At 37.2% G+C, this 246,413-nt stretch overlaps 5 protein-coding genes across 6 annotated transcripts; 1 reads left to right on the top strand and 4 right to left on the bottom strand.

The window, feature by feature from the left end:
* Positions 1–24,420: 24,420 nt before the first annotated feature.
* WASHC3 (WASH complex subunit 3) lies at positions 24,421–42,511 on the bottom strand. The gene is made up of 7 exons (XM_068944646.1): positions 42,035–42,511; positions 40,286–40,384; positions 37,908–37,973; positions 37,537–37,665; positions 35,251–35,358; positions 29,601–29,665; positions 24,421–26,202 (listed from the first exon to the last, which is right to left on the bottom strand). The coding sequence occupies exons 1-7, from the start codon at positions 42,260–42,262 to the stop codon at positions 26,118–26,120; spliced, it is 780 nt and encodes a 259-aa protein (XP_068800747.1). The 5' UTR covers positions 42,263–42,511; the 3' UTR covers positions 24,421–26,117.
* A 7,782-nt stretch (positions 42,512–50,293) lies between these two features.
* On the bottom strand, positions 50,294–76,215 carry NUP37 (nucleoporin 37). The gene is made up of 10 exons (XM_068944611.1): positions 76,081–76,215; positions 74,523–74,734; positions 72,331–72,455; positions 71,292–71,364; positions 65,026–65,120; positions 54,167–54,257; positions 52,243–52,424; positions 51,643–51,693; positions 51,173–51,266; positions 50,294–50,479 (listed from the first exon to the last, which is right to left on the bottom strand). The coding sequence occupies exons 2-10, from the start codon at positions 74,676–74,678 to the stop codon at positions 50,366–50,368; spliced, it is 981 nt and encodes a 326-aa protein (XP_068800712.1). The 5' UTR covers positions 74,679–74,734; positions 76,081–76,215; the 3' UTR covers positions 50,294–50,365.
* On the top strand, positions 76,184–130,734 carry PARPBP (PARP1 binding protein). 2 transcript variants are annotated; one of them, XM_068944588.1, is made up of 11 exons: positions 76,184–76,316; positions 77,801–77,953; positions 85,622–85,849; positions 87,458–87,568; positions 89,144–89,314; positions 91,127–91,281; positions 109,464–109,647; positions 113,643–113,821; positions 116,198–116,279; positions 129,134–129,269; positions 129,894–130,734. In XM_068944588.1, the coding sequence occupies exons 2-11, from the start codon at positions 77,804–77,806 to the stop codon at positions 130,223–130,225; spliced, it is 1,728 nt and encodes a 575-aa protein (XP_068800689.1). In that variant the 5' UTR covers positions 76,184–76,316; positions 77,801–77,803; the 3' UTR covers positions 130,226–130,734. The 2 variants fall into 2 exon arrangements, with proteins under 2 accessions (XP_068800689.1, XP_068800700.1); XM_068944599.1 differs by lacking the exon at positions 85,622–85,849 and having other exon boundaries at positions 129,894–130,225.
* PMCH (pro-melanin concentrating hormone) lies at positions 130,372–131,884 on the bottom strand. Its single transcript, XM_009679981.2, has 3 exons — positions 131,636–131,884; positions 130,912–131,116; positions 130,372–130,641 (listed from the first exon to the last, which is right to left on the bottom strand). The coding sequence occupies exons 1-3, from the start codon at positions 131,882–131,884 to the stop codon at positions 130,592–130,594; spliced, it is 504 nt and encodes a 167-aa protein (XP_009678276.1). The 3' UTR covers positions 130,372–130,591.
* A 20,743-nt stretch (positions 131,885–152,627) lies between these two features.
* Positions 152,628–232,104, bottom strand: IGF1 (insulin like growth factor 1). Its single transcript, XM_009679983.2, has 5 exons — positions 231,816–232,104; positions 227,241–227,397; positions 190,447–190,628; positions 165,288–165,355; positions 152,628–157,340 (listed from the first exon to the last, which is right to left on the bottom strand). The coding sequence occupies exons 1-5, from the start codon at positions 231,876–231,878 to the stop codon at positions 157,193–157,195; spliced, it is 618 nt and encodes a 205-aa protein (XP_009678278.2). The 5' UTR covers positions 231,879–232,104; the 3' UTR covers positions 152,628–157,192.
* Between the last annotated feature and the right edge of the window lie 14,309 nt (positions 232,105–246,413).

The following is a 246,413-nucleotide window of genomic DNA, read 5'->3' as shown; positions in this document are numbered from 1 at the left end:
CCTACTGAGGAAGGTCCGTATGGGAAGATCATCTGTCTGCAGGAGGGGTTTTGCTTTGTGTTTTGTTTGTTTGTTTGGGGAAAGGGGAGCTAGAACAGAACTCAGTGGCGACAAGCTCCATTTCTAAGATTTTCTGGGCGCCTGAGGATTCTAACCAGGAAAAAAGGAAATAATACTGGTAGTTAGATATACAAAATGCCTTAGCTTTTGCCTTTGTGTGTAAAGGCTCCCTCTGATATTTGTTTATTTTAGTTAGCATCTGGAACTATTTATTTTCTGTCTGTCTCTACTGGTGACTGGGCGATGCAATTCTTGAGCAATACTACAATTCAAAGGACTTTTTTTTCGTGTTCAAATGAACCAGATTTCCCCTAAACATCCAGTGTGTGAATATTTCAAAAACTTTGACTACACTTCAATCAAATCATCTGAAGCAAAGGCTCATGCCTTGTTATATCCCAGCATTTCCATGCTGGCTTTATGTTTCCTAGTAGCCTGTGCTAGATTTAAATCACATAGGTGACCTAGGAAAGTCAGATACTATTATTTTGGGGTGACCATAGATACTCCTTTATACAATTGCTATCCTTTTCCCCAGGACAGTTTTTCATAGTACAATAACTTATCTTTTCCTTTTAAAAAAGTTATAAATAGAATTTTGTACAGATTTGAAATTTGTACAAGGTTTATGTATAAAACCTTGTAGTCTTTACTGCTTAGAACTGATTTTGACCATAGCTCTTGATCTTAAGGGGAAATCTAATAATCAAGAATTCCTCCAGATAAAGTACCTCTCTTTATAGAGCACTCATTAATCTTTGAAGATCAAAGTTCAGCGTGAGATAAAAACCTTCACTTGAACTAAAAGTGATTTTCTTACCTGTAATCAGCCAAAATCAGATTGCAAGCCTTTTAAAGGCTTCAATTTTTAGTGTTTCTTGCTCTGCTTATAAAACGCATGTGCATTGTTTATAGGGCCTGGGGATGTTTCCTGGATAGCCTCTGGAGTTAGCAGAATTACTTCAGGGATGAATCTGGCCCAGGACGCTAAGTTGTTTCTTTGTAAGCAGTTTGGAGGAGATGTCAGGCTCTAAGACTTTCTGCTTGTTCTGCTTTTGTTCCTTAAACCCACTTGTTTTCTTATTGAAAAAATGGAAATGGAGTGTTTGGAGTGAACCGAAGTGCTTAAACCTGTAGTATCAGAGCCAATACAACAGATTGCAAAGGGATATTGTTTTGATCAAGTCTCTAATAAAATTTAATTCACATTTCGGTGCAAAAGCTATTGTGTGTAAAGATCATCACACTGTGGCAAGATCGGAGAAGTCCCCAAGCAGCTGTAAGAGTCTTTGAAGCAGCTGAGGGAATGAATAGGAGCCAGGGTTCAGAAAGCATTCATTTTCTTAGGAGTATGGAAGCTTTCCATTGGCATGTATTCATGTTGGTTTTGGGGGCACACAGATGGCGCCATTTCTTATTTCTCCCTTTGTCCTCTGTCATTCTGTGTTACATAATACTCAATTCACACAAATCGCATTGGCAAACAACTCTCCCAGTATGTTAGTATTAGGATGTGGTTTCTATGATTCTGTTCCAGAAATCATCTTTCTTCATGACAGTCAACAAATTAGCCTTACTTTCCTCCATTTTGTGGTCTCAGTCCAATGTCGGGGGAATTTAAACGTATGCAGGTAGTAAGTCGTGGGTGCTCTCTGACCTGACTGCCTACCAAAATCAACTCTGAACTGAGAACGTGCCTACAGTTGGCATGACTGGTGAGTTTAAAAGTATTTAAACCGAATATTGGGGCAATTATAGCATTATAGCACATTTCAAAGGGTGATTGCCAGTGCTGTCAAGGGGTCAAGCTGACATTTTTTTCTGTACCTCTTTGCCAAACAGCTTTAAAATTTGAACATTTCTATTGTATTAATGTAGCTTTTTAGTCTTGAACTGAATTTAAAACATGCTAAATGTTGAGGGTAGGCAATACAAAATCCCTATTGCTACTTTCCTGGAATTTCAACCAAAAGAAATGGTTCGACATTATATAATCAGAATTTTTTTTAAATCGACTTGCAGTTTTACATGGCATCTTGCATCTGCTCGTGGCAGCCAGAACTGAGCGTTGCCATTGAAAACAGAAAGTTATGGCCATACATACACTCCAAAAATACCTTCTGGTTGCAAAAATATTTAACAATGTCAGGACTAAACAGGAGTGAGAGGAAACTAAAGAAAGACAAGCTTGGAAGCTGTTCATTGCAGTGTCGGAAAAAAGTTCAATACAGACAACTGCACAAACAGACAAATAAAAAGCAATTTGTAAAATAAAAACCCAGTCCTGCAGACTGCTGAGTCTTCCTGCCTGTGAGTTAAAGGATGAAGAGGGGTTGACTCTCAGGTTGTCCAGTTAAATTTATCTAACATAAAGAGCTGCGCATCAAGAGCATTCAGCTCAGCACTGGTGACAGGTAAATCCCAGTTTTCTAGGACGAATAAAAACATTGCCTCTATGCAGTCCTCTGCATTCTGGAAAAATAGAAATCTCAAAACCCCAAATCCTAGCAATACCATGGATGGGTAGTTGAAAGTATTCCAGAAACCATGGTAGCAATGGCAAAATGGGGACAAATGATCTCCATTTTCTCGAATTGTCTTTAAAGGGGGCTGGAGATGCATCATCATCAGTGATAATAAATGATATAACTTTATGTCACAATCAGCAGTTCTCCTGCAATTCTGTCACTTAATTTCAAAACATGCAGACCTGGGAACGTGTTTAATGTATAGAACCTGAGAGAATAGGTAGGAAAGAAAGAGGCTACCCATATGTGAGAAGAGGGGAAAGAAAAAGTAAGGCTACAAAAGCTTGACTCAAAGCCTGCGGAAATGAACAGGCAACTTCTCACTGACCTCAGTGGAAATAAAGAAAAAAAAAAACAACAACAACTCTCTTTTTATTCCATAATGAAAGTACAACAAATTATATTAAATGACAGCAAACTACAGACAGGTATCAGGAAGTACTTTTCTCCAGCTTCCTGCTTCCCGATACTAAGGATCATAGCCTAGGAGGTTTCTTGGAAGCAAAGCAACGTAGCAGCTGCAGTCACAGGACGGGGCGGGGAAAGGCACCTGCTTATAAAATGTCAGGTCCAGGAAGAACTCTCTGGGCTGTGAGGATCTGGTATAAACAGACTTTGGGATAACGGAGAGATCATGCTTGCTTGCAAAGGTCCCCTTGTAGGTCCGGCTGAAAAGATGCCAGCTTGTCTGCAAGTTCCATAGGGAACATGGAAGGGCTTTTTTGCCAGCAAAATGACAGAATTAGAAGAGGAAGAGAGCCTCAGAAATGAAACATCAAAAAAACAGTTTTGAAGGAAAGCTGTGTGTGGTGATCGGCTCCAGTCCCTACTGCCATGTGGGGGGATCTGACAAGGGTGTCACCATGGGTGCAGGGAGCCTGTCTGGGAGGGGTCCTCCATGCCCAGGCAGCTACGTGAGAGCTGAACAGGGAGTCAGTGGCACAAGAGCCCTTCACATCACAAGATGGGAAAACAGAAACTCAGGTCAGGAGCCACAGTCTCATCACTGATACTTTAAACCAGCCATAAAGCAAATAGCAGAACCACAAACCTCTGCTGAGTCCAATGGACCAGTACTGATCTAGGGAGGAGGGAAGGGAAGAGGTCTATGCTTCTGTGACTGCCACAAGGTAAATGACTGTGGGCCGTACCAGGTATGTTGAACCTTAAAATGTCTGTTGACAGTCAGAAGGTCTTCCAGCAGAAGAGGGTGCAAAGCTGGCAATGGCTTTTCTTATCTGTGTTTACGCTGAGATACACTAAATCATCAAATATGCTGGGATACTTTATCCAACCAAATCTATGAAAGTAGTTCTCACCTCCGAGGTACTCCACGCAGGGGGGAGTTCTACTAGTCTACTGCTAAACCACTGTTTAATATAAAATATTGCTAATCTGAACTCACTCCTTAGCGTGTGTTCATTGCTCTTCTGATCATTTATCGCTGGGCTATTGTAAAATGTCAGTATCCTTTTCTTTAAACAATGGATCGCTTTATTTAGAAAGTGCTAAACAACATTTTTATAGTTATCAGGAAGTCTCCTATAGAGAGTTTCCTGTTAATTTTCATAGTGTTTTGAAAAAAAATTCTTTTGAAGGCTTTTGTAGGCTCTTGTCCAAAGTATCTGGGCAGTCTGTTTTTTGACATCCAGTCTTACTCTTCTTTAGCATTTATTTATGGCCACTTTAGTGCCTTTAACTTCTTAGGGTTTAAAAATATTTTTTTAACCAACTTACTCATCTCAGATTTGCACAAACTTCAGCAGAGACCAGCTGATTCACTAGCAATTAAAGTATAATCACAAACCTTTTCTGAAAACAACTTCATTAACAGCTTGTGTTCTTCTTTCCAAAACTGTGCATAAACACGCGGACAGAGCTTACTTTGTTTCTGCTATGTACACCTACATAAGAACTGTGCAGAATAGAAACTGGAAGTTATAGAGGATGCATTTTACAGTAGACATTGTAAGCAGGATATGAATTCCAGGGAAAGTTCCTTCCAGGAAACCTAGCCATTTTTATCACTTTTTCAGTGTTTTCTTTTTTATTTTTTAAAACCTTTTTTTCTTCTAAAAGGATAAAAAATGGTGCTATCTTCCTCCTTCCCCTCCACCTACCACCTCTTATTGCAACTGCAAATTAAGATCCTAGAACAAACTAAGGTAATTTAGGCTTGTTTTATTTCCTTGCTGCTTATAAAGGTCAGAATAGCTGGCTGCTTCTTACAAGTGCACTTACAGTGATGAGAGAAAACTTTGCTGGTAATAAAGCCTCTTTGACTTGAAACACGGATCCAATCACATTCTGAAATGCCCATTCCCTTGCAATCAGTTCGTGTTTGCTGCTGCTTTTGATTCTCCATATTGTTCATGCTAATTCTTCTGTGGATGCAAAGTAAGCTACAGTTTTTCTCTGCCACTCAACTCTGTACATAGCACACTGTTTAGAATACAACTCATCCTCTCCTCATACACACCTTTAAATAGGGATAATGCTATTTCCAATAAGGAAGGAATGACTAATCCCATCATACCACTGCACAGGTAGCCATAAGACAGCTCGCCTCGCTGCAAATCATATTGCAGCTCACATCTGGCTTTCCACACAGAAAGAGAAGACTCTTTCCCTAATGACCAAAATGTTCTCAATCAGTAAATACTTAAACATAGCTGGAAACTGGCCGAATATGAGGGGTCTCCTGTTAAGTACGACATCTGCCCCTGTGATAGTCCAAAAGAAGGCCCTGGGAAGGAAAATTATGAAGTGAGAAATGGTTTGTGTTAAGACCAAAATGCCCCAAAACAAGTATTGTTCTTAGATCTGAATTAGCTCCTCTGATGTTACATCAAACCTCATTAGGCTTCTTTTAGCAGAAAGTGGAGGCTGTTGCTTAACTTATTGGAACAAGGCACAAATTCCATTGTTTTTTAGAGGTTGCGGTTTGATTCCCAGAACCAAAATGAATCTGATTCTTGAGTTGGCACATACCCTTAAAGCATTCCTAGATCAGGGCTCTGAAAAGGGAGACTTTGGTTTCAAAATCTCTTCCACATTAATGGGTTCCTTATGGGTGATAATGGTGCAATTGCGAAGACGAACAACCAAACTGAACAGCGCGCTGCTCAGCAGTTACCCTTCTCAGACGCACTGGGGAGAACGAGTAGAGACTGGGAGCACTTAAATTTAGTCCCAGAAGGAAAACAAGATTTCCTAACTGCGCTAGTGGTAACTTGTCTTATGAAGGCTCTGTTTACTAGAGGACTTGTTCAACACCATTGAAATTCTGCAGACTCTTTCCATCCACTTGGATTTAAATCAAGCTCTGATTCTGTCATGCCTATCTGCTCAGCTTTAACTACTGTGAAAAAAGCCTTCAAGAACCACTTAAAAAAAAGTGGTTTACTACTTTTGGCTGACAGTTATTTATGAGGCATGTAGACAGCAGTGGGAACTGATACCACTTTTGTCCACTGATTACTTAAATACTCAGTGCATGCATGTTACTGATATGACTAGTCCGGTTAACTGCCTTTTCCTGTTTGTCACCTCCTGTCCAGCAGCTGGTTGCATTAACCAAATTTTGTCCTCGGTTCTACACACATATACCTGCTTACGGTTGAGCCGAGGTATGTTTGTATGGCTGGCCATATGTTCTGTGCATTACTGTAAAACAACAAATAAAAATGAACTTCTCCTGAAAAGAATTAACTGACTGCACCATAAAAGGGCATAACTTTAAGGGTATCACAGAGATCCGGCTGGATGCCATCATGTGCCCTGGGCTATACACCTTGACACACTGGGTTGATTAGCTAATTTTAGCTAGCAATCCAGCCACCTTCATTTTCAATTTCTTATCCAGAAACAGCGCTTCATGTGAAGCAACAGTGATAAAAATGTATTCATTTGCAACAGAACCCGGAGCCAAAGCTAATATAAGTTTCGTGTTCATTTACACTCTGCCAAAAACTACAGGGTTCACAAAGCAGCTTGCTGATACCTTTATGGCAACAGTGTGGAAATGCCCAGCAGACTTGGCAGGCTGTTTTTAGCATTCATAAGTCTGTAGATGAAGAAGTCTTGGGCAGCTGTCTTCATTCGTCCAGTCTGCATACGTGATCTCGTTTTTTACCTGAGCTTTGGATAGTGTCGATGAACATTCCTTACTTCATTAGGTAGCAATCAGAGCTGTCCAGATGTGACCTGGATCATGTATCCAAATTCAACAATAAGACTCCTGGATGGCAAATTTTGAAGGTATCCTTTGCATAACATCCTTTTGAATGCCTCATACTCCTGCATCTGGTACATTGTCAGTAGATGTTTATCTTGGTTTTCATGACGTGGTCTCCAAATGGCTGTTTTTCCCCCTGTTTTGAATATCAACCTTGTACTTCAAATTATACTGTGCTAGATAGGGACAGAAAACTAGAGAGCAGATAGCTGTCTCAGGCTTGGATTTTGAAGAAATCCAAAAAAAATTCCCCAGACTTACTTATGCTGCAGTTGTATTAGATTAGGAAAACTCTTTTATCAGCTCATACCAAAGCTGCTGAATCCTGTCATCTGGAGCTATTCAGGACAGTAAGGTTTCAGTATTCAGGTGGATGAAGCCCTTGAGGGCTAATAGCACAAGGGCTTCAAAGTGCTGTTGCTACACCTCACTGAAAGGTTTTGTCTTTATCTAGGCAGGCTTCTCAAACAGTACAGTGGCATTTCTATTACACCTAGCACACAAGTTTTCTTGCACTCTTAGGATGGAGTCCATCTGCTGTGCAGGTTCTTGAGTTACTTGCTAGGAGTCTGCCCAGTGGTTCTTCTCATAAAAGAGAATTGCTGGCTGTGGGTGTCACCCATGATAGGAGCACCTTCATTCCAATTAGGGATCTCTCAGACTCTTTTCAAATGCACAAGGGTGGAACTAGCAATGAAGAAAGTCTCTCTGCCTATGTATGTTATACGTAACTTAATAGCATCCAGTATGAAAGCTTCTCTTCTTGCAGAAGTTCACACAGAAGCAAGAAAAAGCAGACGACAAACTTTCCTAATTAAAGTCTACACCCTCGGTCATCAGAATTCAATTGGACTGCAGAAGAAACATCCTGTATCAGAGAAGCCTACTAAAGCCAAGGAAAGTCTTCCCAAGGATTTGAGGGAGTTTTAGGTTGTAGCCACCGCTCTTCACTATATAAATCAGGCTGAACCTGATGAGATGAAAGAGCAAAGAGGGTCTTTATGGGAATTATTCTGGGCTTTTCAGGAACAAATGGCAACAGTCTGGGCAGTAAAGTGCATTCATTCTCAGAGAATACACCTAAAAACAGGAACTTAAAAAAAATAGTGTTTGTGTCTTTTCTGGAGGCAGGCCAGCCAAATGAAGAAAATTAAACTCTAAAGTCCAGGAACTCTGTATGATACTGAGATCTGCTTGTTTATAACAAAATGGAGGAAAAAAAAAAAGAGGCGGGAGCACCTATCTTGTAATATGAACTCTAAAGTGTAGAATAAACACATAGCTAAGAAGCAGTGAGGACTAGGAATCCACACGAAAGTTTGTTCAAAACGTGAGCAGAGGCACAGCTGTCACAATGCTGACTTGGCATTTTTCAGGTTTCAAAGGAAATTCTAGTCCATCTGGATTTCCATATCCAAGTAAATGGATATCCAGCCTTTACTGCAGACACTGCACTCATTCACAATCATTCGTCAGGGAAACCACCAGAATGGCAGTTGCCCTTGGACAAGAAAATATTGTGAATAACGCCACAGTGATATTACATTTCTGCCTTTCACACAGAGACCAAACTGGAGTTAGAAGATTTTGTAATTTCAATTATGGTTTAGAAAAGTGATTCCCAAGCAGAGTTTGTGGACCACTAGTCATCTACAGCAGTCCCCAGAACCACTGATGCTCTGAGCTCCTGGCAGGCAAAGCTGAATTCTGAAGGTTGACAATAGTCCATTGTTTTAACTTTTAAAATTATTCCTGAGTAATTTTTCTCTCTCTCTTTTTTTTTTCCCCGAAAAGTAAATTAATATTGCAATGCTTTAAGTATTACAAGTTTGGTTTGGTGTACAGCACGTAGTTTAGGAAGCATATTTTTTCTCCTTACCATGTAGCTAGTTATTGCAAATTGCCTGCGGGAAATTTAGAAATGAGACAAGTTTTTCTAGGGAGACTAATGCTTGCCTTGGAGCATACAGGCCTTATTTTGTACTCTCTGTTTTATTTCTTTAAGATAGCAGGTGAAAATTCACATGATGTATTTCCAAAATGTTGAAATACTGAGGAATCAGTAAATCTAAAAGCTCAAACTAAATGACAATCGGAGTGGCTAAAAATCATTCTGTTATTTTCATATTCTAGAATTCTGTGCAAGCAACTGCTCAGTGTAATTGTCTCCATTGGACTGGAAGAGAGGTTTTTCTCTGAATGCTTGCTCCCTTTCTTTTTTTTAATTGTGTTTTTTAAGTTAGAGCCGGGTTTTGGTTTGCGGGTGTTTTTTTGAGTTTTGCACGTATATGACTGAGGATGGGTTTTTTCATTTTTTGGCCAGTGTAACAGCAGCAGGAAGGATGGAACCACGCAACATTTAGTTTATCTTAATTCATCAAAACAAGCTTTCAGCTGTGCTTTTAAAGGAACAGAAAGCAGGAACTGCTAGCAGCAGCTGATGGGAACCTGAGAAGAGGGCAGCCGGCAGGAGAGGGATGCAGGGCGAGGAGGGTTTCCCTCCAGGGGAACCCTGTTAAGGCTGGGGCAGATACCTGAGGGCTCCAGCCTGGCGGAGAGATTTGCGCCGTTTGTGAGGGGCTGAGGAGAAGAGGGACAAAAACCCCAAATAGGGGCGATTTTGGTACATTGTAGCGAGAGAGAAAAAAACCAAAAGCAAAACAGTCTTCCTTACATCCTAACTTACTTCAGTCGTTCTTCGCTACTATGAACTTGGCATACAAGAGACTATTTCTCTCACAGCCTCCCAAGTTATAAGCCCAAGTGGGCTCCCAAGTTATAAGCCCAAGTGTTCCCGCTCGCTTAGGTTCTGGTGTATGGGTGACGGCACTTAGCTCGGTTCAGTAGTGCGACTCCTCTGCAAATCCCAGACAGGGATCTGCTCTCAGTAAGGTGAGCCCAAACAGCCACGAAAACTCGGGCTGCTCCCTGCAGGCTCCTGCCTGCCGGAGGACTCCTACTTTTCCGTCTGCCGCTGCAGCTAAGCCAGTGGGAGGCAGCTATTGTTATTTTTAGCAGAAATCAGAGTGCAGGAACCAGAAACAGGCTGGAAGAGTCTGAAACGTGGAAATCAGGAATTAAATAAAAGCTAGTTCTCCGTCCTCATTTATGATCATGAAGCAGCAAAATTTGACTCCCTTCCTGTCACTGAAGCTTTCTTACTGGCTACTCTGCCACATCTGTTGGCACCTTTTACCACCAGAGCCCTTGGTCCAAGGTCTGCATCTGAGATTTGAACAGGAACAAAGGAATACAAATATTTTAAATACTGAATTAATTTTGTTTGAATGGGATTTTGGAGCTGTTTTTCCTTTAAAATAAAAACCAAGAAGCAAAAAACCCCCCAAACCTTCCGGATTTCTGCACTAAGGCAATTAACTCTCCTCCATCCCACCCTGCAGTCACCCTGCGTTTTTACTCTAATGTTTGTATTACCACTTTGAGAATAAGTTCCTTATGAGTTTGCTGTGTGGAAAACTGTGCGCCAGCTTTAAAGCTTCTACAGTAAGTTTTTATTTATGAGTCATTTGTACCAAAACCAGGCACTTTTGGAACTACATGCTGCCAAGTCAGGACATCTAAGGAAAACAAAACTGAGAATTTAAGACCAAATCTTTTTTTAAACACTCCTTACAATGATCTGACAGCAGTAAAGCTCCTGTTTCTTGTGATATTTAGAATTTCATATTTTTTCATATGTTTGCCCGAATATATTGAAGAAAAAAAGATGTGATCATTGCGATTTAGGTAGCAGGTCTGCGGTTTTGCAACAGTTGAGATGCTTTTATACTTGTTATTTTAGAACAGGTGATACCAAGCAGAGGTTTGGAATAGTCACCCTTTAGCTACACATACACACAGACGAAGCTCCTAGCAGCTAGAGCTCACACTCTCTGTTCTACCCACGTCAGTTTGGGATTTTACAGAGCATCTCTCACCCCGGTCTAAGTTCTTCTCTCTGAGTTGCCCTGATGAGTAATTTGATCAGAGCAAGTGATGTCAAAAGTGATGTCAAAAATACGTTCATACCCACAACGTGCTGTTACAAAGTCATGCTTTCTCCTCGACTCTTTCTCTCCTACGTGTACAAGCTATCTTATATAGAGATAAGGAAAAAAAAAAAGAACAGCATAATCGGTAGAACTTTGTAAATGAAAAATGAATTCTATAGCTCAGTTCAATCCATTCCTTTGCAAGAACGAGTCTCTTTACTGCAAGGATGCTAGGGAAGTTAAGAAAGAGATGTTATGGATCTTATATTAGCAGTGCTAATAAAGATTAGAAACATTTATGGCTTTTTAAATATGAAAAACCATGCGACATGGTTATTTTCTACTTGCATGACGTAAAGATGAGACAAAATAGGGACTCTCTTGAGCATTCAGTTCCTCTTTGGTAATAAAATATTTCTGCATTAAGCACAAATTAATCTAAAAAAAATACATATGTAAAAAGAATATGAGTCTCAACTCTAATTTAAGACAGGATTGGGAGCACAAAGAAAGCCAAAACTTCATAGTGTAACATAAAAAGCACAAAACGCATCATATTGACATTAAGACAATCTTAGCAGCTTTAGACAAATATTTCAGTCTGACCATAAAAATTCATAATATTCCAAAGGAAATATGACAACAATTCTTGTTTTAAATTTTCATGCAAAACCATTATACCCCAAGTATAATGGGGCGTAAGCACTTCTAAGTATTTCAAACATCACAAAGCTGTTTAAAAGTGTTTTTTCCAGATCTTTCCATTAAATCTTTCAATCCAGTAAAAATATCTACTCAAATAGTAACATCTTTGCAGTCACAGAATTTAAGCCACTGCCACAATAAAGCTAAAATGAATGACACACAGTCATACTGGCTGTCATTTTACCAGGTTGTTTTTGTTTATGTGCTTTGTTTTTAGGGAAAAACTAACTTTTAGCACTTGTGTGGTTCCACCTAACCAATTAGAGAAAATGTGTTACCATATGGGACATACCTCACCACTTCTGTGTTTTATTACTTGTTAATGTCTTTTTTTTTTTTTTCTTATTAAGAATCCAAGTCACTAACACTAACCATGTTAGATGGAAAAATACAATTCTACTAAAGGCTGCAACAGGGTTTTGACTATGAGGAAATGCAGCACACTTCAGTCTTAACTCATTTCCTCAAGTGCTAGCCTATATATTCGGGGAGGGCCAAGATAAACAATTCATACCATTTCAGGCATTCTCCAGACATTGAAAGTGGGATGCAGTTTTCTTTAATCCTAGGTTTGCCCACTTTTCCACCTTGCTAGCCAAAAAATGTGTTTAGAGGATGCATTATAGGTGCCTGTGGCAACTGGGTATATTTATCAGGGCATCTGTTGTTACACCTTTTTACTGCTCTGTCAGAAAACTATTTCCTTTTATTATAATTGGAGTTTTCAGTTTTCCTTCAAGAAACCCCTCCAGAATTCAGACAGCCTTTTGGCGTGCACTGTTAGTGCCAAAAAATAAAGTTTTACCAGACCTCTTCCCAACATTTAATTTATATGCACCACTGCTTATTGCTTATTATGTGTTTTTTGGTATCTGTTCCACACCATCCTTCCCCACACAAGAAGAATGAGTCACTCCTTTTCTCTTAGTCTCTGCTCCTTATACGTATTAAAACGTCAAGCCAAAACTGGGCTTTGCAACCATCATCTGTTTTTTTCTCCATAAGCATATAAGTTACAAATTGCCGTTTTAACACCTTACCTGTGTGACAATACAGTCTGAACCTCCTTTGCGAGCTGTGATTTGTCGTTTATTTCTGGAATTACACTGTATTTCTGTAGTAAGCCACCTTATTCATTGTCTTTCCCGGACAGTATCCTCTAAAAGAGTAGATACGTGATATAACATTTTATCCCCTATGTAGCCATAGTCCTCAACTACCGCACTGTTCACAAATATGTCCTAGAGATCGTGCCTGGGCAGCAAGGCTTCCAACACCGGACTGTTGCACACACACTAAGCTACCATCACAACAACGTTTGCGGAGGAGGAGATGTTAGGGGAAATGTGCACTGTACAGAGGAGCAATTACTTTCATACATTTGTGTACAGTGGTGCTTTTTAGCTGATGGGGAACTCAGCAGAACATTTCGTAGCGGATGCGTGCGCGCACACGTAATGCAGCAGAGCTTTAAGAGAACAATATTGCGCAAAACAAAAACAGCAGAGGTTACTTCATGATCAAGGTAATGCAAGACGGGCATATTTAGGTCTCAGATACTGGAAAACTTGTAAAGGACCCCGTAACTTTCTTCTACAGAGTCCCCTTTTCACTTCATCCAAGCTGCCACATGCGCAGCTCCGCGAGCTCGAGGATAGCCATTGAAATCCTATTGACAGCTCCTGCGCAGGTGCACACATAATGCATTTACTAACTTTGCTTCTCAACACACACATGCTCACTAATTTACTTTGTTCAACAACAACATAAGAAGAGGGGACTGAAGCACAGAGTTATAAAATACGTTCCCACCACTCACCTCATGAATGAAATCACAGGACCTCCAGGGTGCTGGACACTCTTAATTTTCTCCTACACTCTGCTTTTCACACTCAGCCCACGTTGCCGTATGCTTGTCTCTGTGAGCTTGAAAATGGCCAGGAAAATCCCTGCCAGGGGCTACCGTTCGGGTGCAGAGTCCTTCCCCCTCCAGTGTTGTGGTGCTGGGCTGGGTGCTGCCACGGGCACCGTCCGCACTCGGCACGAGGGAAATAAGGCTCAGAAAGATTTTACTGAAGGTTATAAGGTTCTGGTGGGGGTGGACCTCTCTGTTTCCAGTGTAACAGCTGTCTATACTTTTATACTTCCTTATGATATTTTCAAGTTATGTGTGGATAACAAGACAGAGCATTCTTTACCTTAGTTTTTTCCGCCCGTCTTGGTTTCCTTACTGTTTCCTTACTTGTCTCATCCCTTCACAACGCAGGTCACACTCAGCCAGTCACAGCCCTTCCTTCTGGCGTGCTCGTCATCTGTCTTCCTTCCCTGCCCTTTTCTCCAGACCAATTGTTTTACTCCCTCCCGCTTTCCCTTCCCAAATAGCTCACGACTCACCTCCCTGCCTTCAGAGATCCTTCTCACGCTTCCTTGGCCCACAGCCCCAGTTCCCCTCCCCATTCCTGCCTCCTCACTGCATCTGTCCCCCATCCCCTCTCTCCATTTTTCTCCTCATCCCTCAGTTCTGTTTTTTTTCTTTGTTTTATTTTGCTTTGTTTTTCTTTTTAGCTTCCTCTCCCAGTCCTCCTCTCATCTCACAGGAGTTGCCAGCTCAGGTACCCTACAACAAGTTAGTTGGCATGGTTAGGCCCTGTTCTCCCAAATCCAAGTCTAGCTCTTGTCTCCTCTCCATCTGCAGCTTTCCCTCCTGCATTTTTTTCTTTTCTGCACACCATTGCCAGTGGCGCTGAGAGCAATCCCCTGCTCCAGCTCGAGGGTGAATCTGCAGCAAGGCCTGCTGCAGCCCAGAGCTACGGCTGTAAGGAAGAGCCCTTCTCAGTTTGAGACAAAGCCTGGCCACTGTGGATGGAGCCTGAGGAGTGCTTAACTATTAAGCTTCACCAGCTTTTAATGACTGAGCGAGATAAACAACCAAACTCAAGCGGCTTCACTCAGGTGAGAAAGGGTCCGTGCGACACACAAGCTAGGAGAGCCTGGAGCACCCCCCTCTTCCCCTGCACCCGAGTTAGCTCTGCGCCCTGGAGGCCAGCTCCCTGCAACGAGAGAGCTGTTCGAGAGGGCTCAGCCAGTCTTGGTGCTCTTTGAGGAAAAGCTAGAAGAGGCCTGAGCAGAGGTTCCTGCCAGACAACTCGGCTAGGAAACCTTGGTGAGCATTCACTCACCTTTTGCGCTGGAGCAGCCTTTAAGCTGAGGATCTCGTGCTTGGTCCACACCTGAGCAATGCTGTAGCTGCATCGCAGCCATACCGGCGCCTGGCCAAGTGCCCCATTGATATGGATGTTGACCCTCAGATCTGACTTCCTGGCTTGACTTCGGTCCTTCCTTGTCACTGTGGACGTGCTCAGTAATCACCGGACTGTGTCTGACTCTGGTTACCGTCTCGGGGCCTGCTCCTGACCCTGATTTGCTCACCCAACGTGACCTCAGACCTGCCTCATCACTATGGACTTGCCTGGTGATCTGGACTCAGGTGGACCTGAGGAACATCCCAGGACCCTCTCCGCTCCCTCAGTTGGGCACTGTGGGACTGCGCCCTTGCTGGGGGGGCTCTGTCCTGCGCCTGCTGGGCTGTCACCCTCAGCAGCCCTTCCCTTCGGGAGTAGCCTGCCCTTGCTGCTCTGGCAAAAGCCCACTGTGATGTAAATAAGAGGGCATTGAAGCTTCTCAAAAATAGCATTTTTTGAAAATATAGATTAAAAAAATGTGATTCCCCCCCCCAACTTTTGCTAGAAGCCGTTCTGAATTAAGCTTATCAGAAACAAATCATCCCAAGAAGGGCATCTGGTCTGGAACATTTCACCTCCGTGTTTGAAACTTGGCAGGTCTAGAACTCTTGTTTTAAATGGCTTTAAAATTTTTGGAAATGTTGTTGTGCCATGTTGTAAGACATAGAACTTGGGAATGAGAAGACGAATGGAAGGAGGGGACTGGGGGAGTCAGTGAGGCAACTTGGAGGAGCTTGAGGGAATGAAAGGAGTCAGAAGGTCAGGCTTTCCTCTCCTCCGAGTTCCAGTTATTCCTATGAAAGAAGCGTGAGCTGAAAATTGTCTCGAGTCGCTATGACCAGCTCAGATCCACCATCACAGTGGAACAGAGCTCGCAGGAACTTCAAGCGACATGTTGATTAGTCTCACTCAGAGCTGATGAATTTTGAGGGAATACGGATGAATGCTCCGGTTTAGAGAACTAAATACTATTACTACTATTTCCATAGGCTTGTTTATGCAAATGCATCTCCTGCAGAGAGGGTTTAGAAGGGATGAAGAATGTGACAGCCCACAAGTCAAGAAACTAACCTGGGTAGCTGAAATGAAAGGGACTCTTAAGCTAGACTTAACTTGAGGCTTTGTTTAAGCTCGGTAACTGATTTAACTTTGGGGAAAAGAAAGCCTCTGTTAATGATTTAATCCTTTGCCTTTCATTGAAGGAGCTTGTGCATATAATACACAAAAAATCAGAGCGACGCTGAGAACTGCTAGGACTGGCATTTCTTACACTTGCAATTCACATGTGAGTGTGTTATCTTGGTAGTAAAATGGAGCTGATAGTAAGTGTTTAAAGCAGCAGTCATTTTCCCTTCCCCATGTATCAAAGAAACAAAAGCTGGAGATCTCCTCCCTGGAAAATTAAATGCTTTTAAAAAGACTTACACTTCTGTGTTCTGTTCAGCAAATTTGTTTTTTTTTTTTCATTCCTTCCTTCCTTTGCATGCAGCCACAGATCATTTACAAAAAGAATTACAGGTGGATTCCTAAGAGTAACGATCCAGGAGAAGAGGAAAGGGACAGTAGCCTTAGGATGTTTTCTATTTGCAAACCCAAACCAAGAGGTTTCTGTTCCTTCTCATGCAGCTTTACAAAACTGTCTTGAACATAACAACCAAGCCACAAAACTATTCAGCTACTGCTTTTCCAACATTACTATGAAATAATTCAGATATTGCATGCCCTGGTATTTTGGATTTTTTTTACTTTCATTAGAGGATGACTTTTGCAAAGCTGAGCTAATGCATTTGTGATTTCCCTCTGGGACTCTTGAAGAACTGCTAAGGAGGAGAAAAACTTTCATGTGGCTTTTCCCTTCCGCACTTCTTCTTTTCTGATCTAGAACCATCTGATCTTGGTTTGTGACTGAATGGAAATAGAACAGAGCTGTTAACTATGGTGTAATGGTTTCAGTGACTTTCCAGAAGGTTTTGACCCAATGTTCCCCCATTTTCCCAAATCTTGAGAAACAAAACAAAACAAGCAAAAAAACCCAAACCAAACAAAAACACCTCAGAGCAAGGTGAGAAGAAGCCAGGTAATGCTTTGTGCTGCTGGGAATTAGGGGAACTTAAATGATTGTCTCTATCATATCTTGTGGATCTCAGTGGGAGTTGAAGGCATTCACCACTATACAAGATTTTTCCTTTCTAAAATTAGGGACAATAACGTTTATTGCTATTACTTAGTGACTTAATGAATTTCAAAAGCATGCTTGATTAATTTTAAAAGCCCTTGAGGCGGCAAAAGACAGAATTTCTAATCTCTGAAAATACCAAAGAAGTTTTACTGATTTTCCCATCAAATTACCAGCTGTTATGGCTAAAAACAAATCCTGTGATCATCTATTTTGTTAATTCTTTGGTTTTTCAGAAAAAGAATAAGACTTGCAGAGAGCAAAACTGTATGTAGGTCACTAAGGTTGCATAAAATACTGTGTAAATGCTGTCATAAAACCAAACAAAGCAAAATTATTCTGCTGTAAATAACATGTGGTTACCATTTGTTTACAATTTAGTCCAGCTATCAAAACAAGCTAAACATTTTATAAATGGTTCACAGTCATTTTGTAAAGAACACAGATTAGGGGAGGCATATTCACCATCTGCTCTTTTAGCATCAGCAGTACTGCTGAATCTCAGCTCCCTCTGCCTGGGTAATCTGAAGTTACCAGAACTCTAGGGGTCAACCTAAATAAGTTGATTGTATATGCTGCTCACTGCACTTTCCCCTGAGAAGCTGATTCCATTGCAGCCATCCTAATGTTTTTGAAAAGAGAAATAAATGCAATGACTTACATCTTCATTTGATTTAATTCTTTATGATAGAAAGGATTTATAGAGAATAGTGGGATTTGGAGTTGACAACACATCATTTTCTTAGTACACAAATGACTTCAGACCAGCAATTATAATTTGTCTGGAGGATAAACAGGGAAATATTCCGTACCAAAGGGCCGTTGGAAGTGATGTGGAGAGGGAGAATGTCTGATTGCCTGTGGAGGATGGAGGAAGGATTGTTTCAAAGCCAAGTTTCAAATATCATCTGCTTTCACTATAACCTCATGTAACAAAACAAGCTTCAGTAAAATTTTCATTTTAAGTGGGAGATAATTTAATTGTTTTGTTTTTTCCTCTGTCATCTCTTCACTAATTCAGAAAGATAGCTGAAGGAATTTTGTTTGTTTGGGTCTTGGACATAAAGAAAGCGCCCTGCTCAGGAACAGATAAAATGTTGCAAACCGGAATTAAAAATGTGAACATGCTGGAAAGGTAGGAGTGCATGTGTGAGAATGTGTATGTGAGGATGCATTTATGTGAAATGAAAGAGTTTATAAAATAAATACTTTCAAAATCTAAGGATAAATATTCAGTCCATAACCAACTTGACCATAAATACTTTCTTTCTCCCCAGTTCACTCAGTTTTCATATGCAGGCTAGAGAAAAAGAGATCAAGCAAAACTACTGAAGACCAGTGAAGACTGGCACTAAAGTGAATCTGCTATGCAAACTTAAAACCAGAAAACCTGTCTTCTAGCTAAGTATGAAGTGCATGTGTTAGCAGAACATAAACTGCATCGGTAGACGCTTTTTTTCAACTGCCAGATAGCGCATATGAAGCAGATTACCAAAATGATTGCTGATCCTAAGTTTATCTCTTATAGCAGGGTGATACTTTTGGCAGGTGACTAAGAGTCTCACACAATAAGGATACATAAAGAAGAATGGCCAAAGTACGGCATTCAAAGCTGCACAGCTAGTACCTGAACTGATGGCGTGACATTAATAGCGATGATAGCTTTATTGTGCGCTCAGTACGCGAAAACGGTTAAGAAGTTAAAACGCCCAACAGGGACATAGTAAGACAGTAGCCAAAAACGTGTGATACAATATTAAAAAAAAGGAAAAAGGAAGCCCTGACAGGCAAAGGTGGGGCTCATGGATCCTAGAGTTAGGCTGTTGGGTCAGCTGAACCCCACTGCGTATAAACTGGCAAATCCCACTACCGATAATGCATCCATTACTTACGACACTGCCCTACTGAAGACTGCTGCTGAAAGAATCCAGCATCATGTATTTGGGCAAGACTGAACAATTTGGTCCCTTGGAGAAGTGAGATTAGAAACACACTGTGCAGTAGGCACAGCGGTGCTGTTGGCGTATGTGGTAGTGTTGGTGGCTGAAGCTCCTTGGAACGCCTGCAAATCCCATGGAAGGCAACAGCAGGCAACAGAGTCCAGGGATGGGTGCCCAAGAGAGGCAGGTCCTGGAAAAACCGGTTAGTGCAGTGTGTATATATGATGATAGAGACACAACAATTGCAATGGAAAAAAAAAATGTCCAGAACAGGAGAAAGACAAATTCTGTTATGCAAACCTCTCTGTTGATATGGCAAAGGAAAAGTGTTTGTACTCCCACCTGATTTTCTGTCTGTTCTATTACACAACACTTGCACAGACTGGTCCACTGCGAGCACAGTATAAATCATTCCTAAGAGAACTGTCCTATCGTTTCTGTCCCCTCTGCCAAAGTTACAGTCTCTGCAAAAACATGACATCTCTTCTCATCCAAACTGGGCAACTTTTAAAATGTTTTCTGATAGCTGTATACTTAAAACAGGCACTCCAGGGAAATGAACAGAATTTGATTTCCTGGGGAGGTCTAACAAGTAGCTGACTGGCTTTGGTCTCTAGGATGCAAACTCTTAAGTGCACATGTCCTATAGCAGGTTTACAGACCATGACTTTATGCTCATAACGTTCTGTTGGACATAATGGAAACCGTGCTTAATAAACTTCAGATTCTAGTTCCTGGACAGTTTCGTTGCCACTGGTGAGTCTCCCTGGCAGTGTACTAGTGCTGTGCTGTTCTGCTGATTGACACACTTCCTGAATAAAGAAAATCCATGTGACAACCCCAGAATTGAGTTCAGCCTGTAACTAGAGAGGTCGAAAGGTTCCTGGCTGAAGAGAGGGCCAGATGGTAGAGGAAGAGCATACAAGGGTATTTTGTAACACGTCTTTCTTATGCTGATCACTTGCGGTCTAAGAAGGCTTGAGCCAAGGCTGCAGCCTTTCTTCAGCACAAATGCTATCACATTCTCTCTCTCCTGCCCAGTTACTTATTTTCATCAAATTCTTAGGGATTCAAATTTTTGAGACGTATTTCTCTCTCCCCCACCAAAATGTGACTGAAACTAGACAGCATGTTCCAAAAGTTGAGGAAAATTAAGAACAGACACATGTACAAAGTGATGGTATTTTGAAAGGAAATCAGGCTGACACACTTTCCACAATTCAGCTATGATAAAGAAGCTATCAGAGTCACCCTATAAAATGGAAGAGCTCTACAGAAAGAGACTTGCATGGTTTTAAACTATGGTAACAGGCCAACTCAGCAATGTTTGAAGAGCAAGGATGCCTGGAGGCCAAAAGAACAATAACAAAAGCCTAACATTTAGAATAGGAGGTAGACATGAAAGCCAAGTCAGAGGCAAAGAGAAATTACAATGAGAAAAATAATAATAAAACCCCCACCTGCCTGATATTTTAAATGTATTCCGCTGCTCTGAAATTTTCTTCTCAATATATCTGACGCTTTTGTGCAGGCAAGCTTTCGTGCAACAACTGTTCCTTATACTACACCAAATGTATGACAAGGCAGTCTGAACCATTACTCATCTAATCAATTATACAAAAATAGTGGCTGCCCACACTTTCACCTTTTGCCTTTGATGTGATGCCAGGCACCATGCTGGGCAAACAAGGTAATGTTCAAGGTTTCTTGGAAGAAGTCTCCACTCTTATTATTTGGCAGCTCACTGCCAAACTACAGCACTGAGAAAAAAGCAAATGATAAAACAACCGAGAAAAGCAGGCATTCCTCATTTTACTGTTTACTACCCTTCCTACTTCTATTCTTCTTTAAAAGTAGGTGAACTGGGTCCAGCAGATCAAATGATCATCTCAGAGTGCAAAAGTATTCCTTCTTAAAGAGGTGTTGGAAGGTGGTATGGAGAAATCAACATTATAAAACAGTATTTGTGAACGTTTTAGCTCTCATGGGGGAAGATTCCCCCTGCTCCTGAAAACCAGTATAAACTGTGCTACAAGAAATCACACAAGGATTTTGGAATCTGTTCGGAGAGTAGAGTCACTGGAACATTAGAGCATTTGTTTGGAAGGAGGAAAGACAATCACAGCTTTTGGGAGAGTTATTATTCATAATGTGCCTTACAAGCTCTTTCTGCTGTCCATCTTTTCACAGCAGGGTAAGGGCAGGGTAATTCAAGTGTACTCAAATTCTCACCATTACAGGTGACAGGCATAATACGGCTTGTTAAACAGCAGATGGTATATCAGCTCAGAAAACAAACTGCTCATATAGGTGTAAAAAGTCACTCCTATATCCCTTTCTTCTGATCCCCCTTTTCAGCTCTCAGATGCATGCTCTTTCCAGGAAGAGACTGGTCCCAAGCCTAGCATCCACTTTACTAAAACTTCTGATTCCACAGACAGGGACAGAAAATACTGCAGCGGGAAAAGGGATTTATAGTGTACAGGGAACAGCACGCCCACAGAGGAAGTACGCTTTCTTTTTTCTCATAATTTTCAATTGTGCTTATGTACTAGAACATACAAATAAGAGCTTGAGCAAAAAGCATATTCCCCAAAGCATACAATACTACTGTTTGTCGTTTCAGTTCATTCCATCAGAGACAGCATACCAGCTATGACGTCTGAGAATATCTATCTGCAAGAATCTATCTGCAAAGTTAACGTTAATTCAGAATTTTCCTTTCCACCCATGTACCTGAAAATGGGCTATACATGAACAGAAAAAATCGTCCACTTGTTTGAGGCCAGGACTGGTCTGACTGTGTTTCAGGTCAAAACACATAAAAACTGGAAAAAATACAAAGATTTCATGTTATAGCTGCCCTCACTCGATGATCTACATTTTAATAAATAGCCATTTAAACTGAAGTTTCCTCAAAACGAGAGTATTTAGAGACATATACTATGCTCAACTTGCTTCTGTCACTCATTTTCTGTATGGCGTGGGGTATATAATTTTAATTTTCTGCTTAGTTTCCCTCATAATGAAATAGCCCATGAATCTCCCTTAAAGCAGTATTGTATTAGCAAAGATAGACAGCCAAAACACAGGACAAAAATATCCACAGCTTCCAGAACTAATGCAAAAGCTTTTGGAAGCAATAACAAACTTGTAATTTAGCACTGAAGTCAATCTCTGTTTACAGTTCGAATAAAACCCTGGTAGCAGAAGAAGAGGACCACTGGAGCACCGTAGTATTTTCTCACATCTTCTATTAAAGCATCCAGTATTGATCGTTATCAGAGATAAAACCATAACACCAAGCAAGGCACAGGCCTGAGCTAATGTGGTCCTTCCTCTCTTGCCTGTTGAGTGTTCTGAACAGAGAGACCAACATAAAGAATAAAGACAATAACACTTTGGGCATTTGTGGAGGCATTTGACCTGCAGTCATCTCAGAAAACAGGACGCCAAGTTTTCTGAAGAGTAAGAAAATACACATTCTGCTTTTGCAGATAAAACCATTGTATCCGTGTATCAACTTTCACATGACAAAGCTGGGGAGTAGATTCCCAATAAGCTTAAGCCTGTGATGAACATTAGGTTCTTGCTACATAACACTACGGAAAGCAAAATTGGCCTCAGCAGACACAACTAGGAGTGCTGATCTTAGTGACATTCTCTTTTTCAAAGTACAGCCTATAATTTCTTAGGACTGTTTTTTCACTGAATTTCAAACTATACACTTAAATCAGTGGTGTAAATAGTACGCACTGGAAAGAGAAGAGAGGAAGAGAATTAACTTGCAGAAAAGGCTAATTTTCTTTCCAAATGTAGCCGAACAGGAGAGCTGAGAGGGAATGGATGAATGATAGTCATTGTCCTGTCCAGATGTTGTTTTTGCCTTTGATGGTCGTCTGAGGTTTAACTTTCAGAAATACAGATAGGCATCTAGTTTTCAGGCACCTAGATGCATTTAAAACGGCTGTAACACCTTTAAGAAACTGATCTTTACACATTCTGCATTCCAGCTCACTTGCAAAATAAGGAAGACAGCGTTGGGGTAAAAAATCCCCATCATTTAAACATTGATTACATCATAATTTTTATTGACAGATGCATTCAATTCAATTCCAGCAAAAAGCAGTTCTCACGCCTATAATTTTTAATATTGCCCCGGATGGAGATTTTAAATGCATGTACAGTTATATTAATTATATTAAATGCATATGACTGATGCATCTTACTTATTCTATTCTGCATTTTTCAACAGTTCATTGCTTTTGGAAGCTTCTTAAAAACAAGTAACTTAAAAATTGACTTCTCTCCTTGAAAGGACTACGTATATCAGATTACTATGCAGCCAAGTTGAAACACTTCCTCCATCTTCAATTCCAAAACAGATGGCAAATAATGAGCAAATTGGAATATTCGCTGCTTATAGTATTTAGCTTGTGGTTAAGGACTTTCCAGCTTCCTGGGTTAGCACCAGCTCACTCGAAAACTGCTGTAGATCAAGAACTAGAACAGCTGACATAATTCCATCTCAAACCAACCTTCCCATATTTAATAACTTCTTGTGTCAGCATGTGTCCTAAGCTGAAACATCTAAAATTGAACTTGGCTACAGCCTAAGAGAACAGGGATGTGTTTAACAGATGAAGCTGGCAGGAACAGAGAAGTTTAGTGTGTTCAGAGGCTCCGAAGATAGCAAAAGGAGATGGCTGCTGATGCACTGAAGGTGGAAGGGAGGGATTTATTATTTTGCCCTGGATCCCCAAAGTTCAAACATCTGGATTTTCACAGTCTAGTGTGGCACCACTTAAATGGGAGACGAGATAAAGTGGCAAGATTTGTCCTAAGGTTTCGGCAAGGCTACCAAGATTGCACTACTCCTTGGTAAACAGCTGCCTTGCAAAGGACCAATCCTTAAACAATTACTTCAGCATGCCTACTAGCAAAATTACTACTTCTGTGACACATATATATGTAATTACCAGTTAATTATTCCTCATTATAACAAGCAGCTGTGGGCTAGAGGTTTCCTGTTTCATTCCACGTACGAATATATCTGCGATGGAGAAGCAGACAATCAGCTTCAATCTCTTCGGACTGAAATTAGTCCATAGAAAAAGCCTCTTCAAAATAATAAACAATAGAAGTCATACTTCCTTAAATACATTTTGCTAACTTACTTTCTTTTATTAAGAAAAAACTAACTACCATGCCTCAAGTCAACTCTTAAGCTCACATTAACATACGTAAGGAAGCAGCTTGACTTACAGTATCAAACATACCCTTCTCAATAATTTCCATCTTGCTTAAAGTTTCTGGTTAGAATAGCAGCTATGCGGTATTCAGCTCTCCTCTAGTCAGACAGCTGACATGGATTAGGTCATACTTGAAGCCCCTATTTTCAAAATTCTTCACTTCAGCTAACAGATTGATACAACTTCAGCATAATTAGATTTGGAGAAACGTGACATAATTACAGATACTCCAGAAGAATTTTCATAATCCTGTTTAAAACAACTTCTAGGAACAAAATAGAGCCACAATTTTGGTTTACAAAACATAACTTTAATGATACAGATTGCTTCAATGAGTTTTCAAATATAGATTTCATAAAGTTATCAGTATTTTAACACGTGGTTTCTGAAATACCAACATTCACTTTTGAAATATTTATTGCTAATATGTTAATACTTGCCAAGTTTTGCCAAGTGTTAGTTATTGACCACGTCTGTTAAGTGTTCAGTAATAATTAACTCCTCACTGAAATACCATCTCTAGACATTCTCTAGTGCATACATGCTTTATCTAGGGATTCATATATTATTTTGATATACAAGTTATGAAGAGCTTAATTATGTCTGCTAGACTCAAATAGGAGCCATGCTTAAGTTACAGAAAAAAAGTAGTTAACCTGTTGAAGTGGTAGAAATAACCAAGAGAGAAGATAACGACTCAGTCATAAAAGTTAACAAATGTATATATTCAGAGCTACAGTTTTAGTCTTTTCTTGGTCTCAGGAAGAATGTGAAAGAGCAGAAAGTGAATGATTGCCTGGCCCACAGCATTTTGGTATAATCACAGTAATCTGAGGAATTCAAATAGATAGTGAAGAAGTTCATGTGGAACAAATTATATAAAAGAAGATCCTTTAATGAAATGTCATTTTTGATTTATGCAGCAGATGAAGTACTTTGGACGGAGGAGAGAAGATCCATCTTGTGGGTTAGTCAGGCTCTGAGTGAATTCTTCATATTGTTTGCCAATGCATACCTCAAGAGGTGGTGAGAAAGTTTATCATTATACAAACTCAGTTTTGGCTTCTTTGTGAAATTACCACCAACGGCACCAACTTGGAGGTGATCTCTTATCCTGTGTGAACTGCACAGCCACAGCTCATTTCAAATGAGCCAAACAGCTGCCAGAAAGTGGCTTCTACTGACTGACCTGTGTGACAGTGCAAGCAGTGAGACTCGGGTATCCCATTAATAATCTCCCAGTGACTGACTTCAACAGTGCCATTTTCAAAACAATCTTGCAACATTTGTAGCTTTGTACACCACTGTAACATGAATCTGATAAACAGATTTTTCTATAGAGCAGGAATTTCTGTAACAACTCTAACATGAAACTGAATAGCAATATACACTTGGAAAATAGATTCAGATTGTTACATATATTTCTCCACTTGTAGTTCAACTTCTCTGCAAACAGAATATCACTGATGTGCATCACCATATGATAGCTAACTCTTCTGCGAAATTCTTGTTCCATCACTTCAGGATACGGTATATTATAAAAAATTGCAGTTCCATCAGTTTACAATTACCAATTTCATTTGAAAAGTTACTCCACCTGTAAGTTATGGGACAAAAAGAAGGCAACTTAGACTAACAGTGTTACATAAAAAGTCTAATAATGACCACAATGCAGCCTTGGAGACCTAGGTTCAGAGGTGTGGAATTTTTAGTTTTACAAAGTAATTTCAGAAGAATCGGAAAGAACCTGAAATAATGCACTATCGACAATTGCAAGGATCTCATGATTAATTCTCACGGTGGAAAGGTTCAGGTTTGAACACCCTGCCTGTTCAAACTTCCTGGGAGAGAACATGACAGGTCTGAGTGCTAAGAAAAGCTGTCAGACAAATCATCATCCATGTGGCCCAAGCATAACATTCTCTGCTAGGGCTTCAAACACATTAGCACTTAACAGAAGTTTCCAAAGGCTGAAACCAGTTTCTTTAGTCACTGAACGAAGATTCACTATCAGAACTCTCTTCTGCATTCCCATCATCTCCCCAAGCAGGCACGGGGGCATCTGGGGTCCTGCAGGCAACAGAAAGGTTCTGTGTTGTAAATCCTAGAAGATGGCTGAGAACACAAGTAGCCTAGTATATTTAATACCTTTCACTGTAATTGCATGCACTTTATACCCACAGCATTTAACACATGAGAGTTTACACAGACACACCTGATCAGTGCTGCTTCACCTACAACTGAAAGATGAAGACTAGAAACTGTAACTCACGGGACTTAAACACTCTGTAGACCTCTGTTTGAAGGCATGCCTTTGCGGTATGAACAGAAACAATGGCGGATCACTAAGAAGGGGCTAATACTAGAATAAAGAGTTTAAAGCAAGCAATACTGATTAATTCAAAATTTTTTTTTAATTTTCAGAGGTTCTAGGGCTGAAAGGAACATGCTGTACACCATTAAGCAGTGTAAATAGTACATGAAAAAATAAGACAGGAAATGAACAATACTGTATCCAACTAAAACTTCAGGGATAATTTAGAGAAGCAAAAAAGAATTACTCAGAGTGGAATTTGGCTAGAACACTGGGTTAAATTTGACATGCAAGAGCAGCTATGGGATTTTTATTGACTATAAATGATCAGACCTCTTGTATCTAGTTCTGAAGAGAATATTTAAGATGGATCCGTAACATCATATCAAAACATTTGCCCATGGAGTCTACTGGGGATGAAGAGGAGGGAAGCAAGGCGCCTAAAGAATAACTCATACTACCAACTGAAGACTCTGGTTCTCCCTGGAGCTTCCCTCCTAAGTTGGTAATAAGTTTGACAATACAAGCAAAACTGAGTGCGGTAAACTCAGAAACCAATGCACAAAACATACACACAATTATACTTGGGGAAGGGGAGGAATGATCTTCACGGAAACTAGCTTCTTGTGTCATAGTTTACTGCTCTCTCTAATAAAATGCCAAGTTTTAAACTAAGCCGATAATTATATTGCTAGTCCTGTTGACATTTATCTGTGGGTTACCCCTCTGTGTCATGCCAGAGAATTACTTTTCCGACTTAAGCTCTGCTTATTATATTTCCTCTGTTGGAAATCCCAGGGTACATTTAAAGTGTTATAAACATTTTGGTACAAAAGTGAAAAGTGTATTAAAGAACTGTAAGAGAGTCTTCTCCCCTCTTGCACACCTCCAAAATAAATTATGAAAGCCTTTGCTTTCTCATGCAAATACCACTTCACAATATTATTCCTTGTTGTCATGGTAATGACAAAACAGAAAAGCTGTGCAAAGAGAAGCGATCTGGAGAGACCAGCACAAAAACTCTGCTCTAGTAAGGAAAGAAAGATAGCAATTCTATAGTTCAGGAGGGCAAGACAAAATCTCCTGGAACTGCAGACAGACAAGAGAGGAAGGATAAGAAATAGAAGTTAAAAATAGATAAATTGGGAGCTAAGTAGAATAGGCAGTTTTCAACTTCTGTGAAGAGAGCAGAAAGGAGGCAGAAGGTAAAACAGAAGCAAAGGTAAAACAGCCAAAGAAAGAGACCATAAACAATTCCATCTGACTAGAACTAGCATCTCTCTGCAGCCACAGAAAGGACACGTTCAGTCACCAAGTGGTGATGGGACAGTTTGGATTAAGTGATTCAGCGTACAGCAACATGTAAATTTTCCTAATTTTCATTCAAAGAACGAAACCCCACATTTGGGACTGAGTGGGCAGGCCCAAGCCACACAGAGACTCAAGAAATGGGGTGTGAATGGCACGGTACAGAAAAAGTTAAATTACTGAAAGCAGGAAGATGAAAAGTTTCTCAAAGAGGCATTATGCACCTTGCCAAATAATCAGCTTTTTTTAACCAGATAGGCTGCCTATACTATTTCAAAGCTGTAGCAGCCTAAAGAAAATGTGCCTGAACATTAGTATTTCACAGAATCCTTGAAGACAGACTGAGACACATCCCCAAATATATTGTGTGCCTCAGTCCAGTTATAATTTTGCTTCCTTAAGGCTTTCCAAAACAGACAGGCCACAACTAGATTCTTATTAAAAAATAAAAGCATTTGAAATATTAACAGATTATCTTCTTTCTATCCACTATTAAAATCCATCTAGACATGAAGAAATAGCAGCAATTACACAAAGTTATGGACCAGGACTATCGAGTGAGAAATACAATTATGTCACACACACAGTAAAACCATCCTTGATACTCCTGCCTCAGACTTGCACAGATTCTTAGTTCCATTCTGTTTCTTATATCTCATTTGATCAGCAAAAATACTAAATGAAGAACAACTAATTTAGGCATATTCGGACACCAAGAAAGAGCTGGGAGATAAAATGATTCAACATATGACAATCAGTTCTCTGATATCTTTGCTTATTTTATTAAAGAAGTTGTTAGAATAAGCCTTTCCAAAATGTGAAAAGGCTTCACTGGAAAGGAGAAACAGACTTTCTAAAACATTAACAGACTTTCTAATACATTGACAGTTGCTGCAGAGGCTGCAAAAACGTTTCAAGCAGTTTAGTGGCTATTACGTATGAATAAAGCTTACTATTTAATATTTCATTGTAAGCAGTTTAACAGCATTTCTACAAAACAGTGTAGCAAAATTAAATGTTTAAGAAAATCCCGAGATCCACGCTTATGGACAGATAAGTAACTTTGAAAATGAGTATCTATTCCTCACTGGCATTCTTCACATTGGGTTAACTCAATCAGTCACACTTGTGAACTGTTGGCTTTAACTTACTCCGCTAATGTTGAAGTCAGGTTGTACACTCTAGCTACTAAGGGAATCTGGAAAAAACTGTGCTGTCCCTCATGCATGAGGCAAAATAAAAACATTTGTTCTTACTAGTCTATAATGATGATAGCTACTGAAATAAAAAGTATTGGAAGAAAATATCTGGGAAAAACATCATACTGTGCTTAGACCAGTTCAGTGAAAACGGTTGCTGATATCTTATTTGATTCCCCACTGCTACATGCACATAATCAAAGAGCATATCCTTTACCTTGTCTTTGCCATATCCTCTTTCTGGAACTGCATGACTCGTGCTTGGCTTGGAAGAAGTCTTTCTACTCCCTCTCAAGTTTGAATGGGAAAGACCTGCATCTGTTTGCTTGGAAAGGTACAGTATCTGCCCATTCACATCCTAACCTCCCTTATATTTAATGGGCCTTGCACTGGACTAGACAATATGGAAAAGACAGCTCATACTTGAGACCGCATCCCTCCTCCGTTGGTACTGATGACTCTCTCTATGACCGACAAAATGCTAAAACAACCTCTACATAAGATTTCAACATTTGTTTTAATGCTTCTAATTGAGACTCACCATACCATAAACAAGCCTTCCGAATCAGTTTTTGTTTCCCAAAATTTTAAAACACATGGCTGCACTCTAGCCCTACCGGAATTTACAAGCTGCAAATATTACTTACTCAAGAAGATCTGGATTTAGCCCCTCAGAAATCATTTTGTTTCGTATTGCCATTACAGGAACGCCCTGTGTAGGAGAAGGAAGAGTCGTATAAATCTACTGGACACAAACAGATGAACTAAATTCCACAGGCTCTTTTAGACTTTCATACACATTTAAACACGTCACTCTTGTTGAACAAGAGCATGGGATGATAATCTCTGCGGCCATCTGTATGAACCTAGAAGCAATAAATGATTGAGTTTAAACAAGCATATAGCAAGGCATAGAGAGTAGAAACAATTCTCCTTCTGCTACTTTTGACTACAAGTTTAAGTGACAGGAAAAGGAAAAATAGGTACGACCTCTTAGGAAACAAAGGGCCCTTTAGTCCATGTTATATTCATGGCAATACATTCAGAGAAAGTTGAGGGGAGGGAGTCAGGAACAGACAGATATTTGTAGTTCATGCCCATGAAAACAATAAGCTGAAGTTATGTGAATGGGTGACAACGTGAAGAAAGTGCATAAATAGAAACAAAGCAAAGAACCTGTTGTGCTGGAAAGACAAGGACTCAGACACACTGAAGGTACAGACAAGGAGACAGGAAAAGCAGGAGAAGGCATCAGCTACAGCCCTGAGAGGATACCTTAAGTTAATGTTAAAAATTGGAAAAATCTTTAAAAAGCATGTAGAAAAAGGCAAACAGGACATGAGAATAGAAGCACAATTTAAAAGTGATTCCTCTGAATACAAGTGTTTGTACAGTCAGGCTTGAATCTTCTATGACTTGTGGACAGATTTTAGCCAAGTATGTACGTGTTAAGAAAAATTCCTTCCTCTCACTGCAAATCCTTCCACAGCTTCTGCATTTTATTTTATTCAGCAACACCTAAACATCCTCACCCTGGACCGGATACCCAAGAACAGCTTGACCCACGTCGTCTTACAAGATCCATTCCAATAAACTACTCCTGTATTTCCACTAGAGTTGCTCAAAGACAAGTTGTGGCTTTGCCATCCTCTGTTGCAGAGGATCAGAAACACCACCTGGACCATTGCATGTCAAGAGGGGAAAAAAAAAAAAAGGATCAAATTTCTGATCTCTCAGGGACAGAGCTAGCAGTGGTCTAGGAAAGACAGGAGAGGCCTCAAAATGGAACAGTAGTGTGGGATTCTTTTGGCACAGGACAAATATATTTGTCCAAAGTACATAAAACAGTGATAAAAAAAGGCAGCCAAGACTAATGTTCCAGAGAAGTGTGTGGTACTAGTGACAATTGCAGTAGGTAACCAGTAAAGTGAGAGCTAAGCTAGTTCTTTTACTGTGTTCTCCTGCACAGATTTGCATTAAGAATCACAATCAAGACTTCTGCATTAAGACTTTGAAAAAGCACTCAGACATAGTTTTAAATCAATTTAACAGGAATATAGGCAAAAATTTTCCTTTGAAACAGCTGTGAGGCACTGACTTACATTAACGAATTTCTCAGTAAGTCACAACTAATGTACCTTACAAAGCAGAAAGCATTTGCATATTTCATGACTATTTTTAAAATATTCACTTCTCCTAGGATCGATTTGGACTAACACCAGGAATTGTGTGTCCCTATAAATGATCTTTTACTATCGAATGTTTTTCTTCCATGCCTGGCTGCTTTTAGGGTTCCTTTCCCCAACCCAGCACTTTAAGTAAGCTGAGCTCAGAAGCCACTGATGAAGTGTTTATGCATCAATTCATACCAAGCGAAAACAAGATTGAGTCATCTGATCAGGCGTAGCAGAACTCATTATTTGCTCTCAATGAAAGGGAACTCAGCATATGAACTTCTAAGAATGGACTGGAACTGTTACGCTTTTATGTTCTCATTTGGAAAAGTGTTTTACTCCAAAATTGTATGCATCAAAATATGTAAGAATCATTTTAAAAAGTAAAGACTGAGGAAAATATTTTTCCTGGCCTGCCTGGAGAAGCTCTTCTGGGAAATCAGAGGTGGCTAAGGTGAAAACACAGATCTGTTCTCTGATTTAGTTAAGAAAATATACCTGATCAATATGCCAATATGCAAAACAGTAGATTTATAAATTCAACAAAAATCAAGTGTGTTTGACAGCTACTGTGGGAGGGATTTCAACTCAGATTGATCTCATCAACTTGAGAAAGATCTTTAACACATACAGACTTACTAAGGAAAACAAAAAAATTGTCTCAAAAAATTTTAATGGAAATAAATTTTGTACTTATTCTAAAACAAAGGAATTTGTGCAACACCAGGACTTACTAAGGAAAACAAAAAAATTGTCTCAAAAAATTTTAATGGAAATAAATTTTGTACTTATTCTAAAACAAAGGAATTTGTGCAACACCAGCCTAACTTCCCACTATTCAAGCTCCTGAAATAGCGAGATCATTCAAATAATAATACCTGCTAATTCATTACTTTTAAGGCAGTTTTTGCAGGAATTCACAGCTGTCTTAACTTCCTAAACATCCTTTAAAGAAAACATCCTATTTTTGTTCATAAATAGAAACTCGATGCCCCTCAAAGCACTTGTAACACCTGCATTACTACAGACGATTAATACAACATGGCTGTAGGGGTAACTCAGATGGTTAGGATTCTCCTCTTTACATCAGAGATTTATAATTACTGGTTTCCACCAACTGAGAACTATGAAAAAACATAAAATAAATTGATACTTTAGTAACCTGTATGCAGATGTTTAAAAGACAGTATGACAGAGCCAAAAATTCAGCATGCTTGTTTTAGAGAGAGATGCATGCCGGCTATATTGCCAGCAACTATACTGTGGTTAGACTGAAATAACTGCAGTTTTCAATGCTAGCAAAAAACTTGAAAGGAACAGACTTATATTAGCTTATATCGAAGCTGGATGTAAACTTGCTGTGCGATAGAGAGCATAAATTATTTAATTTAGGAACTAAGATTTTAGAAAAAAAGCCTCATATTTTAAACCTGAAGTCCAAATTAAATTATGTGAATGTGCACATCCATTAATAACTTAATGCAGAAAACTATTCTAGGAGAAATATAATTTTCCCCAAACCACAGAGTACAAATCTAGAACTTTCAGTATGCATTTCTTTTAAAAGCAGCCCAATGATAAGAAAGATATAGTTAAGGCATCCAAACAGTCTCAACTTTGCCCTACAGGTAACTTTGCCCCATTAAGTCATTTTAGCATTTGCAATCCCAGAACAGGCTAAATAAAAATTAGATTTAATCTCAAAGATACAGTACATATTTGTAGCCTGGAACAAAACTATAAGTTCCTCCATATATCACAGATCTACAAAACTAATCTTAAGTTTAATAAAAATATCCTTGAATACTGTCCTTTTTTTTTCCTGAGGGAGAACAAATAAATTCATATCTCACTCCATTCATTAAGAATTTTATACAATTAGGGTACTGCAATTACTTTATCCTTCATACCCTGGTAAGTTGTAAACTGGAAAATCAGAGTCTAACACTGCCATGATCCTAAATCTTATAAAATAATACTGGTGGCCAATTATTTTAAATACAAACAGTAACTACACTGAGCATACACATCCTCTTAAATGGCACAGGTGTTCTTTTCTAACATAGGAGCCAACACTAAACATCCATCCCATTTACCTCCATCCCAGCTAAGAGTTTGAAATAATCCAGATTACTACACCACAGCCCTGCTCCCAGCCTGGTCCCACTTGCTCAGCAGTATGTAGGTCCCGGAGAAGCCACAGAGCAAATAGCAGTGTTGTTGCAAAGCCAGTTTCGGCACTACTGAGTGAGTAGTGCCGAGTGAGGTCACGTATCACTAAGGGCTGGCATTTTCTTAAGACTAGAGTGGCTCCCATGTTTAATTTTTACTTCAGTCCACGTAAAGCATGGATCAATGTATATTCATGGTACATTCACACTAGTCAGTGCCTTGGAGTATGTGCAGTTGCGTCTGATGTTTAGAACCCAGTGGGAGTATTTGCATTTTAAACATGAATTCCTAGACTGAATTCAGAATTTCCATTCTGAATTCCTAGACTGTTCTTCTCACTCTGTCAAAAGAAATGCTCTGTACATTTACCGTAGCAAATTTGATATTGCTTTTGTAAGGTTTGCTTGACTATTATTGCTGTACATATGAACAATATGAATTTAGTACATTCAACTGCACTCCATTAAAGTGAATTTGTTACTATTTCACAGAACAGCTATCTTCAGCGTACAGGAAATATCTCTTCAGATTGCTAACTCTTAAATATTACAAATATTGTGGGCAGTATACAAATGAATAATCCAAACAAATCTTCAACTAGAAGCTTAATTCAGGCAAAGAAATTACACTAACTCAAATACTTGATTGACTGTGAAGACCACTTTGGCAAATACAAGAACGCACATTAATTTGTAGTATGTTAGTTTGACTTTCCTACCACACTTTTTACAACTGGCAGAGGATTCACCAGAAACTGCCAGTAGAAAGGATAAATGTGAGTTTATGAGGAATGAGGAGTGAGATCTCACTCCTTTAGCAGTCACCAAAAAAAAGTCAAAGTAATTAGACTATCCAGCTCTTTCACATCCACTTTTCACACTGGCATTAAATCCGTAAGCTAACATGGCATTCTGCTCTCTGCCATTACCCCACTGCTGGGTTCTTCAAATAGCTTGTAATGACTTATCCATAAAGTGCCAATTTGTGATTCAAACGAAAAGAAAGGTCTGGAACACCATCCCAAATATCAAACACACCAATTTTAACAATTGTTCTGCAGAGGGAATGAAAATAAGCAGTTAGTTTTAATATAAGCAACATTTTACCCAGTTCTATGCGTTATTCGTATTATTCAGAATTTTAATATATACTTTATAGAAAAATCTCCAGTGATTGCTGGAAAATAAAGATAAAATAATTTACTTCGTTTCCAACCTCATTTTTAATTTTGTACGGGTGAAAAAAGAGCTCTTAAAAGATGTCCGCAAGAATCGCCAATTCATCTTTTCATCTCTTCACTTGTTTTCACACACTTGAACATTGAGATTACATTCATTTATTTCATACTTATCTGCAGAAAAGCCCACAAAGGAAGAGGAAAACACCAAAGCTACATCATTAATAACAAGGAACTGAAGCGGAACTAAGTAGGGAAGCAAATCTTCCATCTGTATGTCGAATCCTGCAGGAATACTGACTGATGCAGAATATCAAACACTCCTGCTCTGTGCTAAACTAGCAAAGCTTCCTTTTATACCCTACAGTAAAAACAAACTATAATATACCTGTGTGGAGTGAATAACAATTTTGCCAGAATAACTACACTTTTAATGGCATTTTTATGACTCCAGCTAGTATGAGTCTGCATTTACACACCTTCACATCTTTAGTCCACAGGTATATTGACAGAGCTTTGTAGCAAAGGTCTTGCCTGAAGCTGTCCCGACTTCTGTATTAGCAAGTTTATAGGATTAGTGTTAAACTGAGGGCACATACTACATCAAATCGTTTATTACAGAAGATATGCTAGAAATGCTCTGATATTATCCTAGCTTAAAGATTACTGAGATAGTATATTGGTCGTCCGATATATAGCATTCACTCAGAGCTGCGTGTGAAGTTCACCATAAAAATAATGGAGTTCTCAAAGAATACTACAGAACTGACTTACCACTTGTACCATTTTGAGATATCTGGCATATCTTGGATCCTTGGCAACAGTTCTGATATTTTCTGTTACTACTTCCGTTTTCTGTAACCCTTCTTCATTTATATTGTTCTGCCGTATACAAAGAAGATAACACATTAATGCTTAGCTGCGCAGATCAGAAGCACACAGCAGTTGCAATCCATAAAATTTGTAACTTAAAGTGCAACTTGTCTTAGATCACAATATTCTGACCTACATTCATAATATTACAGATTCCCAACACTAAAACCAGCTCTTTCATTATTGAACTGTTATGAGTATGATTTTCTACATATAGCAACCATTTTAAATTACTGCACAATACTCGAAAAAAAAACACAGCACTGATTACAAAGACAATACTAGTTGAGTCAAAAGAGCTATACCTGATAGTGCTCCATGGATTATGCAGTTGAAATAGTCAAACAAGACAGAAGAAAATATTTAATTAATAGTCTATTTTTAATCTTAAAACCAAAGCAAAAATATTTGGAGACAGTTGCCCTTCAATTGTGCATATTGACAAAATGTTGGTTCTTGGAAGGTCTTACTGACTTATTTTTATGATTTATTTTAGTTAATCTAGGTGCTATCTTCACTGGTACCTTCATGACAATACAGTTTTTTATTATATCTTTCACATCTTTTTTATCACATCACCACATCTTTCTATGGAACAATCAAGAAAACAGTACCTTGAAGGGAAAAAAGAATACAGCCTAGTGATACTTTTCTCTTTGGACTCCTGTGATTCATACAAAATTGATCACGGCAACCAATAGAACATTCGGTGAATATCTAATGCCACAAGACATTCATCTAACCCATAATACGCCTGTATTAATTCCTTGCATTTAATGAAAAAACAGAGTTTAATTTATATGCTCACTGTATGAGAAATAAATTTCATAGGGATTATATCTAACTCCCCTACTGGTTCAATGCATTTTCCTCATAATATTTCTTTGATTCCCTGATAAGTATTTTGTACAGGTTGCATACTTAAGTCTTTCAACATAAACCATTAACCTAAAAGATAAGAAAATCAGAGTCCTTGAGAGTAACTAATCAGAGACTCTGGATGCAGTCAGCATTCCAAGTAACAGTTCTAGCCAGGCAGATTAAAAAGTACATGAGCTTCATTTGTCATTTTTGTCTCTAACAGACCTAGAAAAATGACAGTACTTTATACGGTACTATATAAAACACAACATAAAATTACTGCTACTACAACTATAGTAGCACTAGAATACTATATAATACTACAGTAGTAGTACACAAAACGACAACTATCAATATCATTTATACACTAGCTATTAAACTAACCATTTGAAAGTGGAATTGGAAATGTGTTTTCAGGAGTACATATCCCCACAGTAATATTTGAGAGGAGGAGGAAATTTTAAAGAAAACAAAATAACTGCAAGTTATTCTCTGACATGACTGAAACATGCAATGCTGACTGTGCATTCTGTCTTCCATGTTTCTGGCTGCAAATGAATCTAAAATTACAAGCTTATTAGGCAGGGGAAGGCAACAGCCTATGCAGGATTTTTAATATTCCAGCTATTGCTGCCTCACAGCAACTTCCACCAAATGAGAGAACGAGCCAAGATCGGAACTGATAGAGAAGAGATACAATAGGAAACAGGGAAAAGAAGTCCACTTACAAATGAGAGCCAGAAAGTCTCACTTTCTGACGTGCTGATCAGAGCATTTAATGCTGGGGTAAAAAAACAACTTCATTGCAGGGACAGAATCTTGATTTTGATCACTTACCAAAAACTGGCATTTTGTGAACACAGAGATAACAAACAGAAAACATTCACTGTAACAACCTCTTTAAAATAATTATGCTAGAAACATCAGCTTGTGCTGAAAGCTAACATTCTAAAGGAAGGACAGAAGAACTGCAATTATTGGATCAGAAATACTATTTTCATTCATGACCTTCCCAGTCCCTTGATGTAACTCATGATCATATTTTACTGTGATTTAACAAAGAGGAAGGGATTATTTACCATAAGAATGGAGTTAGAACTAACTATTTAAGCTACATAATTAAAAAAAGGGTTTACCCTTTTTGCCTTAAAAGTGATCCCCCACTAAAATCATTTCATTAATGAAAAATATAGTTATAGAGCTTCATAGTTAGCTTGATTGCCCTCTTTCACTAGAATTCTGACTTCCATCCATTTTAAATCAGATTAGAAACTTGATAGGGGGAAGTATGTTCCTTTAATATATTATTTATTTTTCATTACTTACTCCAGACTGAGGTGATATACTTGTCTGTTGATCTGTAGTAGCTTGTGCAACAGGACCATTTGTAACACTATTCAAATTTACATTGGACACTTCATATTTGACGTCTTCTAGGCCAGGAATAGAGGACAACTGAATGCACAAGACATCACCAAATAAACAATGAGCATATCATAAGTGTAGGTGTACAAGAAAGTCAGCAATGTAAGTGGTCAGGCATGCAAAGTGAATGTTTGTCATCAAAGTCTTTGGTATTAGCTTTTTCCAATCTTTATGGAAACTTATTGGCTCAGTTCAGACTATTGAAAGGAAGCTAGTTTCTGTAATCTAGAAAGCTATCACTGTTAAAATACAAAGTCTATACACATACAAACCTTTGCATCCAGAATGTTGAGCGTTGTTTCAATTTGTTGGATACGGAGAGAGAGTGCTGACAATTTCTAGGATAGAAAACAATTAAGATATGAAAACGCTCCCCCAAGCCACTTGTACATATAATACAGTTCACATTTAGCTAAAGGAATACATAATTAAATAAAATCACTTTTGGCTTCAACTTGCTAAAGGCAGAGTGCAAATAAGATGATAACATTATTATGAAAGAAATGAAGCAATGGTAGCACCCTTTTTTTAGTGCAGTAGCCACAATGGTTCACATTTTAAATAATTTTACTAGAGTGTGGTTTCCCAAATAACGACAGACAGAAATGAAGACAGACACTATGTAAAAGCCAAAGTAAATAGGATATTACTTTGGGCATTCAGATAATAATGGCTGACAACTGTACTCTCACAGTTACCAAAATAACTTCCATCAAAGCTCTTTCTTTCCAAACGTTAAAGATGAAAAGATGTAATGTGTATGTAACTGAACACACACAAAAAAAGAGAAATCTGATAAAGAATAGAGGAGGTGGATGAAAATCATATATAGTCAAAACACTCGGTGAACTAAAACAAACCAGAAGCTTTATATGCCCCGTGTGCACCTCAATCAAATTTCATCAATGCTTTTTAAAAAATAATGCAATGTTTTTTAAAATTACTCTATAAGAATTGTCACTCTTTCAACTAATCATTACCATACTCTACCAGACCTGTCCAAGTGAAGTTGGCTAGCCTGCTGGCTGGCAGATGTGTACCACTCTGACAGCTTTTTGGCACATTGGCAAGATTCTGCCTGGCTCATAAGTGGAACTTTAACACCCTAAGAAAATGGCAGTTCTGCCAATATGTTAGAAAAGTAAAAAGAGATTGACAAAAGTTAAGCCTTTTTGGACAGTGCACGGACTTGTTTACAGATGGCTCTTTGTTCTTGAAGAGGAGTTGGTTCCTTTGGAAAGGAGCTATACACTCTGCATGTATTTGGGGAAGAGGAGGAAGCATGCACAAAAGATCATTATATAACTTTAGAGGTCTAGTTTGACTACACAAGAGCCAAGAAATTTAGAGTTAAGAATGGTGTCAGCCTTAATTTTGAATTTCCTGACTTTGTTGATTTATATTGGGACCTTTGACATTCAAAACACTTCTGTGCTTCATAAATACAAAAACTTTTCATGGAGTCGACAAAGCAAAGAGATTCCATCTCTTGAGTAACAACACATTTAGGTTAAGAAACTGTTTTACTAAGTACTTATTCACACAGTTCAATAGATGGACTTTAATTAGACCTTACAGCATTGCTCCACACTCAAGACAGGCTTTATATACACGTATATATAGGATTTTGAAAGTGCTTGTGTAACAGGCAATACTGAGACCATGTGACAAACTTTTGGACAACTAACATCATCATCATCAGGCAGTTAGACATATATCAAGTTAAACAAGTTAAAAATCCATTAAAAAAGTTTACTTTTTTCCTCTCAAGCCCCATATGTTCACGTGGCAGCCAAATTTTACACCAGTCAGGGGGCTGGCTCAAACCTTCACTAACAAATAACAAAATTTCTCAGATTACACGGCTTAGTCTAATTGGATATGACAATTGCTGCTGGCTAGGGCTGTATAGTAGTCTTTGTTGAGTAAGCGAGTCAACAGTTACAAAAAAACCCTCATGATAAAAAGGTTAAGCTTAAAGCCACATTAGAAACCAACCTTTCTACAAGGGATGAAACACTCTAGACCTGTTCTGTGATCAATTCTAGTACTGTCAGTCTGGTATGTTTTCTTGGACACTAAATTCACCATAAAAACTTGTCAGCTTTTACTGTTTTTACTTTTCTCTTTCTGAGAAAACACTAAAATCAACTGCCTCATGTTCCATGCTAATCACTTGCCAAAAACGTCTTTTTTTCACATGAATATCATTTACATGCAGAGCTTAGCATATCACCCTTTCAAAGTAAAGGTGGAAAATATTTGCAAGAAAATTTTGATGTGCATCGTAGGATGAGATGAATACTGACTTTCAAAATAGATCCAGCAGCATAGAAAGAAGGCATTCTTCTTCCAAAAGAAGAGCATATCCACAAATGGAGCTGCTCAGAAAAAAGTCCAAAGACTGTGCCAAATGCAAAAGTTTAAGGAAAAAGGTTATCAGTCTGGTACAATCAGCAATTCACATGGGTAACTTGGAAAAAAAAAATCTGTCTTACGTCTTCACTCAAGAGAAACACTGCATCGATTAAATTTTCTGGTTTAAGCTACCTGGCCATCTTGCAGCAAAACGTATCAAATTGAATGGTTCTCATTTCTGAATTTGTTTTTTCATCTATACAAATTGACAAATGGGAAACAATAAACATACCTCTTCACAAACAGTAGAAAATCGGTTGAGAAACTGTACGGTGTGAACCACAAACTGGTTTAGAAATGCTACAGTTCTTTTCTGCTGAATAGCAGGAACCTGCATTAAACAATATAAGAAAATTAGCTTATACACAGGCATCAACTCTCACATCTAGACTAAGATAGTTATAAAAAACTGCAAGTATTTTAGAAGAAATTATTTTAGAAGTAAGCCCTAAGCGTGCCTGATATGAATGCATATATATATACATATATATATGTTTATTCATTGCTTATAGATATACAAATTCTTTTTCATTAAAAATTTACTAATGTCATACTTGAAAAGTTAAAAGATACATGGAAAAGGGAATATTCACATAACTGAAGGACAGTTACCTTATTTAAGCAAATGCTTTTGAATGAAATTATGAAAACCCTTGAAAATCAGCATTAAAATTAAAAAAAAAAAAAAGAGAGAGAGAGCAGGTCAGAACCTCTCTTTTGGAAGTTTAAGGAGGAAAAAGAAAACCTGTCCATCCATGTAAGTACTCAGTTAAAACTATCATCAATACTTCACAATCAAAAATAAGGAGTAGTGAAATTGCTGTCTGTCTTTACTGAATACCTATATATTTTTTTCAAGCTAAGATTATCCTAAAATTAGACTTCAGTGTCGCTCTTCCAAGTGGGAGGTTCATGCACATGTACTTTTCAGGCTAAAAGGTGTAGAAGGTTATATTTGTCGAAAACAGGTGTGGTGTTCATTTGCAACAAATAGCTGGCATTTTTATTTAAACCATTAGAAAAGATGCAAACCGAGAACATTCACACAAATGTTTGCCTATAAAATTACAGGGCTTCAGAGTTCATTTTTGGACAATAGTGAAAAGTCTTAAATTCCACATAAGAAGTTACACAGGGAATCTTAATTGATTCAAGCAGAGCACTTACAAGGAAAAACATTTGTAGCAAAGCTTTAGCTGCACTGAACCACAGTTTGTCTTAATCAGCACCTGAGTACGACTACATTGACAGGATTAGCTGTTCAGCAAGCACTTACGGTTGCTACTTGTTTGCTGCACTCCCACCTGTCAGTGCAGCCATTCACTACCTTTGCCAACATGAAAACATCCTGATTTTTTGTGAGATTGTTGTTACTATCGCTTCAGTTGTCAATCTGTTCACCTGTAGTCCAAGATCTCCTAAAGTTCAATTCTGTAGCTCCAAAACCATCAAACAGCGGTCAAATCCTTATCAGAAAGTTACGGGGCTAGGAAGATGGATGGAAGGAAGGGGAATCATCAGGCCTGGAACTGTCCAATCCTTATGCTTGATATTTCATAAACAAAGCTAATAACGTGGGTTTTTTTTTTTTTTTTGTTTTAATCACTAAAAGACCAAGGTAGGCAGCTTTGCATAGGGTTTGTTTCACAGTTCGAAGCCCGACACGGTTTAACCCGTAAACACGACGCTGTTACTTGCAGCCAAGCGCCTCTGGAAGAGCGCAAGACTGTCCCCTCGCAGACACAGCTCAAGACGAGACAAACCGCCGGGCCTGCCGGGCGCCTCCGCTGCAGGGACGAAGTTACTTTCGCATACCACTCTGCGCCCCGGGGGCGGCGGCCGGGCGCCCCCAACCCCCCACGCCGGGGCCTCGGGCGGCAGCACCCGGCCCGCCCAGCACCAGGGTCAGCGCAGCCGCGGCCGGGCCGGGCCGGGCCGGGCCGGGCCAGCTGCGGCCTCCGCGGCGGCCGGCGCCCCGTACCTTGGTGAGGTCAATGCCGGAGCCCACGATGGGCAGCCCGTCCTCATCCATCGCCCCGCCGCCCCGCGGCCGAGGGGCGGCCGACAGCCCCGCCGCCCCCCGCAAGGCCCTCGCGCTGCGCGCCCGACCTCTGACCACCGCCCGGAAACAAACCCGCCCGCCGGCTCCGGCAAGGCGCTGGCCGCTGTGCGCATGTGCAGCGCCCCGGCCCCTGCCGCAATGCGCCATGGGAAGTGTAGTCCGAGCGAGGTGCGGGGTTGGGGGGGCGGGGGGGGAAGGCGAGCTGTGGCGGCGGCGGCGGGCGCAGGTCCCCCCGCCTCTACCGGCCTCCTTCCGCGTCTTTGTAAGGGCGGCTGCTGAAGCACCGCGGTGCTGCCTTCGCCCTTGTTCTTCTAGTGCGTTTGGCAAAAGGCCCCCGTTGCGGCCGGGGCTCACGCTGCCGCACCGACCTGTCTGAAAACAAGGCCTTGGATAACGGGCTGTGGAGGGGAAAGGTCTTCCCCAGCCGTCAGGCAGCCAAATAAGGAGAAATATCCGCAAGGAAACTGATTTTTTTTTATTTTTTGGGGCGTTTTTTGGATGATGGAGGGTCGGATAAAAGTCACGAGCAGTGAATGAGCCTGGGCAATCAAGTTACGAAAGATTTCTGTACCTTACTGCAAAAGGAGCTAAGGGAGTACGGGGAACCTTAGCTGCGGCCTGTCTTAACGTTAGTGTTTCAGTTAATGCTGCTTAGTGCTCTGCCACTATCATCTCTGTAATCGTATTTTATAAACTGATAGTTTCATTCAGATTTTATCAGTGCTTTTCCTTAGGGTTTTCCAGGATTGTACTGCGTATCTCATGGATATATTCAAAACTTAAAAAATACGTCTGTAATATAAAAAGGATAATATAAAAATAAATATAAAAAAATCATTTTTAATAAAGATATGTTGAAAACATTCATGAAATGTGTTTGGAAAGCTGACTGTAACGGGCCTTTACTAAACAAGTAACTTTTCGCTTGAACAAGTCTCTTAAATAGCAGTATCTCTCACTTCTGCCTTTTATTTGTTTGGTTTTGACAGGATATTTAACATGAGAAGATTTATAAGAATTAAGCTCGGCTGAATGTTCACTTTGATGATTTTGCAATAACTGGTGTACTGGTGGTACAGCTCACCAGTAAACCCAGACAAGGTGAAAGATGGGGTTTCCTCTGATCATAGGGTAACAATGGATAGGAGAGTGTTTAAATAGTTAACACATGATATGAGAATAAAGACATAATAGAAAATTCGTATCATTAAAACAATAGGGGATCACAGTCAGCTTGAGCAGAAAAGTAATACCAGTATTTAGTGACAATGAAGCAGGTTATTCATTGAAGTTCTTCACCATACAGTAATGTTGGTATTTTCCAAAGATGCCCTTGCTGTATATGTGCCTCCTGTGCTGACCTATGGTGATGTTTTCTTTTGTTCAGCAATACCTACCACTGCTTTCTATTTGCTCTCATGTTTAGGTTATAAGAAGGTCTACTCTGTTTCTCTCGGCCAAAGAAACTTAGGGGTATCAGACTCTAAGGAAAAAGGGAATGGTCAGTAGGTTTCCAAGTGTTCATCCGGAATAATTCCCTAACTGTAAAACAATCAACCTCTTTTTTTTTTTTTTATCTCTGAGAAGTTGCTCATGTTATTTTCCGCTGTGGCTAATTTCAGAGCACTAATCAAACCATTTAGGTGTGGGGTCCCAAAATGAAGACGGTATGGACCACTCCAATAGCTTGCTTCGTCGAAAGGCTTTTCCACCTCCCTCTCACCCTTCACCACCAGCTGGTGAACTCAGTTTATCACTTGTTCTCGGTGAACCCATCCTTGAGGCAATTCAAATTGCCATCCTGGCAGACAACTAACCTTAGAGGAGGGAGTTTTTCCTCTTTGGGTAATGAGCTGAATCAAATCAGCTGAAGTGTGCATTGAACACCAGAGTCTGTGTATAAGGGAGGGGCAGTGTTAAAAGAAAACGAGACCTTTCCTTTCAGGGAGTGGTAGCAAAATGCAGATAATTCTGCCATCTCATGCAACTTCGCCCTTGGCGTTTCAGGAGAACAGCAATAGAAAGAAACACTTATTTGCTGGATGCGCATCTGATGTGTAACTTTAAAAATATATAATGAACTGTGCACGGTGATTGAGATAGCTATTTTGCTGGCTGAAACTCTGATAGTCACAGTAAAAGCTTAGGAAGGAGAGCTGATCTTCTGGCCCTGTTAACCGCATCTGCCATCTGTGCTCATAAGATTTTGAATGTGGTATATACATTTATACACAGTTATATACAAGAGATTGTGAAATGAACAGAGAGTGTTTGAACCCTATCTTGTATTAAATAATTGGTTTCCACATTGTCAACAGGTCTTCTGTGAGCTATACTGTCTGTATTCTTTGGGACTGATCAACCAGCCAGCTGGTTAGGCTCAAAGAAGAACAAGTCATTACACATTTTAGGACATTGCCTCTAAAAGAGCCAGGAATGGCAATTACAGATAGATCATGCATCCAATCCTGTGGCTGATTAAGTATGAATGAAGGATGAGAAACTACCTTTAAATCTCCTAACACATAGCTCCAAAGAGAGCATCAGGCACACTAGCAGTTTTAAGTAAGCCCCAGCTCCAGCAGTACATGCAGATTGCATTTGTTCCTTCTGTGAAAACTGTCATTAACTCTCAGAGTTTATTCACAGATTTGACAAAAATAATTAGTTCAGAAAAGAGGCTAACCTTTGGAGTGTTCATTGTGAGCACAGAATTCTCAGTCCTGACACCTGGGCTGTGCTTTGGAGAATCCAAGCTAAGCAACTAAAGATCCTGGAATGAGGTTGTTGGTAATCTTTTGTTCCAATGATATAACAAACAGCTCAACCTTTTTAATTAAAACTTTAATTCATTTATATTCTAGGTTTGTGTATTACTGGAAGACAAGACAAATCAGAGCAATTTGGGGTTCCAGGTTGTTTGTAACAGCAGTGTATCCAAATAGAGTGTAGTGGAGTAAGTGCCTGATGAAAACACCTCATGGCTACCTCTAAATACTCATAAATCCAATAAAACTATCTAAATTTAGAGCAGTTAAGAATCTACCATAGTCTGAGGCTGTCAGTAGGAAGCTTCTCATGTGATGAGATGAACCAAAAGGTGCTAATTACTTTAATACTATTAAGATTATATCCCTAAAGTGAAGATTATATCCCTAAAGTGCTATGCTAATTTTAATTAAAATTTTAAATTCTCAGTTTACTTCCAAATTATTTTGTTTCACTAAGCAATCCCATTTCCAGGATCTATGAGGACTGGAATAGAACTGGAGTACCTACCTCTGTTGCTCCGAAATTAGGTAAAATATTCATTTATGTGCTGAAGCTGCTTTTCTTTGATTTCGTATTTAGTGGTTTCTTTAACTTATCTTTCGTCATACTCATATCCCTCTTATTCTTTCAGCTAAAATACTACATAGCAAAGTCCTTTTTGTCCATACTGTTTGAATTATTGAACAACCTGGGTTTTGTACGGTGTTTTGGCCCAGTGACATATACTTGGCAATTTCTCACATCTCTCAAAGGAAGGAGGGGGTTAGCCTACAAATTCAATAGGTTTAATCTAGCCTATGGCAATTCTGCAAATTATTTTTGGGGGAAGGAACTGTTTGTTTAAAATATCTAAGTGAATTATCTTGCCATCTTAATTATCTTAAAGGACAAGTTGTATGCAAGAAGAATGAATCTCATTTACCAAAAAATGCCCATAATGTAAGTTTTCCAGGCATTGCTAAAGAAATTTTATAATATAGATGCTTAGCCAAATCTTAGCTGAATCATTTGATCTGTAAAATTGGACAAGAAGTCTGACAAGAATCGGCTCGTCTGTGAACTTTCTGGTACTTCCTTCTTTTGATTTGGCCAAAAATACTGCGCAGAAAGCTGTAACACAGCACTTTTTCTCCCAGCTGGAACTACAAAATGCAGGGTATGAAAAGTGAAAAACACAAACAGAGTGGAGGCAAATGATCCAAATTTTTCCAAAACCTCTTTAAAATGTTTTAATCGAGCTAGTTAAACTGGAACTATTAATGTCTGAATCCCAGCGGGAGGATTTATACAAAATAATTCAGGGATAATATCCAAATTTACACTGTGTACGATTTGAAAATGAATTTCTGTACCAGCACCCATACTGGATGATAAATATCACATTTAAGGAATAAATACTGTACAGTATGTAACTGAAAGCAGCTTATATCCTATGCATGTGTACATATATATGTAGGCATGTAAAGACTCAGTTATGTAGCTCCACCTTTCAGCGAAGCCAAGATTAAAGACTGTTCAACAGTTATCAAAATAAATTTCAGTTGAATATTAGTATTGGCAAGATGTTAATCTTAGAGATGCTTAGGCTAACTTGGAGTGCAAAAGCTATGTGTACAGAAAACTGATCAAAGCTTTGTCTCCATCACTAGTAAAAAAAATACTGTCAATGTCTAGTGTTTAGCATGCACTGCAGAGGAAGGGAAACAGCATAGGTTTCAAAGCACTGAAACTGATCTGCTACATATATTTTTATACTGCACAAAATCAGCTGTTAGTCAATTGCAAAACAAAACTGCACAAGCTGAAAAAACTGGCAAGTGCTACTGTAACTTAAAATGTTCATATGCATTTTATTGGCCTATATATTGTTACAGGTCCCAAGGCACAATATTCTGTTAGAATCAGCACAGAACTCAGAAACAGCTATACAATTGAGAGGTAAGTTAAACAGAAACAAAAAGCTTATCCAAAACAATTTCCAGACATGGTGTCACCTGATCCTCCATAGGGGCAACAGTTGTTTTTACTAAGGTGGTCCAATGAACAGCTGAAAAGGCCTGAGTGTGGATTAACATTTTCTTGATTTCCCATGGAGTCCTCAACATATATACTTAGAGAGGGAATTCTGGCAAAGCTTTCCATATAAAATTGATACTGCCTCAATGATTTTCCCCCCAGCTAAAACAAAAGAAAAAAAAAGTCTATCTCAGTTATTTAGGTATGCCAGAATATGCACAAAGTTAGCAAACAGAAGGTTCAGAGAACTATCAGTCCTTGACAGTTAAGCAGACTGACAAAAGCAAATTTCAGGTATCATATAGGTTGATTTAAAGATATACAGTTGATAATTAAATGGTAAACGGTTTGTAGTTCTCTGAAAATGGCTCTCTGATTTTCATTTTTCCAAGGACTGTGCTAAAGAAACGTCAGAGGATTATCTAATTATTTTGTTCTGTAGGGAAGAACAAGGGAAACATACTAAAACCACCAGACGAAGGCTTTCTGCCTTAAAGTAATTTAAAAATTTTGCAATTAGAGTTTTACAGGGATTACCACCTCTTCCAGTTTACAATTTAGTACTCTGTGATGCTTTTGGAATGCAGTCTTTGTATCAGGATATGCATTTTGGCCAACAAAAAGTTCAGAGACTTCTGAAATAGACCAGTAAACAGACTGAATGAAAGCATTTTGAGATGATGAAACTATTCACATGCAGTTTTGTCATGAACATCAAAGGAGGCATATTTTTGCATCTCTTTCCACGATCAAAAAAATAACATGTTGCTTCTTTCACTTCAAAAGCCCTTTCAGTTGCGAGGGAGGAAGACATCCCCCCAGAAGCCTCAGGGGAAAAGACACACACAGGTAAGGAAGAAGTTCAGATGAACTGCAGGGTGGTATTTTGGCTCAAAATTAATGACTAAGTGGACAGAGATAGAAGGAAAAGCAGAAGATGGGGAGAGAGGTCAGCTGGAGAGATGCTTTAGTTACGCTGGAACATGATCAGAGGTGAATTGAGAAGATGATACCAAAGGCATGATGACACTATTTGAGAACATGCAGCTCTTAGCTTTTGCTGTAGTACCAGTGCTTGTAAGCGCAGTCTCCCGCAAACTAGTACGTGCTAAATCCAGCAGTCAAGGGACAACTCCAACATAATACAGGTGATGAGATGCTCATGGAAGCGGAACAGACAAATGCAAGCTGCTCAGTCTGATCTTGTATGACCAAGTCTGTATTGTCCATGGAATATGCTTTAGCAAAGGCAGCGAGAATACTGCCGTTATAAATAAAATTCTTGGTTGCATGCTAAGTAGTCATTCACTTCTGAGACCCATTTGCACTTTTATCAAATTTTGTATGCTACTTCGCTTGTTCTGCATTTTTTTAATAACTAGCTGGGATAACCTTACAAAACCATTGTGGGTATCTGAATATTTGTTTTATTAATAACTGTGTTTGGGTTGCACTGTGTGTGTGTGGGTGAGTGAATGCTTTAGGGAAAAAAAGGGGATCAAAAGGTTTCATGCACTTGATTCTGACTGGACACTACTGTAATACCAAAATATTTATCCTCAATCAAGTCTACTGGATACTTTTACACCAACTCTATTTACCCTGTCTTTGTGGCATCCAGCTGTTGGATTTAATAATTTCTTTGCTTTCTGTACAAGATCTCAAACATTGTTTTAATAATAACCTCTGTTATTGAAAGACTACCAATGTGAGCAGATTTCAGCATTTTGGACTCCTCCAATTTCTGTCTATACAAATTGCTTTAGTTTGGGATGCAGAGTTATTCTCCTCTGAAATTAGCAGAAGGAAATTCCGTGATAACTCCAGGTTTTGTTTCCTTACTAAGTATAACTAGATATCAAGCTACAGCAGATTGTAACCCCACTGAGGAAAGTAGAAAAGGTCCTCAAAATAGAATTGCCTGATTGATTACATCAGAGTTTATGAAACTGTTGGCTACATAAGTGAAAACTCTTGATCTATCTAATTACTGCATATTTATTATTATTACAGATGTTTTGTTTTTGTGGCAATATATTAAACAAGAATAGTAAGAATTTTAATGTAGAAGAAAAATAACACATAAAATACCTTTCCTGTTAAGGAGAGGACAAATTCAATTTGAAGTACATATGACAGTCCTAAGGCTAAAAAGATCTTCCAGGTTTGTAGCAATATCAATTGAATTAGTATAGAATTTTTCCAAAAAGTATTTTACCTTGATACTGGAAAAAGAAGAGTCAGACGACTACTATATAAATTTGATTTTTTAAAGTGAACACTCAGTAGAACATCTTTGTGAATGAAATAAACAGAACCTCCAGGGAGTTAAGTTGTCTCTCCTACAAAGGATGAGACTCCAGAGACAAGGCTGAAAAAATAATCTAAGAGGAACTTTATATTCATCTTTTAGGTATATTTTGGTGGGAGTCCAAAAGCAAAATTTCAAAAATGTCTTACTTTTTGAGTGACTGTAGTCTTACTTTTTGCTGTCCTGATTCTGAATTGGTTTTGTGTGTTCAGCGTAAATGAGGACAAACTAAAGGGTATTTTAAAATATATCTGCTGCTAATAAGGATGGATGTGATGTTGAAAGGAGCTGTTCAACTAGTTGAAGATCTTGATTTCACTTCACTTGTGAAAGCGTGCAAAAAGAATACTGAAGACAGGAGTTGTTTGCCTTTTACTCTGCCCTCTTATTTCATTTCTGGGTTTCATACTGGAGGGACAAAAAAATATGCTTCCAGAAAGCTGACTATCTTTGAATTTCCCTGTAAAAGGCTGGAAACAAAAGGGCTGAAAAAAGAAAAACACCCATAAGCTGTTTGGTATACTTGAAGGGAGGTCTTCTGGCATCGCAAGAGAAATAACACTGCTTAAAATAATCATTCTGATTACTAACACCATTAGGTACTTCACTTTTAGCGAGAGCTATTTTAATTCAGCAAACAGACTCACAGACAACATTTTATGATAGGAGACTACTGCATTTCTTTGTTATAAGATGGTGATGGCCAGGAAAGTTTGACAGAGGCAGGCATGCTGGCTGTAGGTACTATATGGACAATTTCAAATTTGAGCTGTGTTAAATGAGCTTTAGCAGAATAAACTCAGATGGCCAGATACATAATCTCCTAAGAAGAAAAAAAAAAACAAACACCCCCCCCCCCAAACACCACCAAAACCCCTCTTAAAAATTCATTTCATGCCAAACACAATGTTAAAAAAAAAAAGCTTTGTACATTTTATTTTAAGGAAGAATAAGCAAGTACCAGGTGCATGATATCTGATTTTATGAACTGTTATATTCGCAACCTAAAAATCAAACACAAAAGTTTTTGTACTTTTCGTTCTTTTGTTCTCTTGGTGAATAAATATCAGTACAAAGAGTAAATTCCTTTATGTTTTACTGCAGAAAGGACATTATGGTGTAAAGTTTAATAATCAAAACAAATGTTTATTTTACATTTCAGTCACCCAAAAGAAAATTTTATGATCTCCTCCAACTGCACATAATGGAAGAGTTCTGTGCCATGTCAAACCAGATCCTACAGCTGCAGTGCCAGTAAGAATGGGCTTAAAAGAAAAAGAGAGACAGAACAGAGAGAGAAATATAAATAAAATTTACCATATAAATGATTACTATACCACATATACCAAGTTGCATAAACAAATAAACCCCATAGATTTAATACCCCTTAACAAATACGGTTAAAATACAACAGGAATCAAGCTGAAAAATCTGATCATCTGCTACCTACTTTCAGCAGCTACTTGCTACATATTTAATAAGATGCACCAAAATGTTCCATAATAAAAAAAATTTCAATTATCATCATTATTTCAAATGAAATTACTTCCTGTTATTGTTACTCACAACTACTATTTTTTGAGATATTTTTATTGTGATCTTTACAGATGCATGCTGACTGACTTCAGCGACAACAAAATACTTCCTATGCTTTACATGCATTGTCTTTGGATATATTTTCATTAACAATTTAAAATATTCTTAATTCGAACCTGCAAAATGCAAGACCAGCTGATTTAGTCTCTCTAGAATTAGCAATATCAAAAATGTATTAAACAACAGGTTAAATGCAGTGTTTTTTTTCCCTGTCAGCACGGATGAGAAAACAAAACAATTAAACCGAGCAGCATTTCTAGATAGCTTTGTCTAATTTTTATTTGTACCTTGTAACTATTTACCAGCTTGATTTAAAGTGAACAGATGCAACTCCATCCAAATAGCTGAATGCAAAAATTTACCTGGGGATGTCCTAAATGATGAACCAGGAGTTGAGTAGTTGTCTTTCCTGGATAGCCAGTGGTTGCAAACAAATTTTCATTCACTCGGGACCATCTAGGAATAAAATGAACGTAGCTTTCAAATATCACCATTAGACTACCAGGAGCACACACAAACCTGAGTTCTCTCCCTTGAGGTTAACTGTGTGAAGCCACCACTGACACCAAATAATTCAATTTAGAGAAATGGCTCGTTTTAAACAATGCACCACACTCAGCCCCTTACGCACACTGTTGAAACAGAGTAAATGCATGCAAATTTTATTCATACACACTAAATGTTGGTCATCCACAAGTGTCACTAAGCTTATAGACTGGGTCCCCCTAAAAATGGTTCAAGTGAGACAGAACTGGGTCCCTAAACTCACAACTGCACACATATAGGTATATTTATATAGAGAGAAAATACAAAACAGAGACAACACTTATACCTGAATAATCGGGCTCGATCCACATGGACAGGTCTCTTATCCTGTGGATAACTAAAACAGATGTTTCGGGTAAAAAACTGTTCTGCACACAACCATAGTTTATACTGTAAGTACCAAAGGCACATCATTTAAACAGTGAAGGGGGCAAATTGCTCATGAAGATGCTGAGGGAAAACCTGAGTGTTACTGTGGCTAACGCCTCAATTAGGAGTAGGAAAACTGAAGTAGTTTTTCAGCTATTATGGTTCAGTAATTATGTATATATGATTTAGAAGTTAAAATGAAATTAGACAAATGCACAAAACTTACAATGAGACGTAAACAGTAGAGATGCTGTCTCAAATGGACAAAAAGAACCACCATGCTCCTATTTATTTTTTTAAACAGATGTGTACTAGTAGAAATAAACATGAAACATGAGGAATGTCAGTGAATGATCTATATTGATTTCATAAATCCTGATGAGTTTTCATTTATTTACTGAGTAGGTGATGCAATACATAGCACACCATCACTTAAGCAATTAGCAAAGTGGCCACATCACCTCATGTGCTACTTAAGGAGAGAATAAAGAAATCTCTCCCCTGGTTATGCTGATACCTGGAGCGAGCGATGTCCCAGATTAGCCAATCACTTCCAGCAACAGCTCCAATTTTAAGAGGATTCTTTAAACACCAGTCGGCTGACATCAGTGGCGTTTGTTCACACTCCAGAGACAGAATGGCCTGCTGGGTAATCAGGTCATAGAATCGTATCGTTCCATTCTTCTCTGCTACCATCAACTGTAAGAGAAATTAAAAAATGCATTCTCAGAAGACTTTGTAAACTGAATCTTAATATCTTTTCTACTCTAATAGCAAACCTAGTATATCGTCAAGCAAGTATTAGTATTTGGATTTAAAATAAGTACAATTTTTTACATTGTACCAGAAGACATTCTCCTAAACACTCTTCAACCAAATATACAGATCTATATATGGGTGTACATATTTATACATATATATAAAACACACTTTAACCTATACTTGTTATATAATATATACATGATTACATGGTTTTATGCAACTATATACATCTTCAGTATATCTTTGTATATAATTTTGGCACCCAGAAACCCCAGTTCTCAACCATAGATGCCCTGTGCTTTTAAAACAAAAGTTATGACTTTAAAAACAAAAAAGTTCCTGTTCTGAGTCCAAAGACTGAGATAGCGCTGTACAAGAAAACAACAATACTGATCAGTTTAACTGTAAAAATCTGGATTCATGTTTAGTGATTTTGCATAGCATCTTTTGGTTCATCCATATAATATATTCAAGTAGTTTGTCAAGTACTGTAGAAAGAGCTTCCTGATTAAATGATGAAAGAGCTTTTCTTAATGATGCTCTCAGAAGGCCATTAAGAATACTTAAGGAAGGCAAAGAAGCATCAAAACAAACACCCTCCCAAATAACATGCAAGTTTGTTTTGGAAAAGAAAGCTGTCACAGAAACATTTTGTTTTTCAATCTAATAGATGTGGTGCAGTAAGCATTTTGACCTGCAATAACCTTTAAAGCAAGCAGCAGCCTGTAAAGTTGTACTAGCTTTCTGAAGGGCTCTTCCTTCGCAAGAAAACTGTGCCTCTTGTTTGATAAGGGTCAAGGAAAAGACAAGCTAATATGTGTAGATCTGTGTAATATTTCAAAATTTTGCAGGGAAGTTTAGGCCTAATCTAGTAATTTTAGTTAACTAAATTGCCCAGCAGTGAACACGTTCAATTTGATGCCACCTGATTCAACAGTTTTCTTAGTGAAGGCTGGATATTGGTGGGAAGCGTGATAAAAATACTGATCCTTCTTCCCTATTGCTACCAAAATATTTTGATACTTTATTTTTCTACTTTTCTATGTTATAAGTGTGTGTTGTTGTGGTAATCTGAGCTGTTATTTGTAGCTGCTTAAGGCAGTTATTGACTAGTACAACAGAAAGAATAAATTCAACATTGCAAGGGCTAGACCATTAACAAAGCTAAATACTTTGGTATGTATCAGCCAATTAATTCTTCCCAGGACAACAGACGTATAAATATAAAATCAGTCTATTGGTTTCTTTTCACCTTTCAGCACATATTTCATATATTTCAAGCAAGAACAAAACAAAATCCCTTGCTAACTTCAAACCAGATAATTTTCAAAACTTGGCTTGCTTTAGGGGAGCTTATCACCAAGACTGAGAAAAACTTGAACTCTTCTCTGGTAACTGTAAGTTAATACATTATCAGCAGATCCGTTATCAACAACTGATGCATGTAATCAAGAAGGAATATTTTTGAGGGGAGGAGCAAGGAACTGACGGTAAGATGAGGAGAATGGAAGTAAATGGGTATTCATTTGTAGTGACTTCACATTAGCAGATCCAACCAATATGCAGTTAAAAGGTACACTGGCTCCTCAAACTTCAATCTTACTATCGCATCAATGAGTCAATTTAGAGAAGCACATCCTCATGTTGTTTTAAAGGAAGAAAAGGCTGCAAAGCTCAACTTTAAAAGCCTCCTCAGGATGCCAGCAAACACTCATTCCAGGAGAACGCAAAACAAAATGGGCCTTCTCATTTCCTTCCAAATCCCAGACCCTAAAGCAAAAAAAGGTAAAGTATTAGACTATTTATTGTCATTTGACTGCAAATACACTAACTTTCAGTGCTCCAATAAAATCACAGTTTTAACAAGGGAAGTGACCAAATGAAACTTGGTATTTGTCTTTTATCACTTGAAGAAGAAACAGACTAACAGAACACTCAGAATCAAATCTGCAGTCACTTAATACTTCAGGATAAGTCAATGAAAGCAGTGGGTGCTGATGTCTTCCTCGGTATCATGCATAGAACAAAAACCGTTATTTTTAGAAGTCAGAAGATGCATGTGGTTAAATTCTAATTATGTATTTCCTCTCTATGATTAATATGTTTGTTTTGATTACCTAGTTATCCTATTATTACAGCTCACATTTAGTATCATATTACAGCCAAGTACTTATGAACAGTCTGCTAGGACAATAGGGGTGACTGACAGGTATCAGTTTATTTAACATTTGCCGTAAGATAACAAAGGGAGTACCAATGTATTATGTTAAGCATAAATTATAATAATAAATTTCATAATAAATACAACTTTCATGACAGTAACTTACTATACTGCACAAAATTAAATGTTTATGTTATTAAAGATAGTATTTTAAACATTGATAAATTAGGCAAACCCTCTGTTTGAGTGGATAATGTCCAAATGATTTGACAAGTTTAGATATCTAGACATGAAAATCTAGATATACCTGCTAACTATATTCCTAACTCAATATTGTAGCCTTTGTACTACACCACAAACAACAGTGAGACAACACAAAGCAGGAAGATTAGTATTTGTCTGGCTGATATAAACAAACTAAGGTGAAGTAGCAAGCAACTTAAATCAACCACGTTACCACGAAAAGGATAATTAGACCATGCACTAAAACATTTTGCTTGTCTAATATATGAATTTAGATTTTTTTTTTCCTGGAAGGACAAGACTGAGTAACGGAAACATAAGAAATTAAAAATGAAGCTAAGGTAAAGAAATGGATCTGTGGCAAAGGTACATTAGACCACAGAAAGCCTTGGCAAGCTTTCAACAAATAAATCACGTTTTGGTTAACCTTTTCCTTTAAAAGCACCTACTGTACATATCAGGCAGTTAAATAAAATAAATCAGCCAACAATATCGGGTAAATACTGATTAACAGGGAGGAGTATGCTGAATCACCAACACTAGGTCTGGTGATAAGCAAGTTTGCTCTGCACGCATTCCAAAGGAGTGTTAATGAGCAATCAGTTTATAAGATGCAATGAGAACACAACTGAGGCTATTTCACATCTCAGCCACTCCTCAGTGGCACTCCTCTTCCTACAAAATCAGTAGCTCAGTTGTAGGACAAGGACATCGCAGTTGTGAATAGCAACCCCAGTTGCAAGTCTGTATAGAATTTATATACATGTTCATGCAGAAATATATAAATCTGTCCTCCCTCTCAGAGATGAAAAACCTAGAAAAGGCCAAATTTTTAAGTATAACGTTCTTCTTAGTCTTTAGAGTCAGCTGAGTGGAGTATTATTGTTTATTCTAGAGCATTTTTGCTGACTTCCTCCAGACTTCTTCAGTTTATATCTCACCAGGGTGCTTGCAGCTTTATATTTAAGAGATTTCAAAAAACTCTTAAATAATAAATCACAAGTCTAGACAAAATATACTAGAATAAAGTAAATATATTTAATGAACAATGTTATCTTCTTATGCCAAACCACAACAGATCAAATATTTGTTTTCCTTGTAAAACTCACAGGGTCTCTAATCTTGAAAGATCAGTGTCCCTATTAAAAAAAAAAAGGGGGGGGGGAGGGCAAAACAAAAAACTGACAAGTGTTTAAAAAATGAAATATCTACTTGATTAGGTAATTTAGAAACATACAATACTTTCTTCTACTGCCAGAAATTTTGCCTTGTAGATTTGTCCAAGTCAAATCAACACTTTCCATGTGTATTTACTGTGCAGGGAGAAAATTATGATATAATAGAAGATGGTGAATCATTTTGGCCAAGGGAGCATGCCTTCATATTTCCTTCCCTGAAGTGAAGGAGGTTATTAGGTGTTGAGACAGAAATTTATGCTTTCTCCTTAACTTTGTTATTTATAAAATGCCAAGCTTGTATCTCTTATTTTGCCAGAATGGTAAAATTGTTAGTAATGAGCCCTATAAGAGAGGGGAAAAAAAGGTATAACTACCACTCTTCTATATTTTCTTACTTCTTTATTGATAATAAACATAATATCAAATAGTTTTGCAAACAAACAGGCAATATATATCAAAATAGATCCTTGACTGAATGCATGAAGTCCATGTTATTATGGCAGTTTATAGTTACATATGTATTCAATTAACTCTTTTTTAGTATTTCTGACTCACACAAGTAACAAATGTGCAAAGACCAAAATTTTAGCCAAACTGGATTTCAGTTACTCAGTTACTCAGAAATCTTAACCAATGCAGTTGCAGATGCTGAAAAATAAAATCTCCCATTTTTTCCACATTCTTTTCATTGTAAATCAATCTATAAAGTTTGAGCACCTTGTCTCCCATTCTCCTTTTTCTTTGTTCTTCTATTTTCCCAATCCAGTATTATAGAACAAGCATGTTCATTAAACTCTCCTAACATGATTACGATTTTATACCAAAGCAAACTAGAGTCCACTTTTCTCCAAACATTCCTACAGTGCCACCCTCTTCCCTCTCCTCCTCCCCCTACCAGAAGTTGTTGTGTAGAGTTGTTAAAGGGCTTTAAAAAGCTGCCACGATAAATTTTAAGGGAAAAATTTGAATAACCAAAGTTCAAATAGAGGACAAAATTTGAATAATAAAAAAACCTCAGAAATAAGTAATCTGCTCAGTGAATTCATTCATTTCTAGATAACTAAGGAACGAGAAGTTAGATGCTGCAGTACTCAGCCTTTAAACTAATACAAGATTATAGATATGTGCAAATGCCACTGAAGAAAGGTACCAATATTTCATTACTTGTATCCTATGATACAAAAAAATGACAACTACAGTTATCGCAAAGCATGGAAATATTCTAATTACATTGGGACAACTATATTTTATGTAATCTGCATAAATATGATGACATGCTGTACATATACAGTGATTTTTTCACAGAAAGGATTTCTGTTAGAGATAGCAAAGTATCCATTATGCTATCTGAAAATCTGTCTGTGGCAACAGAGATTACCCTTATGTTCTGACTTTCTGAATACTGAATTATTTTATTTAAAGCGCAAAACCGAATTCTAACTGAGAAAAATCATAACTGGAAAGAATATAAGAACAGAAACATATTGTAACCCTCAGGCGCTTCTCAAATCTCCTAAAGTCAGAAGTGAAAAAAGGAATTCTTTCATCGTAAGATTTGCAACGTTCATTAAGGGAGGGTAGGGAAAAGCGGGGCAGAGTTGTGAGCTAGAAGAAACCTTGATATCTACTACAATTCCCTACCACAAAGCAGGATCAACTATACTTAAGCCATTACTCACAATTACTGTCTGACCTACTCTTAAAAATGTCCAATAAGCTTTTTTATAATATCTGACTTAAATATTCCATGGAGGAATTTCCTTATATCTCCAGTAGACGTGCAGAAAGGAAGATTAACAAAATGATTTGAGAGGTGATGTGTTTACGCACCTTCAAACATTGCAGATGAACACACAACACTCAATTATAGTGAAGATATTTTTAGCCAAAGCAATGCAAGACAAGGTAAAAAGTCATGAACATGCATTTTTCTACACATCAAACTGTATGACCGCAGAGAATTAGGAAGAAAGCAAAAACAAACAAACAAAAAACAACCATGAGAAAGTCCTATCTCCCCTGAAAAGCTTAGAAGACTAAGGAGAAGGAAGAGTTCTGTTACAGAGATCACATGTTAAACAGCAAAGTCACTGAGCACAAGGAGTGAGGAGAGGAAGATCTCACAAAATGAAAATGCAGAGATTGGTTACTACTGTGGAGAATACAACCAACTCTGGCCGTGTCTCAGGTCTTTTGCCAAGTCCATATGGAGGTAGTTATCAAGGATCTAAAGAGGATACTGGGTGGGACATGAAAGAACAGAAGAATGAACTGGAACTGCAGAAGTCCAGCTTGCAAGTTGCACCAATGCTCCCCAGAAAGAAAGAATGAGTGATGACATAATTAAAAAGCCAAGTGATAACTCAGACTAGAGAGAGTGAGGAAGAATGAGACAGAAACCCTGCAACAGCTTGGTTTTACTGGAAGGCAGTGCTCCAGAACAGCTACAAGGTGATTCCTTGAAAAAAAAGACAGATAACAAGTGTATACAGCTCAACAATAGTACTAATAAGGAAAGAGTTGTTCTATTTGTTAAGGTATAAAGAGATTGTTACTAATGATAAATCAATGACATAGCAAGTGGCTTTCAGCAGTATCACTTCAGAGCGTTCTCTTCTCAAATTTTCTAAGCCAGTCAAAATTAGGCTGCTAGGTATGTGGATGAAGTACATCAAGAAGAATTTTGGTCCTGCAAAAGGGTGGCAGAAAGCAGCACTTTCCTTCCTAGTTAATGGATTGATGCCCAGGTAATGATAATATCAGACTACAAGATGTCCATGTCCTTCTGCGTTACATTTGAGCACAGGTACTAGCAATTCAGGTTTGCAAAAATCCCAGACCGCCTTTTGCAAGAGGAAAGAAATTCCAATGGAATAACTACATTTATATGAAAAAGTTCTATGTGGCTTCAGTTCACACCATCATATTCCCCTAGTTTGTTGTTCTATTCTTTTTGGTAGTGGGAAAACGGATTCAAAAATATATGTTTTTAAAAAACTCGGTTTTGTAGAGATGAAAGCCTACTGTAAATTCTGGTGAACTTCCCCAAGAAAGGCAGTGCATTGATCCAAGCTTTTAACCCTCGTGTTAACACCAAGAATACTTTTTTGACCTTTAGGAAAAAGGACAAGTGCCTGGATTCCACAAGGGCTTTCTTTAAATGTGTGAGTAGGTTGTGAAGAACTAATGAAACAATATACAACGCTGCCTAGGGAAGGACCTTTCAGAATGCTGTTTGCTTTCCTACTGTAAATACACAGGGCTATTTAATAAACAATCTGGGGACAGAGATTCTAAGCATTCATACAAAGAGAAAGATGTAATGCTAAAGATAAACTGTAATTACTAGTCATTTATTTTCTTTTACTGACTAAAATAAAGAATTTAAATATATATAAAACACAGTGCACTTCCCAGCTAACAGTTCCCCACTGCAGAACGTAGAGCAGACTTAGGTATTCGCGCTCCCTATTAGCGCACTTTGCAAAAAAGGGTGCCACAAGAATGGTTACCTGGGGAAAAAGAGGAAATTTATCTGAACTGCCTAGCACTAGCCCACTAGGCATACCTATCTTAAATGGGCTCCCGACTCAGCACATAGGTCTCTAAATTTGTGCCTGTGTGGTATGGCTTTCATATACTTTTGAACCATTAAAATAAAAGCCTTCTCCTTACAGTAAATGTCTACATACTCTTCTTTCAGAAAGCGATCCATGTTCACCATTTTCTTTTAGTGGCCAAAGGAAATGTCAATGTTAAAGAAGTAGTCACTAGAAACTTTCAGCATTAAAAGCCAGGTTTCTTCCCTCTTGCATCTTGCAATACCTACTTTGATATTCAAGTAACAATCTGTTTTTTACTAATAACTGTGGGCTGTGGTTGTGATTATCACTTGCAATGATAGTAGAGGTGGGAGAGGTAATGGAACTGCAAATCTATTATCGGAAGTGTTTCAGCTGACTGTTTGTCACTAATAGGCATTGCAGGGACTATACAAATACTACTACCACTGAAATATCGTTAAAGTTGTCTGAAACAAAGCCAATGACTAAACAGTATTTTTCTGCAACAATGTAAAGCTTCAGTTGTGGCCTTCCAACCAAGGAAGAAATTAGCTGCCTGAGGTATCTATCAGCTTACTGTTCCTAATGTAGACCTAAAGCTAAATGCCTCTGAGATGACCATTATTGAGCAACTCAGCTTCAATTCTGCCAATGAGCTTCTAAAATATAAGGTAACTGCCAAACAAATCTAATGAAATGATTTCAATTTATAACAATTTATAGGCTAGATTAACTTCTAGGATTGCGTGACCCTCAACATAAGTCATAACACGTTGCACAGGAAATAGCCACCATTTCATAAATTTATCTGAATATTTTGAAGACTTCTTAATCAAAATCTTATTCATCCACACTTAAGACGAGACTGAAATAACAATCCAAACATTTGATGTAGAAAGTGATTTTTTGGAGTTTCCTTCTTTAAAGTTTGCTGGATACCGTAGCAGGAGACTGGTTAACGCGTGAGTATAAGACTGCACTCAGGGGACATACAAGGATGCCTACACAAAGCATGCAAAGTCAAAGACTGGATTCTCAAAATAATCCAAAGCCCTCCTTTATTTTAATCAATTACAATGTGTAACTAGCTTGACAGATGTAATTAGCATTCCTAAGAAAGGGTAAATATTTTGATATGACATTTCTTACATGATGAGATACTGGGGAATTATATCACAACAAACAAATTAAAGATATAATAACATGAAATAAGATACTTTTTTTGGTAATTTTGGCAAAAATTGCTAAGAAGGGGAAGATAATAATAAGATAGAATTTTGGAGGCAGCAATGAGAACGGCAGCTTGTTAACACGGCCAAAGACCGAAACATTCATTGAACTATCAAGGTAACACCCAAAAGCAACATGTGCTGGCACTGAATTAAAGAACACACGACAAAATAAGGAACAAGAGTCACCATTTGCTTTCATTCATATTGTCTAGAAATAGAGAGATCTAAACAAAATAACCAAGACAAGAGAGTAGCATCCAAACAAATACAGTACAGGTGAAAAAAATCCCTAAAAAAAGACAAAACCCACTACAGTAAATTTTGGGACTCTAGTTAATTTAATTTCCCGCTATATCAAACACTGTCCACGGAGCAAATCTAACCTTCTGATGGACTGGCATTTGTGATACATGACACAGAGAAGACTGAAATTGACAGTGACTGATAAATAAATTCAAAGTCCTTTTTTTTAAATGAAGCATCATGAGCCATGGCATAAGTCACTCAACAGTCATTAAGCGAACTCAGAAAGGAAACAAAGAGCGACCACATTCAGATGAAGCAGCAAATGTGTCAACTGTGTATTCTTTTCTGTTACACAAAAAAAGAGAGAAAGTGAGAGTAAGATGTAGTTCGAGAAATAATAATAAATAATAATAAAAACAGAGGTGAATCCTTCTCAGCTTGCTTTAAAAAAGAGAGAGGAGCCAATCCAGCACTTGATGACCTGGTGACCATGACAGAGTCCCATGCTACCACTACTAAGGGCCTGACACTGACAGCAAAAAAATTTTAGTTCAATAGGAGGGTGGGGTATGAGGTGGTATCAATTAGATTCAAGTCCCTTCTCAGCAGTCTGGTCAGGATAGCCTGCACCTTAGCCACCAGAGGTTAATTTTTTAGCACAAGTAGGAGAGTAGTGATTTTTAAACAGGATATTTTACAGGAAATAATTCAAGCAACATTAGATAGTGGCAAGAACTACAAACAGCTGAGGGGTGTCTGTTAAGCTCATGCTGTTTTCCAAACATCTCCTATGTTCTTTTTGCAGAGGCTTTATTTCAGAACAAAATGATTTGTACATCTGAATCCCTGCAGCCTCCTATATTGTGCTTCCAAATCATAATGAAGAGAGCCAACAACAAAATCTTTTAGAGAGTGGTGCTCAGGGAGTTGCAAACGCAGTTCCATTAGCAGAGCGGTATGCATGTGTTCCTACACTTAATGCAGGAGTTCAAAGATGTGTGTAATGCTGCAACAACGTTTTAAAAAATTATATGAAACATTCCTTTAAGCTACTGTAAAAGATCTTTTCTTATTCATTAAACATGCTCTTAAGATACCAGGAAGTAGGCAAGCAAATGACTTCAGTTTCAAAATAATCTATAAAGTATTTCTGTGCAACTGAAACAAAGAAGTAATTAGAGTTATATCATGGAAAAAAAAATTTGAGCACTGTTTCAAATCGACTTGGTTTTTTTTGAAACTGAAGTCATTTGCTTGCCTACTTCCAGGTATATTAAGATTCAAGAGCAAATTTCCTGTTGTTTACTGCTATGACCCTATCTGGTTCTCAGCAGAAACATACAAATATCCTAAATTTGAATTATTTATGCACACCACATGATGACCTTTATTTATATTTACACATGGTTTAGCTTTATTTATATTTATTTTAATTTTACTGCATGTTGTACATGCACGACATCACTAAACTGATTCAAAATTCTGTTAAACTAATAATTTAACAGCAGTTTTTCTCTCTTAAATTTTGCAATCAAACTTTAAAAATAATTTTCTCTACAATTTTTATGAAAGATTAAAGCAATCTTGAAATACATACAAATGTCAAATACAGGCAACTATCCTTCAATACCAGTTTACTTTATAATCTAGTATTAAAAAAAAAAAATTGTGAAAGAACAGTATCCTGCCAAAGATGTATTAACTATATGCTTGTGAACAGCTTCATCCATCTTGGAATACAGCCATCCTTGGGACAAAAATGCTGAACTCCATAGTAACATTTTAAAGGGGAAAAACATCTTTGAATATATTACCATGTTCTCTTCATGCAGTATCCAACCTACACTGTCTTCCATCCAAGAAATGACCAGACCCAGGTTTGAGATGTCACCGTTGCAGAAGCTTGTGGCCATATTGTTTAATGCATGAAAATTGAAAATGAATTAACCTAGATTAAGGCAATCCATTACCAGTTCCTTTAGATATCTCCACTAACCTTACTGGCAAGTGAAAACTAGGAAATATCTAAAGATGTTTGTATATGTGAGATCTATACGCTGAGATATTAACTGTGTCATTTTTAAGACCTAAGAGTGAAACTCTAACAGAACAGTATGCAAATGCTGAAAAATGTGTACTCTTGTACTAATTGTTCAAGTACTTCATTCCAAACGAATTAATAGATGATGTATTCTGAGAAAAATTTCAGGATAGAAATTCAGTACAGACAGAAAAATTATTCCTCTTCTTACATTACTGCTGAAGCAAATTACACAGTAAGTAAGGAATGATTTTGGTAAGTCCCAGGGAATGCATTTTCCATTAGCTTTGAAAGTGTAACCTTTAAATTCAATAAAAAAGTCTTCATGCTCCACATGCATGAATGGAAAAAATAAGAACTCAAGTAGCCAAAAAAAATCCCATTTATTTCCCATGGCTTTTAACCAAAGACTTTATGGTTTACTGCATAAAACGTTTTTCAAAGTTACTAAGTTCAAATCTTGATAGCATACCTTAATTATATCATTTTCATTTCCTTTTAATTTAATATCAAGTAGACTATTGCTTTAAAACAGATCTCTTTCATCCCATGAACACTGAGCATTTCATAAAAAAAAAAAAAAACCTCTGAAACAGCTCTTTGCTAAACAAACATACAGTATTAGTTTAGATTTGATGAAGAAATCAAGGATAGGATATAAATCAGAACAAAGTTGGAATAAATCGCACATTTCTACTATTCATTCCTAATGATTTTGTTGGGAAGAGAGACAGGACAGCTACAGAAAGTCTGCCTACTGGTCAAAGTAATATTTCTGAGTTCCCTAGGAGTGTTAAAAATCACAGGCTTTTCAGATTTTCAATTCATTTAAGATAGTGTAGCTCAACTAAAGCTGCTAGATTGTGATTTATACCAGCTGATGATCTGTCCATTAGAAAAATCTCATACACAGAGCAATCATCCCCAAGCTCTTCTCTTCTCTCTTAGCAGGTAGAAGCTTGCTTCAAATAGAAGAGCTTTTCCTTTCTTCTTCTTTTTTTTAAGCTCATCTTAAAAAAATAAAGTTTTTTCTAAGCATTACCTGTTTATTTATATAACATTTGTTTATATATTTATGAGCTGGTAACTTCAAAGAGCAAATATATAACCCACATAATCACAGAAAAACTAAAATAGTTCGTTAATTGAGCCAAATTTTCAGTTATCCCAGCTATCTCAAAGAAAAGTCAAAGGCGACACTTTCAAAAAAGTATCTCACTATTACAATGACTTGCTAACGCTGCACAGCGGTTCCCCTGCTCTCCCCAACTGTGAGCTGCACTGTAGGGATGAAGAATAGCAGCTCTATAGATTCATATGCACTACGAGGAGGATGGGGGAACCTTTTGACACGAAAAAGCAACTTCCTGTCCTAAAATACTTTAATCGATATTTTCCAAAGTATTTAACCATATTTCCCCTTTATTTTCATTTGCAAACAGAACTTAAATATTGCTTAAATATCACTGTATTAGTATGGTAATATTCTTAGGCTATATAATCTCCTAGTAAGGCTAATAAATTTGGGTAAGCTAACAAGTTCACATGGGTATATGGTTTTGAACTTGACTTATCTGATGACAGAACAGAAAGTCTGTACAGGTCACAGTGCTGAGCTACACGTGTCCTGTCTCTCCTATTCTCGGGCCTCTTATTTCTGTCCCAACCAGAGGGAAATGGTATTGCATGTAATTCCAAGATGGAAATTATGAAAAGAAAACTATTCTAATTAGTTCAAGAAGTTGCCCATGGGGGGGGGGGGGGTCCACATCTAGCAAAACAACAACCAAACAATGAATTCAAATAAAGACCCACTAGAAAACACAAAAAACTCTACAGCATTATTTCAGTGATATTTTGAACAAAATACATACCTGCAGGTATGATCGTCACTCACACTTGCAACTTCCTGACCTTCTTTGGGAGCAAACACCAGATCATTAATGTAATCTGAGTGGCCATCAAATGTCTGTCAACCAGAAAAAAGAAATACAATAATTCCTAACATTAAGATAAAAGTAACAGAGCTGACTGTTCCAACAGTCTGCAACGTATTTAATAGATCCATTAAAGGAAAGATGTATAAGTGTGAAATGAAGCTATCATTTTACATGCGAGGGAAAAAAAACAAAAAAAAAAAGAGATATTTACCAGTAACTGAAGCTCTTTAAGAGGTCTAGTTCATGTTTACATTCACACTGTGGGTGAACAGACCTGCTATTCCTTGTAGTTCCCATAGAACTCAGATTAATTTTCTTGCCTGACACTAAGTGGATCACAGCAGAACTGTTCCATCTTCCTTTCAGCCACAGAATTTTTAAGATAGAGGATAAATCTTAGAAAGAGGAAAACAGGCAGGAAGTGAATGTACACATGGTTCACACAGCTTAAAGAACTCCGATTACTGGCTAGTAACTCTCATCTCCGAATGATAGTGCTCATGTATGTTCTTACTGGGGATTACTGCAAGCCACAGGAGTGTTTTTTCCTGAGGGAGCAATAAACCAGTCACTTGTTTGGTATATGCCCTTTCTCCAAGCAGCCAGCACACACATTGCTCAAGAGATGTCCATTAAAGATAACTAAGGACCAAAAGGCTACCTTTCAGAAAAAACTGAAAAAAGTGTCAGTGAAAGGAGATGAAACACAGAGGATGATGCATACTAAAACCTTTAAGAAAATTAAAACTGAGAAAGCAACAGTATGTAAACAACAAGCAAGCCATATAAAATCCTTCTCTTCAGCAATGAAGCACAATTTCTTTTAAGCATTTGAGAGGAGCAGACATCGTGCTTTGTGCTCTCTGCTTTATATGCTCTTGTACTAGAGATGAAGGAAAACATAGTATAGCATACACTTTTTTACTGGGAAGTTACGATTATCCATTCTCAAATAACAGGACATAAGCACTCATAGCGTGAATATACATATGAACTGTCAGTCAAAAAGCAAACCTTTACAGTTGTATCAGTAAACATGAAGTCATTTCAAAGTGAACATTATTGTTCTGGATTGAAATTTATTAATCATGATGTTTTTGTTTCAAAATACTGAAATTTATCCATAACAAAACCCAACTTAACAATACAGCTTTCCTGAATGGAGTCCCACAGTTTCTAGTAAAAACTAAAAGTTGGATAGATTTTTTTATATATATATTTTCAAGGCTTTTCAACTATCTTGCCCAAAATATCAATTTTTTTTTTTTTTTTAGTATCAATTCCATGTAAGTACTTTATATTTATCTACAGATATCAGTAATCTTTGGAGGCTTAAAGTAACTTCAAAAACTAAAACTGAATTACAGAACTTACACACGTTTAGCATTAAGCAAGCACGCAAAACTCTTCTCATTTAGGGTTCAGTCAAAATTTGAAGTACTTCAAAATTCGTTCACATGGAGCCTAGGTAAGATTAGATCATCTCTAGTCTTATCAGAAAATTTGTATCTAGTTAAGATAGCAGTTGTTGTTAATGAGACAAATCATGTATTGATCCTTAGATTCAACATCTACGGATGTTTATGACAGAAAACTATGCACTTTATAACAGAAAACCAAATATGCATACATAGCTGTTATATCTGCTACTGTACTATACCCTTCAGTCACACAGATTAAGTCTCAAGGTACGGCTGCTCTTGTTTTGCCAGCAAGGCATCAGAAAAAGAAGAGGAAAACATCATCTGGATAAAAGCATGACGTGGAGAGGTTGCGGAGAAAAACAAGGTGGAATGAAAATAACCACTTTCGCAGCTTTTTCAAAGGAAAAGCTACTCTCTAAGAATACTCTCTTTGATCTACTCTCTAAGAATATTTGTTCCTCAAAAGAGTTACTCCACTAACCAAAACTAATTTGTAATGCACGCACGGTAGTTTAGACCCTTCTCTAAAAATTTTATGACAGCCTAGTCAATTGAATATAGAAACATTTTCAGCAGCCAGCCTAATTTTTTCCAATAGCTATTGATTTTATTAAAACATAGTGGATCACACTAAAACTAATCCATCCTTAAATAACACTAAACTATTTAGACATAAATGCAAGCCTTCTGAAAGTTTTCAGCATTCTGAATTCAAACATCTTGCCTCATTTTACTTGTACCGTTCTGATGAAATATGCTTTCGATTAAACAAAATTTGAAGCAGGAGAAGGGAGAAAGCAGCCAAAACACATTTCCAAATGAAAACCTCAAAAAGAAGAAAAGATTTCAGGAAGATCTATCAGTCATATTTTACCTTTTGTTTGTTCTGGGCTTGATCCAACCCATGAATTTTGGATTAGTCATGTTGACAACATGGAAAGCTCAGTATGCTTGAAGTTCATTGATGATAATTATATCAAGACAGTTTTTCCACTGAGAAAACTGTGAGATTACTTTCTACTTCCCTCCAGAAGTAACACATTCTAATTGTTTACTATAAAAGACAAAATGTTCAGAGATTACATTTTAACTGTAGTCACATACTTCCTTCAGTTGTGTTTGAACATTTTGTACTTCTGAAAATCCCATGTATAGAGTGTTCACTGCACAATGGACCAGTCATCCATGTGTTCATCATGAATTTCAAACCCAGGTTTATGAAATAGTTTTTCCCTGAGGTTCCAATTGCATGTTACTAGGAAACTAGTGTATCAAGCTTATTTATTAAGTCAATTCAACATAGCTAACTGAGAAGTTGTGAACACCTGAGATTTGCAAATATTTTAGACCTGAGTGAGGTTTTACTTTTTTCTTGTCAAAAAGAATATAGGACAATGATCATCCAGCTATAACAAATTTAAGATGACTACCCTGAGATATTCTTTTCCCCATTTTTTGCCAAAAAAACCCCAGAAGAGATCTCAAAAATATCATTTTCATCAGTATAAGCAGACTAGTCTACATTCTTCCCTTTCACTAAAGGGAGCTTACCATTAAGTACATATTTTCTAGCCGTTTTCTCGTTATTTTTAATATTAAACCTGATTCATTAACAGTATGGATTTTTACTTTTTCCTTAGTCTCAGTGCACCTTGAATGAAGTTCATAGACTAAGTCCAGTGATAGACTCGGCATGAACAAAGCCAAGAGCCGAAACTTCTCATCGGTCCTGCATAAGCATCAAATGATCTTTAGTCTTCCATAGTTCAAAAATGGAGAAGCACTGCTCCTCCATGATATCTTCAGTTGACAAAAATCAAACTCTGATACTTTTATCTGCTTCAACAGACACTTTCAGTAAGTTATTCGTATCAACTGGAGTTGAATAATTAAGATATTGTGATTGTTTGTTTCCTTCTGGGGCAAAATAACTCCTAAATTGCTCGTACATACAGCTGAGGCTGCTCAGCCTAAATACCACATTCTTGTGTCCAATATGTGTTGTATTAATACATCATCTGTAGTCTCTGTGCACACTCCCTATCATTAAAAAAAAAATTCTTTGGTGTTATGCAATGAACTTGCTTTTGCAGTAGAAGTTCATAATTGCAAGTAACAGCATTTCAGACAGGAAGAAGTCCTAAAGGTGGAATAACCTATTTGCTGAAGAACCTTTTTATATGAAAAATAATTGTCACCTTAAAGGAAAAGCAGCATTTCAAACTTATTTCTAGGTATCTAATCAAAGCTACTGCATAATAAACCTTGTCCAAACTGGGAAAATAGTAACCCATCACAGAAATCCCAATATGAAAAAACAGCATTGAGTAGACTGTGCTGTTGAGTTGCCCTCTTTGCTCTTCTCGATCATATATTGACAATGAACTAGAAAAGAACTGTCTCATCAAGTATATTCAAAGTGATTAGAATGCAATTACAAACAACAGGCACTTAAAATAATAACTTAATAATAATCAGCTTACTAGATTTCTTCATTAGAATAAGCTTGCTTATTTGAACTTGTATTTTAAAAGCTTAAATTCATGAATTATCAAAGGTGCGCTTGTGTGATGCTTTAATACTAATTATTTCTCTGGAAGCAACGAGTTCCTATTGAGCAGGATGGCAGATCTCTTGAGAATTTCTAGTCTTAGTCTGGGCTGTTTCTCACGCTGATGTGCAGGAGTCTGAAAGCTGGTATAGGCATGAAGAGAAGTCTGCTCTGGAAGGTGCAGAAGAGTACCTTCTCCTACAGACCAGATGATGGGGGAACAGTAAGAGGTATGGAAATTATAAACTATCCTTGTTATTATTTTCAATTTTAGGCAAAGCCACACAAATTTGTTGGTCATTAATTAGCACCCAAGAAAAATAATTAACAGCTTTCATGTTTATTGCAACTAGGGAAGAACAACACTCATCCATGGCATCATGGTCCACTGAAGTCAACAGACTTCTCATTGATTTTAGCAGACATTCCATCAGGCTGCTCATGAATCCAAAACCAAAAAAAATAAAGAACTTGCTAGCTGAATTTAGAGCCTGTATCATCAAGTTCTTGCACATTATTTCCATTCATTAACCAAATATCCTCTCCATTGTCATTAAGGAATTCATTCATTCTTTTTCTTCTGTAAGCTTATTGATAGATCTATAAATTTCTCAAATTGCTATAGACATAACAGGAATATTAACTTTTTAAAAATGTGTGACAAGAAACTTAAAAGATTTGAGTCACAACTATCCGCAATAACAAACAAAAAAAAATTGCAGTATTATATAAATAGATCGCTTTGGTAAGGAGTGATTTAGATACCATTTCACAAGCAAACAATGTTAAAATCTTACAGAAATATTTTGCTAGAAGTGCCAAAGTTGTTTTCAACTATGTCAGTTATCCCATTGCCTGGGTGACAAAGCCATACTAGATGATGGACCAAGCATGAAAGTAGGAAATGGGTAGGAGAATGTATGAAGTAACAAAGAAAGCGTTTTCTCTAAAGAAAGATGTTCTATTTTCCAGTAACATCCATCTCTACTTCTTAGGCCATGGCTTTATTCACTCCACTATCAGTACGACTGCATAAGTGACATCTGTGGCTCATTTACTTTCTGTATGACGGATATTATTGTCTTACTAACACGCATTACCAAAACAACACGCATTACCAAAACACAATGGAATGTCAAATCTCTTCCCCTTTATACTACATAAAAAAAATCTCACTGACAGAGGTTCTATCATACCCCAAAGCACTAAACGAGAAGGAGCTCTCTCCCCTACTTTTTTTTGTTGCTGTTGTTGTTTAAAGTATAGTTAATACTTGCTCGCTCCTGGCTGAGACCTCAACAAAAATTCAAACTGGTTAACATGACTATATAATTAATATTAGTACTTGGATTAGGATATTGTTTCAAAGGCAGAATTTTGAAGAATATGTACATGTTCAAGTTATTGATGAGAGTGACATAGGCGTTAAAAAGATACAGATGTTTAAAAACAAAACAAATCTTCAGTTTATAAAGTGGAGGCAGCATCTAGACCTCATATCTTTTATATTACTGATTTAAGAATACTACCATCCGTACTGAAAGAAGAGGAAAAGGAAATTGTATTTAAAGTAGACATTTACTTTATTTCTGCTTCAGAAATAAACAACTGACAGCCTATGGGCATGTTTTCTGTAGCTGGCTTTAATATGAGTTAAATTCAATATTCCTTCTTTAAATTTGCTACTGTATGAAAGATTTTCCTTGCAACTTCCACATCCATGGTGACAGAAATAACTTGCTAAATATTCTTTCCTCATAGAGGATCGCAATAATCAAGCCTGGTTGTTAAAAAGAGTCTATGAAGTTTTACAGGTTTCCATATGCAACACAACCTTTTCTACCATGGTGCTTGAAATTCATCTGTAAAATATCCTGTTTATGAGTATACTTTAGACCATGCATAGGCCTATGCTTGCTTTTCCAAAATTGGGTTAAATTGTTGCCCAAGTACTTTTTTAAACAAAAGACTATATAGCAGATTATTATGGTTATTCCCACTTTTAATGACAGAAAAGCATATACAATACAACAGTCTTCCATGGAGACGATAAATGTAGGATCTGCAATACTTCTATGATCTATCTCATGCAGAAGAGTGGGCAAAATAGGACAGATGGGCAGTTAACAATTAGACTCCACTAAAGACTGAAGAAATATCTTAAATCAGCTTAGTTGTTTAATGTGAACAGTAAAAGATTAAACAACAACAACAAGTCCTCTTACCTTATATTCATTCTTATCCTGAAGGTCTGAAGTAAATAGCCTTATCTTCCTATCAGAAGCTGCAGTACCAAATCTAGAATCATGGGACACAGAAAAGCTCTTTAGTCAACCAACACTGACACAGTAGCCCCCTTATCAAATTTCCACACCGAGTTAAAGATGAAAAGTGACATGCAGGAGGAAATCAGTATTTTGATAAAATTTCTAATTTATCTTCTGATTTATCTAATTGTTTGGGCAGCAAGCACCCAAAAATTGTAACTGGAGCTTATGTATAGCGCAGGATGTGTGAATGGCAAGAACACTTTTTAAAGGAAAGAAACACAAACTTTTTTTTACAAAGCTAAGTCTGAATCAACTATAATTAACAGAAAAGTCTCATAGCTGCCACTGAAACTTACCTTGGAGGCCATTTCACCTCATTAGTAGTGTTTTAAGATACCTAAACATAAGTCCATAAACCAGTTTTTAATATATTTTAAACAAAAGACTGTACAAATATGTAGCTTGCTACAGTAAACAACTATCAGAATTTTGAAGAGGCTTACAAGCTATTGAGAACACTTCAATTCTTGTTCAATTCAACAGTTGGCCTTGTTTCTAGGTTTACAGCTCAACTGGTCTCACAAATTGCATTTGACTTGCACCTAAACACAGCATAAACTACATTGAACGTTACATGTAACTTTATAAGGGACAGGACATTATGACAGCTTCATCCACAGTAAAGTTCCTAAGAGTTCTTTCTTGACAGACATATAAAGAAAGGACAAACTATATTTTAGTACCATTAAAATAATGAACCGGTGGTAAATACTATTTTTTTCCCCTCCAAATTCAACTGGGAGATGAGGTGATAGGACAAAAAACAAGGATGACCTTAAGAATGAAATTGTTGTTCTAGTGATGTGATCAGACTGTGCCAGTGATTTCTACCAAGCTAGATTTCACCCAAAGGCTTTAAACTTAATTCAATATTAAGGAATCAGGGCAAACAGATAAGAGATGAGGATTTGTTGTACTCGTCTCGTTTAAATACCTTAACTGGGGAGGTAAAGCATCAAGTCTAGTTTCTGGACTCCATGCTATGGCATCAACTCGGATTCCATGATGAAACGTTCTTAGTGTCTTATACTGCATCCCCTCCACTTCAGCATCCTCCTCCTACAGGATATATTATAGTGAGCTAATCCAGAACAGTGTCTTTATAACTGCTAACAATTCAGACTGATATGAAATTGAAAGGCTTTTAAGCTAGACTTACCGGTTTTTTGTTTGCTTGTTTGTTGTTGTTGTTTTTAGATTGTAACCCTTTCACACTAAAAACTTGGAACATAAAGACAGTACTTACTTGAAAATATGTAAACGCTTAAAAAGACATGAAATGATTGCTGGTCTCAGGCCACAGTACAATGCTGAGGACAGAAGTCAGAAAATCAAGCTACACAGACAGTGAGCCCATCCTTTGGGCAAGTAATATCTACTTAGATATAATTAAAGCCATTCATAACAGAATGGTAAGAAAATACACACTGCAACTGAAAGACATAATGAGAACAAAACCAAGCATGTCATTTAGTCTATCCTCTCTCCAAGTTCATTTTGCATTATGGAATAATTCTGTCCCTTCCAGAATATCACTTTTCAAACAACAAGGGGTAGAAACATATACTCTGTCATCTAACTTGCCTGCGCCTACTGCCTCGTCTATTCTCTCCAGAAGCGAGCACACTGGATGGTGGCAAAAACGAGACAAGAGTTGGGACTCGATGAAGCAGGTGACCTCTAAAAAAGTTTATATTCCTTCAAAGGGCAATGTCTACTGAAAAGCTTGTGAGAAAGTAACCGAAGGATACCTCTAAAAATTTAAGGTAATGATTCTGCTTTGATGTAAAGAACCCCTCCATATTCTCTGTGGATAAAGTAGAAGCCAGGTGGGACCTAACTGAGGAAGCATGAAATTATCCCGAGGTTTTCAATGCTCCTGAAAAGGGAAGGACAGAATAGCATTTTCTTCCCCTACTTTGGAAAAAAAAGAAGTAGGAAAAAACCCCCAAACAACAACTCCAAACGTGGAGAGAAAGAGAAGTTATGAGAACTACAGGAAAAAATACCTTGTACCAGTGGCTGTCAAGAGTTTTAGATTATGTCCCCTTCAAGACTTACTCCAAAAACATCACAGAGAACAATACAGAGCGCAATAGGGATTTTTTGTTAGCATTAGGTACCTTTCAGAAAATTTCTAACCAGAATATTTTAAGAAAAAATGATAATAGACTAGCTACACTGTTACGTCAGATATTTAAGAGCAAAAATAATACTGTACAATAGAGAAGGGAGTTCAAGAAAAAAAATCTTAGAAGTAAATTCCAAAGATAAGAACGTTCTCCTATTGAATTTCAAGCACCTAGGCAAAAAAATTCTCATAAAATTAATACTGTGTACTATATATTTTTATCCTGTCTAATATTTTTTTTTGATGTAAAAACTTCCATGACATGATTCTAAAAAATGATGAGGTAAGAAAACATATCTTAGTTTCTAACAATCTGTAGAGAGATCCAAAAGAAAAAAAAAGGCAAAAAATGGCTGGAAAACAAAAAATACGGTAGGTAATTACTTTCCACAGTCTTTGCTATATTAAGTTTTTCTTTTAAGGAATGTTAATTATAGCTTCAAAATAGTTATAAACTTTGTTGTTTTTCAGACAAGCTGAAAGTCTTAGAAGAGAGTTAAATCTAAATAGCATATATACAGAAAACAATATATGCGTGCAAAAAAAGGAGCTGATTGTGACAAAAAAGAATAGTTTGCACAATGAACAGCAAAACTTAGGCTATACATTTCAAAGCTGTCCACCTAAGTTACTAGGTAGCAATCAGCAACATTTCCAAGAGATGATACAGATGGGATTGCCTACTACTGTTTCATTGCAATCTATTGAAAAAGAACTTTATACCAGCAGAATGATGATCTCACAGTGAGATCACCATTCTCACTGAGATCACAGTGATATATTTAGTTATAACCAACTTGTAGAAAATATATATATACAAAAATATATATTTTCTCAGAGAATAAGTACTCTAGACTCATTAAGTCAATAGACTGCCTGGTAAAATGGAGTGAGGGGAAACAGGAAAGCAGCTTGGGTCTTTGTGCACCAGAGGTGCTGGCAAAGTAAGTTTCAGGAGGCAACTAATAAAAATCTCAGCAATAACACAAACTAACCTGAAATCTGCAAGTCCCAACTACTACGTAATTATTGCCACCATATGCGATTAGCGAACATGCATCTCCACAATCAAATGGATTGAATTTTACCACGTGCACATAATCTTCACAATCCACAGTGTAAGCAGCATTTCTAATAGAATCTTGCTTCATTTTCAAGGGAATAAATCAGGGTATCAACGTCTTCTACAGGATGAAGACCTATATACCTACGTATAAAGTTTGAAAAAGCAATCGTTACACATTTGCATAAAGAAAGATAAAAGTATTTGCGGCATAAATCAAACTTTGCTATAATACCATATTTAAAAAGAACACAAAAGCAGTATTTAAGCTCAGCGTATATAGATTTAATATGTAATTCTATCAATCAAAATATTAACTAGAACGCTTATATACGTTCAAAGCTGTCTCTACTGACTTCAGCAATAATGGCAAATTTTGTGCCATTATGACAATCAGCACTAAGACAAAAAAAGTGCCGGGAGATTAAGGCACTGTACACATCAGAAGAGTCACACATAGAACTGCTCAATTTCCAACAAAGAGACAACAAACGATGCATCACTACCTTCAAATTCTCTTCTCTAGTGTGTCTCTTTAAAAGATAGTATTTGTTTAATTAAAAGCAGAGCTAATCAGGGCCACACAACGTAAATGAGAATACATACAGAACACGAAAATACAGTTTCATGATTTAAGCCAACCCAACTGCTGACAGAGCCTCTGTAGTTCCCCTCTAACAGCAAAACAGCTAACTTTCAACTAGAAAAAAAGTGTGCATGTCCACAACTTACTACTTTACTGTATTCAACCAGTTTTCAAGTAAATTGGGTTCCTGCGCTAATACAGCGGGAGCCGAGATACACAACAGAGAACAGAATCATCCCTTCCAGCCCCAGGACAGATTCTCATTAGTTTAAGCCTTTTGGGAAAACATATCTTTAATTACACACAGCGTGTAGAAATAGCTTTATGTTTGAGAGCCCTGACAGATTTTGCTAAGCTAGCAGTCTGCAGGTCTCAGGATCAAAGACTGAATTTTTTGCTTGGGAACCACCCAGGTTTTCCACGGACATCACCAAGGCACAAAAAAGCTCTCCGTAGTTGCACTCTTTCATTCATTCAGCAATATGACACGCCACCACAGTGATACTGCGGCCAAGTCCTACATACAGCTATGTTTCTTCTGAGGCCAAATTTTAACCCCACCTGTAGCTTTCTGACTTGCAAGATATCTCACCAACGCAGACTGCCAGACCAGTTTAATTAAAAACTTCCTCGAGGTTATTTAGCTTAATTCCTTAAGGAAACACAACTCCGGCAACTGAGCCGTGCGGGTGCCCGGCAGCCCCACTGCAGCCCCCTGCTCCCTCCTCCTCCCCTCGGAGCCCAGCTGCTAACGCCAAGCTAACGTCCCAGCACGCTGCCTCCTCCCGCCCGAGGGCCCGGGCCGCGCCCGCCCCAGCCAGGCGAGCCCCGGCCCCAGCCCCGCTCCTGGGCCGGGAGAGGCCCCGAGCTCCCCCCCCCCCCGGGCCGAGGCCCCTGCACGCACCTCTGCGGCCCCCAAAGCGCCCAACGGCCGCGGCACCGGCGGCAGCGCAACCGCCTCTCCCGCCAACCGTTGGCAGCGCCTCCCACCCCGGTGCCGGCAGCCCTATGCTTCCGGGTCAGCGGTCTCGCGCTCCCTAATTGGGCAGCTGCCGAGGATTTAAATTTAAACCGCCGGGGAGGGCAGTTGCGGTCTCGCGCTTGAGCTGCGCTGGTGGCTTTGTCCTCCTAGTCACGCAGGTATCTTCCCCTAGGAGAGCAGGAGGACTGAGTTGGCTGGGAGAGGGGTGCTAAAGTCTGGGGGAGGGCGTAGGAGCTGCGGTCCTCTTCTAAGCAAAGAGCGGGGTGCCCCGGGGTGGGGGTGCCCCGGCTTCGCGCTGTCCCTGAGGTGCTCGCGGGGGGGCAGCGCGAGGCTGGGAGGTGGTGAGGGGCGCCCTGCGGTGGCCACGGCCGGGGCCCTCAAGCTGGGGGGAGGGATGATGGTGATAGGATAGGACAGGACAGGCCTTAGGGCTTACTTCAGTTTGTTTTGTTTTTTCTTGGCTTGTTTGAGATGTTTCCCTAAGTGTTTGCTCTGAGTGGTTTGGCTTGTTCCTCAGAAACTGCCCACGTTGTGGGGGGGGGAGGGCGGGGGAGGGAGAATGGAGAAGCACCTCAGGAGAGATTATGTCTGCCCCATACTGACTTGCACCTGGTCAACTGTCCTGTCCCCTATGGCCTGCATGACTTGTTCACGTCAGTGTAAGCAGAAATAAAATGAAGCAAGTCATCCCTTGCAAGCAACTTGGAAAATAAACTATTGCAGCTGCTGTTACTGTTTTGCTTGTTATGAGAAGTCTCCTGTATTCCTCACCTCTCTCCTGTGCTTGTTTGTTCTTCATGGTTATGCCTGTTTAAAAAAAAATGCTGTGGGTTGTGTGTGTGAATGAGGTGAAATATAATAAGGGGAAAGGTTAGTTTTGTGTTCTATAAGTGGATGACCTAGTTCTTGCTAGGTACTACATGCAATGTTGAGCCCTGTGTTTCAGGGAAGAATAGGTTTAAAGAAAGCAAGATGAGAGTCTCAGGTACCTTTTCTTTAAAAAAAAAAAAAAAAAAAAAGGAGGGGGGCAAGAGGCTGAGGAAGAGCAAAGCACAAAGTAGTCAAATTCAAAACTGATACTGAACTCATTCCTAAAGGAAATAGGAGAGATCAAGAAAAAAAAAAACCCAAATTATTTAGTATTTGGAAATATCTTTTTGTAGTGATTTTTGGAACATCTATTAAATCTCACATTTCTAGGCTTAAAGCACGTCCATAGAGACTGGTCTGAAAGTATAGTGGATGCAGATAGTACAGAAAGCAGATTATCTCCAGGGAGGTTTGTATTTTTCCCTGGGGCATTTTGACTGACTGGTTTCAGAGGCGAGACTGTCTTGTGTGTGATAACTTTTACTCTGTTATGTTAGTGTGATGTAAAAGGAGAACATGGGGTGTTTATGAAGACATGTCGTATATAAGCACTTTTTCCCTGTTTCCTGCAATGTTTGCTCTGCCTTAGCGAGGTGACTTTTGCTGGTGTATGTAGGCTTTGCACACTGGTGGGGAGAGTTTATTCTTCAGACTTCTACTGAAAGAAGCATCAGGAGTTGCACAGATTAATGGGAGAAGATGACATTCTTAGGCCTTACTTGTGAAGTTATATTCATTTTTATTTATCTTAATTCTCTATGTTCTGCTCTAGAAAATGATTGCTTTCCAGCAGAAGATTTTAAACTCGATCAAGTGTTTCAGAAAGCAATGGCCCTTGTTTTCAAACTCGGAAAGGACTACTGTATGTGGAGCAGATTGTATGCTGATGGTATTGCAACTGTCAATGGCTGAAGTCAATAAACAGGTTAGTGTTCTTTCAGTACAATCTTGGTGATAGGTGCATCTCAGAGTTGATTCGCTTGCGGAACTTCTTGTTTAGGCACCTACTTGAATCAATTTTGTTGGTCACTTCAATATTGTTTTAACTGAGGGTTAGATTCAGCAAGGCACTATAAAATTAATGATTAGACACCCTGTTCAATCAGGGCTTGGGGTGGGGAAATAAGGCCAGATGGGAGAGGGGAAGTGTTTGTAAGTGTATGCTTGTTTTTTTAACTTTAATATTAAATGCTCTTGTATTTTGCTCGATCATATAACTTCAGTTCATTTCTATCAAATTTTTTTTCTGTGTTAGCTCAGGATGGGAGAACTGTGGCACTTCTGGATGCACTTATCTCATCAGGGCTGTTCATTTGGCCCACTGCCCAGTTCATGCTCTCCTTTTTATCCTTTTGCTGAGGGCCCCTCAAAAGTCTACGGGCATGACATCAGAAGAATGAGTGTAAGGCTGATTGGGTATGGCTCCAGGAGTAGTGTTTGCAGCAGTGTGTTCTTGATTGCCTTCTTTCCTGAAGGTCCTCAGATGCAGACCAAGACCTCTGCATATATGCTATGAGTGTGTACTCCCTACTTCTAGGAAATGTATGACCTTCTTTGCATGCGTGCATAAGATATTTCAAATGATAGAGCAGCGCTCAAGAGTCATCTCTCTTCTCCAAGAAGCTTGTCACAGCTGGAAGGTTGGGCATTATCAGTCATCTGAAATATGCCAAAAAAATACTGTAACCTACAGTCGGGCCTAATGAGAACCACTTTAATAATTTAAAGATATCTTTTTAGGTCATTAAGCTATTTCTTTATGGAAAACTATTCACCATCGTTGGAAGACTTAACCAATTGGTGCATAATAAATGCAACAAGACATATAAATCTTTAGTACCGCTTCACCTAGGTGAAGCTATCTCTTGAGAAAGAAATCTGTTCAGTCTGTGCACCTGTGGCTGCAATATATTACTTGGGGGGGGGGGGGGGAAGATTACAACCTATACTGGGAGAAGCTCCTATCTTGACAGATGTTTTTCCAGGACCACTCTTTAACCTGACTGAATTCATCATCAGAAAAATTGCTGTAGTCTAAAATGCAGGGAATTGATACATCTGTCTAAACAATAAATATAAAACTGGCCAACCCATCCCCACTGTAATAAACATTAACTATAACAGAAATATTAAAATTCCAGGATTCTATGTTTGCATTTCCCAGAATATAATATATTTCAGCTAGAATCCCAGTGCTGTCATCATGCCTATGTAGGTAAAACTAGAAAATGATTATGCATCAACATGAACTCATACAGAGAACTGATAAAGCAGAATAATATAAAACTGTAATAATGCAAACCTGTGGAGGCAATTACTATATTTCTCATATTTGTGATTCTCAAGGGAGAACTACTAAATGTTTTCCAAAAACAGTTCTGGGACATAAAACTTGTTACTCTGTTGGATTTCAAAAAATAACAGATCTGATAAAAGATGATTTCTTTGTGGTATGTTATTACTTCTTTCCCTAACAGGTTATAAATTAGCCCTTTCCTTCCCCAGAGAACTACTTTAATTCACTTTCCTCCTTTTTTCTTTTCCAACAAAGATTCCTATTCTTTGCAAGCATCTTTCCTTTCAGAGATGATACAACACAATTAAAGCAATCACTTTCAACTTCTATTTAATTTTGAAATCTGCTGCTTTTATTTCAAATTTTAAGAAAGACCATGTGCTAAAAACTTTTTCCAGCTCTTCTGTAATAAGCCTATGGAAGACTTATTATATATGTCTATTAAGACTTATAAGTCCAATAAGAGAGATTACCTGTATATATAACCTTTATCTTGCATATACGGATTAAAACTATTTCAGGACTTGCATGTGCAGCATCTGAAGTGAAGCTCAACTTTTCCTGTTGGCTATGCATTTTGATGTTGGCTTTGTCATGTTAAAGTAGAGCATTTTTGTTCAGCACTAAAACTTAAAAATTAATATACAGCGTGTTGCAACGTGCAAATATATTCCTTATTATGTCTCTGACTCATCAAGTAAAACAATTTTCTATTCTTAAGATAACACTTGTAGAATGTCTCTTATGATAATGGCAGTAAGTGTAAGAAAAATAACTAGAATAACAGGCTACTTATTGGCTGGGTTAAAAAAACAAAACAACAGCAAAAAACCTGTTCCTTTAGAAGCCTAGACAGTTTTAATGGATGTGGTGTCTTCCACTGGTATCTGTATCTCCATTTGAAGTATAAAATAACCAAGTTTTTTTTGAGGGCTCCAGAAAACTTTGTCTCCTACCCTCTTTGTCTTAAATTTCATTAAGAATAAAGGTAAAACACTGTAGTAAATGTTAACCAAATAATAATGGTGAAAGGAAAAACATAGCTAGTTTGACTTTCTCTGGAAAATACTCTGTTGTGCAGCACAATTGTGGCTGTATGGAATACGGACGTGAGTGGGATACTGTTTGTGGTGAAAGTTGATACCTTTTACTAGAATGATTAGTATAGTTTTAAAGGTAGGTAAACGTTCAAGAAGAACAAACTTTCTTGAGGGTTTGAAATAGAAGTAACAGTTTTCAAGGTGAAGTTTAGGCTGACAGCAATTGCTTTCAGTTGATTAGGCATGCATGATAGGTTATTAGAACCTTTAGGACAAATAATCACTTGTCATTTTCAGATCACAGATGTTTCAACTAGTAGTGGGGGAAAATCTGAAGATCTTATGAAAACACTTTGTCCTGAGTACATGAATCTTAATCCCCAGACTTAAGTGTTTTGTAATTCTTGTTTTCTGGGTTGAGGACTGTCAGACTGGAGAAAAAGGTGGTGGTGTTCTTAAGTATGTTCTTCCCTTAGTAAATTGTTTGTCTCTTACTGATTCTATATGAAATGTGTTTTGGTGTGTGCTTTAGTTCCAGGGCCCTGTGCTTTCAGGAGTGCTTTTCGTGCACTATATGAAGAGTATTACGTTTGCTCAAAATCCATCCAAAAACTGTTGTTCAAACAGTGTTAAAACTCTCACTACTACTTTCACTGCAATCTTAAAGCACGCTCCTGCCTGGCTTGTTAATAGGATACTCCCTTTCCCCTCCCTGTTTTCCATAGTATTTTAGGCTTCTGTTTTGAGGGTTGGAAGGGGAAGAAAGAATGTTATGCTACTAAGTCAGAGCATGCTAAAATTCCTGTCTTGCTTTTTATTATCACAAAAGTTGACAGTTTTGATTTTAACAAAACCTACCAGCACTCTTGGGATTAAGAGAATTTGTTGTTTAGCTGGGTAGAATTTTTACTTTCTAGTTGTCTGTTTCAGTATCCTATTCCCGTACATATTGTAGCTTCCAGTCCTTGAACAGGACAATACAACTCCATACCCTTTCCCTGTTTGGCTGTGGTACTTTTTCCACTTGCCTTCCCTCTCCCCTAAAAAGGTGTGCAGTCCCAGACAATTAACCATGCAAGGTATACTGGCATTTCTCTAACCCTGGGATCTTGGCCCAGAATTTGACTGGTTTGGGTTCTGGCAGATATCAATGTAACAAATGTCAGATGTCTATGCACTTGTGTTTGTGAGCCAACTTATAAATCTGCGCGCTATCAGCTCTCACTGGAACTGCTTTATACTAAGTCAATGTGCTTTACATATCATTGTTTGGGAACCCTCCTGCTAGCAATAAGAGAGCATATGCAAGCAAGAAGGGCTCACTCAGTAGAACCAGCGATTACTAGACTGCAGAATCTCACAACTGAGCAACAGTGCCAAACAGGAATACTGCAGTCTAAAGTGTGCCTGAAAAACTAGAACCAGAGGCAAGTCCTGAATGCTGGCTAAACACAGCAGTCTTGAAAGCACAGATTTCGAAAGTGATTAGTGACCACTTGTTTGGGGAAGGTAGGAGAGAACATGATACTCTAAAATGCATATCATGTCTGTTTTAGAACAACTCTCTGGCAAAGCAGAAGCTGCTTTGTTATAGAGTTAGCCCTAGAATGCTTGCAATACCTACAAAATATAAAGAATAGTGTCTTTAGACATGAATCTTTTCTACTGGATTTTGAAAAATAGCACAAAAGAATACGGAAGCTTAATATACCACACTGTCAAGAAGCACAGGAAGTGAAGATGCTTTATAATACTTTATTGTTTCTATGCCTGTGAAACAATCTCCCTGATGTCTATCATGGAATGAAAGCACTGAAGATGTGGCTAATGCTTATTGCAAAACACCACTTCCCTTCCTCCCTCCGTCCCCTTAAAACCAGAAAGTGCTGACAATTGACTGCATAAGTAATAGAATACACTGTCACAGTGAGCACCTGATCCCCTGATCATGAAAGTTGATATCTGGAGTGAAATTTTATTTGGATTTAAAATATTTTTGCAGCACTAATCTAAACTTTGCTAAGCTCTGCAGGTCCTTGGTCTTGTGAGGAAAGGTTTTGATTTATTAGATATTGTATTAAAATAGTGTTTTAACTTGGTGCTCCTGGAGGAGTTAACTTCAAAACAAAGTGAAAAAACACCTTTTTAAATGTTTTTTTTTCTCCTTTTCCCCTTGCAACCTACTGCTGTTTTGATCTATTTAATTTGGATTACAAAATGATTACATATTAGACATGAAATATCTAATGATTTCATGTCTATGATTACATGAGTATTTCAGAAAACATATTACTTTAATATACTTGTAATTTGCGGAATAGCCTGCATGTTCATAGTGCTGAGTCGTCCTAATCGATGCACAGTTTAAATGGCAAATAACTACTAGAAAGTGCCCTGAAAGTAGTGTGTGTATATGAATACTTGCAGGAATTCTCACTCCTAGCTCTCGGTCTAAGCAACATCAAAATGGTTGACTTTCAGGAAATGTGGCAAGTGGCTGGAATCATATTTAACCAAGTCTTTTGTTTACAGCTGAGTGGTTAGTTGTACAGGAGGAGATCTTTTGGGCTGCAGCAACTTAAATGATAAGAATTGCTCTTGGTCTTTTCATGTAGGTCTTAATTAGTTGCCAATAGTGTTTGTATGTAATTATTTTATATAGATTAAAGCAGCTGAATGTGAAAACTTGAAATCAAATTAAACGTTCACCTTAGACCAGAGTAATCTGCCACTATTGGCCTAGTAAAGCAAGGCCTGTCACTCAATATCTAGGCATTTGTATCCTGTTACATAGTGTGTTACATGTAATACTGCATTTTCAATGTCACATATGGGGTGGTGCTTTAGATATCAGTAGCATGAATCCTGTTTCTTGGTGAAAACTGGAAAACTTGCTGCAATTACAAAATTACTTGTTGTGTGCATTCTAGTGGTCTCACACAAATAGAAGAACCTTAGTGGAGAAGGTTTAACAGCATGAGGTGTGGGCTGATGCATAGATCAAAGAGCAGGGTGCAGAGGAAAATGAGAAGCTTAGCTATGAAAGAAGGGAGTAAGAACAGGTTGGAAAGAAGCAACAGGTACTGGAGGACAGTAATGGTGGAGAAGTTGGCATGGGGATGACATAGAAAGTAGTGGTATAGAAAGGCCTGCAATAAACACACGGGTGTGAAAGCGGGGATTATGATGGAGAATAGACAAGACACCAAGATTTGGGAGCGAGGGGAAAGCAGATACAGCATATAATGAAGTATGGGTGTGCAGGGAGATTAGTAATTGTTAGTCAGAACTTTGGAAAGGCAGAGGACAGCACAGGAGGGAAGATCTGGGGCTAGAGATGAAGAGCAGGTTAACAAGTAGTTGGTGAATAAAAGACTAATTCTGAATGCAAAGGCTAGGAGTGTGTATGTAATCCTGCATCCTAAATCTTACCTTCTGTCCATTACTTTGGCTTAGTCTCTAAAAACAGTATCTTTCATTTAGGGCTTCAGTCAAAAGTCTCTGCTACCACTTATTTTTTCTTATATAATATAGGCAGCTTCTTAATGCCCTTCTTTCTTCCTGTGTATATAGCTTGGTTTAGAGATAGAAATTGATTTTTCTGGCTTGTCCAGTGTTGCAGCCTTTAAATATTGACGTTACACCCATCTCCTCTAGTGGCAGCAACAAGGGACAGGGTCAGATTTCTTTGTTTCTGGTAAACACTGACTGAAGCCCTCACCTCAGAATTGGAAAACTTCAATTAAAATGTCTGATATTCAACGAGCAGATTTTTCACACTCTCACTTGTGAATCACTCGGTTTAAAAAACAGTTCTTTACTGAAAGAAGAAAAGATGATTTCAGGAGTAAAATAAATAGGGCTATATATTACACCTACTTGCTTCTTTCTCAAAGTATAACCATAACTATGGTCCTCTCCTCTGGCTTCCTGGTGAGGTGACTGCTTGTAGCTTGCTTCCCGCTTTCTTCAGTAATACGTCCCTCAGGTTGTGACCCAAATCATATGGCGCAGTTGTGTACTTTGATTTAAACTGCTGTGAATTGCAGCTCCACTCTGTTCTTGCTGCTGTAGCTGTTTCACCTTACTTTGTTTGCCATTCTTGCCCTGTGGTCACTCTTCTAACCTCTTAGCCAATCCATCTTTGCTAGCCACTTCAGTTCTTTACTTATGTCTGCTCCCTAAGCAAGATTGCATGTAGCATTTATGGGCTATGTAAAATCTCTCTTGTTCTTAGTTTCTTCTTCCACTTAGAGAAGACTTTTTAAAGTTTCTTGTCTGTCTTTTAGTTTAGACCTTCTGTACAACAGTTGCAACCTTCTGTACAACAGTTGCAAGCTATTCCTTACAACTAAGTGTTCACTTGTCTCAGGAATGCTTAGGCATAATTGCTTGGCAAACTTTTACACATTAAATACAGTTATATCAGATGCCTCCACTTTGACATAACTCCTTTGAAAAAAAAATACGATAAACTGATGTGCAAATTCTGTTAGTGCCTTATTCTTTTCTTCTGTCCTCCAAATGCCAACAGAGCTTTCCTTTTTTAAAGTTACTGCCAAGCTGTAACTCTTCTTTCCTGGGATGGGGATGGTGGGGAGGTACACAGAAGTATAATCTAATCATTTTGTTAGGGAGAATAGGCCAGAAGCTGGATATAAGATTGCAGCATATGCTGGATATTTAGTTGTGGTACTAATAAGAGATGTACTTGTGTATATTGATAGATCTCTTCACTGTTCATGTTATTATTTTAGTGTATTTGTTAGATATGTATAGCAACACTAACTACTTCATGCTAAAGTCTAAGTATATTCACCTGGGAAAAACGCATTTTTCTTGGACTTATGTTTTCCCAGGTGTTACTGCTTGAAACAGGTTAATAGAGGTATATTTGCTGCCTTTGGAATGTAAATGCCTGCAATGCTGAAAACTATGTATTCTCTTATGATTAAATATCAACTTTAACAGGACTAATACATACATAAAGTTAAGTATTTGCAAAAATAAAGTTCGATATGGGTACCTGTTATTTAAAGATCAGGAACAAAGGCTACATATTCTAAAAGTCAACTATAAAGCCAAGGCAGTGGAAGAACTTTTAATTACAAGTAAGATTACAAGTAATTACATTAAATTACATATTTAGATTATATCAGGCATTTTAAAAATACATTAAAATATATATATACACACGTATACTTTTAAAACTATCTTGAATACAAGATAATGCTTTTGCTTTTTTCTGTTCTATTAGCACCATGGAGATTTCACAGTATCACTTAGTGATGTGGTGGAAACTTGGAAATATTTGCTACATGACAAACTGGGATTATCACCTGACATGGAAGAACCTGAAAATTACGCTGACCAAAAGAAAGCTTACCATACCTTCTTAGCAAACAGCAATATGTTAGATGTAATAGACATATGCCAGAAGTGTTATGAACTTGCACTTGTGACTGAAAATGAAAGCATAGCCCCTGTAAGTATTTTGTTTGTTCTCAGATACTGTTTTGATATATGTCTAACTCTAGTTATGGATTTATAATACTTTTAAAATACATATAAAAGCACGGAATTATTTATGTTACTCACCTTTCTATGCAGAAAACAAATGAGTTTAAATTGCTAAATCTTTTAAAGGGATCTTAAATCCATTCCAAAATTATTTCTCTATATCTGTGCTGGATGAACCTCACAGTTTATCTTTAAGAATATCTTTCTTTTTCAGAAACGGAACTGAAAAATGGACTACAGAAATTTGATACAAGTAGAAGAACACTTAGTGATTAACATGTGCCTTGGAAATTTGGTTATATATTGACATTCAGTCAAAATATGTGCAATGATTGTCACTTTAAAAGTACCCACACTCTTAAAACAAAAATGCCTGTGCTACATGTAGTTCCATGTTATATTTTTTTTCTGGACACCAGAAGAGGTTCCTCTTCAGCCACTCAGTCCAACATCTTTGTAGTTTGTTGTCACTCAAATGTTTTAATAGCGCTGCATGTGAGACCATGCCCTAGGCTAGATAAATTGTGTATATTCCACCCTTAGCATACACATTAGACTGTGAAAGTAATATGAATTTGTTTATCAGATCAAAATATATGCAAGTATCAATTTAAGATATGTTTGAGAGAAACACAGGCATACCACATTATTTTATTTGATTCTGTGTTCTTTTACTGCTCATTCTCTTAGCGTTGGTAGACTTAACCAAATTACTATTCTTTCATCTTCTAAATTTGCATCAAGTTCAATTAGATGGTCATTTTAATATGAGGGAAGCTATATAAGTAACTGAAAACTGAACAGTAGTTGAACTGAAGTATTAATTATGAACATACCATTGCTTATTTACACCATGATTAAAAGACTGTTTACCTTCCAGTCCTAGTAAGAAGGAAAAACTTTTTCACCATGTAAGTGGTCAAATATTGGAGCAAGTTGCCCAGAGAGCAAGTGAGATGTCAGTCTCTGGAGTTATTAAAAACTTGGCTTGACAAGTCGCTGAGCAACCTGGACAAACTGGACCTACTTTAAGCATGACGTTTGACTAAATGACCTGCAGAGGTCCCTTCTACCTAAATTATTGTATGATTCTATGACAAGTATGCTCGTGGCAAGCTTGCCTACTTCAAAACTTCAATGAGCCTATACCCAAACAATCTTAAAATTATTAGACTTGAGAGATTATCAGGAGGACTGAAGTTCAGATGAGGCAGGGAAACTGAAATTTTTTTTGCTATTTTTATGTGAAAAATAGAGGACTTGAAGATTAATGAGCTCTTCTTAAACAGTGTAACATGTTAAATGTTCTACCCAAAGATAAGCAGCTGCTTTTAGTGGGAATGTCTTAATTTCCTATATGAGAGAGCTTTTTGAAGTTAATTTCAGTCCTGTACCTCATTTCTCTCCTAAAACAGTTGTACTTTCACAGACTTTTAAAAAAAAGTAGCTTGTAGGGCTGCTCTAACCTCAAAACACTAGCAGACTGGAGGAAGTAAGTTTTACTAGGTTTTAATACTACTTTTGCTTTTCACTCAACTTCCCATTTCAGTGTATTCAATCCTCTTTATTAAAGGTTCAGCTATTGGAATTTATTTCTGGCATAATGAATGTACCAGAAAATAATGGTTCAGATACATCTACTCCTTCTACATCAGTCAACAGACAGGACCAGGAGAATGTGAAGGTAAAAATTCTTAGTCTCTTTTGTACATTTTTATATATATGCAGAAGTTAACACAGGATGAAACATAAGTTTCCTTTTTCAATCATTGCTAGTAAAATTGTTGGCTTAAAGCAGGGCATTTGTATTCAAACCCTTATTACTTGCGTGTATTGCAGATGTGTGCACAAGGTTAAGTCCACAAACTTGCACTGTAGGAACTAGTCCTTTAATGATAGCCACTTGATGTAGACTTAATCCGTCTTAAAATACCAGGGAATACATTTTTTTTGCAAGTATAGTTGTTTTTTGAATACCATCTTCACTAAGAGTCAAATCATTTGCCCATTGCTGCGAGCTGAGGTGATAGGTGAAGTAAACTTCCTGGGCTGAATTTTGTTAGCTTATATTCTCTTATGTACAGAAGAAATCTGAACAGCAACAGTATTTGTAGCTATAACAAAGCAAACAAGATCTGCCTGTCCCAGTGAAGGACTGAGGACTTCCTGGGAATACTGGATTCTCTTCTCTGACCCTTTCAGTACCCCAAAATAAGAATCTCTGAAAACTCTATGACAGGTGCCCAAAATACTAGAGCTTTTGTCGTTTCCAGACTTGTTTCCCTCATGATGATAAGCAGTTTCAGCGGAGTATTTGAGTATAACTCAGAAAATAGTTCTGAATAAGGAAGCAAGCATCTCCCCAAATGTGTGACATCAGATTGAAAGAACGCTTCAAAGTGAAATGCCCTTTGGTACTTACACATCTGTTACTATGGTTCTTCCCTAGACAGCCTTTCTACCACCAGCATATGGTTTCCTTAGTGATAGAACTCTGCCATGTGTTGTAGAAAATATTCCTTGCCCTTTTTTCCTTCTCTTGAATCTGTCTTCTCAGACTCCATACTGACATATTTTTGACTGTCTACACTTTTGTCCTATATTTCCTGTTGAGCAAGACATAAGTTTTTGGATTATCTTTACTTTCATAAATGGTCTCTTTGTGTGCATGAGACAAAACTGAAAATTCTTCAGCTCTGGGCCTGTTTGTGGCAGTGATCTGGACCCTGTACAACATGAGTAATTTTAATGTTATGTTTGAGTTATGTGGGTGGAGCTGGATTACGATTTATGACAAAGTCCTCAGTGGAGTGTTTGTGACTAAAATCCCTGGGTGCTGAGAGGGGGAAAAAATAGTGAGTCTGAGGTGTAGCTGGAGGAGGGTTTAATAGCAAATCCGTATATGGTTTAATGGTGCTAATATTTTGCCTTGAGATAGAAAATGAATATCTGAAGATGATTCTAAGTAGAAAATTCAAAATAGAATTTGGCAGCTAATTTTAATAGTTAGAGATCATCCAAATACTTTGTGAATGCTCAGGTATACTATATGCAATTTTTAACACACATTCATCATGCTTGCTTTGATCAGTGTTTCTAGAATCCTCATACACAGAGAATTACTTTGAAATTATGCAAGGTGAAATTCTTACTGTTCCAAAAGTCTTATTAGTGTATATTTAGTTCTCTTTTTAAAAAAAAAAAAAGAGAGAACACAGTTTAGCAGTGTGACTAATTAGTGCGATGCTCTTTTATGCAGATGACGCTCTTGGCAAGGAAGCTTGTTTATTCATATTTAAGCTTGCTGGTGAATTCTAAGAATGATCTTGCATTGGCTCATATTCTAAATGTTCCTGATAGAGGACTTGGTAGAGAAGCCTTCACTAACCTAAAGCACGCTTCACAGAAGAGAAAAATGTCCATTTTTCTGGTATGTATGTCAAATGAAACTTTTTATAGAGCAGAGGTAATGAAATGGGTCTATAAGCATGAAATGTTTCTTTAACTTGATGTGCAGAGCTGACATTTCCAAGCCAAGTCAAATAAGGTCTATGAAACATAGTTTCTAGGCTTAAAAAAAGAAAGAGATCCCATCTGAAGGAATGGATTTTTGCTTAGTCATGAGATCTAAAGAGACACATAAGAGAAAAACAAGAGAATTGTTTTTTTGTGCGTATATATAACTCTAGAGCTGTAACAGGTAGTACTACAAAAACAGTAATCAAGACTGATACCCAAAAATGAATGACATTCTTAAAGTTTGGTATTTTAACCATGAATATATGATATTCTTTTTGTCACTTTTTTGAAGACACATCTTGTTAAATATATTTGAGTGAGGTCACAAGCATGCCTATCAAAGAAAAAGGGCAAAGAAAGAATCTATTTTTGCATATAAGGTGTGCTTATACTTTAAGTAGTTATAGTCAGCACAATGCCATCTGAAAAACAGTCAGGATAAGATGAGTAAGAATTCTCAGAGAACCCTTATATTCTCTGATAACCAAAAGAATCAAAGTTTGCGTGCACAGTGGGCTCTGTGTAACAGGCAACGGAAGTCCAAGGAAAAAAGTTCAGATGCAGTTGCTTCAGTGACAGATATGTATTCTCAGACTTTATGGTTGAATAAATATGGAAAATTTGTGAAATTTCAATTCCAGGATTAATTATTTTAGCTCCTGATGCTCTATTAATGTTGTATTAAACAAGGTATGTGTTTAAACTGGATTTTTTAGCTCTTCCTCAGAGTTACCAAAGGGAAAGCTTCTCTACTGTGTAAAGAAGCCTTCCTTTCTGGCATCTGTATCTTGGAGAGTCTTGCAAAGCCAGAATATTTTCCATTGGGAAAGCAAGGTCCTATGAGCTGTACTTTATCCACAGGAAATCTTTAACACAAAGGCAGGAATACTGGCAAGTTTACTTTCGTTGCTAGAGTAATTTCAGTTGTATTCTTTCCAGTCCTAAGAACTTTGTAATTTAGCTATATAGTCTGAAAGTAAAATTTATATGCACGATTGATATTAACTGCATCTATGTCAAGCAAAATGGATTGTTACCTTTACTTTCATCTTCCTAGAGAAACACTTAAGTTGGCTAGTCTGGCTGTTGCCTTAAAAGTTGAAGTTTTATGCTTTTAAGTTATTCTAGTTTGGGGAGTCCTCTTGTTTTCAGGATCTTAATAAAAATATATAAGAAATATAAGGAAGCTTTCAGAACTCGGTAGCTGTGATAGGAGCCTTAACTTTTCAGAAGTTTTGAGTATACGTTCTTTTTATGTGCACTTTTTTTGTTTTTAAAAGTGCACTACTGATGTCAACGTCTAGATGCTCAGCTTGAAAAATATTCTCAGGCCATCCATGGGCAGTCCTTAGAATGTGAGAACAGTGTTTTTGAGGTCAGCATGTGCATTTAAACAGTGAAATAAAAATTATACCCTGTGCTAATAAAGCTTCCTTTTACATTGGCCTTTTGCCAATTCAAATATCAAATTGGTTGGGTCACTTTCATTTTGGTTTGTGGGTTTTGTATACTGCTGCACAGCTGAATATTGATCTTGCGAATATTTATAGTGAGATGTAAAAGCTTTTTATTAAGAGACATTCTATTGGTTTCAGATTACTTCTGCTATCAACTAGCTGTCATACATTGTTTGCAAGTTCATAGGAGAGGATCACTTTTTCAAAATACATGTGTCTTGGATAGGGCTACTGTTTTGCATTTCTATATATTTTTCTCTTAATAGATGGCAACATCTTTTATCCGAACTGTAGAACTTGGAGGAAAAGGCTATGCAACTTCATTATTTGATCCTCTAAGAGGCCATATAAAGGGGCTTACAAACTTTGTTAATTTTATTGACAAGTTGGAAGAAATTGTTGGTGAAGTCTTGGATCCAAGGTAATAGAATTTGTCTGTCTTGTTGGTGCTTTATTTACTTTTTACCATGTGCGTATGTCTGGAGGAGAGGAAAGAGAATAAAATTTAATTCTTTACTTGTAGACTCTTTCAAAATAAATTTCTACATTGTAAACCTTATTAGAAAATATAAATATTTTGAGGAAAAAATTGGAGTAAATTTTTAGATTTTTTGAAGTTTTTCTTGATCTTAAAGAGCCATGCAGGCACTGATTTGGTAAACATTTATTTGCTTAGTTCCCTAATTGTAAATGATCCTCCAAAAGATTTCAGGCTTATGCGTTAGATAAATACATAAATTGATATGTTTGTTACTTATTCATAATTTAATTACTTTTTAATAATTTCACTGTACGTACTTGTATACAAAGGAGTTGTCTTTGCTGCTCCTCTTCCTTTGATATCAAAGGCTGACAATTATATTGGTTATCTAGTCTTCTTCCCCCCCCCCCCCCTTACTTTTAACTACGTATGCCAAGTGTAAGAATTTTCTTGGGAAGGCTGTGGTGAAGTTACTGGTTTTGAGTATTTCTGAAGACCTGAGAGTCTTTTGGAATGCCTCATAAATGTTAGATTAATTGCAAAGAGAAGCAAGAGTACAAGAAAGTAATTCCAAGTGGTAAGTGCTGGCATTGGCATTAGGACAAAAAGGACAAATTTTTCTTAAGCATTATAGAAACTACAACTGTGTGCGCTTTTCTGCTTATAATCAGTAATTTTTCTGTAGGGAATTTCAGCAAATAAGCTATAATAGTCCTGTACTCCAATCCTAAAGAAGATTTTAAGTTTGAACTGAGTCTGATCCACATGTGGTTAAAAATAAAAAGTTATAAGCAAACTGTAAACGATACTTAAATTACTGTTCAGATTGCTCTGAAGCTGGAAGTGGGAGGTATTTTTTTTCCCCCCCTTCTGCTTTTTTGTTCTTTCATTTGAACATCCTGGGTGCTAGAGGTATGTGGTCTGTGTTTGTGATTAAAGGAATTTTTTGACCCAACATCTAATGTATGCTTTTTCTTTGTTTAAATCATGTCTGGCACTATACACTTATAAAGATAAAAAAAATTAGAAAACATCTACGTGCAGCAGTTTATCTCTTTTAGGGCAGAAAGACCAGTTTTTCTAGGCACCTAGAGTTCAGCAAGGGATAACATATGCTATATCTTGTTAATTACCCTTTTATTTAAGGCATGTGAGAAAAATCAGAGTAGGAGAGTTGTTGGGAATTATCAGTTTTAAGTTGAGAGAGTTGTCTAGAATTTGGAAGTTTTTTTCAGCATTGAGCAATTTATTCTGCTGCTTTCTTTTATTTCTGTTGTACTCGCTGTCCTTTTCCTTCAAAGTCCTAGTTCCTATTGTCTTTCTGTTTAGAAAGTACAACAGTCTGTCTTACTTTGGGATATAAATCATTTTAACATCAGATTCTGGCACATTCATTAGGTTGCATGTGTATATTTAGTTGCTATTGGTTGTATCACTGACTAAGAATAGAAGCTAGCTGAACTTGTGTCCAGTATCTGTTACTGGGCTCTGTATGGATTTTATAACTTCAAGATGTGAAATACTATTAATGTGTTTATTTTGATGTGTAGTAGCTTAGTGGTTAGAGTAATACAGCATTCAGTTGACTGTCTTTGTCTTTCTTAAAAGAATCTTTATTAGTATGCTGAAGTTCTCAAAGACTATAGGCCTAGGATATGGCTTAGAAACCTTAAGGAATCACAACACCAGAGGGAAAAAATGCAGTGTTTTTTTTGTTCAAAGTGTTTAGTAAGCCATATGAGTGAGGACTGTCTGTACGCCTTGCCTATGATTTGACAGTTACTATGAATTCCAGAAGAAGCAGTCTTGTGCAGGAAATCTCTTCAGTTCCGTTGCTGCTGTAGTCTTAAGAGCTGGGAGAAAAGGAACAGTACAACAGAAGTTTTCAGATACTTAGTTTTTAGAAGCCTGCTCAGAAATCTAAAAGCAAACTGTGCAATCTCTGTGGCATTGCTGTTTCTCTGAGGTTGAGGTTAGCCAGGGTACAAAATCAGTTCTCAGGATTTGCTGTGTTGAAAGAAAAATATAGTATTTTTTGGTTGTTTACTTCCTTGACCATTCAAAGTCTCAGTTATTGGTGTTACAGTGGAGACTTTATGAAATTTGAACTTGTATAAAATATGAAGTAGCCCACGTGACCATGGAACACATGTCAAAAAGGCACTTTCCTTCATCTGCTCGAATCATGTTCTTTTACTCTGAAAACCTAGAAACAGAATTGAGGATGTTGAACAATGATGGATTGCTTAAGAATAGTTTGAACATAAGACATACGATGCAACCAAGTATGTGCTGATCTATTGAGAATAAAGATTTTTTTTTTTGTTGTCTTCCAGTCATGCAGCTAACAATGAAACTGAACAGTAGATGAGTGAAAGCTGTAATATAGAGTGGAAATTTAATGAAGGTATGATGATTTGATTCGATTATGGCACAGAGCACGCTTCTACTTTGAAGTTTGCTTACAAAGGTACAACGAACTTCAGTAGTGTCAGGGAGTATTCACTGAGCAGAACAAATATACTTACAATACTCTGGAATTTTGAACTAGCTGAAGTTTGCTTCTCCTCACTCTACAGATATGTAAGTTTTGAAGAAATCATTGAAACTTCAAAAATCAGTAACATGAGTATTGCTTAAAGTTTTGGGATGTTATGAGACTTGTAACGCTAAAGCTGTTTACAGATTCTAAGTAGAAGATTTACTTGGACAAGCTTTGTTTACAAGTTCTCCATTTACTATAATCTATTTTTTGTGCCTGTTTCTTGACAAGAAACATACCAATGTTGCATTGCCAATGGAGTAGATGATTACCGTACATTGGACATTTTTGATGATGTAAATGAAAAAGTACAATACTCATCCATTATTCTGGAAGTCCTTATCTGTTAGACCAGATAGTAACGCTTCTTGCATCTAGAAAGAAGTCTTCCATTTCTGGAATGACATTTCTGTCAAGTTTGCAAAATCTGTATAGGATTTAAAACCAAATGATGGAAAGGCATTTGTCCTATTGGTGGCTGCACTTGTTGGTACTTTGGTATTCCCTCCTGCCTCCCCCACCCCCACCTGAATTGGGCTGTGACTTCGTGTTAAGCACTAACCGCTAGGTGACACTATTGCACAGCTCACATTAGTAGCAGTTTAAGCCTAAAGGAGCGAGTATGACACTTTGGAGTGGGTCCTCATGTCAGGCCCATTAGCAGTCTTTCACAATTAATTTTAGAAGTTACACAGTTTGACTTGAGCATTCATGTGGATTAGTGCATTGAGCTTTCTCTGGTAGGGAAAATGCTGTTTATCTTGTGTTTTGTCTTTGTGAAGTTGTGATTACATCTGAAGATATAATACTATTCTGGGAAAGAAAGCACATGAGACTTTATATGGTCTTGTGCTGAATGTCTGGGTTAATTCAATATCATTCACTGAGTCTTATTCTTGCATCCTGAAGTTGTAACTTGTGATATGTGCATTTGTAAAGCAGTATATATAGCATTCTTTGAATTTAGGATCATAGAGTAATTCAGGCTGGGAGGGACCTCAGGAGGTCTCAAGTCAAACATCCTGCTCAAAGCAGTGTCAGTTACAAGGTCAGACTAGATTGCTCAGGGTTTTATCTGTCGAGTTGCGAAAACTTGCAAGGATGGAGATGTGCAATCCCTTTTAGGCAACCTATTCCACTGCTTGCGTGTTGTCACAGTAAAAATTTTTCCTTATATCCAGTTGGGACCTCACTTGTTTCAATTTATACCTGTTATCTCTTGTCCTCCCACCAAGCACCGCTGCAAGGAGCCTGGCTCCATCTTCTTGATTACTTCCTTGTAGGTGTGTATGGATTCATAGAGTAGCTGAGGTTAGAAGGGACCTATGGATATCATCTAGCTCAATCCCCCAGCCCTGCTCAAAGCAGGGTCAGCTAGAGCAGAACTGTGCTGCTGTGTCCTCAGGACTGTGTCCAGTCAGGTTTTGAATATCTCCAGGGATGCAGACTCTACAGCCTCTCCGGGCAATCTGTTTCAGCATTCAGTGGCACTACAGTAAAATGCTTTAATGTCTTCAGATGGAAATTTGTGTGTTTCAGTTTGTGCTCATTGCTACTTGTTCTGACACTGGATGCTGCTGAGAAGAGTCCATCGTTTTTGTTCCTGCCCATCAGATGTGTATACACACTGATTGGATTCTGTCCCCTCCCCTCACCCCAAGCCGCCTTCTCCAGGATAAACTGTCCCAGCTCTCTGACTCTCCTATTATAGGAGATCATCCAGGACCTTAATCACCTCTGTGGCCCTTGACTGGACTTGCTCCAATATGCTCACGTCTCTCTTGTACCAGGGAGCCTAGAACTGGACACAGCACCCCACGGGTGGCCTCGCTAGTGCTGAGTAGAGGGGAAGGATCACTTTCCTTGACCTGCTGCCAGCACTCTGCCTCAGGGGACAGCCCAGGATGCCGCTGGCCACCTTTGTTGCAAGGGCACGCTTCTGGCTCATGGTCAACTTGTTGTCTGCCAGGACCGCCAGGGCCTTCTCTGCAAAGCTGCTTTCCAGCCGGTCAGCATCCCGCCCGTACTGGTGCCTGAGGTTATTCCTTCCCAGGTGCAGGACTTAGCATTTCCCTGTGTTGAACTTCACAAGGTCCTTGTCAGCCCATTTCTCCAAGCCTGTTGAGGTCCCTCTGAACAGCAGCACAACCATGTGTTATCTCAACCACTGCCCCCACTTTTGCATGCTCTGCAAACTTGCTCAGGGCACACTCTGTCCCATCGCCCAGGGCATTAATGAAGATAATACACAGTAGGAGCCCCAGTATCAACCCCTGGGGTACGCCACTAGTGACTGGCCTCCAGCAAGACTTCATGCTGCTAATCACAGCCCTTTGAGGCCAGCTGTTCAGCCTGTTTTCAGTCTACCTCACCATCCCCATATTTAGCCTGTTCCTCATTTGGTTGTCTAAGAATGGTATGGGAGACAGTGTCAAAAGCTTTGCTAAACTCGAAATAAACAATATCCACTGCTCTCCCCACATCTACCAAGTCAGTCTTCTCTTCATGGGAGGCGTGGAAAACTGATGAAGCCTGATTTCCCCTTTGTAAATATATATTGACTACTCACAAGCACCTTATCCTAATGTAACTGGAGATGATTTGCAGAATGTGTTACTCCATCCCCTTCCCAGGGATCGAGGTGAGACTGACTTGTCTGTAATTTTTCCAGATCCTCCTCTTTGCCTTGCTGGAAGACAGGAGTGACTTTTCTTTCTCCCAGTGTTCTGGAACCTTTCCTGATTGCAAGGCCACTCTTGATCACCTTTGAAAGGTCCTGGCAATGACAGCAGCCAACTTCCTTAGGACATGTGGATGCATCCCATCAGGATGTCCAAATAATTTAAATGTTCCCTAACCTGGTGCTCCTTCACTGAGGGCAGGTCTCCCTTGCTCCAGACTTTCCCTCTGGTCTTAGGGGCCTGGGATTCCTGAAGGCCAGTGTTACCAGTAAAGACTGAGGTGAAGAAAACATTGAGTACCTTTGCCTTTTTCATGTCCTTTGTTACCTGGTCCTCTGCCCCATTCAGCAGCAGGCGTACGTTTTCCCAAGTTTTGCATTTGCTAGTTACTTACTTGTAGAAGCTCTTGTTGCCCTTCATGTTCCTTGTCAGATTCAACTTCAGGTGGGCTTTGTCTTTCCTAACCTGGTCCCTGCACAGCACGCTCAAACAGTGTCTCTATATTCCTCCCAGGTCACCTGTCCCTACTTCCACCTCTTGTACTCTTTTCTCTTTGTTTGAGTTTTGTCAGGAGCTTCTTACATCCATGCAGGCCTCCTGCTGCATTTGCTTGATTTTTGTGCTTATGGGGCTGGACAGTTCTTGAGCTTGGAGGTAATCTTTGAAATACCAGCCAGCTCTCTTCGACTCCCCTCTTCTCTCCAGGGCTGTATCCCCCAAGATTCTTCCAAGCAGCTCCCCAAAGAGGCCAAAATCCATGGTTATGATCCTACTTTTTGCCCTACTCTCTCCTTCCAGGATCCTGAACTCCACCATCTCATGGTTCCTGCAGCCAAGGCTGCCCCTCGCTTTCACATCCCCAACCAGTCCTTCCTTCCTTTGTAAGCATGAGATCCAGCAGAGCACCTCTGCTTGATGACAACTTCCTAACACAGGTGTTCAAGGCACCAACTATTTATTCTGGAATCTCTTAACCCCACCCACCAAGCCTTCTCTTCTCCAAGCTGAACAAGCTGATCCCTCAGCCTCCTCTCACAGGGCACGGACGTTAGTCCGCTGACCATCTTGGTGGTCCTCTGTTAATTTGCTCTAGTTTATCAGTGTCTTTGCCGGATCGGGGGGCCCAAAACTGGATGCACTGTTCTGAACTCTAAATTCTGTCATTAGAGAGGGATCACCAATATTCCTTAAAGTGCTGGCTCTTCTGCTGTTAATGCAGGCAAGGATACTTTTGGCTTTCTTTGCTGCCAGAGAAACACTGCTGGCTCACGTTCAGCTTGCTGTTCACCAAGACCCCTAAATCCTCCTCTACAGAGCTAGTCCCCAGCATGTATCATTGAAACGGTCCATTTCTGACTGTCCTGTCCTGTCCTGCAAGACTGCATGCCCTGTTGAATTTCGCCTAGTTCCTGTCAGTCCGTTCCTCCAGTCTGTCTAATCCCTCTGAATGGCAGCCCTCAAGCATATGAACTCTTCCACCCAAGCTGTTGTCATCTGCTTGGTCACTGCTTCCAGCTTGCTAACAAAGTTGTTAAATGGGACAGTTCCCAGGATAGACCCCTGTGGTAATCCATTTACCAGCTACCAGAGACAGTACATCTTAACTGCTGCGCTCTGAGTCTGGTTATGCAGCCAGATTTTAATTATGTAGTTGTCCATCCAGCCAGGCTGTAGCATCTGAACTTGGGTGTGAGAATACTGTTTGAGATGGTGTCGAAAGCCTTGCTAAAGTCAATGTCATCTGCTATCCTTCCTTTGTTCACAAATCCAGTCATTTTATTATAGAAGGCAAACAGGTTAGGTGGGCATGGTTTAAGCTTGATAAATTCATGCTGACTGTTACCAGTCACTGTCATCTTCTTCACATGCCTAGCAATGTCTTCCAGTGGGACTTGCTCCATGATTTTTCCAGGGACCAAAGTGAGGATGGTAGGTCTGTAGTTTCTCAGATTGTCGTCTTTGCCTTTTTTGAAGATGGATGCAATATTTGCTTTTCTCTAGTTGCTGGGGACCTCCCCTAATCTGCATGACCTTTCAAAGATGATAGTGTGTGGCCTTACAAGGACATCAGCCAGTTTTATTAGCACTCTTGGATGCAGCCCATCTGGTCCTATGGACTTGTTTGTGTTCTCTCAGTAATCCTGACTCGATTGTCATCCGCTGCTGGTGGTAGTTCTCCTCTGTGAAATCTTTTTCGTAGTATAGAAGATGGGGAGGCCTTATTGGAGAAGACTGAGGCACTCAGTGCCTCAGTTCTACCTGTCCACTGTCATTAAATCACTTGCCTCATTCAGCAACAGTCCCTCACATTTTCCTCCTTTAGCCTTGTAATACTAATGTGGCAAAAGCAGCTGTTGTTGTCTTTAGCATTCTCTGTAAATCTCAACTCTAAAGGAGCTTTGGCTTTTCTGACACCATCCTTCCATGCCTGGGCAATGTTTCTGAATTCTTTCATTGTAACCTGTCCCTGTTTCCGCGTTCTGTATACTGCATTTTTGCATTGGAGCTTTGTCATCCGTTCCCTGTTTAGCCAAGTCTCCTTTGTATTTCTACACATTTTCCTGCGTATTACAACAGACTATTCTTGTGCTTGCAATATGCTGTCCTTAAAGACATGCCAGCTTTGCCCTTCAGAGCTGCCTCCCATGGGATCCTACCTACCAGTTTCCTGAATAAGCTGAAGTCTGCTCTCCTGAAGTCTATGGTCTGTACTCTGCTACTTGCCTTCTTCACTCCCCTAGGATCTTGAACTCCACTATTTCATAGTCACTGCAGACAGAGCTACCATTGTTTTGTTTTAGTTTATTTTATTTTTTAAACATACCCAAACACTTCTTGTTTGTGAATAGCAGACCCAGCTGTGTATCACCCTGGTTGGTTTATCAAGTTCCTGCACCAAGAAGTTATCCTTCATGCCCTCTAGAAATCATCTGGACTGCTTGCATCCCACCATGATGCTCTTCCAACAAATGCCAGGGAGGACAAACTCCTCTCTGAGAATAAGCTTTCAGATGCAGAGCTTTCTGGGAGTTATTTTAAGAAGACTTTGTTCACTTCCTTGAGCTGGTTGGTTAGTCTATAACAAACTCCTGTCACAATCTTACCCCTGCTGGTTTCCCTTTGACACTGAATCACGAGCTTTCTGGAGAGCTCCATACCTCTGAGCAGCTCCCTCTTTGTGTATGAGGCACCCCCCACCTTGTCTTTCCTGACCATCTTTCCTGAAGAACTTGCATCCATCCTTCGCTGCCTTCCAGTTGTCAAGCTGTCCTGCCATCTCTCAGTTTTTCCAATGATAGAGTTCTGTAACCTCACACAGAGCTTTTGTTCTTCCTAACTTGTTTTATCTGAGTTTGTTTTATTGCGTGGTCTCTTTTGCTTTAGAGTGTTTGCGATCTGCTAATTCTCAGTAAAATACAAATAGGATTAAATAAATCTTGGAAGCTGTATTCTAATAGACTTAGTTTGTCAGCTTATAGCAAAATTGATAAAAGTATATTTCAGTGTTTAAATACTTATAGTGAAAGTTAGTGATCATAAAAAATGGCCCAAATTAGAATATATTGCCAATGTACCTTGTTAATAAATATTGTACTTGTGATATATTTTCAAATATTCTTGCATTTTAGATAAATACAAAATTATGGCAAAGACTTGTGTAATAAAATAATTCTTTAATAAGAACAAATAAATTAGGTTTAAACCAAACCCTTCAAAATTATTCTTAAATACTTAGTCTTTTAAGTGGCAGGAATTTTCAGGGACAATTTTTTACATAAACTCTGCTTTATTTAGAGATTTAATTTTATAATTGAAATTCTGGTATACTTTAATCTGTGATTGGCTTCTATAGTTCAGTTCAACTTATTGGGAATGTTTTAGAATATATTTAAAAGTCTAAATTTAAGTATGGTTTAAATTGGATTTTCAAGAAAACCTGATTGCAAAAGCTGTTGTTTCAAGGGTAAGTCTGACTTGAGATGTCACAGACTTGTCGATTAATGGTATCTTAACTGCGCCAATTGTACAATGCTGCTGTTGATACTTAGTTAAATTGTGATTATTGTAATTCCCTTAACTACCTAATTCAGGCTAGTGCTGGAAAATACACTGATTGTTATTACCTAGGTATTGAAATTTAAATGTAGTCCCTTAATTAAAGAGAAGATGTGAAGGCCGTGACTCTATGGTACTTTTATACTAGTGGTAAATTTGATTTAAAGAAGTTGGCCCTATGCCATCATACAGGTATCAAACTACCAGTTCATCTGTTTGCATGGCCTTGCTTTAATCCAGATTTGGGAAGCTGTCTGACAATTCTCTGCCCACAGTTCCAATCCTAATAACCTTGAGTAAGGTGCAGGAAAGAGGGATTATATCTAGGGGGAACTATTAAGTTAAATATGCTATGATGGAAGGATGGAATTGTAATAAGGTGCACGTATGGCCGCTCATTGAGGATCATGTTCTGAGAACATTCCTTTAGCCTTAGAGTAGTTCCATCATAGGGCTCCAGGATAATCACCTGGTACCGAGAATATCTAGAATTAATCTTCATGCCACCAGCTTTGTTTTTGGCAGTAAGTTCTTGAGAAAGTACAGGAAAAACAAATACCTTAGATGGTGGGTATTTTCCTGAGAAGGTTAGCAGAATAAACTGAAGACAGATATTTTTGGCAATAGAGCAAAGGCAACAATAGCAACATGAAAGTCCTTGGAAGCATAGTCTTAACTTTTTGATGTGATTTTGTTGAGGGCCTAATCAATTGGAAAATTCCATAGGGTCTAAGGTGGGGTTTTCACTTAATATTTAGACGTGTATGGTTAAAAAATTAGAGATATGGTAAAGCACGAATGCTTATGTCTATTATTTGAGTAGAAGTTCTTGAGCACTGTGAGTGTTTTGATTTTTATCTAGTTACTTTCTTCATTTTAAGTAGAGCTGCAATTTCAAACTTTCATCATTAAAATTGCATCAGTGAACTTAATTCCTAGATTTCAAGAGAAACTAAAAATTAGTAGTTGGTGTGAAAGCTCCTAATTTATGCTTGTAACATAACTAGGAAAAATATTGACATTGCTTTAAGGTTTAGCTACTATTCTGTTGAGAACGTTTGTTTTGCATTGTTGCTTACGTTAATTTTGTCCAATTTGTCTGCCTATGTAGATGAGATTAATTGAAATCCTATTTCTTTGCTTTTGAGAATAGAATTAGACAACTAATCTCTTCATATAATTCCAAATTAAAAAACTGGCTATCTGTCCAGTTAAGTTCTTAACAGGGTCTAAAATAAACTGCTTACTAAATTTATAATGAAAAAAAAGCTGTGTTTTTTTCACCTGTGACAGATGTAGCTAATGTGTTGACTTGAGGTTTATAATCTGTTTTAAGACATTTTTTTCCCACCACATAGCTTACCTAACTATGTCATGTATTTTTTTTTCCCTCTGTTGGAGAAATTGGAATGAAAAAATAAAAATGCTGACCCTAGTATAATAGAATTTTGATGTATTCTTTCCTGTTCTTGGAATAGGCTTCAGGAGTCTGTTCTGCTTTTTATCAGGTTTTGAATATTGTCCACATCCTCAGCTCTTTTCCTATATACTACTTCAGTCCTTTTTCACAAAAGATTTATTTCCAGAAAATAAGTAAAGTGCTTCTGCATCATATTGTCATTGCACACTTAGACTCCAATTCTGTAAGAAGAGTTCTTGATGATGTCAGTTAGATTCTAGGTAGACAGAAGACCTTGCTTATGTGATAATCTCAGTAAGAGCAAGATCGACAAGGCAAGCAATTAATCTCTTATATAAATCAGTTGCCCTTAATGTAAGAAACTGACTAGATTGGTAAGGGAAATGGAATGGGAAATGAACGGGACTGGGACACAAATGGTATAAGGTGGAAGAGCTCAGGAAGCATGAGCTCTGAGGTTTTTTGTTTCTTTATTTAATAGGAGCAATCAGTGATAGAAGATGACTTAGGACTTAAAATGCCTAATATTAGGTAGAGTTTTACATTGAACTAGTTTTTTAAACTCCTGTTAGAACCATTGGTTCTAACAAGGCATTCTAGCATGTGATTTTTATCTTAACGTAGACATCTATTTTTCTCTGGCTGGAAGACAGGTGAGATTAATCCCACCTGAACTGTCTACTCTTTTAGTGCTGGTTCATGCTGAGGCTAGTTAGCCATTCCTTCTGTCAGTTCTCATCAAAGCTTAAATGTCCTAGTCTTTTACATTTAACACCACTGAAAGACAAGGATACTTAAAAGTGATAGAATTTGGAAGGTAAGAAGTGTCTTGTTTCAGAGCGTTGTTCTTGGATAATTGTTCTTAAACAGACTTTCTAAACAGTCATCCTGGCAGGGCGGAAGGGAGATGGAACAGAGGCCCCTCAGGCTGAAGGAGGTTGCAGAAAGCCAGTGAAAGGAGGATGGCATGGGAATGCCTATGAGGGAATAGGGAAACTTAGTAAATTTTTGGTGTATGCTGTCCTCTCTGCTGTCAAAAGCTACAGAAGTGTAATTTGTTAACTTATGACTTCCCAAGTTATAGTCTGGAGCTGTTCATAAGAATGAATCAAACAAACATATCATTTAGGTTATTTCTGTAGGTCTTTCCAGGTAAAAATGGATGATAAGAGTCACTGATGGCCAAAAGCGGCCAATGGGTGACGGTGATCAACTAGTCCAAAATATTTGGGAATGATTAATTAAAAGAAGGCTAACAGAACATAAGTCTGTAAAGTTAAACACTTATTTCAATCCCTTGAGAACCCTGCATTAAAAAAAGTCTTGAATTGTGTGGTCACATGTCATCCCTTTACCCCACCCACCCAGCAGTCCTGCCTTGTTTTGTGGATAGAAAAAAAGAGAAAAAAAATCAGGATTGTGTAATGGAAAATAAATATAGTAAAGAATAAAAAATCAGGATTGTGTAATGGACAGTGGTGTTTGGACCCTTTCTTCATTTGTTTTGGTAGTTGGAATGTGGCATTGCAGAAGGGAAAGAATGCTTGGTTCTAGTTCTTTTGCCATGGATTTACTGAGCAGTCCTGGATGAGCCACTGCTAGTCACTGTTGGACTTGGTTGAATCCGCTCAGTGGAAGATGAAGACTGTGCTGTCAGATTCAGGCTTTGGGTCTGAACATTCCTTGCTAGTAGGGGGCAGATGGTAACTTTGAAGCGTGGGTGTTTTTATTTTTTTTATTTTTTAGTAAGCTTTATAATTACTCTAAAGCAGTTTCTTTGGTTATTCTATCATAAATAAGGATAGGTATGGGTTTTCCAGTTGAAGCTCCTTTCAGTTCTTGAACAAGGAAATATCATTGCACAAGATTTGAAAGAGAATTTACTGATTTTTAAAAAGAAACAAACAAAAAACCCCTGCTATCTTATAACATCTGTTACACTGGTAACTGACAGATGTTTACTGCTAAGTGGATTTGACAGGAGTCTTCCTTCAGTATGACTCAAAAGGCCAAGGAGATGTGAATGAAGTGCTTTCTCCTAGAGTGTTTTATGTCAGCAGCCTGTTCTCTATTGCCTTAAACAAATGTCACTGCTTCCATTAACGTGTCAAGCTTGTTCTTGAATTCATTTAAGCATCTTCCTCCTTTTTCAGAATTAGGAGAATTAAAATTCTCAATTTTTGCATCAGTCTGACTGATGAAAATAGTCAGATCAGTCTGAAGACAGATAACTTCATCTATACAATTCCATATTCAAAACAAATCTTTGTTGCTCTCATAGCTGTTAGGAATTGTAGGGTGGATAAGTTTTCCGCCTTCTTCAGTTCATATAAAAATTTACTATATAGCACTATGTCAGATATTTACAGTCCAGTTAAATTCAACTGATTAACTGATTGTCTAGGTAATGTAAACCTGTAAAAGAGCATATATCAGAGTGATTTTGCATCGTATCTACTTTTATTAAATAACAGTTGCATTTTTTTAATCACATTTTCCTTTTATCTCCATGCTTTTAGTTCATCTTCCTTTAAACCTCACTAACAGTGAGGTCCTACTAGTGGACCTGTAGTTGCTCAGGTCACTAATTTTATTATTTTAAATATAGCTGTTATTTTAACTTTTAAATTAGTTTAATTCCATCCCTAAGGTGCTTATTTCTTAAGTTTTTTGATGCAGTGAATTGTCTTTTCTGGGAAATGCATGGTATTCCTTTGCCACGGAAAGAACAATATGAATGTGGGCAGTGTCCTAGGCATCTCCTTGTGTGCTGTAGATGGTATATATAACTGTTAAAAGAATACCTCTTGTATTCAGATTGGATTAACTGTATGTGTTCAAACTCTAAGACTTGATTAGGGTTTTCTGTAGGAAGCTTTGAAGTATTTACAAAATAAGACAAATGAAGTGGATTCAGCATTTTATAAATGGATTCAAGCCTTTAATAAAATCAAATCTCACAACATAGTGTATTCTTTTATATCCTGGTGTAAAATAGTGCAGTGTTTCAGTATGAATCCACATACACATTAGATCAGCATTTTATGCCTTGGCCTGTTTATATGAGTTCTAGCTGAAGTATGAATAAACTTTTCCTTTTCTCTGCTCCAGCTAGTACTGTGTATATCTGATGGGGACCTGGAACTCTTTCCTGGAAAAGAAGAAGGAATATGGGAAGAAGGAGATTAAATGAACTTTACTTCTAATAGCAAATATCCTCAGTTGGCATTGGGTAGTAGAGGCAAAAAAATAAACACAGAGAATGTGTTTTTATCAAGATTTCTTTTCCTTGGTGAAAAGCTACAATGTAATTAAAAAATGCATATGCTACATAGCCCTTAAATTAAGGGCATGATTACATGAATTAACTGATGCCCACCACTGTATAGAATAATCTGTATTCTTCCAGGCTACGTATATAAAATGTGTGGAAATTACAATGTGCATAAGGTCCAGATTTCTGTAGGCAGAAGGGACTTGGCTTGCGAAAGCAGTTACCTTCAGTCAACCCCTTCACCTGCATGTTTGCCTGAGTTCTAGGTTTAATGCAGTTTTTGTGGAGCAGATGGTGCTTAGTTAATACATTATGACTCTTATTTGGGGGTATTATTTTGGAAAGTGTCAGTTAAGGGCAGAGAGAAATAAGGCAGTTTGGCAAGAAGTGTCAGGAGACTTGGCTACAGTTCCTATATGTATCTCTGAGACAAATTTCTTCAGCAATGCTCTCTTCTTACCTCTTGACAGCATACAGTGCTTGTTTTCCCCCTCCCCCCCCCCCCCCCCCGCCCTTGAACTTTTCGTTCCCTTGTGGTTAGACTGACTGTGTTTTTTGGAGCAGTGGTATACCAGCATCTCCTTTTTTCTTTTTCTTTATACTATCCTTTCTAAGATGAGATAGTTCTTAACCTGTGTGCAGAGAGACTTCACGTAACGACTGTTCTTTTGGCTAAGTGCATGCGTTAAACTTTTGCAGAGCTGAATTTTTTTCTTTAACTGATTCCACAAACTTAATGTGAGTGGGATTGTATTTTACTATTATTAAATGAATAATCTTTAAAAGATGAAACTTGGAATTGTGTGGCAATAGTTGGGTCTGAGTACCTGGACAAAGGCAAAGAAGTTTCAAGTTGGCTTCAGGGTCTCTAATTTATTTACAGGAGATTTTTTTCAGCCAGAGTAACGCAGAGCAGCAAGATCTCTGGCCTCATTCCCTCCATGTAGTTTAATAGAAAACAGAATAAACAAAGCAGTTTTCCTACGTTGACTCAGTCCCTGTCGTTCCCTTGCTCTGCCCCTTTCTTTTACATTTTGGAGTATGAATCTAGATAGACAGAGTTCCATTTAATGGAGACACTTGTAGCTGGAATTCTAAAATTCTGCTTCAGAACTGAGTATGTACAAAATGCAATTGTCTTTGAGTTCACATGATATCCTTTTAAGAGAAGTAGATAGGAGCTATTGAGCGTGAAGGAAGTTGAAATATTAGCAATCACCTTGCTTTTGCCTATGTCACCTAAAGCATCAAAGGCATTAGCACTGTTTTGGGTGATTTTGTTATGTTTGGCAGAGGTGTGATTTGCAGCATCATGGAAACATCTGAAATTTCTCCCTTAAGTGCCAATAGCAGCTCAGACTTCAGGACATGCAAATAAATATTGAATGTGTGTGGGTTTTTTTTTTTGTTTAGCCTGTGGTATGGTAACACCAATACTATTGTTATCTGAGCTAGACAGATTGGAATTAAGCTATGCTTAAAATGCTGCCTTTCTGCTTTTATTTGGATTATAAATTTAACCATAAAAAAACAAAGTAAAACATCAGTAATTCTGAAGTTACAGAGAAGATTTAACAGTCTACTTCTTTCTTATCAGATGATGAGATTTAGATTTGGCCATGCTGTACAATGACTAGTTTTTGCAGGAACGCAGGTAGTGTTTCCTCAAGTTGGAGAAGGAAACTGTAGGTTGATCAAAAAGGGAAACTGTAGGTTGATTAAAAAGGGAAGATAAATTATTGCAACAGATCTTGAAGCAGGATAACTGTAGAGGAAGAACTCTTCAAGCAGGAACTCCAGATGAACCAAATTGCTGTTGCTGGCATATTAGCTTTATAAAACTGAATCTTGAAAGATATACGTACAAGGTGGCAAGTCTGTGCTGAGTCAGCACAACAGTAGCTGCTTTTGCACCTAGCAAGGAATCACATACACAAGGAAAAAACTACCTCTAACAAGAGATCAATGTCTTAGCTGAACTTAGTATCACAGGTTTAAAAGAGCTGCATTGGGGATTTTTTTTATGAAGAAAGTGGTGACTGGAAAGCTGATTTTTGCTTGTTTTCATTTTGTTTTTGAGAGTCTGTTTTTTCTTGCACAGAATCTACGTTTTTTTTTTTTAAGAATAGAAAAAGTGCCTGTTGAACAAAGTATCTTGTCTCCCACACTGGCAATAGATAGGTGCCCTGTAACAACAAACTAAATGTTACGTGATGCTTCTCGCAAGTATTGTCTCAGTCTCCTAATTTCTGGCTTTTTTGGAGGGAGAGGGAGATAAGTTTTCTGTATGAATTGTTTTCTAAAAAAAATATATCCTTCCTGCCTCTTGTTATGATTTTCTTTGTTTCTTTATTCCTGTGTCTATTATCAGGTGTTATTCAAGGGTGAAAATAACTTTGTGCATGAAAAAGTAAAAGGAGAGGGAATTAACTAAAACAAAGTATAGCTATAAGGAAAATACAGAATACTACATACTGAAGAGGTTGAGAAAGTATGCAGAAAGTGAAATAAATGACAAAATGTCTTGTGGCACTACTGAAGTTCTTATTTAAATGAGAAGATATGTGATTACTTGGAGTGGGGAGGGAAAAATCTTGAGTATAATTAACTTTGAGTCTAGATAATGTATGTTCTGAGAAGACCAGAGAAATGATAATCAAGTTTCCAAACAACAAACAACTTTCAGAAAGCTTTGAGGAAGGGATGTGTTATGATGTGGAAGAGCTGAGTGATTCTTCTAATGATTTATCTGTCCAAACCGAAGCAGTGATAAAATGATCTCTTACCTCCAGAAATACAAAACATTAACAAGAAGTATCTTCTAGATGCTTTTAAGCCTTTATTTAATATTTTAGTTTTGATTGTTTCCACACATTACTCTTGCATGCTATGCAATTCACTCATAACACTTATTTTCTCCTTTCTTGTGATGTGACCATGCTAACTGTAATGATAAGCTTTAAGTTATTTTGGTTTTTATTTTGAGCAGCATTGTTTAGGGCAGTGTTTTCAGCCTCTGAGTGGAAAGATGCCAGCAAAATTTTTGGAATTAAACTGCTTCTCTCTGTTCTCCAGGTCTGGGTTATTTTGAGGCATGCTGTCATATGGGCCTTGGGCTTATCTTTGTCCCCTGTGGCGTTCTTTGGGCCTAAAAACTTCGAATTTTCTTGTGATTCTTTAAGAATGGATTTTTTTTTTTTTTACATAGCCATGGTGAGAGGTCTACATGACAGCCAGTCGTATTTCCATTTTTATAGATAATACAAGTCTTACAAGTCTGAGGGAATGAGACATGGTATAGTTCTGCCTGTATTGCCTGTTGGAGCAGCCTCTGTACTACTACAACTGCTAGTTGCTCCAGGGTTATGCTGGGGAGACACCTGGTAGTTTTAATCCAAAAGCGATCCCAAAAGTAATCTACAGTGCGGATGATCCAAGGTACAGGACCATGAAATGAGCAGTCCAAACCGATAGTTTAGCTGCATTCATAATGCCTTCTCATCTTTCTATTAGAAGAGTTGAAATAAAGCCCCGATATAAATTAAATTTGATTCTGCATAATTTTGATGTCAGACTGTATGGACATTTCATATTTAGACTACTATATTTGTATATGATCTTTTCTGCATGCATTTTTTTTCTAGCTGATGAAAGAAGAAATTAATGCGATATCCTTTATGGTAAACAGTGATGGTTCATTTAGTCTAATTGCTATCTACTTTAACAAAATTGAAAGTAGATTGGTATTCTGAAGCATTTCATGAAGCACAAAAGACTTAAAAATTACTAGGTTAAATTAAAATCTGAGTTCTACTGAAACATTATGTTCACACTCATGGCTTATGAGCAACACAGTAATATAGAGGTTTAAAGGAGGAACTTTTCTTTGAACTTTTATGGAAAAGTTGATTTTATTTTGTAGCTCAGAGTATTGCTAAATGCTGAATTCATTACCTTTTGTATAATCTTTATTTTTTTTAGTAAACTATTATAATGGACAATACTTCTACACTGCTGTTTAATTTAAACTCTTCAGAGAACAGCTTTGATCTTTTTGATAAACTGTGAAGACTGGCTATATTCAATGTTAATAGGTATACTAAAGCACTGCCAAGATTAGCACGGAGATGACCCCGTGCCTATTTTCAGAATCGCAGGGGGGCGAATTCTGTCAACAGTGAAGATGCATTTGATAAAAGGCCGAAGCAATGGGGATCCTTTCTGTCGAGCAGTAGAGGAAGTTGTACAAGATTGGGATTTGAAGATTAAAAATATTATCGATTCACAACATGACGTCTTGACTGCCAGCACCACTGGATTTAGTCCAGCACGGGTAATGGGAATTTCTTTTGTTCTTTTTACTACTTAGCTTTAAAAGAAAGCAAATGTCTATTTTGTTTTGTTGTTTTATTTTTCTCTTCTTAAAGGACATTAAATGGAGTATAGTATCTTATTAATAATTCAGAGCAGTGTCATTTCTTCTACACTGTACTTTTTGACTTGTTGAAACACTTGGATACTTGAGGATTGTAGTGTGGATTTCAAAAAGCTGATTTATTTAAACTAAACTTATTACCTCAAAATTGTAAATAAAATACTCTTCAGAATGTAATTTTTTCTTGCAGCTCTTCTAGATGTAAATACTTAAAACTGTCTGATTTGCCACTAATTTGAAGACAGTAGAACTGTAACATTTCTGAACAAAAAAAAACCCTGTGAAAGTGGATTTAGGATTTGAGAACGCATATTGGTAAATTAGATAGTTTTTAACTCAGAATCAGATATATCTAAAGGTAAGAAATTCAAAATAAAATTTAATGTGAAGAAAGTCCAACATATGGTAAAATATGGGGATGAGAGGATATATTTAAAAAAAAAAAATCTAAGTTTAGGGTTTCTCTTTAGCATTTCAAGACAGCAATGAAACTATGATTCCTTCCTTGGTAGTAAAAGCGTGAATACAAGTTTGACATTCTTTAAAAGTCAGGTGCGGAGAATAGAATGCAAGCTTTCTATTTCTAATTTCTTTGCTTTCATTCTACTCAGGTTTGTATCATGACCTTTTTTGTGATAAAACTCCAACAAGGTTAAGTATTTTATTTTACATTGTTTGTAAATATATGAAATCATGTTGTCTAATGACAGGTATATCTTCTATCTAGGAAACTTTTAAGAACTTGTAGGGACTGTAAACATGTTTACAAAGTTAGCACGCTTTCTATTGTCTAATCGCTTGAATTACCTCATGGTAACATCAGATTTTTAAAAGATTTTTATATTGAGCTTCCAATATGCTCTTGCTTTTCTGTGGGAGCTACCAGTCAGACTCTAGTGGCTAGTACAACTTTAAAGGTGTTTCCACTAAGCAATGCTGAATAACTGGAGTACATATTTCAACCTCACTTTCCTATTTTTCCTGAATCTCTTATCACCTATATTTCTCTGCTTCCCTTTCACATCTTCCTTCCATGTCCTTTTACACACATTATCAGTTTTCTTTCACTTTCTCTGCTCCTTTCCGAAAGCATGATCACCGTATCAGTTACCTCTTTCTCGATTTCTCCACCTGCTTGTATTCTTGATAAAATTTTACCTGACTGATATTGATCTAATTCTTTATTTTAAAACTCCTTTAATGAAACTTCTTCCTTTAGAGAAATTCACCTACAATTGCCTTTCCAAAAGGGTAGATGTTTCTTATTGTTCTCCACAGGTGAAGTTCATAGTTTAATAACTCTGGGAATATGTACCAGTATCCTTGTTGAGATAAAGTTATTCTGTTGTATATTATTCAGTTGTATTCTGATGTAGTCAGGAAATGTGGATAAATACTTATTTTCACTAAGAACAGTGTGAAGTTGATATTTTTTTCAAAATAAGCATATGAAGGCAGCCTATGAACTTAATTATATTTATGTAAATCTGTAGTTCTATGTTGAAGTTTTCCTGATTTTATTCTTAAGTGCATTCATTGTTGGAGCATCTCATCTGCTGGTGGATGGCTGGATTGTACTGTAGTAGTTCTTTGAGGAAACTTGAGCATGATGCACATTAAGCTCATCCTTCTGACTGTACTCATAATAGGATGTCCATACTCACCATACTTGCCACAGTGTGGATGTAACTGAGTGCCATCAGACATGTTTACAGTCCAGATGTGACTGATGTGCTGGTTGGCTTGAGATTGCTAATGCTCACTCAAAGACAGAATATAGATAAATGTTAGACACATCAAATTTCAGATGTTGGAGCTTTCTGTACAGCATACAGAGAGATAGGTTGCCCTTAATGATTTTCAAAATTTTTTTTTCTGTAGGTTTTTAAGAATGAATTTGAGCTATATGGGATATTTGGAGCATCTGTATTGTTCTGTTAAAATCCCATAGGACAGCAAAGATCTAATGCTCCATGCTGAGTTTTGTGTAGAACTTTTTTCTTTTTTTTTTTTTCTTAAAAGAAGAAAGAAAACACTAAACCCTGATGCTGGAATTTTTCAGAAAAATCATTGTGTACTCAGAGTAAGTTATGTTTTTGGCAGGGTGTTATATTTTTGAATCACTTCTTTAAGTGCAAATTTAAAATTTGATCTTAATTATACAGCTGAAAATGATGCTTCCACTAGCTGCTGGAAAGGCTGCTTCCCCATAAAATGTACCTGAAAATAGTCTTTTTTTGGAAAAATATTTCCTTTTTTTCTGATTCCTTTCTTCCACCATTGCTCAGTTTTCCTGCAAGTATCTATCTCGTAGGAATCTACAGCTCTAGAAAAAATAATTTTTTTATGAAAGAGAGAGACTGCTTTTTGGTGAAGCGTGCATGAATGACTAATAGGAATTGTGATTAGTTTCTTCCTGAGAAACTTATTATTGTAAATGAAATCTAGTTAGTGTTTCTGGAATTGACCAGAATAGTCTGGAGTAGCTCACTGCTCACTACCCTTAAACTAATCAACAACTTTCCTGAAAAAATATTTTGAACCAGGAGTTTTAGTTTAAGCAGCAACCTTTTTGTGGCAAGGATTGTTATTTTATCCAAAGTTCTTATAGTGCCTTGGACAATAGGGTTTTACTTAATGATTAGCATACCAAGCTATGGTTGTAGCAATATGTGAGGTTTCTGAAGGTCACCTCTTGGCAGTTAGGAGGGAATGTTATGTTCTAAAGTGTTGGCTTTTTTTCTTCTCTTGCTTTGTATGTAATCAGTCAAGATAATGCCATATTTCTTTTTTCCTTTTTTTCGTTAAGACAAAAATTTACCATGACACACATGACATTTTTATAAAAGTCTATGATGTGGCGATGTAATGACTGAAGTGGTTCAGAATAAATTTTGAAAATTAAATGGTACTGAAATAGGCCAATTCTCTTAAACTATGTAACAACCATTTCTGTAATAGCTATTTCTAGCTATTGATTATAACTTATAGTATCTGACTGACATGTTGCTATGGTTTCTTGAAAGCTACATACACTAATTGATGTAATCAAATAGAGAGGAAAATAGCATTAGATCTTTTCAAGACCATGTTTAAAAGGAGTTAACTGATTAGATAAATGCCGTTTGTTGCTTGTCTTGTCCTTCCGGACAAATTTAGGCTGTTAAATATTTTTGTGTATGGGTAAATAAGACAGCCTGTGGTTCTTAGAATCTACTACTGTATATTAAGCACTAAATTCCTCTATAGAGCTCTTAGTTCTTTTAAAGAAAAATGTAGCGAACTTGCAATTCTTGCAGTCCCATAGTGGCTATGAAGTTCTTCATCTGTACTGCTCACTGTAGCATTGAGCATTTCCAGATGTGGGTGGTTATTTTCTTTAAGGACTTCTTTATTCTTGTGGAAAATCGTGAGGAATTCATTCTATTCCAACCTTGGGGTGATTGTGCCAAGTACCTCTCTTGTCAAATCTTGGTGGAAATCTCCCTTTTAACCAGTTGTTTTTGCAGATTCAATTAGAGGAACTGGACTTCACCAAAATGAGCTTGTGTGCCCCACAGCACTCAAGTTTGTTGTGAGGAAATAATACATTAATTTCTGCTGCATGGTTTCATCACAGATTTGAATATTTATCTGTGTGACTTGCTTTTCAATGTATGCCTCCAGCTGGCAATGAATTTATGCCTCCAGCTGGCAATGATCTAAACTCTTAATTGCTTGAGATGAGGAAGAAACTTCTCTATGAGCAAGTTACTCCATAAATGTTTACTGAGAAAGGGGAGGAGGGGATTCTTGCACTTTCTCCTGGTATGGGTTGCTTCTGGAGGTGAGCTATTAGTCTGGCTTATTGACTTTTCCTGTTTTACATTCCGTTTAATTTTATTTCTTTTCAGCCAAAATTACATTCCATAAACCATGGCACTGTATATTGTGGCAGAGATACGGTAAAGGTCTTGCTAGTCCTTCTGGATGAAGAAGCTGCCAATCCTCCTACCCAAAATAAAGCAGAACTATTATATGGTGATGAAAACTTAACTTTGTTTGGAATTACCTCTGTTTTAACACTCTTCAGGTCAGTACTGGAAGGTTTTTGGGCTTTGTTTTTTGGAAAGGACCTCGTACTGAATGACCAACAAACCCTTAATGTGAAAGAGGGGAGGTGGGAGTGGAGGGGAAGAGAGAGGAGAGCAGAGGAGGAGAGTGACATGGGAGAAGAAGAGGAGAGCTCTTCCTGGGACCAGTTGGGAAGAGAAGCAACCAGGGTTGCAACCAGACAAGCGTCCTCTCCTGGGCATCCTCTGCACTGCAGTAGTTGGTTCCCCAGTAATACTTCTCTCAGAGTAACTATACAGGTTTTCCTCAGGACCTGCTCAAACCTGCTGCTAGTTCTTTCTGTTTACTGTGCCATTAGTGCTGACTGGAGCATGCTTTGATCAGGGCAGGGGCTGCATGACCAGTTGTTTTTCTAGGTACAGCTAGAGCACGTGAAAAGTGGGGAAGAAGAGGTGAGAGCAACAGGAGAAAATACTGCCACAGCATCTCTGAAAACACTGCCCCAGCAGCTTGGGTGAAAAGATACAGAGCTGTGAGTGGAGAGCAGGCAAGAGGGTTGCAGATATAAGGCCTTTAGCAATATAGATGACTAAGGCACCTAAGCCACTGTGCAACAGTAAATTACTCTTGTTTTTAAGAACTTTATCACCTCTGTGTATGGGTCCTAAACTGAAAGATGGAGGACCTCCAGAGTAGAAGAACTTAGGGGTTCCATACTACTTATAGTATAGTGGTTAATTTTTATTTTCTAGTATATCAAATTTTTAATATCATTTGTGTGATTGCAACTAAAAATATCAATTTAGAAGTAATTTATTTGAAGTTTTGAGTTTATGGTCCTAAATAATTGTTTTAGGGGAAATAAAAAAAAAAAAAACTTTGCAAAAACTGAGATGAAATGTATTAAACTTGCAAATTTCTTTCTTTTCTTAATTTTTCAAATATTTTAATATTCTACATTTCTATAGGAGGCTTACTCTGAGGCTCCAATTAGAAGTGCTTTAGAAGTGCTGAACGTCTTAATATTCTGTAGAATAGTATTTGAGGTGTCACTTTGTTTTTCCATGACATAACAGGCACCTCTGAGGTGCAGCACTTTTTTTTGTTAATGCTTCTCTCTCAAATACTTGATCTGCAATGCTTTCCATCTTTTGCCAATCTATATTATTAATAATAAGTCTGGAACAGTTTACTGGATAAATGGAAGTATGTTTGGCAGTAAACTTCACTGTGGTTTTCAAATTCTTTTGGCTAATTTAAGATTCTGTATATCAGATGATTGATCACATTACATGGTAGTTATTGTTTTATGGTTTTTGATCACGTGGCAGTTACTTTAGTGTTTTGTGAATTTTCACAATACTATTTGTCATCTCTAGAGACTTCTTACTGAAGGATCCCAAGATATATTTAAAGTTTGTGGGCAATTTTGTCTAGGATCTGGTCATTTTGAGAGAGGCGTTACTTTTCAGATGGAGATTGAGGTTAAATTAGAGCATTTCTTCTAAAATTTAGCAGAAAATTTCTTACTTGTTTTTAACTCTTATGTCTTATATGTCTTAATAAACTTTTAGATTAAATCAGATATTGGAAAAATGGGATATAGAGGATTCTGTTATTACAGGTTTCAAAGAGGACTCATGAAACAGAAAAACAAAACAGAAGGGAGCATGTTAAACTGAAGAAGTTACGTATTTTTTCAATTTAAATGGCAAAATTTGTAAGGTGCTACAGAAATTTTGCACCACAGAAAAACAGAAATAAATAAAATAAAGAACAAACTTTAGTGAGGCACCTACAAAGTTTCTTTTGAAATGAAGCAGTTGTGTTCATATGCACACTGGCCTACTGTGAGGATAAACTGGAAAGTTGTTATTTACAGAAACAGATTAGATCTTTTTATTTCAAGAGCAAAAAAGCCCTTTTATATTCATCAAACTTCTTAATCAATGTATGCAACTATTCACATGCTGAAATACAGGAGAGTGGAACCATTCAGTTGGTTGTATGAATGCTTCTATTGAAAAGTATGTAAATAGGAGGAAAATTATTCTATGTCAGCCAGATGCTATTCAAGGGAGTGGAGGTAGAATGGTGACTTGGTAACTCACCACCAGCATTGCAAAGAATAACACTGTGTGCGCAGCTACAATATTGTAAACGTCAACTGTAAAATGATACCAGTAATTGAAACTGTTAAGTCCAATTTCATTATGCTGTCCTCAGTTGTCAAAGTACATGTGGTTACTGAGGAGAAGAGGAAAAAGTAAGGCTGGAGAGAGAAGATGCTTGGCTTCCTTTCCTTCCTGTTTCTGAGGAACCTGATATGGCCATTATTTTTCTTAACTAATTGCATTTACATGGTTTAATTACTTCTTACTTCCTTTTAATATAGATCTCCATTACAATCCAGGGGATCATCTCCAAAACCTCATAGACAGCGTATTCAGGAATCTATGGATGAAAAAAAAATTAAGGTACTGAATGGAAATGGGTATGTGTTTATGAATATACTGAAATAATAGTGCTAAAATTCTCAACTACTTGCCTAAAAGTGTAGTTGTGATTAACCATATGATTGATCTAACTCATTGACATGAGTTAGAATGTAATACCCCGGAAAAAAGGCTTTCAATTTACTCAGAAGTATTTACTAATGAAGTATCTTAAAGGAGACAATGAGTTAATCTATAACAATGTGTGTATTTCAAGACTGTAAAAATGAAACTGAACTTACATGAAAGTAAAGAAACAAAAAAACGAACAAAAAAAATCCAAGCCCTGAATACAGGCATCTAATTTCAGTTCACAGAATCACAGAATCGTTTAGGTTGGAAGGGACCTCTGGAGATCATCTAGTCCAACCTCCCTGTTCAAGCAGGGTCACCTAGAGCATATTGCCCAGGATCACATCCAGACGGGTTTTGAATATCTCCAGCGAAGGAGACTCCACTACCCCTCTGGGCAACCTGTTCCAATGCTGTCACCCTCACAGTGAAGAAGTTTTTTCTCAGCTTCAGATGGAACTTCCTGTGGGTCAGTTTCTGCCCATTGCCTCTCGTCCTGTCGCTGGGCACCATGGAGAAGAGGCTGGCCTCATCCTCTCAGGACCCCCCTTCAGATACTTGTACACATTGATGAGATCACCTCTCAGTCTTCTCTTCTCCAGGCTGAACAGGCCCAACTCCCTCAGCATTTCCTCATAGGAGAGACGCTCCAGTCCCCTCATCATCTTGGTAGCCCTCCGCTGGACTCTCTCCAGGAGTGCCATGTCTCTCTTGGACTGGGGAGCCCAGAACTGGACACAGTACTCCAGGTGAGGCCTCCCCAGGGCAGAGGAGAGGGGCAGGATCACCTCCCTCCACCTGCTGGCAACACTCTTCCTCATGCACCCCAGGAGACCATTGGCCTTCTTGGCCACAAGGGCACACTGCTGTCTCATTTTTAACTTGCTGTCCATGAGCACTCCCAGGTCCTTCTCTGCTGAGCTGCTTTCCAGCAGGTCAACCCCCAACCTGTCCTGCTGCATGGGGTTATTTCTCCCCAGGTGCAGGACCTTGCACTTGCCCTTGTTGAACTTCAGGAGGTTCCTCTCCACCCACCTCTCCAGCCTGTCCAGGCCCCTCTGAATGGCAGCACAGCCTTCTGGAGTGTCAGCCACTCCTCCCAGTTTAGTATCATCAGCAAACTTACGGAGGAGGCAGTCTATCCCTTCATCCAAGTCACTGATGTTAAACAATGCGGAACCCAGGACTGACCCCTGGGGGACACCACTAGCCACAGGCCTCCAACTTGACTCTGCGCCATTCACCACAACCCTCTGAGCTCGGCCATCTCCATCCACTTCACTGTCCACTCATCCATCCACCACTCATCCATCCACCACTCATCCATCCACCACTCATCCATCCACCACTCATCCATCCACCACTCATCCATCCACCACTCATCCATCCACCACTCATCCATCCACCACTCATCCATCCACCACTCATCCATCCACCACTCATCCATCCACCACTCATCCATCCACCACTCATCCATCCACCACTCATCCATCCACCACTCATCCATCCACCACTCATCCATCCACCACTCATCCATCCACCACTCATCCATCCACCACTCATCCATCCACCACTCATCCATCCACCACTCATCCATCCACCACTTCCCGAGCTTACCTACGAGGATGTGATGGGAGACAGTGTCAAAAGCCTTGAGGTCCAGGGAGACAACATCCACTGCTCTCCCCTCATCTACCCAGCCAGTCATTCCATCAGAGAAGGCTATCAGGTTGGTCAGGCATGATTTCCCTTTGGTGAATTCATGCTGACTACTCCGGATCACCTTCTTGTCCTCCACATGCTTAGTGATGACCTTCAGGAGGAGCTGTTCCATCACCTTTCCAGGGATGGAGGTGAGGCTGACAGGCCTGTAGTTTCCTGGCTCCTCCTTCCTGCCCTTTTTGAAGACTGGAGTGACAGTGGCTTTCTTCCAGTCCTCAGGCACCTCTCCTGATCTCCAGGACCTTGCAAGGATGACGGAGAGTGGCCTAGCGATAACATCTGCCAGCTCCCTCAGCACTCGGGGGTGCATCCCATCGGGGCCCATGGATTTATGGATGTCAAGTTTGGACAAAGGATCTCTAACCTGATCCTCCTCCACCAAGGGAGAGTCTTCCTTTCTCCAGCCTTCCTCTCTTGTCCCCAAGGTCTGGAATTCCTGAGGACTGGCCTTAGCAGTGAAGACTGAAGCAAAGGCAGCATTCAATAGCTCTGCCTTTCCTATATCCTTCGTCACCAGGGCACCCGCCCCATTCAGCAGTGGGCCCACGTTTTCTCTAGTCTTCCTTTTGCTATTGATGTAGTTGAAGAAGCCCTTCTTGTTGTCCTTGACATCCCTTGCCAGATTTAATTCCAACTGGGCCTTAGCCTTCCTTGTCGCATCCCTGCATGCTCTGACAATGTCCCTGTATTCCTCCCAAGTGGCCTCTGTCCCCTTTTCCACATTCTGTACACTTTCTTCTTCTGTTGGAGTTTGGCCAGGAGTTCCTTGCTCATCCATGCAGGTCTCCTGCCCGCTTTGCTCAACTTCTTCCTCAGAGGGATGCACCGATCTTGAGCCTGGAGGAGGTGATGCTTGAATATTAACCAGCTCTCTTGGACCCCTCTTCCTTCTAGGGCCCTACCCCATGAGATTCCCCTAAGCAGGTCCCTGAAGAGGCCAAAGTTAGCTCTCCTGAAGTCCAGGGTCGCAATCCTACTCATTGCCCTGCTTCTTCCTCGTAGGATCCTGAACTCCACCATCTCATGGTCACTGCAGCCAAGGCTGCCCCCAACCTTCACCAAAAGTTCAGATAACAATGGCATTCTTAAAGTGCAGTAATGACATTTTTAATATCTTTTTTCCAGGTGGTTTTTTTGTAACACTCCTAAGAAATTTCCATAACATTTCTCAGTGAGCAAAATTACTATCATGAAGGCCATTTGTCAGTCCCCATCTTTTCATAAAATAAAGCATGCTAATGCAGACCCTTATACCTTTCTAGATGAAATAGAACATTGCAGTAGCATGTAGGGATTGTAACTGACACTCTTTAAAAGAATACCTTTAATATTCCTGAAAATTGTAGTCTTTTGTACTATGTTTTACGTAAGTTTTTTTTTTTTTAAACAGATAAATTTCAGTATTGTGTTGGGACTGCAGAAAGAGATGTGGTCATATCTTCCACAGCATTTCAACAGAGAGCTACGTAAAAGTGGCTATTTAGTTTTTGCAAATTTAGTTCTGACAACAAATTAAAAACACAAATATGATTAATATATAAGGATTAATATATAAGGAAAAGAACAGAGGTGTTATAAGCTGTCACAGTTAATCCTAGAACAGCATAATGAAAAGTCTTTCTGCCACTGAAAGTGAAGGGAATTTTAACATATGTGTTTGAGAAGTAGAAAGTCATTAAAGGGAATTAAAATGAATTATTAATTAAATTAAAATGAATCATTATTTTCAGAATATTTTTTAAAATATACTCCAGTTTCATTAATGTTATGATGGGAGTTAATGGTTAAAAGCACTGGAGCAAAATGTAACTTAAAACTAATATGCAAATTGTGAAAAGATGGGAGCTGACAAATGACCTTCATGATATTAGTTTTGCTATAAACAGCATATTTAAATTGCAGCTATATTTATCAAATAGCATAAATGTGATACACTGTATAGTACATTGGAGTAGACCGCTGTTTATGAATCCAATTACAAAGCCTCTATTTGGATAAGAAAACTATGTTAATATCAAAGTGCAAAAAATTTATTATGTGTAAGTACTTATCTGTCACATTTGAGACCTTTTCTGGAAACTTAAAAAGGTGAGTAAGAATTAGGTTTGTGGCACAGACTATCAAAAATACGAATCTTGAGGCTGATTCATTATATGAAACCATTTTTGCTCTTTTCGAAAAATACCTTTTTGCTAATCAAAAATGAGATTACCTTCCATAGAGAATTTCTGCATAGATGGTAGTCCTTGTTAAAGGGTTTAAGTAATTGAATGAGTCCTACTTCAGGAGCAGGAACTATACTATATGCCAGGATTCATGGTGGCACTTTCCTGTGCTGTTTTAGTAGGCCTGGACTCTAATAAGGGTACTGTGACTCCTATGTGCCCTGTTAACACAGTACGAGAGTCTGTTGTCTTCTGTGGCGCTCTCATCCTAGCCTTGTTTCACCATGATTGTTAGAACAGAACGGGGCTGTAGCAAAGTAGAATGATACATCTAGGGGGTTTTGTGAGTGTTTTTGAGTTTTTGGGGGGTGTTTTTTTTTGTTTAAGATGATAATTTTTGAGGTCTTTCAAACAACTTCTAAAACTGATTTTGATGCTCATCTGGTGCCTAATACAATGACATGTTTTGAAAACCAAAATTCAGAGTGAACAAGAAACAGGCCTAAAGTCTCCTGTTGGCCCTTCTAAACTTTCTTTGGCATCTTAGAAGACTGTAAAGCATATTTAAAGTTATCTTTTGTAGATTAAATCTGAGGTGGCTGACTCTTCCTCTGCTTTAGCAAAGGGAATGGTGAGTTGTGTGTGATTAATGTGTTACACAGCTCCAAGAGCGCTTTCAGTTTATCTGATGCATCTTAGAGCAATATTAAGGCTGCTGAACTGCCTCTCGTAATCATCACTTTTCTTCATGGCTTTCTTCCAGTGCACCCTGTTGTACCAGAGAGACAAAGTACAGCATGGAATTGAGGCCAATATCTCAAGATGTTTTTTCATATTAAAAAGTAAAAAGAAAAATCATACAGTTTAGACTGAAATTGTCTTTGGACTGTAAATTGTCTTCAATGATGTGTCAGCATAGAAAGTCCCCTTGCCCAGGATATGGTGTCTGAATGTTTCACGTAGTCTTTAGTTCTCTTTCTTGTGTCTAAGCCAAACATTGCAATCTAAATGAAAGCATAGCATGTTCCTGTTAGTCTGGAGTTATTCTTCTGGGGTTCCCAAACACACTTTAGTCTTGCTTCCACTAAAATTGCTCTTGTTGATTAACAAATGAATGTTTTCTAACTGAAACTCAGAGCTAGTACTCTAAATATTCATCTTTGACCTCCACTCTCACAGAAAACCCTACTTTTCTTCTTGAAATGTTGACTGTCTTTAACTTCCATGATTTTGTCCTTTCCTGGTTGTCTTTCTACCTTCCTAGGAATCTCTACAGTCTATTGCATAATTCTCCTCTGTCTTTTTCTTTTTCTCCTATGAAGATTGTAGGATCCTGTCTTTTTTCCCCTTTTCTCTTTCTGTACCTTCTTTGTGAATGAATACATCCACAAACATAAATTCAGCTGTTATCTTTATATGAACAGTTCAAACTAACATCTTTAATGATTTCTTCTATACTTTCCTGTGAATGGCCAGCTGTTGATCTTGAGATGGTATGGTTAAATTTGAGGTCCTAGTTGCATCTGTCTTGGTACGTTGATCATTGAGGATGGTGTCCTATCTGTTGTTTCTTTTTTTTTCTCCATTGTATTCAGGTGATATTATATGATACAGTTGCTGCATAGCACCACTGAAATATATTCCCCTCAATCCGTTTGTCCACTCAGCTATAACTTGTTAAAGGTTAATCTTACTCTTTGATTACTGCCTTATATTTTTCATGGACTTGATAGATGCAGCTCTGGCCTATTTTTCTTCACCAAGATTGCCATACAAAATGTTATTGTCCAAGTGATTAGATATTACATGTCACTTCTGTTTATATATCAATTTCTTTAAGCTATAGCAGATATTAGCTACTTGTTTTAGTCAGTCCCAATCCCATTGATTACTTCTGGTTTGCAGCTTTGAGATATGTGTCCTTACTCACATTCAGCCTACAATACCAGTTTTCATTGTTCATTTGTTAATTTTCAAACTAGCTCTTTCAGCTTTCTCCATTTGATCCTGTTTCTTATAGTGGAAAATGTCTACAGGAAGTATCTGCGGAACACATTATTCTCCTTTAAAACTTTTTTCAGTACCTTTAAATCAGCCCTTCACCACCCCCCGCCCCTCCCCCCAAAAAAAAAACTTATGCTTTTTATATTGAGACAGATGCCCATTATAATGACTAGTTTGGGTTCCTTTCTCTATGAATCCATATATTTCTTGTCTTAGATTGTAATGTCACTTGGTAGGAATCATTTGGTTTTGTTTTATCTTTAATGTGCAGCAGCTAGCACAATGAATTCCTTGTCTGTGACCGTAGATCTCAAGTGCTATAGTAATGTTTATCACCTTCTTACACGCACCAGTCTTCCTTCTTATTTAAGACAACTGTCTCGAAACATGTACAGGTTTCTTGCAAAATTCACTCTTCTAGGTTTTGTTATGCATGGTATACTGTTTTTAACAATTCTTAATATCATTGACTGGGAAGAGATACCATACATAAATTTCGAATAAGACAGAAGTGAGTTGATGTTTCTTTTCAGCATCAGTGGTTCCTCTGAGAAGTTTCTTATGTGATGTAAGTTCCATAAAATTATCCTAAGGATCTTTTTACCCTACTTCCTCTGACGTGTGTTTGGATGGTCGTCTGTAGCAAAAAGTCACGATCTCTCATTAGAATTTGTCCTAGCCAAGTCTCTTTCTCAATGATATTTGAAAGGGAGGGAGGGAACCCAGTAGTAATAACTGGTTCCGTGCTGAATCCCATCAAGAGGTATGTATTGAGTATAGAAATTTAGGAAAATCTATGAAGTAAAAGGAGAATAGGACACTTCACTAAATTAAATTATTATGCTTCCACCTTCCATGATAGGAACTGATCTCTCCCATCTACGGAATTATGTGGAGGACTGAAGATTGATAACATTTAAACTTAGGGCAAAATGTCATGCTTGTGTGTTTAATATCTAACTTAAAAATATAGAGAGTGGACAAAATAAACAGGTAACTATGAATTGGAATTTGTGTTTAAAAATAAAATAAATCTATGGGTATTTCCATTGTGCCAAAACAAACTTCAGATTAATGAGCCAGTAAAGTATGAGTGAAAGCATGATGAATAATGCAGTACCTTCTGGAAAATGTCAGCCCCATAGCTGCTTTGAAATTCAAGGCAAGGGTGAAAGACAAAGAAATATTACATCTTTCATTGCGCATTAAACATTGGAAGAGATATGCAGAAAGACCACCCAACTATAAAGGGATTTGTTAGGAGGCAAAGCTATCGCTCTTTATCCCTTGAAGAGGAAGAAGTCACCTTTTCATCCTCTCCAGCAAAAGCAGGTAAGACTAATAAAAAGAAACTCTATTTCCTTTCACCTTCCTTTGAGAGAAAAATTAGAAAAGGATCATGTTTCAGGTTTGCTGTATATAACTATAGGGAAGCATTTTCTGGTGAATGGTATTTTGTGGAAGGGATCTTGGATTTAGAAGGGTCTACAGAACATCTATTAAGTTAAGCCTCTATTTGTTGCCAGTTGTCCTTTCTGCTCTTTTCTGATTTATAAAAATATAGAAAGTTTAACTGAGCAGGAAAGGTACTTTTTTTTTCCCCCTCTAAAAAAGGTTAATCCAACCTTATGTCTGATACTTTGAATCATACTTCTGTTGTTTTGAAATGGGTAGGTACCCCATTATGTGACTACTTTTTTTTTTTTTAATTTCAATGGGACATGTAAATATTTGTTTATTGGTATGAGAGAGGAATGGACGGAGGGCTGTTGCAATCACCTGCTTTGATCAGGTGCTAGAGCAACTGAAGACAACAAACAGGTTGTGTAGCAAAGATTATCATATCTCTTCGGATGCTGCACCAGAAAAGATTAATTGGAGTTTTCAGTTGTAGGTCAAATATTGTAACTGAACTAATGGGGTTGAGTGAAACAGAATATTTAGGAGTAAAGAAGAAAGGAACAAAAGCTATTAGACTGTGAGCATACAATATATGATCACAGTAATATATATAGCTATATTTTAATTTAGGATTGTTTTGGCCTTTTGATACATTGAAATGTAGTGTTATTTTTGAAATTGTGCTGCATTGTTAACATTTGTCCTGCAACAGCTGTAAGGACTTTTCAGTAGTTTAGTATATATTTTTTTTCTTAATATAACTGGAGACAGCCTTTTGCTATATGAGGTACTATTTTCCTCCAATTGGGAACATAACTGTAGTTTTACTTTTTAAAAAATTTGTGGCTGAAGATCTCTACCAAATCTTGGCAGGTTTGAAGTTCATTGTAACTTTACTGTGTATGGAAATTCTTCCAAGAAAAAAGGTCCACAAAGCAGAAAATTCCAGTCTGCCTTTTTCACGTGACTTGATCATGCCTATATAAAATGACTAAATATCTAGCTTCATGCCCTGCTATTGTTCTTCATTGCTTAGTTCTCAAAATGCTGTTGCTAGAGAGAATTGTTTTGCCTATTTGTGATTCCAGTACAAGTAAACTGTGAGTTGGAAAAGTATCAGCAGGAAGTTATCAAGATTTTTCTGTATGACTGCTATACTTGTGAAGAGAAACTTCACAGTAATGAAGAAAGCAGTCTTCCTCAGGTGGTAGTCTTGTCTGGTGTAGCAATAAATGTTTATTTCAAAGTGGAGTAGAATTATGAAGAACGCTAAACTGACTACTAGTTTCAAAGTTTATGTAGTGTGCTAAAAAATGACTAGCTGGATGAGAAAGGGGGAGGGAGAAAGCTGTTCACCACAAAATCTGAAGAAAGACTATTACTTTTTACAAATGTCAGTTAACTGATAAACCATACTTACGTGGAAAATATCATTTTTAGTTCTACATGACCCCTAACCGGCTTTCTTAGGATCTCTAGCTGTGAGTTTTTAATACTCTCAAAACCCAATAATGAGATATTTTGAGGTTGAATATTCTCAAAACAGTACTAGGTTAATTTAGGATATAGGAAGGGTGGTACAATGTCATGCTAAAAACTGTTATAGGTTTGGTACAGTAAAAGGTTACTATTACCTGAGCTATTAGCCAGAATATTTTTTGTGTTTGAATAACGTGATACTCTGATCAGGCAGTGACATTTACCACTTACTGTTTTCCTTCTCTTCCTCCATGCTCTCTTTCCTTTTTAAAAAATCTTTCAGCTTACCTCTCCTATTTTATCTGAAAGAGCAAGGGTAAAGGTGGAGAAGAGAAACTTTCTATTCCTTTTAATCTCATTTTCCCTCTTCAAATTGTACTCTAATTATTTGGTTAGAAAATAAAAATATATTTGTTACTGACACAGATTTTCAAATTCTGTGATGCCATTCCAGTGTATAAAAACCCAATCTGAATGTTCTTACTGACTAAATGTTGGCTGTACTGTCTATATGTACGTGCTGGAAGGGAGATCTGGAAAAGATTATCAGCTCACTTTTAGAAATAAATAGAGCATGCACCATTAATATTTCATACAGATGAAAATGTTTTATAGTCACATCTCAAGCAACTGAAACCTTTTTAGATTTAAAAAAAAAAAAAAAGCAAGGCGGGGAGAATGTGCTACTTAATCTAGGACCACTAATTGACCTACATGCACTGAAACACAGGATGTCTTTTATGTTATTGTACTTTCTCCTGGCTGGAGAGTGGTAGCAGTGAACTCCTTTGTCTGAAATGGGGAAGAAACTTCTTCACATAGGAATAATAGCAATGACCCTCTTGTGAGGAGGAGACAGGCCGTAAGCCTGACTGTTTTACACTACTTATATGCAACTATTTGATTCGCAGGTCGGGCTCCCAACATCTTTTCCCTTTCACAGAGCTGTGGGTCATTGGGATGTTGGTGGTGAGCCACTCAAATCAGTGGTTCAGGATACTGATGTTTAAGAGCTATTTCAAGTTGTTGACAGACTTCATTATGTGTGCTTCAATCGCACTTTAAGTTTTTCTTTTTTCTTTAAAAGCAATACAGAGAAATTTGACTTTTTAATTCAGTACTGAGTTTGTGTTCTTTTTCTGCCTTCAGACTATTTAGATTTTCTTATTGTTAACTCATTCAATGTAATATAATTGTCTTAGTAACAAATACATTCCTAGAGCAGCTGGGAAGTTTGACTGCTTCAGCAAACTTAGTCTTGCACTTTGCCTTCATGTCTGCTCTTTAAATTAGTACTAGCATCAGTTGAAACAGCTGTATTAACAGCTATAGCTTTGCACGTGTTTTGTAAATGACTAAATGGCATGTGATGCAATGAAGAGTTAAGTTTTGAGGCATGTTTCAAGCTTCAGTGTAGTGGAAACTAAGACAGATTCGTTGTTGTGCTGCAAATTTGTCAGTGCTTGAGCTTAAGGTCTGTCCTCTGACTCCACATACTCTGATCTTTGCAAGCTGGCTTAGTGAAGTGTCCCTGTGTGAAAAGAAATCCTAATGTCCCAAAACACAACTGACTGCTTTTGGTTATAGAATGGTTAACTAACAGGCTTACTTGCCCAGATCTGATATTCTTGGTTTATCATGTCTTCATCAGTTCAGTACCAATTTTCGTTTATTTGCCTTATGCAATATGAAGAATGTGGTGGATTTGTGTGCAAGTTATTGTTGCATAGTTTTTTTCATGTGTGACATTTGCTGAACAATAGTTAGGAATTGAGTGAATTTTAAAGGATCAAGATAAAGAATTGAAGGAACATAGAAAATATTAGAAAACTTGTTTATTTAGTATTACAGTGACCTTAAGCTAAAGAAATTAAAGGCCCTTGTATTCAACATGTTGTAGTTGTATACCTAGGATGTTGATGAAGTTTATTTAAGCTAGGTTTGAGTTGCACTTAATTAGAATTATTTTTCTGGTTCTCTGGGTATACCTTATTTATCCTTCAAAACATTTTTCTGAAAAGAGCATAAACACAGTTAATAATCGGATTAGATATAAACTTGCAGCATACAAAACTTAATAAATGTCTCTATATATGGTCTTACTCTACGATTAAAAATGGTCAGTACATAGTAGATTAACCCTTAGAGAACTATAGAATTGTTAAGAGGAATGCTGACTAGCTCTCTCTGTGGATTGTGCCTTTCTTTCTCAGGCTGTTACCCAGCACAGATAAATTAGTTTGGGAGTGATTGACAGTTGGAAAAATTGGCCCTTTTTAATTTTTGAAGGTCATACTGAGCTTTAAGTAAGACTGTTTGGACAGGCATGTTAAGTCAGAGCAACTACATTTTTGTGAATAAAACTTTTTTCAGCAAAGATTGTGGTTTTGTTCACTGGCCAACTGCAGTGTCATGCAGAGATATTCAGGTTGCATCTTAATGATAAAAGGCTGGAGTATGTTGGCTTGTATGGGTGAAAGCAGTATCTGATGGAAGTGCAATAAGCTGTGACTGAATTTGGTGGGTGAAGACCCTTCTGAAAGCAGACTTTTGGGAATGTATTGTCTTCTGTCATTCTGTCTAAACCTGAGATTTTGATTTGGAACAAAAAAATTTAGAGGTCAAACCTGAACTGTTATATTTAAACATGCTTGTGTTAAGAAGAAAAGAAGACTTGTATACGGCAAACTTTTTAATCTGAAAAGTGGTAATGATTCTCATATTCCACGAATTTAGTCGCTTTGTATATTTAAAAAGCAATATTTCTCTAATGACAACATTTCTTACATTTTCTTTTAAGTTTGAGCTGAACTGAGTACTAATACAAGGAAAATGAATTCACTTGTGACATTTAATAGAGTTATGACCTAGAAAGTCTAAAATATGGTATTCTACTCTACACTATACCTCTCAATCTCTTTTATGTAACTTAGACCTTCAAGTGGAACAGAGGGCAGAATTTACTTCGTGCAGTCTGCTGTATTTGTGATAAATTGGTGAGAAAAGATAAAGCTTGACCCTCAAATTCTAAGATGATGTAGTAGTTGGAGAAACTGTAACTTAAGTGTAAACTGTGGAAATTTGACCTGGAACCATTGATTCCAGGAACTATGGATATAAAGCTGTAATATAACTTTAATTTAATTTTTGGAGTTGAGCCACGCATTTTGTTTGAGCTGTGGGATGGGACTAGGTTTCTTGCTTCAGAGACTAGCAGGTGGAGATAAGCATATGCAGAACCAGATACAGTAGTGTTCTTCATTCCTAGTAACTTAGGCTATATGGATATGCTTTGAAAAATGTGGAGTTTGAACAGTACATGTAGAGAATTTTTCTCCTGACCTTTGTATTCAGTATGGAACTGGCTTTATTTCTGGAACAATTGGGAAATCCAAAATTTACCAGAGAGTGCCAAAATAATATTTTTATACTTCAGTTAAACTGAATCATAACATAAGCTATAACATAAGTTAAACTGAACTTAATTTATACTATTTATCATTTCTTTTCAGCATTGATATTATGATTTCTTCTGTGTATACGTTGATTGGATTGGGAGACTTATATAGTTGGCATTTATGATCAGACACTTCAAAGATGATGGCCTGTAGAAATATGATAATTGTAGCAGCTATGACAGCTGTTCAAAATGATAGGGTCTATGGTCTATCAAAAGAGGGAGATAACTTTGACAGAAAATCTTAGGTGGATGCAACTTTAAAAATTTTTATGCAACTTTCTACAAGAGATGAAAAAATATTTAAAAATTTATTTTAGAATGTTTCCTTAATTATTTCTAGCAGGCCTTTATCCTTTGTAAATGTATGAACAATTTATTTAAATACTTGATGTGATCATATATATTTTTCTGGTATTTTAGGTGATTTATAAACATGAGACAAATGAAAGGAAACTTACTATTTCACTAATCTGACAGACATTCTGTTTTTACTCTTACAAATAATTAAAGCTAATATCAATCACTACTTGCAGATGAAGCAACCTTCAATCAAATCCCAGTTTGCATGTACATATAAAGATGGGTTGAGTGAAAGGAAGTGTCAGCACTTCTTCAAAAGTAGCATGCATCCTGCACCAAAGCAGCTTTTAAAAGATGAATGTCTCACAGGTAAGCTGTACTAGGACTGAGTAAGTGAATGTCATAGCTAACATTTCAGATGTTATCTAAGTAAATATTAGTAAAACTCAAATATAAATGTTTTTCAAGAAAAGAACAGGCGTTTTATTGCACTGTATATCTTATGATCAGTTAAATGTCTTTACGTTATAATTTTAATGTGAATGTTTTGAAAATAATTCCTTTTGAAAGGTGTATTGATGCTATCATAAGGTAAAAAAAAACTTTGCATACGTAAAGCTTTTTCTTCTACAAAAGTTAAGTAAAACTCATTTTTTGTCATTCAAAAAAAATTATTTGTTTTACTTATATCCACTGTATCGTATATAACTTAATTTAAGCAACTTTTCCAACATCTTATGGTTAAAAATCCATTTCTGTAAGTTATTTGGTATTATATGTTTCTGAGCAATGTTACTCTAAAATAACAGTACACTGATTAGCTGATCAACAAATAGCACACGTAACTGTAATGACCTAGAGTAATTTTGTTTTATTTACAAAGCACTAGTTGTGATAAAAATCACGTGACTGTCCTATGATAGAAAATAGACAAACAATCCTAGGTAACTTTTTATTTCTTCCCATATATTTTTTGATGTTTTTACATGACAGAAGGTATGAATTCGTGTCTTGACATACCAGCGCTTGGAACTATTTCTGAAAATGTTCACCGGAATAGAAATGAAACAGAAATGGGAAAACTGAGTTGTCAACCGAGAAACAAAAACTCCAGGAATGAACAGATGAATTTGAGTGATGACAAAATAATCTGTGATAAGGAAAGCGAGCTACCTCTGCCAAAAAATGCCAAAAGACCTAAGGTTTCAAACAATCCACAGAAGAAATTGGACAGCAAAGTTGGGGCAGGAAAAAGCAGCAGAACTGCAAACAAGAATAAATTGATTGCTGGTCAGGCAAAATTAACTCACTTTTTTCGACTATAAATTGTTTTTATTCTCAAATACACGGTTGACTGTTTCAGAAGTTGTAGTTTTGCAAGAAAAAGGTGAAATTCATGAATACTCAATACCTTAATACTCAAATAAGTGAGAGTTGCTTGTGTATAATTAGACAAATATTTACAAATCTGGATTATGCAGATGTCTTTTATTTTCATAATAATACATCATTAGTAATGACAGCTAAGTTATTTTTTGGCAATGAATCATGTTTCTCTCCACATTACAATGTGGAAGTATTTGTAGATTTGTAAATGTTTATAGCAATACTAAAACACAGTAACTTCAAGTTCTGTTAAATTCAAAATGAAATGTTCGATCTTCAAAGAAGGTGGTGTAGACCGGTAGTTTTCAGATTTGCCAACAAGGTCGATAGACTCTTCCCAACATGCACCGGAGCTCTAAATGAAAAAAATTCTGAAAGTTTAAATTGTAAAAGAACTAGAATTCCTTATTGCCTCTAGAATTCCTTATTGCATTAATACCGTTAATTGAAGAAAAGAAAAAAAAAAATTACATGTAAACTGAAAATACAGCATTTCATCAGCCCTGGCAACTCCTAAATATGACATGTAGTTTCTAAAAGAACCTTCATCAAATGGCTGTATAGATATTTCATTACACTTTACATACAAATGATTTTATTCTTGTAAGAATGAAAGTATACTTACTGTCAAAATCTCTTCTTCCTATAGGGAATTTAGCTGAATTTTCTTCATCCTCAGTGTTTCTTCTTTCCTGTGCAGATTCAATATTCTGAATTTCAGTGTCAGCTGGAAAAGCCATGGCTCCCTTCAGTGCAAGATAAGGTAGCTGCTTTGTACCTAAGTTGATTGCCATACCATGGTTCAGGAAATCATGTTTGGAACCTATGTCCTATTTTAAGGAAAACAAGAGTAGCAGTTTGTCTTTACAAATTTTTGTCAGTTGTATTAACTTTTTAAATTCCCAATGAAAGTATTGGGATTGAACATAATCATTTGAAAGTAAGCGATGCCCTGCATTACATCTTTGGCTAAAATGGTTTTACAGTAAAGTACCTGTTAATATAATATGCATCTCCTGTATTTGGTGAAGTTGAAAACCTGTTACTGCATGTAGTGACATGCAGAAACAAACACAAACACAGACCTTCTTCCCCTCACAAGTTTTGACTACCTATAGTTCTGGTTAAGATCTGATTTCTTTTCTTCAACTGCCCATGTTACTTATTTAAAATCTTGAGATTAGATAGTTGTAGTTGAAAATTTCATCCCTGAATATATTATACTGAAATGAATTTTGTATATATTTGCCAGGTTATTGCTTTCAATTCTTGCATTTGTCTTCTAAAGGGCTAAAAAGAGAATTTCCTTTTTTTACAATGAAGCCAAGCATGTAAAACTGAAAACTCACAAAGAACTTTGGGGTTCTGTCTTCCTCTTCATCCAAAAAGCTACTGTCTTCAGTCTTGTAATGTTTGAGCAAAGGTGTAGCTCCTCTATACTGTGTTCTATCCCCACTTCGAAGGGTTCTTCCTAGCCGGAATGTGTTTAGCAACATATTTTCATCTTCTACCTTTTGCAGGGATTTTGACAGTGAGATTAGAAAACCTTGAGAAAAAAGAGAAAGAGAGAGTATTAACATATATGATGAGCTACACATTCTTAGTTACTTAATGTTTGCGTAAAAGCTAAGCAGTTTTCAAATTTTGAGAGCTTCAGCTGTAAATTAACATGCTGTATGTCTGTGCTCGCTTTATATATTTTACGGAGTGAATGGAAACTACTTCAATGGCTGATGAGTTCACTCTTTAAATGACTCATATTAAAGAGTAACCTTTCGTATAATCCTTCTAATCCCATATATTGTTTAGAACTACTTAAACATTTCTTTAGCATGGATAATTTGTATGTTTTTAGAACAGTACAGATTAGTAGTTCCTTTTGATGGATCAATATAGCAAAGTTCACAGGGAACAGCAATGCCCATTTGTGTTCTTTATAAAGCTTTATTTCCATTTAAGGCAATTTGAGAGAATAATTTACTTAAGTAGGACTATTGTAAAGGTGTAAATCTTAATCCATCGTAGTTCTTAAGCAAAATGGATTTACTGAAGAGTTGACAAACTTGAAATGTCACAATAGCTTGGACTACTACTGTGTTAGAGCTGAAGTCATTAATTTGTATTTCTGTGTCCATTATGTCAGGTTACCTTATACAAAAAGCTCATCTCCTAGAAATCCTTATTAACACCCAAGTAGTTATATTGGTCAACGTTTTCTTTGTGGAAGTGGAATGTTACCCAGCCACAGATATAATATAGTCAGATATGTTTGCTAAGAATGTAGAAAGAAAATGAAACTTCAACTTTTCCTTAAAAAAGGCTCTGAAGTCTTACCTATTATCCTGTAGGAGGAAATGTAGGCGTTTCTGCATAACGTGCTTTTTTATTTCATCTGGAAAGCAAATGGGGCAAGTTCAAAGCTAGCTAATCTCTTAATGTCAGTGATGCAAACCACCTATCCAGTGATTGTGTGCCTCTGAGCTGGTTTCAGTCCCCAAAATTCATGTTTCTTTCAACCTTTAGAATTAGCGCACAGAAGAATCAAGACCAAGCATCCTGCTCGTTAGGGCAAACTGCTAGGAAATTGACCAAGAAACTGACTAAGCAGAAAAAGCAGATGTCAGCCTTGCTTCTTTACTTCTCTCTTTGCTTTTACATCTCCTGCTTTTTCTCTGTGCTTTCATACACTGGACACAAAATGTTTTTTCTATTTGTATAACAATTTCTTGCATTGGTTCTTTTTTGTACTTGTTGTCTTATGGTCTTCACTAGCACCTACTGCTGATGTGGTTTGAAGGAGAAAACTAGACTAACATTTAGTAATCTAGACATCAATGGTAGTCTCAGACAGCAAGTATACATTTTGTCTTTATATCCATTACAATCCTGAAAAATGAAAGTTCCAATTTATATGTTGGAGTGCCAGTCCAGCTATTTAGATTCAGGCATAATTCAAAAGTACACCTGTCACTTCTTGATCTTAATTACCTGTATGTAATCGTAGCTGTTAATGCCTAAAAGCACAGTCTTCATGGAGTTTCCTTCCATTGTTGCAAGTGCAAATAAAGGAGTAACAAGGGAGTATAGAACAGAAAGAACCCTGGAAAAGGGGAAAATGAGGGAAGTAAGCAATATTGCCTTTTAAAACAAACAAAGAGTACCTTCCTACCTTCTATTTCACTGAATATCTGTGCCCTGGAGACTGGCTAGCAGCCTACCTGGCACTTTTCTGCAATGTTCTCTGCACATTTGTCTGTACACAGAGGCATCAGATTGATTATTTGGCTCAGCCTGGCCAAATCAGGAGGAGGACTGATCTGGACCTGCCACTGGCAGCAAACTTTTCTATCTGTATGTTGGTGTATGAATTAGGAGTTGAGGAACATGCTATCCACCCAGTAGTTCTATCTGTGAGGAGATCTCTTGCTTATTTGGAGTAGTAACCACAGGTATGCAGCATATGTCACAAATACATGATATTGCTCTCAAATGCTTCTGTTTCATTTTGCATACAGAATAATTAAAATGGGAATGACTGACCTGGATCAATTCAAAAGTCCATCTGCAGTGGACTGCAGTGTCTATGTAGCCATCTACTGTTTCTATAAACAGTAGAAGAAGATAAGAACAAGGCAAACATATGATACTCCCTCCAGTAGCCTCTGGTGCTGCTTTAACTGGCTGTTAATTGTTATGACTGTTGAAGATCTGATGTGGCTCTAGTGATAACTAGTAGAAAATCTCCCAATTAAACCACTAAGAAGTTAGTAGCATAATATTTCTGTAAAGTCATGAGGAATAACGAACTAGTTATTGCAGACTGTAGGAGGGAGTGTATTTGGCTTTTTTACTTGTTCAGAGCAGCAGATAATGTTTGTACTCCTGCAGATTTATAATAAATTGTGCATGTCTCTTCACAATGCCTCTGGGAATCCTAAGTCTAATAAGATGTCTGCGTTTTTTTGGCTTGAAAGTTTTGAGTTTTAGTAAAAGAAAAAGTAAAATTATTTATAATCACACTACTACTAATATTCTAGCATCGACACTTTTGCATTGTTTATAAAATTGACTTTTTATTTATATAATAGTGCTGATTACAGAGCAATCAGTTATTTTAACAAACTCTTCTTTCTTCTACATGGAATCTTGTTACCATGAAATATAAACTATTGGCATCTGAAATCTGATGTGGTATGTATAAGTAAATAAAATCTAGGTGGTGATATTTAATATACCTGGGATGTCTTCTGCTCATTTGACTTTCTTCTGGAAATGGGTTGCAAAACAGTTATAGCAGTTTTACTTAGCGTGGTTACTACTTTAATTTTCATGTCTGACCTTGAAGTGCAGTGTTGGCTGTTGAGCAATAAGTGAATGGGTATATCTTGTATGGAAAGCCAGAATTATTTAGTATTAACAGAGCAGAAATACTTCACAAGGCAAGAGGGAGTATTGAAAGAACTGTAAATCATTTTTATTAAATAGAAAAGCACAAAAATATGTAATCAGTGATAATTTCCCCAGTAGCAGACTTGTTCCGGATTTAAAACGTGGCACTTCTGTTAGGTTTTTTTGTATTGTTTTGTTTTTAATTTGGGTCTCAGATTTTATACAGATAGTTGTAGTTCAGTCCTATTCAAGCACACTTAAAAGCTACCTATCAGTTTAACTGAGAGTTGCATGTTTTGAGACTTGGAAGATTGACTTAAAAACAAAACCAGACCTTTCATAATGCGCTTGTTCATTTGTGTGACTGTCTAACAGCAGAGGAGATAAAGTAGACTGTCTTTGTTAGCCTTAGAGAACGTGAGAGCTTGAAGCTGTGTGCATGAGACATGTATCCTGAGGACAAGCAAAACGCTTGGGTAGTTTTAAGCAACAAAATGGCATTTTCTTTCCTTGATAAGGAACTAAATAGTTCAGATATTAAAAAATGAAATCTCTGGTGCTTATTTTAATGAATGATGCATTTTAACAGTATACTTTAGGCACTTTGTTAAGCATTTAGCTGAATCTGTTTTAATTTCTCAGGCATGGTTTTTTTTCATAATCTTTTTTCTTGTAGTCTTGGACAGATATGAGTAGGCTGGTATTCTTCATTGATTTGTTTAACAGTAATACAAATGCAAAGTGTATGTCAAAAAGAATACCAGAGAGAATTTAGTGCCTAAAAACAGCACTTCCTACTTTCCACTTAATCTGTGAAAAAGAATTCTAGTTTTGCTATATGGTGTTGAGAGTATCCAGTTCTCTCCCTTCAAAGCAGAATGTAAATCGGATCTAGCAAGCACGTTTGGCAAGCTGGCTACAGCTTGACAGTGGGAAGTGATGAGGATGAACTGTATCTGAAATCTCAGTGCGTTCTTGAGGATCAACTGTATCACTTGCATTTGTTCATTTGAGATCCAAGGCCCTGAATGTAGACGCTGTTTCTTTCACTATCTTAGCAGCTCACTACATAGACTATCTATCTTAAATACCTAACATAAGTATTTCAGTGTCAGCTTGCCTCCCGCCTCCCCCCACCCCCCAAAAAAAACAGAAGCCCAAGCAGGTGCTGGAAGTGTAGATTCTTTGTACTGTTAATGGAAAAAACTTCTGAACAGCAGTTCATAGGGCATAAGAGAGGCAGTTAACACTCTTTATTGTTGACTATATAGAAAATTAATATTCCTGTCTAGTGTTGATTCATTGTTCCTCCCTGCTGAATCGGTAGTCACCTAGAATGGATAAATTGATTTAGCATGATACAGACACATGCTGCTTGTGATGGAATAGCTCTGGGCTTGTGCAGGAGCACAGTCCTAAATACTTAGGGAACTTGGAGCCGCCTTCTGCGTATGTGGCAGGTGAGTGTGGAGGGAGAGGATGAGGATGAGTCAGTTCCCAGACTGGGAGACTTTTCTTGAATTTCTGTTCAAGATCGAGGATGGCCATTTCAATCCCCAGTTGAATTATAGTCTCTGTCTTTATGGAATGAAATGTTGCATTTGTTTGTGTTACAAGCAGAAGTTTCACTGCTGGGAACACTTTCAAATTTTTTATGCTGTTTGTTATTTTAAAAGGAGTTTCAGAATTTCATTTGGAGGAACTGCAGATAAATTTATGTATTTCAAAAGGAAGAAATTGTATAGCAGAAGAACCAAGATATACCATGTATAGAATCTCTTCTAGTGATTTTTATCTTGGATGCACTTGTTGAAGGTGTGGTTACTAACAGAGAATCTTCACAGCTGCTTAAGAATGCAGGAAGTTTCAAGCAAAGGATTTTTTTTAATCTCTTAGTTTTGAAAGAAATCTAATGCAAGTAGGCCTTGTAAGACTTGCTACTTGTTTGCCTTCTCACTATTGTTTGCTGTTTTCCTGACTGCTAGGTTTGGGCCTCTTGTTTCAGAACTTCATGGAAGTTTAAGCCATCTTGCTGTGAATCTGCTTTGATCAGAAAGTTTGCAAATAGAGCTGAGTCAAAAGTATCTGGTACCGCTTTTAGTCTGACTGATATACATATACTCTTTTCCTAGTTTTACTGCTCAGGCAGCTACCTACTTTGCATGAACTATTTTAGACCATTATCTATTCCTCCCCCTCCCCCCAAATGCATGTTAGCCTTCAGTGATAGCTTTTTCTTTTTCTGTAAGTGGTCTTCATACTGAAATCTCTCTCTCCTTTCTAAATAGATTTATTCTTATCCAAGCTAGAAGACTGCTTCTGGGGGTTAAATAGTGACTCACCCAGGACAGTTCTTAACCTTGCCTTTTGCATCGCTCCAGTTTGTCAGTGAACCATTGATATTTAGTATGTTTTCTCTAACTTGTTTTATACTCAGCAAATATTATTTTCCCCTGTATAGACCATTATTTTACTAGTGTGTGTTGAATGAAAATGAAAACCTTACTGAAGTCTAGAAGTATATCTATTGCTTTTCACTATTAAAAAGATATAACCCTATCAGAATAGGAAATTACTCAGGTTGACTTGATTTGTTGTTGACAAATCCATGTGGAATATTGTTCATGTTTTCATCCATGTGCCTTCAAATGGTTAATTTGATTACTCTTTCCAGCATTTCTTTTTTTGCCTACAATTAATCTCTGTCCTTTTGAGTTTCCAAAATCAAGTGTTACCTTTAGTTACCAACCTTGCCTGCTCAGCACAGTCATATGGATTTAGTTTCTTTTTGATTGTCAGACTTGATGTACCGGAAGTGGAAACAGTTTACTAAATTACAAGCTGATGTGTCATGCTGAATTCAAGTTGGTCATCCTTCCTTTCCTTTATTCTACAGTAATGAAGTCATTTAAATTGTTGACCCTTGAATTATCTTTGAACAAGTAGTACCTCACTGTGGCTGAGGACCCAGTATAAACCCCTCAAAGCCATTGTGCAGGACTTGCAGATTACTCTCTGTAGGAGTTAATGTTCTGTTTGTATTTTCTTGACAAGTCTTTAGTATGAGAACTTCGGTTTTTGGATGGCAATAGCTTTAGAGATGTGCCAGCACAAGTGTATGAGCACATAGGAGCAATTTCCACATTCTAAAATCAAAAGATTTGAATAAAAAATTCATATAAAAACTAAAATTACTAGTTGTTTATATAAGAACATACAACATGTGCTTATACATAAAATGCTAAAGAAGCTTTGTCTGCTGAGACTTGGCTTTTCGACTATGTGTGGTGATAAAATATAGTGGTATGTTCTACAGTTGCTGCCCATTTGTAGGGCCAAAGTGAGGTGCTGCTCCAATAAGATTGAAAAGTTCTTAAAATGATTAAGCTCTCTTCGAAGATTTTTCTTTGCAGTTTTAACATCTAGAGATTAGCATAATGATTCTTAAAAGATGGAATAAGCCTACTTATTTTTAAAAACCTTACTCTGTGGCAAGAATGATCTGTTCAGATCTTAATAAAATTGATAATCTATCTTTTACTGAATGTTAAAACTTAGATTTTGGAGGATGAGTTAACAGATGAGTAGACTAAGCATATGTCAGATATATTTTACCTTCTGACATTGCAACGTATAGATGAAATAGAAAATAGATAAGTCTTTAATTAATGCATGCTCTATGCTAAAGATTTAGGCAACTTCACATAAAAAGTAATTTGACTTTGAACGTTTCAGATGATAACGAAAGACAGAATTGTTACTTTGTGTCCTCCTCTTAGGATTCTTCCCACCTAATAAAATTGTGTGGTCTCCAGTGACTAACTTGCCAATACACTATGCTTAAAATAAGTGAATTATTCTTTTCACTGTTGATTTAAAGAAAAAAAACAAAACAAAACGATAAGCTTTTTATTCGGAAAGCCCTTTTGCAGAATAGAGACCCTCAATGAATCCAAAAAGAGGAGGTTTCCTCAGTTAATATTGGCCTTTTATTAGACAAAAAGGAGTAAGGATTCAATTTAATATGGTCTATTTCCTGTTCTATGATGACAGAAAAATCATAGATTTTTCTTTTTTCTTTTAAAAAAGAAAAGCTTTTCCCTCTGAGGTTTTTTCTACTAACATTTTGTTCTTATGGCGGAGTATACACCTCAAGTTTTAAGAACCTTGTTTCATGAGAAGCAATAGCATTGCATTCTGATGAGTCCACAAAGTATTTTTACTGTGCTTTGGACATGAGGTACATTCTTGAGATACACTGTTTTGTAAGTCATTCTTGAAATGAACACAAAGGTCAGAGGTGTTTACAAGAAGCTGTGATGCCTAAAGAGAGCACAGAAATGCTCTAGTAAACTCTTTTTGTGGCAGGCAGAGTCCTACACCTAAGGCATAGGTCTGAGTCTCTTCTGGTTCCTAGCACTAGGAAGCAGATATCTTTTCATTTTGTACTGTGAAGTGAAATTCAAAGCCTGTAAATGCTTTGAGATCACAGTATTTGTGATCTCTTAATTAGAGCAGTATGTTATTATCAAGCTTTTCTAAAAGTACCAGCCATTATTCCCTCTTTAGTACAGAGCATATCTGTGGTACCATATTAAGGTACCATGCTGGAGATTTGCCTTAACACCTGATTGGAACTGCTTGCCTTCCTTCTTTTTCCTTGTTCAAACAATAGAAAATGATTTTTTGTTTTAAGATCACTTATTGGGCCTTTTGATCCCTGTTGCTCAAACAAATTCCAGTGCTTATGACTGCTATTCAAGGTCTAGGAGTGACATTATGACTCAGTGATTGTTGTATCCTTGCAACACTTTTTCTTGAGAATTATCTCTACCAGCAACCTAGCCATGCTGCGTCTGCTTCTGTTATCTCAGTTAGTCAGGTCTTTTTTGATCCCAAACAGGTGAACTTTGTATGTGATTAAAACCTCTGTCTCAAGCTTTGAGGAAGAGGAGTTGCAGGCAGTTTCTGCACTGTATTATCTTTTTCTGCAGATGAGACTGTGCTACCACTGATATTCACAAGTACAGCCAGATATTTATAAGAGCTTTCAAGAGTTACTGCACGTAATGGCAGTCACACTGGAGATTCCAGTGGAAACTGTCCAGGAGAAATCACATAAGTTTCTGGACATATTATGTACCTCTATGCCAGGATGCCTTGTAATTCCCATAAATGAGAGCCTTTTGGAGTCAGCCAAGTTACTCTGGCAGATGTCTGCTTCCTTAGTGTTGACAATCCAAATGGGTGGATTGTTGTTATCCAGTGCTTTCAGCAAGCTTTGAACAAGTCTATAAAAACTGGCGCCAGGATTGTTAACTGTGGCAGCAGTCCATCGGACAAATGAGCATCAAGGTCTACAAAGATCAGTGCCACAAGATAAAGAATTAAACCAAACTTCAGTTAATTTGGTGTAGATGCTACTTATCAAACAGCTTAATTTAAAATTATCTGCTTTTAGTTGTGAACTAGTGCTATTTTGAACAGCAGTGTTTTCTTGTGGAATTTAGAATTCAGTGAATCATCAAGGAGAATTATTTACATTGATATGGAATTATGAAAGGTTTGGCCCTCTGCCGCTTTTTAGACTGGCTTATATTTTGTAACTGTCAGTTCATTTCCCAGCAAGAAATAAAAATGGTTAGCCTAGTATATCCCTGTGTTTAGCGTTTGTTTGGTATACCTCGTGTTTTGAACATAGAGGGTCATTTTGCCAATGGACAAATAACATCATCTATCTTCTTTAGGAAAACAAAAGGAAATGTACTGCTACAATGGCCTTTGCCAAATATTGATTTCGACTTGGCCATTTATTTAGATGTCAAGTTTTGGAAAAGAAGTACTGTTTGTGGCTGAAACTTCTCAGTCTCACCATGTGGGGGGATACTATGTGCCATTTTTAATTAATCCACATTGATGCACATTCAAAGAATAATTACTTGTCCAACAGTGCATTTGATTCTTTGAAATGTTGTCAGCATGCATCCCATAACATATTTTGTTTTCACTTCTTGCTGGCTATGTCTGCTGTGAACATTGAATTATAAATGAAAGGGAGCAAAGGTTCTCTGCCCTTTATGAAGCAGCAGAGTGCACAGGGTATTTAAGTACATTATCTTACTTTTTCTAAAATGAAAATGTTACATGTGAACCTAGGATAGAACCAGCATAGATTACAGCTTCAACTGTGGTTCATTCTTTTTGGATGTATAGTGATTTGGCACTGCTGTTCTACTGGGCATCTGTATTCAGTGACACTGTGTTCCAGACTATCTGTTGAACCAGGGTATTGTATCCTTCAAAGCAGCTTTCCCTTCAAAGTAACCTTCCTGTACCCAGTAACAATGCATTCAAAATCCCCAGCATCTTATTTAGTATTATAATGATGGTACAATCTTGAGCCCTCATCTAGGTTCTTGATGGATGTTTTTCTTGACCAGAACGCAAGCCAGAGATTACATCTATCTATCACTTAACCCAAACTTAATTCCAAATGTTTGGAAACTAAGCTTTGTGCCTCAGAAGTGCTGAAGAAACTCTTGTCTTCTAATCTCTTTTAGTGTTGGACATGTTATTTGTTTATCCAGATCAGACCCCAACAGGTCTTAGTTAACTTGGAGGTGAACACATGGCAGAATTATGTAGGGGAAAAACAAAACTTGAGCTGGGTGTATACTGTAATAAGTGGGATTTACCCTCATTGAAACTTTGATGTGGAATCACTTGTTCTTCATTGTTCCCCTCCTTCTACTCCCTCCCCAACTCTGTATGTTGTGTTTTGGAACATGAATGCGTCAACACTGTAATATGGGAAATATATTTGAAAGTCACAGTCATTGTAAAACAATAGTTGATTCTTCAGTGGATTCCAGATGTGTAAAATGAAGGAAGATAACCTGGTGACAAAGGGTTCACAAAACTAATTCTCTGGCCTATAATTCTCTCTGACCTTTTCCAAGGATGTGACTGAGTGTTTTCTCCTTGTCTTGCCTTTCCTGCATAAGGGAAGAGTAATGTCTCTTGCTTGCTCAGAATTGCTGTGAATGCATACAGTGATACCATTAAAAAGTTGATCAGCAGACTGATGTACACATAGAAAAGGACCAGAAGTTCTGAGGTGCCAATATTAAATGTTATGAAAGAAGAGAAATTCATTAAATCTGAAAATGTAAATAAAGCTGTTCAAGGAAGATATTTCCTTCCTTGCACGTATTAATCCCTGATTTTCTGTATTCTATTACATATAGTTTATCCATAGGTCAATAATGGTTTGATCCTTTCAGCAGTGTTTTCTATTTGTCCAGACTTGACTGAGCTTATAAATTAGGATAGTCTTCTTGAAATTCTGGATTCAGTTAACATTCCTGGGAGTAATACAGAGACACTGTCTGAGAGTGCTGGGACTGGGTTAGGAAAACCAAAGTCTATCTGGAATTGAATCTAGTGAGGGATGTAAAGGGCAACAAGGGCTTTTACAGGTATATCAGAAGCAAAAGGAATAGGGAAATTGTGAGTCCACTGCTGAATGGGGCAGAGGACCTGGTGACAGAGGACATGAAAAAGGCTTAGGTACTCAGTGCCTTCTTGGCCTCAGTCTCTACTATTTGGATTAGCCTTCTCTTGGTCTCAGGGCCCTGAGATTTCTGAAGTGTCTGCAGCAATACAGGCATACCTTCAGTAGAGAAGGATCAGGTTAGGGAACATTTAAACAATGCGCGTGCACGTGTCCATGGGACCTGATGGGATGCAACCTCAAGTGCCGAGGGAGCTGACCAATGTTATTGTGGGGCCCCTCTTGATTATCTTTGAAAGGTTATGGTGAATGGAAAAGGTTGCAGAGGACTAGGAGAAAGCAAGGAGGAAGATCCAGGGAACTACAGGCTGGTCAGTCTCACCTCAATCCTTGAGAAGGTGATGAAGCAGATTGTTCTGGAAACCTCCAAACGTATGGAGGACAGGAAAATGACTGGGAGTAGTCAGCCTGGATTTACAGCAGGGAGATTGTTCCTTACCAACCGAACAGCTTTCTACGGTGAGATAAATGGCTCAGTAGATGAGGGGAGAGCAGCTGATGCTTGATTGTAGCAAGGCTTTTGACACTGTCTCCCATACCATTCTTAGACAACCAAATGAGGAACAGGCTAAATATGGGGATGGTGAGGTAGACTGAAAACAGGCTGAACAGCTGGCCTCAAAGGGCTGTGATTAGCAGCATGAAGTCTTGCTGGAGGCCAGTCACTAGTGGCGTACCCCAGGGGTTGATACTGGGGCTCCTACTGTGTATTATCTTCATTAATGCCCTGGGCGATGGGACAGAGTGTGCCCTGAGCAAGTTTGCAGAGCATGCAAAAGTGGGGGCAGTGGTTGAGATAACACATGGTTGTGCTGCTGTTCAGAGGGACCTCAACAGGCTTGGAGAAATGGGCTGACAAGGACCTTGTGAAGTTCAACACAGGGAAATGCTAAGTCCTGCACCTGGGAAGGAATAACCTCAGGCACCAGTACGGGCGGGATGCTGACCGGCTGGAAAGCAGCTTTGCAGAGAAGGCCCTGGCGGTCCTGGCAGACAACAAGTTGACCATGAGCCAGAAGTGTGCCCTTGCAACAAAGGTGGCCAGCGGCATCCTGGGCTGTCCCCTGAGGCAGAGTGCTGGCAGCAGGTCAAGGAAAGTGATCCTTCCCCTCTACTCAGCACTAGCGAGGCCACGCGTGGGGTGCTGTGTCCAGTTCTAGGCTCCCTGGTACAAGAGAGACGTGAGCATATTGGAGCAAGTCCAGTCAAGGGCCACAGAGGTGATCAAAGGGTAGAAACATCTCTTATATGAGGAGGGCCTGAGAGAGCAAGGACTGTTTAACCTTGAGATGAGAAGCTGTAGGGAGGTAGGGGGTGAATCTTATCAATTTATGTAAGTACCTAATGGGAGGAAGTAAAGAAGATGGAGCCGGACACTTCTCAGTGGAATTCAGTGAAAGGACAAGAGGCAATGAGTACAAACCGAAACAGAAAATTTGATTTAAATATAAGAAAAAGCTCTTTTATTGTAGGGAGTAGTCAAACACTGGAACAAGTTGCCCGGAGATGTTGTGGACTTTGTGGAGTCTCCATCCCTGAAGATAGTCACAAGCAGACTGGACACAGCACTGAGCAACTGGCTGTACTTGACCCTGCTTTGAGCAGGGGTTTTGAACTCGACCATCTCCACAGTCCCTTCCAGCCTCAATGGCTCCATGATTTAGAATTCTGAATTCATTTTTACATCACAGTGGAGTCTCTTGTTTGTTAAATTTGTTAGTGTTTTCCTAAACATTAGTATAACATAATCTTGCCTTTTTTTATGTGTAGTTAATATATATCTGCTGGAGTAGAGCAGATATTTAACATTGAATTGTCTACCTGATTTATTTTTCATCTACCAAAAAATCTGGATGATAAATAAAAATGCTTTCTTCAGGATGTAAGTTTATGTGGAAATATGTTTAATAAGATGATCTACTAGTTCAGAGTGAGCTGATTTTCTTTCTGACTTCTTCTAAAGAAAATTATTTTTGTTCATTTGCTTAATGAACAAATTCCGGTTTAACACTTACTCTAAATATTTTTATCCACAAGTGATGTACTTGATTGTTCTTTCTCTCTTTCAAGATATCACAATTTCTAATCGTTAACAACTTTTCTAGATGTTGGTATGCCTGACTTCTAAATAAGGACACATTTAACCTGACTTGTATTTTAAAATAGTTACATTAATGTGTAAATATATTAAATATAGCCACAATTCCAGCAAATGTGTAACACAACTTTTGAATATGGAAACTTTATAAATATTATTCACTAGTGGCAAGTGATGGTTAGCCATTGTCTTGTTCATATTTAATGAATGAGCAACATGTGCCTATTGTTTTCCACAAGGTCATTAAGCATGAATAGAAATAAAAGTCTGAGAAAAATGCAGAGAAGTCAACCCTTGTGGTATAATTTCATACTTCCTGACAACGTGGTTCAAAAAAACCTTCTAAATAAGACTTCATGTCTGATTCATGTATAGCATGTAACACTGGCTTCAAACTGGATAGGCATGCTTTAGAAAGCATAGAGTAACATGTGAAGAAGGATATGGTAAGATGTTAAGGTATCTGGGGTAGGTGCCCAGTTGGTTCATTTACTTCCTCTTCTTATATGTAAATATAAAGAAAATTCAGTTCAAGGAAAAGAAAAGTTTCATACTATTATTATGGTATTATAGTAAACTGGTGCATAAGAGCACTTGCATATTGTACACTCAATGTATTTGTCCCTCTTTGGAACTCTCCTTGCCCCATCCTTTCTGATCATACAATCTTTTGAAATGTTTTTATAGATGAAAGCATAGATGGTCTTAAAAGCTGTCAGTGTTTTGATGTTAGAAAAACATGCAAATTGCAATCATCTAGATTTTTTCCTGTTGCTGAATTTTCATTCATCAACAGTCAAGCACTTCTAGAATGGTAAGGAAACTGTTTATCATCAGCATACCAAAATGCCTACAAAAGCTAAGTAGTTAGATATGACATTGATTATATTGAATAAGGTTGTCCCTGCAGTATTTGCCAAAGGATGATTGTGCAGGATCTTGCTTCCAATGATGTATTTAATTAGTCTGTTAAATGTTTTTTTCATTAGAAATAGGAAAGCCCTATAGCTTGCTAGATACTGTCATTAGCTTTACATATTTTTGTGAGTGCTGTTGTGCTTAATGAAAAATCAGTTTTTAGTTATCAAAAGAAGCTCATATAGCATTCCCTTTCCATTTAAACATGAACTTGCAACTTTTCTGTTGTAGTCATTTAGAGATGACTTGTTCAAGTCATAAAACATTTTAGCAGCCAGAGGCGATCTCTGAAGTTAATCACATAATTAGATTTAACGCGTTTGCCTGTTTTAAGAAACAGAATCCGAATATCACCTAAAGAACTAGAAAAGTGAAAGTGTAGTAAAATGGAAAGCAAGTCATTACATAGCAAAAGTATTTGTTAATTATAGTTTTTACTATAAAGAGAAAAGCAGTTTATATATCATACTTTTCAAAATAAATAGCGAAGTACTTCATCATATATGCTGAAATCAGCTTGCAAAAGAAAATGAAATGTTTTGTTACCTGTGTATATGAGCATAGATATATAATAATTTGAAAAAATAATGGTTCTATTGTACAGGAATTTTGCAGGTGAGAGTTTGAAGTTATATGCTCCCAGAAATGACAAATTTTTGATATCTGTAAGTGGTATTGTCCAGTATATTCCATATATGCTACCTACTGTAGTACAATTATTTTAAGCATTAAAAAGTTTCAATGTAATTTTCTTGCATTTCTTTGTCAGAAAAGCCGGAATATTTGTTTACTATTAGTCCCAAAGAGGTCATAGGCAGAATGAATATAAATGCAAAACGCTTCTGTTACTGATGTACAGTAGCTTTTCATTAAAGTAAATTTATGTGTGTAAATATAGACATAAACAAAAGCATAGTTATCTTTGGATGTTCTGGGACTAGGAAATGGGTCTGACTAAGATCTTTGCATGATCTGAGATGTTAAAATGTCACAAACCTAAAAAGTTTTTGTTGGCATAAGACTGATTCAAACTCAGCTTAGGCATCAGTCTGGTATTTAGGGGGAAAATTCAAATAGAAGAATGTAACTATTTCTGTCAGGTTATTTATAATACCAATGATACTACTAATAAAAGGCAGCTTGTTGGCATCCCCAAATGCTAGGCATGTTAATCTTGGAAAGATAGTTATGAAGAGCAGGTAATACAGTCAAAGGTCAGTGATAGCTTTTGTGATAATGGCATCACCTTTAAATGCCTGGCAATACTGGATCGTGGAGACAGCTGCCTACTCTTATAAGAAGAGAACAGGAAGAAAGCCAGGTATAAATGTATATATTAGTCCTAACAGTGAGAGCTCTACTATGCAAAAGAGAAAAAGGGTACATATGCTGCCCTGTGCAGAAGAACTTACATCTTTGAAGGCTAGAAGTTCACTACAACCAACTATCAAAGAAGGAAAGTGACAAGTCAAAAAACTGCATGACTGTAATGTGATTTACAGGGATTTGTAGGTCTTGCTGATGAGGAAAGGGCATGTTGTGAGCCAAATGTAGCTTTTTCCATTTCAAAGCTGATTGTATGCTGTATCCTAGGTGGAGAAGAGGGCCTCTGTGTTTTGCTTGTTTGAGTAGAACTGGTTTCTTTCATTACCACTAAATTTTTGTGTTCTTTTGTGGCTACTGTTCCTTTCTTGATGTGACCCTTATTTGCTTGACATACAGAAGTCTCTCTGCCTAATAGTAGTAACCTTTACCTGTTTTTTATCTTAACATCATTCTAGCAGTTGAAAAGAGGACCACGGCCCCTCTTTTTTCACTGTCTCAAAAATTATCATCCTCATTCATTTTCCTGAAATCTTTTTTTATTTTTATATAAACATAACTTATTTTTAAAATGTGCATCCTTTCTTAAAATGCATGGTCAGTCTGGAAATTAAAATCAAGCATGCTTATTAGTGCCACTATCAATGAAACTATATTTTGTTTAATTATATTCTGTTTGCAGAACCCATTTAAAAAAATATTTCATGTGAATCAGCATTGATTTGAAAATGGGAGAATGTCACTGTTCTCCAAATGTTGCACCAAGTTTATTCAGTATAACAATAGCTTGAGGCATGAAATAAAACTTTGCCATTATTTTAGACATATGTGGAAGGATGTTTTTGGTACTTCTGGAAGTGCTGCACGGAACAGCCCATATTTTCCAGATTTATACATGCCTAAGAAAAGTCATTAGCAATTTGCATTTTGAGAACATTGTTGGTACCATATGAATCACAGAAAAGTTAGTGACAGAAAGAATTACAGCCTGAAGGGGAAAAGATATGGTTTGCCTAGAGCTTGCCTAGTTTGCGTCTGAATTAAAATATTCTAATCAGGGATTTGAATTGTCTTTTTATATTTTGTTTTATTAAAATATGAATTTAGTGTTGGTACTAACGGAGACCTGAAGAGATTTCTCTCCGTCCGTGAACAGACACAGCACAGGCAGCAGCAGTGTGATCTTCTCCACGATTCCACTGTGTGCCTTCAATATGACTGTAGAGCAGTGGTGCAAACTTCTGGCTTGTGTGTCAAAATTGGAATGTGATTTTCTTGTCAATGCCACACATAGAACTGGCATTTGACACCTTTGCTGGTGTTAGGCTTATAGGCCTGAGTTCATTTTTCCTGTATCTGTTGCTCTTACGGGCTATTGACTATGTGAAATGGACTGATATCGGCAGAAAAGCTGAACAGCTGATGGGGGAAATATTGGCAGGCGATCAAAAGAGTTAGTCATCGTTACCTCTAGTGCCTCTAAGAGGCTAGATAACAACTTTAAGGAGACTGGGCATATTTTCATTTCTGACGTACTGTTTGCTTCTTTGGCAATCTGAACTAGGAATATGAAAAGTGTAACTTCTGCTGCTTTCTGATCCACAGCAGATCTTTCTTCAGAACTGACTACCTATTATAGTTTCTTCAGGTAAGAATATTTTAAGGGAAAAAAAGACGACTGTAATTCAGAGCTGAAGAAGTGGAAGAGATGTGATTTCATTTTCTGGGAGAAAGTCACTTAATTTCGTGTTTATCTAATGGAAATATAGATTCTGCTAATTGACTAAGTTACAATAAATTAGGTGAATATGCAGCTAAAATTTCTTTTGGCAGAGTCGTAAGGTTCGATTATCCTACACTAAAATTGACCCAACACTTCTGAGGGGTAGACGTTTTATTTACATGGTGGGGTTTTTAAGTGTGTCACTTCTTATGGAAAAATTTTGAGGAAATCCCCTCCACCCCCACCCCCAGCTGCATTGTTAACCCTTTAAACGCTATCCATTTTTTTCCTTCTGCACTTGGAGACTGCTTGTGTTTATAGTCATATAGAGCATGAAAAGGGAGGAGTAGCATCAGCTTTTTTCGCACAGGTTCATCAGGCTGCACAGTAATGGGAGAGGCTGATATCAAACCCTGCTGCTGAGAGGCATTGTCTACTAGAACTAGCACTGTCGGAGTTCAGCATTGACTTTGTAGATTCAGTGGTGTGAACATCATTGGATCTACACATTGGCTGATGTTTTTGTATTCTACAGTCATGAAATACAATGATACTTGCTTATGATGTTACTCTATTTTACACAGATTCTTGACTGATGTGATGTTTTTCATAGGCATAAGCACTTTCATGAGCATTTAGTAGAAGGAGAAAGCACTTTTGGACCACTTTATTTCTTTAATTTCCTTGTCAGAAAGCACACATGGCTGGAGGTTATGTAGAAACTCCTAAAATTCAAATAAATACTAGCCATACCTCCAGTTTAAAACCTGTATCTTAAATGCTTTTGAAGAAAAATGATGTAATGCTAGGAAAGCATGTGTCCTTTAGAAGACAGATATTTTAAAGTGTAAATTCAGCAGTCTAGAATAAAAAGAGAGACTGGTGCCTGCTTTGTATTTTAACAATACTATCATTATGACTCATCAATATTGTAGACTATGCAGGAAAAAAAATTGCTCTGTAAAATCTTTCCCTCTGTATTGGATAGCACCAAAGAATTAGGCGCTTGCTGTTAATTGATTTAAATGTTAAATCATACCATTTGAATCAGTCTTGATTCTCTGCATAGTTCTAAATCAAGTACAAAGCAAATCTAGTTCTAGTATAGGCATACACTGTGATTATTATTTTTGAATACTATTGTTGCAAAGTAACTGTAGAGGTTGATGGTGTGGTTACTTCATTTTGTTTTTAATGGGTAAGATATTTGGTGTCTAGTAATTGCTAGGTATGAGCTTTTCAGACTACTGTGAATCTCGTTCAATTGCAATGTCACCTCTTCCATCTAAAAAGCTGCAAAACCAAAATGAATGCCAGAATAAAACAGTAAATGATATTGTTTAACCATGAGTATCTGGGCCATATGTAGTGTTTATAGAGCCTTTCTCTTGGTTAAAAGCAGTTTAGGGGAGCTTAAAATGCAGTACAAGTCTTATTACCCTGGAAGCTCAGGAAGAGAGACACATTTGTTCACAATGATTTGCTTCAAAATCTGCTGCGATAGAATAGTGGTTTTCCAGTCACATTAAAATTTCATGTTGATCTGATTTTTTTTTTCCCTGACTTGTATAACTTTCTATTACTGGTACATATAGTCTTTTGTGCTTGTGTTTCATATTCATGTTAAAGTTCAGTTTGAAGGACTAGTAGTGATATTCCCTGTAGAATTGAGAGATCTCTTTTGTATTTTATATAGCTTAGAGAACCTCTAAAAATTTATGTTTAAATACGTGATCTGATAATAAGAAATTTGATATTTCTTTGTGCTACTACGTTATATTAAAAAAAAAATCACAGGAATATGAAATAGAATGTCACTTTATCCTTCTTTCCAGCTATGCTTGTGAAACATACTACTAAAAAAGCTTTTCATTGAGCAGGGAATGACTGAATCCTTTCACCATGTGTATTTTTTGAAGACTATCTCTGATTTGGACTGTCTGATGCCAAATAAGAGTTCACGCTACAGCTCTTCTTTCTGTGGGAGCATTAAGAAGCTCTCATTCCTCCACCTAGCTAATGATTACATAAAGCGTGCAGGGACTTAGTGTCTCTGACACCTTTGCACCTTAAATTTCTTGAACCTTGCAGCCAGTTCAAAGTTTTTAGAAAGAGACAGATGCACTGTTGCATGTAGCCAAAAAAACATAATCACACCAGATTTATTTCTGTATGAAACAAGAATAAACATATCAATAAGGAAAATTATTAGATTTGTTAGCGTTTTACAAAAATTATCACAAACTAAATTTATTGCTTATTATGCTATTGATTCTTTTGCATATACTTCTACCAATAATTGTTAGAAGAGTTCTTGATTAGATTTTATTAGAGAATTTTGTTTTAGTACAATTCAAGATGTTACAATGATTTTTGGAGTTGGATTTCCATCTTCTGTATAACAAAAGTAACATATCAGAGAGCAAGTTTTTGCCAGAGGCAAACTACAATGCAGAATAAAGCTTAGCACAAACTTGTCTCTCACCATACATTTTTCTAGAGCTTTTCATTGAGGGATTCTTCTGTCTAGAGAGAACTAGGACCAACCGATCTAGTTGCCAAATGGAGACAACAGGTAGCTTTGTATATTTGTACAAGGTCCTAACACCTGGCAAATTTATTCTTAGCATAAACACTTTAAAAAAAAAAAACTTAAAAGAATTTATAATATTCTAACATCTTTTACAACGTGTTCATGTGCTGATTTCATTTTAAAATATATTTTAATTGGTTAAAACACCGAAACCAAGCAAAACCATAAAACCCACAAAAAACCCCAACCCTAACTAAATCAGCTTGAACTAGTGTACTTTGGGAAGGCCAGAGCAGTGTAAATATAAACGTAGACTAGATGTAAACTGAGCTCCAAATCTCTTGAATGTTTAATTATAGTCCAAAAATCTGTCTTTGGAACTTCTTTAAACTCATAGCACTTGTTAACTATATTAGAAGTACTTATGCTTCCAAGATTTTAAAACATATTACTCTACAAGAAAGTATTTTCCCTCTCTGTAGCTGTTTGTTGCTGTTTTCTAGTGACTCTGGAAGACTATCAGAAGTCTAAAAGGCTATTAGAAAACTGAACACAAAAAACCAACACTTATTACCTAGAAAAACTCAGCTGTAGTTTCAGCTGCCTAAATGGAAGATTCCAACCACCTCTGTTTGGAAAGTTCCATCTAAGACTAACATGACTGTGAGTCTACTTGATCTAGGTGATTAATTTTGTTTTCTGCAGGGAAGAATTTTTCCTTCTAATCATTTAAGTTTGCTTTGTATGATGAAAGGTATTCTCATTTTGACAGTAAAAAAAATGAGCACTTTACTTTTTTTGAATTTAGTAATTACAAGTAGGAGATATTTCTTTTTTCCAAGTTTTTGTGAGATCATCCTTTGTTTTTATGTAACACTGAGGAGCTAGTTAGAAGAGCCTTTACATTGTGTCTGGTTATTTTGTAATTAGTAGAGTAACCTAACCGTTTCCCTGGAATTTTCTAGGTGTGACGCAAAAAGCGTTATGAAGGAATGAGTATGAAAGATAAGTACTAGATGGTATTTCTGTAATGGATGGAACATACATCTTAATTCAAGGAAGTATTACTATTCAGGAAGGTTTAAATGCAAGTATATTGTGAAATTTTTCCTTGAATCTTGGCCAGGCTAGCTATTCCTTTTCTGTTGTTCACCCAATGCAGTAGGACTCCACTTTTAAAACACTTGCTTTTTTCATTACAGTAGATACAATAAGTTGCACGCTATATTTAGTATATGAATTACACCGGTGCTTCTGAGCAGTTTTTCAATGGGTCCACTCTGGTATATGCAAATGTAAAATTTTTTTAGTATGTGGTTGTATACAAGTACCTGAACATGCCTAAAATTAGATTCTCAAGTCTATATTTCTAAGTCTGGGGCAGGATTATCAGAACCAAAGGAACTCACTTTTGTTGTTATTTAAGCATCAAAAATTTACCCTTATGTAGTACTGATAAAATACAGCAAATAGGTTTTATAAGACTATTTTTAGTTCCTTGAGGTGGGTTTTTGAAGTTTGCAAATATTTCTGAAGAATGAGAAGGGAGTGTAGCTCTGAAATTAATTTATAAGATTGCCTTCAGGCTCAACTTCTATTCTCATAGTATCTTGCCAGCTTTTTTGTGCATATACCTTTATGGTGTACATTTCAAAAAAAATACGGACCAGGTGGAAAGAGTCCAAAAGAGAGAAACAAGAATGACTGGTCATCTAGAAAGCAAAATTTAAGAAGAATGCATTGAATAACTGGTGCTTCATAGCTTTTCTTTTTCCTTTAAAAAAAAAAAAAAAAAAAAAAAGACGCTATTCACCTAGCCAGTTGCTCACTTCCAAAATTTTGTTTTGCTTTATGCAGAATATAAGATCAGTGTTTGGAAACATATCTGTTTCATCATTCCAAGTTTATAACTTATAAATTCTCATCATTCAGAGAATTGTCACATAAAGCAGCAGTGTTAATACCTGTCTGCACATTTATTATCACTACATGAAACAATGATGAATTCTGAGACACCATAAAACTGTTTAGTTTAATTTAACTATATTTTTTTAAAAGTTAAAAAAAAGTTTGAACTTTTAAAGGCTTTTTAATTGGGTTGCTATCAATGTTAGTGTTCCCATATAGATAAAACTTGACTCTGAGATTCAGTCCTAAAATTACTTTTTTCTCCTAAGATGGATAAATATCCTCTATTTCCTTCAAGATTAGTATGAGTGTATTCAGCACCATGTGGAATTATGCTTCCAGTCTAGGCCAGCAAACATATTTGTATTAATGTTTCTTTCCTCTAGTGGAAATATGGATTCATGACTAGATTACTATATTCCTGGAAAGCTGAACTGGTATTTATTTTTCTTGTACCTGAATGTTTTTCATTTTTTGTTGTTGACATTTTCAATGGAGGAGGAAACCTCCAATTTTCAATCAAATGTATTTGCATGTTTTAAGCAGAACTTTTAGTCCTTCTAGAACTGAGGAAATTAGCTTTATTTAAAAGTAAGCTCCGTAACTGTGATTGGAAGTTTGTCTCAAGCAGCAGGAGTTGAGGAAAATAAAATAACTATAGTAAAATAATTTAAATTTAAGAAATCTGTACTGGATGCTGTCTGATTGCATTTCCATTTCCTACTAGCTAACTTAAAGCTTTATGTAATTTCCACTAACACAGGAGTCTCAGCTCATACTGTTTGGTCCTTAGCTAGATTTCTTCTAATTTCTTTTCAGTTTTAGTCAGAAACCCTGCTGGCATTTTAAGAGGTTTGCAATTTGTAGCAGTAACAATATACAGAACAAGAGGAAGAATCTGTGCTTGGTCTTCTGTTTAACAGGAAGGCTGCCTTCAACAGAAATTCTCCACTGCTATCGCTTTTGCAACATATCATTACAATCAGCATCATTTGTTCCATGGTTTTCAGCATATGTGAAGCAGCAGCTGGTTACTACTTTCTTCATCATCAAAGTGCTTTCAAGGACATTGGGCTAGAAACTTCTTCCAAGAGAATTTTATTAATTTTCAAAACACAGAAAGATGCGTGTCTCAATGTTGTTTTCAAATGTAGGTCAAGTAAGATACTAAAAAATTTTGGGAAGGTTCATTCTCCATGGAAATGTGTGTGTTGATCAAATGAGAAAAATCTTCTTGGAAACAACAGAGTTTTCTTCTTAGAATTTTGATTTTTGATCGGGCTGCCAGAAATGCAATTGCCCGCTTCAAGTCTTGGTTTCTGACATGAAATGTCTGCATTTAATACACTTCACTCCAGGATTTACACAGTTAAAACATAACTCTTCAAACAGAAAACATTCTAGCTCCCTCTAATTCTTCTGCAGTGCTGAAGGATGGACAAGCTGGAGTTACGTGATAGTCACCAGCCTACACTTATGTGAAACTTGGCAACAAAAGTGAGAAGATTTGGACGTTTCCATTTAGAAGGCATCATGCCACATGTGTGTCCTTTGCTTGTTTGTTCCTATGTATAAGTGGGATTCCATTTTTACAGTAAGCTTATCAATAAATTTCAATATCTCATGAAGAGACAGCTGTTCTGTTAGTGATTTATCAACAACTTTTTAATAAAATTCAACATAAAAATTTGAGAATGTAAGATCCAAAATGATAAAAACTTAAATATTTCAAAATAGGTAAGAAATGGTGGTACAGGCACTATGGCACATAAGAATATTAGATCATCTCAGTGCTCTGTCACATTCTTCATTTACTTAGGGCCAACCCATTGCAGATGATGTTAACAATAGCTATGGTCTGATAAAATCAAATATACAGCGGTATTGCTTTGATAATGTAGCACACAGATGTCAGCTTAAACCATATTACAGCTAGAAATGCAATTGATTCTTGCCTTCAAAATTCTTTTTGAATGGCTGAGACTGGTTTTGGAAAGAGTCATAGCAAGCTTTGCTGTTAAGGTTTTTTTTCATTTATCAACATAACGTTCGAGTGTCTGTAATTTCATTGCCCTTCCTTTTGGAAATAGAAATTTGAAAAAATACTTTAATTAGCAACTCCAATTTTCCCCAGAGAACCTTGTTTAGTTTGTTCTGTTGCTATGGAAACATAGAGTTACCAAATTGTTGGCGTTGGAAGGGACCTCTGGAGATCATCTAGTCCAGCCTCGGGTTGGACTAGATCATGGTTAGCTAGAGCATGTTGCTCAGAGCCAGGTCCAGTCAGGATTTGAATATCTCCAAGGATGGAGACTTTGCAACCTCTCTCAGCATACTGTTCCAGTGTTTGACCACCCTCATAGTAATGACCACCGACTGTTGTCCTTTCACGGGATACCACTGAGAAGAGTCTAGCTCCATCTTCATCCCCACCCATGATCTATTTATACTCACCGATAAGATCCCCTAGAGCCTTCTCTTTTCAAGGTTAAACCCTCCCAGCTCTCTCAGCCACTCCTCATATGTCAGATAATTAAAAATTGGAAATTATTTTTGAAGGGTGAGGAAACTTCTCCATCATTTATATTTTTTCTAATATCATTCTAAAGTTTATTCTAACTCCCCTAACATTTTGTCTTATTTCAAATAACTTCATTATAGTTATGCCACAGCTGATTGTAACTGTATCATGTTCTTTCTCCTTGGCCCTTAAAATTTGTCACTGTTGGTGAATATTTATGGAATTGCTTTTTTTCCAAGTGTTTTAAAATTCCAGCTCAACCACTGACGGAACATATCTGTGTTTTTCCCTAATTTATTTCCTTTTTTCCAGTGATACTATATTATATTTTTAATAGCTTCCCTTCTTCAAAATTGCTGGCCCCGAATTATCTGTATCTTCTTAGGATAAATATTTCCCTACCATATTAAACACTGTAAGTTTGTATTCTTAACTACTGTCCTCTCAGCACTATCTTTCAACAGATAAAAGTCAGTGAGGGCAATAAATGGGAACTCCTAATGAAAGGACCAGCCAAAAAGCATTAAACTGAGGGCTGCAATAAGGCAGCAAAGGATAAATCTCAAGTTATTTATTCTGTCTTTAATTTGTCCTTAATTCAGGTTTTTGCTCAGGAAATTTCTCATTCAGGTCAAGCATCTTAGAATCTCCTCTTACAGAAATGCGTAAAAAGCTTTCAGTCTATTTCTTGCAAATCTTTATACCCGCAAATGAAAATATAAGAAAATCAATAGTGAAACACATTTTTACATTGCACTATGCCTTAGAAGAATAATTTGAATATCCTTTTATGCAAATTGCAGGGTATAAAAATAAAATGATTATGAAATCTATCAAGACGATGTGGTTGCTTAAATGCTCAGGATTAGGGATACTGCATTGTTAATTTCTTGTTGATTTGAAATGAAGATATATGAGCTCCATTTCTTTTTACTGTTGGTATATTCCCCAGTATTCTGACAGAATCTGAAAAGAGGTCAGTAAACCATAGCTCCTTCATATGTTATCAGGAGACATGGCAAGGATATTGACAATATCAACTTTCTTTTCCTGATTCTTGAATTAATTGTAAAATACTTACCAGATAATTACAATTTATTCTCTTTTTTCCTCTAATTTTTTGCAGCGATTGCACTCTTTCTTGTGCTGAAGAACAGGAAGTCCTTGATTACTGCTTGGAAGTAAATGTCTCAACCATACTGAAACAGTTCTTTTTTGCCAAGCCTCTTTAAGTCCAAAGCATGTTTCCATCCCTGTGGTGGACTTTCCTGTCCTTACTTATAGTGTTCTAAGAACAATGAACAAACTTGTTTTCTTTAATGAAACAAATGTAGCGATGGTTGTTTTTTTTTTTTTTTAATTCTCAGTTTCTGCTGTGTGCTTTACTTCTTCATAGTAATTTTGAGACTGTGCTTTCATTTATCGAATACAGCTTTATTTGGGAAACACTCTAAAGTTAATAGTAAACTCACTATTTTTGTCCTTTTCCCCTTGTTGATGCGTTTATGAGCTTTGTTATTGTGGGGAATGTGGTGATAGTATTGTCCATATAAAATTTTTAGGCAACAAAACAATGTTTCAGATCTTTCTTGCCTCCGTCTCATTGAGCCAAAATCTGTGATTTCCAGTCAATCAAGGCTCTTGACTGCAGGGGGAGTTTTGCTCAATTTAAGACTTGCAGCATTTGGCCTGTAGTTTTTTCCTATACTAAAGAACATGATCATATTTTCATGAAATAAACCTACTATTCTTTTTCCTTTTCTATTGATTTTCCTTTCCAGGATCTCATTTCCTCTGAGACATCTGGCTTGGTGCATGAGCCTTGGAATTTTAGCACTCTAAGGCTCAGTGCCATATCATGAGTGTATTTTTTAATAATGTCAGGAAGGATGGGTTTGCAGTTTATTCTTGTGTGCAGACTTACAGGATTTTTCTCATCTCAGTGGCTTGACCAGTTGTCATGTATGGAAGCTGAACCTCTGGTAATGTACATAGACCAATAAACTGTTCAAGTAAGCAATGTTCAAGCTTCTTAGTTTTGGCTTCTTGTTTAATTTTTCTTCCCCCTCTGAAATGAAAGATATGAATACATTCAGAATGAATGATTTTAGTGGATTTTTCTCCCACCTTTATTTTTACTTACCTATTTTAAAGCTAGTGCACTAAAAAAATGCTTGTTTTGCAAAATAGGCATGCTTTCTCTCTTTCTTATACAACAAACAAAAACAAACTCCAGCCAATCTAAAAATATTCATTAGTCTCATTAATATCAAAGTAAAGGTTCCCATTTATCATATTAGAATTTGGATAGGGCTCTTAGGCAGGCCCATAGCTGAACTATTTTTAGTTTTCTAATGTCAGAAATGTATAGTTGAAATATTCAGAGCTGCTGTCACCCACTGCGCATAGCATGTATGGGTGGTATTATTCTGTTAGTCAGGCTTGCATCGCATTTGAGCTGTCATACATTCAGCTATACTGAACCCAGAGAGCTGTAACCCCTCTCAAAATCCTTTAAGAGTTCTGTCTGTCATGTTAGACAATCAGGTGAGTCCCAAATTCACTGAAACTCACAAAACAGTATATTGAGGCTACAACTGCTACAAGTTAGAGAAGTGAAGCTACAGAGCAAATCTAAAGGGCGCAAAATGAGAAGGCAGGACTGAAAGCGAGCAAGCAAAGAAAGATTTGTGAAAATAAGCGAGGAGAGGAACTAAATGAGCAGCGCTTAAGCTTCCTGAGAGGTAGTCTAGTCTGTCATTCTTGGTGTACTTTCCCTACTCACCATCTTCTCAGGCTCTTTTCTCTATGATGCCACTGTTACTCTTTCTTGTTCATAGTAGCCTGACACTTTCTAATATATTGGTTCCTATTCCAGTGGCAGCTTTGACTTTCTTTCCCTCTCCAATTATTCTTAATTCTCTGTTACGCAAAAATTAAAAAGCTCTTGGCTGCTTCACATCTATGTGAATCTAAAGGGAGAAATTAGATGATTTTTCTCCAATCAGTGGAACAGCAAAGCGCCCTGCTAGCTGTGAATATTTTCATGCTGGCACTGTAATAACTGTGTTTATATAAACTTTTAGGATTTCCATTGCTATGAAATAGACTTTCAATGATTTCTTTGTTGTTGAAAGATAGGAAGACCTCAAACTTATGTATTAAAAAAAACAGAAGTTGTATTTTAGAAAGCGGAATGTTTTGCTTGCTAAACATGCCTTTGCGTGCCTCCCAAGACTCTGCACCAAAGGTAGGACCCAGAACAATGCTAGGCACCAAAAGGATACGGAATGAATCTGAAATCCCGTACTGCTTCAAATTTCAGCTACAGGTTTTGCACAAAGTAAATAGTTCCTTGTTTGTCAGATATAAGACTTAATATGTTACATATATGTGGGGCTTTAGAGGAAAGAATTGAAGATAGCAACAATAGTTGATCAACAGCTGTTGGTATGTTGTTTATATTTTTCAACAAATGAGGTAACTGTGTCAGAATGGTGTGTGTATACAGAGTTTAAAATTTCATGGTAAAACCAGATTTTAACATCTGCTCAGTAGAATTAAGAAGAAACATGCAGAATACACATTTTTAAACTAATTTAACTAATTTTTAAACTAATTATGTATTTCTTAACATTCTACTAAATGTTTAATATTTTGGTTGTGCATTATACATATTCATTAATATGTTGGACATACTAATGTTGGACAATGCAGTGAATGAAATGCAGCAAGCTTTGTATGTGCTTTATCTACCCTGCCATCTCTTTTTAAGATGAAGCAATCCTAAGTCTTTCATGTGTCCTCTCATGTCACGTTTTCTGGACCTCAGGTCATTTTTGTATCCCTTTGGGTGCTCTCCATTCAACATTATCTGTGAAATTTGATGCAAAAACTGACACAGTTCTGCAGTGGAAGCCTTAACACTTCTAAGATTAATATCTTTCCCTCCTATTTCCACTCCACCACCCCCAGTTTGGAAGAGGTATTTAACCAAGTATCAACTCCTATAGAAACAGTTTAAACAAGTAAATTATGTTTATTAAAGATGAAGAATGCTTGTTATTGAATCATTAAATCTACGTACAAAGTCTTAGAACAGCCTCTTTTTTTTCTTTACTGTGGTCTCTTTGTATTAGTATGTGAGAAATTCCTCAGTACAGGGGCTCCAATTCTGGATCCATAGCATTATGTTACATAAATAATAAGGCATTTTAAAGTGTTATATGAAAAAGCTTGTCACGATTTTTTCATCCTAGATTTTGTGCTAACAGAAAGGTTCATCAACGTTTAAAATACTAAGTATCTACTCAAAGTTACGGAGAGCATAATGACAACCTTTTATTCTGTTTCTCCTGAGTACCTGTACTCAGGAGTGATCAAGTGAGAGTATTGTAAGTCTGGAATCAGTAGAATTATAAGTACCCAATGAGACAGTGGCAGGTCATGATCCTGTCAGGTTCACAAAAGACGCGGGAATTTAACAGGGTAAACCGTATGACTGGCTTGATGGTAAATATTTATCATCAATAACTAAAGCCAATGACACTTTTGTTCTGTGCCTATGTTGTGGATTTAAATAGATTTGTTGTTTGTACTTGAAACCATTTAGATGTCCAGGCTTCTTCTGTAGGCATTGGAAGGAGGTAACTCCATGGCACGGTTCATCCTATTTTTGGCCAGGCAAAACGATGATGCTTTCAGAGGACAACTTTCTCCATTGCCTGTAGAGGAGGCCTGGAAACTAAACTTCTCCAATGAATACAAGTAGGTATGGTGAACAAGTTCAAATCCACAGAGGAGAAAGATAGAAATTATTTGGAAATTCCTCTCTCTCCATTTTCTCTCTAGTGAGTCAAGAAGATGCTAACATGAAGTTAGAAGTTAAAGTTAGTAGAAATGAATCCTCATATGGAAATCAAATGACTTGTTCAGTCTCCTATGATGTATACAGCATCTACCATGATGCAGGCCTGTATTTGGTAATATGGATGACCAAAATCACTACTTTAATCTAAAGGATGTAACTTGACTTTTTGACGTGGGCCTGGATCAGCTGGCTTTCTTCTTCAGTTCCTTACAGTGGATTAGCTCTTCTGCATGCTCTAGAATGTCAGAAAGAGAGTTTTTAAACAAACTTTTTCACCTGGAAATGCTGATTTGTCAGGACATAAACTGCACATATGATCTTCTGTATCAAAACGTATTTTTGAATGACAAATTTAAATTGTTGAAATGTTCCATTCTACATTTTCTAAATGAAAATTTGGGGCACAGTCATCTGACTTTTTTTTTTTTTTAATCAGAAGATGCGCAATAGTTTCTTAGGTATCTGATCTTCTTCGGATCTTGAATTTAATGTGAGATGAATATTTTTCTTCAATCAATAATGGGATGCTTATATCCTTCCACTGTTTTCTCCATGACAGTTATGTAAACAGAGATGTCATTGCTGAGTCTATGAAGTGATCAAAATCTTAGTCCTTTTCTGAGCAAATGTATGACAAATAATTGGCATGTGAATTCAGTGTATCGTCTTTTCCATATTCAAAAATGTCTGAATCTCATTTGATTAAGTGTAAAAATAACACTGTGGATGTCATTAGAAGTGTTGATGAATATTCAGTTTAGTTGTGTATATTTGTTTTCTGATAAGTAATTATTAAATTGCTTGCTAGTCTTTTCTCTTACATGAATTTGATTTTACTCTCCAGAGACTGAAGGAATTATTTGCACACTGAGAATTTTTTAAGAACCTTTCTCAATGAAAGTTGATACTTTAAACAGCTGGTAAATTAGTGCACGTTATTACGTTACAGCCTGCTTGGCTGCTGCAGTCTTCTCTTGTTTCTCTCATAAATGTATTGTAATACTCTTAAATTTCACCAAGCACTTAGTGGTAAAAAAGGGGGTGTCTATTAAAAGTGATTAAAAAGGATTATTCTGTTATCTTCTTGAACTAGCTTGTTTTTTCCTTTTTGTATTTTCTGAAGCTTTTGTCCTTTTGTCTGAGAGTAATATTTGCAGTGCAGCCCAACTGACAGAGCAAGTGTTAAGAAATAAGGTAGCAGTTGCTGATTTTTCCTAATTCAGCATTACATTGCTGCTTATGTTATGTAAATTCTTGTTTTCATCCTGTCTAGGCATTAGTGTTTCAAGAGGAAATTAGACAGAGATACTAAAGCCTTTTATGATCTCTTCCAGTAGCTGAATTTCCATGAATGTTTTTCTAGGAGAGCAATAACACTATATTTTAGTGGAAGAATAATAAAATTATATGTTAAGAATACTATATATAGACTAGATTACAATCCAAAGAGATACATGTAAGTGTTTACAATGTAGAAACTTCTGTTTTTGTTTGTAGGACTTTCTAGAAGTCTGTAATATCCAAGAAGTGTACTATGTGGTATTTTCAATAAGATTTCTAGGCTAATGTCAGAATACCAATTTACTGTCTTTCATATTCAGAATTTGCAGGCTGGTACATTCTGATGTCTGAGATTTCCATGCTTAACTTTAAAGATTGTACATTAAATGTGGGATAAATATATTCCCATGTGTTAACGTAATGCATTAATATAACATTACTTTCAAATTAATGTAATGGCTTAGTTTTTCTTTGAAGTAACTTTATGAAGTCCGGGCTGACTTTATTTTATTTACTATATTTTACTACAGAGGTTAAATTCTTGATTGACAAAGACAGAATCTGAAACAGTAGAGGCTATGAACTATGAAAAGGCAAAGTAGACTTAAAGAAGCAGGCAGCAAACTTACTTAAATGCATTGAAGTATTATTATCTTGCGACATATAAAGATAGATGATCTATTAGGAACTGGAAAAGGGCATCATGAACAATTCAAAGGCCTTGGCGGTACTTTCAATTGATTTCAGTAGCTTTCTGACCAGACCTATCCTACACTAGGTGCTTTATTTCCCAAATCTAGAAACCTAGAATATCCCTAGCGAGATATTTGTTCTTAACAGTGGATATGAAAACAGAGTTGGAATTCTTGGATGCTGTTCTTAGTTCCGTTACTGACTTGTTGCTTATTTTTGAACAAGTTAGCTAGAATTTTGTCTCTCACTTTCCTCTGATGCAAAATGGAGATAATTCTGCTTCACTGTCTTCTGGAAAACACTTTAAGATGTTCCATAAGTAGAAAGAATTATTCATTCGTGATCTCATAACATAATTATCTGTACTAGTTACTGTCAATTTTTAATGTTACGTTCAAATTATATGGCATACGACCCTGATAATGTGTTCAGACTTCAGTAATCTATGACACATTTCTAAACTGAGACTTTCAGAGAGGCCTTCATCATAGGATATTATATAATTACTATTATGTATCAGGTTTTACATTTTTGCATTTGGTCTTTCAGTTTCCTGAAACTTTTGAGGTTAAAACTTTTCATATTTATTCTCTTCCTGAGGGGTATCTGTAACTGTGTGTACACTCTAAAATTGGACATGTAGTAGCCCTTTCTTGGTAACAGGGCAAGTGGACAGGAAAAAATCCTATATATTATTTGAAATTATTCATTCTTATTTTTAGCCAGATATTTAACAGAATTTTTATAGTGTAGGATAGACGTTCCGAGTGAAAGCTGCCTTTGATTGTTACATTGTTGTTCTGATAGTTTTATGAACCTTTCAACTTTTTATTTTGCACATTAGGTTTTTATCAGCCTTTGTGAAGCTGAAAAATCCCTCATGTGCGTATGCTTGTGCTGCATATGTCCATGTAATTCTAATATGCTGATAAACTTTATAGTTTCCTCAATTATTTCCAAACGGCCAGAATCTGTTAACTGCTCAAAAATTAGGATCAAGTAAATGCAATTATATTCTCAAATTTTGCCCTTTTTCGGTAGAATTAACACAGGACTGGGAATTTTCTTCTCATCATCTCTTTTTTTCAGACCCTAGTTCTCTGTAGTCATAGTTCGTCAAGGTTTGAAACATTTTCTTAAAACGCAAATATTGTCACTTTTAATTTGCTAGCAAGACAGCCTTGGGTATGAGAACTTCAGGGATTTGCTCAGTCATGGAAAATTTGTGGTGATAAAAGAGCAGAACCAAAATATCTTAAATAAGTCTTAGTATCCAAAAACATCAGTGATTCTCAGGAAAAATGCTCCAGATCTTATTATCTGCTCACTTCTAAAGAGAAGATGCATATGTTTGCTTTTGTCACATATTGTAGAGATAAGGGGGAAAATGCTGTATAAATAAAAAGATACTAGGCTGTGGACCGCTTGCACTGTATGGGTTGTAGTATCTCTGAAAATTCCCAGGAGAGTGTTCCTTTACTGTGGGGAAAATGTTGTGAACAGGGTAGAAGTATAACAGACTTTCTTCTTGCTTTGCTCTTCTTCCTCTGCTGGTAGATGAGTTAGAAGTAGTGCTACTTCTTCACAGTCCAATGCTTAGTGTAGCTTTGCTAGTGTATTGCTAGTGCTAGGAATGTCTAAATCAAAGTAGATTCTCAGATTCTTTTGATATTCACCTTTTTTGGTGCTTGAGAGAATTTAAGAAACTATTGTTACAGTTCAGGAAGAAATCACAAGGTGCTGGAGAAGTGCTGTGGAGGCATGGGTTAAACTCTGATTTCTAATCAAAGTGCAGGGACTGTTCACCTGTATCTGACACTAGTATGCTGCATGATGTTGGGGAAGCTATTCTGTCCAACTCATAATAAAACAAAAACATTACCGTTCATTTCCCACATCTGGGAATCTGAGAGCCATAATGAGGGATGTTTTGTGATGTTCTTTGGAAATATTCAGCTCTAAGGAAATAAATTATATTGTATATATCTGCTGCTGGGAAGCGTGAAGAAATAGTGAGCACTGCAGTGGGGAGAATAAAGTTTCTTCCTCATGGCGTAGACTTATTGTCTCACACAGAAGCCAGGTAGCATGGAAAAGATCTCTGCTGAAAGATCTCTGGATGTATAATCACTAGAGCATGAGGGATGGGGAAAGAATGTTTGGCAAAGTATTTTTTGTATGGAGAAACATGCACACACAAAACAACAGTTGAAAAAGAAAGGGAGGGAGAAAGAAGGTACTTACAGTATACCAGTGAATGCTCAAGATGTGCCAGAAAGGATGTTTTTAGAATAAAATATGGAATAAATGACCTTTTCTGAAGTCATGCCTTGTGAAAACATTGGAAAAGTATTTTCAGATTAAATGCATATTTACAGAGTATTCTTATCTTGGATATATTAGGTTACCTAGTTGTGGTTAAACTGGTATCTACTAGGAAGCTAATTTTGACAGGTGGTAATGGCAGCTGCTTAATTAAGATGATGCTACCTGGTAAAGCATTTTTTGTCAAAAGGATCCATCTGCATAGAGAAAATCAGGGACTGTAAGGAAATTGAGTCTTGTCTGTTGTTAGGAAACGGCGCAAAACCTTCCCCTACCCTTTTGAAGTCCTCTTTCAAAAATTGGAGCAAGAATATGTGGATTTAAAGGATTTAAAAGGAGTGGGATAGGGAAGTGGAATGAAGGAAGAAGGAAAGGAAAGGAGAAAAGAAGGACAGCGTATACAAAACAGTAACTAGCAACAGAACCAAATCAAGGAATTTTTACTCTGAAAGAGGAAAGAATCAAAAGCTGTATGAAGTATATGACACTTGAAATTTATACTTTGTTTATTTGAAAAGTATACAGTAATTTAAAACCCTGAAATGAAATAAAGATTAAATGTACCTCTTATTGTTGAAAAATGTCAGTGAACGGAATAAAAAGAGTGCCCAGAGAGAAATCAGAAAGAATAAAACACATTGCATAGCCATCTGTTAAGGCAGCAATAGGAATATTGTGAATTAGTAAATATATATATGCTACCTATATATTACTAGGTTTATATTACATGGAGAAGTATTCATGAAGATTGAATTGCAATAATTTTAGTGATATAGTTTTGTTAATGAGAAACATTGATTTAAAGGGGACCACTTATGCTACATACTTAAACACAGATTTAAGTACCTTGCAAAATCATGGCCAAGGATTTGGACAGAACTTCTGCACTGGTAATTATGGTACTGCACTGGTCCCTAGAACAAACAAATTTAAAGAATCAGTGTGTTTCCATGTTAAAAGGAAATAGGAATGCAAAAAGACTGAAATACAAATCACGTCAAACAGATTTTCTGTATTTAGTGCCCAGGAAAGTTCCAAATCCACCTCAGAATGGAATGGTTAGAAGGTGAGTTGACTTTATCCTCAATATTTCAGCATCGTTTCAGGCCCAGGCTAGATGACCAGCAGCATTCTACAGAATCAGGACCTTCAAAGTAATAGAAAACTCAACCCTAGAATGTCAGTGATTGGCCAGAAGGGTAGTAAAAAGCTCCACGTTTGCTTATGTGACCTAAGCTTGTGATGGGCTTATGAAATCCCTTGACTCACTGGAGTCTTTGGGGAGTGATAGGGTTAGCATGTTGCAAGTTCAGCTCTTAGGTTATCTTGTTTTTATGTTTACAGCTAGTATGGATGCCACAGTAGTAGGAGGAAAAAGTGAAAGTAAGGATAGAAGGAAATGTTTTAATTTTGACTGAAGCTGTTGGTGTTCGGCCTGGCATAGCAGAGAACATGCAGTATTTGAACAGAGTTAAAAAAATGGATTGAAAAAAAGCTGAATGCTATTTAGGCAGAACAAGAAAAGGAAAAATGTGTTTAATATTAATTTATACTTGCAGAAGAGGCTAATTCAAGAATTTTGACTGTCAACTGCTTATTTATTGTTTACTAAAACAATAGGATGTTCCTCGTAAAGCAGCATAGGATTGTGTTCAGTGCAATGGCTAAGAATGAGTTATCTGTACTAAAATGGATGTAAAGTTGGAGTACCAGCAATCATAGATAGCAATATATAAATGAAGACCTGCATGAAAGGCAGTAATATAAAATGGTTTCAGAAAAGCAGGGGTTTGAAGAATGTGAAATGAAGAAAAGTATCTCTGTTGCACAGTGTGAATACAGATTCTGGTAGAGATTCTGCAGTCAAGAGTAGTTTCAGTAAAATCCATGTGCAAACACATGTAACAGACTGGTATTTCTGTAATGTGGACCATAAGACAAATGATGGATGTGGCAGAAGCATGAACTATTGGAAAGAATTAAAGAAAATATATATCTGAAATGCTAAGGCTTAGATCAAAACTGACCAAGAATGAGATCTAAAGAGCAACTTCACTGTGGTTGAAACACCTGAATTCGCCATGCTTTATTGTCTTTTAACCTACAAGATCTTTAAGTGATTAGTGTTATGTGCCCAGAATTGTTTCCACCTGAAGAATTAAGATGCCTATCCCACCTGTAAGCCACTCTGGGATCTTGAATCCAGCTTTGTACAGTGTTTAAGCTTTGGAAGGCCTTGATCTCATAGGAAGCCTTAGGGCATGCTTAATGGTGTGGTATCAGGCCAGAAGAATGCTGGCATTGCTGCTTTATTTTTAAAGTGCAAAGTAATGGCATTATGAGTAGAAGATGGGAGATGTGATTTGATTCCATCTTTGGCCTGAAGGCATTCAAATCTTATCTCCTGCTTCTTGAGGGAATGTAGGAAATCATAAGTTGGTGGATATAGAGCACACACTGAGGAATGTCATGGAGGGCTCCAGAGACACTGTATTTTAATTGATATGGTTGCTGGGTCAAAGGTTAATTCTAAGCGCTCCATTATCCCCCAAACAAACAAAATCAACCCAGAGATAATCTGAAAATCCTGCTTTCATCTTTGTTTTATCTCAGTTTGACTAACATTTCCCTTCCTGTGCTGTCCAATCGCTTCTCGATATTTTGGTTGTCAAAATATGCAGGTAACAAATGACTTCTTTTCACAAAACCAGTAGATTATCTGTGTAACACTGGAACATAGTGCAACATGTGCAAACTGTTATGAATACTAATAGCTCTGTCAGCCTCTCAGTTGGTAAAGCATACTTTTCGGAGATAACTTTTTACTAATGTGAAAGATTGGCTTAGAATCAGAAATAATCAACTGTCTTTAAAACGTATTTTCAGGAGATCAATAAGTTAAAATATAAAGTCTTAAGACAAAATTAATGCAATAATGTGTGCATATTTTTAACCAAGTGCCAAACACTACAAAAATATAGGGAAAAAAGCACACATAGCTGAATAAAGTTTCCCAAGAAAAGATATCTGTTTAGTTCTACAGACACAATGTCAACTTTGCAATAATGAAATAAAAAATAACTCCTATGACATTTTTAACAGCTGCTATTCATACTCCGCACTTTTACTAAGCTTCCAAAAGTTCTACTGGCCCCCAATAATAATTGATTTATAGATTGATTTTTCTCTTTAGCTGTGGTCTAAAACCCATCTCAAGTTATAGTGATAAATAAGATTATTTCCCATTAAGACAATATCCAGGCTTGGTTAATCCGCAAGAACTCTTTGATCGAAAGGTTCTGTAAATAATTGAATTACCTGCATCTGAGGTAAAGTACATTTGAAGAAAGGAGATGACCTCTAAAGCTTTGATTTTTCTGAATTACTGGTCATTTCTTAGAGTTTTCCTGAATCCCTCTGGAGTATTTGTATTTTGATAGCATTAGCATACCTTTACTATACAGTTGTACTTATTAACAAGTGTGAATGACGTTAACTCTCACTTGGAATATGCAGAGCTAGATGATGCCACTCTGGAGGAATATTATTTGATGTTTATTATCTTGAAATCTCCAAACCTCAATGAGAACCCCAGGAACCTTGTGGGGAAGCAACCAGGCTGTCCCAGGTACCGTAAAGCATCGGCCCACCTTGAGGTGGCGGGAAGTGTGGGTTTAAGGTGGATTGACTGGCTACAATACGGGGTACTGCACATGCACTACAGGTACAAGGGAAGCCATAATTCTTTAGGTGTACAGATAATAACTTCAGATTGCCACCTATGTGGTGCAAGTCTAAAGGTCGTGACCTGTTGTTCCTCATGGGTTCTGCCCACCAAGTGTTTTGGCAGCTGGAATAATTGATTGGTCAGCATGTTCCTATCACCTCATCAACCTTCAATCTAAAACTTTTAAACATTGTGATTAACATTACAAATGAATGGATTTTTAAAATGTTACTTGGCCATGTTGCCAAATCAAAAAATTGTTGTATTCTCTATTACCTGCATCTCGTCATCAGAGAGTAAGAATGAAAATGCATAAATTCCTGAAGTATTATGTTAAGATAGTGTAGATTTAGAAATTACTGGCTGTGAATATTTGGATATAAAATAGAGAATTTGGTCTGAAGGATATTACTTTAAGGACAGTGCACTTTAGAGATGGACAGAATCTTGAATGGCTGCTATGCCAGTGGGATAAGAATACAAGAATGACAGTAGGAAGTCAGAGCAGAGATAAGATGGGGAAACCAATCCAGGAGATTGTTTCACACTCTAGTCAAAGTAGATATCTAGGGAAAAATACAAGAGCAAGGGCATATGTAGTGATACTTTCCCACTATCCATTGATTTACAATTCAGGGACTTCCTGAGACAGTTTTTTTTTTTGTGGTAAGGTCTGCCTTTAGGCTTCCCAGATGCGTGAGTCTACCAGCAGAGTTGTAAAGAAGTCCAACTACATACTGAACCAAATCCAGCGCAGGGGCCACCACAATGATTAGGAGGCTGAAGCACGTGGCCTACAAGGAGAGGCTGAGACAAATGGGTTTGTTCAATCTGAAGAATAGAAGGCTAAGAGGAGATCTTATTGCTGTGTTGACTACATAATAGGAATACATAGAGAAGATGAAGCTAGACTCATCTCAGAGGTGCACAGTGCTAAGACAAGAGGCAATGGACAGAATTTGGAATACAGGAAATTCCAATTAGATATGATCAAATATTGGAACAGGTTGCCAAGAGAGGTTTGGAATCTCATCCTTGGAGATATTCAGAACTTGACTGTATAAAGCCTTGAGCAACTCAATCTAATTGGACCTACTTTGAGCAAAGGGTTGATCTAGATAACCTCCAGGAGTTCCCTCCAATCTAAGTTATACTGTAATCTTTTGTATTTAATAGACCATGATATATTTTCTTGTCCCCATGAATTTCTCTAGTTGTCTTTTGAACTCATGTGAACTTCTAGCATACGAAACTGCAGCAAGGGCTTTCACAACTTAACATATTTTGTGAAGAACTACTTCCTTTTGTTCACTTTCAACTGTCATACTATAGTTTCCTTTTGATGCTCCCAAAATGTTGTATTGCTTCACATATCTTCATCCTGTTCTCTAATTACCTTCTTTGAGTAACCTGTGTACTGCAGGCATCTGTTACTTCCCCTCTCAGCTTTCTTTTCCACACTGACCAGTTTTAGTCTATTCTTGCTATAAAAACCATCCCATGACTTCAATTACCCTCATCTGTCCTCTCCCTATCTTTTTTAGTTCTTTTATAGTTTGAGGGACTGGAGGACCAGAATTTCACCCGGTATTCAAAATGTAACTGACCCATTCATTTATACTGTGGTGTAACAATACTTTCTATTTTATTCTGTCTGCTTCCTTGAAGATTTGCTTTTTGATCCCTACCAATGCTGAGCTGATGTTTTGAAAGCACTGTCATCCCCAAACCTCATTCTCTAATAATAATAGTAATAACAATAAACTCATAGCTTATGTCTTCATTTATAAACTTGTTTCCTCGGATGCATTATTTTACCAATACTGAATTTAATCTACCATTGATTTTATCTGATTGCTTAGTACTATAAGGTCCTTCTGTAATATTTAGCAGTCAGGAGTCTTGTTACTACTCCACACAGCTTTATATAATCCATAAACTTTGTACTCTTACTGTTCACCCTTTTTCCAGGTCATTTAGGAAAAGGTTGAACAGCATGGACTCCAGAACAGTATTTCACATATGGCTCCCTTCCACTATGAACTGGCCATTTTTCCTACTTTATCTTTGTCTGTTTTTTTTTTTTTTTTTTCCAAAACTAGTGAGGTAGACATGTGAAGCATTTCCTCCTTATTTCAAGACAGCTTAATGTCTTTAAGAGCTTTTGATGAGAGAGCTTGTTTACAAGCATTTTGGAAAGCCAAGTAAACTGTACCACCATGACCTCCCTTGTCCATGTGCTTGTTCTTTCTTCCAAAGAACATCCAATACAATTGTGAGGCATAACTTCAACAAGGGTGTTGATTTTTCTGCAAGATACCATATTTAGTTTCATACCCATGGATTCTATTCTTGAGAACAATTTAGCTGGTAAAAGTATAAGGCATAGTAGGCTGTAGTTTCTTAGACGTCCCTTGGTAATCTTTTGAAATGCCAGTATATATTGGCTACCATCTAGTTCTCAAATAGCAAGGAGCTTTTGAGTGAGTGGTTTTATACCAGAGGTAGTTGTTTGGCTATTTTCATCTGTGGGTGAATACAGTTTGGTCCTGATCATTCATGACTGTTCATTTTGTCTATAGATTCCATAATTCCTTCTGATGACACTTCATTTTGTCCAGGCTCTTGAGCCACTAGTTAACTTTCAATGTCTATCCTATCTTAACAGTGAAGCTGGTTCGTCCTGTTAAGGTATGTCCTGGTTTTGGTGTGTTCTGAGAAACTGAAATATATACGCCAGGAAAGAGAAAAGAACAATGCAAATCACTGCAAAATATATGTGAAGGAGGAATTTTCAACACATATGTTATTAACCATAATCCTTTATTAGACCTCACAGAGGTGTAAACTATACATACAAATACATTAGAAAGATACCCTCTTAACAGTAATGCTTCACATTTTGGACCTGATACCAAGAGGGTTGCAAACATTTCAGTACATTCTACAAACCAAAGGGTGCATTAGCCTTTATGTATACAGAGTGACAAAGCCCTTTACTGAAATCAAAGTAGATAAAAGTGAAAATCAGTCAACTACCTTTTCCAACCTTTACCTACCATAAACGCATATGAAGCCTTTAAAAGCATGAATACACTATTATTTATGGAGCAAAGTTTACTGTTTTAGACAGCTTGTAGAGAGAGGGAAAGAGAATGGTCGAGATGGCATTACATGAACTGCAAACTAGCGAAAATTCTTGATAATTTTTTTTATATTTGTACATATTAGGAGTTCCTTTTTTGGATTTATTGTTACTAGAAAAGCCTATAAGTGCTAAATGGGGAGAACAGCGCAACAAAGACATTGTTGAGGTATTTGGGGGATTCTGCAACACGATGTTACATACACAGTATGAAATATTACTTGTCATCAAGTAGTGACATTGCATTATGAGTAAGCACAAGAAAATAAAAAAGAAAGAATAAATCCAGTTAGATCTTTAATAGAGAGCTTACATGGTTTAGAGTGAACATTTAAGACTTTTCACTGTTTGGTTATAATGAGTTGAAATGTTAATACTAGCATTATTCAGTAGTGAAATCAGAAATTCATCTATCCACATTCATGCCTGCATCCTGTAAACCCAAGTTTTTGTTAGGATATCAATTTAAGTCCAACAGTGAAGAAAGGGAGGACAGCTAATATTTCTATTTGAAAGAGTGACCTCCTAAAAAACAAGTGCTATTCATCTCTTAATTTACCACTTTTGGGTGGCTTTACAGATAGTTTGGGAGGAGAGAAAGCGCATATATGACTTGATTATGAGCAGCACATGCTGCTACTTCTTCTGATTTAACTTTTACTTCTTAAAATCCTGAGGCTTGATGAACGTGTTTGATATTCAACCCCAAAGACTCCAAGAATTAAGAAACTAAAGCAGAATCATCACATTCTGATAAAAGCAATGTGAAGTATCAGACTAGAAGTGAAGCTGTTCAGAACATTATGAAGTACAAGTATTCACATACAAGTGCTTTCACTGGAACACTTTGACTTGTGTTTGATAAGACTTAGTTTAATCAGGCGACTATTATGATTATGCGCTTACTACAGTTGTTTTTCCGTCTTACACTAAATTTCTGTAGAATTCAGTCCAACTGATTCCTTAGAAATGGTTATAAACTAAAGGGTAAATTTCACCTATTGTATAATTCAGTGTAGCTTGCATGTGCTTTATTATATTCAAAATTGTTTCTAAGTGGAAATAATGAAGAATATCATAATTCTAAGATAATTCTTACTTATATCCATGTTGATTTGAAATTTTAATCTAAAATAAAATAAAAATCATCTGAGACAGAATTCATCCCTGTGCATAAAATAAGACCATTTTTACTCTTTCCTTTATAGCAAGTCAATATATTGGCCTTGGATCCTTTGTTTTTGCTCATCATTGAAGGGACCTTTTTTACACCATAAACCAGGTCAGTGCCAGTAAACCAAAGGTAATGGAACATTCATTTGATTTCAAAACCTTCAGAATTAAATATTTCAATAATAAATATGACTTTCTTAGAATCAGTTCTAATTATAGTCATCTGGTTAAACCTTTTTCCTTAACACAAGAGTATATGAGGCATGATCCTTTTTACCCAGATAGAGTATTTTGTTGTTGCTTTAGGGAATGAGATGGTATTAATGAATGTAAAGTACAGTAATGTCAAATGTCTGTAATTTAGTTGAGGAATGGTTTATACCTTTAAAGCATGGAAAAAAATTAATCTCCCAACTATATAGATGCTGTTTGTTAAGAAGATCTTCAGTCAAGTAACTATGTAAATATTGTAGGTAGACGTACATATGTCAAATATTTGTAGGAAAGAATGGTTAGCAGCAGAAGTATCAAGTTGATGATTTTTATGACTTTTGTGAGCCAAGTTGGCAAAATAAAAAGTTGTTGAAAAATAGAGATCAAAAATGGTGATATAAAATTGGAGATATATGAATTTACATCTCATTTGTTGTAAAACTGTTAGATATTGGGGTACAGTTTGGTCAGAAGCCATACTAAGTCTTTCCCATTTCTGAACTAGTTATGGGTAATATAGAGAGGCAGGAAGTCTACTTATAAGGAGCATCTAATTCTATAAATGAATTATTGAAGTGACACTGTATTGAACTGTCAAAAATCCTTTTTCTGCTCTCTTTGTGTAACCCATTATTCTTACCTCAAGAGGGACACTTAGGTTTTCAAAATCTCACATGAAGTCATCTGAAGAGGAATGAAATAAAGCAAAATTCTGAAGTCACTATTTTCAAAATAAGGTATTCAGAGTTAGGATTTTGAATCCATGTTTAAACACATAAATAGTTTTGTCTGATTTTTGGATGAAAGTAGAGAAGTGCCTTATGTTTTAAAAATCAGGCCATCTCTTTGGGCGTAGCAAATGTAGGATTTAACTTGTGACACCCATATTATGTAATGTTCCTCTAAAATTAGATTCCAATTGGATTATTGAATATAATCCATGATAAAAAATATGTAAAAAGCAAGAAAGTCAAATTTTACTTGAGAAGAAAAAGAAAAGCAGTATACACACACACACGCGCGCACACACATATATACACACCCTTTATGCAACTAGTATGAGACTTCCTAGTGTAATGTAAGCATCAGGGAGGTCCTTCTTGTTTTAGTCTCTGCTAGACTGGTATCTCTATACTGTACTATATGTAATCAAGTTTCAGATATTCTCACAACACCCTTCATGTAAAAAACCAAAGAAGATTTATATATATCAGATACTGTGTGTTTGGACAGTGATAGTCCAGTAGAATATTACAATGCTGTGACAAGCAAAATATATAGTGTAGGATTACAATGAGTAAAAGTTTGTGTTCATGATTTTTTTTTCCTCTTTCAAAACTGAACTTTAATCCAGTTGCTTTACTTAATGCTATTTCCACAAACGAACTGGATAATTAGTAATCTCATCAAGGCAAATTATTTTTTTTTGTGGTTTGCAGCCAGAAGGAAAAATCTTAATTTTTTGAAAACCTCATGTCCTCCTCCTTTCCCCTGTCTCGAAAACAAAACTAAGTGAAACGACATAAAAGCCACCCCCCAAAACAAATGGACAATAAAGCTTATGTTGCAATAGTTTTTTAACAAGATTTGCTGGGACAGGGAGGGAGCGAGGAATGAATGTTGATTTTTGAATAGAAGTTTGGAATCTGGAAGACTTGTTGTACTGAACAGTATCCTTAAAAGAGGGACGAGTATAGGTTGAGTCCCCAAATAAATTATTACTATTCCTTTTCAGACTAAAAATAAAACATTTTAAATATATTGATTATAACTTCATCAGAACATCAGTATTCTATCTAGCCTATAGGTTCAAAGAATCTCTATTTGGGCTTAATTTACCATCATTTAAAAACAAAACAATGAAATGTGTAATTCTGCACATTAGGATGTTCATAGTGACCATATAAAGTTAAAACAAAAATTCACAGACTATTAGCCATATATTTCAACTTTTTCTCACAATTCATAGCTGATCAGAATTAAAAATAACATTTGTTTCATATTAGGAATATTTTGTTCTTCGTTCCTTATCAAGCTCAAATGCATTTCTTTGTGAAAATGCATTCTTTAGTGAAAGAATGATTACTTTTTGAGGCATATCATGAGTAAGAAGGTTATCAGGTAAAAATAAGATGTTTTACTGAATTAAAATCTCCATCATATCCTGCCACTGACTTAAGTGAAACTCAACATTGATTTCAGCCTAGAGTGTGGCTTCAAAATATTTGATCTGATGTAGGACTTGCATTAATCTGAATAGCTTGAAGTTATGTCCTTTCTCCCCTGACTTTAAATGTTTTTCTTCATCTGTATTAATGCATTAGAATAAAGAATCATAACTGCATTTCAAATCCATGAATTTTTGTGGCATTTTGATTCTTACTCCTGCCCCATCTCCAACGACTAATAGATATTTTGCTACTGTTGAGTGACAAAAAGTTGAAAAGCTATGGCTAGTTGTATTTCTATTTTAATAACCATACCTATATAATTGTCATTTTCATACTTTAAAAAAATATTTATGCTTTCTTTTATATTTTAGTCAAGTACTTTCTTAAACAAAACAATAGCACCACTTTGGCATTGTTGACCAAATCAGTAAAAGGTAAAGCAAATATACTGCACTTTTTGAGCTTCTCTTATCATGCACTTGCTTGTTAAAACTGAGAGCCGAGAAGACATGAGCTTGGCATAGAGTCTTTCTTAATTAACTTTAACCATTGATACTGAGTCAACAACTAGCTTATGCAGCAACTGAACATGGCTGCTAGTTCTGAATGGAATTCACTTCTGTAAGGAAAGCTTATCGCTAATTTACCCTTTGATCTTAATAGAGCTATTGAAACTGTATCAATCCGTCTTGAGCAAAAAGTGCCTTCTTTAGAGTATGTAGAGGGGCAGAATGCAGTATCCTGTTGTTTGATTTTTTTTTCTCTTTTTGGAGTGGTGCAAATGAGCCTCATATGAGCCCTTCACACAACTGTAAGTGTAGGTTTTTAAGTATGTTTTGAGTAGAATATAGAATTTATTCATTTTCCATTGAAAACTCTTAATGATTAATTATGGTTACTATGGAGATGAGGCTCAAATGTTGCTACCTTGAAGAAAGAGGTATATTAACTTCAGTGGGTTTAGATCTGAAGCCTTTTTTGAACTTACTAAAAATAATGAAACAATTCCCTTTTCTTTTTCTGTACTTCAGTGACATTCTGTGGAATAATTGGAGTTTTATGTCAATTCTAGAATGCAAAAATCTGTGACTTCAGTCATGTGTTTTACATGACATGGAAGGACGTGGAGTGGGATTTTCTTTATTGTTTGAGTGATTAATGAGAATAAGTGGCATCCAGTGAGAGCTCTGTTCCTAAATCTCTGGAGTGCTTTTTAAAATCTAGCTGAACCCTTGAATTTCTCTAACTAAGAAGCTTTTCAAGCCAGACTACTTTGTACCTTTGGGGAGGGAGACGTTTCGGCTCATACTTTTGCTTCTTTAAGTAGCGAACTTATTTAGATTAATAAGCTAATGCAGCCCTTCTCTTTCACACTGACTACTATGTTATGTGCTCCCTGCCATAAGTCTGGAGAATTCTCATGCAAATAGATATTCCCTACCCATGCATTTCTCACCTTTACTGTGGTGGATCTAGTCTCTGTATTGCAGTCCCATTCCTCCTTTAATAAAATAATACGTTTCCTTTGAAGCTTTTAGCCACTCGTTATTTATTCTGCTTTCTTTCCAAGAATTGTTATAATTTGTTTGGACACTTGTCAAGTTCTGAGGTTGGATAATGTTGTCTACCAGAGACACTTTCTGATTATGGTACTCAAGGGAAGAAACACAGTGGCATGTAATGAGATTGCATGAATCCCAGGATAGGAACAACATTTGGATTTAATTTGCAGCAATTTAAATAATACAGTGATGTCTAGTTTTGCAGAAAAACTGGTTAGCACTGCATCAACAACATTTTATGTCTGAAGAAACTTGCCATCCACAGAGATCTGCAGTTTGCTTTTTGGGCTCATGCTTTTTCTCCCTCCTTGCCCAGATCTCGAGAGGAGGTAGGGGACAGGAATCATGAGACCCAAAATGGAAATATGTATTATGTTTTTGACAGATGAAAATAATGGCTTATTCTTAGAGTGCCCTTCAGAATTCTTAACAGCCACTGAAGTAAAAACACCTCTCCCAATCCCCCCACCAAAAAATCCCTTGTGACAGTTGTAACATATCAGAATTGCTACCTCTGTTTATTGAACTGATGGTAAATAGTTAAGGTTAGTTTCCCCAACTGCTTCTCTGTACCTTCTTCCCTTTTTTTCAACATACCCATCTCTGTCAGTGACAGATGTGATACATTCTATTTAATCATTTACTGTTCTGCTTTTATGACGGCATGATGGTATGATGGCAACCTATTCTGCTTATAAACACGCATCTCACAGAAAGAGGAGGGTTTAAAGAGTTGCATAAGAATACATTGCATATTCCTTGCAAAAAAATATGAAACCCATTTTTTCTAAAGGAATGAAACAATTGAGGAGTTACTAATTCAGTCATCTATTCCTATGGATTCAGTAGAAGTTGAAGGTTGGCAGATTTGAGCCTTTAAAGAGATATATTTCCTTTACAGATTTGATATAACATCTCCCTATGTCTGTAGCTGCTCCCTTCATACAGTATTCCCCCTGCCCTCTTTGAGGCTGACCAAGTAATGCTCCTTCCCCTGTCTGAGCTTGCCATGGGCAGTGCAGTGCGATGGCAGGAGAAGGACAAGGGGAACCACACTGCAGTTCTGGACAGCGTAGAAAGTGTCTTCTCCACTGCCTTCTCTTCCTTTCTTCTAAGTAAAAGTTTATTGCTCTCCTTGGGATGCTCTTGGTTACCTATCCCCCTTGCTGCTTGGTCAATCTAGCTCTGAATTAATTTACAAAAACGAAGCAGAGGAAACAGTGTTACTCAAGGTAGAAACAGTGCATTCCATATCGAGGTGACACGGCAGAGGTTATCTAGAAATATGTTCTATGTCTTGTATAAGAGTGCATGAAAGGTATTGTAAGTAGCATTTTGAAGGATTTTATGGTTTATCCCTTCCTGAAGATTCTTTTTACGCTGTAATTTGGTGATTAGATTAGCTTTGCTGATTTACAGAGATGCAGTGGCCTAATTAACACTCCATTTAGTCACCTCAGATTGTGGGAAGAATTAAAATGGCAGAGAACATGGTTAGCCCTCTTTCACAAAAGAGTAGACTGCTGATACTTCAGAAAGATCGAGGCCTGATGCTACCCTTTGAAGTAATTTGAAAGCTGTTTTTTTAAATTGTCTTCTCTGGGCCCATGCATCTATGAATCCAAGTAACTGCAAGTGAATACGCCATCATCTAAATCTCTAAAAGGAAGCAAGTATATCTGAATTTTCTTTTGCAGAAGGGAAAGTTATTTGCATATTGGAATGTAAAGCCATTTAAGTCAATTTAAAAATAGAACTGAATATTCTTCAAACTATTTTTTTTTTAATTTCATCTTTGGCTTGATATTTCCATATTTGCTTTTACCTTTTACGGTTTTGGCCAGACCCTTTCATATAACAAACTATAAAATAGCACCGTTGTACTATAAAACAGATTTTTACATACTGTTTGATATATGTGTATTATTGATATGCTAAATTTTACATACTGCATTATATGGAGGAAGAAAGAAGTTACCTATACTGTTGCAAAACAATTACCTGGAAGAATCATTAATGGTTTTAGAGCCTATGTATGCTTTAACTGCTTTTAAAAATCATTTGTCTCACAAATTGCAACAAACTGCATCTTTGCAAGAGAAGGAAAAAAAAAACTGTCCTAAAATGAATGTATGTATAACCCATATTCTGTCAAAATGCCACAGATGGAATTAATGGATGTTTAAAACGGTATGTTACCTTACTGCTGCTGCTACTGGGAATGTCAAACTGTGCAAATACGAAGGGGTAGACAAACAATGTTATCAGACACTGTAAAAGAAACAGCCTGTTGCTTGTATAGAAGTGCAAATAAAGAAAAAACACTTAGACAAGGCTGATGAACGACTCCAGCAGCCAGCGTTCATAGGTTAATTTAGTGCAATTGGATCCATCAAAGGCCCATAAATTTGTAGGCTTTTGAGGGGCACAGGACTTTAAGAGTTTTTGTGCAGGACATTTAAAACAGGTTAACAAATAGTAATATATCAACCACAGATTTTTTTTTTTTTTTAAACTCTGGGCTGGTTAAAACGTTCTATTCTCTAAAGACTTAATATTGGAATGTTTAGTTGCATTGTTCACTGGGAGAATGCCCATTGGTTGAGATTGCATCAAGCTTACTAAACCATAGTTTTTTTTAAGTCTTCCAATGTTTAACAAATAATTTATTTACAGCAAAGTATCCTGCAGATGGCACATTCATTCTTCACTCTTGTGGATGGCATGTTCTTACATTCTGTAGTTTCTGTTTCCTGTGTTCCCTCTACTTGTATTCTTCAAATGCACTTCCTGAAAGTGTAGAAAAAAATAATTATTCTTGGTAGGTTTTAATATGCTGTATGATCACCCAACTTGTATTAGTGGGAAAAGTTATCCTGAATGCTGGAATTATTACATCACTTCTCCCAGCCCACGGAAAACTTGACTATACAAAACTTCTGTACTCTGAATTCCCAGTCCTCCTAGGCAGATGCACTTTGATTGCTGCTATTGTTGATCTGAGTAGTTCCAACATAATTACGTTTCTGCACATAAGGGATATTCAGAGAAAGCCTACCATACTGAAACTGTTATTCTGGAGCATGAAGCTGGTTGGGCTTAGACATACAGTGGGTATGAAAGATTTTCCTTCTTTCAGAACAAAAACACGCTGTACAGGGCTCAGTGAACTTTAAAGTTGTGACTGAGGGCTTTACAGAGCCTCTTGGGCTTTGGTAGCCAGCGAGCAGAGGTTTTCAAAATTGCTGAGTGGGACCCAGTTGCCTGCATTTTACATAAACTGCATGTTAGACATGTGAGTCTTTCATCAGATAAGGCTTTTAGGAGGATAAAAAGTGCTGGATCCCTGGAGGAGCTGCGGTCAAATCAGTTGTGTTTTCATAAGCAGACAAAGTGATGGTCAAATCAAGAAGGTTTTGGAATGAATAATGCCTTCAGTTCACTCTCTTCCACATATTGGCCTGTTTCCATCAGCAGTGATAATTGCAGCACATATCTGTCAATTAGATTTCCTCATTTACCATGCTGGTAAATATTAGCTGGACACAAATCTTTGCCCATTGTGCACCAGACTAGAAAGAAAATTGGCAAAAGTGGCTCACCATATCTATAATCCTCATCAGAAAGAAAATCTTTTGTTTACTGAAATCCTGTCTATTGTCCTCAGAAAAAAGAAAAATAAAAATCTGTCACTGAGAAAGGTGAGGCATGTGTATGCAGCTGTTCTACAGCATTATCTTCTCTCTTAGCCTTAAAAATAGAAACTTTAGCTCCTCTAAAATGTAGGAAATGATGAAAATGTTACCTGCTTTTGTGATGGCCAGCAAGAAAATGGAAGCTTGACTTGGTGCTAATTACAGTAGGGTTTTTTAATGCTTTCTTTATAAAATACTATTCTAAAAATAGTATATTTATAAATACACAAATACTATATACATATATATTTACCACTATAAATACTATTCCATTAAACATAACCAAATAAATCAGAAACTGCTAATGGGTAACAAAACTTGACTTTGCATAGAGCTTATTAATTTTCACAGGTTTTAGGTCAGAATCGGATGGGTATAAGATGAATTATTATTTTCAGAATATAAAAGAAACAGGTGATACTAGAGACTGTTAAAATAATGATACCACTAACAAATAATCAGTGACATTGAGCTAAATTAAAATTTTTCATCACTGGAAAGCCAAATTCATTAGTAGTAAAATATTCATGATGAAGAAATTTCTTTGTTAGGAATCTGCAATTGTAGACCTTCTTAGTCTGAAATGTAGTATTAAATGAAGAGGAAGAGGTTAATCATCTAGTGACTATTCCAGATATCCGTTCAATAGAAAGCTGGCTTGCCTTCATCAAATTTTACTGAGACCGCTATAGAATATCTTTCTTAGTATGCATTGAAAATAGAACCAGAGAAACTGCAAAAAATTCTGCTCATCTACAAATTAAAAAAATTTTTGCTGTTCCCTTGCCTATTTCTCTTCCAGCTTTTCCAAAATGACCTATGCTGTCTTTAGTTTACCCTAAACTGTAGATTAGTTTTCACCTCCAGGTACTTATTCTGGATGCAGAATTTAAGTTTCACTGATTTTATCTGGAGTCGTTGCTACAGCAAGTCACATGAGGCTTCTATTGTTAAGGATCCTGCCTTATGCTACAAATGCTTATACTGGTACAAATGCACTAAGAAAAGAGGAATTTCTTTACTCATTGGCTTAAGATTTCCTCAGGGCAACAAAGCAAAATAAAAGCCTTATCAATGCTGTCCCAAGGTTCTCCTCTCTGAGGAGAGGTTACCAGCATACGGGAAAAGAGTTATGCACTGCATTTTGTTTGCAAAAAGTCATAAATTCTTAAAGGCCTCACACTCATCTATAAAATGAAAATGAGAAGCTTGTGAAACAACAGCCATTTTGCATTGCAGGGACTTCCAAAAGATACTTATATTAAAAATGAGCCACGCATTTCCCAAATGAACGGATAAATTATCACTACTAAAGTCGTCATCTGACTTAATCATCCAAATACAGCAAATACTAAGGTGCAGCAGGGTTTCAGTTATAGCTTTTACTGCCGGCATGTAGATGACAAAAGAGCTGTCATGACACACAGGCTAGCTTTGAAATTGAGGGAAGATGGCAGGTTACCTTCAGAACAGTTTCCTTGCTAGAATCAGCCTTTTAATACATAAGAATAAAGAAGTGGCACTGGTAGTGATGGCAGTAACATGTACTCCAGAAAGTGCTTTGACCCATATAACGCATTTTTTGCAAGTATGCACTGTTGAGACCGTTGAAAACAAAATGTGAATGCCTGAATCAGATTTTCAGACCTGCATTTGCACTGGCATAGAAGAGTTTGCCTTTTTTCCCTCAACTCTTAAAAAAGGGTAATTAAAAATAAGACCGTTATCTGTGATGCTTGTTTAGTATCAGATCCTCTGAGCTGACATTACAGACCTGGACAAAGACAGTAAACATTTGAGATGACATTTACAAAATGTCAGCTTTGGGTAAGCCAGTTTGTGAGGAGAGGTGCAGACTTCTGCCATCTGTCATCTGAAGCATGGATTTTTTTGAGATAGTATAGCATTAACATAAGGATAACAGCTACCTCAGTGACAGCGAAGGTCATTTAACTAGGACGAAGGGTACAGGGAAGCATGCAGCCGTGTTCTTATGCTATTAGGATGGACGTTCAAACCTCATATTGGCATTAAAAGGCCTCTTGCTTTACTGCTAATAAATGAAAAGTCTAATGTTTGTAGTAACAGACATTATAACTTAGCTACGAGCTCTCTAGGGTCTATTTGAGAAGCTTTTTAGTTTTGTGGGCAGTGCGGTCAGCAACAAAATAACAAGGCTGGAAAGAGAGCAATGGGAGAAAATAGATTTCTGAAGTGAAGAGGCCAAATTCTGCTATCTGTTACACCTAAAGGTTCCCTCATTGACTTTGGTAATGTGGCATGGATATAATAGAAATTAGGATTAGTGCCAATCAGAAAAGATACTGCCAATCTTACAGAAAAAAAAGACAAATAATGCAATCTCTTTCTGTTTTCTTAATGGTATTTTCTTAAAGTAAAAATATTAAGACCGGCTCTTGGTTCCACTTAGCATTTATTTAAATTTCAAAGGTTAGATAAAATTTGAAAAGATTTTGGCTAGCATCTGATCTTTTGCGAGAGTCCACTTCCTATTGTTACTTCGTTGGCATATATATTTATGTATATTTCTGCATATGGCACCTAAAGAAAAATAAGGACTAGAAATCCATGGAAGAGCGAAATTATAGCAAGATGTCTAATTCTCTGGTCCTTTTGCTCAGGATGCAAGAGAATGGCATAGTGTTACTGTTTTTGCTCTTCTTTATTTACTGGATTTTAAAATCAGCTGGAACAGTTTACTTTCATATGATAATTTGCATGGTGCCTTATAGCCTTGATATAGTTGATAAGATATAGTTGATAAGTTGATAAGAACTTTGTGCTATAAAGTGTTCCATTTAAAAAGGTCAGCTTTCCCGTTTTGGGAAATTGTTGAGGAAATAGCTCTGTTTCCTTCCTTGAGCAAAGAACAGTTGCTTTTTAAGTTTCTGTTCAGCAGTTTTCCCAATTGCTGTTAAACCTTAATTCATTTAAAGATAAATAGGTTCAACTTTTAATAGCAATAGAAATTCTTTCTTAGAAGAGGAAGAAAAGATAGATGGAAACTGAAGCTAGAATTTAAAATTCCTGTTCTTGCTCCTGTTTCACGTAGTTTAAAGGTGTAAACATAAATTTAGTGTGAAAATAGATGGGAAACCATTGCTTTGCTGTCTAGTGCAAATACTGAAAGTTTCTTACTGTTGCTTACTCCCACCTTACTAGCTGAGTTTTTTTTTTTCTCTCATTAAATGAGATTTTAACCTGAAAACAGGATCACTAATTATTCTCATAGGCATTATTATAACTGTTCAGCTGGGTTCTTTTTTTGAATAGCATAGGATTAACCTGAAAAGGTTAAGTGCTAAATTTCAATAGCTTTTTAGGACTCTCAGAAGCAAAGCAAGAGGATTTTGAGTAATATTAATTTTCTAGAAAATTGAAGTTTTCAGGAGACTGAAAATAGTGAAGATCAATCTCACCCCCAAAAAAATAAAACTGAAAGAAACTAAAAAGCTTTATTTTGACATTTTGCAATTAAAATATTTTTGTCTGGAAATATGAAAACATTTAATTTCATCATTTTCAGTATGAAACTTCCGACTTTTCCATTTCAAAACATCATTTTAAATCTTTTAAAATTATCATTAATTTAATCAAATAATTAAATATACAATGATTAATTATAAAGGAATATATGTCTAAGAAAATTAAATAAACTGAAAAAAGAAAAGCAATCTTTATCACCTTGGTCTTAGTGTTGCAATGGGATGCAAAACAATTTTATTTCCCTTAGTTACATAGTCCAGAACAGTTGGCCTGAACCAATTTTTCTTGATATTTGTGAACATTAAGCTGAAAGTTGATTTTAGTCACATAGCTTTCCTTGAGAACCCTATTAGAGGAAACCAAATGCATTACCTGTAGTCCTAGCATATTTCATATCATTTATATTTTTCTGGTCAGCAGCTGTTGTGCTGAGGAATCTGAATGATCAGGACACTGTGTTACAGAATAGAGATTGACTGGATGTAGATTATACATATAAATGCCATTCTAATTTAAAAGAATAATTTTTCTTTTCAGATCACATTCAGATGAAGAGTATTTCTAACCAAAAGACATAAAGTAAATGGCTGCCTAAATTTTAGCCTGATATATTGGTCTTCTGTAAATTCTGCTTCAGACATGATTGTTATATCAACATATGAGGGCTAGTGAAAACATTATTTTTACAAAACTATGGCATTTTCTCACTGACTGGCCATTGCCCAGTTGTTATCAAGTGTTAGAAGATGACTCGTTCTTCTTTTATGCTAGCTTCTGAGCATTTAAAAATGGAAGCGCCACTTCACTGTGGACTTTCATGTGCCCCAGCTTGGATATATTTATTGTTTCACATTGGAGAAAATCTGAACGCTCAAAAAACTTTTCAGACCACAAATACTTTTTTCATCCCAGACAGACTTGCTGAACCAGACAGGTTTGTTGGGACTCAAAGAATATAAAGTATTTCAAGGAGCAGAGGGGATGCTTCTTTTTAAGTAGGGCACACTCTTTGATGAGAGTTTGGTATCCTTTAGGTAGGTGTCTAAGAAATAAGTTTGCCTGTTGGGGGCTAATAGGAAATGTATATTACTGTCGTTCACAACTTCCTCAAGGCCCACAGTGCTGAAATCCAGATGGAAAGATACTCTGAGTTATCCCATCTGTTCACTAGAGAATTTGTTACGGTTAAACTGCAGCTATAGCATTGTGCCATGATGCGTACCTCATTTCCCTGTGCAAGCAATTATCCACGTTTGGTGTATTCTTTGGCTGCTCCAGTTTAAGGTAATTTTGTCTAGGGCTGAGTGCAAAAGAGCAATTAAAGAGGCAGCAGAAGCTGGGCATCAACATGAGGATAGAGTTAAGGTTGGATATGTGTTCCCTGGCATATAGCAGCTGTGGCAATAACAAAGTGCTTCTGTCTTCTTTTTTCTTTTCTTTGCTTGTGAGTCTGGGAAATATGCTGTGGGTATAATACGCTTAACTTTGTGGGGGGGTTTTCTTTACTTTTCAATGTACTTTCATGTTTATTTGTGAATAAAGGTCTTACAACAGGAAAAATAATGATCTTATAGAGAAGGAAATGTTTTATTTGTTAGCTGTTGTGCTAGACTGTACAAGTACAGTCTCTGTAATTAGATTAAAATTAGCTCCTGAGGCTGGCCTCTATCAGCAAATTAGCATTTTGGGGTTCACAACATTTTAATTACGTTAATTAAATTAATCACTCAGTGCCTGGACCTCATCATTCAAGTTTGTGTCTGTAGTGTAGAAACACTTGTTTGAAGTGCACTCATGATTGCAAATAAGTTATTAATTTAACTTATAAATAGAAAAACAAACCTGTTCCATTGGTCTAAGTTTACTAAGGATCTGCCAAACTACAGAGTCGTGCATAGGAGGAATAATTTGTTCAAGAACTTTGGAAAGTAGACCTCCTCCAAAAGCACTTAAACCAAAACCCAAATCAAGAGTTGTTTTCTATGAAAAAGATTATGAGGTAATGCCACATAAAAAATTTATTGGAAGTATGAAAGGCATAAGAAATAGATTGTATATGAAATCTCAGAGTGACTAAACAATAGCGTATATGTTCCACTAAATCCTGCCTTAAAGCTCTCATTTAAATAAGAATAACATCTAGTAACTGTGGTGCTGTGAGTCTCGGATATATTTGTGCTTTGAGAACCTTACATGAAAGGCCCTTTAGAAGTGTTTTTTATTTTTTCTGTTTTTTTTTTTTTAAGTCAAAGCCTATAAGGACTAGCAGTCATATTATTTTTCTTTTGTGGAAGGAAGAGAGGATATAGGTATGAAAAATTGTTTCTGAGTAAAATATTTATTTTCAGAGGAAATTTCTCCAGTTGAAAATTGGCATAGTCTGGATTTAGACTATTTATTCTCTTTGTCTCATATTAAATTACATTTCCAGTTTATTATAATATAATAATCTGAACCTGGTTCCTGTTGTCCCTCATAGCACTAAACTTGAAATACAGTTTCAGCCTGGCTCTTTCCATCTCATGGACTCACTGAATAAAATTTCTGTTGAAATCATGGGAATGAAAGGTGTATAAATGTGGAAATTATTTTATTGACTTGTTAATTACATCTAGTTTCAGTGGTCACTAAGCAAATCCTACATTTCTTGTAAGATAGTTTAAAAAAAAACACAACTACATTCTAGCTTACCTGTAAATAAATGTGATAGTCTAAACTCAATTATGAATATGCATTGGCTTCTCACTTTAGTGTCACTGAAGCTATGACAATAATTTAAGACTTTCCAGTGACCTTATCTGCAAACTATTACAGGGGTTCTGAAGACCTCCAAAACACCTGTTTCTGTTGACAAGTGTAAATATCGTTGTTATTTTTTGTCTTAGCTACCTCATCGTGATGACCTACTTCTGGAAATCTAATTCAATTCTGAGGTGTTATAATGAAGAAGGAGAGAAGCATTAAGGCAGAGCTTAGTATTGACAGAGTTCACTCAGACACGTAGAGGTAGACACATTTACCCATTCTGAAGAACAAAAAGTTATCTTCCCCAAAATGCTTACACTGACTCTGAGTTTCAAAAACATTCAAATCTTTTATTGGGCTGTACAGTTTTGTTAATCACCTAATCTTATTATGTCTTGCTTAATAACGTTCTTTTATGTTGATCAGTAAATTTTGGCATCTGCCCTAAAAAGATGTGTTCAATAACATCTTTATTTGTAGAAGCAAACAAAGACTGTATCCCTCCCTCACTTTTTAAAAAGATCATTTAATTTTTAAAATCTATAAATCATAAGCTGAAAATAGGGATTATGTCAGCACTAAAATCCCATTCTTTCAAGATTTTCTTCATGAGCTAGATTTTATGTTCATATGAGAGCCCTTATATAGTAACTAGGGCTTTGTGCAGGTGCAAGCACTACCTGAAATAGTGAGTCTTCAGTGAATATTTCCTGGTTTGCCCTAGGGAATCCCATGAAAATCCCACAGAAAATCACTGAGGCTTTATTGGTTACTTTAGGATGTAAATTCACGTTTGAACTAAGGCTCCTTGATCAGCCATAGTACCTGTTACTCAGATAGGCATCTGGAGTGAGACAATTGGTTTACCAGATAGAGAAACTCAGGTGTGCGGGGAGGAAAGTGGCTCACATACCAGCAATATAGACACAATTATTCTGAGAGATTCAAGTATGAATAGGTGAAACTGGCTTAAAATTGAACTTCAAATCAAGCATAGGAAAGAATGGCAGAATAGATGATGCCCAGAAGGATCCCCATTGACTTCTTTGGGAAAATGACAGAATTTGAGAAGCAAAATGTTTTAAAGCAGGTAAAGCTATTGTGCTCAACTCTGAAAAACAATTTGCTTTAATATAGTTATTTTTTAAATTAAAATGAGTAACAAAGCAACACTATGCATTAGCTAAATGCATTTATATTGGGGGAGCCTATCAAAAATAAAATGTTCAAACATAGCATCGTTTTTCTTAATTCAGGTATATACAGCTGACTGGAAAAAATTTATTAAATGACAATATGGACTTATTAGTTTTTTCACATATCTTCTGCTTTTTCGTATGTCATACAGAATCTGAAGTTTTACCCTTATTTGTTTATTAATTTTTATTTGCAAACTGAATGTAGTGTTCACTAAAGATCTGAAGAGCTAGAAGTTGCATGAGCTTTGAAATATCCCGTATCTCTACTTTGGTATTTCAGTTTAGAATTTGCAAGAGCCTGAATTTGTACTCCAACTAAATTTTCTCTAGGCTCTATGGTTTTGGAAAAGTTATTCTATGCAAGGAACAGTGAAAATATATATTACTTTAGGTTAATTAAAACATAGCTTTTTTGTTGCATTTCTCATGTACTCACTACATTAAAAAGACATTGTATATGATAAAGGTCCTTGTTATTTAAGAGAATGTAATAGTAGCTTTTCAATCAAATATACAGATTCATATAATTAAAAAAAAAATCCTACTTTCATTAATTTTTCTAAAGGGTGTCAGTTTAAAACTCCACATATATTTGCTGCATAAAAAGCTACTTGAATTATGCTAATCTCCAGTTCTTGCACTTAATAACCCTAGCTAACATGGACAATTGGAATGGGGTGGGGCGAACAAGTCCATGAATTTTCACGGCTGCAACTAAACAGAACTTCATGTGTGTCTTTAAATTTTTTTCCTCTTAAAAATATTCAACTTAATAACATTCTCTTGTCTTTGCATTGATTTCTTAATGCATTCTCTTTCCTTTCTCCTCCTTTCTCTGTATTTTCATCTTATCTATCGTAAATCTGAACTTATAGTTTTTCCTCCCCCTACTATATTTTTGTTTCCTCAGTCTGGTCTTCTCCATGTACACAGATTAAGGAAAATTTCAGTTTGTTTTTCCCATCAGAATTTTCTAATTTAATTATTAGTTTCCCACTAAGAAACATTTATGTTTTTTTCTGTTTCCGATCAGCTCTTTCCTTTTCCAATACATTTCTCTTTATTGGTATTCTTTTCTTTGATACAACTTTTTATCTAATTTTGTTTTCTCTCCCTTTTTCTCAAAATTCAGTCTTTTCTGTGTGACATTGGCCCTTTGCCTATGGTTCATTCAGTTCTCCAGTATTTTCCTTCTCAACCTCCTTGATGTAATTCTCTTCCTTTTCCTTAACTCTGCACCGTCTTTTTATTATTATCTTATCCCTGCCCTTTTCTAATTTCATTCCTTTCACCTGTGCTCTTCTCCTTCTCCTTTCATAGATGCTTTCTGTCTCAGCTGGGTTCTCTCGATTACTACTTCATTCCTCTTATTTTTTTTCTTGTAATATCCTCCATGAACTTTGATGCTAATGAAAGATGCCAGGTCTCTCTTCTGAGCCTTCTGATTTGTAAAAAAAGTTTTTCTGTGTCTATCTCTTGAACTAGGAAGAGGACAGTTGTTCAGAGAATTACATTGTTCCTTAGCTCTCCAAGGAAAGTGATATGGAGATCTATCAGAGAGCTGTTTTTCCCATCACCCTAGCAACAAGTATGTGGAGAAACACAGAGATTACTGGCCACGTCTATCTTCTTCTTTACCCACTAACCGTAAGTATATGTGTGCCCAGATAGGAAGAAACCACAGGGTTTGCTTGTCCACAGTTGAGCTTTACATAAAGAGGACTTCACTCATTTTTCATGTGTGTCTCTTGAGATGTTTATTGCTAAGGCGGTACTTCCCAGGAAGAATCATACAGTCATCCCTTTAAAGGGTTGAAAGCCCTTGAGGAAGAGATGCAAAGGACTCTCTTTTGTGGATTGACTTATGGAAGAGAAACGGATGCTGGGACTATTACAATTGTTATTTTTACAAAGCTAATGTTAAGGAAATTAATTACTGTATAGTGCTGTATATTAACTGACTCCTGTGAAATCTTAGGTTTTCATGCAGTTTCATTGCTGATTAAAAAACCACAAACTTTTAGTCAACTGCAGGAGGACTCCCTGCAGGAGTGAAGGGGCTAACAGCATATGTGTAGGACAGAGTCAACAACAGTAAAACAGTTTAAAGCTCAAACAGGAGGAGAGGTGGAAGAGAGCCTGTTAGTAGTCTAGCCTAAAGATAGGTTATCTGAACTGCAAACTCTGCTGAGGGCAGGTGAGATTTGTTTAAATACAGTATATAGCACAACAGGGACAAAAATTGGATTCTGAACTCCAGGGTTATACAAAAAATACCAATGAATATTTGAAGTGCATGAAGAATATGCATATTAAACATGAGTAGTTATAATAAAGTATGGGATGATTGCATTGACTATCCACTTAATTTGGTTCTGGTAAATAAAAAATATAAAAAAGCCAAAATAATGACTAAAGAAAGAAATCATTTGTTCATTTACACAGTAAACATGAATAACAAGATCTGTGTTTTTCCTCTTGGTCACTCAGCATGTAAAGATGAGTGAGAAGGTTCTGAATAGATCAGCTGTTAATCACTCAGTGCTTGGTTTCTCTTTTGAAAGAGGTCATTGCTGCTATTGATGGTTGGATGATGTGAGTACCTGTCAGTTAATATTCAGGAGGAGAATAAAGCCTCACAACGACTAGCTTAGCAATTCAATTTTTTGTTTAATGTTCTAAGAGGTGAGATGGAGATAAACACTTCATTTTCTACCTATTTTCTACTACAGCCACTGTTTTCCAAAAGAACTCAGTGTATCTGGTAGACAGAACACATATATTGTTGGCTATGTCAGCCGTGACAGACTTCTCCCTCCCTAAGAGAGAGTTTTCGGGTGTTTTTTTTTTCCCCCCAGCCTGGCCTACCTTTTGTGCTTTTGGCATATCAGTGTGGCGCTGAGCACGTACAGAGCGTGCAGATTTAGGTGGCTTGATTGGAGCACAATACATCTCCAGCCTCCTCAGGTCACAGCTTTGGAAGCAGCATTCATCCACTATTCCCTTGTGGTGTAAGCGTCTACTGCTGGATCCATACCCTGTAGGCTTACCTATTCAAAACAAAAATGGAAAGTTTTATGTTAGAAAGAAGAAGCAGAAACCTCAGAAGCAATCATAGAAAATTACGTTATTGTTTCTGAATCAGCAATGACAGTTGTAGAGACTACCTATACCTACCTAGAGACTAGTCTAGAGACTACCTATACGTATCTATTTTAAGATAGATAGCCTGTCTTAAGTTGCAGCTTTCAAGGGTACTGCCCGGGAAATGGCCAGTTTTGATCTTTGTCTATGGGTGGTTGTTATTGAAGCATTTGAGCAAAATAGTATCTTTTCTTCTTAGAACTGTATTATTAAAAGATTTTCTTCATTTGTCTTGGCATTGAAAAGGGGAAGGGAGGAAGCTAAAGTCTGGCATCAAACAAAGGAAATTTGCCCTTTAAGGAAAATTTGCCCTTTAACTTTTGGATGAAATTGGATTATTGAGCTGGCTGAGATAGCTAATGTACGGATCGTAGATTGTACTTGTGTAGTATTTCTCTGCTGAATAATGATTATGTTGTTAGGTAAGTCTTTTTTAGTGAAAGAAGGTTATATTGAGAAACCATGTGAAGTGTATTCAAAAGGGGAAATAAATACGGTATACTACTATACAGGCTCTAAGAGCTGCAAGATCAAAAGCTAGCAGGAAGTAGGAAATAAAATAGAGCAGAAGTAGGAAGATGACTCATGGAACAGATAAAGGCAGATTTTATGTTGTATAGCTCTGTACAAGATGGGAAATGAGACTGACATTAGATGATCTTTCCTGTGTTTTGTGCTTTCACTGAGCAGCTTAGAAAACACTTAATTGGTGAATAGTTTGCATTTCTCATGCAGCTCTGATAAATGGTGACATTTTCATCCATAGAACTCTTACACTCTTCTCTGTTTTTCTTAGTCTTTTTCTGATTTCTTTAGTAGCTGTTGTTTTCACTGCCATACAAAGATTACAGACCCATTATTTCCTCGGCTTGTAATTTCTCTGCAACCCAGCTGGATGTGTAGTTGCCCTATTATGACATTAGAAATGAATGAACAGCAAGTTCACCAAAAAATGTAGTTGCTGATTTACTACATCTGTTTTTAAATTCAGGTAGAATTTGGTTTCAGACAGTAAAATTCTGAAAAGACTAAATGTTTTGTTTTGACATTTTCAACATTAAATGTTTCAATTTAAAGAATGATCCACATTGGATAAAACCCCCAAATTTTGGAAAAAATGAAAGAAAAATGTCCCATGAGCCAAAAAATGAAGCAACTCAATTCAATTAGCTCAACCAATTTTTTTCTTGTTTTTTTTTTTTTTTTTTCTCAGCTTTATCACTGAGATTAAAAATCCATTACTCACAGAGCTTGGCAGGAGACTGAGTTTTAAGAAATTACTCAGGCTAGCTAAAGAAGAAGAGTATCAACAAAGATGAAAACTTAAATTTTTCTTTGGGATATTCTTGTCTGCTATGCTTATACAGAAGATACTAGGTTGATATTCATATACCCATCCTGCAGTTGTCAGTTCGGGGACAACATTACAGTTCGCAGTTCTCTGATTAAAACATAAATTCACTAATGAAGAACCCTTGAGGCCATGGTATATCCATAAATGTAAAGACCTGTAGTGGTAAAATATGTCTAACATTTTAGCCAGCAATACAGTCAGCTAAGAACTAACTATCCCTGTGAGCTTTGTAAACTCAGGCAATAGGTTTTTAAAATATATTTTTCCAGGGACTATAAATTACAGAAAAACATGCTTACTTGGTACATTGTAATCCTCTGAGGGCCTCTACACTGTACACTTTCTGCTAAATTATTTGTTTCATAAGACTAAACAGAATAGTAAGCCAGGACTAGATTACAGTAATATTTTGATGTGTGTGTGTGTGTGTGTGTGTGTGCATGCACATGTGTGTGTTGTTCTGTGTGTCTTCACTGAAAAGTATTATAATATGAAGATACAGAAAAAAATCCAGATTATTTTCACTCATTAAGTTATAATATAAATTACAAGCTTCTCCTTGGAGATTATTCTGAAGACTGTTAATCATGTTCTCTTATCCTAATACTTTTCTAAAATCTAGCAGTTAGGATGAAACGTGGAGTGACATTACTGTGCTAGATACCAGGAGCTTTTCTACATAATGTGTTATTTGCTTCCCGTTTAAACCATGGAAGAGCATATTCTGCTCCTGGATATGCATTTGTAACTCTTGCTCACAGACCCATCTGAACTGTGGGTACAAAGAGTCGATTAGTTAAGCTTACCTTTTTTTTCACACTTTACCAATTTCTCATAAACAAACATGTTCTAAAAGCTTCTATTCAAGATTTTTCCTTTAAACGGTATTTCATAGCAGCTAATAGGTATTGATGTTCAGCTGGTTCCCCAGGGTGCTACTGATAATAGTTAAAATAGTAATGGACAGTTCATTTGTTAATTTAAACTGGCTTATTTCATCCTTTCTACCTAGAAAAGAGTTTACCTATGGGAAAAAATATCTATCAAGCTAATAGAAAATTTTAGTACTAGTAATATTTTGCACTTCTAAGAATCTTACAAATGTTAGCTCCTCACAGCATTCAGAAGAGAAAGATACTATGATCTGTAGGTGAGAAAATTTAGAGTCAACAAGATGAAATGTCTTGGCCAGGAGCTTCCATGGATTGACAACAGAGCTTGACAGAAGAAATCTTCCTTCCATCAGTAGCAGATCTATGAATGTCTTTCTCTTGGAAAAATCCTTCAGGAAAACAAGTGTCCTTGCTGTTTACTGAAGTCAATTAGTGGAGGCAAGTGCTCTATAGAGAGCTTTTGGGGGTAATTTCTTAGTGATCTTTTTTGGTCAGACTGCTCTAAGAAGGACTAATGACTGATACTGGCATTTCTGAAGGGATCCGTCCCTTATGAAGGGGTTATAAAGGAAATAGTCAAATGAAAAGTAAAGTGTTAAAGGTCTGAAAATTTGCCATCTATTATGTTGTTGAATATGGTTAACATTTAGTTCTGTCACGATTAAACAAGACAAAGATGAACTCGTTGGCTGAGAGTATCTTTTGGAAAGTCTTTCCCTTCCTTTAATAATCAATAGTTCCTGCCATTTTGTCCATGTTGAGCTTCCATTTATGCAACATTGCTTACATTTTGTCATTTTAAGTTTAGCTCAATTATATAATCTGATACTTTCTTTCATTAATTATTTTTACTAGAGACATAAGAAAAAAAAACAATTCTATCCAATAGGTTATACAGCACTCTACCACTATACCAGCATCATTTCTAATATGAAATTTATGACTTTCTAGTAAATATAGTCATTTCCACAGCAGTATGTTTGATCTTTCTTTGACTGTACCTAAAATAAAGGAACCATAGCCATCTGCTCTAACTTTTAACAACAACACTCATTTATTTGTGTGTATGAGGTCTTCATACACAGCTGCACAGCTTCATACAGCAGGGAATTAGACTTAATTTTTTATGAAAGACTAGAGTTGTCAGTTCTGGGTTTTATTCTCATCTTAGTTACTCACTTATTGTGTGATCAAATGCAAGACATTTCACCCCTTGATATCTAAATTTAACCACATACAAAGTTGATATAATAGTTCCAGTACCAAGAAAGTATTGCCAGGTCCAATTTACTTATTAGTTGCAGCATTCCTCCTGTGCCATCATATGCATAAGTACATTTGAATCCTGAATTTTGGAATCTTTCAGGTGAAAATCTCAGTGTACTTCAAAATTATTTTTACTGTAGCCAGACCAAAGCTGTAGACAAGCTATTCTTTTTTTTTCCTGATAGAATAATACATTTAGAAAGCAGCATGCAACATCTTGTAGCTCTTTTAAAAACCTCTAAGAAACATGTAATGATTTTGGAATGGAATCACTGACACATCAGTGCTGTGATCAACAATGAAATTTGACATTTATTTGTAGACTGACTTATCCATGTGTTATATGGCATACTAAACGCTCATTTTTCATAAAAAATAATGTTAGTATTGTGCAGGTCTAATGATATTATTGAACTTCTCTCTAAAAAAAAAAAAGTTTTCCTAAGGTCTTTGAAAGACCTAAGCAAATTAAGTAAGCTTAAAATTCACATGAAATAGAAATTGATATTACCTGAAGAGCTTTAAAATAGACAAAGCAAATAAGCAGAAAAGAATAGGAAAAATTTTTCTTTTTTCAGTGATTACAATTCTAAACTCTACTTTTGAGAAAGAGCTGGCATCTAAATGAATTTAAAATCAATAAATTTTAAATTGCTGCTGTCCTCTGAAGTGCTGCAACAGTCAAATGACGTGTGACAATATCGCAGACAAAGACGCAATAAAGAATTATAAGGAGATTCTATCACTTCTGCAGATATTATTAGTGCTTTGCCCATCTTCTTCTGATGTTTTACAGGATCAGGTCTGATGCGCCCAGTTCATCAAGGTACTAAAATATGCACTTAGATTTAAGTAAATGTTCAAGATTCTTTGCAGTCAGTGAGACTAAAGCCTGTATTCAGCCTTAAGCACATGCCTGAGCGCTTGCCTACATGGGGACTGACTTAAGGAAACAATTAATTTCTAGACCAAAATCCATATGAGTAAATAAATGGCTGGTAGTCCTACACATTTAATATCCGTTTTCTGCTCCTTAAGTTTTTGATGATATGGCCTTAAAATACTGACTGATCCTGCTGGGTTAGTATGCTGGGCACCCATATAGTTCCTTCTGTTCATTCTGACACAGTTTCAGTGCTGCCTTCCAGCTGTTATCAAAAAGTTCCTTATATTTACTCAACCTTCAAAGTGCTGCCTGTGGACATATAACAGTCCTACGCATTCCTTTTTGCTGACGTACACTGATGTCCTTGGAGGTTTCTTTCCTTTTTTGTCAGTTGTTAGCTCAAAAGAGGTTTCATATCATGTAGGTCAAAGTTTACTTAATAGAAAATTTGGCTCTCATTTAATCTACTGTACCAAATATGTGAATGTTTCTTTCCATGCACTACAAACAGACATGACGTTTAGTCATACTGTTCTGAAGTTCACTGAAAGCAGGCCAAGTTACAGAATTCCAATAGTTAAACAGCTGGCTTCTGTACTAACAGCACTTCCCTTCAAATCATGCAAGGCCCGTGGAGTAATTCAGTAGGGCTTGCTTAAGCTTGATTCCTTTGATTGTTTTTTTCCCACAAAATATCTCACTGATGCTGCCATTGGTTCAGCTCTACTGACAATATCGATGTTAGAAAGACCGGTGTAGGTGGACTGTGTAAGTTTCAACTGTCAGACTATCTAGATATTCTATGAAGAATTACAACCTCCTGTTGCAATATTAACAGTAGAAAATTACATGAGAAATAGCTCAGAATAAACACAAAACTTGTCTGTTGTTTAGAGGACTCTAGGAAGAGCTGGGATAATGTGTCCTGGAGGTGTTACATGACCCTTCATATTTGCCATCCATAGTGTCTTTTTTAGCTCAGCAACGGAACCTGAGGATGCTGTTTAGACTTCAGAAAAATATCATAACTCTGAAAAACAGTGAACTATATTCCTAACCTTACATACCATTAATGTCAATATTCAGCTCTAACTGTAGCTTTTAAAGTAATGTGAAAAGATATTGTCCTATTAGTGTAATATAATCTTGTTCTGTGTTGCATTTTTGACTTGAACAATGCAAAATATTTCTTCAAAGACATCAGAGTAAAACAGTATGTTCGATTTTGTGGCACTGATAGCAGTTTTGGGGTACCTTTGTACATGAGTCTCCAGAGACGTGATGGCAAACTCTTTGTCTGTTTTACCAGTGTCTAGTTTGTAGCTTACACTATCTGGATGTAGGTAAGCATACCATTAGGCTGTACGTCAGGCAGAATTGTTCTGTGGCCTGGACAACAAGGACGAAGGCATATGCTAATATACTATTACAGAATCACAGAATCACAGAATGGTTGAGGTTGGATGGGACTTCTGGAGATCATCTAGTCCAACCCTTCTGCTTACACAAGGTCACATAAAGCACATTGTCCAGGGTCCTGCCCAGACAGCTTCTGAATATCTCCAAGGATGGAGACTCCACAGCTTCTCTGGGCAACCTGTTCCAGGGCTCACCCTCACAGGAAAGTTTTTCCTCATGTTCAAATGGAACTTCATGTGTTTCAGTTTGTGCCTGTTGCCTCTCATCCTGTCGATGGGCACCACGGAGAAGAGGCTGGCCCCATCCTCTTTACACTCTTTACACTCTCCCTTAACATACTTATACACATTGATAAGATCCCCGCTAAGTCTTCTCTTCTCCAGGCTAAACAGGCTCTGCTCTCTCAGCCTTTCCTCACAGGAGAGATGCTCCATCCCCTTCATCCAGCCCCTCCAGCCCCTTCGTCATCTTTGTAGCCCTTCACTGGACCCACTCCAGTAGCTCCACATCTCTCTTGTACTGGGGAGCCCGGAACTGGACACAGTATTCCAGATGTGGCCTCACCAGGGCTGAGTAGAGGGGGAGAATTACCTCCCCTGGCAATGCTCCTCAGCATTACAATGTACTGAAAAGTAGGCTAGATCCAGGCTAGGAGCTGGTGGTTGGACTACTTTTGGGTTAGGTGACTGTCTGCACAGAAGACTAGGGATGCTAAGTTTGACACTCATCTACCTAGCTTCACTATCTTTAAATTAGGGGTCTAGTTTAAGATAGTTGAGTCAACAGATAGGTGTGTCTGGAGAGTGACTTATTCCCCCTGTCCTGGATGCTTTGCTCAAAATGAAATGCATTGTCCTCTGAACGAGCCCGTGCCTCTTCACTGATTACAGATAAAGCTAGATGGTCTGCCCTTAGAGAATACACACAGCTTAATCCACATAGCTGAAGGAAAATGAGATGAATTCTATTGTAAGTGATTTGTCCTTAGTTACAAAATATGTGTCATTGATGGAAGTCAAAGCCAGCCTCCTATTTCCCCATTTTAAGAATTGAATAATGACATCTGTTTGACCTGAAAAACATACTGACCAATCTGCTGTTTAATCATGTATCTCTGTACCACTTTGTCTTTGTTCTGTATAGTCATGTCAGTATTTTTGTCCATTTTCTCATTTTAAATACACGCATACGCAAAATCAGAGATTGTTGATTTCACATTTCATCTTCTTGTGATGTTAGAAGAATGGTATACTATCCTATCTGGTGCACTTCTTCAGCGTACTCTGCAGTTTCTAATCAGGATTTGGAAAATTATGAATCTATGTTCAATTAGTAAGAAATGCCTGTATTTTGATACTTCTATGAACTATTAAAACAAACAAACAAACAAAAAAAGCAAGCAAAAAATCTAGTGGCCTGTTGTAAAGTCCCTTAACAGAAATATCTCAGGGTTTAAACTTCACAAAGTAGGCAATCTGATTTTCATGGAAATAAGTTGCATATGTTTTGAAGCTATAATATTTAATATTTACTTTCCATTTTCCTTCTGTATTTTGTTAGTGCTATGAAATAATTAGGCTTAGACTGATTTCTGTTTGTATTCATCAAAATGAGCATATATTAGCATTTATAAATGCTCAATGAATGGATGCTCTAGCTCTGAAGTCTAATTTAATATGCATGAGAATAGAGAATAAACTTTATCAGTATGCACAAGTAAAATCTTTATGAAAGCATATGCATTTATTTGTTAATATTGAGAAATTGTGTTAGGCTATTGCTTTGTAGAATACTGGATTGCATTAATTACCAAGTCTAAGGCACAGAGATGTTTGCTCATTATTAAGGACTTTGTCCTCTAAAATTCTAGGCGAGTAAGACTAGGAAAATATAGGTCCTCAGCTAGCACTGCTATAAGAGATATCTATCAAGTCCTGACTGTACTGAGAATTTTGCCTGAATAATTAATATTAATAAGTTTCACCTTATGAGAAAATGAAAACTTATAGCATTAAAAATGGAGAATAAGACACCTATTTCACTTCTGTAAGGCCATAGATAGCAGATTGTAGGACAAATCTATGTACAGAGAAATTAATTCGTCTGCGCTTTATTCGAAAAGGTGTGTTAATTTTTAGTTTGGTCTGTGTTTATCAGATAGTCTGCTACATGATTGAAGGAGATCATTTTTTCATCTAGAAATATGCTTTCAGAGGTGATTTTTTTCTTCACTGTATCTTTAATTTAAAACAAAATCCTGTTTCCCTAAATTTATTTTCCAAATAGAGTTTTTAACAATTTTCCCTCACCTACAGCCTCAGTGTACTCTGTGCTCTTTATGGAGCTGCTGTTTGGAGATCATAAAGCATACTTAGCATGTGATAGAGCCATTATGCTTCACACAGTAGTTTCCAAGCCAGTTGCAACATGTGAAGAGCAAGACCTATAGTTTTGTGAGTATTGCACTGGGACAGGAAGCGGAAATTTTAGAGTTTAGAATTCTTCTGAGGAAAAAAAACTAGCAGCAAGAGTGGGAAACAATATAATGTATTATTTTACACCAATTCAATGCTCAAGAGGGTGAAATCCTTGCCAGCATAGCACAATTTACAAGCCTACATCAGATTCCAGGGCTGGAAAGTGCCAGATGCTGCCAAAAAATATATACTTTGGCAAGAAAAATGCTTTGCTGGATAGAAATTCACTATTACGAGAATAGCCAGGTTTATCAAGGTTTAGGACAAGATAATTAGAAACCAGTAGGCCATTGTTACATTTGAATATTGAGCACTATAGTGCATCCAGAAGGACAATAGTAATACAGTCTTCCATCCATAATGAGAATACGTTATCTTGTCTTCCTATGTATGTTCTCATAGTAAATAATTACTGCTTACCCTTGTGTGTGGAGGAAGGGCAATCAATCATGATATGACCTTTTATACTCTTCTGATCCTATAGTCAATGTAAAACTGCCTTTTATTTGGATTACAAAATGAAGTACAATATAAAAAAAACATAATTGGGTGAAATCCTAGCACCACTGAAGTCACTGGGAATCTCTTAGTACAGCCAGCATTATTTCCTGATGACTCAGGTGCCAGAAGCTACATATACGGAGACTAACCCAAAGTCTACTAAAATCAATGAAAAGATTTCCATGGTCCTTAGTGGGCTTGGGATCAGGCTGATAATGAACAATCCCTTGCTTTTCCTTCCAACCTTACATTTTCTTCCTGCCTTACAGCTCAGTGAATAAATACTGTCTTAGTGGCACCTAGAGAGGTTTACAGGCAGTGGATGTGAAGTGATTCCTTGAAGGAGGCAAGAATAAAAGAATACTGATGTACAATGAAGGAGAATGACTACTTCCCAGAGTTAATAACACTGAACATATAACAAGCAATACATTATTTTTCACTATGTAATGAATATTTTAACTATATAGTGCCCATCACACACTCTTCCTCAGCTGTGTTCTGAGAAATAAAAGCACATAACAAATGACAAACGTGGCATTCTTATTCCTGCGTTTCAGTATCGATATCTGGCTAGAGGCAGAATGTTTGAATGGCTCTTGCTTAACAATGAAATAGTTACCTGTCTAATACCTTTCATGCTATCCATGAGTGCACCCATTGTCACATATATTACAATTTTTATTTCTGTTTCTATGGCAATAGTCCTTAAAGGAGGTTACCAGCTGGGAGCAGGCCACTGTCATTTCATCTTCTGCAAAGACGGACAATTTTTCTTCCCTCGTTAGAAGTAAGTGTGACAATTGAAAAAAAAGTAGGAGAGGAAAAAAAGGTAACGGCAAGCAACTGGCTCACTTAGCACTCAGGCTACATTTGTTTTTGTGTAATGCAGTCCTTCAGTGGATTTACTCTGCACCATATTCTAACCTCTATAGCTATTGGTCTGTTTCGTAAGAGCTGATTATCTTAACCATGAGCTTTGTCAGCAAAAAGCAACCAACCTTGTACCACAAGATTCAATCTTGTACCTTTGCGGTAGTTTGAGCAGTATTGTCTGAATAACGTTTAGACTTTCAGTTACTGACCTTTCCTGTAATTATCAGAAAGTGGTTGCCGACTTTAGGCATGGTACTTACATAACACTTTTGATGTCCTGCATGTAGTTTTCTCATGGCCAAAATTTGAAATGTGAATTATATTCCAGGAAATTTTTTTTTGATTATCTGCTACTTTTTGGGCTATTGAGATATTTTCATTTGTGAAAATAGCCTCACAAGACCCCTGATTAGTAAAGACAAATTAACCATTCCATTCTACGGGGGAATTCAGACAGAAAGATTATCAGACAGTTCTTTTACCTTCACTGATGTTAAGCAGTACCTTGTCCTAAATTAAGAGAGCTCTTTGCAAAGAAAGATCCTGCTTAGTTTGAGTAACAGTTACAGAATCTAGCAATAAATTATTTGCACAGGAGAAGCCTGTGACAAGCACGAGGAACTGAACTTGCATCTCCTGAGGACCAGGCCAATGCCTTTACTGTATACCTATCTTCCCTTAATCTTATTTTTGAGTCAGGAGGGCTTGTAAAAATCTAATCTTGGAAGAAAACATTTCATTGAGGTCATGGTGCTCCTGTTAAACTTCTTTAAAGAGCTAAAAGAGAAGTGAAACTTTCCAGTGAAGTACATCAGGGAGTGAGGGTGAAGTTACTGGGGCAAGAAAGGAACAGTGAGTTTTGTCTCGTAACAAAAACAAAACCTTAGCTAAAGTATACTGTTATGTTTGATTCACCTTTCACTCACACTGGTTTTCTACCAGTTGTAGCTCCTTGCTTTAGACATCTAATGCTGCCATAGGAGCTAGAAGAATCAGTCCTAGTGACAGCAGCACAAGCAAAAAGAAGCCACTACTGAATAGTGAATGAAACTACTCTTTTTCTCCCTGACCACCCAGCATACCTTGCTATTACTGAAGAGATGCAGGGGGATCATAATCCAAGCAGCTCTGCTATGGTGTGGACAGAAAGTAGTGCCAGTATCCTATCTTAAATATCAGAACTACAGTTTCTGCAGGATGATTGAAGACTGCAGCGCTTGCAGGCAGTAAAGCTTCTTTATAAAGCAAACAGGAAATAATCCTACTTTTTCAGGGCTGACAATACCCTCTCCAATCAGTTTTTAAAGGAGGATGTGATTTTCAAGGCAGATTTTTTTTAAAGCTCTCACTTAGGAAGTTTTTATAGCCTTTTCAGGGAAGTTTAGAGATTTTAAAAGTTCATTTCTATTTAAAGAGAAGGTTTTTTAAGTAACCAGAATTACTCCTTTCTCTTAATATTTTCCTTCTGACTTTTTTAGACTTGATTGATAATCGAAACCTTAGCATCAGTTGAATACATTTCTCAGTGGCTTATTTTATCTGGCTATCTTGTTGACCTTTTGTTTCACTAGGTGTGTCCTCTGGATTAATCAGGCATGTTGTAAACTTTAAAAAGGGCTGTGGTCATGTTGAAGAAGTTATCTGAAAAGAACCAAGTCTTCACTCTAATTCTTTCTGGAACTACTCTAGCTTCTAAATGCCACATACTGTATTAAAAAGCTCACTGACTTCTTTTGAGCCACAGCTTTGTGCATCCACAGGTATTTAAGCAAAAGAATGTAGTTTGGTCGAAAAGAAGCGGGATGAATAAGTATCCTTGAAATGCTGCACACGTTTTCATTTAACTTATTCGTGCACTAATGTATAAGCTTAGTGGTGACTCTGTAAATACTGTGAGATGTAGTCCAGTCTACAAAATCATTCTCTCCCACCCTGGGCCAGCCATTTTCCATATAATGACATCCCCTTCATTAGACTGCAAGGTTCAAAGGTTTTAGTCTGCATGTTTTGATTAAGAAACTATCTGTTATGCAGATTTCTTCTCATTGTGAAAAGGGGCTAAAAGGCTTACAGTGAAGCAACCTATGGTTGCAAACTCTAGATATGTGTTTCCCAGCACTGCGGAAGCTATGAAATCTGTTCAGTTTCATTAACTTTGCGCCAGAATGAAGAAATACATGAAGAAATGGAAACCTAGAACCAAGTAATTCTTATGAAGTGCATTTCTACAGAATCTCTTTTATTCCTGTATTAGTTATTAAAAAGCACAGCCATTTTTAATTCTCAAGCCTTCAATATCTACAGTTATTTCTTTAATTGCTAATGCATCTCAAAGCTTGGAGGATTCTGAAGAAAACTTTTGATCATCTGAAAGCATAGAGTCTGAGTTGTACCTGAACATATTACTGGAACATAAGCCTCAGGATCAGGGTCTTTTCAAATGTTTTTGTTGTGCATCCTTAGATATTTATTTCTGTAGTTATAAATGACTTAATCAATTCTTTCTGACATTAATAATCTAGTATTCAAATACGGCCTTAGGAAGCTCAGCTGCACATAGGAAACTGATGTTTGGATATACTGTGTTATTTCCCAAAGATTGACTTTATAGAACCATAAATATTTTCAAATAATCATCCTTAAGTTTTAAAATTAAATCTGGCATTGATATACATAAGCTGAGCCAAATAGGATGGAGAAAAAAAATAATTCCACATCAATTAACCTGTAATCCTTGTAATATCTTCTTATTTGCTTCTTCAGTCTAATCTCCTACAATTGAAGGAATGGTGTAGTCTCCAGGGGAGGCTGTCATTTTCAAATGTCACAGACACTGCAGTTAGAAAGTTATTTTCTGTACCATTGTCATATCAACCTTGTCTGCTCGAGTTTCACTACAAAGTGGAAGAGTCTGTTATATCAAGTTTCCTCTGACTCTGCCTCCGAGAAATCCTACTGCATAAATGCGATAATGCTTGTAATCTCTTAGCAATCCATAAACAGCCCTCCTGCACTTTCAGTATTTATACACTTTGAGTGTGGATGTAGATGCTGATAGCACAATGTTTCTCTTTCTTAGTCTTCCTGTACCAAAACTATTCTTTCCCTGCGGAGTGGTTTTTTGGATAAAATACGACCATCGCTCTCACTGAATCTTTGGTCAAAATGTAAACCAAATGAAAGTTTTCTGTGGTTTGGGAAAGTAGGATTAATTTTTTCCCCTTGTTTTTCATTTTGCATTCCTCTGCACTCCTTTATGCTGGCCAGAAAAGGAGGTGCCAAAATAACCCAGGGAGGCTGTGCAGCCTGGCCAGAAGTGAGAAGTTCTGGAAGTTTAATGAGAGTGGCTGTTCATGTAAGATTTCCAGCTTAATGGCCTGAAGCAGAATGATGCTCTGATTTTGCGGAACTCATTCCTCCCACTTGTGAAATTCAGAAAAGCTTCAGGTCTTCATCCAGGATGAAATCTTAGTGGGAAGTAAAATGAAATCAACTTCAAAATTCCACTTGTCCACAATGGGTCTAAGTTTTCTCTCCCCGGCTTCTAAATGTTTAGAATGTTCTTGTGATTTCTCTTAACTATTTGCATCTTTCCTCACATGTCATTGCTTATGCTTAATGTGTTACTTTAAGTAACACATTACTTATAGTGTCCTAATATCACTTAATAACTCATCTAATGAATTTCCTGAATTTATTCTAGCATTCTGGGTATTCTTGGCTTATCGTTGTAGCAGTTAGACAGCAGGTCATTAAAAAAACAGTTATCAATCTAAGCTTCATAATTGTTTTTACTTTCCATCCAGCACCACGAAACTGCTATGCAATCAACTGTGATCGCTCTAAATTCTTAAGGATTAAACAGATATAAACTATTGCGTAATAATGTTTTCTCTATACAACTTAAGGAACGATATCATTTGTAGACTAAGTAAATTTAATATATATCTCATTTATAATTTTGACAATGAAACACAGTCAAAATAAGCATCATCTTTGCTAATTTTTTTAGCTTAGTGATACAAAGTGCACACCAGAAGTTTTGATGCAGGAAATAGCTGCATTGTATTGACATATGAGGAGACTGAGTCCCTCCCTCTCTCTGCCTCTCTCTTTGTGCTGATCTTTTGCCAGCAGCTACTATGCAGCGTCTTTGGAGCATACCACAGGTACTACTGTGGCATACATTGCCTTTCTAACGGCTTTTGGCGTCTTCAGCTGTACGTATGATGAGAATATTATAGAAGTTATATGCTGTGGTGAAATACATAGAAATTGGTTTCTGTATCATGCATGATAGAGAGATGGAGCTGTTGTAGTGAAGCAATATCAGTAGCTAGTAGACCTAAGCACCAGAATTTTCCAGATATTATTTATATTACAGAACAAACTTCTTACACTTCCAGAAGATTTGTGTGTGTGTGTGTGTGTGTGTGTGATTAGCATATAATATGTAAAATTAACCCTGTAGGGTGGGTCTACAAAAAGGCTTCCTATCCTTTAAATGCTTTTTATCAATAGTTCTTATGGTCTACTGTACTTCGGAAAAATGCAAACAAAGGATTTAGCTGCCAGCAACTGCAGTTTCTTTCTGCCTCATTCCCAAGGTTTTGGATTCCTTTTTTCAATTCACAGCAGTTTTGCAGCTAGATCACATTAGCCCAGAAGTGGCATTTTCTGTAAAACCTACTAAGACTAACATTAAGTATACGTACATTTTTATTTCCGTGTTGCGATCCAGGAGATTTTATAATTGTTGCAGCTTCGGGCTACTGTGTCTTGCTGGAATGCCTGGAGATGACAGTGACATTGTAGGCATTGTTTTGCTGTGTTGCTTGCGTGCAAAATATGGACGGTGGATTGAGTTTCTTTCTTACACTAGGGGGCTCCTTCACACTTCTTTAGCAGTGTACCAGCGCCTAGAAGTCAGAGCAGTGAAAACACGCTGCAATGTGAGGGTACGTCTACGCTATAGGACAGAACAAGCTTGCTGTGTCTCTGCCTCACGAAAATTGCTTCAGCTTAATCATGATGTCACCTAAGGGTCAGGGCAGAGAAGCCTGTGATAATTTTCCCTCCTAACACATAACGTGATAAGAACAGGGAGCGCTACCGATTTTCTCTGAACAAAGAGAAGTTACGATTCACTCTCTCTTTAGTTTCTAGACACACACGAAAATGGAAAAATGCCATAATCAAGCCAGCTGGGAAACTGGAAACCCTGTTTTGAATGTTTCCTAAAATCCCTGTCATGAGGTAAGATTTCTGGAGGCTATTGAAAATTGTGTCAACTTGTCCTTCTGCTGTTGGAGTAGCTGAAATAGTTTAATTTTAGTAGCGGGACCAGTATTTTTACAGATTGAACAAAACGCTAATGCTACGGGGTATTTGGATCTTAGACTACAGTAGCTCAAATAACAGACCAGAAGTAGAAAGCCAGAAGAAAGGTCAACTGTTACAGAAAGGTTCCTCAATATGGTGACTCCTCTTGACCTTTTTTAGACTAGAATTACAGATAATTTTGACCAGTGATTACAATTCTAGAATGAGAAAAATACATTGGCAGAGAATATGTGTGAATCAGGAAGTAAAGTACTTCTCAAATTTATCTATCCTGTACTCTACCCTTTGGCCTCTCTTGTGTATTCTTAGTAGTTTCTTAGCTGCCTGTGTAGAAATTCCTTAGCATTAATCCAGCTAGGCTTTCTTCATTTATAATTTAAATGAAGTATTATGGTAGGAAAACAACAAATTTAAAGAGAAAGTATCCTGCTGCTGTAGTTCAGTAACCTTTTAACAGTTTCTGAAATAACTGAAGCAACTGCTTGTGTAGTAAACACTATTGTCCGTTCCAATAAGAATACCAGAAATTGCCCCCAAAACACTAAGTTATGTTGATATTTTAAAATATTGCTACTGATTTCCACAGCTTCAGCGCTTAAGCTTTACCCTGCTCTTTGTCAGCTTCATGCTTGGGAAATGTCACTGGAGTGACAGCTGGTGGAGTGAAGGTGAAGAGCAGAGATGAAACATGAAAAAAATGCTTGGAACCTATTGCTGTAGTGTACTGTAGGGAGAAATATTGGAAATACTGAAAATAATGCATGACTTGTAAAATCCGTGACATCTGTCCTATGTAACAGAGTAGAGGACTGGGTGTAATTAAACCTACACGCCAATGATGGTTGGTGTATTTATCGGAACTCCTTGTCATTCTTTACTAATGCAGCAACGAGGAAGATTATCCTTTCCCCTACTCAAGGATGACGTCATTGCATTAGGCCTTTTGTGCTGATAAGAAGGACTTAGGAAAGGTTTATGTTCTTAGCACTAGAATGAAAAAATATAATACTCATTTTAATATAGTAATTTCTAGCTCTACTAACTTTTAATATTTACCTTGCAAGATCATTAGGAAATTCTGAAATCATTTATCTTTGGTTTGAGAGAAAAAGAGAGAGGTGATCTAAGGATAAATAAGCTCTCTGCTATTGTTTTCGTCTACCACCGTATCACATCTGGCAAGTATCTGGAATGTCTTTCAAACTGATATGCTATAAAATTGCTAAGAAATGCAGTATTTAAGAATTCAAACATACTGTTAACATTTTAGTGCTAAAGCTGGTAGTAATTATTGAGTTCTGTATTTGTTTCCTACTGGAGCAGACATTCCTAATTTATTATTTCGTATTGTAAATTTTCACATTTAGACACCATACTGGCCAAAGATAAAATATCAGTGATAGGACACTTGTTCTTTGTATTCAGAAGAAACCACACATTATTGCACCATCTCCCATATATCACTCAGATTCATTTTGATTCATTTTCTACAGAAATTGCTAAAACTTCTCCAGAGTTCTTCATGGACCATTCATTCATTATTGTTTCAGTCATCTGGCACAATTATGTGAGGCTGTATGTAGTGGATATAAAAGAAGAAAGACTAAGGGTTAGCTCTTCTGGATGGGCTATATGGCATCTGGTATAGCTCAAGCTGGAATCAGTGAGGGGCAGCCCAGTTCTAAAGAGCAATTCATACTGTCTCATTGCATGTGTGGTGCATGGAAGTTTTTGAAAGTAAAATACCTCTACGAAAGCAAACTAAATATCCCCTAAGACTACTATCAACTGAGCAGCAGAACACAAAGTCTGGTAATCATATATATAAATAATGACTGTTGGGCACCATAACCTTGCCATTGGCGTTAATACCTGGAGCAGGTTGCATCACCTACGTTTTAGATTGCCTGACACTTTCTAATGTTAATCTTTGCCTTAAGGTTGCTTTAGCTTCCACCAACTTACCTATCTTGGCTTCAGTTTTTGTGTATTTGTGCATAACATCTTTGTTGTTGAGTTTTTTGCTTTTTTTCTTGTAAAGCAGTGAGAGAGGAAAAGGTTCAGCTAAAACTATTGAGTCATTTCTGACAATAAGATTAGAAGCCACATGATTTTGCCCGTATTAAAAAATAACCCCCCTGTATTAAAAGGTAACCACTTCTTCTCTGGAGCGGACCACTGTTTTGTTGAATAACCCTTACACCTTCATGATATGAAGATGGAATTTGGGGAAGAGAGAAAAAGGAAAGCATATATCAGTCAGGTATACATCTTTATCAGTATAATGCTCAGAAGAATCAGGCTTCCGCAACAGTTTTTCTTTTTATGCTTCCCTCATGATAATGTCAAGAAGTTGTCATCTGGCAACTCTTTGGTTAATTAGAATGGCTGCCAGCATTGTTACTGCTAGCCTAACGTAACTAGCAGTCTGATATTGACCTTTCCTTAGCTGAATGATGAGGTGAAATTTCTCTTAAAAGCATTGGTTGCTGGGTTCTGCTGAGATTGAAGTTAAGCAAGATGTGGCTACTTTGTGGTTCGGTGGTGTAGTGCGGGTACTTTTATAGAAATGGACTGAAAGGAGCATCAGAGACTCTCTGAAAAGGGGTGTGTTTAGTGAATAAAGCTGAAGAAGCAAAATGTAAAAAAACCCTAAGGGTGCTACAGAAAATACGGGGCAATAGTCTTAGAAAACAAGGATCGTGAGATGGAGACTGTGAAAACATTGATAACTGAAGGACCCACTTCTACGAAGGATCCCAGCTTCAGAGCATTTATTCTTGCTACCTTAATACAACTGACTTGTAGTGTTTTTATATTCTATGTGATATCATTAGCAAACACAGAAGTGCAAAAAGCATTAACTTCTTGATCATTACAAGATGCTGCAGAAGTGTGACAGAATTGATGTAGTGTTTAGGAATCAGATCCACAAACTATTTAGAAGCTGAGGTCTTACTGATTTCTAGGTTTCATGGTCTGCAACAACCATTACTGAAAACTGCTACTTATATAGCTACCACTGACATGCAATTCCAATACACTGCCGAGCCAAATGCCATAAGAGAAACTGGATGCAGCTTCACGTGCTGTGTGTCTGTGAGAGGAGAACTGTCCTTGGAACCTGGTTCAAACATGATTCATCCTCCAAAGAATCAAAGTCCTAGTTCAGGTAAGGTACTGCCAAATACAGAACCTTAGTAGCAACTTTTAAAAGTTCTTCTGTCTTAAATCCCAGTTTCTTTTGATCCGTCTTTTTTTACCTCTTTTCAGAGGAAATTTTTCGGCCTTCCCTGTAACACCTTTTTTCATGCCAATTCTCACGTTCTTTTCTTCTGCCTGCAATTCTAATTTAAGATAACTGTTTTAAAAAGAAATATAATAGAGCATTGATTCCTTTAAATTAATAATCTAGATCCCAAGGCTCAGATTAAGAAATTTCTTCTAACATTTCTTAAGAAATGCTGGAAACTTTTGAAGAGCGTTTCTATTAAATTTGAAAGAACAGAATTTTTCCCAAATCAAAATTACTTAGCAATTCTGAAGAATAATGCCTTCATAGTTACTTAACACAGTGCTGACCTGGAAGTAACACGTATCCTACTTGCAGGGAAGTCACTGACTACCGGGAAGTTAATCTGTCTGTTGGAATACTGCTGGAAACAGGGCTAGGCAGAGAGCATGCAAAGCAAGTGGGTTCTTCCATGAGGTGACTGTATTGATTTATTGCCTCGTCTCTCTGTTAGTGTTGGCAGAATGTTGCAGAGAATGAAAGGAAACTGCTTACTAGGCTGTACCACTGTATGGAGAGGATACAAGGAAGGTGGTGTGAAAAGCAGAATGTGTGGGGAATTAGAGTGAGAGCACCGCAGTGTCACCAGCAGATGTCTGCTGGCCTTTACCATTTAGCTAGGATGTTACAATTCAGTTGTTATGACACATCCAGGAAGAAAAGGCAGAAACATGAGCTGGAGGCTCAGAGAAAATCAAAAAATGATGTCTCAGAACTTACACCCCAAATTAAAATGAAGATTGAGACACTGCACCAGTTTGCTTAACAGAGCAGTCTGAAGCACACATGCAGAAATGAGCTTGTTATTTACTGAAGCTTTGCAGTGGTCTGCAGATGAAGAAAAGTATTAGAAAATTAGCGTCAAGGTGAAAGGCAAGGATGATTACAGACAAATTGCAAACTAAGCTTATGTTTTTGCTACCAGTCTCTTTTCAGTATGTTCTTTTCGTTCAGCCACACATCTACTCCTGCTGAAATCAAAGGCAATGTCTTTCAGCACCTAGAGGTATTACTGTCTGATTTGTTTGGCTAGAAGAATCAGTCTTATGTTGCTTAAGAACCCTGTGCCATACACTTGCAGTAGACAAGGGGCCTGCTGGGTGATCTACTTAACTTTCTGTTAAGTTGTATATGATTGTATAATACTGTTTTGTATAATTGTGTAGTATTGTTTATAAACGGTTTGAGGCATTCTCTGCAATCATTTGACAAACAATAATTTCTAGTTTGAATGCAGTAGCTAATTTTCATCCTTTATGTCAACAGATATATTTTTATTGTAATTACTGAACCGTTTTCCCTCAATCTGATAGAGTATAACATGCATTTTGCTGTTTTGCTATTTGAGAGTATAACGTGGCATTTTGCTTAAAATGTTAACTCTTCCAATTGTGGAGTTACGTACAGGTGAGCGTCTAAAAAAGTATGATTTGGATAGATCTGAATGGGTACCTGAATCTGTGGATTTCAAAAGCATTTAAAAGGTAAATAAACATCGTTGCCCCATTTTCACACACGATAAAAGTAAGACAAATACAGATAAAATGATTTGTTCAAGGTTACATGAGCGAGTTACTGCCAGAGCTAGAAATAGCCATAGACCTCCCAACTGCTTTATTCTTTATCCGCTGCCTGTCTAAAGGAACTCTTGGTATGTCCTCTGAAAGAGAAAAGGTGAGAGAGGGCTTACACCAACAAGGCTTCTCATAATCAGAATTCCTATTTCTGGATTCATGGAGTGAACAGAAAGGGACTATGTTATCCATAATTGTGTACTGCTGGACTTATCCATTTCAGCATGTCACCATTTCTTTTTGTGATTGCAAAATTTATAAACAAATCTTCTGTATGTATGAGAACTTGATTAGCAACAAGAACATCATCTTGTGTGGCATATCAAGAAGTCAAGTGACTGTGTGTTTGATGCTGGAAATAATGTGTGTCTAGAATTCTTGTGTGCTTTAAGTGGCAGTTATAAGTGCCAAGTGTTGAAAGACGAGACAGTAATCTTGTTATTTGTTACCAGAGAAATTCAGGTCCTTTCATTCATGCCATAGAAGCTATAACTCAGCCTATCCCAGATGGTGGTATACTATGGGGCATATCATCCATAATCTTGTGAAAGCATAGCCTCCTAACTCATTGAATAGTAGGTGGTCTAAGGGGTGTAGTAAGTCTTCATTTCATAATTTAAAGTTACACTGAAAAAACAGTGATTCCTCAGTTGATCATGAAGAGGGTAGTGTCTGCATTACACCACTGCTGAAGACTGTGATTATATGAAGGGTCAGTCAGTCTGACATAGTGTCTCTGCTTCACGGCTCCAATATAGAACTGGTATTGTAGGAGTTGTAATAGTCATTGGGCCTGACCTACACTAAGTTAGCTTGGCCTGCCAGGTAGACTACTTACTCAGCAGCCTGGGAGCACCATGCTGTTTGTTACTGCATACATTTAGGTCCGTTTTGGCCTATTTGTAATGTAAAAGCTTAAGATTATTGTTGTCCATTAAAAGTCATTAAAATTAGCTCTCCTGCCCGCCTATATCACTATCAGTTACACTGGTAATGAAACCTGTTTTTACTGCGTCTGTTTTCTGAATCCAAGCTCCCAGTGTTAACATTGGCTTAACAAGCCTTACATTCTTTTTCCCCCTTCCAAAAAATATAAAGCGCTCATATTTCAAAAGAAATCTCCTAAATTGTGCTTTATTTAACATCTGACACTATTGAAATTTTAAGCTGCTGAATGCATGTATAATGCATTTTAAAAAGTGACATTGCTATGGTTATGAGTTACACAACAACATGACGTCAGCCTTCTGATTGGAGTCATGGTATTTAGCAATGCCACTTGGACAGGAGAGTTCACACACAGAAGCCTGTCCAGCAGTTCTAAGAATTTTATATCTTTGAAAGTATTCAATATATTTCTCTATGTGTTAAAGCACTGGCCTTCCAAAGCCCTTGTTTTTGTTTTCCAGAAATCTCAGTGAACTTGAGGTCATTGGATTGCTTGCTTTCTCACTGGCTGCAGTGAAATCAAGCAGCCGTCAGCTAAATTACTGTAGTTTAAATGTGTCTAAAATAAATTCAAAGCAGTGCTTTAAAATAGCATTATGACTCTGTTTTTAAAATGGCACAAGGAAGTAACACAAACTGCAGAGGGAGAGGTGATTCAAAGAAAAGGTGAATTTTCTGTACTGACTCCAAATAAGAGCTAATGGGACTTTTAGGTTTCAACTGTGTACTTCAAGCTCATTTTTTCTGTGATTATGGTTGTTTCAGCAAGAAAACAGTCTCCTATTGAGACAGCTTTCCGTCTTCTGATACTATAGGGAAGCAGTAAAATGAATACTTTTTCAAAATATAACCAACATACACTAAGAACGTGAAAATGAGAAGCTATCAGATCCTTTTTTCTGAAAAGTCTAGTCGAGGGCAGTTAGGATGGACTCAACTCACAAAGTCTGTTCAGGTTGTTCAGAACAAACACTGTTTTTCTGAATGCTGCATACAATATGGTATGCAACCATGCAGAGTGGGGAAAGTGGGAGAAAAAACCAAATTGACATACAAAGTGGATTTTTTTTTGGTAAATTACTGTCCATTGCCAACAGAACTGGGTAAGTGAGAAGCATTATTTTTACAGAGTGACTGTTGAGAAATGCACCAGTGGTCTCTGCTGGTAGTCACATCACAAAAAATTACTTAAACTATTTGACATCCTGTTGGTAGTTTCGATATAGTAGCCATGAGTGGATAAGCCTAAATCATGTTGTCATTTCTCAAGAAGGGGACTCACACGCCAGATGAAGGCTTAGCACTTAACAGAGATGTTTACACGACCATAGGACATTATAAACCCTGTGAACAAACGTAGGTCCTTTCTATACCACCTTTCATTAGCTCCTTCCTTAGCTGAAAAGGAAAATAAAAGATTTTATGTTCTTTCCTAATTGCTTTTAGTCTATTCATCTAAAACCAGATCTCTGGACCAAGAGATTTCATTAAGTTAAAAGTGTGAAAGATTCCCTACTGAATTCTGTTTGTCACCAGCCGCTTGGTGGTGGTATCTCTTCCTGGTCAGTGCTTTGCTCCTGCCCTGCCCAGCACCTGCCCTGGAAGTTCTGCAGCTCCCAGGAGTGAGGTAAGTTCTGTTGCTTCAATGAAAGCAGTAGGAAGCTAACGATTCTTTGGGAAGGTGCGTAGCTTTGAAGAAAAAGAGAGGAAGATCAGGTTGCTATTGACCCCAGCTCTTTTGTTAAAAATGCTTTCTTGACTTAAGTAGGATCAGGCGTATACTGAAGGTGCTTTGGAACAAGCACTACATTTGCAGCTGCATATTATAAAATCTGCTTTAACCTTTTGGCTTCAATTTGCCCTGTGTAAAGGGGCAGTACTACTTAACTGTATCTCTAGGTTTAATTAATTGACATTTGTATTCTGTTTTGAACACATGAAATACTAGCAGAAATGTTAAAATTACTTTGCAGAATGAATCTTTGCCATCTCCAATTGGATATGCAATTACTAGGGCAAAAAAACTTACGAATGCTCTGAGAAATGAGTAATTTCCTGCGAAACTGTAGAGTAGAGTGTATTTGTCTGAGTGCTGCAATCAAATACTTCACTGATGAGCGCTTTAGAAGAGTTTATGAGAAAAATATTAATCCTTTATTGTCTGCAGTACTTGGATCTTAGAAGGCAATACAGCATGAGACCACACATTACATTATAAAGACAAATATTTGAAGGACTTGTTCCTTCTCCCAAGAAGCCTTCATCCTAGGTAACCTACTGATGAAATTTTTATTAAAAAGACTGCAGTCATTTAATGACAGACTATATCATAGTCTTAATCATAATCATAACATATAATATATCATAATTTTAAATCATAAAATTGATTTGCCTGAGACAAATTTTGTTGCATAAAGTAACAAAATTAAGCCTCGCATTTCCTGGTTTTAAGGGATTCTTAGGACCACCTAGGCTACTGAAAGACACAGTTTCAGTCTCTAGTTCTTTCATTAAACACTTCTGTTTAACTTAGAGCCCATTTTTAAAAACACATTTAATTCATGGGTCCCTGCATTACACAAACTAATACTTTTGCATAAAACCTGGAGATTCTCTCACTCCTAACATTACAATGGGTTTAGAATTAACGCAATTTCAGGTACTGTCAGGTGCTGTTAATTGCAGTGGAGACAAAGTCTGTTCACATTATACATGAGCCTCCAAAATAAAACATCTTACGGATATAGCTTCTCAAGACTTTTGAGGTATTTTTAGTTATATTTTTCTGTTTAGAAGACAAAGAAAATAATAAAGTATTCATTGTATCCTGCTTCCTGCAATGATTATTGGTTTTCTCGTGCTAAGTCTTTATCCTGTATTGTTTGTCGTCCCTATTTAGGGTTTGGCATCTTGCAAATGACGTTAGTGGAAAGGTAGCATTCGCAGTCCTTATTAACCGCTGTCTGTTCCAGAATGCCTCTTACAATATTTATTCAAATTCAGACTTCATTATTTTTAGCTCACTTGGGAAATTATTAGCTTTCATCTGATGCCTCACACATTTATGCTAGAGGCAAGGAGATTTCATACTAAGCGTATTAGTATGTTTCACGTCAGAGAGGAAGCCAAATCATTATGCCAATTCTTATTTTAAAGAGCTTTTAATGGTGATAGATTTTTCACAAGCGTTCGTTAAGGTCCATAAGCAAAATTTTGAGAAGTAGCTAAGGACCCTGACTCCTATTTCCAAAGATACTGAGGCTACTAAAAACATAGATACAATATTGGAAAAGATTGCCAAGGACTCTCTATCATTGATTTTAATGCAAATTAGGTACATAATTGCTTTTGAAAATCTCTTGGATGTCCATCTGCCTCTTCAGCGCCTAAAACCCACTGAAAATCTGCCCCATATGCCTTTAGGAGCCTTTTAGGTCTCACTGACTTTCCCTGAGACTTATACCCGTTTTTGGAAGTAGATTGATACCTCTAAAACAATTAGACCTCATTTTTTTTAAATGCATGCACCTAGTTGCCACAAAAGGAAGACCAATTTAGGCACTTCAACTTCACTGAAGTCTGAAGAATTGGTATTTTTTAATAGTTTACACCATGCATGATTGGTAGGTATACTTGAAAATCAATACAAACACTCCATGTTGGGCTGAATGAACAAGAAAAATGAGTATATTTTTAATGTTATTTATCCCTTCCAACTCAGGCAAAATAATATCTACTGATTACGCAGGAGAAGCCCTCTTTGCTCTATTTATAGTGCAGAGCGACAAAAATCAGAAGTTCAGCTAGTAATTCTTTGGAAAAACAGATGAGTGGTTAGAAAACAGTGGGAATCAAGTCAAGGGAAAATATTTGTGGCGCAATGATACTTATGGCCAAAAGACCTAGGAAAATCAATGATAAGAGGTAATTATTTTCTCTAGTGAACACGGAGAATTCCTCAAATTAGCTTATATTATCCTCAGTGGATAGGCCAAAGCCAATTGCAGTTAACAGATAACCTTGAATTAGCATTCGTGGACTCCTGACTGGGTGTGAAGCAGAGAAACTCCCGGACAAGGCCAGGAATTTAGGAGTAATGAATGAACAGGTTCTCACTCTTTTCTCCTTCTTTATTATCATATTTTCCCCTTCATTATCATAATATAGATTAGCTTTTCCTTGACAACTCTGCCTTTTCTCTGCTTTGTAGAAGTGTAGGTATGTTTCTGTAGTAATTTATTAACACTGGAGCACTCCTATCTGTTTCACAACTCAGAGCTAACCATTTTACATTTAGTATCTGTTGTTGATTATTTGATTGTTGGTGGTGATTTCAAGTCTGATGTATTCAAAAAAATTAAATTTATTTTCTCTGATCTGACCTTCATCTGCTTCATATCAGAGTATGAATTTATGTTTGAAAAGAGCCACAGATAATATCTCCACTTACAAATTCTGCTCATTTTATTAGTCTTCATCTTAGTGATAATAGGAAATAATTCAATTATCTTTTATAATATAATACCTCCTGCTTTCAAAAACTAAATTGAAGTGACTGTAACAAAAATTGTAGTAGTTGACAAAAAATTGTAGTAGTTGACTTAAAGCCATTACAGCTGCAGTTGTACAATTTTATGAGAATATTTGCAAAAATATTTGCAAAAATATTCTCATAAATTTTACACAAAATCTTACTGTTATTTTTCGCATGACCATATTATGTGAACTACTTCATTTTGAAAAGACTATATCTTGGTATAGCTATATTATATCTACTATATATAATTCCTTAAATAAGAGGTGGAATTCCACACATCTTTGAAAAGTCATTCCTGTGAGTATCCCATGCTAGATGGCTCTTTACAACTTTTAAATGCGGAAGTCAATATCTTATTGTGGAGTGAGGGAATGTGGAAATGTTACTCTCATTTCTACCCACTGTTCCTCAAGCCCAACTGATTGCATATAATACAATGCACAATATTAAGACTAGACTGAGAGAGATAAAGAAAATAGTACAATTATAAATCAAAATGCATATGTATTTATTCATAGCCAATGTAAACCATCATCTTTGTTTTTAAATGCTTTTCTCTGGCTGCTTTAAAATAATTTAGCTATTGAAGAAGACCTGTCAATATCCAGACAACCTAAAGTACAATTCTTAGCCCCCACAACTAGTTTGGAAATTGCAGTCATTGCCATTATGTTCCAAGTTAAGTGACCAGTTTAGAGAAGGTCATGGAATGCGGCTGTCTTTGAAGCAGTTCTGTACTGTGTATTGCCTTGGAGGAAGGGAAAAACTGAAGCAAGGAAGGTAGAGGAACATTGTGCTGTCGGATCAACTCAATGACCAACTTAACAACCTCAGGCAGGGTTCTCTTTCATTTATTTCAGTTATATAATTGCCATTTGTGCTTTTATTGATGAACTCAATGGGTCAGCAATAGCTATTCCTTAAACCTTCGAAATGCCTGTCATATCAATGAGTATCTCAAAAGTGTACCTCAACAACATTCTGTGTTCTTTCTCCATCCTAGTATTTTAGGGCACAGCATAACCACAGAGAAATCGCTTTTTTAAGGACACATGTTTTTTGTATTTAGATGTCACTCTTGTTTTGAATATTATTATTGTCTCTGTTTCTTAGAAAACTGCTGAGTAGTGTATATTCATAGGACTAGAAATGAATCAGTATGAACAGCGGTGTAAAAAATTGGCTAGGTATCTAGGCACGGATAAGAGTACCTTGTCTCATTATGCAAGGATAAAACATCAGGGAATGTTACTTATTATGGCGTGCAAGAGTATATTCCATCTATTATGTCAAGAAAAAAAAAAAAAGGTAAGCCTTTTCTGTCTACTATTATTATATCAGAATGGAGTCCTTTCTCCAACAAAATTCACGCTTAGACTAAAGTCCTGGAAGTTCTTAAAGAAGGCTAAAGGAGCAAGCCTAACTGGTGTTACCTCCACAATGCACATTCTGGATCTTTACTGAATTGTATTGTATCATGGCAGCTAAAATAAGCTCAGATTTGCTTTCATCTGAAATCTAGGCCATATGAGCACATCCTTATCTCCGCATGGGAGCTCGCTGACATATGTATGGTTTGAAATAGATTCATGCCACCAAAATTTAAACACTTGACTCAGGCACCGACTTAAAGATCCAATTGCCATAGACTCCTTATATAGTCGGTGGAGAAAGAAAAGCATGTCCTAAGGAATATTCAGAACTTAAAAGACAGTTCTGAAAGTTTCTAACTCCTTTCACTGACTGTAGTATAAGCTTGAATGAGTATGCTTCTAACTGAGACAACTTATTTAAGTGCCTGAAAGTAGATGGCATGAATCTGAATCACAATCTCCTTGTGTGTATTGGTTCAAGCTTTGTTTAGTCGTCATTCTTCAGACGATTCAGTCTGTATGTGGATATAGGAAAATGATATAAGCTCATCACAGATTATCTATCTATAAAGAATTCAATGTACAAGAGTCTTTTTGTCTGAAAAGAGGTGAAGGAAACAATGCAATCATCAATACAAAATACAAGTGACAACTTTTCTAGTACTTTTATCCTCCATATGAGTCATGGTGGAATAACATCACCTATTCTTCCATGCACCCTTATCCTACTTTGAAAAAAGACTAATTCCTCCCCGCCCCAAATCAGTAAGGAACACTTCTTTGCTACTGCTAAATTCTAAAATATAATGTAAATCATTTCAGTAGTATCTCTGTTTTCATTCAGTGCTCATTGATTTAGAGTATAATGCCAGAAGCAATTAGAAAAAGCCAGGAGTGCTCTAAAATCAAATATGCATGGTGGTTTTGCATTTAATCTTAGCTCTATATTTCAGGAATAAATACAGCTTTTATTCAGGACGTGTATTTGCCAATAATACATCTGATTAAACTAGGAAAATTAGACATACTATCAGTAGCTTGCTCCCAAATTACACAAGAAGAAATTAGATACATTTTCAGTAGCTTGCTCTCAAATCTCTTCAGTCTATGAGTCACCAGATTCTTCCTGCCAAACTAAATATGTCTGTGAAAGGCTGGAAACTTTAATGGAAAGAAACATAAAACTTGAAATACGTAGGAAAAACTAAGTTTTTTTCATGGAAGACCTGTTGACTAGTAATTTAGGAATTCAGGGGATGTGGAAACAAATTATTATCTCATACTTTTCTATAGGACTCTCAAGGTAAGATTCAATTTATACCTGCCATGTTAACCTAAAATAGATATTATTAGCTTTCGCGTAACCTAAAGTAATCAATGAAGAGTTACAAAAAGATTTAATAAAAATTGTAATAGTAAAAGCTCTTATATGGTCTTTTTGATGGGGCTGACTGAATTAAAAGAAATCTTCAGTGTAGTTAGTGTAAGTCTAAAAAAAAACCTGTCTGCTCTAAACCAGATGTTTTGTACATAGTATCACACAACCACCAAAACTAATTGAGAATGTACTCATCCTTTTATGCCGCAACCATAACTTCATCTTCTCTACCACCTTTCACAAAACACCTGTGGTCCTTCTATCTCTGTATTAGCCGTGCAACGCTTAAAAACTCTTAAGAATTCAGACTTGTCAGTGAAATACAGAGTTAGTGTGTGTAAGGTAAACTTGTTATCCACAGCCTTAGAAGGAGATGGCTGTTAATGAACATTCTCTTTAAGTCAAAACAATTTTCAGGAGCATTCACTTTGAAATTCCTGTTTATAAGTGGTTTGAAGTGTTACTTGGGTGCGTTATTTGTTTGATGACAGAAATAGTTAATGAGAGTGTTATAATGTTTACTTTCTGAAAGAAACCATTTTGTTCGCTGAGCTGGATTGAATGAAAATGCGACCCCTTAAGCCAACCCCTTATTTTTTCTGTATACTCAGACTTGTGTAAAATTCTGCTCAACACACAAAGGTATGAACAGTATAAACAAATAGTTTTGGAATAAAGAAAAGTTCTAGTTTGGATGTGGGTCCTAATTTGTACATGGAGGTGCTTGAACAGGGCACCCTTTTCCACTCATACACTGTTCTGGGCACATAATGAAGCAATATGGTCTGTTCTCTGCAGACATTCTCTTATTGCAGAGCATTCTGTGTTATTTTGTAGATGGGAAAATTGGGATCACAGCTGAATGTCAAAAATAAGATGGAAAATATATAAATAAGCAATTGATTCAGAAAAAAGAAAGATGAACCCTAACAGGTATTACTGGGTATTGTTTCTTTTGATCTAAAGACATTATTCTAATTTTCAGTAACAAAGTATTCAGTCTGAAGTAAGCAAACAGCGTCAACTCTGTCATGTAAGAGTAAAAACTTCAAAAAACATTAAATTTACTGTATATGGGATTCTATCAGAAAATGCAGCAAGTACCTCAGATTTGCGTCTGCCTCAGGTTTTGTAAGACTTTAAGCTTATTAAGGAATTCCAGAGCAATTTTGCAGGAGAGAGGCAATCAGAAATTTAACCTAGAATTTATTCATATAAAACTGACCTGATGAGCTCACCTGTAGAATTTCTCTAATACTGAAAGGAAGTCTGAAAAGAAGATAGCATTTCACTTTTCTTGCTTTGACAGAGTAAGAAAAGCAGTTTGTCCTATTATTCTGAAAGTTTTGGGTTAACCAGGGTCTAAGGTAAGTCTTTTGGTTGAAACAAACATTTAGTATTTAGCTTGATTCAGTTTTTTAAACCTTTACTTACAGTGACACTGCAAAATTTTTTATACATTGCAGTGACTCACAGGTCAGTATATGTTGTGCTCCCTGCCCCTGCTAGGCTACGGACATGTTTAAATCCTCGTTTTCAGAACCTCACTCACTAATGCAAACTTGAAGTGTGCCTATTAACAGACCCAGTACTTGCAATATATCTTGCATTAAATGCACCACAAAATAACTATGAATTAATGGCATTTTCTTCTTTTTGACACAGAAGTCCCTGGGTATATTACCAGGGATAAATTTAGCCAGAAATCTCCAATAGAATCAGCATACATTCTTGGTATTACTTTCTTTTGGTTTGTCTTAATTTTTAGACTGAGAAATGATTTAACTGTCCATTACTCCTTTCATTTGTTGTCATATTTTTGAACAATTAAGCTTGTATGACAGGGAAACGTTTACATTTAGGTATTGTTAAATAAACCTTTTTAGGTCCATCATTGTCCAGCAAAGCTCCAAAATGAACACAGCTTTAAGGCTCTACTTGATTTGCAGTGATGAGAGGGTTTGAAACAGATGCGTAATAGCTAAAGCACTGAGTAAGCTTTAGAGAAATAGTTATATGAATTTCCTTCTTTGAATCATTACTCCATATAGATTGCCCTAGATGCTCAAGTAGATAATACAGAAGGTTTTAGTTAAGAGACTGTGTGGGTCTGGTCAACTGAATAATTTGCTTTGTGACTCTTGCTGCTGTTGATCAAATATTGCAAAGCTGTTATTAATATTAGGACAAATGAAAGGGACCATATGCAAAGGTTTTGGCCAATTGAGTAAAGTAAATGCCATAACTGAAGGCAGTGAAGGGTTTTTCTTGGTATTTAAGGTTCAGTGATAAAGTAAAAGAGGCAGTTATGCCAAGAATTAATGCTGATCTTGCCAGGAGCTTCTTTAAGTGAATTTAGCCAACCTGAGACGAAACAATGCATTAAATACATGTATAGCTAACTGCAATTAAGTATTCAAATGTCAAATAACAGCTTTTTTGCTAAATTAAAAATTTGATCTAGTGCATAGATAGGCAAACATCATAAAAAGCATTGCCATCGCTCATGTCTAACAGCTAATAAGGGCACATATACACTGAACTTACAGAGAAACTGTATTCATTTGGTTTCAGTAGTGGGGACTTTTTGATCAATGATTTCCTTCCAATCATCTCTTTATTATTATTACCAGTACAACTGTGGTCCCACCTAATGAAAAGCAGACTGGTTGGAAAACTAGGAAAACCTCGGGGATAGGAGAGGTAGTAGTTGTAGAAAAGAATTGTTTGTGGAGTCCAACTTTAGTCCCGTTTTAGAGGCTAATCTTCCTAGGCTTCCTCTGTAGTCCGTGGAGAGAAACAGGCTTTTCTAGAGGATGATTCAGGAGCCTAATCTGATGCCTGAATCATCTTCTGGAGGAACTTCTCTCTCTGTTATTAGAGAGGTACCTTAAGAAATTTAAGCGTACCAAATTAAGGTAAGCCTTTATGTACATTCCCTAGCCCTGTAAAAAAAGGCAAAATTCTTTGAAAGACTGGCTTATTTTCAAAGAACTTCCTCAATGATTTCTACAAGGGGCAACAGAGATGCATGCCAGTTTTCATCAGCTACTATTTGATTATATGTGGATTTCACTCCTGAACCCACAGTGCTTGCTTGTTTTACAGAGGTGTATCAGTCATTGTGCCTACCATCCTGGTTCCCTGAGGACTGACCCTGGGGGCCTGATAAAAGTACACCTTAGCTCTTTTCCAGACTAGCTTTCCGTTACAGGTAGCTTTCCTGTAAGAAGTAAGGAATCTGTAGCTAAAGGTTGAGGAACGCACTCAAACCTCCCCTTGATATGGGGTTTGGCATAAATGGGGCATGTATTCAGATCAAGAAACTTAAAAACAATCTCATATCTTGCAATATGGACATACACAAGATGACCAGGATTTCCTGTCAACGTTTTGTAAGGGTGTCACTGACACCATAGGCGGTATGTCCACCGCAGCTTTTCAGCGTTCCATTCCTGGGCTCATAACATAACATTGCTTTTAGTCAGGGACACACGGAGGAGCTAATGACTCATAGTCCCTACAGGTATGAAGTAGTTAAAGAGCTGAAAGCAATTCCTTCTAGTGTAATTATGTTGATAGATTTGACAGGCCTAGAAACCTTAAAAACATCTTAAAAGCAGACTTCCTGAAGTAAACGAGAAGCTGTTAAACTAAAAGGGAATGGAAGGAGCAACACACGATTGCCTGTTGCTAAGCCCTTAATTTCCTCCTCTGTAAGGCAGCAGTTCCTCCATTTATACTTTGGTTCTACAAAGCAATGAGATATGATGACAGGTCTGATTACCTAAAATCTTGTTCACCGTCTTTTCCTAATTTTCTGGTGATTATAACCGAATATTCTTATGCTGCTCAGAGTTGAGGATATTCTCAAGGACGCTGCATGATTCTGATCGTCTTAGTGGAAAAAATAAGCTGTAACAATTTGTAATGATTCTCTACAAAGCAGTTGACATAGGGATCATTAAGGCTGGATACCAGTAAAGCCTGTGTCTGTTGTAGGATTCATTCTTGGGTCTAAGGAAGCATGTGCTAGATCATTTTCCATGCTCTGAAGAATATCAGTGGAACTTCATTGTGTCAGGTCTCCAAATTCAGCCCCTTGTTTTCTGTGCAAGTGATGCTTCAGAGGATTCACTTAAAGACCAAAGCTGCTTTTTTAAAACTGAAAAATAGGTTTTACAAATTTCTCAGATTGATACCCTGTGCCATGGCCTCAGATACTGATTGCCATCTAACTTAGGCTTTAGAAACTGGAATGAGCAAAACTGTCTAAGGAAATAAGGCTATTTCTTTATTGGTACTCACTTGTTTTGTTAGCCAAATTAGTGTCCATTTATTGGAAAAGAAAAACATACATTTTTAAAGAGCAGAAAGTGGATCAGAAAGAAGACAGCATTTGCTCTCCTTGCTCATGGTATTGAGTCCTCAGGACACAGTGTGAGCTAGAATGAGTGATGGTCCATCAAGTTCAACTTGTGTGAAGAAAACGCAACAGTCTCCTTCTCTGAGTAATCTACAAAGTAATTCTTGTAATAGGACTAGACTATTTCGAGCAAAAATTTCCCCCTCCCAGGCTAACACTTCTATAAGTGTCCTGTAACTTGTACTTGTAGTCGTCCCCGCAGTCTCTGCCCTCAGCATTGTTTTGTAGTGGCAGTGGCGTGATAGACCTTTCTAGGTGCTAACAGTCAAATGAGCATGACAGGCATACCACTTTGCTTCAAGACTGTTGAATCTAGATTTTTTGAAACTGGAGAAGCATTAACTGAGGACAGTTATGTCGAACTATAGCCACTTGTTTTCTTCCAGAGGTTTAGTTGCAAGGAGTAGAAAACTGTGGCCAGACTCCCTCTTTGTTGGCTTCTCCTAACATAACATAGTGCGCAGGTACTGCAGTGGCAGAAATTCTACTAGAGAGAAGTTGCTAAATATAAGATGGCCACAACCTTATCTTCACTGGTGAATCATGGGAACGTAAAAGCTGTCCGAGAAGTAGCCAGTGCTGGCTGGGATTAAATGTGAGCAAGGGAAAAAGCAGATGCACTCTGCTGGCATTCTTGTGGCATAATCCCCTAAAAAACTGGAAAAAAATGCTCTTTGCCAGTCTACTTCATGAAGAAAGAAAGTGTTAGAAACAGCTTTTGGCTTCCTCTGGAGGTCAATATTTTTCTTTGTGTGTGGTAAGTAGTTGGTGCCTCCCTTCAAAAGCTGTGAAGAATTTCCTTTCATAGGTAGGAAGTTAGTTTTCACAAGCAGAATAAACTAGATAAAGGAAATTTTTTCTCCCCTGTCCTAGCTGTTGATATAGCCTTGTGGTTGTAGAATACAGTTTCAGCAGAAAATAACACAATTAATTCTATCTTCATTTCTGCTCATAACTCCCGAGGAATATTTAGAAGCTTTGACCAGGAATCTGAACCACCTGAGTCAAAAGATATTCTTTATATTTGAAGTATCTAGTGAGATACAGAATGATGGAAGACTAAACCTTCCCTCAAAACTATTTCCTGAGCAAGTTAAAGGCAAACATAACCACTGATGATACTCTATATAAGGGAACAAGAGTGTGAGAATAGGAGGCTTACAATACAATTGAAACTGACTTGTATTTCACAGAAAAATGAAAAAAGTTCACTGGATTTTTACCGCTGCAAATGATGCTCTTAAAAAGTGCTATGAAATGGAATAGCATTTTTAACTTACAATAACATGTTGCATTCTTTAGTATATTTGATACAAGGTTCAGGATATCGAGATGTTTTACGAACATTACTGGACTTACTTTTTCTATGGTTTTATATTTTAGATTAAATGTTAACGAATAACAGGGAGAAGACTAAGTCAGATTAAACTGCTCATGAATCACAAGTAGGGTGATGTATGGAATACACATTACTTAGCACCCAAGGCCTGTGTATTAACTGCATAGAATTCCAGTTGAATGTTGAAATTGCAGTCTGGTGATTATAACAGTTCAAGACTTTCCTGAAACCAAGTGATTGTTCATTAATAAAACCTTGATGAGATTGCAAAACAGAAAAACAACTGAGATCAGACAGAGGTTTCCCAGGATATTGAATGAACTTAGGACAATTTATAGGTTCTTGCTTACAAAAGGCTTCCCATACAATAGGATCAAGAGTTATATTAATTTTAGGTGAAAACTGAAAATGTAAATACACAACAAAGAAAACTAGAGAGGGAGTCTATGCTGATGGAAGACAAAAGTCAAGATTGCAAGGGTAATGAGCTGCTTTAAAACTTCCAGAATCCATGCTTGTATTTTAAAATAAGGGTGGTCTAGTTTAGGGAATGTAGAAATTTGAAATAGATTATTTAACTTTAAAATAACTAAGGTTGAAAGCTGATGACTAGCATGTTACATATATTTTTACCTTGAAGAAAATAAAGAGTACATATAACTTAAGGTCTGATTGGCAGTAGCAGCCACTGTCAGTTGGTAAGCAGCTGCCATAGTTCCCCGCACAGGCAGCAAACATTTTACCAGTAGAGAAATGACTGGAAATATGTCTAAGATACATGCGCTGTAAAAAAAAGTTGCTACGCCGTTCTAAAGATGCAGCTTATTGTCTTCTGGTGTAGGAGCAAGAGGGGGAGGTGACAGACTCCCTTTAAATTCCTGCCAGCCATGCAAAAGGAAGTATTTGTAGGGCACTCAGATAAGCTCTTAAGTCTAACTCAGATGCCGATGAATGTAACAGATCTTGGTGTTCAAATGAACAAACAGATAAGTGGCAGAAAAATTTAAAGTTCCTTAAGAGAGATCCCAATATTTTAATATTATTTAGCACCAGCATGCTAAGTTAAACAGCACTCTAGAACTGATTAGTGATAGGTGAAGCATCAAGTACAGAAATTAAGGGTTCTCTAATGAACTACTGAGCATATATGAAACTAAAGCTCCCTGTTTCAGAAGGATAAACTTTAGTAGGAAGTGCCAAAAAGATAGTGAAGAGGTCAGCAACTTGCATGTAGAGGAAATCTGGTTTTCCTAAAAATTAAAGATGCAAAAGTGTGGATTTCTCTAATTCTATTTTATTGCAAGCAAGGAGAAAAATCTTTAAAGTAGTAATTCCATGATTAAAAATGACAAGGGATGGTGGGGGGAAAAGCAGAAAAGCCAAAGTGATATCCTTCTGATATCACTTTCTGAGCAGAAAAGCAAAAGTGGTATCTTAGAAGGCAAGAGTTATTGGGATAAAAAGAGGATTAAAAAAGTAAAAAATTCAGACCTCACAAAAAATATAAAAATAAATAGAAAAAGAACCTTCAGTTAATTATGTCTTTATAGTCTCATTAGGCTGATCTCCTTTTCTTAGTTATGTTCCTGTTTGGAAAGGCAATAAGGGCCTAAAAGAAAGGTCACTTCAACTGGAAGTTACCTGGAATACACATTGTTATGTGTATTCCACACATAACCTGGAACACATTATTATAAAGGGTAAACACTAGCTTCAGAGGCTGTGATGACACAAGTTCTTGCATGTTTTAATATGTCTTAAAGAATGAATATATTCCTAGCTAAAAGCTTCATTAACTTCATGGTATTTGAGTATCAATTAGTCGAAAATTAGAAATAGAGTTCTACTGTTTACATGTTCTGTACTTCTTTTTCTTAACATCATTTGTAAGAAAGTACCAACATAAAAGAGTTAATTCATCTGAATGCTCCAGCTTTGCACAATTTAAAACACAGCAAGGGAAAAATACTGTGATGTTCACACCCAGGTCTTGCTCCAAAATGTGGTTCAAATCCTAATATATTCACACTGTTACAGACTTGATTGTATCTATTTTCTGTATTGTGATTATTCTTTATTATCTCACCATGAATGAATTTGCCTTCACCTGTACTTAACTGATGTAGTATGCGGATACTTGGATGCTGTAACTTTCTACTTGCTGCCTTCCAGATTTTATTTTTTCAAACCAGATGTTGAAGCTTACTGTGTTTTTAATATGACACAGTGTGTACTTAAACTGTTTACAAGTGGTCTGACATAATAGGTACATGTAGTACTGCCCCATGAATATTTTAGGTCTAAGCGTGTCCTGTTGTTCCATTAATTTCAATGTCAGGGCAGCAGCAAGCTGTAATATAGCAGGTGGAATAGCAACAGCTGGGAAATGGTTAAAAACAATGACACGTTTGAAAAGGAAAATTCATTAAAACCTTGGAGAGCCTGAACACGGGCACAGCTCTATGCTTTGCTGGGACTTCATGTTCACTGCAAATCTGGACATCTCAGAGACAGAGGACAGTAGTAATACTTTGCAGCCTAATTTGATTATTCTTATGCTTGCTTAGAGCAGTTGCAAACCCCAGTGGACTACAAGGAGAAGTTTAGCAGTTGAATGAAAGAAAGGGTTGACTTACTGAAGTAAAAGCCTCTGTCTCCACAGACGAACTGAAGAGCATCAACCAGCTCAGCACCACAGAGCGTCTCTGGGCCGGCAGCAGCAGAACTGGTTAAGGTAAGCAAACACAGGCCAAGGTAGAAGAAATGAATGTAGGACACAGTGTGCATCTTCACCTGCCAAAGAAGCAAACAAAAGTACTGTGTCAGAGTTTCCCAGCAGAGTCCTAAAGAAAATGAGCTACTGTACCCTTGTGAGCTGGGACTGCATACGTAGTGTAATTTGTTAAACAAGAATAACCACAACATCAAGAAAGGTCTCACAATAACATTGCAACATTGCAACATATTCCATACATTTTGTAAACTGATGACTTCCTCTAGTGAATTGAATGTTCTTGGTTTACCTGCACGTGTAGTTAAAGAATCTTCTAAAAGTGGACCACGATTTATGGTTCTTACTGCAAAAGGAGGTTAGGCAAGAATAACATAGGCAAAGGGACTTGGGAAGGCCAAAATAATTAGGGTGGGGAAGACTAGGCAACCTTGAATTGTGTTGTCTGAGACCAGGTAGGCTAAGAGGGGATACGACTGCTGTCTGCCAGTGTACTGAGAAATGTGGAGGCTGCATATGATGGAGAAGAGCTGTTTAAACCAAAGAACAGCACTGGCACAAGAGCAAAAGGCTGTAAACCGGAGGGAAGGAAATTTGGGCTGGGAGAAAGACTGTTCATAACTATTTGTACTCGGTGATTCTCCTGCCACTTTAAAAATGGAAACACCAGGACAAAACAAAAAGAAGGTTTTGAGGTAGAGCTTGCTAAAGTTACAGAGGAGTTGATGTGGCACCTTCCATAGTAGGGGACCAGATTCATTGACTCAGGAGTTTTCTTCCAGTCCTCTGTTCCTAGGAAGATAACAAGTGGAAGAATTCAAGAAATTAAGAGGATGTCTAGTAGAAGTGTTAAGGATTTGCATTTGTATTTAATGGAAGCATGACTCACTGATCTCTACTATATCCACTTAGTTCAGGCTTGTTTATGAGGATGTATACAGAACTGGTGACTGTTTTCTTTCTTATATTTGGTGTACAAACTATTTTTTTCCTGGACATACGACTAAAGAAGGGCCAGTCCTCGGGGGGTATAAATTTGAACCGTTCCCTTGGTCCCCTTCCTTTCATTTCTATTTATATCAGTCAACAATCTGACCAGCGTGTCAAATAAGATAGCATTTTTGTTGAATACTGTTATTAACATAGTAGGGAAACCTGTTTATGTTGGATAGCAGGGCAGTGAGGCTTGTGCTGAATGAATATTTTGAGCTGATTTAGCAGATCACTTAACAAAAATGTTAGTTTCAAAAGGTATAAATCTGCATATAATTTGATTCTATTTCAAGGTAAAGTTAGTGCTCCAGTCAGGTGAGAAGTTACAAATCCTTCTTGCATGTACAATTACCCTTGGCTTAAATCTGTTTTATATTAGTAGACAAGTGCAAGTAATTGGAGTAAGATGATTAATCTTCCCTCGAGTTTCTTTCAAGGTTTCAGGGACCATTCCCTCATATTTTTCACTGAACTTTTGAAAAAAATGATGGAATTATCTGTTATCTGCTCATATGGGAGTCACCGGGATATTGAGCCTTCTCTAGTTTAAGTCAATAATTTTTAAGAATGCTTATTTTCTTGCCAAGGGACCTTAGCACCTTGCTGGATAAGTCCCCTATTTCAACTTAAGTCAGAGTTGAATAGGAGGAAAATCTGTAAATAAGTGAGAATGTATCGCCCTTTTTTCCTGATGATATTTCCACTGTGAAAATAATGAACAAATCTGAATCCCATGATATATCATAAAGAGGAAGAATAATTATTTTCCCATTCACAAGAGTCTTTAGCCAACTTTACAATGGAAAAGCCAACAAGCATTAATGCATGGACATGACTTCAATGGCAGATGGAAGAAGATCAGTTTATAAATGAATGATGATAACATAAGGCATTATTTCCTGTAATGATTCCATATTTTAACAACATCAATTTCTTTTTTCCCTTGCCATATTTTTGAATTTCTAAGATGAATGTGATGCACCTGCAGTTTAAGATGGTTCCCAGTTCCTTGTTCTGCAGAGGTAAAGCAGAAAGCTGTTTAACACAGCCTCAGAAGGCTAAAAGACATTACAAAAGTAAGAACATTATGTGTTTAACAGTTTGTTCTTGTATAACATTTGAGCCAGAAATAAACATAAATCTTAGACATTTAACAATTTTGTATTTTTCTAGATTTTTCAGCTGGGTTATATTTTAAGATAAATATCAGCACTGAACTAGGACAAGACAGATTCTCCACTGTTTTTCCTTTAGTGGAGGCCAAAAAAGCTGCACAGTATAAACCACAGAGAATTTCTACACTTTATCCCCAAATTTAAAAACAGTTAAGAACTTGCAAACAAGTAAAAACTTTTGGGAAAAGAAAAGAGACTCACATGTTTCTAGGGACCGATCAATTATTTTTTAAATTAAGTGCTGCTTCATCAAAACTAATTCCAAAACATGATTTATGACTTCAACTTTATTTCATCATTTTAATTGAATGTAACATTAGCTGATTCAGTATGTTTGTGATAAGATCAAAGTTCCCATTTAAGTCTGAGGGGAATATTCTTAAGAAAATACAAAGCTGTAACCCAGTATGGCCTCAGGCTCTTTACAAACAGACAGGGTGCTTATAGTGTCCCCACTTTGACTAGGAAGTTGAGAGTTTTAAAAAGAATGCGTTGGCATGTGGGTGGGGTTTACTGAAGCATCTAATTACGTTTGGAAATTGAATACAGGTTCAGGATGAGCCTGGTTAAGCACTTCTTTTAGTTGCATAGAATGACTGACCATATTTTCACAGCTGGAATTTCCTCTTTTTTCAGTAAAATAACCAGCTTTTGCTGCATTCCTCTTTTAATAGTCCAAAAGAGTGGCACCACAAAGGAATGTCATATATGAACTCTATATTTCTTTTAGATCTTAAGTTTTCTTTGTAAGTCCTCTTATTCTAACAAACTCTCAGTTGGCCCAGGTTGTACATAAGAATTCTTCTCATGCTTGGTCACTGTTTAGTAACGTTTAATAGCATTTACGGTAATTATAAATATCTTGAGGTGAGCAATGCTTTCATGGAAAATATATACTAAAGAGAAAATCCAGAGTTATGTTCAAAATTACATTTTGATATACAACTGTTGGATCAAATTACCAAGCCATAGTAGAGGAAGTATGTAATTACTCTGCAATAAAAGTATTCTCTAGTAACTATTATGTAAATAAAGCATACATACTTTGGAATGGATCAAACTTTAAATACTGTTAACTTTGACAGAGAATGTGGGATATATCCTAACCTGGTATAAGTCAATTTGTTCCATTTGATTTCAAGGAAGCTGGGCGTTCTGCACCAGCTGAGGAACTATCACATTAATTTTATGTCTCTTAATGCCTTGCTCAACGCTTTAAAAAAAACCATCTTCACCTTTCAAGTATATTGGAAGGGATGCCTATTTGTACATTAAGGGAATGGTTCCATCCATTGCAATTGCAGACGTGTTCTTTTGAATTAAGGACTGGGATGTATGTGCTTAAGTGTCCGGCACTATAAAAAAATTCATTAGGCCCTGAACAATTAAAACAGAAGAAATCTGTTGACTCCATAAGAGTGTGCTTGCAAACCATTAAAAAAAAAAAAAAAAGAGTTCTTGCAGGATATAGTTTTGCTGATAGTGGAAACTTGACCTAGGGCCAATTGACAGAAACAGAGGTCAGTGCACCTACAGAAGCCAAATTTACCTAAAGAGAATTTGTATTAGTAAGTAGAAATTATAGTATCATAACATAGAACTTTACATGAAAACTTTCCTGAAACAGCCCTCCCTACAAGGGAAAACTTGGAGAAGAAGATGTAGAATAATTTCCATTTTCTTTATGTACAGTTGCTTAAGCCATACAAATATGCAAGGTCAGCAAGAGTTGCAGCTGGGTTCTAATGTAGAAAGCAAACTAAACTTCACATTTACTTTTAATACATGAAAGCAAAAAATAAGTAAATGCAACACTGCTGCCAGAAAATTGCTGCAATGACAATATCCCTTAAAAGTTTCAATGTGAAAGTATGAACATTTTATTTATAATTGTGTATATAAAACTGCAGAAACTTAACATGTGTATGAAGCCTATATTCCTGTAAAAACCTGCACCTGCAGAAAACAGCTAAAAGTTCTTGTTTTCAGAAGCATCAATTAACAATATAGACAATGATATAATTGGACCCTTTAATAATGGCATAACTGAAATATTGTAAAGTTCTCTGAATAGAAGTGAAATTTAAGACATGTATCTGCAATAGTTTACCCTTACAGTTATCTATGTAATTGCAACTATTACATACAGCCATTTTCCAGATCACATAAAATTGCATGTTCAGCAATTTATAAATAATTCTCAGTTCTAAAATAATGTTATTGAAAAGTGCACAATACTCTTCAAACCAGAAGCAGACAATACACAGTAAAATAAAACTCAAAAATGATTTGAAATAGTAATAAAGATTTACCTTCAAGAAATCACAAAAGCAGCACTTAACTAATTGTGTTGAAAGACTGTTGATTTTTTCCATTGCTTCTTAAAAGTGCAAAGTCTGGAAATGAATTTGTTAGCAGTAATGATGAGAAAAAAGAAATCCAGAGAGATGTGAGATGTTGAGAGCAATGTCACATTTCAATATTGAGGACTTTATTCCATTGCGCAGGCTCTATCTGCTCTGATTTTAGCAGTGACAGTGAGATTTAGCAAACAGAAGAGGGATTTAGAGAAAATCCTCACATTTATCTACATTACACAGACACTGTAGACAGGAAACAGCTGGGGGAGCATTTGCCTTCTCTCTCTCTCCCTCTTCTGGCAAAGTTACCGAGTAAGGACTTTTTTGGGCATGGTGACAAATAACATCATACCTTTGCATTTTAAAACTAGAGCACAGAAGCATATTTTTTTCCCTTTAAAAGAATGTGCATTAGTGACTGAGGGGTTAGCAGACAAAAAAGCTTATGCTGCCATGAAAAATAAGAAAATGTATTCTGGTTAACTTTCAGATGACTTTGCGTGTATTTGTAATTATGTGTATGTGTGTGTCTATATTTAAATACATACAAAAATATGTGTATGAGGGTATTGTTTGTATATATGTGTACCTGCATATACATGTACACATATTTTATTTATGCATAGAGAAACAGGCATTTTATTTACATAATATAGAAAGACAGGTAGACAGTTATCTACTTTTTAATGCACATTTATATTATTAAACTTGGCACACCTATATGCTGAGTAACAATTAAAAGCTCTATCCTTCTGTGCTATTAACCCTGAAATAGCAGTTTTTAATTTGCTAAAAATAAAAGGATTGTTGAACATTGCTTGTAAATAGGGCAAAATAGCTTCACGATCCTTTAGCAAGCACGCAGGAGAAGTCATATCGTTTCTTAAAATCTACGGTACTATGAATATAGTATTGCAAGTAGCCTCATCTGGGGACCGTTCCATGACTTTAATCTTAAATATTCTGTTGTAATTATAAAGTCACTTTCCCTTTTTTATTAGTAATCTGCCTAATTATTCTTGATAACAATTTAAATGACACTGGGAGAAAGAGAATTCAACTTTGCTCATTCTGTAATACTTAACTTTTGCCTTTTTATTTTTCCTCAATTATGAGCATATTATAAATAACACCAGCTGGCCAGCAACATGCTCTCACGGGTTATGATGTCATTCAAATCCCTCAACTGTGTTAGTGGCTTGCAATGTGCTCCAAGCCAGCTGTTTTTCTATTTATAATGTATGCTTGCATTTCAGTACTTAGCCATTGAGCATGAAGTTGTGATGCTATTTTATAGATACAATTTGTACTTGTTACCCTTTGGTTTTGAAAGGTGGCAGAGTAGATGATTAAACCAGACTACAAGTCCAGAGACCAAATACATGTCACAAGCAGTGAATGATTTCTATAAAAACTGCTTCAGAACATTGCATTTTGTCCCTGTCCCTTTCCACACAACTGACAGTTACACGTTGAGGTGCTAGCTGTACTTTGGATATTGAAAATAACAATTGAGATCACACTGGCCCAGATCCATTCTCAGTTTTCAGGTCCACCTTGAACTGTGTGGTGCTTGCCAGGCAGAAAGGACACATTTAATTTGAATGGCTAATACTCTGTTCTGTGTAGTTTTAAATGGTGTATGGTGAGCTAAGCTGATTACTCTTTGGAAAGGATTTCTTTCTGCTAATGTAGTACGATGGCAGAATCACTGCGGGGATTGAGGTAAATTTAAGTCTAGGTATTACCAATATTTAAAGCATATTCTAATACACATTTGTAGTGCAGGAACTGTATTCTAATATCCTGATATGGTTTATTCTTCCCTTTGAATTTCAGAGATCTTTGAATAGTGACGTGATTCTGCACGTAGCTTGATGTACCCTGCTATAACTCATAGTGCGTTTATCACTTACTTGACCAGCCTACTAGAAGAATTTTGGAAGAGAAATGATCAAAGCTCTGATTTCCTGTATTTTTGATTCTTAGGGGACTATAGATGGTACATGTGTTTCCTCTTCCGTTTTTTTCCCAGAATAATAGCAGGAATCCATTCATTCCTCACTTCCCTGCTGCCTGAGCTTCAAACCCTTCTTTATTTCCTCACTGCTTTCTTTCTCCTAGGTTTTACAAGACCTTCACTGGTCATAAAAGTAGCATGCAGGAGCAATAGTAGCAAAAGTAGCATAAGGATGGAACTTCTGGCATTCGTGGTAGCTAAACAACCATGGTATCTTTACATAACTGCTAATCCTGCTTCTTTCCATGGAGCCATTCTGAACTCCATATCCTTGTTCCAGCCATCAAGGCTAAGTTTCTGATGCACTTCACTTCTTTCTATTAGTTCTTGATTTAAAGTGGTATTGTTAAAAGGCAGTAAAACAGGATAAATTCAAGACAGATTTTTTTTGATAGTAATTTGTTTGAACTTTTTTTAGACAGTGGAGTGCCTTTCCTCACTAACAAGCTAGTCCCTTTTTCTAGAAAATTAAGTATTCCTCAGGACATATTTGTCTGGGGTTCATTGCTTTCCTTCTCTTTTGATCGTCAGAGCCACCTATTGACCTTCATTGCAGTATAGCAGTCTGCTAGCTAGTGGAGATATGTCCATTTCTTCCATGCTAATTATACCCTTTTGTTGCTAATTATACTTTTTGATAATCATACTTTTACTTTACAAACCATATCAAATAAAGTACTCTGTGATCAATGATTGAGGGCTTATTCAGTTACTTGTGCCCCCTTGAATAAAATGCACCTGTAAACTATAATAGAGTTTCTGGTAGTCATAAACATATTCATAAAAGATGTCCAGGTCACAAGTATCTATTTAATTGAATTGTCCATAGTTATTCCAATTTAAAAGCTGCTAGTGTGAGTATCCTTGACATGCTATATCACTGACATGCTATTTGTCTGTTCTCATTTGTCAGTTCTTCCAATGAGAAGAGGGACTCTTACCTAAACTATTATTAATTAATATGTATATTATCCCTCTTTAAATCCTTCCTAAAAAGGTAGCAACCTTACCACAATGCCTGAAAAAATCTGAGCTATAATAAGGCAACCAGGATGCTGTCCTCTTGTGTTGTCCTGTATTGAATCACAGTTACCTGTACCTAGTTATTTATTATCTCTAACTATTGTCTCTTTTCTTATATTGACATTGCAAATTTTCCGGAAGCAAGATAGAGCCAGTATAATAGACATCACCTTTTTAGGGCTGAGAACATGGTGGAAGATAGAATGAAAGAAGACAGTAAACACAGTGGCTGGGGAACAGCTGTTCTTCATTATATGAACAGAGCAGAGACAAGCAGAGACTTTTATTATGTTGTTTTAAAGAAATTCACCCTGCACAGAACATACACAGAAGCAGAGAGATTCATGGATTGGGAAAAGATGATCGACACAGCTTGAGTATCTTTGGTAGTGTTTCCCCCCTGCTGCCACTACCCCTACCGCCCACCCTCCTCACTCTCCCCACCCCCTCAAAAAAAGGCAGAAGAGCCTTCTGAAGGAACGATGCCTTATCAGTCTCCCCTTAGTTTACTGACTGGTGACTGAATTCAGGTGACTGGGCCAGTGGGAATTGTATTTTTCTGTGTCGTCGTTTTTTCTTTTTTGACGCTCCAGCCATGCAATTAGACATTAAAGGCAGTGTTCATTCACCTAACTGTAGGATGTCCTGCCTGACCTCCACCTTCCATTCCAGAAAGATACTCATTTCCCATCGGTCTTGTGTCATATCTGCTGACCTCATACAGATTTCTTGCATACTTTAGGGCATCTTAAATGGCCTTCAACACCTACGTTTAGGTAACTGAACCCCATCATAAAGCCTTACGGCATTTTGGTCCAGGATTCCTGTAAGTGACGTCTTTGGCTTTTTTGTAAATTGAGATACTATTTCTTCTGTCACTTACTATTTTTGTGACCCATTTGTAAAGAAGTTTTAAACTGGGGGGCACCACATTTGCATCGAATTTCAGCATGATCAAAGTGTATATTTTTCTTAGTGTCCTTTGCTTAGGCTCCAGCTTAAGCTATTTAGGATTAGAGCTGTCTTTTTATTTGCTTCGTAAGTCATCTTGCTTGCTTCTAGATAAGATAGAATGTTATTTACATTTTTTTTTTTATGAAATGCACATATGATTGTTTAGCTTATATAGTCTCTAGTGAATTATTTGTAAAATACTGCAGGTTTACTATTAGAGAATTTTAGCTTTCTTTCCTAGGGGTGAAAGGGAATGATATTTTATGAAAATGGAATGTTGTATTGAAGTTAGTAATAGGTCAGGTATATGGTGGAAAATTCCTTTCGTCAGGTTAAAAGAAGTTAGGAAATTAAGAAAGAACTCATCTTACTCATTCATTTGAGCTACTGAACTGTTTAAAAAAGAAAATCTAAGACATCTTTTCTCATGGTGGTATAAGTAGCATTATCACTACATGAAAAACCAGGCACAAATTTGACTAGGAAGGTGAGAGCGTACAATCTGGGCTGTCATTGCGCTGGTAGAATTGAAAGGAGACCAAAGAGAAGAGCAGTACCAGGAAGAGAAGTTTCTCTACAGGGCAAACCAGGGAAAATTCAAATTTCATGATTAAATGATGATCAAGTAAATAGAAATCTCTTCATATTTGCTGATGAAAAATAACCTGGTTGTTTCAAAAGGGAAAATGGATCTGGGAGGACCTTAATCCTGATTCTCTGGTTATGGGAAACAGTGGTAGAAACAACAGATGTTAAGAATAGGCCATGTACTTGTGAGCTAGAAGTAGTGAGAGTAGTATCTCTGTTCTGTGGAGTGAGAATTAAATAGCTCTGTTGAGATCACCAGGAGGCAAAGAACTTCTCTGTTGCTGGCTAGCAATGAGGATACAGAGAAAATGTGTGATTAGAATATTGGGAAGACTAAAATTAAGTGTTTGACTGTAAAATTTTATTTTATGATATAAGTTAGAGTAGCTATCATTTTGAATATCCTTGTATTGGTATGATTTGTCTTCCTAGGATTTAAAAGCAATTGCTGCTTAAAACAGTACAAAGCAAAATACTGATTTATTTTCTTGCCCAAATAAAAGATACATCAACTATTAGCTATGTTGTTTTTACGATTAAAATAAATTTAAAAAAGGTATGGTAATTTACGGAAATTACTTATTATGAACAGGCATGAGATAGTGTCTAGTTATGACTGACAAAACAAAAATACAAAATATGAAAAAATAAGATAAAGTAAATAAAAATAAAAAGCTCAAATAGGAAGCATTTCAACATTTTTTGAAAGCATATATTTTAGAGTTTTTTAAATTTCTGCTTTGTGGAAAATTTTGAAATAGTTTGCTTTGATTCAGAATAACCAGAATACCAAAATTTTCCATTAAACTGGAAATTTCCAGTTTCAGCCTTCTGTAGTTTTGCTCTCTCTTTCCCAGTGTTAAGCACTGAATAGCTGATCTTTGGTCCAAAAAGCAGTTTTCTTTCTTACTTCTAAAATAAGCAAAAAGTCAGAATTAGCAAAGAGGGTAAACTGAGAAATATGACTGCAAACGCTCTATGCTTGCATGCACAGGGCAAAGACAAAACAAGCGGGAATTGTGCTGAGTTGGGCCTTATGCATATGTGTATAGCTTCCTGGTAGAGGAAGGATGAGTTCTATTCATACTTAAGTATCTGTATAACAGAGAGAAGGTATTCATGCCCTCAAACATAAATTTACCTTTAGCTCCACATTTAAATAAAATGTTGAGACATATTTCTTTTTCCCAAGCCATCTCAAGGGATCATCTGTAACCATACAGTTGTATAAAATGCAGTCTAGCAGATATATTTGATACTATTTTGCTTTTTTTTTTTTTTTAAGAGCATGTATTGAGCGCAGCTAACAGAGACAGCAAACAGACCCCAGCAGTTTGCGCAGCAGTGTCTGGGATCTGCTTAGAACTTCTGAGAACCTTGTTGGAAGTTTTGGGGGCTTTCTAGGGATCCTCTGAGGAACTAGAGGGTGCTTGCTGCTGACAAGAAAGGAGAGCTAGGCGAGGACAGCTACAGGAGGCCTTAACTTCTCCTGCGAAGCTCTAGCTAGGTGTAGCTGCTGCTAACGACCTCTGTTGGTTGCCCCTGATCAGAGGGAGTCAGGGCCTTTGTTCCAGCTAGTCTTTGATTAGGGTGGATCAAGCACCCTGTGAGTCAGTGCTGGGCAGAGGCCTATATAAGAGCCAGGCCTAGAGCACACCTCCCAGAGTGTGGTGAACAGAGGCAGCAGTTTGTGTGGCAGGGTGCAAGAAGGCTGCTTTTTCTCCAGTCTTAGTAGTGTATGCTCCCTTAGGTATGGTTTTGACACACCACAGAGCTCATTCCCTGGTAGCTGTTGGAGTTGCTGTGTCAGAGGCTTTCACCCAGGCACACCTTCCAACAGTAGATGTAGCTCTGCAGGTCTCAGGTTGCAGGGAGTGCTCCATGAAGCTGGGGCTGACAGTCACCTCTTCTGCAGAAGATGTGCTGTTGTTAATGAGTTGTGTTGCCAGCTCGGGGAGTTACCAGAGGAAGTAAGCAGGCTACGTAGCATCTGAGAAGATAGATAGGATATTCTCAGAGACCCTACAACTTCAGAAGTCTCTGCCCCTCATTGTGGTGGAGATGCAGGTGGGCTCTGTGCCGTGTGAAACAGTTAAGTCGTAAGCCTGTAGATGAAGGCTGGAAGTTGGTCATTCCTCATATAAGGAAAAAGACTCTCGCTCCTCCTGAAGACTTGCAGTTGATGAACAGGTTCAGTGCCCTCTGAGCTGAGGAGGAGCTGGGCATGGCCTCAAGTGAAGTAACTGAGCCAAAGAACCCTGTACCATGCAGGATCACCTGGAAGAAGCAGCAAGTGATTGTTGTGGGTGACTCCTTGCTGCAGGGGACAGAGGCACTCATCTGCTGACCTGACCTCTTGTCTAGAGAGGTTTGCTGCCTGCCACGAGCTTGAATCAGATGTCATGGAAAGAGAGCCAAGGCTTGTCCACCCCTCTGACTATCACCTGCTGCTGCTTTTCCGCATGAGCACCAATGATACTGCCAAGGGCAACCTGGAAAATATCAAATGGGATTTTAGAGCTCTGGAGATGGTGGTCAGGGGTGGGGGGGCCCAGGTCACTTTCTCCTTGATCCTGCCAGTTATGGGGAAGAATGAGAGGAGGAGTAGACGGACTCTCCAAGTAAATAACTGGCTGCACAGCTGGTGTTGGCAACAGGGTTTTGGTTTCTATAGCCACAGGACCCTGTTTGAAGATTGACAACTGATGGGGAGAGATGGGATCCTCACTAAACGGGGGCACATGCGTCTTTGCCAACCGATTGGCCGACCTCATAAGGAGAGCTTTAAACTAGGAAAGATGAGGGAAGCAGAGAGTTATAGAGACCACGTAGTCAGCAAAACAGGGCTCAAGTGGGGATACCTCAAGCAATTGCATGCAGCTAAGGAAGTGCCTACAAGACATGACTATGGGATATCCTCTTGCACCCCTCCTGGGAAACCTGCATGCTCAAATACCTCTCTGAAGTGCCTAAATTCCAATGCACGTAGCATGGGAAATAGAAGGGAAGAATTAAAGATCTGTGTGCAGTCACAGGGCTATGACCTCATTGTAGTTACAGAGACATGGTGGGATAGCTTTCGTGAGTGGAATATTGTCATGGCTGGCTACATGCTTTTTAGGAAAGACAGGCCAGGAAGATGAGGGGGCGGAGCTGCTCTTTGGGAGAACACCTGGAATGTATGGAGCTCTGCCTAGGGGTGGATGATGAGCAGGTCGAGAGCTATGGGTAGACTAATAAGGGTGACACTGCTGTGGGTGTTTGTTACAGGCTGCCTGATCAGGAGGAGGAAGTAGATGAGGCCCTTTTACAGACAGCTGGAAGTAGCCTCACAGTCACAGGCCCTGGTTCTCATGGGGGACTTCAACCACCCTGACATCTGCTGGAGGATCAACATAGCAAGGCACAGACAATCTAGGAGGTTCCTGGAGAGTATTGATAATAACTTTCTGACACAGGTGATGGAGGAGCCAATGAGGAGGGGCGTGCTGCTGGACCTTGTACTAACATGTGAGGAAAGACTAGTTGGAGATGTGAAGGTTGGGGGCAGCCTTGGCTGCAGTGACCATGAGATGGCGAAGTTCAGGATCCTGTGAAGGGAAAGCAGGGCAAAAAGCAGAATCACAACCCTGGACTTCAGGAGAGCAAACTTTGCCCTCTTCAAGGACATTCTTGGAAGAATCCCATGAGATAGGGATTCTTCTAGTCCAAGAGAGCTGGATAATATTCAAGGATCACTTCCTCCAAGCTCAAGAGTGGTGTGTCTCTATAAGCAAGAAGTCGAGCAAAGGGGGCAGGAGACCTGCATGGATGAACAAGGACATCCTGACAAAACTCAAACATAAGCAGGAGGTGTGTAGGAGGTGGAAGCAGGGACAGGCCACTTGGGAGGAATATAGGGATGTTGTCAGAGTATGCAGAAATGTGACGAGGAAGGCTAAGGCCCATTTGGAATTAAATCTGGCAAGGGATGTCAAGGACAACAAGAAGGGCTTCTTCAACTACATCAATAGCAAAAGGAAGACTAGGGAAAATGTGGGCCCGCTGCTGAATGGGGTGGGGGCCCTGGTAACAAAGGATACAGAGAAAGCAGAGTTACTGAATGCCTTCTTTGTTTCAGTCTTCACTGCTAAGGCCAGCCCTGAGGAATCCCTGACCTGGGAGACCAGGGAGAAAGCCTGGAGAAAGGAAGACTTTCCCTTGGTGGAGGAGGATCAAGTTAGAGGTCATTCGGGCAAACCTGACACCCACAGATCCATGGGCGATGATGGGATACACCTACAAGTGCTGAGGGAGCTGGTGGACATCATTGCTAGGCCACTCTCCATCATCTTTGAAAGGTCATGGCAATCAGGAGAGGTGCCTGAGGACTGGAAGAAAGCCACTGTCACCCCAATCTTCAAAAGGGCCAAGAAGGAGGAGCCAGGAAACTACAGGCCAGTCAGCCTCCCCTCCATCCCTGGAAAGGTGATGGAACAGCTCCTCCTGGAGGTCATCACTAAGTAGTTGGAGGACAAGAAAGTGATCCGGAGTAGTCAGGGTGGATTCACCAAAGGGAAATCATGCTTGACCAACCTGATAGCCTTCTGTGATGGAATGACTGGCTGGGTAGATGAGGGGAGAGCAGTGGATGTTGTCTCCCTGGACTTCAGCAAGGCTTTTGACACTGTCTCCCATCACTGGGAGACTCCCATCACTGTCTCCTTTTGACACTGTCTCCCATCACATCCTCATAGGCAAGCTCAGGAAGCGCGGGCTGGATGAGTAGACGGTGAGGTGGATAGAGAACTGGCTAAATGGCAAGGCTCAGAGGGTTGTGGTGAATAGCACAGAGTCTAGTTGGAGGCCTGTAGCTAGCGATGTCCCCCAGGGGTCAGTCCTGGGTTCCGCATTGTTTAACATCAGTGACTTGGATGAAGGGATAGACTGCCTCCTCCGTAAGTTTGCTGATGATATAAAACCAGGAGGAGTGGCTGACACTCCAGAAGGCTGTGCTGCCATTCAGAGGGACCTGGACAGGCTGGAGAGGTGGGCGGAGAGGAACCTCCTGAAGTTCAACAAAGGCAAGTGCAAGGTCCTGCACCTAGGCAGGAATAATCCCATGCAGCAGGACAGGCTGGGGGTTGACCTGCTGGAAAGCAGCTCAGCAGAGAAGGACCTGGGAGTGCTGGTGGACAACAAGTTAAACATGAGCCAGCAGTGTGCCCTTGTGGCCAAGAAGGCCAATGGTCTCCTGGGGTGCATGAGGCAGAGTGTTGCCAACAGGTGGAGGGAGGTGATCCTGCCCCTCTCCTCAGCCCTGGTGAGGCCTCACTTGGAGTACTGTGTCCAGTTCTGGGCTCCCCAGTCCAACAGAGACATGGCACTCCTGGAGAGAGTCCAGCGGAGGGCTACCAAGATGATTAGAGGGCTGGAGCGCCTCTCCTAGGAAGAAAGACTGCAAGAGCTGGGCCTGTTCAGCCTGGAGAAGAGAAGATTGAGAGGCAATCATCTCATCAATGTGTACAAGTATCTGAAGGGGGAGTGTCAAGAGGATGAGGCCAGCCTCTTCTCCATGGTGCCCAGCAACAGGACAAGAGGCAATGGGCAGAAACTGACCCACAGGAAGTTCCATCTGAAGCTGAGAAAAAACTTCTTCACTGTGAGGGTGACAGAGCATTGGAACAGGTTGCCCAGAGAGGTAGTGGAGTCTCCTTCGCTGGAGATATTCAAAACCCATCTGGATGTGATCCTGGGCAATATGCTCTAGAGGGCCCTGCTTGAGCAGGGAGGTTGGACGAGATGATCTCCAGAGGTCCCTTCCAACCTAAATGATTCTGTGATTCTGTGAAAGGCTGAGAGAGCTGGGCCTGTTCAGTCTGGAGAAGACTGAGGGGAGATCTTATCAATATTGATAAGTATCTGAAGAGAGGGTGTCAAGAGGATGAGACCAGATTCTTCTCAGTGGTGCCCAGCAACAGGACGAGAGGCAATGGGCACAGACTGAACCACAGGCAGTTCCATCTGAACCTGAGGAAAAACTTCTTTCCTGTGAGGGTGACAGAGCACTGGAACAGGTTGCCCAGAGAGGTAGTGGAGTCTCCTTCTCTGGAGATATTCAGAAGCCACCTGGATGTGATCCTGGGCAATGTGCTCTAGAGGGCCCTGCTTGAGCAGGGAGGTTGGACGAGATGATCTCCAGAGGTCCTTTCCAACCTTAATCATTCTGTGATTCTCATGCACATATGTGATATTTTTCTGATTAGCTGACTCAGAAAGAAATATTAAAGAAAAAGAGCTAAATACTCTAAATTTTATCACAGATAGGTTGCATGTTGCCATGCAAAGTGTAAGATGGCAAAAATGCCTGTTTATTTCATCTTGGCCTGAAGAACTCTTGCATGAGCTTTAATAGGGAATGCTTTCTTAAAGTCTATACTTTTCCTAGAAACAAACACTATTTGGAGATGAAATAAGAAATCTCTAAGAAATATAGCTGCCACACAATCCATTTTTAATTTATTTATGTTTTTTCTGATTCCTGCTGCATTGCTTCTGACTTTTTCTTCTGGGTTCATTTCTGTTCGCTCTTATAATTTAATATACATAAGTTGCTTATCTCATAAAACTTACGCAAAGCGTTCTGTGTACTGAAGCCAGTAAGTTCTGTACCTTCAAAGCCCCTTAAGCCCCTTTATGGACATTTTCATTTCTTTTCTTCAAAGAGCAGGTACAGATCTAGATACATTGTTCACCTCTAGTTTGAAATGTTAGTTACAGCAATTCTCTGGTTTATTTTCATCAAAACCTTAAGCGCTAATTAAAAATTTACTCAAACCTACAAATAACCTCACCCAGTTATATAGCTTTTAGATTTTGATAAACTGTGCATTCATTAAGAAACTGCTTAGTAATTAAAGTGGTGAACTAATGAAAAGGGCCAAAGTTTGGATGACTGTAGAAGAAGAACCCACACAATAACAAATTGCCTCAAATAAAGCTATATTGTTTCTGATTGATGAATGCTTCTCTGTGCTAAAGACTTAACCGGTGCGATTTAAAGCTCTGACTTCAATGTATATTGTATTCCTAGGATACAACAACCATCTTTTCAACTGTTATCTTAAACAGTATTGTCTGACTAAATGGCTAAATCATCTTTCCTTTTCATCTTTCTATCCTAAAGTACAAAACTTATTTGACTTGTAGCAGAATTAAGCTCTGCATTTAGCAGCACAGAAGGAGCGAATCTGCTTAAATTCATGCATGGATTTTATGGTTCTGAACAAGACCTTTTTCATGAGCATGTTGTGTTTTTCAGTCTTTTGCTTAATCAGCTTTGTCTTTCATATGTTATTTTGTTGCTGAATGCGTTTTTAGGTTTTCTGAAAGGTGATGGTTGCTTAGGCCAATGAAACTGATTTTGTTGATCTGTATTTTCAGATTTCAGGGCATCCCACAAAGTGATATGAACGCATTCAAACAAATGAAAATGCATCTTTTATCTCTGATCTCAGAAGATCTCTTTAGATCTTTTTAAATAATACTAGTTGCATTGAACATTGCTGTTATTGTTATTCCTACCTCTTAATTAGTGTATTACCTGAGCCACTTGAACCATTTCTCCAATCAGTCCCACACTTTCCCATGTGTAAAATAGGAGAAGTGATAGTTCTGAACTGCTTTGTAATGCACTTGGAAGCTTGTAGAGGGAAGGCAGTGCAAGCAGTGATGTGTATTTCTTGGAAAACGTCATGGTGGCTAGAACAACACCTCTGTATGTTTATATGAAGTAACGAGTTACTGTTTGGCCCTGTGTGTATTGTATCTCTGTCATCTTTCAAAAGTGGTAAGCATAGCTGGAAGAATTCCCAGAGGATGCTTCCTTTTACTTATTTTCTTATTTTTGTTATGCACGGTTCACAAATATTCTTATCAAAGACCTTATTTGCAAAGATGTTTGTAAAATGATTGTCCTTTTTTACAATGTTAATATTGGAGTATGAAAAAAGCATTCATGTTTCATTGCTCTACTCTTTAAGAAAGCTGGGCCACTGGCCTAGTTACTTAGTTATTTCAACTTACGTAAGTCAGGAGTAAGTTAGCTGAAAATCATGGAATATGACTGTACAGGGAATTGCATCCCACGAGATGGTGAACACCAATGATTTGCTATTACTATATATTACTTCTGGTGTTTAGGGACGAGAACAAGTTCCTTAGTCTAAATATGGACACACTACTGATTTATAAAATAGGGTCCTGATTCTACCATCAGACTCATTAGCGTTAAACTTCTCCTGTCTCTGAACCTGCCATTTGCTCTGAATTGTCAATAACTGGCGTTTTGAACCATACTTCTGTACAGCATAAAATTTGCTGGCAAAGAGGCTGCATTATGGATTGCTTTTGAGCACCAGGAGCCCTGGTTGACTTCTCTTGAAGCTGATAAGTGGTTGCCATTTAAGACTGGTAAGAATTACTTGAATGTTATTTACTCTTTTCTTAATATTTTTAACGTCTTTTCACTCAGTGTTAGGCAGAATATTCATTACATCTTTTCTAAAATATAATGAAATCGTAGATCTGAAAGGTTTCATCACATGCAAAAAGGTACGAGAAAGTAAGAAGACATGCTTTATCACACTTAGAAGGTCACGGTCTGAAGTATTATCTTTCATTATCATTTGTTAGAAGTTAAAACACTGGAGAGAAATAAGACTCATAAGGCAATTGGTTTCATTGGCAATTTTAAGTTTTCTTAGGAAAGGTTAAGAGAAGGAGGACACAAATTTACTCCAAATTCTATATGATATAAATGGGACTTTCCTTTTTATACATCTTCTTTTATAGCTATCACATCTTTAGTGTGCTAAACCATAATTTTTCTTGCTTGGCTTTTTATTACATGTGATGTTTTCTAGATCAAAGATTATAATTGCTTCTTCAGAGAAGTGTTGCCATTTAAAACCTTTATTGTTTTTATGAGCAATAGCATCATCATAACAGTGAAGAACTGAACATCAGTGCAATTTTCAGAAGCTTCTGACCATCAGTTAGAAAACACTTCCTTAAGGTTTGAAAAGCATAGCAGGCTATGTAGTAGGTTATATCAGGGAAGGAAAAATCTTTTGATTTATAAGGTTTCTCTTTAGTTACAAAGAAGTCTGTTTCTATTCTTGTGTCAATTGACAAAACGAAAGCATACACACAAGCATGGTATCTATATATACTTTGCAAAGTTTTCTTTATATTTCTCTATCTTTTGAAGACTGATTCAGCTTTATACCAAGCCCAGTAAAACAGATACTCTGATGTAAGTAGACATTTCAAGTGTCAAGCCTCACTGAGTGATGGTGACAAACATTGCTGAAGATCTCTCGTTTCTAAAATTATGAATCCTTTAATATTATCTGTGCTTCTCTTTACATGTTGAGTTGTCAGATTGTGTTTCTATAATCATTAGTACTAGCTCTATTTGCTGCTGGGTTCCTCAGAAATAAAAGTCTGAGCTAGATCCGCTGTGAACACAAGACCACATTTCATCTGAATTAAGCAGAGCAGAATTCAGAGCTGATGTGGTTTTATGCTGGTTGCAGAAGGAGAAATTGTATTTTATCCTTTATAACATTAGAGCTGGCATAAAGATTGCAGGTGCTTGTCAAAACTTGAGCAAATTTTAGCAGGCACAGCGAGTTTTGTTTGAAGCTTTGTCATATATGCTAGAAATTTTTTTAATGTAGTATTAGAAGCCCTAAAACTGAATATACTCATCATTGAACCATGGATTCTGTAGCAAGTTTAGAACATAATGGTTTAGAATCAGTTGCAACTTTCATTTAAAAATTATCTTTGAATCTCTTTGTAGAAGATTATAGTGCTCTGATAGGCTTGTTAAGTCCCTATTTCTTTTCTTCTAATCTTTACTGACCATTTTTATCACTTTCTGCTATTGTTATTCTGTAAAAATATATTATTTACATGAC

The sequence above is a fragment of the Struthio camelus genome, chromosome 1 (genome assembly GCF_040807025.1).
Source record: "Struthio camelus isolate bStrCam1 chromosome 1, bStrCam1.hap1, whole genome shotgun sequence".
NCBI classification, from domain to species: Eukaryota; Metazoa; Chordata; class Aves; order Struthioniformes; family Struthionidae; genus Struthio; species Struthio camelus.
The sequence above is the reverse complement of the archived record's forward strand: the minus strand, read 5'-3'. Positions and strand labels throughout refer to the sequence as shown.

Bases quoted from the DNA above. Each gene is read 5' to 3' on its own strand.
- WASHC3 (XM_068944646.1), bottom strand. From the start codon at position 42,262: ATGGCGCATTGCGGCAGGGGCCGGGGCGCTGCACATGCGCACAGCGGC. The intron at 37,666-37,907 runs GTTTGTATGTGT...TTGTGCATTCAG, and splicing joins TCAACATTCTGGATGCAAAG to TTGTCCTCTATTCCTGGCCT. The intron at 29,666-35,250 runs GTAAGTCAGTTC...TCTCCTACACAG, and splicing joins ATCTCAAAATGGTACAAGTG to GGCGTTCCTGTAATGGCAAT.
- NUP37 (XM_068944611.1), bottom strand. From the start codon at position 74,678: ATGAAGCAAGATTCTATTAGAAATGCTGCTTACACTGTGGATTGTGAA. The intron at 51,694-52,242 runs GTATCAGCATAA...CATCTGTTTTAG, and splicing joins TGGGACATCGCTCGCTCCAG to TTATCCACAGGATAAGAGAC. The intron at 50,480-51,172 runs GTAAATTTTTGC...TTTTCTTTTAAG, and splicing joins ATCATTTAGGACATCCCCAG to CCCATTCTTACTGGCACTGC.
- PARPBP (XM_068944588.1), top strand. From the start codon at position 77,804: ATGATTGCTTTCCAGCAGAAGATTTTAAACTCGATCAAGTGTTTCAGA. The intron at 109,648-113,642 runs GTAATGGGAATT...ATTTCTTTTCAG, and splicing joins CTGGATTTAGTCCAGCACGG to CCAAAATTACATTCCATAAA. The intron at 129,270-129,893 runs GTAAGCTGTACT...TTTACATGACAG, and splicing joins AAAAGATGAATGTCTCACAG to AAGGTATGAATTCGTGTCTT.
- PMCH (XM_009679981.2), bottom strand. From the start codon at position 131,884: ATGTGTAGCTCATCATATATGTTAATACTCTCTCTTTCTCTTTTTTCT. The intron at 131,117-131,635 runs GTGAGTTTTCAG...TCCTTAAAATAG, and splicing joins ACAGAACCCCAAAGTTCTTT to GACATAGGTTCCAAACATGA. The intron at 130,642-130,911 runs GTAAGTATACTT...TTTTTCATTTAG, and splicing joins AGGAAGAAGAGATTTTGACA to AGCTCCGGTGCATGTTGGGA.
- IGF1 (XM_009679983.2), bottom strand. From the start codon at position 231,878: ATGGAAAAAATCAACAGTCTTTCAACACAATTAGTTAAGTGCTGCTTT. The intron at 227,398-231,815 runs GTAAATCTTTAT...CTTCTTTGGCAG, and splicing joins GCTTTTGTGATTTCTTGAAG to GTGAAGATGCACACTGTGTC. The intron at 165,356-190,446 runs GTAGGCCAGGCT...TGTTTGTTCTAG, and splicing joins ATATGCCAAAAGCACAAAAG to GGACCAGTGCAGTACCATAA.